Source organism: Ascidiella aspersa, chromosome 3 (genome assembly GCF_963924565.1).
Source record: "Ascidiella aspersa chromosome 3, kaAscAspe10.2, whole genome shotgun sequence".
NCBI classification, from domain to species: Eukaryota; Metazoa; Chordata; class Ascidiacea; order Phlebobranchia; family Ascidiidae; genus Ascidiella; species Ascidiella aspersa.
This window is the reverse complement of record NC_139449.1, coordinates 31,774,118-32,055,204: the sequence shown is the minus strand read 5'-3', so window position 1 is coordinate 32,055,204 and position 281,087 is coordinate 31,774,118. Positions and strand designations below refer to the sequence as shown.

Sequence of the window (281,087 nt, the reverse complement as noted above, 5' to 3'; positions counted from 1 at the left end):
AACTCGTAAACCCATTTTTCCAAATGCCGTGTGAGAAACTTAAAATTAAAATGTTTGTAATTTTCCAGTGAATGAAATATACTTTTTTGTTTAGTTTGAAAGTGACAAATCGCCTTCACGGATTTCTTATCTCCGCCTGGTGACCAGTTGCTTTTCACACTCCTAACCACATATTATTACAGGTAGGCCTATTGAGTTTGTTGTAGTTCATGGTTCCCAGCTTTTAATTTAAAGGGTGGTCACTAAACTTTTTTCATAAAGGGTCCAAAGACTGTAAGGCCCGAAACTCTGCAACAAAAACTGTAGTAAGTGTGGAACTGTGGGTCTTAACCACAATGGAAGAATATTTATTGCGACAACGGTAAAACAGCAGACCTACTGACAGGTACCAACGTGTCGTACACGTACAATAATTTTGTCTCCGTAACGTGCGCGACCCGCACTCGACGATGAACAGTATGTTTACGGTAACTGCTGGTTTTCACACAAATTGCTATCCCTTATATCAGGGGTCGGCAACCTTTTTTGCACTGCGGACCGGTTTAAAACTAAAATTTTGTCGCGGACCGGCCTTAAAAAACAACAAATGCTCAGGAAAGTAAATTTAGGCTATTACAAACCGCGGACGGCATCAGCAAATAATTTAATTTAACCCAACCAGCGGCTCATTTAAATAAAACTTTTAGGCCTTGTTTTTTCTTAAATTACACTTGTATACCATTATTACCAATTCCTATATTCTTACCAGCTTGTCAAAATAAGGATATTTAAAGCATTCTTTCAAAAGAAGTCACACTTTTGTATAACATATAATAATGTATGATTCCATTCTTGACCAGGCCCTACACGACACTTTCAATAGGTTGCCTACGTAATATAAAAACGAAAAAAAATAATGGTAATATAAAAAATAATACGAACCACAGACCGACACCTGAAAAGTATTGGGTAGACATACGTACAAGGCTTGCCAGAATGGCTTTTTTGACAACAAAAATCTTTTTTAACCTGGTTGATGTCAGAAAAATCATAAGGCATTTTGGCCTAATTTTTTTTGGTCATTTTTATAGTATAAATTTTAGATTCTAAAACTATAGAGCAGTGGTTCCCAAACTATTTTCGCTCGCGGCACACTAAAAATATCTTAAATATTTCGCGACACACTTTTAACAGAACAACAATATAGTCATTTTACAATCGCCCTGACAAACTATATGTAAATGTCTCAATTTGAATTTTTTGTAATGGGTATAGTGCGTATTCAAGTCTAAAATGCTTGCGCGTATGCCTATATTTGTAAAGCAAATACTCTATTTTCCGAAATTACAAAAAGTTTCGCGGCGCGCTTCGACAATTTTTCGAGGCACACAGTTTGGGAATCACTGCTATAGAGGCTAAAACCAATTAGTATACATACGTTTTTTCGAAACCTTTACTGCCTAAATATCAAAATAATAAATTATTACATTATGGGACATAGTTTATAAACATTGTTTGCATGAAATTCTATTGCACTTTATAAGGTGTATTTTAGCCCATTTTTCGATATATTGTAAGTACTAGAAGTTAGATTTTGTAATAAAAATATGCATTATGGATGTTGTGGACCTGCTACAACGAAGGTAAATGTGTTTTGAATATAAAAATACATTTAATTATTTTTGACTTTTTACAAGGTTTTTACGTTCAGTTCGGGTTTAAACAAAATTTTAATCTGGCTACCCTGCTACGGACCGGTAACCAACTCCTCGCGGACCGGTACCGGTTTGCCGACCACCGCCTTATATAATTTATACCAGCTGTCGATAAATGAAAGACACACACAAACATATGTGTTTAATAACATCTGTGATCTAGCCCCTCGGAAGTTGCTTTATGACCAACGATTACGGCTTCCGTATCAATAGTACACCGAAAAGCCATCGCAGACTCGCCGAATCTGTCGATCTATGATGCAAGCGGAGCAAGCCAGAAAAACAACTGGCCTGCAGTGAGGTTCGAACTCAGGACCTCCGGTCAAGCCGGGACCGTCGCTCTACCAACTGTATCCTTGATACGGAAGCCGTAATCGTTGGTCATAAAACAACTTCCGAGGGGCTAGATCACAGATGTTATTAAACACATATGTTTGTGTGTGTCTTTCATTGATTGATACGGACTGATGATCCCCAGTGTGAAGTTGCTTGTACTAACAAAATGTGCAAGTATTGGCGCATGGTTGTTTCTCGACTCGCTCCTCTTTGAGCCTGCATAGCTCAGTTGGTAGAGCGACGGTCCCGGCTTGGCCGGAGGTCGTGAGTTCGAACCTCACTGCAGGCCAGTTGTTTTTCTGGCTTGCTCTGCTTGCATCATAGATCGACAGATTCGGCGAGTCTGCGATGGCTTTTCGGTGTACCAGCTGTCGATAATTAGTATTCGTGACATTAGGCTACGTTTTAAACACAACAAACAGAACAGAAAGGCTCTGGAAAATTAAGTCGTAATATGCTTACAGCTTAAACTTTCAATAATACACACAGACGTACGTTGACGTCACACTGGCAAGACTGTCTGAACAGGATTGGGCCTGAGTTTTCCAAAGCTGTGCTAAAGTTAGTTTATAAATGTTTCTGACAACCTTTCAAGTATACTTATCTCCATTAAGGAAAAATGGCGCGGGCTACGCGTTAACCAGTTTAATGACTCCTGATTTAAAAGCCATCCCGCAAAACGTTACCCTTGCGCGAATTCAACTCGATTTCACCACGCCGGTTGAGGTTACTCGAGGTCAACACCGGTGCCCAGCGTAGCGTGACCATGTGACACACTCGTCACGATGCTGCGTTCAGCACCGTCTCGTGACTATGACGTCATCCGGCACGGGTTGGTTGTCGTATGAACATAGACCAGGAACCTTCAGGACAACAGAGCACACAAAAACTGCGTGGACAAAACAAAGCAGGTGATAGCTTTCTTGAGGAACTTGTGGTATCTGTGGTCGTTATGCCTTGATGATTTAACTTGTTCTTATTGCAAAGCGTTTGATAAAAGTTTTGTGTTTGATTTTCTTCTTATAGTGTCTGGTCTTTAGTTGGAAGTCTTAAGGCGCGAGTTGACTGTTTTTGCAGAAACTAGACGAAGTGACATGGTTGCAAATATAATATAGAGTCACTCAAAAGTTTTATAAAAAATACGTCTTCTTCTGACTTGTTGTAGTTATGACGCAACAGTTCAATTTTCAGACAAAAATCACAAAAGGAAAATTTCTACAATTATAATTATTACCACAAGGGGGGACTACTGTTAAGCGTGAACTTGACAATTAAAAAAACACATGAGCTATTTGGATCTCAAAAATCGGTGTATCAGATAAGATGCAAACTTCCAGTGACAGTAACCAGTAATGTTAACTGGTTCGCTGATCTCTTAAAATTAAGAACCGATGCGAACAGGCTGAATCCCACCACTGACCGGAAAAATGTTACACAAGCGGGATGTACATGGGCATGTATGAACTTTGGTGCACTTATTCACCCTTTTTTTTCGTCTGTGCTCCCCAAGATTTCTTCAAGATTTTTTTTCCAGAAAAGACTAGCCAGGACAATTAAATAATAAGCTAGAAAATTAGGTTTTCTCAAATTTCAACTGTGTGTGTTTTATTTGCTCTAAAACAATTTTTAGTTCAGGCACCATTATTTAATGACACATACTAGTATACCATGTATTACCTATGATTTTTGTGTAAAATTGTTGAACAAATTATACCCAATAGTGGCCCATACTATAACACACATTGCAGATACTATTATTTTTTTGCAGATTTAAGCCTATTATAAAACACATATGTAAATTCTGATTTTTGTAAAGCAATGTCTGCCCCTCCGCCCCGACAAGGAGCCCCCCAGCCTCCTCCTACATACCAAGCTTCACAGGGATTCTATCAGCAGGGACAAGGTAGGAATAATTTATAAATAAGATTATGAATATTTTAATATTTTTTTTGTTAAATTTTGATTAATTCCAGAGTGTTTTAGCGCTCTAGGGAAAATCCAGGGCATCTAAAAAGGCGTGTTTCATAAATCAAGCTCTAAAGTCAATGTGATTACTTTATTGTAGTACTAGATTTTGATTTCCTGTTGTGTCAGCAATTTATGGATTGTATTCGGCAAATACAGTGAATCTAATCAATAAGAGCTGTTTCATATTGTAATGTTTCCATCTGGAAAGTATGGTAGGACTTATAATAAGCTTGCAGGTGCATGGCCAAAAAAATTGTGGTGACAGGGTGCAACTAAGATCAAACAGGCACCCTAATGCTATAATATATTGGAAAATCGGGTGCATTTTCATTTTGGGGTGTGCAGGTTTAGTCTGAGAAAAAAGTCATACGATTATCAACAAAAATAGCTAAAATTTTAATTCAGTTCTCTTCCTAGTTTTGGTGATTTTGTTTGATTCTAAAAGTACATAACTCAAAGTGAATCTGAGTGTTGAGACTGTAGAAAGAACATTAAAAGTCTAATTGTAATAATGTAAGAATATAAAATATGTCTATTTTTATTTTAGCCGGCTACTCCACTCCTGCACACTATCAACAGCAATACCAAGGACAAGGTACTGTGAAACGATTTTTATCCTGTCTTTCATATTTTTTTAAAAAAAACGAAACACATTTAAAACAGAGCTTTTGTTATAATTAAATCTATTTGGTATTTAAACTTGTAGCAATGCTTAATCACTCCCCTGTGCTTTGCTTTTGTGTTACAAATGAATATTTTAGTAATAATAGTAAAAACTGCGACACTCGCAGATATTAATTATGGTTTACACAACATTTGGTCATTAAACTTAGCATTGCCTAATTAATGTTATGTCCTTTGTCTTTGTGTTTTTCTAATAATAACTGTCACATTTTTACATATCACACAATACATAAAACTGCATATTAAAAACTACTTTTTAAACAGGTGACAAGCAGCCACTGTTAAACCCCAACCAGGGCTATGGCGCTGGTGGTTACCACCACGGACACACAACCGTCATCCAACAGACAACGGCACCCATTGTTGTGGTTGGAGGATGCCCAGCGTGCAGGTAAAGCTAAAACAGGCAAAAGAGGTAGCCTAGTCAACTCTTTTATAACCTAAATCACTCCCAGGAAAAAACCTCCCCCCCCCCTCTCCTTTCGAAGGTAGCCTGATCAGCTCGTTTTTATAACCTTTCTTCTTTGGTAATCTTTTTTCCACCCCTCTGTCAGTTTAAATTCCCCCACCCGAAAAAAAAAAAAATTCCTCAAAATAAATTTAAAATCAGAATCAACCCCAGTTAAATTTTAAGTAGTAAGAGTGGTACAAAATATTTACCAAATTGTTCGCTCTGAACTATTTATCCAACAATTTTGCATAAAAAACATAGATAATCAGGTCAGCAAAATTACTAAAAATTGTGCTGTATAGGTCATAGGATGCCCATTAATTTTACTATAATTAACATTTGTTTAATTTTTTTTTGTTTCAGGGTCGGTGTTCTAGAGGATGACTACACCTGTCTGGGAGTTTGTTGCGCCATTCTTTTCTTTCCCCTTGGATTACTTTGTTGTTTAGCGATGAAGCAACGACGATGCCCCAATTGTGGTGCAATATTCGGTTAATTTTTAATTTTTTCTTTTTTTTTGCTTCTGGTTTTGTTGTACTGTTATTTCGCCTTGCGTTGGAGTCTATTTTTGCTGAATTTGATATGTGCTGTTGAAGGTGGCAAGTAGGGATGTTCAAAGTAGAATCCCAAGGTATTCTAGAATAATAGGTTTCGAATCTAGAATAACGAATCCAGAATAGCGAATCCTAGTATATTTTTATTAAATTATTTAACCTCGATTTTGTTTGGGGAATGGATTAATCTTAATCTACCCTACAGGGCCTACAATCACAGCAATAAATCGCCCAAACAATTTTCTAACATGTGTACATTATAACAAAAAAAACTCTCTCATATGTTTAACATTCTTAACAACTGTCATCTGAAGCATTTCTGTAAACTGTAATATGTCAACTGTCCAGGTTGTGTCCAAAACTTATATTTTTGCCAAAAGTGAGCAAATGCAACACTGCACACAGAAGTCTGAAAGCAATTCGGTCCTGATTTTGAAAGCATTGTTTAGTCCTATTGCTTCTTTTTTGACTAACATGATCTGTTATGCAGTCAAATGATGTACTGCAAAGAATACAAAGTTATTATTGACATAACGAATTCTTGACAATTACGCTGTGCATAACTGCATAACTTCCCTGAATATTGGCCTTAAGTTGACCTTAAGTAACCCCATAGCGCATTTTGTGGACGGCCAGCACGTTTTGCAACGCTATGTTACTTTTGCAACTTAACGCATTTAGGGAAATTGCGAACTCCACACCAGACATTACACGTTAGCCGCTCGCCCAATAATGCTTGATTGACACTTAATTATTAGACGAACGTTATCGCGAGACGCGGTAATTGGTCGCCCGAAAAGACGCTGACACTGCACTACGAGGTTACATTTAAAGCAAGCACTGTAAATTGGTCGCCGCAGCGACATGCCAACTTACCACACGCGTTTGTACAATTAGACGCAACAATCCGCGGTAAAACATTAAATTATATCGGTTCCAATTACCCGAAAAAAACGGCAGAATTGGATTCGAATCCCATCTGGATTCGAATCCAAGGATTCGATATTCTACTTTGAGCATCCCTAGTGGCAAGACAGGTTTCAACATTAGTAAACCGGAAGAATAGCGCTTTATTTTCATAAAACAAACTGTGTACTTTAATATAAATTTGAGATTCGTTATCAAGCTACATTACAGAACCGCATAGTGTCTCCATACTATGTACACTTACATCTTGGCTGTTTCAAATAGATAGCAAAAAAATACAAACAAATGTATTCGATTTAAACCTTCACAGTCTCCCCACAGCTTACTTTGTTTTTACTTCCGTTCTTTCTTTCATGAGACTATTCGTAGCGTATTGAATATCGTGCTTTGCGCTATGAATGGAACATCTGCTGTTGAATAAGCAACGTCATCGCGCTATAAAACATGTTGTAATCAAATCCAACTATAGCCCTATACTTAGTTTCTACATTTCATTACATTGCTTGCCTTTTCACGAGTCGCGCGTAAGAGGAACAAATGGAATAGAAAGCCCTCAACCCACAGACTAACATTTATACGGAAAAGAAATGCCCAAATTTAAAATTATTTCAAAAAATGTTACCTCCGTGTGTTATTTTCTGTGTGCTACATCCACTTTTGACTTCACCGTCGGTTTTTCTTTGTTTACATCACCTCGTTTGCAATCTAACGCTGATTGTTGTTACATATTACTAAATTTGTGCAATGAAAACTTTGTATATTTTGTGAAACTCGAAAGAAAAAATTAAAAGAAAAACTTCACCGCCTTTTCGTTATATTGATTTACACTTGTTATGTGGGTTTTGAGATCTTAACGTTAGTTAGTTACAATTGATAAAACATATTTTATACGTGGCACCATTATTTTCCTTTATACCATTTGGTATAGTTCAGGAACATAGCCTAAGGTTCGGTGACTATAAGTTTAACGATGCTGTACAACGGGCACGGCAATTTCTATTAGGGTTTTCGGCTGTACTGTTTCAAACATGTTATTTCGAAATGCGGTAAGTCCCAGTCAATCCATTTGCAAAATAGCTTGTGTACACGTCAAGTCATTTGTAAAAAATTGCAAGTCCATTCCAATCAAGTCATTATTGCCATCAAACAAATAACTTAAATTTTAAAGTATTAAAATTAACAAATTCGTTCATGACTGACAAGACTTTTGTAAAGCAGGGTTCCCAACGAAATTTCTAGGAAGAAACAGTGATTCTTAAACTTTTTTAGTTTTGTTCACCCCTAGCTTGTATCTGAAGATTTTATTCACCCTTGTCTCACGATATGATAAAACTATCTCGTCTATATTATAACAGCACAAAATAACTTAAGTTGTTTCGCAAGCTATCATGCCTTCTCTGACGGTTCACCCTTATTCACCACTGCAAAAATTTATTTACCTTGGAGTGCACCCATCCGCCTGATTGAAAAAAAAAACACTGACCTAAAAATAACGCTTATTATTTTGAAGAAACACTGACCTAAAATACACGCTTATTATTTTACTCTATAAATTACTTTTCGCTTGTCAAGTTCCTAATATAAACTATGAAGTATTTACATCATTTATTTGACATCACTGCCTTTATATATATATACAATATTTAGCTTCGTGTAGGCATCACATGACTAATATTTTATTGACAGTGCCTCTTTTTGACTAATGTTTAAATTTCCATCCGCTTGCTATGCATCGTTAAACGATTTTACATCCCATTTTCTTTCTTTAACTAACGTGTTCAGTCGTCTTGCGAAACTAATTTCTTAAAAAAGCAACGCTGTTTGAAAGTATCTTTGTTTAGAAATGTGACAGTTAAACATGAGGCAAATAATTGAAAGAACAAACATTTCTTTTCTTATTTTTGTATTGTTGCGAAAGATTGGTTGATTATGACGTCACTAGATATGTGGAATCGCTTGAGATCACACGCGCTGCGAGGAATTTTGCAAAAGTGCTGCGTTTTGCAGTGTGGTTTGTTTTTTTAATACGTTTAAGGTTTGTTTATTAGGCGAATTCAATGCAGTACTATGCAGTGTAAAATTATCTTTTCAAGGTTGCTTAACGACCGGCCACAAAAACTTCCTAGTCAAGTTGCTGACAAATTGATTTAGCACAGTAGTATATGTGAAATATTATCAATTTGAACAGACATTTCCTTTAATTTGTGCAATGCTCTAACACACGCAGCACCAATAACTAGTTTGGAAACCTTTCAAAATAAGTATTTTGATATAAAATGTACTCTCAAAACACATGTAACCTATTTTTTTTAAACAATTCTTACCTTGGATATCATACTATTTGTTTTTGCATTTCAAAGAAGACAAAATTGTTATTTTGTAAAATCAGTTGTTCTATATTACCTTCTTATATAGTAAGAAATACATAAATTCATTTTTTGATTTTAATAATACAGTCAACTTAGAATTTTGTATCAATCTCAAATAGAAATTTAACATTCTGATCAACCTGATTGCTCTATAGTTTCACCTGGAAATATTTAAATATGCACCAAACGTTTAGATAAACTGGAATATTCTATGATTCATAATAAATGTGTGTGTTTTGTTTTTGCAAAAAAATTTGCCCTCTATTTGTTTTATGTGAACTCATTTTTCCTTCAATTTTACATAGTTGTTTTGATTTTGATTATCTTTGATATGTGCTATATTAAACAGAACTGTTTGTTACAATGACCGTCATTTTTCAGGCTTTAATCATTTATAAGTATAAAGTAATTTACGGCCTAAATCAAAGAGATCTTATAAATGGAAGCATGGCGACGAAAATATAGAACCTGCAAATCAAATGAAATGTAAGGAATATATTTTAACTTTATTGTCCAGCATATTTCTGAATAAATATGCGAAAATACCTAAATAAATGTTCATACTGCACAGTGATTTTGTTTCATTTGTAAAAAGTGAAGTATGAATTGTTAGCATTGGATTTTTTGGACCAATTTGATTATTGTTAAAATAATTGGATACTCGAAATAATAATTTGTGCGTAATATTTATTCTTGGCCATCAATATTAGTACTGTACCGGTACTTACAAGGAGGTTTGAATGTATACAAACCTATCTTTGATTTCCTTACAGTTGATTCTATATGGTTTATGCAACTTTGGAAGAAGATATTATAACAAAATATTGTTATTTAAAACATGTCTGTATTATCATCCTTATCTATATCCTGTTACAGATGCACTACAAGGCAGCAAAAAGCAAGAGAATGAAGACTGCCAAAGGTAAATATTTTGTATCAAACATGAATATCGGTTTAAAAATATGGTTCTATGTAACGGAATCATTGTCAAGACACCATTCATAGAATAAAATCACAAACAGAAACTTTATAATGGCCAAGTGGAATGTGCTGTGTACAGTATGCATAAAGTTTTGTTAAAAAAATAGATTCTCAGTTCAAGTGAATGCACAAATGCTACAATATGTAACAGCAGTTTGCATCCTGCCAGCATATTTGGACATTATTACAATATTCTTAAATAGTCATAATCATCGAATTGAATCTTGGCAACACTTTCAATTAGCTTAGTTTTTCTGGCCAGTAATTGGCGAGATACTGATCACAAATTTAACCCACTTGCTGTGGCTGCCATTGAAGATTACAATCAAAATTATAGGCAGGGCAGCTATAGGCAAGATGATTTTATCGTCGTCCTGTTTTGCGGTTCGCGCTACAGTAACCAGTTTGACAGCAACGTGAGGCTTGGCTGTCCGACACTACCTTTCAAACAAAGCATCAGCAACACCAGGCCCGCGTTTTGTGCAACACACAAATCAACTAACATATGTTAAAAATAATAATTTAGGACTAGCTAACGATTCAACCAACGTACTAAAATTTATTAACAATAGGCATACGACTCAACCAATGTACTTGAAATGATATGTTACATTTAAAAATCAGAGCAAACCATAAAGAGTTTTGCAAAGTTTTAGAAAGCCGACCTCCCGTGCCAGTGTGTGCAAAACAATGCACGGCCGTGTGATATATTTGTGTATATGGGATACAGTTGTTGCATGGAAAAACGCTGCCTGCTACGAACACAAAGTCAGGCGTGGTTGATTCTATACGATAGGCCGTTTTGCAAACCCGAAGTTCTATTTTATCCGGTTAACTATTGCCTTAACGTCCTAAAAAATAACGGGTAGGTTGCTATAGGACTCTGCCGATATCTAGAAAACTTAGAGCATATTGTATATTACTTGCTGTGTTTACATCGAAGCGTTATTAAACATAAGAAAACTAACGTACGTCAGGACCCGAAATTAGAATTCCGAATGAAGCAAAAGTAACGGCATTTCGGAGATAAAAAAAAAAAAAAATAAAAAAAATCCGAAACTTCATTCGTGAAAAAACGTCGCAGCCAGGCCGACCGCAGAAACTTTGTTGACAAACAATCGACGCTCCGACTTAAGAATCCGGCCATGCCGCCCTGAAGTACTTCATCAAAGGTCTGCCTTCCGTAAATTACAGTCGACTGCTCTCGGCGCTCAAAGAGTGCAAACAGCCAGGCGGTCAAGTGGCCAGTTGGGAATCCTTACACTTCGCCTTCTCCAAACAACGCCTGTTCATTGACGTCTGCAAATGCGGCTTGGTAAAGCAAGGAAAAAAATTAAAACATGATGTTCAGTTTATTTTTATCGGCGGTACGGATGGGAAAAATTGACGTTATTACCAAGGCGAAGATAATGTTGGCCTTCAAGTAATCGCATTCTTCACGCGCAATTATTTACAAAATCTGATGATTTGAGCGTTTTTTCAAATACTTTTTACATTTCTGGCAATTTGTGTAATAGTTTAATTCGTTCTAACAATTTTAATGCCAAAAAGGTCGAGTAAAACGACATTGAAATTTTAAAGACGTTTCGTTACGTTCTTGAATCTTTACCAGTTAATGTTTGAACGTATTGAAGCGTCTTTGTCGAGACGATGTCGATTTACTCGACCTTTTCGGCTTTCAGATTCATTATGAAGCTACATTACAAATCCGTGCATTTCTGTTGTTAGTGTTCTTTTATTGACTTTCTTAGCGTCTAAGTCTAAACATTTTGGTTCGTTCCAGGAGGTTTATACTTTTATTAACGCAAATGATAAGAAATCGAAAAACATGACCATTATAAAACAAGGGTAGAATGTTAACCAACAGGGCGTTCATCAATACGATCGGATTTTAAATCTTTTTTAGCAACAACATATAGGGTTTTAATTATAAACAAACTCATTGACACTTGCCCAGCCCAACTTCATATACGTGTCTTTAATACAGATAGTAATTTCAAGAAAATAAAATTATGCGTAACAAACATTTATTTTCGTAACAAACAGCTTCGTGGCGAATTGTTTCGTAATACGTTGTGTGTCATTGCGTCCAGTGTTGGTGGCGCTCTTGGTGCGACAATTAGGTAACTTACCACTGAGCTTTGTTGCCACTTCAGATCAGCGGCTTTTGGATCAAGAAGCATTTGTTGAACAAAAACAGGCTTTGTCAGAAGTACTAAATACCAGGTGCAAAAGTAATTTGTCGGATTCCCAATAAAGTCATACACAACGAAAGTAAAAGTTATGTTATACACAAGCAAAAAAAATCGGTTACAATATTAGGAACAGTATGTCGATTTGGGGAAACACGAAGTCCCTTCTTGCAGCGTATAGTAATAATTCGATATGATGGGGCCCATTTTTTGCGTTAAGTGTTGCACTGCAACAGTTGTGTGCCGCGACATACGTCACAGTCAAACGAAAATTACAAAAAAATTCCATGTGTTTCGCAAAAGAATCGTGCTCCTGTACTATGCCGGGCGGTTCCACGCGCCGCAGACGAACAAAACGATACCTTTCTTTGGCGAACATCCGAAGGGTTCGCTTTCACTCGGACGACGTCTGCTGGACGCCCATTCAGCGGCGCGGCCGGCCATTGCTGGAGACCTTGACCTCCCGCCGCCGTCGCCGTCTTCTTTCAAACCCCTGAGCGGGCCGGGATACCTGGCGTTAATGAACACGTGGTAGGGTGTGGATAGTTCTACGGGTAGATTGATAGAGAGAGAGAGAGACTGGGGAAGAAACGAAACAAACGAAAAGCCGACGGGAGAGAGAGAAAGGTTGGCGCTTGTGAATGGACAGGGGGTGGCCGGGCAAACAAACAGCAGAGTTTGGGCCACGCTGGAGTCCTTTCTCGCCAATCGCCGGGCCCCTTCGCTCGCTCGCAGCTGCTCTTGCCCCCTTTTTACTTTCGGGCCTTAAAAGGGATTCTGACCCAGTTTCGAGACAGAGTCGCATTGGACTTCGGCGTCGCCACTCGTGAACCAGGGTGGGCAGTAAAGACAACTCTTCAGTGAGGTTTTTTGGTTGACCAGACCCGCCTTATTAGAAAGAGCTGTATTACCTACATGGAGATAACAGAGTTATTAGAAATGACCGACAATTGTAGAGAGTCGCAATAGGCTTGTGTGAATCAGTCGCATATCAGTCAGTCTGTAATATTCCGTTTATGAGTTGGGAGACCCAATTTCCAGGCTAGTTTTGTACGTGTAGGTATAGCGCTCAGTCACACGCCCGCAGAAAGAGCCTTAATCATATTCGAACGTGAGCAAGCCGGGTCCCAATTTCAGTTCCGGTGACTAACTTCGTTCGGCAGGATTTTTACGCGTGCTAATTTCGTACGCACTTGCCTGTAAGGTCGGAAGCCATAGCTGCCCGGTTGTATTTTGGTTTACACATTGCTGGGTTCTTCGTGGCGATTTAACGGTGAGAAACGCATTCAGTTAAACGACAGTCGGTATCCGCTCGGAAGTTCGAATTTTGGTCAGAGCCAGTAATACGAGTTTCCTGAATTGCGAGTGTGAAAAGTATTTTTCTATTGTGCTGCGTTTTATAGTTTCGGTAGCTTAGATTATACCGAAAGTTTTATGTCTTTGTTGGGTATCCACGTTTAGGCAGATTAGAGAGCAATTGTTCCAATTAATCGAAGTCAATAATTTAGATTAAACAAGATAAAACTAATTTTCTATATAGCCGTTGTTAAAACATAATGTATCAATATTTGACTCGAGTTTTTGGATGTCTGGGATAAATAAGTGACCAGTTAAAGTTTGTTATATCCTTGATTAGACGAGCGAACTTTGGTTTTTAATTTTAAGATGTCCATTCACAAAGCTCTTTAATGATGGACATGCTTAATCTCAGTATTAAAACGTGTTTTGGTTGTTTTAGGGATTTATGAATGACCAGTCGCAACGCCGTATGGCATCCTGCGTACCATTGTCTTTCGCGCATTCGCAGTTTATCTTATTGGAAACACGTGCGAATATCGTCGCAGATTCGGCGAGAAATCGATAAAGAATGTACCAAACCAATCCGATATCGAAGTTGTTTTTTTGCGATATCGTAAAACGCTCGCAATGCGATAGCGACGCCTAAAAGGCGATAGAGGTGCTGTCGAATATTTGCCCTGACACCTGTTCGCTGGTGTTATCACGATTTGGCTTACACCGACCCGCTTGTCATTCGCGTGTCGCCGAGCGCAAAATAGTAACCACCAGGCATGTTTGTTGCGTTTTCTATTTGCGATGGCCTCGTGTTTTTTGCGCGAACTCGAAAGGTTACTCGGTTCAGTTTTGGAAATGTGAAAGTTATTAAAAGCACTATAAATGTAAATGTAAAGATTGAGCTCAACAGGAGCTTCGGCTAAGTTGGAGTGGATATTTAACTTTAAACACATGTTGCTATTGTGAAGTTTAAGCCAATTAAGGCGATGCATTTTATGCTTGACAAGCACTTATGTTTTCTTTGTATTGTTTTGGTCGCGAAACGCTGTTCATTGAAACTTTTTATCGACAAACGCAAAAAAGAATTAGCTCATAGAATAGTAAGTATAACTAATGGAATTTTTACCTAAAATAAACTGAATTGACGGCTTTGGCCAAGCAAAACCACTCGTGTTTCGTGACAAATCGTACGAAAAGAATAGACGCCGAAAATAAATTGATGACCATTAACGACTTTTACTTTGAAGAAGGCAAAGTCGATCGGAAAACTGTCTAAAAAGCACAAATCGAAAAATGCGCCCAGGACGGACACACAGGGTAGGGGCAAGGGTGTGTGACAGGACGCCGCCTTGTTTGCATTTGCTGTTTCTGCTCTGCCGTTTGCCCGCGGATCGGACATCGCCAATTAACACGGCAAATTCGCGCCACAGACGCTAATTTCGATCCCGCGTCGCGCGCGCTGCGTCCTTTTGCACATGAGGCGTCAGTAAGACAACAAAGTCCGATAGGGCCGGTCCTCTGTCCCTTGGCCGATCGCAATGAAGTCCAGGTTGGCCGGTTCAGTTCACCGGTTAGCTCGTCAGCTATGGTCAATGCCTGAAATCATGTTTTAAACGTTTAGCTATAGTAGCCGTGTTTGGTGAGTTTTTGTCGGCGATATGTGTACGTGAGAGATTTTGTTGAGCAAATTTGTGAATAAAAAAGACTTCCGTTGGATTTCAGTTGTCGTTAATTAGCATTCGTTTCTTATCTTTGTTTGTTAAATTAATTTTCCTAATAGTTACAACCTTACAACTTACGTTGCCAAGGTGTAGTGATTTGCAAGTTGTCAGGAAATGTTTTAAAAAAACAGTGCAAGGGCAATTAGTTTCTTCGTGCAGAACGTAGCTTATTTATTCTTGCTTTACAAGTCTGAAGTACATAGACAGCTATGTAAAGTAAGGAAAAAATAAACGTATGAGCATATAGATCGTATAGTCATTTGCTTTACATTGCAAGAGAACCGACGTGTTTTTTTACAATACTTTCTTAATGCTGACCACTCTCTTCCACCCAGGTTACATAGAGTTTTATCTACACAGCAATACGATACAACTATATAAACAGAGAGAGAGAGAGTCTTGTTAATTTGCCTCGTCCTTTCTCAAACCACTGTGCGTCTTTACCTCCTGTTCCCCATTTTCTTCAATCGCCAATGAGCGCTTTGCTCATCTCGCGCAAATGAAGATGAACAACGTCGAGTTTTCCGACAGAGGCTCCCGCCACCATCCGGACATGCTCCGATGTCGGGACTTCCCAGACTCCTCCTCCTTCTCCCCGGTCCTCGCCCATCACCGCTCCTCCGTCGACATGATCCCACACGGCTTCCTCCACCATCATCATCAGCAACATCTTCATCAGTCGGAGCAGCATCTTACCTCCGCCGCAGCCGCCGCTTATCATTCCTCCTCCTACGCCAATCACCATGATCCTCCGCCCAGCTCCTTCGTGCCTCTCCAGGAGCACGAGAGTCCGGAGCATCTCCATCACGGAGCCATCGGTTACCAGGGCTACGGCGCCCATCCTGCAGCCAATGGCAACAGCGGAGTCCCTTCTCCTGTTGCGGATGTCAATTGGATCGAGTCCGCATCAGTAGCTGTCAACGGATCCCGTCCTCCCAGTTACGAGGAGCTGCGTTGGCGAGACGCCTATCGCAACGTCCCGGCACGTGGTAAGCTTCAAGGTCACGGCCCGCCCGCTGTCAAGGTCGAATATTTGCCTCTGAACGAAAATGCGTGCCGTCATTCTGTATATTGGAAAACTTTGAATGTGGAAGGCGGCATTTGAATCAGTCGATATGCTGTTTTTCGAGATAAGGCTTATTGCGCAGTTCGAATGTTTTTCCCATCAAATGCCCTAAGGAGAATTTTAAAACAACTTGAACTGCGGCCAGTAAGATATTTAACGCCATTCTATATAAATCAACCGAACATAACTGTATTTTTTTAAACAAGCGCAATAAAATATCTACGCATTGCGAGGTACTTAGAAATATTCTAACTCCTCAAGGTTAAGCAAAATCGTCTTTAAACGTTGCGATTAATCACGCACTTTAACACCACGTTTAAGAAAAAAACACCAACAAAGCAAAATATAACCGAAAAATCCGGAAGCGGAAAATGAACCCATCGCATTGCGATGTTCAAGGAAAAACTTACACGATCTCACCAAATCAACGCCCCATTGAAATCCTGCTTATACATTTAATAGCGTCCGAGTGCGTTTTGCTCGCCGCCGATCGTAGCATTCCATTCGACCGGTGATTGCGGGGTTAGACGGGTTCGTACACACGATAAGCACCCGGGCGTGGGTTCAAACCGAGGCAGGGCAGTTAGGGGATATTTTGCAAGGTGTGTGTGTGCTTGTGGCGTCGTGTGAACACTCGCCTCATCATAGCAGCGAGGCTGTTTACGGCCGGACGAAGCGATTTTATGTAAAAGCGTTGTCCGATGTCAGGGTTGGGTAAAAAGAGAATTTGGAAACAATAATGCTGCTCTCTCCAGTGTAGGCTCCAGACATAACAAAAGTAGATGCCTGTTTTTGTAATGGTTTTGGCGTATAAGCAGATTTTCAACACCAACAAAACAAAACCCTAACCCAGTTGCAATCATGCATATACTCGATGCTAGCAATAATACCGAAAAAGTAAATTTAAAACTGCATTTAAATTTACCAAAGTTAGAAAATCCTAAAATATTTTAAGCAAGTTTACTCTTTCGCCCGCTTGATTTTGCCCCCCCATTACCTGTTCAGCATCTATTTTACTTGTGTGGGTGTAATTTGCCGTTGTATACGCACTGGTATTGGTCTTGATATATTTCGCTGGAATATATGCAGTTCTGCATAAATTTTGACGAATTTTCTAAACTACACTTTGTTGACACCAATTTACTTTGCTGACTTCAATTAACTCATAGAAAACCATTTTTTGAGAAAATTTAGCGTTCTAACAGCGCTTTTTGAAATCGGACTCCCCCCGCCCCAAACAATGTTCCCGCTTCGGCGCCCGGCCCCTTGATTTTGCCCCTTGTTTCATTTCGCACTTCCCTCCGCCATCTTGAATTTCTGCCCAGCGCCAATTATTATTATTGTTACGTCACCGGTCGGCGGCGCATTTTTGATGGCGAGGCGCCGTCAAACAAACGATTGCGTTTCGCTTGCGCGCGCGTCGCCCGATTAGCTACATCCCGTGTTTTTTGGCAGAACGCCGGCGATTGTTTTTAGGTTTATAGAAAAGGAGAATGTTCGGAGCGGTCATGTTTCACTGACCAAAAGCACTTGCGGCTTATTTTCCTCGAGGACCGAAGCGCAAAGTGGCAATTGTGTGCGGATGTCGCGACGCTAATTATTTTCAGATTAAGATTCCCGGCTCGATAAATAAGCGAACTTGTTGTCAACAGCTGAACGGACATTCTCTGTGCTATATCATTGAAAGGGGGCAATGTATTCATACTTTATCTTCCAAAGCGGTAACGCAAAAAAATCCATGATGTACCCCGAATTTGTCCAATCTTACTTTTCCATGCAATCGCGTGGGATTGTATAACACCCACTTTGTTTTTCGAAAAAACTTTCAAGTGTTCGTTTACACGCTTTTTCAAAGTTGCCTTATTTAGTACAAGGCTGTGCGCAGGGCGGAAGATGTTTGAAAACACAAACTGATGTATTATTCTATTTTCCAGCCCAGATCGAGATCATCCCGTGCAAAGTGTGCGGCGACAAGTCGTCGGGAATACATTACGGCGTGATAACCTGTGAAGGCTGCAAGGTGAGTTGGACCTCGTGTATTTAACGATGTGTTTGGCATCTGTTGGTCAAAATACAGATTTTTCATGTCCAAATAATGGTAAAATGGCATAAAAGTTTCTCAAGTTTTGCTTAAAACGTTTACAAAATGTTTTCTACTGTTCTGAGATGAGCGTTTTTCGACGTCTTACCGTAACCTTAAAAGAGAGTATTGGAGGGTGGGTAAAACTATGGAATGTATGTGTTTTTCAACGAAGTGCTCGCTTACTTTAAAAGTTCTTAGAAACAATTTGCAGTGAGCTTAGGGTTTGCTTTGGGTGGGTGAAAATAAACTTGAAATTTACAGTCAACGTTGTACGACAAATATTAACTTACCGTCACCAAACTGATCGCTTATTATTATAAGGACATTTCTTAACGTAAACGCTGCGTTTTAAACGCAATCCCGATTCAATGGGAACCGCGCTTCTATAGTTTATCGTAACCCAAACCGACGACCAAGTGAAAAACACTCCCCAGCGACTGACCAACGTCGGGTGGACACTTGAGCGCTCGTCCGCTGACCCACTGACCCACTTGTGGCCACCGGGCGTCGCGCGCGATCGTAACGTTGCCCAGCACCTTTTGTTACGTCACAAACGCCATCTTCACCGCTGTTCCTGCCTGCCGTATGCGTGGCGTGTCGGATCGCGGGACGCTTTTGTCGCGCATGTGTGACGTCACAAGCGCGCCTTATGTCGTCACGGCGGGAGAAGGCCAATGTCGCTTTGCCTTCTCACTTCTTCGCGGTTCCTCCAGATGTCGCGCGCGCCGCTGGAGGCTTTGTTACGTCGCAGGATCCGCGGCCCGAGTGCGAATTACTCGGACTTTGCTCGGGTGATATCGCGCTTCTCGTCCATTGTCTTTACCGCCTTAACGATTGTTATCCGCGCGATTGTCTTTAGTCCCCCCTCCTGCGGTGAGATACCCCCTCGCGCACCCAAAATCTTAGTAGATCCCTGGTGTCATTTGTTCAGCGTTGCTGGACGTTTTCTTTTGTTTTTGTAAAGTAAAATCGAAGCACTTTTTATGCTTTGTTTTTACCAACAGGGATGTAAAACTGTGTGCCATCGGTTCCTAATGTGGAAAAAGCGAAGCAAGTTTTTTTAGCTCATTAAATTGCGCTACAGTGTTCTTTTTTCTGTAATTTTGTCATTTAAATCACCAAAAATAGTTCCAGAGGCCAGTTTATTGAAGTTTGGAAACCACTGCAGTAGTTTTTAGGGTTATCTATATAAAAAAGGCAATAATTTGACGTTGTTCGTTATTTCGTTGAAAACAAAATGCCCTAAGAAACTCTAATCGAAAAATTTACTGTGTCATTACAAGTCATACCAAAGAAACCAAAAATCGGTGTCTGAATTCTAAACAATACAAATACTATTTTCAATTTACAAAGCAGCGTCTCTGCAAACGCCTAAACCTCGCGCCAGGTTCAGTTAATCTCTATCTGTGAAGCTTTGTGGCCATCTTTGTTTTGCGTTTTGCCGGAAGGCCGTCCCACTTTTCAAGGTTTTGTTCTTTGCATTGTTGCGTCACACATACACCTGGTGATGGCCGCCGCGCGCTCCTGGTGAATCGCCACTGTCTCGTCACAATACCGCCGACCCAGAAACGGCTGCCGCGCTGAATCACGTGTGAACGACGCTCGGACCCAAAGTCGAGTGTTGGTCTTTTAGAGATTCGCGCGAAGCAAAGTTTGATGACTGTAACAATTCATCAATGTGTATTCATATTGTTAACTGAAGATAATAGAAGCTCGTATAGACGTCTTAATCAATCAAGATGATGTCAATCTACCCGACCGTTTTGGCTGTGCACTTCATTATCAAGCTACATTGTAGATCCGTCCATAGTGTACCCATCTATTCATATTTTTGTGTTTAACTTGTAAGGTTTGCTACTTTGAAATGTAACGCTAGGAGGAGCTTTCCAAGAAATTTCGCCCCTATTAAACTGCATGGGGAAATACGTGTTTAGTTTGAAATGATCACGGGGCGACAGCATATCACTTATGTTGCGTTAGTTTTCTTTCATACATTTACACAACACTGTCTAGTTCAGTATGTGCTTTAAGCCTTTGACATTTGTTTTTATTTTTTTTATTTTTTTATTATTGTTTTAGGCGCGATCCGAATTCGGTGCGTCAATCCGAATTGCATATTTACTTCAGTGAATATCGCGTTGGGTATTCTGCTAACCCTATGCTGGGAAATTATTCTGCTACATACACGGAAATTAAAAGTCGTCACAGCCTACGTTAAAATCTGACCACTAAAAACTGAAACCCTAACCCTTTGGTCGTTGCTTGTCGCAGGGATTTTTCCGCCGCAGCCAACAGAACAACTACGCCTACTCGTGCCCACGACACGGCAACTGCATCATCGACCGCACCAACCGGAACCGATGCCAGCACTGTCGCCTGCAGAAGTGCCTTAGGGCCGGAATGTCCAAAGACGGTAAGGCGTTTTTTTATTGTTTTTTTTTTGTGAAAAGGAAAATGACCGAAACTCAGCCCTAAAACGCTTGTTCGCGATGGTTGAAAAGGATTTTGAAAAATGGCCCTAGTCCAGTGGTTCCCAGTCTGGGGGTAACTTTAGCTTGTTGTGCATACTTAAATCCGACCATTTTAGCCAAATTTCGATACAATCCGTCTAGATTTTTTCCCGATTTAAATTTTGCCAATTTTGAAATGTGTCTTTATTGACTCTGGTTTATGAAGCGTACACTATAATGGGGGGTCGCGCAAGTATCGAAAACTTGAAAGGGGTCGCGAGAAAAAAAAGGTTGGGAACCACTGCCCTAGACGTAGACGATTATTCGCTAAAAACCGCGTTACTTTCTCAATGGTTTTATTTTTATTAGGTATAAAATAACATTATCTCGGTTGGTATTAATACTTCTTATGATTTTTTAAGGCTTACCGAAATAAATCGTTCTCAACAGTGTATCATTTTAGTGATTGGTGAGATTTTATCGTTTAGCATTACAGTGCGTCATATTAAGATGCTGATGTGTATAACAAATAGCTTGGCTGTTTTCGCTTATAATGTGCTATTCTTTATGGTGGGTTCATTACCTAAGGGGCTTTGCAACTGTGGCACATTTAAAGTAGGTGTGTCTGCTCCAACCTTGGTAAACTGACGAAAACCGCAAAACACGCCCTAATCGAAATGGAAACAACTTAAACCCGATTTCGGTCAAAGTCCGTCGCCCGTAAGGAGCCTCTGCCCTCCCAAATTCCCGCACGCTCGTGTTTGCCAATAAGCTAGATGCGCCGGCAACAGTAGCGGCCTGTCGGTAGAGTCGTAAACCCAGCAATGACCGTAAACCGCGATCACTGTGCCTCTGGATCCGGGTGGATTTAAGGGATTATAGCAACGCGGTTACCTTTACGGTGTACGTAGCGTCCGTAAATTGGGTCGCCTCGGTTTGCCCCGCGTCTTTAACTGATTGTTAATGCGAAATGCGTTGTTTTCTGTTTGTATGAAGCACTTGACTTGCCCCCCCCCCTCTTCAACACTCAAGGCAATAAACCCCTGTGTCGGCCGCTGTTTTTGCGTGTTTACGTTTTGGTTTATCTGGATTTTGCGAGATAAAACCTTGGATGAAGTAGCTGCGCGTATTTATGGACCCTTGGTTGTATTAGTTGACGAACATGCTTCCAGCGGTTGATAAGCAAACAAGCAACTACTGTTTTCACACTTACGAGATGTGGTGACGTGCAAATTAATACTTTGTATCTAAGATGCTTTTTAAACAATGTTAAGCAGACTGGGCGTGGGCCATTGAATGCCCTTTCTATCGTAATGCAATATTTTAAAACCACTGGTGAATTTTTAAATGCAGATTCAATAGAAATATTGCCTAGATGTAAGCAGGTGGTTGTCAAACGTTTTTTCTCGCGACGCCTTTAATTAATTTCAGGCCAGACCTGATGAAGCACGGTTGTCGGTTGTGCGAAAGCTCGTCGACATAAAAATACAATTTGTCAACATTGCCATTTGTTTTTAGTTCGAAATAACTTCAGTTCACAATAATTACTGTTGAAATATGGAAACATTCCAAAATAATACCCATGCAAAATAACAATAGGTTGTAAACATCGGTTAAAATTTGCGTGTTCAAAGCGGCCAACTCGTATGTGGTTGTTATTGGCACGCAACAGCACACAGGGCAACGTTCTCTTGGTTTAAACTTTAAAGGTTTCTTTGACAGTTGTTTACCGCACTAGGCGAATGCGACGCACCAATTAATCCCACTCTTCTGCCAGTTGTTTACGTTCAAATTTCAAATTTCTGTACTGGACGACTTCCAGGGCCTGGGTTGTTGGCGAAGCAGACCAATCAGTTAGTTGTTGCTGCTGTTAAGAATGTGCGATCGCCACCACGCCTGTGCAAATGAATGCAATGTGCGATATTTCGCGCTTACTCTATTTGATTGTCTGTCGTACGGGTTTGTCACACTTTTCACGCGAGAGTCAACATTTGTTTTATTAATCTTTTTTTTTCTTAAATCTCACACGAGTATGAAACCTACTTTGTTCTGGGCCATACGTTTGTTCTGTTACGCAAACTTTCAAAGTTTTTAAAATTATAATTTTTGAAACTTGCGAAAACGAATTTGCATAAAGCAGGTTGTTTTCTAAACGAGTCAAAACAATTTGACCTAATTTATAGTAACAAACGAAGAATCCAATCCTAACAAATTTAAACGACTAAATTCGCACAAAAGTCGTATCCCCCAATTTGCTTGACCTTGGCAACCTACAAACCAGAACGTCATAACTTACCACCAGGGATAAAAGTCTTTATTTCACGGGTTACGCTGTGAAAATAGTCTGAATTAAGTGTTGCCAATTCCAAATATAAACACATGCTTCTAAACATTTTGACCCATTTCAGCGCATATAAAACATACTGTCTATATTAGGCATTGTATATTAGTTAGTGACCAGATAGTGCTTTTAAGCCCATTCTAGAAGAATTAGTTGTTAATTGGGTATAGTATAAAAAAAATAACTGGATAAGTATAGAATAGACGCTGTAGTCAGTCCAAAGACGTTAACTAACACTACAAAATTCTAGCTACGCTTGTAGGATCCAATCCACTGTCCAGTTCATATCCCAGCAGCCATTCAAGGCTTTAACCCTCTTCAAAACAATTTTTCACCCACACAGCGGTCAAGTTCGGTCGCATGTCAAAGAAGCAGCGCGACCGCCTGTACCTCGAAGTTCTCAAACAACAGCAGATACGGGCAAGCCAAGACGGCCACGACACGGTGGAGCCTTTCAACTCGAACGGAGTGGTTGCCACAAGTCACAGGTTAGTGTTTTTTTAAGAATTTTTTGTTTTTTTGTCGAAGTTTCTCGAAGCCGGTCTTTTGCGAGCTTGTTCGGTAGCTTTTTTGAATTGCTTAAAAAATGATTACTGCTTTATTTAACACTTTTTTTATTTATACGTAATAGGAATATTGGCCAGTTTTCCTGTCCATTCTAAAACTTGAAGACCTTTAGGACCTCATTTTTATTGTTTTATCTTTTTTTTCAAATAACGTGTCCACAAAAAAACGCATTATCGCTTTGAAGTAAGATTTGTGCTCTATTTTGATTTTTGGCAAATTTATTGAAAAGAGCGTTTATCCGCCTTTTGGAAACGTATTTCGTTTTCTGCCGTTCACTTTTCGATTTAAAAATAGCCAAATTTTTTCAAAGTTGCTGTAGTAAAAGAGGACGCTGCTGCTTGTGCAGCGGCAAGTTGGCCCATTGGGCTTCAAATCGAAGATTAGAGGTTAATTTGCGCGAAAATTCCCCGAAACAGTTGTTGTTTAGTTGTTATTCCTCTGGATCGGAGAAAAGCAACTTGGTCGTGGCCGCAAGTACCTTGCGCTTAAAGGCTTTGATAAACAAGAAAATTGGCGCTTCGAGGCCATTTGCACTTATCTAAATTATTAATAGCAGTATACATGCAAAGCAGCGGACTTTTCACGAAAGACTGACTTTTTTAATGTGAAAATTTAGTGTATTACGACCTGGGCAAATTGGGATAGTTATTACTGTGGGAATATATTATTTATATATCAAACTTCCAACAGTTTAATAAAACGCCTTATTTGTATTTTTAGAAAATTCACATATACATTTATTTAGATGTTTAAGAGCGACACGCAACAATTTTTTTCCATCGAATTGGTGACTTACCTATGAAAAGTACTTAGAACAGTTAGAAAAGATAGAAAAACAAGCGCACTTCAAACTAACGGCCTTTTACACCTAACATTGCTAACGTTTTAATACATAGAACCACAAATCTAAGAAATGACATAAAAGTTATTTCAGTAAATCCACAGAACGAACAATATCATTCGCCAAATTAAATCTAAAATATATTTCCAGCTCACAAGTCGACCAGTCGCCCGATTACTACGCCGCCTCGGAACCACCCCGCTGTGACGTCATATCCCCCTTCAACAGCAACAACAACAGCGGTTCGCCCCCGGCGCAGACTAACGGCGCCGAGGCGGTGGCCAAGGTGGAACCGGGCACCGACCCAAGGCCCCCCACCCTCACCCCATCACCCACCAACATCACAAACGGCGAGTCCCAGCTGCCGAATCTGCCCCCCACGGATGATTTTCCTTATCCTACAATTGGTGAGTCCTGAAAACTATTTGACTCGAGTATAAATCTTTACTTAGAGCAGTTTTTCTAAACCGGGTGCCGCTGCATTCTAAGGCAGTGTTCTGTAACCGGTGTGCACCCGAAGGTACAACAAAATATGCATGGGTTGCATCACAAACTTTCAATGAAATATTATTATTTGGTTTCCCAAGTTTGTTTCAATGCTTTTTTTTCTTTGTTTGAATGGTGTTTTATGACATGCAATAGTACTCGCAAGCAGCCTGCAACCATATCGAACCGTCACCGACAGTGCTGCGTAAAACTCAAGTAGCTCCGCTCGGTTTAATTGACACGATGATATCGCTTTTTACCTCAGTTACCTTTTAAGTGAACAGGGTGCATGATTTCGTCACAACAATTTTTAGGGTTCACCAAACCAAAAAAGGTTGAAGAGCTATTTTCTAGGGTGCCTTTTTTAACGCTCAAGGGTGCCGAGAGATATTTCAAATTGTTCAGGATTCCAATTTTGCTATATTGGCCAGCTTATTGATACTTCGTGTACGATAATAGTGCCAAAAATTAAAATTTGTTTCAACCTTGTTGCACAGGTAATGTGCTATTTCAAACTCGTTTATTGTAACGTTACAGTTAAACACTAAGCAAAACTGCGAGCAAGTGTACCGCGAACTATTTATAATTTCGTTAGGGTGTCACAAGCCAAAAAAGTTTGACTTAAAAAGCTGTTGAGAAGAATATTAGTTGGTGGTATGGAAGTACGCACGAAATACGTGCATCGGGGTTCATATTGTGGATTACTTTTTTTTCGTTGACGTTTGATCAGTCGTTTAAAAGAACCCAGACTTCTTTAACATAAACAATCGCCAACCAGGCGATGTAGGCAAAATTGAGAGTAGATGCTAGTTTTTTTCGGTGTTTTTTTTTTTTTCAAATCATTTTGGTTTGTATAAGTTACCTAATAATAATAAAAAAAACTTTTTTATTATATGACTTTCTCGCCTGTTAATTTCTGGCTACAAGTAAAACTAGAAGTATAGAATATTTTCACATTGCTCTTCGCAACTGCAGCTTAGGCTTTATTTTATCTGAGTCCAGCGGTTAACCTTGGAAAATAAATATTAATCTGACACGCCGCCGACGCGTGCTACAAGCTTGTTTACCTTGAAAAGCGCGCACTAAACACTTTTTCGCTTTTTCTTCTGTGCCTGTACAGACCAGCTAATAAGCAACGTATGCGAGGCCTACTACAAGACATGCCAGTACACCTTAACAGAGCTGCAGTCCTTCGACCAGCGACCGGCGAGTCACGAGGAAATCGCCCAGTACAACTCCACCGTAAGTATATCACGCGCTTCTGTATTTTAATAGAGTGAAAGTCCATATTTCTCCTTTCCATATTTGCTGTAATTTAAATTTTCATCTAATAGGACCATGTGGTCTATTAGTTGCTGAGTGGTGATTGTTAAAAACTGGACCTTAAATTTTAGCGCTGTCACTTTTTCTTGACCTTCATTTTAAAAAAAATTTGGCGATTAAATGTGGTGATTGTGCTTATTTAAGATGTGCTACAGTTTCAATTGTTGACCCTGCTCTGGATCCTACGATCAATTTATCAGGACCTTATATGCTTGACTGTTTGAGACGGTACCTAATTTGGGTAGCACTGACACCATTTTCTTGCAGTCGCAGATCGAGATGTGGTGCATGTGCTTAAAATTTGCTACAGTTCCAAGTTTTGGCTTTACTTTGAACGCTATCAGGCCCTAGGTTCGTTGTTTAAAACTGATTTCGGTAGCGCTGACACTGTTTTCTTGCAGTCGCAGATGGAGATGTGGTGCTTATGCGCTGGTAAGATCACCACCGCAATCCAACATGTGGTTGAGTTCGCTAAACACGTGCACGGATTCATGACCCTTGACCAGCACGACCAGATCATTCTACTCAAAGCAGGTACTAAACAAGACATATAGGTTTCGGTGCTTGTGATTAAAAATACTAAATAAAAATGCACTCTTCTGGTATTTCTACCCTTGTCTTGTTTGGACTTTGGGTCTTTGATATGCGGACTAATTTTTATTGGTCCCCCCTATAGTTCGGAACACTTTCGAGCTTAAACAATGAACATTAGTGTGTGAATAATTGGTTTGCCAAATTTCATTTGTTTTCTGATAGTTTAATGCAATACTTCCGAGTGCTAACTTTATAGTATTAAATTGGCGATATAAGCTGCTTTTCTTTCCTAATTTCACCTACCAAAGAACAATATGTTACATTTTTGATTTGCCAGCAGTAGTATTACCTTTTTAATGATTTCGCATTTAGCTCGTTGCTGTACTCTGAACGCTTTCAAAGAATTCCACAAAAAATTAACGATCTATTTTTTACTTTTTCCCCAGAAAATAAATTGCTTCAAATTAATGTTTTATTCACACATTCATATATTTCAGGCTGCCTCGAAATAGTGATGGTTCGCATGTCACGTGCTTTTAACTCTTCAACCGGCTGCGTTTACTTCGACGACAAATACACTCCTCTCGAGGCTTTTCGAAGGCTCGGTAAGGCCACAATTCTATTTTACATGGTTTCTAAAAGAAATTGAAAGCATCATATGTTTCAGAAATGCTCACTGGGATATTTTAACCAGTTAAAAATACCAAGTCTGTAAGTTTTAATTGTAATTGAATTTGATTTAGTTAGAATACCATGTTTAGAAGTTTTCACGGCAAAATATGGCCAAAATCCCCATATCTGTTTTAGTCGGATCTACTCCGATACCACCCTAGTATCGGACGAGTACCGATACCGCCCCTTAAGTTCAGGTATCGCCTACAATCCCGTATAATTGGACATTCGTAATATTATTGTGGCATCCATGTGTGCGCTGTGTGAGTTGTCCCCGGTAACTTAACGTGCTTCTTATTCCTCCAGGATGCGACGACTTAGTGGCCGGGATGTTCCAACTAGCTCAGGACTTTGGCGAGCTAAAGCTTACGGAGGAGGAGATCGCTCTCTTCACCTGCGCTGTCCTCATCTCGGGAGGTGAGAAGAATTGACTGTTTGTTTTCCTCATTTTTAAGTTTACTCTTAGAGTGGAAACATTAGATTGTTTGAAGCTGTTTTGTAAACAAGTTATTCTGAAGTGACTTAAGTTCAAGTCAAGTCATTCGTAAAATAAGTCAAGTCGAATTCAAGTCTTTTGTCCAAGTCCCAGTCAAGTCCTTGTTAAAAAAAATAAGGCGTTAAACTACTAATATTGGTAAACCAACTCGATTACGAGCAATAACTCAACTAGAAATGACAATAACGCAACATAGAGCTGGCAGATTGTTTTATGCATAAAAATAAGGATAGTTAAACCAATTTTATTTAAACAAAAAAGCATAATAAAACACTTTATTTTTACCAAAGTCGTTTGCCCCAAAAAGTCAAGTCAAGTCATTTGCCCGAACAAGTTAAGTCAAGTCATTTGCCCAAAAGGCATAATCAATTTAATTCATTTAAAAACAGTTACTTAAGTGCAAGTTAAGTCATTGACTTAAGTCATTACAACACTGGTTTGAAGTACTCCTTGGGTCATAGGCTACTCAGGTTGTTCGGCTAATGATTAGACTGCGTAAAACACCATTTTATAATATTTTAAGCGTTTTGACTTCAGCGCCTCTTAGCAAATTAACAGCCTAATAATTTTTATTTTTTGGTTAAAGCTCGAATTGTGTAATAAGCTGCAAATACTGTAACTTACTTGCAAATCTACTGTCTCCAATTTTGCTTGTTCATGTTGTTTTCCCAGATTGTTCCTCTTGAATTGGTTTATGCCAAGTAAATTGCTTGCAGGGCTTTAGAGCGATTTTTGTGGCGAAATGGCCAAGGAAATTACATTACATTTCTTTTCTTTCCAGATCGTCCAGGGCTCCGTGAACCAGCCAGACTGAACGCTTTGCAGACGGTGATATTGGAAGCACTACAGAGCAGACTGCAAGAAACTCATCTCGACAGCTCCAACGTCATAAGAAAGGTGTGAGATATAAAATGAAAGCGGTTTTAATAGCAAATATCCTTCAAACCACTTCTCACGTAATGACTAACACTTGTTTTTATAGTAGTTTATCAATGCCCACATGTCTTTGCATCCTGCTTGCGGTTGGACTAGGTTTTAGTTTCATTCCTTCAATTGTAATCTTTTATTTAATTCAACTCTTAGTATAATCCTAAAAGACGTTTAAACTTGTGACTTTTAAAAGGAGCAGTCCATAATTTTGTAACATTTGGCAAACACAAGCAAATTTTTTCTCCGTGTAGCGCAAAGCTGTCATATGGAAAGCAAAAACTATACAACATTTATCTACCCTAAACTAACACATATATGGAATATTCAGCGCTTCCCAGCAAAACATATGCGGCCTTGCAAATCAGGCAATACCGATCAAAAAACACTCTGTCTCACGCAGATCAACTTGCTTTCAACTTTAGTATTAAAAACCCGTCTTGCCTCGAAACAAAAACACTAACCCCTGCTTTCCCTCCCAACAGCTCGCCGGCCACATGTCGACGATGCGTCACCTCTGCCAGCTGCACAACAAGTACTTCCTGCAAATGCGTCAGCGGCTTCGTGGCATCGACCAGAACCTGCCTCCGCTCTACAAGGAGCTCTTCCTCAGCGACGATCCAACCTCCTCCACCACCAACATCCAGCAGCAGCATCAGGTTCCACCGCATCACCACTCCAACGCGGATCAGCATCTTTACCAGCAGCAGCAGCCGAGGAATTTCTCGCGAGAGAGCAGCCACAATGAGAGGCGAGCAAGCCATGCGACCGATGAAGATTTAGGAGGAGGAGTGGGATCAGGAGGGGTGATCTCGCCCGAGATGCTCGACTCCAAGGGCTCTGAGATTTTCTCCAACTCCAGCTCCGGCTCAGCGGTGGACAGCGGCTGCGTTATGCTGTCCTCCGGCTCCGGAGTCGCCCAGGACCTCTTCCAGCCTTGCGGTCCGAACCGGAGCGCGTCCACCTCATCGGTCAGCAGTTCCGGCACCGCGCCACTGGGCAGTCTCAGCTGTGACGACATATCACCAGTGCTGGACGCCAAGCCACTGGTCCACCTGTTGCCGGGGCAACTCGACCACATTCACGATGACTTCACAGCCGCGCAACAGCGCCACCGCCTGGCTGAAGACGAGGAGCGATTCCTGGAGGCGGCTCTTCACGAGCAGCAGCATCAGCAGCACGTTGGCATGGCGCCAGCGGGCGTTACCCCCTACCCCATGCAGATGGCCATGTTGGCCCACAGCCAGCAGGCCGCCGCCGCTGCCCAGGCCATGCATCACCATGGCAACCCGAATGAGGCCGCCGGTCTGGCCGCAATCCCGCACCTGTCCATATGATTGAGCTGTGTTCTTGTTGTTTTTGCTTCTTTCCATTTTCTCTCTCCTCGACAACGAAGGTATTCGTTGGACCCGGGAAGATTGTTTTTTATTTATATACGTTCAAATCACCGTTCCGTGGCAGTTTGGGTTTCGGCCCTATCTCTCTTAAATATCTTCACTCACTTCGTCCGCTGTCCATGTTCGTGTGTGCGTGGACGCGTGCGTGTGTGTGCTACGTGCGTATGCGCATCTTTGCGTAGGTTCACGATTCCGAATCCTGCGCAGTCGGCACCCTTAAAAATAGTAAGCTGAAGTTTTTTGCGGAAAACGTTGCGTTGCAAGTCACTTTGACCGAAATGAAAACTAATCAAAAGTACAATTATAAGGTTTAGAAGCAGTATGGCGGATCCTTTTTCCGCAGCGAATTTGTATTTAGCTCAACTTCTCCCGTTTTTATCCTCGATTTTTTTCACATTTTTGCGTAATTGCGGCAGTGGCGCCCTTCGCGCTCCCATAAACACCATATCTTTCGTGCAAAGCCGTCGTTTTTTGTTGCGGCCAACTTGCGGTTACTAACGCACTTCCTACCGTTTTGCAGTGGGTTATGTTTTACATATTTTTTTTCGTTTTATATAAAATCGACCGCCATGTGAACCCAAATATACGTATTAAGAGCGAGTAGCAAATGTTTTTTTTGCTAAGAATCTTTGGGCCTTGTCCTTTTTGAATACTTTATAAGCGTCAAACTGAAATTGTGTTCGCGCTGTTCGTCACATAGCATTAAACCTTACCTTATTTTTTCTGGCAAATGCTAAATGGGTACATCGGCTTACTAATTGTAAACAACCTAATTACAACTGAAATTCGCGACTGTAACAACCCAGGTTGAGAAATTCACATAAAATGACGCCACATATTTCGATAACTGCGAAAACCACATCCCTTATTTAAAACTTGACGTAACATCGCAAAACACCATACTGAAAATCGCAAAACACCATACTGAAATATATATGAGCACTTTGCCAGCAGCATTGAGTTTAAAGGGATTTAGTTACATTATACGGCAACACGTCCTCCAATATATACTTGCTAGGGCAAAATTTTCTGTTGCTGCGTCCAGACCTAATCATGCAGTCGTCCCCTTTTTTGTACCTTGATATTCATACGTCCAGCTTGTCTATTTTTGTAAACCAATTGAAATGCCCTTTCTGTCTTTCTCCGCGCCGTTTTTTTCTATTGAATTATAGGTGTTTTAGGCTTTTTACGCGTTTTTTTCTTCGTTTTTTTCGCTTCGCGCTTTCGTTGCCTCAAAGCGTTTTCGTCCGAGCACAATAAAGCTGAAATCGAATTTTCGACCTCAAATTTTTTTTCCCGATCCTCAATTTTTTTTCCGCGCAGCCAGTTTGCCTGTGCGGGTGTAGAATATCGACGTACGATAATTTAATCGGCCTAAGTACATCACCCCCCCCTCTAATCCGCTGTATGCGCGCGTGCGCTAAATCCGGCACACGTCAACTTAGCAATTTACGTACGTTTCTCCATACTTTTGTCGTGTTCTGGTAAAAATAAGTCAAGATATTTTCACGTCCATTTTTTTAAACTTTAGAGCTTTGTTTTAAGTAAACATCAAAATAGGCTGAAAAAAACGATATTTTAAGTCGGATATTTCGCGCGTCAAACTTAACGGTTTGATTTTGTTTGACCCAAAATGAAAAAATTTATACCCCCTCTTTTCACACTGTGACGTCACTATCACGCTGTATGTCTCCCCGACCACATCGTAATTCAATCCTCGCCATGCAAGTGCTAATCGGCCAATCAGCGCGCGCCCGCGCCTTCCAATCAGCCAATCACAGCGCGCCACGTTATCCTTATTCGGACCTGTAATCAAATGTTTCGCCGTCGTCTTCTTTTAGTATGCGTTTTTTCATATATATTTTCGAGAAAAATGCGTGATTTTTGTACAGTTTCTGGTTTTCTTGTCACGAACAATCTTCGTGTCGGTAGTTTTTTTTTCAGTGTGCGTAGCAAAATCTCTCTTCCCCTTTCTATTTATCACGGTTTTTATGTAGAGACTTCACACGTTTTTTTCATGCTCCGTATACGTAAACTATGACAATTGCTCTAGATTAGAAGATTGCCTTTGACGAATTTTTGAGTCAGTTCACTTTTTGTATATTGCCGTATACCCGCCTTTCCTAAAGCGGGCGAAATCAAATCAATGATTTTTTAAGGTGTTCCCATACTATAATGTGTATTAGTACGACTTCACATGAAAAATAGCTTTATCATAGTTGATATTGTACAGAACGCTTCGCTATTTCGCTTTAATCGCATATACCTTGACGTTCAGCTTTTCATGATTTGTTTTAGCGACGAAAAGACGACTAAGCCATACCTCTTTTGCTATCGGGGAAATCCCCGTTCACCCACCCAAGCCCCAGCCGCCCCCACGCCCTCATCAACATTCGTATTCGCGATGTGCTCTTGCCACCATATATATATTTTTCGGTTTCCTCCATAGGTGTACAGCGCAAACCCAACGGACCTCGCTAAGTACGAACGCAGAAGATGTTGTCACGCTAATTAATATTATTGTTATTACTATTATCATCATTATTCTTATTCTTATTATTTTTCGGTTTCCTCCAATATTTAGTGTTTTTCTTTTGTGCGCTTTGTTTGTTGCCGCCGTGGTATTTTTGTATAAAAATGTGCTTCCCCGCAGCAGCGACGCCAAGTGGCCATTCTGCAGTCCTACAGCGACACCAGGTGGCCGATCTGCAGTTTTGCTCCCCAGTTTTATTTCTTTGTTTATTATTTTCCCGATCTCTTTCTCTCCTCTCACGTGGCCGTCTTGTATTTGGACACGTGCTCTCAATAACAACGGCCATCTTATACAAGTCTTGAGTGGTATTTTAGTAGTGATTAACTTTTATCGTGTGAGTTTAAATAACAGAATCGTGCTGGGATTTTGTGAAGACCATTTTGAGGTATAAGTTTTGTGCCTTAGCTATGGGTTAAGTCGCAGAATGCTCGACTTAATTTTATAGGTATGAAGAAAAATTAAAATAAACAAATAGTATTTTATGGTGTTACATATATATGGCACAATTGGGCATAGTTTGCATAGAAACTGTAATTTAACAGATCGTATGATTGTTGTCATCCGAACGTTATTTGCACAATGAGTCCGTATAAATTGTTCACACGTTTGTAGTAGCCTACTATATAGGCGGACTTTCACTCAGTACCTATAGTCAGATCAATAACGTTTTCATCCGTACGTTATGTGCACAATGAGTCCGTATAAATTGTTCACACGTTTGTAGTAGCCTACTATATAGTCGGACTTTCACTCAGTACCTATAGTCAGATCAATAACGTTTTATTTTATATTGTTATTATGTTATTAGGTCACGTTAAAATAAACTAAAGAAACACACTCGTTCTACAAAACGTTTTTCAAAGCAACGAAAAGTAAGTGTTATTTTTAATCAAACTCAAAACTTGCAGAACACCGCGCTGTATACATTTTAAAAGTGTGGACAGATGTTCCCAATATTTTTTATTTTATAAGTATTTGAAATGCCTCGTAAAATTGTCCCAACCAATTCCGCTAAAATTAGAGGGAAATGCTTAAGATACCGTAAGCTACATTACTCACAAGTATAGTGTTGTACTGCGTACTGCATTTTCAAAACCCGATACAAGAAATATATGTCTCACAAGTTTAAATACGCAAAAGCCGCTAGAATTATGTGCTTAAACACAACTCGACTTTATACTATAATAATGATCTTTAGTTGACAACTTTAATTTTTAATTTAAACTATATGTTGAGTTAGAAATATCAGTTAGTTTCCATACCACAGCTGGAGGTAAACTGGATATCAAATCAGCGCCAATGCTGTCATGCCACTAATCTCGTAGCGTGGCAATACTTTATTACTGGAAATCACTAACTTTACGATTATGTGTAACCTACTGCCCGTTTTGCTTTTGTATCACTTAAAGCTGTAAGTTAAGTATTCGGGCCCGGGGTTCGATTCACGGGAGAAAAAAACAACCTACCTTGAAATTATAGCCTAAAGATCACGCGAGTAAGTCGCAAACAGGTCTGTAATCCAAAAGAGCATATTCGATTTGGAGCTGCGCAGTCTTTAACGACAAAGAACTACATATCGTTACCTATACGTTTGTATATTATTACGCCTTGTATGCAGCGGTTAAAGTAGAATATTTTTTTCGCGGAAATGATGAAAATTTGACTTACCGGGATGCATTAATATTTAGACGTGACGTCACAAAGTTTCGTGACAACGAGAGAACAACAAGTGAACTTGGGAAACCGCAGGTTTTCGTTCGATGTTATAGTGCACAAATATCTTACCGAAATCTTAGTTTACATACATTCAAGGAAATGGCGAGCTGACCTTGTAGAAATGAACACTTTTTACCGACACGGCCTACCTGCAAAACTTATTTTTACCAGAACACCGTTCTGGTCCCTTCCGAATTACTTTCGCCACTAGTTTTTGTATTTGTGATAGCATTAGAATATTACTCTTGGTAATTGCAACCTCAGTGAAGTGTTGATGTTTTAGGCGACATTAACTAATTACAATTACACAGTAAATATAGTTTTCAATCCCAGCAAACGTCGACTCGGATATGGATTTATTTTGTTAAACCAAAATAGTAAGGTACACTTGGGCTTGACTCTTTCTTGTTTGGATGTTAAGTGTAAGTTTACCAACTTTCCGCCATTTTGTTTTTTACGATTCTGCAAAAAAGAAAATCCCGGCGCGTTTCATCGTTCACGGTTTATTGACACCGCAAGCAAATAACGAGAATAAAGATAAAAGGGCACGAACAGTTACGTCACAGTGGTGAACGATGACGCGTGAAATGACGAAATCACGACAGCAATTAACGATGACGACACGCTCGAGTGACATCAGTATTCTGAGGTGAACAAAGGAACCTGGCAAAACAAAGCAATAATCCCATTAGCTCATTCCGAGAAAAGTATATTCGTTATTACAACGTTTTTTATTATTTAAACAAAAATCTATCATTTGTTAGATTTTTATCAGCAAGAAAAAATAAATCCGCCAAGATATTAACCTATATGCAGGTTTGTTTAGTAGAAAATTCCGTTCGTAAAATATTTAAAAAAATTATTGGCTCACAAATGGTGAATTTACAGTCTTTTTCGTCGGTACATTTATTACTAATGTTTCACCCTCAGTGCGAACAACACGACTGTTTTGCTTGATTCCGGCTGTAATTTGATATTTCAGTTAAAACACGTTTTCGAGCAAACTCACATTCTGATTCGTCGCTTGGAAGCAGTTGTACGGCGTCACGTGACTCTCCCCTTGTGCGTCCCCTGGTGGCGAGAGTGTGTCTTGTTTGACATACGCCATCATGTGGCTGGCTTCGCTAATGGAGTGGTTTGCTTCGTCACTGTAGAAGGTGGGTGGAAAATGAGGAATCTAAAGAACAAAAAAGAGAAAATTCAGTTTGAACTGAAGAAAAATTGAGTAAATTATTTTAAAACTGAAAGAAAAATTAGTAAATTCAGTTAAAATTGAAAAAAATTGAGTAAAATCAGTATAAAAAAAAATTACCAAATTAAGTTAAAAGTGAAATAAAAATGAGTTAACTAAATTGAAACTAAAAGATAGATGGCTATATCGAAACCAGAAATAATGTTTTTTTTACGTTTTTCATTTTTTTTTTCAACCTAAATTACAAACATTTTTTATAATGCCGTTAGGCATATATAATAATTTCTTTGGTATACCGATGCCAAATTGTAAAGCAAATTAAACACGCGTTTCCCCTAAACAGTGGAGTAATATCAAGAAAAAGGGCAATGATGAGCTTGAACAGCAGGAGGGTATGGCAATTGGCCTCCGATCATGTTTTTGAGCCCCTAAGTTTATAGCAATCTGTTTTTTGATTTTTTAAGCTCAGTTTGCTTAAATCTCATTTTTTATTTCAATGTGCTTTTTTGCTATTTGGCAAGTTGATTCCTCTTGTAAGAAGTACCGCAACTTTTATCTTCCAGCGGAACAAAATGACACTACAAAAAGTGTGGGAATAAGGAGACAGAAGCTTTGATGCAAACGTGTGGTATGTCCTATTGGTACAACTGATAAAAATTCGATATCAAACTTTCATTCAGGACCAGAAAATGTAACTGTATAAGATTTTAATACAATTCGAAAGAAATCCAACCTGTTTCTCTTGTTGTTGGATATAGGATTCTTGCAGGGATTGATCGGTCGGAATGTCGGAGGGGATACGAGGGGGCAAAGTAGCCCCTTGGCCGACGTTCGACATCGCAGAACTAACGTAAGACGTCAGACTGTCGTTGAGATCTTTGCGGAAATCTGCTTTTGGACAAATATTGATTTTACTAACAACCAACTTTTGGGTATCAGTATTTTGCTTTTAAAACAAAATACGAAAAAAATGTGGCTTAAAATTTATGATCGCTAAATGTAAAAAAATCACAAATTTTCATGCTTTTTTAACAGAGACCCTCTTTGCAAATTGTAAAAATAACTGCGATATAAAGTTAAACTCTACCCTTTAACTTAAAGGTATAGTGTTATGATAAAATGATTGGCAAAAGTTAGAATGGGCTATACGATTTAAAAAAAAAGGAATAGGTCTACTTTTTGTCGCGTGAAATAAAAATACAATTATGGTAAATATTGACAATTTCGCCTTTGGCAAACAGACTCTGAATGCAAAGCGAATAGTTAACTGTTTGGTCAATTTACCTTCGACCTGGCCCATCCACTGCCCAGGGTCTGCAGGCGCACTGTGAAGAGCGTACAGTCCTTCGCCGGCAAACGGCATGCCCTGGCCCGGGGTACTGGCGTAGAATTGGCCGTGAAACGGGAACGAAGCGCCCGCAGATGGCGCCTGGAAGTTCCAAAGGCTGGTCGCTGTGGCTGCCGCCGCCTTTCGCTTCTTCCATTTTGCGCGGCGGTTCTGGAACCACACCTGAAGAAAATTTTGGGGAGCTGTTATGTTTTTGGAATACGATGAACTGGTTTTGTGGCAATTTTAGTTCAACAATATGAAAGCCAGAATATTCATTTAAACTTTGTCGAAAAGTGGGGCGCTTTTCTAAAAAATGAAAGTCGCTCTTTTTAAATCAATACATAGGTTTTCGTGGCAAAAAAATTAAACGTCAGAATATTTTTTTTAATTTACATATTTTCAGCGCTAAATCGGTTTGTAACCGATGCAGCTTTGTCAGTATTTCAATAAACGAAATTTTAAAGCACTGATATTCTTAAAATCGCCAAATTTAACCCTCTTTTAAAATATATTGCCAAAAACATTTAAAAATAGAAATTAAATAAGCGGATTTCAGTGAATATTTATGATTTAAAAATTTAACTGCGACTGTTTTGATTTTTCTAAATATCAAAACCTTAGCCTCGCGATTGTAGTGTCTTAACTTTGAAGCGAAGGTATAGGGCTTTATCGGAAAAGCGCTTTACTGTCATACGTTAAAGTCATATGACCATTTTGGACACTGAGTTGGTTGTCCGGCCTGTCAAAAGGTTTTTCTGGTTGTGACTAATAGCATTAGATACGCCTAATTGGAAAACCAGCCCCGAAAACTCGAATATTGCAAAACAAATGCTGAAATCCGAATATATCGAGTATAGGGATTTCCGATACTTGACATTTTATTCTGATATTGAAACCCGATATTTTAGACCAAAATATCTCGATTCGATCCGATATCAAATGACGTCATTAGTTTGCCTAAAATATTAAATACATGCAATTCAAAAAATCCAAGTTATTAGGCCAAAATGTGCTTTAGCTTTAAAAAGACTATAGTTACCTCCGGTTGTTAACCTACTATTTTTTATAACAGAGATATTTAAGGTAGAATCGCGTTGGATCACAAATCATTGCAAAAACTCTTAAATTAATTTGGTATCGGATCAAGACCGATACCACCCTATTATCGGACGAATACCGTTACTACCAAGTGGCATAGGATATAGTAATGATTTTACCATTTATGATATAAAAATGGTTTTGGATTTAGACGGCTAAACACGGTTAAACTTGTTGTGTTACTAGTTTGTACCATTCACACCTAATTGGTGTCATACAAATAGAAAACGCTACAATAGAATCGCTGGTAGATAAAAAATAAGTTGACAAAAAATCAGCAACAAAAAATTAAAATTCACGGTTCGGTTTCCGGGCGGCGAAATGGCATTTTCCCCGAATTGATCGCCATTCATTTTTCGTCACCTTGTAGCGATATCGACTCGTTTGTCGTGGCGCGGGCGAAGCTACAAGCAAGCGTGGAAGCCGTGATTAGCGAGCGATATAGTGTGCGCAGACCAAGCAGGACGCCGCCACAGCAGCGACTTTTTGGCTGGCCAGGGCGCCTTCTGAAGGGGGAACTTGGAAATGAAATAGGCTTCTTAAAAAAATGACACATGGCATCCTCGAGCAGTTACTTTACAGCGGTTGGATTCGTTATTTGTGTATTTGTTTGACCGAATATCAAAATTTTGCAAAATATCAATTTTCCATATGATACATTTTGTCTTAATTCCACTAAATTTTGATTTGTTCTCATTATTTAATTTAGCGACATATCATTTATCAAATGTTTCGTTTTCTATTTATTTTTTCTTTTAACGATCCATATAGTGCTTGTTTAAGTATTGTTTATATCCCACAATATTAACTATAGCAATGTTTGTTCGTTAGATTTGTTTGCTGAATTACGTATATGCAATGATAAAAAAAACACTCATCACCAAAGTTCCGAATTTTAAACTCGGATTCAGAGTGATATTTAAGTCTGGGCGCTTAACTAACCAATTCTTGTAAAACTTTTGCGGAGGTAGGGGTGAATTTAACCCCACCCTGTTCTCCGCCCAACAACCCCCCATCGAAAACACCAACATTTATCCAAGCGGTCCTCTCAAAGAGCGGCAAAGGCGCATGCATAATTCACGGCGATGATTTCTCCGCCAATGCCGATTTAACATCGAACTGAATATTTGATTTGACAAATGAAGATGCGGCGACATTGAAATGAAATTAACGCGCGCCCTTTCGGCTCGGCGACGACTATTTTCGCGTATTTCTGCCGCCGCTAAAATCTATCAAGCCGCGGCGGCCTCGTTCGTTGCGGTCGCGGTTCCGCCAAGGCCAAGTTGCTCGCGTTTGAACCTTGACCTTTGACGCTTCGTGATAGTTTTGCGGCGCGATTGAAGGAATTTTATGTCTGCGATTTTTAAAGTTTGCTTTGTTGTGTAAATGCTGGTACTAACGAATTTTTTTAAATATTTAAAAGTCCGTCCATTTAGAATTTAGAGAAGGGTTCGCCAAACCATGCCTGTCAGGTTTAGCTGCCCCCTATATGCTCTGGAGTTAAACATAGTTGTTAAGTTTTCGGATGAAATTCCAAATAAATGATGGGAAGTTAAACCATATAGTTTTTATTAAATAATGTTTTTTTTTATATTTTCTTCGTTTGAAAATAAAAAAGGTGAAAAATTTCGACACAAAATTTTATTTTCGGCCCGAAATCTTCAAATCCTAACTTTTTTTTAATTGTGTTTAAAGAATATGTTGCGTTGTCGTCCATGACAATGCTATTTATTTTGTCTCCCTATAGTGGTGCATGTTGTGTGTATACAAAAGGGTTGTTCTTATATTTTAATCCCAACCTTCTTTTCTGTAGACATTTGAACACCGCGCCTCTGTGTAAGCGTTTATTAATTCGATAGTATTACACACAAAAAGTATCTCTTTTACGCACAGAAGAAATTCAGTGAAACTCTTAGCTTTACGGATCAGCTTAAATTGAGCGAAATTTAACTAAAGTGACAAGATCTGTTAACCCTGTGAAAGTGTCAAGTGTGTTCTGATATTAAGTGACCAAAGTGAAATTATTATACTAAAAACACCATAATATTTAATAAAAAAATTTTAAGGCAAGGAAAACGAATAAAAAGGTGGCATAATACACTATACCGAATCGTTTTGGAATAGCAGAGGTATATAATAAGACGTGCTATATAGCAGTCAGGGGATTTAGAAACTCGGCAATTTTGACGTTTTCAAAACCCAAAAATTAATTTTGCCACTAGCAATCCGTTCAGAAATCACGAAATGTTTTTTTTAAGTTCAAACCTGAACGCGTGACTCGGTCAGCCCGATCCGGAGCGCCAGCTCCTCTCTCATGAAAATATCCGGGTAATGAGTGGTGGCGAAACTTCTCTCGAGTTCGTTGAGCTGCGAAGGTGCGAACCTGGTGCGGTGACGTTTGGTCTTCGACGGGCTCTCGGCCAACTTTTTGCCCTTTTGGAAACAAGACGCCAAAACATTAAAAAAAAATTTAAAACAGCATATTTTGAATAATAGGTATTCCGAAAACCATAATTCCGAAAACAATTTACAAATCCGTTTTTTTTTTGCGAATTTTTTTTATATATATATTTCTTTTATAAGGAGTGAGACTCGGGGCGCAAAATATTTAAACATTTTTTCCATCTGTCTGATTAAAAATGGCAACTTTTTATCCTATAATGTTGCGCTTTTTGTACTATTAGTTTACTGTACAACTGAGGATTTTATTTCGTATTTAACAAGCAAGGCTTCTTCTGTTTGAATGCCAAAAATTCGCTTTATACTTCAGCTTTGAGATTTTAACTTGTCGATAGGCAGGTACGTTGAAATCTACCAATGCACGTTTAACCGATGTTCTGCGACAACGTATTGCTTTAACTTAGGTATCTTGCTAATTAGCGTTTGTTTACCTGCTTAGCAGAATGCCCCCACGGCGAAACTTATATTTTTTTCAGACGTTTAACAATAAAACCCATCAGGCAAGAAAGTATGTTTAAAACTCATCATTCTTGACAATGAATTTTAAAACCAAAAAGGTGGAACAACTCGACAATATCTTCATCAGCGTTCCGCCTTTCATAGGTTTGGATATAGTATAGTCACATTAACTGATGATGATACAAGAACGTATCGAAACGCCTTTATTAAGATGATTTACCTTTTTGTTCATTACAATTCATTATCGACCTACATTACAGATCTGTGCACAGTGCAACTAACCTTATTGTTCTTCCTACCGATAAATAATCTACTAAAAGTTTAAAAATAACCTGTGCTGACCTTCCCTAAAATACGATTCAGTTGCCTTTCGAAGCGCCGACTTACGAGTTGAGTTAAATGAATGCCGGGGCTACAAAACAACGAAAAAACAGATACAAAAAACACAAAGCACCAACCTTTTCCGCCACCACCTTTGCTTTCTCCGAATCGTCGGACGAGGCGCTCGAGTTGGTTCCAGTCGAGTTCGGACTCATTCCCCCTTCTGCGGGACCGAACTGGGGCTTTATCGGGGAAGAACCGCCTTGACCCTTGACGTCGGCGACCTTCTCGACTTCGACGACCTTCTTTGCCGCGTCACTCGTGAGGTCACCGATCCAATCCTGCCGCTTGGTGGCGCCACTGCCTCCGCATGTTTCCAGAAGCCTTTGAAGCGAGAGGTGCTTGGGATCGTTGCGGTCGAACGTGGAGGATAGAGGGATCTGATCCGGGACGGAGGACTCTGTAGAGGAGGAGGAGGGACTCTCTTCCTGGTGATGCGGATCCTGGAAGCGGCAGGAGCTGAAGTTGGACTTTTTCGCGAAGAAAATCGCGCGATTTTCGGCGCTCAGGTCGTAAAACGAGTTCTGGTTGCTCGGCGAAGAGGACTCGGCTACTCGCTGCGAGTCGGAGCTGTAGAAAGATGCGAGTTTTAAGTTGTACTCGTCCGAGCCGATGTTCCAGGACGTGCGCTCGTATTTCTCCGGGGTCGTCCTGTTATCGCCGCCGCTTTGCGTTCCGGGCGTCGAGTGAAAGTGGAACGTGTGCATATTTTTCGCTAACAACTCGCTGGAAAATATAAATTACGTTCATTTTGAAAAAGCGCATTGAAAGGTTTGGTCTAAAACGTACGCCACAGGAAGATGTACACGCTCCATCTGTACTAAAAACGATTTGCTACACAAGATGGGGTAACTCTAAGGTTTGATGGCAAGTTTATTTCCAAACGGCGAAGTTCAATTTTAGTAAAAACGTAAAACGATTAGTAATAGCTTTCTTTTATCTGAATGCCATTAGAAAACGCTGCAAAGTTTTCTAATTTACGTCTTGAAGGCCGTTGCGACTGTCTTGTCTTTTTCATGATTGCAAATATAATACAGACTTGCAAAATGTATTTTTTCTCTGGTAGTGTTGTATTATTTGCGGTCTTCTAACGTTACCCAAAGATCATACGTTGCTTTTTATTCGGACGTTAAAGATGAATGGGCGTATGAAACTGAATCCAGCTTTTTGCGTATTTTTTAACTTTAATTTTATAAGCATCAATTTTTCCTAGCGCAATACACAATCAAATAATCTTTGGACAATAATGGTTAGAGGTTATAGTAAGACGTGGTAGGAATATCAAAGCTTATACAAAAGTATATAGATGATGTTGAAAACGAATGAAGAGATATTAGAAACTTTCAAAATGCTACATAATGCTGTATGGGCTTTGATGATATCGATATAATAATCTGAAGTCTAAAACATCAATTTAGAATCAAATTGCATTTTGGCTATTTGAAAATTGTCGGCTAATTAGATTCCACTTTCTTCTCGGGGATTTTCTCGCAAATCTCAATTCTACCTTTCAGTCATCGCGCGGTTTTACCCCAAAAAGCGCGACTCAAACCTGAAAACGTGTCGGCGAATTAAGGAACTATTAGGTCGGGCGCGCGAATCACTCCGTCAGATATAAATCAGAACCATTTTCGGGCTCGTCTCGCGCAATTACAACAAATTAAGAGTCCGACTCCTTTTCAGAGCCGGTGCTCCACCCCTGAGCGTTAACAACACAAATTGGCGTAATTGTCGTCAAAATTTCCAGCCGCCTTCGATGCTTGGTATTTTCTCTCGCCTCTTCTGCCTTTTTCGTTTTACCTCTCTCTCGCAAATGCTTCGCGAATTTACGAGCGCGACTCCGGCTCGTAAGTTTCCTTGCTTGCGAAAATATCCGCCGCCTTTTTCTCACACAAATCACGCAGGGGATTTTTTGCTGGGCCAGAGCGCCTTCGATGCAGCAGCCATTAATCTCTGAGCAGGATTTTATTCGCAACGCGGAATTCCACGGTTTCCCAAGCATTTCCCAATGATTGTTGGTACGTATTTTTTTACGGAGGTCGTGGATTTAATACAGGATTTTAAACCGCAAGACTTCCCAGTCAGCTTGCTTCTTTGTTTCGAAAATAAAAGTATTGTCAAGCAACCAAATAATATTTCAGGGTGAATTTGATGGGGGGTTATTTTCAATCGACTGGAAACAAAATCTTGTTTTTCAGTTAGATTGATTGCGTCTTGATACTAAAAATTGATGAATTTTGAGAAACAAACACATCTTCAAAGCGGGCGTGGGCGACCCATATAATAGACTATATTCTAAAAACAGAAATAGTTATCGGGTTGTCAGTTTCTTTTCTTCCAGCAAGTTGATTTTAATCCAATTGTCAAATCAATTTTCAAATCGTCCGATTTTCAACTAACTTAAACCAAAAAACGATCACAAGGCATAAAAGTGACAAACTCATCAAAAACCACAACACGCGATTGGTGCAGCGATACGAGACAAACACATGACGTCATTAGGCGTAAAATCGCCGCCCGTCCATCGCTCACTTTGCCGATTCGCGACGCACTTCGCGGTGACGTCACGCGTCGACGCGCAAGCAGCCGTGACGTCACGAGCGAGCGCCCATGCGCGATTCCTCCAAAGTACGAAGGGCGAAGTGACGCGATCAGAACAAATGGTGACAACATATGCTTTGCTCCCCCCCCCTTGTTCAACCAAGCGCGCCGCCGTTTCGGCACGTTCGACGCCCCTGGCTCCACCCCCACCCCCCTGGGCGGGTTCCCAGCAATTAGCCGCCCTCTGCGGTGGATTTGCCGGCTTCACAAGTTGCCCGACTACAAAGCGAAGGTGTCTTTCGCGTCGCTGCGTGCTGCCGCGTGCAAAACGCCGCGCTCTCGCGATTTGTCGCCCTCGCCTTCTCGCAAAAGCTGACTGCACCGCGTGGGACTTGATCGCCTGTTGTTGCTGATTTTGTTTGCGAAGCTAATTACCGGCAATATACGTTTGGGAGTTTTTTTTACAGCGGCGAATAAAGTTGGGAAAAAGCTAAGGCACGGCAAGCTACCATTATTTTCTTATTTTATTTGTCCACTGTTGTCAAACACCATACAGTTTTAATTTATTTTCTCAAGATTCGTCAAGTCCTTAAAATGTAATTCTATTTACAAAGTTCCTGTATGAAGTCGAAATGAAAATAAAACGTTCGTCGTGAAAATTAATTCAGAATGTTATGGAAGTCTACACAGAATTAGGTATTAAGTCGTGAATGTTTCAAGAAAATACTTTGTTTTTTTAATAAAATTTAGGTTCAATTACTTCTGTTTGGACTTCGTCTGCTTATTAATACTATCTGTGCGCTATGTTTCAAAACTTCAAATGGCAGCAATTTTTGATTTATCTTTCGTTTCGTAACGTACCTTCAAAATCTTACAAAACAAAACAAACTTATAACTGCTAGTTCTAAATTCACTTACAAAAAAAATTCACTTACAAAAAGCATAAAATGGATTTTTAATGCAAAATTGAAGTTGGATTATGTTATGTATTACGTTAGAACAGATCAGCAAAAGTATTTTTAATGTGTGACGCAATCATAAACGCACCCTACAAAAGACCTAAAAAAGTGAACGACGTCCTCTTGTTGAGAAGCGCAAACCAAATTTATAATACAGTAGTAAGACGCTTTTTGAAACGTCCGTCCAACGTTATCTATAGAAATTGGACAAAGTGGTTGGCCTGGCCTTATGAAATATGTCCAAAGTGGTTGGCCTGGTCCTATACAATTTGTCCTAAGTGGTTGGCCTGTTCTTATGAAATATGTCTAAAGTCGTTGGTTTTATGATCTTATTTGGTATATTTTAAATCAGTTGTCCTTACTAATGAAGTGACGCGTTCCCGGTTTTCTAACCCCGTGTTCGCACCGCACACTTGCACTCCGCGCGGGCCGTTGCCGGTGCATCGACCCCCATGTGCAATATGGCGACAGGCCCGGTGCAAGCTCTGTCGGGCGCGCCATTCCGTTTGTGATGTCACGCCGACAAACAAAGGACGCGCGACACCTGATAATTGGATAATCGATGTCGCGCGAGCCCGAAAGGCCCCTAGATGCGCGCGCCGGGTCCCACGGGCCACCTAGATGCGCCCTCTCCGTCATTTCCATTCATTAGGTCTTTAATTGAGTGATATAGAGTCACGTCGTGGCTTTTTCGCCACCTTTCGCAATGTTGTGGTTTTCGTTGGGCGCAGATGCTTGATTAGTTCTGCCGATTCTGCTGGTGTTTTATTGCCTTGTTGCACACCGCGAGGCTGTGGATTTTCGGGTGCTATTTTTGCAGCTCCACCAGGCCGTTCAACCTATGTTTCGACATATTTTGCTATACGGTTATGCAATATACTTTAGGTTTGCGTAAACTTTCCTTTGTTTTTGGTTGATTTTCGACCATTTAAAGAAATCTAATTATATTCAAAGGTGCCATGTTAGCTATGACATGTTGCGTCGTGGTAACTGATAAACTTTACAAAGTGCAATTTCGCAAATTAAACTGGAACTACCACTAAATCGACCAATATGTATATCTGACTTATGCGCCTTAGGCATCATATACAATTTCTATTTGAAAGGTTTACCAATCCCAACCAAATTTACGCAATGTTTTCGTCCGCTCGGGTTTAGACTGCATTTCGGTTGCTTATTAAATCACCGGCTCGTTTGACAAGAGTAGGCCAGTGTAGCAGGATTGCACGAATACAATTTTGATACCCAACCGTACGTAAAAGACCGAAAAAATGCCAGAAAAAAAATTATAACAATTAAATGTATTTATGTATTCAAAACACATCAACTTTCGTTTAAATATGCTCCATGGTTGAGTGGTTTGATACAAAATCACAATTAGTATCTAACACTCGTGAAGTTCAAAACGAAACAAGTGTGCTCTGGCCATATGAGTTACATAGCACTTTCACGCCATAAAAAATTGCATTTTTTATTGTAAAATCTACCTTCTCGTACGTACAGTATATCGAAAAAAAGTACCGTCTAAATCTGTTCTAAATCCGGCGGAATAAGACCTAAAAAAAAATCAGAATCAGGCCTAAACAACACTTTACTTCACCCCAAACACCATTCCTAAATTCCCTAACAATTTCAACCCTAACCCATCGTCTAACCCAGGAGTCGGCAACCTACGGCCCGCGGGCCGGATACGGCCCCGCCGCCTCGTCTATTTCACATTCTTTTTGACTATTTTAACTACGTAAGAGCGAAAATTTTTCGCGCTTCGCGCGATTGACCATTCTACGTCCGGTTTGTTTACGTTTTGATGCTGTATTTTGAACTAGAGTAGCTCTTTATTACCGTTGCGCCGTGGAAGGTTGCAAGTGCGTCGCGGAAAAACGAAAAACATGCTTATTCTAAAATATTGGACATATATTTTTAACATCAGATTTAGGTCTTGTTCAGACGATTTCGATCTTTTTCTGTCCCGTGTATTACTGCGTATTTTGCTGTTCTAAGTCGTTGGTCTTAATACTATGGTTTTATAGAATTTTTTACTTTAGGTATTGTTGCCTTTTAGGTCTTATTGAATGTTCCCTAGAAAACTTTTATGTGTCGTACTTAAAGTCTACAAGCTTAAAGTTCGCGTTAAAAAAGTTGTGATAAATTTTCTTTATTAAACATTTGTTTTTTTAAGGCCGGTCCGCGACAAAATTTTAGTTTTTAACCGGTCCGCAGTGCAAAAAAGGTTGCCGACCCCTGGAGTAGGCTATAGTTTTTTTAATAATAATGGTTTTATGACGTCAGGTTATGGGGTAACTTTGCGAAGTAATGCCTGAAATTCCTCATTTCCACTTTCCCCAAGCAAAAATCCTGGATCCAACGCTGATGGTGGTCTCGTGGAATGCAATTTTCATTTTTTATTGAAATGATAATTTTTTGCCCAAATGTTTGTTTCATACCCCTTTCAAAGTTTACGTTAAAATCTGCTGTAATCGTAACAGAAACATTTTATCGTCCACAAATGTATTGTATAGAAGGGCGTATCTTTATGGAATCCAAAACCATTGGCAGCAGGTTTCTGCTTGCCACTGTTCCGCTGACGCGTATATAAACAATTAAATTCGAAACCTTCATTCGAATTAAGGAACTGACGATGCCAGTATAGGCGAAATATATATTCTTTTTTAAAAAAATGTCTGATCCTGATTTTACGTATTGTATTTCGTTTCCCATTTATTTTTTGAAGTCAATGCCAGAACACCACTGTTTGACTTTTTTGCGTTTTGGAAAAGTGTTTTTTTTTTATCTCTTGAACCACTTTTCTACACTTTCACAATAGAGCAAACCGTATTTTTTATTTATTTTTTTATTTTGCGAAAATATTTTCTAAAATGAACGAAAAAGGTCACATTCCTTTTGAGGTATACCTATTAGTCAACAAATAATCTGTTATCACAATTGGCAGTACAGAAATTCCTGAAACAATATTGAACGTCGCATGGCCAGAAACAACAAAAACTACGATTTTTCACATCATTGTTTGTGTACCGCTTGACTTATGGCAGATCTGCGCTAATAGTTACTAATTGAACCGCTTTAGCGATTTACACAATGCACATTTCATGCTTCTTATATCTTTTGCTTCGTCTTGAAATTTTGTGGAAAAGTACAGAATAGATCAAATTCGCAATAAAATATCAACGGCAACACTTTTTATTAAAAAAAATATTAAAGCCATTATATTCGAGTTGTTGTTACAAACGTTTCGACAATACCTCATGTCATCATCAGTGTAAAATTACATATCAAATAGCATGGGGTATTGCCGAAACGTTTGTAACAGCAAAAATGTCGATTTTATCGAACTTAATGGCTTTAATATTTTTATTGAAATTACTAAATTAAACGTGTATTGTGTTCCAACACGTTTTGTTGCCCATACTTCAATGTTCCTTCACAAAATTTCGAGATTTAATCTTCGGTGTCGTACTTGAGCCCGAGAAGGTCAGCTGTTCGTATCATTTTGCCATTCTCGTCGAATCCTGGCTCCCTAGGTGGCGCTCGAGGCGCTTCGTCGTTCTCCTCGTGAGCCGTCGGGTCGATTTTGATCTGAACAAATTTGGATGTTTAGGTCGACATTGACTTGCTTTAAAGTTTAACCGAAGACGATTGATTTGTGTGAGTGCGGGTGAATGGGTTTTGGCATCCAATAAAGATATAGACATGAGTTTGTTGCAAAGCGTTATAGTTCTTAAAATTTCGTTGTTGGCTTCTCCTCATAAAAAAATTATAACAACTTCTCCGAACCTTTAGGCGTCATGCTGTTATAAGTAGTTTAGTATGGAAGTCCCAGTAAAGTAATTTTTAAACTAGCTTGAATTCAAGTCAGTTCAGTTTTAACACTTAATAAGTTCCAATCCAAGTTAATACTTAACCAAAGACATTAGCATTAAACTTTAACTTTACACCATACATAGCTATAGATCAGTGGTCGGCAAACTTTTTTTGTGCCGGTCCAAAACACTCTTTTCAGAGATATTAAAGACCCACTGCGTAAAACCACTACGAAACTGTGGAGGATTCCGGATATTTGTTTTCAGGGTGAAATATTACACGGCGTCTTGGTGCCCAAAACACCGTGGCATAATGTAAAACATATATTGCAAAACCAAGAATAAACGCGCGAAGCGCGAAAAATTTTTCGTTGATTGTAGTTAAAGTTGGCCAAACATATAGTTCGATAGGCTCTCAGGACCAAATTTGGTACTTGAGTTATTTCAAGCAGAGTAAATTAAAAAATTCTATGCCGCACGATCTGTTAAAAAGAGTGCAATGAACGTACGGCTATCACGCGGCCCAACAACTACATGATAAAACTAAGCTTTTTAAAAGTAACTCGCGACCCACGAAAAATGGCTCTGCGGCTCACATTTGGGCCGCGGCCCACAGTTTGCCGACCACTGCTGTAGATGAACTATAATATTGGAGCCGGCATACCAAGTAATAGCCTCGGTATATTTGCTGGTGTAAGAGAAGATCCGAATAATCGGTTATTTTACCGGACATCTCTACACATACCCAGCAGCCAGTACAAGTCAAAACATAAAGCCTACATAGAGTTTCAAATAACGACCCCTCGAGTTTGGATTATCTATGATTTTGGTAGCGACCAATCCCGTGATATTTAGGCAGTATAGGATAATACAAATTTATTGCATTTTATAACGGGCAAAAATAACGTTAGTCACAATTTTTGAGAAACAAGACATTTTTTATATGTCAGCCTTACTTTAACAGTGGCCGGCAATTTTTTTGTCTAGCCGGAAATTTGAGATAAAGGCATGACGCCATGCACACACACCATAACATGCCAAGCCCCTCTGAGCTATACATTTTATTAAAACAGATAAACATTTTTTAAATATTTGCTGTGATGCAATAATGAGCTGAAATAAACACCCTTAGCCAAACCAACTTGTACAATAGAGTGTACAATAAATGTGCGGCTATCACGCGGCCCACGATTAAATATTAAAACTGAAATAATAGTAAACAAATCGCGGCTCACTAAAAATGGATGAAAGGCTCAGATTTCGACCGCAGCCCACAGTTAGCCGAACAATGCTTTATACCTTCATGGTGTCCTTGGCAAGGGTATTCACCCCTCCTGTACTCGTGTCGTCATCACCGCCTCTGTTACGTAAGTATCGGCATTGACCCACGTCCGTCCAGCCGTACTGCACAGTCTTCATCATTAGCTCGAGAGAAAAGTTGCGCAGAACTGTGCGCATGAACGAGGTTTTACGCTTGGCTGGTTTCGCCTCTTCCTCCTCTTTTCTCTTTCGCTCCTCCTCCTCTTCGGCCGTCTCTTTTTTGTCCCTGAGCGAAAAATACAAATAAAACAAGGCAAAGCGTGTGAGAAGTTTGACTCTTTAAAGGAGAGCGAATATTATTTAACATATTTTGTAAAGGTATTGTTGTCCCTGAGAGAAAGCATCAATAAAACAAGGCAAGGCTTGTGAGAAGTTTGACTCATTAAAGAAGAGCGAATAATTTTAAACATAATTTTGTAAAGCTCTTTTTTGTCCCTGAGTGAAAAAATACAAATGAAACAAGGCAATACTTGTGAGAAGTTTGACTCTTTAAAGCAAAAAAGAGAGAAGTCTCTCTTTAAAGAAGAGGGAAGAATATTAAACATACTTTTGTAAATGTATTTTTTTCCCTGAGCAAAAAATACAAATAAACCAAGGCAAGGCTTGTGAGAAGTTTGACTGTTTAAAGAAGAGCGAATAATATTTAACATACTTTTGTAAAGGTCTTTTTTTGTCCCTGAGCGTAAAGCATTGGTTAAATAGGTTATAGCGTGTCAGAAATTTAACAAATTGTAAACACCATTTTTGGACAATTTTATCCAATAGGCTACTCATCATTCCAAGGTTACACTTTTAAAGCAGGGTGTTAAGATTGTTTAAAACAGATATAAACTAGGTGGTTTTTTGTAACATGAAACAATATATGCGTCAAGGTAAAGCAAGTGATTGGGAAAAAGCGCTTAAAAATGTCTTGTTCATCTTAACTCCTTTAGAAGTGTTTTAACATTTTCTTGTGATTTTACTTTACAAATTGGGCATAAAACAATGTTTATTAACGAAATCTGATAAACGCACAATTGCATTATAACGCTATTTCGAAATATGGCGGTTTTATAGCATATCTCCAATATTTTCAACTATATGGTTTAACGTACATGATCGAAAGTCTAAGTCAAGAAATAAGTATAATATTTATGTTAGAGATCTGAAAGTTTCACATATTTCTTGAATTTACATATTCCTTGAAAAAGGACCAAAAGACAAAACAAAAAATATGCGGCCAAGCGCATTCTAAAAAGGCCAAATTTTTAGTTTTCTGCCGAAAAAGGCCAATATACCAACCCTGTTTGGAAAAGGTTCAATAGACACTGATCTTTTGCAAAAAAGCCGTAAAAATTGCTTTAATTAAAACGCACCAGTTCTTTATGGCGTCAACCGCCTTAAAGAGGTCGCTCTTCCTGGATTCCAGTTCCTCGCCCATCAGCTGAATGTCGTACAGCTTCAGCTTGCGTTGGTTCTCGTAGAACTGGTTGGGTTTGATGTTGTGCAGCTGGTCCAGCAAATCCTCCAGACTGGGAATGATCTCGTTCATAGCGAGACTAGATTCGTCAAAGCCTTATGGAAATACACTTTCCGATTAGAAGTTTTAATGAAGCTTGTATAGGCTTTGGACTGTTTAGCCACGTTACAGGAGAAAAGATAGATCTTCATATGCCTTACTAAATTTAACCTGTTTTAGGTTCAAAGACTGTATGAAGTATTTTACAATTTTATGTATATTGCTTGGGGAGTTTATAATGCCTTTTACTCCCCTTGTTCTCTCTCTGCATTTAAAAAGTATTAACACCTAAACTCTACGCATCTCTCAGACGTGCAGGTCTAAAAGTGGAAAACTTACCAGAAGGATTTGGGCAGGTTTCCGGTCTTCGGGCTGGGTTCGAGTTACTGGAGCGTGAAGAACGTCGGTTGTTTTGTGACGTATGACTGCGCATGGACGTGATGCTATAGAAAAAAAGAGTTGTCAGCTGAGTTATATTGTTCTTAAAAATAAGAGTGTATTACACCAAAGTACTGTAATCCGTGTTTCTCAGCAGAGCTGTCTGAACCGTACATATAGAAATGCGTAAGAAATAACCTGAATGATTTATATTGTCCTAATGAGATGAAAAATATTGTACGCGCTACCGAGCATTCTCTAGGGTATGCAGGGTAGGCTATACGTTTTTACTTCAAAACATATACGTATCACCCATTTAGAGTGAGATATAAATAAAAACACTGTATAATCGTAACAAATTAGTTAAAGTTAAGGTGTGTAATTGTGTATTCGAATGATATACTTCTTTTGGTCCAAGAGTCGTGATTTAAGGTGTTTGTAAATAATGACTTTATAGCCTTCATGCAAAACTTCATTACGACTCGTTATAACTCTTCCATGGCAAAACATCTTACCTTGCCCGTTTTACTTTCGAGCACGCTTGCTCCGTAGTTTGATTGGTCGGAGGACTCTCTTCCTCAAATACGTTGTCGTCAATGTCATTACCGTCGCCCTCTTCTTCTTTGATTACGCCCAAGGCGCACGCCTCTCCTCCCTTCGCCTTCTTCGCGGGTTTAACCTCCTGGTCTTCTGGAGCACTGGAGCTCAATGTACGGCATCGAGATCGCGTTGGTTTGGACAGTGTCTCCGATGCTGAGGCCGGCTTTTTAACATAGAATGCGGATAGAGGTAATTTCATGTTGATAAGGAAGAATGCGAAATGTCTTACAAGCCTGGAATATTATCAGAAACTGGAGTGGTTTCAGACAATCAGAAACTGTAGTGGTTTCGGATTCTATTATTAATAACTCTTTTATGTATATAAGCCTATTATAGACTATTTTTATATATTTTAATATATATTAGTCTACGTTGAATATGTCCTAACAATTCGTTTCTCCTAAGTTTTATGCAATCAACATGCAAGCAAAGAAAAAGCCAATAGCTTTAACAAACCTCGTTTCGAAGAAGTTTTCTATATTTATCGGCAAACTCCTTCTTCTGAAGATCGTTCTCCATTTCCTTAATTTCGTCTTCGGTGAGATGGGATTTGATGCGGCTCACCCTCTTCGTTAGTCTTCGGTAATTGACCTGTCGCAAAATCAAACCAATTTTTAGTCTTTTAAATACATTTTGACGTAAGCGGTGGAAACAGCTGAAAATTCATATTGAAGTGTTTCTCAACCTTTTTACGCGGCGACCCAAACACTAACCATAGGTATATAAGCAACTTTGGCGACCAAATTCTCTTAACCGAACTTTTGCAAGCTTAAAGTGAACCAAAAAGAAATAATCAAGTAGCATTAATACATTAAAATTTGATAAAAATGAGTCGTGCATTTGTACTGCTTACGCAATTTTAGTAAATTTCGGAAAAATCTTGCTGACAACCAATCTCAATAAATCTAGCCATATAAAATCTTGCAGTCGGCGACCCAACCAAATCAAGGGGCGACTCAGTTTGAGGTTTCAGAAAACACTGTCCAATTTCAGGCTCAGAAACAATGTCTTATAATTATTGGCTTCAGTATTGCGCGAACCCAGAATCACAATTATGTTGTAGATTGTTTCCGTTTCAGAAACTCTTCGCACAAAAAAGTGATTTAGTTATACCAATAAACTTGAAATCAGATATCACTTTTTTGCTTCGCAGAAAAAACAAAACTGCTAATTGTCCCACTTTGATATTTTGTACTAGTTATAAACCTTGGCGTACGTTTTGCCTTTGCTCAACTACAAACCACTCAACCTGGACGGCTTTGGAGTAAAGGTCGATCAGCTTCATGACCCACTCCTGTTCCTCGCCCAGGATCTTCTGCCTTCGCCACAGCTGTTCCATTTCGCGAAAGTTCCGGCGCAGCGCGATGTTCTCATTGGCCGTAGATCCGAGTCCCATCCGAGGTTTGCCCACCGTGTCTGACTTCTCAACGCTGAAGTCCTCACAGTCGAACGTGCTTATGATTGATTCGGCTCGCACGCTGGTGTGGTCGGCTTTCGACATGATCTCGGACCGCTTGGTGCAAGCAAGCCTTTTAGAATTGCTACACTTGAATCAGGAAGGACAAGAAATGGATCGATTTTTAACTAAAGGAACTTGTGTATAGTGTACACAAAATTTGTTGCCTTTGTGTTGCTCTGTTCACATCTGTAGTTCTCACATTTTAATAGTAGGCTATAGAGAATGAAAAACACATGTGTTTGTTAACAACTGAGATCTAGCCCCTGCGATGGCCTTTTGTTAGGATACTAGACAAGCTATTATATCATTTCCTTTATTAAACCCTTTACACTGCGATTGTGGCCGTTTACTTCTTTTCATAGACTCATTAAACAAAACAAATCAAAGACCTTTCATATTTACAAAGAGTGAATCTAACTTTGCCTCTGATTAAAAGTTTTTTTCCTAAACACGCAAGATTAAGTATTCGAAAGAGGAATTACCGTATTCAGATTCTGCGATACTCTGCAAAACAAATATACTCTACCATCCTAACTTTAAATTTCACACCAAATTTGAAAATCGTTTGCTCCTAAACGCCAAACACCGACTGAACTGAGCTTCTGACAGCTGTTCGTCACATATCAAACGGAAAGCTAGTCAACAAAAGACTTGGCCCAAAGCACACAGAATGTGACTTGGGGTTAAGAGGCGCGAAGACACTTTCGACCGCTTACACCACGCTAATGACCGAAACCACTACCGATCGCTAAGCGGTATTATTGGGCGGCGGCTGCAGCCACTTTTACCGCACTCGAGCTGTTAAGAAACCGCCGCCCATTGTAACTTAATGGCGCTTTCTTGGGCGGCGAAAACACTCGACAATTGGCAAGGAGCTGTCCCTGGCTTTAACTGCTTGCGGCCAAGGGGGTGCGAAAGAAAACGCTGTTGAGTGTTTTTACGTTGCCACGACCGAGCGGCAAAACAAATAAAAGCAATAAAGTCGGACGTCTTCGCTGAATATATTATATGCGCCAGGAAAATTAATAAAAAACTAATTAATTTTAACACAAACATAATAAGCCATAGCATGCGCTAAAGCTGATATCATTTTTCTATTTCAAATGTTTCGGAAAACTCATGAATTTTTTAAAGTACTGTGAAAACCATTGTATTGTGTTCCAAACATCTAGCCTAAGCTAAAACGCATTTTTCCTTTCAAAGCATAGCAAAAAGATAAAAAATTTCCCGCGTCAAAAAAGTGTGTGTTTCAACTTCTGGCAAATAATTTATGTTGATCGAAATATTTTTAATGTGGCTTTAATTGATATGAAATTAATTGTCAAATGCCTTTTGTTTAGGACAATTTCTAAATGGCTAAATTACTTTTTTGTTTTAAAATAAATGTCTAGTTTAATGTACCTGCTAAAAAACTGCGCAATGTTTTAAGTTTTGAAATATTAAAACAAAAAACATTAAATAGTGCGCAACAGCAATGTTTTTTTCCAAAAAAACAAAAGGGTTGTTAATACGGTATTATACCTAAAAAATGTAAAACCCAAATTTGTACAACACCTACAAGTTAGCACATATATATCACACATTTACTAGGTTTGATTAATTATAATTACCAGATATTATATTTGTATAGAGTTTTCAATAAAAATGATTCCAATTGTACTAACATCAACCCTAATTTCATATCTATTAAAGCTAAAAATAACTCAGATATGCAATATATCATAAAACACAAAACAAGTCAGTTTTTTTGAATACTTTTTTATTTAATAAACTGGTTTCTAACAGCGCTATATCTTTTACACAGAATGAAATGCAAACAAACAATTAAATAGTGAATTTGATCTTGCATAGTCTTGAACAACAGTTAAACACCAATTTGAATTGACAGAGGCAATTTTCACAGGAAAACAAAGAGCAGAAGTTCACCCTCTATTAAAGATATAGATCTGCAATTTTCACAAATCATTCCTAACCTGTACAGAAATTGCTTCTTTTATCAGAAAGTAATAATTTGAATTTTGATAAATGGGTTACTTAGGTAAAAAGTTCTGATTAGTCTAGTTTATAAGCTTTCAGGGATGATAAACCATGAACCCAGGAGCTTTTCCCTATTGTAAACTATTCACTTGGATTAGGTTTTATCAAAGTGCTTAATATTCTTTAAAATGGTCTCTTCAAAGGTTTCGTGATCGTAGTACCGGCGTTTGAGGGCTCTGTACTTGCGCAGTCGATAAAGTGCCTCCAGTTCTTTGACAACGTATTCTCCTCTTGCCACCAATATCTTGATTTCTTTAGGGTCTTTGACATCTTTGTTCTTCATGAAAACTGCATGACAGCGGTCCCGGAAATACTTGCCTCCCTTTGGATACTCTCTTCCCACAAAGATTAGCTGAAAAAGGATTATTATGTTACTTGAAAATACCTAGACTTATACCAATTTAATTAGCTTGCATACCATAAAAACAATATGTTAATTTAAAACTTTCGTTATTTCGTTTATAACACAACAGCTTTTGAATTTAAATTGTCATACCAAAAATTTTACAATTGGATATAAAAATGGTAATTGCCAAACACAAAATTTTGGTATTAGCTGGCCAGTCTGCATTTCATCGCACTTCACTAAGATAGGGTGTGCACCAACCGCGTCAAATTTTGAGATGTGCAGGTGGGCAGTTGTGCAAATATGTTTTTTGAACACCTTAGGTTGAAAATCCTACCTCTATTTAGTTCCTTTTTTCTAAATTTAAGTGGTCAATATACCAATTCAAGTGTGTACATAAATTTCTTGCTAAATAAATATGGATTTTTCACCTGACACAAAAAAATGCAGACTGGTTGTAAAATAATTTAAGTAACTTGTAGACTACAAAACCAAATTTTCTATATGTTTACACATAATACATAACTATATATTTCCTATCTTCTAAAGATATATAATATAAGTATATTTCCTATCTACTAAAATTATAAGTAATCACTTACGGTCTTGTAGAGTTGTTTAACTTTCAGTCTTAGCTCCATTTTGGTAAAAAGCGTCTAACAAAATATATGTAACTATGTTAAATGCAGAGATATTGCCATCTCTGCTGCAAACATTTGCTTTTACAATTCGTATTTAGGCAAGAACTTTAGGCATTTGTTTTGCTAAAATTTTCCCTTTATTAGAATATAATGGACGTTTACCACATAAACTGTTCACATATTGATATGTGTTTGGGTTAAAAAAACAAGTTTTTAACTTGATATATTAAAAATATATATACCAAAGAAAAGTGTTATAAACAATGACAAAAGTATTAAAAAATTTGTTTACTTAAAAATAAAAATCGTAGCGCATCGGATAATTGCTCTATGAGAAAGAGTTGCCTTGATGTCGTCGTCACTCGTCATCGTCAGTTTAGTTTTTAGAACTGTAAAATTGAAACGAAGTTGGGTGATTTTAAAAACATTCTAACTCACAGGACGTCTTGTAGCGCATGTTTTGTACAATTATTGTCTTAATTAAATGTTCAGCAATCTTGTATGCAAATGAAATAAAGGGCGCTGGGCTCCACCACAGCGTTAAAACAATTATTAAATCAACGCACAATTTTGGGTTTGGGTTAGCGGCTGGGTTTGGGTTGGTCAGGCGTTAATATTTTAACATTTGGTATGGAATGCAGTAGTGAATTCTAGACCAGCGCCAAATAAAGCCTCAGAATATTCTAAATAATGTGTTCACTTAACATTAAAACGAAAAAAAAGTTGTTGGTGAATCTTTATCAATGCTTTTCTTGATTTCATTGCAACCTGACCGTTTGCTATGGGCTACATCTGAACATAAGGTCGATAGTTTTGTGAACTCATTACCGCACGCGACTTCAGTCTGTATACTGTGGCAGGTGCACACCCGGGATTTTTTAAAAGCCATTTGTTTGTGCACACTTGAGTTAGCAAATTTTACAAAAAGGTTGACTCGTGCTAGATTGCTGAACTTCAGGTGTGCGTAAAACCTTAATTGCACACCTGCACACCTCACACCTGCGATCTGGCACTGCACACCTGCGTGCTAAAATCTCAACTGGTAGATCTTGATCACATCTCGCTGTCTTTTGATGTTTAATTTTATAAACTATTTTCAAGTGCCAAGGGGGCAGATAGCTGGCAAATATTGATCATACTAAATACTGGCGTGTACTGTTAGTTTTTAAAATGTCAATAGTTCTGTAGATTTGTTTGGCAAAATAAGGCCAATATCGCGAAAAATTGTTTCGGTGTTGCTTTGTGAAAATTTGTGAATTTTCTGAAAATTTAAAAAGGAAAAATTATCCTAAAATAATATAGACAGACATTTGTATAGCTGTTTAACACTTGAAACCAATCCTGTATAGTAGAATAACTTACCAGCAGTTACATTTTAAATCTGACAGAGTTACCTTCTAGTATTGATTTATTAAAGTGCTAAACCTGTGGCAACATGCCTTTGGCAAGAGAGACACCAGAAAACCATTACAAGCAAAGCAGAAGACCAGGGCAGGGCGAAAATACAAGAAACGAGAAGCACAAACAAAGTGGTTGGTTTTCAAACCTAATATATTGTATATACACTGTATACATTAGGTGCTGGTATAAAATTAAATAAACTAAAAAAAATATACAAGGATGAAGGATCAATCGCAACATAAAATTCAAATAAACCAAAATGATAATTTGATATTTTAAAGGGGGTAGAACACTATTAACGGTGACACTTTTTTACAGTTTTATTGCGAAAAGGAAGGTAGTCTAAAATCCCACCACTTTTTTTACAGAAATGAAACAAGTTGCCAAAATCGAAGTTGCAGGGAAAAAATAAATATGGGAGAAAAAATATACTAACAATACTTGACGCACCCAACCCAAACAATGTTAGCAAATAAACCCCAGGACAAAAAATGTGGTAGGATTTTAGACCAGCACCATTTATTAAAATAGTCTATAGTGCAGTGTTATAAACAAGTCATTTTAAAATGACTTAAGTCCCAGTCAAGTCATTCGTAAAATAACTTAAGTTCAAGTCAAGTCTTTTTAAATAAATAACAAGTCTCAGTCTAAGTCATCGGTTGCCCAAGTCAAGTCCCAGTCAAGTCATAGTTAGAGTAAGTCAAATTCAAGCCCAGTCCAAGTCAAGTCATTTTGCCCAAAAGCTTAAGTCAAGTTAAGTCAAGTCAAGTCATTACAACACTGCTATAGTGTAAGCTTACGTCATCATATTATATAGGTATTTTATATTAAAAATTAAAAATATATTTTTGTTATGTATAATACTAAAATAAACAGCATAAAAAAAATATTTGAATGTTCAAGTGTTTCCTGTAACGTGCTTTGTTACTGGCTGTCATACAAGGCGAGCACAGCTATCTGTTTAGTGATCTCGTTACCTTTCAAATATTTATATTATTATTTTTTCGCCAAACATACAATATGCTTGAAAAACAAGCGACCAAAAAAGATTATCAGGCAACCCAACTTTTGATCGGGCCCATGCGTTGCAAACCAATGACACAACTGCCTTGTTTTACACATTGCCATAGATACCATATAACTTTTGTAGGCAATTACATCTTGTTCAGTAATTAAAATATGAACATAGCCAGTATATACATCTTACTGAGTAATTGGGCAGCCTATAAAGTAAAACAAGTCACCATTTCACCCGTTATCATGGTGTCAGAGGAGTGGTTGGCCAACTGTGGGCTACAGCTCTAGCCATTTTTAGTGAGCCGCGAGTCGCTTTTCAATAGTTTAGTGTTATCATTTAGTTGTGGGCTGCGTGATAGCCGTACATTCATTTGTACTTTAAAATTACATGTGGCTTAGAATGCTAAATGTGGTTTGCCAACTTTAACTGTGTGTAAAGTTGTAAACGCAAAATTTTTCGGCCACTGCGTATATTCTTTGTTTTATAGTGTGTTTTATATTATGCATGGCAGTGTTTTGGGCATCAAGGCACGATGTAATACTTCACCTTAAAAAACAAATATCCTAAGTCTTCTACTGTTTTCGTAGTGGGCCTTTAATCCCTCTGATAGGAGTACCTTAGGCCGCAACAAAAAGTTTGCTGATCACTGTGTTAGAGCCAATATGGCCCAGATAATTTGATGTGTATTGTATGTTTGGTGAAAAGAAAAAAATATATATATATATGTCATGGAGTGTTCACGTGGTTCTACAGCGAGAGGTTGCCCGCGGCCCCTGAGCCGCGTGCTCTAGTCACGTGTTTTGTAATCATTGCTTGTGTTGTATGTTAATTGTATCGCAATGTAAATTACGCGACTACTCGCCTATAAATGCTCGTGCCCTTCTTGTGTTATACCCATTCGAATTAAACCAGTTACTTACTTGGACTCTGTTTACTATTCTTGCAAGGCAAACAAAGGTTAGAAACACAACAGAGTTTTGGCGACGAGGATATTGGATTCAAGGTCTTCTGAACGAGGTATCTACGCAGTTTGACTTTTCCAACTACTTTTGTTTGCGCAATGGAAGAAATATTGAAGCTCATGCAAGCACAGTTACAGCAACAAGCACAACGCCAGGATGAACAATCCAAACGCCACGAAGAACAGTCAAGACGCCACGAAGAACAAATGCATGTAATGATGGCTCTGGTGGAAAAGGCTGGGTTACCGCAAGCAGCTACGTCATCCGCAGCAGTACCAAGTTTCAATCCATTTGATTCTACGTCTGAGTTATGGAATGATTATTGGTCGAGGTTCAGCACGTTTATCAAAGCACACGCGGTCCCAAGCGAACGAAAGGCTCAGGTTTTCTTAACAAACCAAACTCCTACAACTTACAAGCTGTTATCAAACTTGGCACTTCAGGGCAGCCCGTCCAAAAGTGTTAATGATCTATCTATTAGCGACATTGAGGGTTTTATGAAGAACCAGTTTGACCCAAAGCGATTCGTCATTCGGGAACGGTTCAAGTTTTGGAGTAATATGCAACGGAAGCCTGGTGAGACTGTTCAAGAATTGGCTGCACGCATTCGTCTTGAGGCAGCCACTTGCGACTTTTCGGCAATCAGAGACCCGTTGGACGAGGCACTTCGCACGCGCTTGATTTGCTCGATCGGCAATGAGGCTGTTCTCAAGGCACTTTTCAAAATTAAGGCTGATGAGCTCAGTTTTGCGCGAGCCATCGAAGTTTCCATTCAAACGGAGGATGCTGCTAAAGTTGCGAAGGAAACTGTATATGGAAACCGAGGCTCTGTTCAAAAGGTACGCGAAGCAGCGAAGCCAAGTCCGTCTCCGTATACTAAAGTTTCAAAGGACGCCGCAAGTTATGCTTCGAGGGACAGTAAAGCCAAGTCGAACATGTGTTGCTATCGCTGTGGCAAGTCTGGACATTTTGCTTCCACATGTCGTCACCGAAGTTCAACTTGCAAGTTTTGCAGACGTATCGGTCATTTGGAAGTAGCTTGTCGAAAGAAACTGGCGTCAACAAAACCTTTAAGCATGGTTCATACGGTGAAGCCTATTTCAAGCATTGGGAGGTCAACTCCGAAGCTGGACGTCAATATTTACGTTTTAGACAAGATTTGTTGCTTGGAGCTTGATACTGCTACTACCGGAAACTTCTTATCTGTTGATACATGGAAGCGAATTGGCAGTCCAACGCTGGAGACGCCTACTTACCGTTTCAATTCGGCGACAGAACATTCAGTGCCACTAATCGGTATTTTTCAGGCAGAAGCAGCATATGATGAAACCAAGTGTACGCTAGAGTTCCACGTATCTAAGATACCGAACCTTGATTTACTTGGGAGAAATGCTATTCAGTCTCTAAAAATATCAGTGGACAAATTGATATTTACCGATGTTGTTCCCGTACGTGCTTTATCTATCGATACTCAACCTGATATTCAGTTACAAACGGATTGCCGGAAACTTTGTAGTCAATTTCCGGACCTGTTCAAAGAAGAGTTAGGTTGTCTAAAGGACTTTGAATTAGAGGTACAATTCAAATCCGCGACGAAGCCTGTGTTTTGTAAAGCTCGCTCAGTTCCGTTTGCTCTTCAGCAAGACGTGGGACAAGCATATGATGTTGGCATCACTAAAGGAATCTGGACTCCAGCGAAGTTCAACGACTGGGGTACGCCTGTGGTACCCATACGCAAAACTCCGCTTCCAGGGAAATCCAAAGGTCGATTGCGCGTGTGTGGTGACTATTCGGTGACGGTAAACCCGCAACTGGCCACGCACCGCCACCCTTTGCCGCTTCCAGAAGATTTGTTACGCAAGTTGCAAGGTGGATATGGCTTCACGAAAATCGACTTGGCTGATGCGTACAATCAGATACGTCTCGGACCAGAAAGCCGAAAAAGGTTGGCTCTTAGCACACATCGTGGAGTTCTTCTGCAAAATGTTTTACCTTTCGGTATACACTCCGCTCCAGGGTATTTTCAGGAAATAATGGATGACCTTACAAAAGACCTTCCAGGAGTTGCTGTCTACTTGGATGATCTTTTAGTCAGTGGTTCGTGTGCAGAGGAACATCTTCGTAATCTTCGTCAAGTTTTCCAACGGTTGCATGACAAAGGACTTCGCTGCCGATTGGAGAAATGTGTGTTCGCGCAACCCAAAGTGGAATACTTGGGGCATACACTGTTTAAAAGTGGAATTGCAAAAGGTTCCAAGCTTGATGCTGTATTGAATATGTCACCTCCGAAGGATGCAACAACTCTACGTTCATTCTTGGGGTCCGTTCAATTTTATGGAAAGTTTCTGCCGACCAACTTTGCCGAAGTGGCAGAACCTTTATATCAACTTACCCGGTCTAACATTTCGTGGAAATGGGGAGCGGTTCAACAAAAATCTTTCGATCAGTTAAAAGCATGGCTTTCGGAAGATAATGTTTTAACTCACTTCAATTCATCGCTTCCGATCGGAATTGCATGTGATGCTTCAAGTGTTGGAATTGGCGCTGTTTTATTTCACCGTTATCCTGACGGTACTGAAAGGCCGATATCTAATGCTTCAAAGACGCTTTCAACCAGTCAGCGCAACTATAGTCAAATACAAAAGGAAGCTCTTTCTATTATTTTCGCGCTGAAAAAGTTTTACCAGTACTTGTTCGGGAGGAAATTTATTCTTGTCACCGACCACAAACCGTTACTGGCACTATTCGGGCCAAGCAAGCCTACTCCGGCACTTGCGGCAAATCGACTCGCAAGATGGGCACTTTTTCTCAGTCAATTTAACTATGACATTGAGTATAGAAAGACGTCAGAACACGGCAATGCTGACGCACTTAGTCGTTTACCTGGAGGTAAAGATGAGGAGTTCGACGGAGAGGAGAGTGTAGATGACGTGGACACCGTTTGCTCCATCACTACATTAAGCTTACAAGTGAAGCCCGCCGATAGCGCCACCCTCCAGAAGGAAACCAAAGTGGATTCTGTCTTATCGCGTGTTGTGCGATTTACAAGGGAAGGCTGGCCACCTAAATGCAATCAAAGTGCTGATGATGACGCGGAGAAGTTTCGGAAAATATCCGATTCGTTAAGTACTTGCCATGGATGTTTGCTCTATGGATCGCGAATTGTAATTCCGCTCAGACTTCGACCCCAAGTCTTGCAGCTATTGCACCAGGGACATTTCGGTGTTCAGCGCATGAAGCAACTGGCACGAACCGCCGTATACTGGCCAAATATTGATGCAGATATATTGTCATTGTGTCAGCGTTGTACTACTTGTGCACAGCATCAGAACGCACCAACCAAAGCAGTCATTCATCCGTGGATGATGCCAGAGAAGCCGTGGAGCAGAATTCACATTGATCATGCAGTGAATTTTATGGGCTACAATTGGCTGGTGGTAATCGATGCATACTCTAAGTATCCGTGCATTCACCGAACGCAATCCATGTCAACCAAAACTACTATGGAATTTCTAGAACAGGATTTTGCGCATTTCGGGTACCCGCACACTATTGTCTTGGATAATGCTCAAGCATTTCTTTCGGCAGAATTTCAAGAGTTCTGCAAACAAAGGGGAATTATACATTTAACAGGTGCTCCTTATCACCCTGCTACAAACGGTGCTGCCGAGAGGCTTGTGCAGACTTTCAAGAAAGCTCTCCGTAAGTCATCGAAGTCTCCCCACGAAGCGCTATTGGAGTTCTTAATCCAGTACCGACGTACACCTGACAGCAACGGTTTCTCTCCGAGTGAGTTGTTAAACGGACGTCAAATTCGTGCTCGGATCGACACCTTGTTTCCCACGCCAGCTCACGTAAAGCAACGCGAGCAGATGAAATGTGCATCGAAAGATTATCCTCGAAGGGAAATCATTCACAAACTACGACACTCGTTTAAAGTTGGCGATCCCTGTTATGCGTTATACTTTGGTCCAAAGCGAGACAAAGATGGACGTTGGGTCCCAGCTATTATAACCAAACGACATGGCAGTCGAAGTGTAAATGTCAAGGTGATTCCCCGTGGTCCGATATGGAGGCGCCATATCGACCAACTTCAATTTCGCTACACCAGCGACGAGGACGCTGATCCAGGAGAAAATAACTTTCCGGCTCCTCGACCCTCAACGAATTCTACGCGGCCAACCTTGGTTCTGCCAAATCCCAATTTGGCCACAGCCAATCAAGATGAGTACGGACCTCACAATCCACGACGCTCGAAACGCCCACGTAAGCCTCGACAGCTATATTGCTGTTAACGAGGCGTTTCTTTCAAAGGGGAGGTGTCATGGAGTGTTCACGTGGTTCTACAGCGAGAGGTTGCCCGCGGCCCCTGAGCCGCGTGCTCTAGTCACGTGTTTTGTAATCATTGCTTGTGTTGTATGTTAATTGTATCGCAATGTAAATTACGCGACTACTCGCCTATAAATGCTCGTGCCCTTCTTGTGTTATACCCATTCGAATTAAACCAGTTACTTACTTGGACTCTGTTTACTATTCTTGCAAGGCAAACAAAGGTTAGAAACACAACAATATATGTAAGACATGTTATCATGACAACTATATTAGTCTGGTTTCATTGCAAAATTATTTTTACTTTATAGACTATGAACGGTTTAAACAAAGTTTAATAAAGGGACTGCATGTTACATGACATTTAAAACAGCATAAATATGTTTAACAAACCTGGGTTAATATTATTAGAAGGCTAAAAATCATGTGACAGTGTTGACAATAGTAATCGTCTTTGATCGGCTAGGTGTTCGGTGTTACAAGATGATTTGCACAGTAAAATTTGATTTTTGTGCACTTGCAGAACTACCCATTCATATAATTTACTTAAAAACCTTGGTAAAATGTATAAACAAGAAAATACACAGATCCAAGGAGTGGCTATGTGAAATAAATGTGTTATTTATGGGGCCCGCAAAAGTCAATAAAGTTAAATTTTTTTAAGGACCTCGTCTGTCCACGAATCAAAGAATGAAGGTGTTTTTTCACCTAGGGGACTGTTTCTAAGAAGTTTATAGGTCAAAGGAAAGTTAAAATTTACAATAAAGTTAAAAATTTTTAATGAAGTCAAAATTTGTCAAATTATCACTTTTGACAAAGTTTTTGTGTTTCTTGAGAGTAATTTTTGTAGGAATCGTCGTGGAAGCATTGTAAATCAGGAGCTGCGACACAATTAAACCAAATTAACATATAAAAGCAGGAAATATGTCACAATGCCCACTTGAATCAGCAGTAACTATTATCGCAAATTGTCCATTTTTGTTATTTATGGTTACGTATTTAAATCTACATAATAAAAGAGAAAGTTTGTGAAATGTGTGTGTGTGGTAAGATGTTCGCCCAGTCATTTTACAATATATTTGTGTTACATCACAATGGAATGTTACGTCACACTCAATGCGATTTACAACATGGTACAATGTTACCAAGATTGTGTTTAAGCATGTATCCCAAGCCCCAGCGTTGGTTAATTTAATATAGGTATATTTAGAAGTTTCTGTGGACCCCCGGTTGAGAACCACTGTTATAAACTATGCTAACAAACGTGTGCAACGTTCCAAGTAAAGACTCAAGTTTAACAATGCCAAATTTAGGCAGAGTTTGCAAAATATTGCGTTTGTTGTCGCAGTAAGTAAAAGATTATCCAAGTTTAATTTACCTGCCGGGAAATAAAAAAATAAAAATTTAGACAGATTTCGCAAAATATCGCATTTGTTGTCGCAGTAAGTAAAAGATAGTCCAAGTTTAATTTACCTGCCGGGAAATAAATAAATAAATTAAGTACATTTCCTTCATAAAGTAAAATTTTAATGTTTCCAACTAAGACTATTATGTTTAGGAATTGATGCCTGTTTACGCGTAAAATTTAGGTAGAGTTCGCAAATTTACGAAGAATTGAATTTTTATTTATAAGCCGTTTGTTGGCGATAGTGATTGAGGCCAAATCCTAATGACTTCTTACAATGTGTTTACCCACGCAATACTTAGCAGAGTTTGCGAAATATTGCGTTTATTGCAGTAGTTTACAGTAAGCATTTGTTTTTTCAATGAGGATTTTTCTCACGTTTGACGCAGTTTACCACCGGGATTACGTATTTACTTAAACATGACGATATCAAGCAAGTCTAAGCAATTGCTGCTGCAACCTAAAGTTTTACGTTTGGGAGTTATGCTCAAGTGACTGTCACGGATTTTCATTACTTAAAAGATGTATTGCATGCTTAGCCAAGTGTTGTGCGCTATAGTTAACCGGCTTCACATCACATGATTTAAAATTTCTATTTAGTGACACTCAGTTGAAACGTTTAGGCATAAGCAAATTTGTTATGACATTTAAAAAAATATGTTTGCATTATTTATTTCATTTACGAACCTGGGCAACTATTTTCATTTACTAACCTGGGCAACGCCGGGTATTTCGTCTAGTAATTCTTATAAAACACTTCATCTTAAAGAACGTGGTCTTTTCGAAGATCAACAGTTTGGATTTTAGGAATAGCCTATACCAGTGTTGTAATGACTTAAGTCATTGACTTGACTTAAGTGCACTTAAGTCACTGTTTTCAGATGACTTGACTTGACTTTAGTCCTTTGACCAAAATGACTTGACTTGACCTAAGTCTTTTGGACAAATGACTTGACTTGGACTTAAGTCATTTTGTCAAATACCTTGGGAGTAAATTAAGTGTTTTTCATTTGAATTTATCTCAAGTTTTGCACATTAAACACTCTTATTGCTTTATATTGCGTTTGTGTGTTTTTTTAGTTAAATTGTTGCTTGTAATCGGACGAGTTTACCAATTTTAATAGTTTAACAATTTACTTTTATGTTAATGACATGACTTGAAATTGACTTGCTCTCATAATGACTTGACTGGGACTTGACTTGGGCAACCAATGACTTGGACTGGGACTTGACTTGTTATTTTTGCAAAAGACTTGACTTGGACTTAAGTTATTTTTTAAATGACTTGACTTGGACTTAAGTTATTTCAAAATGACTTGTTTACAACACTGGCCTATACTGACATTCTGTAATACAAAAATGCCTAAGCAATCTAAATCTATGGCCAAAAAACCCGACACACTTTTTATAATCCATAAAGCACCTTGACTTTGCGACAAAATATCACGTTTTGGTCTGAAATCGACAAAATATTATGTTTGGATAACTGCCATCAATTCAAAGAAGAACTGTGGCTTCTACAAACAAGCAATTTCGTTAGGTTAAAATAAAGTTAAAATTTGATAAAAATAAAGTTAAAATAAAAATGGCCCTAGTTATTTATTAATGTTTTGTAATTTATACTATTTTACTTGTTTACATTGTTTTCAATTTATTCAGCACTTCATTAACTGGGTTGTATAACATTTCTGCGCATCAACATGAACATTTCTTTGAAGGAAAATTCATGGTTTTAATTCAATTTTTTTCGTAAAATCGAAAAAAAACTGACCCTTTACAGACCATTTTGTTAAACAATGGCATGTAAATTTCAGATTAATGCAGCCTCTGAGAACACGATTGTAGCAGCCTTGTGTCCTAAATTATTTAATTCTAATAGAAAGCTTAACTCGCTAATTCTGCCTATTTATTTTTGGACATTACCGTGAGGTCGTGTTGTTCTTCGTAACTAATCTGCTCAAAGCTCTTAATAAAACACAAGCCACTCAATTCTACTTGTAAATATATATTACATGCATAAATATTATTTTACATAGTTATTATGTTATAAATTAAACCTACACACAACACGACATGCTAATACATTAGTATACTTAACCGATGGTACTTTGACAACAAGCAACTGACCAACGTTGACTTACGACTGGCGAATACATGTTACAGCACGAAATGTTTTATAGACGGCACAACACATGTACTAAGCACTCAATCCAATCCATATAAGCATGCGACAGCGAACGGCTTGATGAGCCTGTCATACTAAAATAGACCGCCATATGCTTATAATTCGCGACAGCAGTTGATTGCTACGAATAGGCTCGGCTGTTTGCTAACAGCCGGCAAGCAACTGCAATACCAATTAAGATGTGACGAAACTTCTAGATGCTGGAGTTTGTAAGGACGCAAGCGCCTATCTAAACCCTTAGTATAATACAGTAGCCGACCCGCATGTGACCAGTATTATGTGCGTCATGACGTAATCGTGACGTAACAACGATTTGCCTACAAACTTGTCCTATTCTTGCAAATTGTTTTAGCTTCCAAATCAACTGGATCCACTTGGCCTCTTCCGAAAATTGTAGTTGTTTTTGGTACTGTTTTACTGTTTCTTGGTGCATCTATTGGAATTGCATTATATTTTAGTAAGTATACTTTTTGAAGAGGTCAGAGAAAAGGTTATGTAATTAATATTATAATTGGTATTCTATAACTTTAGTGCTTTTCTTTAACTTTCAACTTTTTTTTAACTTTTAACTTGTCAAAAAAGTCAAAATTTTGTTAAAATTATCACTGTCTAATTTTTTTCTAGTCAAAATTGATTGAAAATCCACAATAATGATTTACAAAATAAAAAGAAACTACCGTCAGCTTTTTGAAATTGTCATTCAGTTAAAATTTTATTAAAAAAAACTAGTTTGAATCACATGCAACCAAATTTTACCTGTATTAGCAATGTCCAGTATTTGGTTTGTTAATTTTGTGCAATTATTTTAACCTTGTATTTCAACTGTTTACATATTTCTAAAATAACCAGCAGCTTTTTTTTCTTTGACACTTTCATGGCTGTTTACCTTTTTGAAATGACAAAAATATAAACTAAGCATTTTCAATAGTTTAGCATAAGCCTGAAAAAATAACTGACTTGTGCATCAGAACTCTGTGGTAGGCGACAAGACACTAATGCAGAACTTCAAACAACATATGTTCTTTAAGCAAATGTATTTATATTATTTCAAATTTTTTAAGTATTTTTTTTGCCCTAGTGATTATGTATTATTATAAAGTAATTTTTGTAAATTTGGACAACTTTAGTAAAAGAGTACAAATTTAGAGTTCAACCTTTAGTTGTTTAATTTGTTTCTACGTTTAAATTGATATGTTTAAATATTGTTTTGCAACAAATCTTCTCTTTTCATAAACTAAATTTTTTGCAATAGCTGCTTCGTCCGAGTCAAAGGACCACCGCTGTAATGTGGAAAATTCTACAGCTATGGATGTATTTTATTGCAACGGTAACCAATTTGTTGTACTATTGTACAGTCTAGAAGACCCAATCACAAAATTATTGTCCGATTTGTTCAAAAATAAAACTTTTAAAAATATTTTTATTTTTTTCTGTAAACTTTTTTCAAGATTGTCTACATTTGTTCCGTTTGATCCTTTAAATTACGAAAAAAAGAAGCCAAATTGAAATTTTCATTATGTATTAATAGTTATTATAATCTGCCATATCAGTTCTAAAATTAAAGCATGTACACCATTAACAAACAATAGTACAGTGGTTCTTAACCTTTGCTAACATGCCAAACCCCTAAGCCCCAGGGGTTCGGTCAAACCCTTGTTAAGAACCACTGCACTAGTATATGACATAAAGACATGTTACCAAGTAACAACCCTAATAAGATTTTATTAGACATCTTTTGCACCATTAATTATATGTTTCATATCATATTGTTACTTGTACATGATTTATGTAAAAGCAATTGCTGTTAATCATTTACAGAGAGACTCAAATAGAGGACTCAATACAACAGTGTGGTCATATTAAAATTTGAACAAACAAATATATGTGTGATTTTTTTTTCTGCAGCATTGAATTGTAAATTTGATGTATCCACGTGTGACTTCTCTTGCCCACTTGGCTTTGTTAGCAATCCAAAGGATTTATGTCCTATCAGTTGTGAATGTGCAGATTCAGGGATTTTTCAAGGTGACATTCAGTTTAGTGAGGAAAATGTTCCACGCATGCTTGAGGTATTTTTCTTTTCTGTTTACTATTGTTTTAAGAAATACTTTAGTTGATGGTTTTATTAAACACCGGCATTCTTTATCTATTTTTGTAAGTGAAGGTATTGTTTTGTTCTTAGATTTTGTACTAAAATTCATTATGAACACTGAATGTCGCAGACTAGTTGGGACATGATCCCCCAAGTAGCTGCTAAGGATAAGGATTGACTTACATTTCACAAAGCAAAGACGTTTATTGGACAGTATGGCAATTTGTATAAGGCAAACACACACGCACACCATGTGCTCACATTAGGCTAAAGCTTGTCTTTAACAACATGATCTTAATTAATTTCACCTAGACATAAAATGAGTCTGTTTATTTGGAATATTGTGCTCGCTTGAGACACGTTTCCACTTTGTAATTTGTGAAGGGAAGTTGTGCAGTGGCAGAACTTGTGTAGCCAAGTGTAGCGTGATTTACCCGCCCAATGGTCAAGGCAATTATAGTGCCTCTTGCCGCAGATTTTTCGTACTTAGCCTGGTTAAAACCAGTGTTGTAAACAAGTGTTTTTGAAATGACTTAAGTCCCAGTCAAGTTATTTGTAAAATAACTTTAGTCCATGTCTAGTCTTTTTGTATAAACACCAAGTCAAGTCCCAGTCCAAGTCATCGGCTGCCCAAGTCAAGTCCCAGTCAAGTCATAATTAGAGCAAGTCAACTTCAAGTCCAGCCCTTGTCAAAAAAATAAAACTTTAAATTATGAAAACCGGCAAACTGCTCCGATTATTATGAGCAACTCAAGTTGAAAATAAAATAAAAGCAACATATTGCAAGCAAATTCTTTATGTGCAAAGATTGGGCTAAATAACGCAATTTTATAATTAATTGCTTAATTAAAACAATTTATTTTAACCCAAGTCATTTGTCCAAATAACTTAAGTCAAGTCAAGTCGTTTGCCCAAAAGACTTAAGTAAAGTCAAGTATTTTTGCCAAAAGACTCAAGTCAAGTCATTTAAAAACAGTGACTTAAGTGCACTTAAGTCAAGTCATTGACTTAAGTCATTACAACACTGGTTAAAACTAATTCGGGGTATTTTTTTGTTGTACGTTGTCTGGATAAAACTAATTCTTATAGATACATTTTTGTCCTTACGTAGTTTGGACAAAACTAATTTTGGCACTTTTTGAAAATTTGTTGACTAAATAAAAATGGGATACTTGAAGTATTATATTTAACAATTGTTGCAAAATAGTAATTATATAGGCTCCAGAAGACGACTGGAGTTCGAATTTTAGTTAAAAAACAACTTTTTATTTTGCTTGTACACTTTTTTACACCTAAGTGCCCAAAATGCGGTTGCGAACACTGGTCTACATTTACTAATTTTGTAACAGTGAAATATTTTTATAGTACTCTAAAATAACAACAAGTGTTTGTTTTAATATATTAGGATTTTCAAATTTTGCTAGGTTTATCTGCATCTGTAAGAACAATTTTTGAGTCACAAAAAAAACAAACACATATATAGCTGTCATTGGTTTCACATTTTAAAATACCACCTTTAGGCTAGACCCAGTTGATTAATTCAACAACCAAATAAAAAATTGAAGTAGTATGAAACATGAAAAATCCTTGACGCATTTAATAATTTGCACACAGCATGCAAAAATTCTTGGCGAGTGTTATTTTGTCTGGGCGAGTGCCGATTGGTAGACACTTGTCCGACTGGCAAGTGCAAATGTTAATTTAATATCAACCTTAAATCATTTAAGTTGCATACTATTAATTGTTTTCTTTAGTTGTATGGCATACTATGACATGTTTCAGGACTATGGCCTGATGGAACCAGGTGAACCACAAGTTTCGCTTTTTTCTGCATCCAACTTTTATAATGATATTGTTCGTTGGCCAGCTGATAGTAGCGGAAGAGTTAAAATTTATTACTTCTTTGGTCCTAAAACTAGTAAGTGTTTAGTGTAGTTACCTTTATAGGTGTTTTATTCTCATGGTTGTATGTTAGTCATACCAAAAAAAGCTTTTTCATAAAAAAAATATTTGGTTTTGAATCTAGAAAGACAGATCTAGAATATCTCATCCTACTATATTTCTTGTAAATTATTATTTAACTTCTATAGTTGGCTTAAAACTTAAGTTAAAGGAAGCATTTGTTTAAGGTGTCTATTTTTTTAAACTTATTTAAGATCCATCGTACCACACAATGTTAAGCAAAGTTGCTGAATATTTTTCTCAAAAGACCTGCATTGACTTAGTCGCCAAGACAAAAGATACTATCCCAGCTGGACACATTGGTCTCAAAATAGTAAATGAACCTGGTTGTTCGTAAGTTTGTACTTTTATGTATTGTATCAACTGCAAACAAGTTTAAAGTTCATAGTACACTGCTGTACTATTAGTTTTCATTTAGCCTATTGCTTAAAGTCATTCCAAGCCACTGTTTTAATTCAATATCAACCTCTGATGTAAAAATCAATGTTTTTATTTTTTAAACCATTTTAATTTTTTCTATTTTTTTTTAATTCTGTCGGTTTGATAATTGATTTAATAACTAAAAAATATTTTACATTTTTTATTGATAAATTGTTTGGCCAGCCTATAAAATAAATTGTCAGTTAACTAGTTAATTTGTTAAGTCAAAAGCTTTCTTTGTTTTTTATCTGTTTTTTGGATATGATAATTTTGTCTAGTAAATTGCCAGAAGAAAAATACTGGAAATAACGATGCTAATTAATTTTTGACAGATCTTATGCAGGGGTTAAAACTAAAGCAGTAGACTTTGCACAGAAATTAACACTTTCACAAGCGGGTTGTGTTGCTATGCCAGTTGTCTCCCATGAGTTTATTCATGCCCTCGGGTGGACACACATGCATAATCGTAACGACCGGGACAACTATTTTGAGTTTTTAGAGGAGAATTGTCAACCAAGTAAGAGTTATTTTGGAAGTTATCAACCATATATCGTGTATGAGCAATTTATTATGTTCCCAATCTATCAGGTGACCTATATTAATGTTTACCCATTTAAACGAAATAAACAAAAATGCTTTCATGCTTCACACAATTAAGAGTCAACTTTTGTTTTTCATGTTGTCTCATTTATATGTTATCAAAAAATATTGAATTGCTTTTAGTATGATAATTATATATTATCAAAGGAGGGGGGGGGGGTGTGATTCTGCTTGTTGTCCAGCATGTGGCAAACCGTGCCAAAAAATGCTGTTTAAGAACATGTATACAAACCAAAATAAAAATACTTTTAAATCATTGTTAAAATTTTTTCTGGCAAGTACTATCAAGTTCAAAAGTCATTTATCCAAAAGACTTAAGTTAAATCCTTCTAGTCAAGAATTTTCACATACTTGTCTTCATTATGTCAAAAAGCTTTTAACATAGCAAACCTGCTATAGTTACGTTTTTTACTAACGGTACCCAAAGATTTGTGGAACTATGCATTTTTATGGGGGACAGAAATGACCTTAATTTTGAAACTGTAGGGAACAGAAATGACCTTAATCTACCTTTTTAGTAATAAACTCAGACAGCTGTAAATTAAAAGCCTTATTATTTCTGAATTTGATCAAAAATGTTAAAGAAACTATTTTCTACCTGAGAATTATTTGAAATGTAGCTATTTGTCTAAAAACTATTTTTTACAGATTATAGGTACGCCTTTAGAAAAATGAAAGCTAGTGAGACACAAGATTTAGGAAAGGAATATGACAAAAAGTCTGTCATGCAATATGATGGTTGGTCCTTTGCTATAGGAGCAAATACTAATGCTAGACATGATGGTGCTACTTTAATTGAACGCAGCTCAGGTTAGTAACATTTGTGATTGCGTTTTTAACTCTATGGCAAACAACAGGTCTTGTAGTTATCCTGTCCAATATGAAACCTAAATTGCCACTTGTAAGGCTTACTGTGTGTTTTCAGGTGAAGCATTTAGAAAAGACCATCGAACTGTTACTTCTCAAGAAGATATAAATACAATTCGCCAGGTTTACTGTGGTAAGCCAAGTCTCCAGAGTAACAGTCAAATAGTGTCCAGATTAACAGTTATATTGCCAGGATTCTTGAATTTCTAAAAACTGCTTCATAGCAATGGTTTAAAATAACCTGAGTCCGACTCCAGGCAATAAAATAAAATGAAGTCTGACTCCCGAGCCAAATATGCCATTTTGTCGAGGCCCGAGTCTGGTTGCTACTCTACAGCCTGTATTTCACCCATATATATAACTAATTTAAGGTGGTGTCACTTATTTTAACCACTCACATTACCTGTTTGCAAAATATCCATTTTTATCATTTACAGTTGGCGGCAATATTAGATTTAAAATTTGGTTCTGTGTATGTCGGACTCAGGACTCTGGTAGTTTTTCATGATGTTACTGGAGTCCCCACTCCGGCACCGCAGCCCAGGCTGTGGTAATCAATTATTTGCGCAGCTTTATTTACAACCTTAGACTTTTGTTTCATTGTTCAGCAAATGCTTTTATTTTTTGTAAAATTTGATATATCAAATGCTAACAAAACTCTCAGATTGACATTTCTTCAGTTTTATTCAAATGTAGTTAATTGTGAAAGTTTGGTCGTTTTTTATTAATGATGCAACACGATTCCTCATAAAACTCCTTAAAATAGTTATTGTTTAGAATTTTAATCTTTTGTTAATTCCTTTTTATTACAATATACAAATGTTGACATATTGTTTTGTTATAAATTGTTTATTTGCGACTTAAATGAATAAAGTTAAAAGTTAAATAAAGATAATAAAAATATACTAGGATTTGATATTCTGGATTCGTTATTTTAGATTTTAAACCTATTATTCTAGAATACCTTGGGATTGTACTTACGTTGAAACGTTTTTTAGTTGTAAGTCCACTAAATATATTTAACAAAATTGCAGGCCCTTCTACACCAACTTTTGGTACAGTTTTTGTCATCGACAAAACAAAAACAAAGTATTTGGGTAAGTTTTTATGTAGTATACCAGTTTGCTATACTGTACCCAGTGTTGTAAACAAGTCAGTTTTAAATGACTGAAGTCTCAGTTAAGTCATTTGTGAAAGGATTAAGTCCAACTCAACTCTCCAAAAAATTACAAGTCAAGTTTAGTCCCAAGTTATTTTTAGAGCAAGTCAACTTCATGTTAAAACACTGATAAAAAAATAAACAATTAACTATTAAATTGGTCAACTTATTTTTGATTACACTGGTCAACAGCAAATTTAAACTGCAGAGCAATATATCATTCTACCACACACAAAAACAGTTTAAAGTGTCAAATATCCGTTTATTTACTGATACCTAAAAATTTCATCATGACAACAACCTGAGCTTTTGTTGGATTTGTTTTTATGCTTGTGCAGTTTTTCAAAACTGTCACTTGTGTATATTGCAGTATATTTGACCAAATCGTAGGTTAGGTACACATAGAAACCAAAAACTGCCAAATTCAAGTAAACCAACCTTATTTTAAAAACATTTATAATATGATAGCCATAAAACTAAACTAATACACATGGGAATTTTCGATGGCCCTATAAACGCCGTAAGCAAGCAATGTTGTTTTGCCTATGGTAAGAAAAGGCTACAAAGATAGTCACTTTACTTTTGTTTAATATTGTCGAATCTAAATGAATTGTTCCCTAATCTGACAAGCCTATCAGGCCTAACATACATGACGCAACCGTACAACAAAACTTTACCTATATTAACAAAAAGAGATGCCACACAGTCAATGCTGCGCTATATTTAACATACTTGACTTTATCTTATCTTGTAATTTTGAATTTAAAAGCAATACATTCAAAAAGGGCAAAACGTGGTACTTTGGGTACTAACTGAAATTGCTAAAACTTTTACATTTGTAAGTTCAGTACCACAAAATAAAACTGAAAACTCAACCCAAATTTGTAGTTTATGAGAGTGAGACTAGACCAGGGGCGTGCAACCTGCAGCGGAACGGAAATGTGTGGCCCACGCTGTGATTTTGAAGTTGCTTTAATGAATCGTTGCAACTCAATATTTTGCTTTACCAAGTGGAGTCGCTTGTTTATTTTCTATTGTGGCTGTTTTTCACGTTTTACACTTGCTTAAACTTTAGTAAAATTCATGGCAACTTCTGTTGATTTCCCAGCAAAAAAGAGAAAGGTAGAGGAAGAGAAGAGAGTTTTCCAAGAAAGATGGACCTTGGAACATTTTTTGTTAAAAATTTAGATGACAAACCCATGTGTCTTATTTGTAATAGAAGTTTTAGTGCTACAAAAGAGTACAATGGTAAACGACACTACGAGACAAAACAATCTGGGTCTTTTAACGAAAGACTGGATGGAGATGATAGAAAAATGAAAGTGAAGCAATTGAATTGACAGGGTTTCCTATGTTTCAAATCCTGCGTTGTGCCAACGAAAAGGTGGTTAGAAGGAAATAAAACTGTATTCCGATGGTGATTTGGTGAAGAAATGCCTGATCATTGTTGCACTAAAAATTTGCCCAAAAATACTGCCGTTGCTCCAGAAAACAAGTCTGTCGCGATGGACAGTGGCAAGCCGTATTGGGGAAATTGCTGGTGACATTTGTGTCACTCTTAAGGACAAAGTGAAAACTTTTGTTTTGTGGAGCTTTGCAATTGATGAAAGTACAGATCCGAAATGACTCTCTCTTGAAAAAATTACACGATTGACTATGTTTGGGAAACGTGTCGACAGGTAGATAAATGAAACAGAAGAACTTTTGCCCATGCAGTCTATAGAAGCACTACGTGTGCTGATATAGTTAGGAAGGTTTTTAATGCTTTTGAAACTTTCGGATTGGACCGGTCTGCCTTATGTAGAGTTGTGACAGATGGTGCCTGAGCCATGTCCAAACATGTTATTATATTAGTAGGCCTCTTGAAGTCTGCCGCACAAGAGAAAGAAATCAGTGATGATATTGCAATTTTCCACTATTATTCATCAAGGAAATCGGTGCAAAAAGACATTGAAATTTAAACATGTCCTTGGTCCGGTCACTAAAGCAGTAAATTGTATACAAACGCAAGGTCTTAATCATCGCCTATTCTAAAAGTCTGTGAGAATCAAGACCTGTTGTACTTTACCGAAGTACATTAGTTGGGCAAGGGCCACATGCTCAGATTATTTTATGATCTGAGAGAAGATGTAGTACGTTTTTTGAAAAGAAAAGAAAAACCTAAGTCAAATGGAAAACGTAAGTTGTTGTATGATTTAGCTTTCTTGGTTAATATAACTATGCACCTGAATGACCTCAACACAAAGTTGCAGCAAAATGGACCATATGCAAATGACATGTATGGGGAGTTTGGGGACTTTCGAAAGCTCACTTACAAAAAGGAGATCTAAGCCCCTATCAATTTCTGCTTCCTGAAAAGAAGACAAAATTTGTAGACCAACTTCAAAATCTATTGAATGAAATTATGAATGGCTTCAAAGACGTCAAATCCCACAAACATTTATTTGAAATATTTGCCACTCCACTTTCTACGGATGTTGACAAAGCACCAACTAATATTTAAATGGAACTGATTGAACTGCAAGCGAGAACTGATTTAAAGGCAAAGTAACTGGGAAATGAGTCTTTGAAATTTTTACCACAAGCATCACAATCGAGATAAGTTTTCAGAGCTGAGAGAATTTGTCGCTTCAAATATGGCATTGTTCAAGTCAACGTACGTACGGGTGAACATTTTTTTCCAACCTGGGGTTCATGGAATCCCCTCATCGCTCAGGACTGACTAATGTACACCTGGAGAATGGACTTAGGGGTCCCAACACTTTAATTTAAGTAAACCTGCATGGGTAGTGGGGAATGCAAGCCAACTTCAAAGGTCTCATGAAAGTGATTTTAAACACTCTTCCATGGATTCGCATAAAACTAAAAAACGAACTGTTTTCTTTTCGTGGTAGGCACTAACAAATAGTCGGCGAGATACACAAGTGGCCCGTGGTATAATCCCATACACAGTATAAACGGTTGCACACCCCTGAGGTAGACTAAACTTGTTTGCCCTTTATTTGCTTTTTAGAATTGTTTGATAAAGTATATATTTTTTGTGTAATTTATTTGTATGTATATAAAAATCTTTATTTTGTTATTTCAGGAGAATCAAACTATTGGGGCTTAGCTCCAACTTCTGGCTCTGGTGTAACATATGCTCCAGCATCAAGTTTTAAATCTGGATCGACCTTTATCTTTGGTTTAGGTTCTCTTTCTGGTTCAAGTTCAGGTTCAAGTTCTGGTTCAAGTTCTGGTTCTGGTTCAAGTTCTGGTTCAAGTTTTGGTTCTGGTTCAAGTTATGGGCCTATTACAAGTTATGGTTCTAGTTCAAGTTCTGGTTCAAGTTTTGGTTCTGGTTCAAGTTTTGGTTCTGGTTCAAGTTCTGGTTCAAGTTTTGGTTCTGGTTCAAGTTATGGGCCTATTACAAGTTATGGTTCTAGTTCAAGTTCTGGTTCAAGTTTTGGTTCTGGTTCAAGTTATAGGCCTAGTACAAGTTATGGCTCTAGTTCAAGTTCTGGTTCTGGTTCAAGTTATGGGCCTAGTACAAGTTATGGTTCTAGTACAAGTTATGGTTCGAGTTCAAGTTATGGTTCGAGTTCAAGTTATGGTTCGAGTTCAAGTTATGGTTCTGGTTCAAGTTATAGGCCTAGTACAAGTTATGGTTCTAGTTCAAGTTATGGTTCTAGTTCAAGTTATGGTTCTGGTTCAAATTATAGGCCTAGTACAAGTTATGGTTCTAGTACAAGTTATGGTTCTGGTTCAAGTTATGGTTCTGGTTCAAGTTATGGCTCTAGTTCAAGTTATGGATCTAGTTCAAGTTATGGATCTAGTTCAAGTTATGGCTCTAGTTCAAGTTTTGGTTCTGGTTCAAGTAATAGACCTAGTACTAGTTATGGTTCTGGTTCAAGTTATGGTTTTGGTTCAAGTAATAGGCCTAGTACAAGTTATGGCTCTAGTTCAAGTTATGGTTCTGGTTCAAGTTATAGGCCTAGTTCAAGTTATGGCTCTGGTTCAAGTTATAGTTCTGGTTCAAGTTCTGGTTCTGGTTCAAGTTATGGTTCTGGTTCAAGTTATGGTTCTGGTTCAAGTTATGGTTCTGGTTCAAGTTATGGCTCTGGTTCAAGTTATGGCTCTGGTTCAAGTTATGGCTCTGGTTCAAGTTATGGTTCTGGTTCAAGTTATGGTTCTGGTTCAAGGTATGGTTCTGGTTCAAGTTATAGGCCTAGTTCAAGTTATGGCTCTAGTTCAAGTTATGGCTCTAGTTCAAGTTTTGGCCCTAGTTCAAGTTATGGATCAAGCTCAAGTTATAGTACAGGTTAAGTTCTTGTTTTATTTGTGTTTCAGTTTCAGTTGTTGTTTCAGTGAGGTTCATAATTCATAAACTTTTTATGTCAGGATGTCTTAAATTTACATTAAAATTAAAAAGCAATTTTCCCTATTCTACTGCGAACACTTCTGGCACTTTTAGGTAACTGTAGCATATTCTTTGTAAAACCATATCCTTTTTAGGCCTACAAGCAAGTTGTTACTTGTCATATGACAGTTTTTAATAGACGCATACTTAAGACACATATTACCAATAAGTTAGGCAAGTTATTTATGGCAGCGATTTTTATAAGATTTGTTATTGTATAGTGCATTTTTATTAAGGTAAAACTGGTGGTTGGGGATTACTAAGCGATACTGGTTTTGGGGGTACATCATACAACCCTATTGGTGTTAAATGGGGTCCATGGGGTTTATGGAGTCAATGTTGGCAAACTTGTTCAACTGGAACCCCTGCAACCAAAAGAAGAAGCAGAAACTGTCAAGGGGTAAATGAGACACTTCTCTACTTGTAGTAATTGTTGTGGTTGTATTTTGTTTGTAGAAATTTCGTTGTTGTTAGTTAATCACTTTCAAGTAACTTTTTACATACAAATTAGACATAGAATGACATGTATCGGTGTATTGCCAATATCGGTCGACATTTTGCTTAAACCGATATCTTGATATCGGAAAATTTTCCTACGAAGATATGATGTAGTTGTTCAAATTTTTATTTTTTGCAATTTTTTTGGTCTAGCATCATGCCAAGTTATCATGCAAAATGAGAATAAACATAGGTAGATAAACTGAAATGTTTTTTGGGTTTTATTTTCATAATAATCAAATTTTGACCATGTTTGAGGAATGTAAAAAAATAGGTATTGGGTATCGGTTGAAAAAAAAAAACATAGTGGGGAGCTGTTTGAGCGCAAAGTTAGAAAAGTAAGACATAGTTGTCAGAAGTCAAGTATTTTGCCTAACAAACTTGAAAGAGTCCATTTTGAGACATCTTCGGCCAAATGATTTAAAGGTGAAATTGTGGGTAGTTTTTGTAGCGCCTACTTATTTGTCAGGTAGGTTGTTTGGATTTTGTTTCTTGTGGCTTGAAAAGTAAAGTCTGCCAATGTTGAACACTGTTGGCTCGAAATATTTCAATTTTGTTAAATAAATACTTTTCTCCATGATGTACTACTGGTGGTATATTACAAACTGGTGGTATATCTTTTTACTGGTTTTATTACTTTTTCCATATGTTATGATTTGTTGAATATTGATTAATCTCTCTCGATAACCCTACTGAGCAATTTCCCGACTTCTTTACAAATATATTAAAAGTGTTTTTGTCCATTTTGTTCACTAGTACTTTTTAAAAATGGTTTGGTCAGTTTTTTTCAAAATAATACCTCGCCAAACTCGTTTTAGACAGGGTGTATTGGTAAGCCTACAGAGACTGTCAACTGTCCAGTGCAACAACCTTGTTCGAGTACTGGTGGAACAAGTGGTGTCTGGCAACCGTGGGGTGTTTTTAAGAGCTGCACCAAGAGTTGTGGCACTGGATTTCAATACAAGTAAAGGAACACTTTTGTCAAACTGATTTGTCAACTGTCAATAACGCCACTGATTTTCCGGCTTTTAATTGCAAAACTTAAATTGTTTTTTTTCCATTATGTTTTTGCAATGTAGTCAATTTCTTTAAAACTAGTGCTTTCGAAATTGTAAGATTGTGACCAACATCTGAAGATGATTTCATTTTTTTTTTCAGAACGTTTAAATTTTTATGTGCATTTGCAACCAGCATATGAAAAAGAAATTAAACTTTTTTAACCATTTTTAAATAATTTTTTGCTTATAGGACCAGAAAATGTTCTCAAACTGGAAATTGTCAAGGAGATAGTTTTAAAACGCAAATGTGTAACATCCAAACATGTTCTCAGCAGGGAGGGAGTGGGGCTGGAGGTTTGTTTTACAAATTTTGTTTATTGACATTTGTGTTCGATCCATTATATAATAGTAGACCGGAATTTGATAACTTGAAATAAATAGTTTTTCCTAACTTATGAATTTTTTTTCCATAAAATTTTTTTTTCAAACTCAAAAATATTGTTATTTAGCTTTTTAAAAATATTTGATAAATTTAATGGTTAATTCTAATCATAAACCAATGTGTACAAAGTGGTCATAATTAGGCCATCTTTATCTAAAATTCTAAATTTGAAAAAAAGTAATGTCTTCCAGCTATGATTTAAAACTCTAAACTTCACCTATGTTCTGCTTGCTGTGAAATATTAGTTTTTTTTAATTTTTGTGTATTTTGAGATGGACCAAGTTGGGTTGAATATGGTTCCATCAGTGAATGCTCAAAATCGTGTGGTGGCGGCTTTAAGTTTAGGAAACGCCGATGTGAGTTAAACGGTCAGATTGCATCTAAGTGTGCAGGTGAGAAATATAGAGTCATACAAAAACGGTAAAAATGTTGTGCTTTTGACTATGATACCATATTTCAAAACATTTTTTTTCTTATTAAAGTATTCTTGCATCAGATTCAAAGCAGGGAAATTGTCTTCCTAATCTAGGATTTTGAAAGAACTGACATGCTAAATTTAATGATATCATTTATTTTTGACCAAGAATTTTTTTAAATGGATACTATAGGCACAACATCAAAATACAGAACTCAAGCTTACAAGCTGTGCTAAATTAAAATACAGATCCGTATATAATTGTCATACATAGGCCTAAAATTATTGAAGATTTGATTGACGTAAACAAATGAAATAATTTTTCTTGAAAGGTTATTAGAGTCATGTGGAAAAGAGGTGTCACTTTTTGGTTTTTAAAAACAATGATTAGGTTATATAGAATACAGATCTTTGCCTGTTTGTATATTCTTCACACTGCTCTGACATATTAGCAAAGTCAGTAACCTTTATGAGATGTAAAAGGGAAGTATATTTCACGTATAAAGCGTCATCAGTCTCTTCTAACCTCATATCCACATGTGTATTAATGTCTCCCTAACTACAGTCTATGCAATTTATTGAAAACATTTAATAATAGTTTGTATTTAATTAATAAGTAACAATTTTCTTCTTTTCCATTTTTTCCTTTTTTAGACATTTTCATAAGTTGTAAAACTGGAGGTATTTTTGCCTGAAATGAGACATTCAAAATAGGTTTTATAAATATTGCATTTTTTCACAGGAAACAGTGATAAATTTAGTGACTGCAACACCCAAGCATGTAATGGTGGTCTTAGTGATGAAGCTGGTTCTGCAAATAGTATGTTCGTTACATTTTTGAATTTTTCTTCCATATTTTGTTTTTGGTTTATATTGCATAGTTAAACGACATTTATTTTAAACAATTGTGTTGTAGCAAGTATGTTTAGTTTAATTGGCAACAAATCTCTAATTGCCATCTCAAATATGATATTAAAGCAAAACAGAATCTAAAAAAAGTGTTTTTATTTTGGTTTGTTCTGTTTTGTCCAATATTTATCTATTAGCTTGATAATAAATTGCAAAGCCAAAAAGGTCGAGTAAATCGACATCACACATTAACTGAAGATGATACAAGCTTGTATCAAAAACGTCTTAATAATTAAGATGATGTCGACCTACTCGACCTTTTTGGCTTTGCATTATATTATCAAGCTACATTACAGATACGTGCATAGTGTACCCAAATTTAAATATTAGTTTTCCAAATTTTTAGTTAAGTTGTTGATACAGTTTTTTCAAACACAGTCTTTAGAATCCCCAGTTTGAGCCTTCCTGAAGTTTGTTCGCCAAAAACAAGAAACATGTGGATGTTTGGTGACTTTAATGGGGACAGGAAACTTGATGTAATGTGTGGATCGAAAAATGGAGGCGATATGTAGGAATAAGATAACACTTATTTTGCGTTAATAAATAACGAGGAAGCCATATCCTTTGCTTAATTATTACAATCAGGGCTGCGGAGTCGGTTAAAATTAACCCGAGTCCAAATCCCCAATTCGACTTGGCCAATAAAATAAACCCGAGTACGAGTCCAGAGTATAAAAAAATTGCTACTGTGCATGCGCATGTAGGACTCGGACTCGGGTAGTTTTACGTGGTATTACTCAAGTCCTGAGTCAGGCTTCGAGCCCTGGTTATAATATATAAGCAAGCTGTGGTTGTTACCGTGTGGTCAACACATAGCATTTGTACTGTTTTATTTACTAATTGTATTTAGAACGCGTTGAGTATCAATTTTTAGGTCTTTGAAAACCAATAAAATATCTTCGAAAGGTTTTTTTCAAAAAAGATTTTATTCCAAAAGAATTGTACGAAAAAAACAAACATATATATGTCTTAATCAAGATTGGTATTTTTAATGAATGTTAAAGCAAAATAGGTTGAGTTTATAAGTATATTATCGTTTTACTTGGCCTATCCGGCCTTGACATTCATTTTAAAGCTTCATTACAGATACGCGCACTGCTTAGTGTACCAAAGATTGTTTTTGTCGTGATAGAGAATTAGAAAAAACTATGCACCCAGTAAAATAAAAAAAATAGGATAAACTTATTTCTGACTGTTGACGAATGCATTTGATCATTAGCTGCCTTAACAGGAAAGTGGCGGTTAGCACTGCGAATAATGGCTTTTTGATGGTGGAAATGTTAGCACAACTCCAAGATTGTGGAACTGGTAACCGGATTGCATCGGATTTTGACGGAAACGGTTTGGACGATGTCTTGTGCTCTTCTAAAGGGTTAGTCAAAGCCGGTCCTCTAGTTTAGCTATTTTATCGGGGTTTGTAGAATACAAGCCTGAATAAACGTCCTTGCTCATTGAAAAGTGATATTGTGCTCGTTTTATGTTGGATACTTTAGAACCCATTCATGTCCATAGGAAAATTTAACCTTTTTATTTGGACATTTGCTAAAACGATAGTGTTTGCGGTCTAATGCATTGTACCTGTGTCTCATTGTTTTATTTACTTCGCAACTGTTGATAAAATCTGCCGAAAATTTTGTTTTGAACAACGAGAAAAAAAAAATTCGTATATAGCATTTTGCAATTTACATGGTACGCTACATAGAACAGCTCTATTGACTTTATGGAGATATTCTCATAACTTATAATTAATCGTTCATTGTTACGCAGAAAAACTTACGTAAAGCTGATGAAAAATGGAAAGTTTAGTGCCGGTTTTGATTACACTTCAACGTTTTGCGTGGACGGAAACACAATGGTTGGTAGTTCAAATCTTTCCTATCGGTATTATATGACATTAAATAAACTAAAAAAACATCTGAAAGTAGGAAAGCTCCTAAAAATATTGGAATAATTAACTTGACTATCAGTCATGTTGTAGGTAAGATTTAATACATTTGCTTCGACCATTTTTCCTGCTAAGTTAGGTATGCGCTCGAGTTGCTCTGAAAACGTTAACAAAAAATAATTGCAAACGTCATAAAATTACTGCACCTATTTTTTAAACAAATTTATGTTAATTGCAATACTACAAGCTGTAAAAATGTAGGGAATGAGACTATCAAAGCGGAACAAAAAACAATATACGCTTAAGAATATCGTGGTCACCCAACCGGACCCTTAGATTTTTTAAATCCGTCTAGCTGTTTTAACAGTCCAAATCTTATTTTTGTGCGATCTGATTTGATTTGCAGGCTTTGGATTCGACCGGCGACGGTGAAAGCGAGATTTTGTGCTGGAAAAAAAATAAAAATTCCAAAAGCCTCAATTTATTGATCAATAACAAAATAATTTTCTGAATGGAATATTATGTAATTACCTATCAGTATGATTTTGGCAGAAAATATTTTAACGATTTCTCGGCTTAATCCAAGAGTTTATATCGTTATCCATAAACCAATTCATTGAAATGTATGACTTGGCTTGTTGTTTTTGTTACCACTGATCATCAGTTTGGAAAAGTTTCAAAAAATTAAAGAAAACAAGGCCTTGACTAATATAGCCAAGTTTTTATTGGAACAAATTTTCCGATTGATTTGATGTTTTTTACTTTTCTTGTGGTCTGCAGAACAATTTTTCCATCGTTTTGGTGCATGTATTTGAATTTTTGCTTTGTGGGCCATCTTCAAAGTCAAAATTTATTTTGTTATCTTTTTTTTGTCACTGTTGTGAATGGCTTGGAACGCACTTCTATGGACAGCAAAATTATCTAATAACCAAAGGGCCTAAACTACAAATATAGCTATACGATGTGAACTTTTTGTAGTTTTCTCAATCACATTAAATAATTATTAACCAGAAAACGGTTTTAGATTAAAATACTGGCATAGCAGAAAATCACTAATTTCAAACTTTAAAAAAAAAAAGAAAGCGTCTTATTGTTAAATAAATATTGTTTAACCGTCAGCTTGTGAAACGATTTTTTTATGGTAAAGGCAATTTTTTACACTATGGCCAAATATATGATATGCACAGCTGTTAAGCGTCACAAACCGTTTTAAAATTTAGCACAGTTTCTTAGAGCAAATAAAAATGTTATGTGAATCTGCCATTTCACCAATGTTTTGTTTTTAAAACTTGTAAAAAAAAAAAATTCTTGAAATAAAACTGCCTAATTTGTTTTAATTGAATTGCTGACTATGCGAACGTAAATGTCGTCCAAAAGTAGATTTGCAACACACCTGATGAAGTATTTTTGATTTCTGGAATGCGTTGTTTTTCAATAACGAATCACTGAGCAAGTATATCTGGTGGTTTACAATTAGTTTTTCAGATAATAGAATGCTATTGTGTTTTAAACTTTTTTGTGGAAATGTGTATCGTTACGCCTCTTTACGGATAGACTATATTTTCTATTTCGAAGTCGTTCTGAAATACATGGCATGTCAATTTCAAGCAGGGAGTCGAACCGGAACTTTATGAACCGGTTTTGGGTCAATTTTTTTCGAACCGTAACCGAACCTGAACCGGTTTTTATAAGATTTTAAGGAACCGAACAGGAACTGAACCGAATAATTTGAAAGAACATGAACCTTAACCGAACCCGAACCTGTTAACAAAAGCGGTTCGCTCCGGCATGACGTCACAACTTCTATTTTACAGAGTCAAGTTACGCCATGTTCGATATTTTAGGGAAAAAATATGATCATTGAATGAAAAAATCGTTGATTTTTTATTTTTAAGGTATTTCAATAATGAGTTGCTGTTTTTTTAATAAGTCACGTAACTTAAATTAAAAGACTTACAATTCAAAGATTATTCTCTAAATTTATCGACACACATTTTGAGATTTAACGCAAATTATATTGTATCTGAACCGGAACTTTATGAACCGGTTTTAAAATAACGAAGGTTGAACCGGAGCTGAATCTGAACTTTTAAATTCCTCCAAACCGGATTCCAAAAAAATCCTTGAACCCGAACCGAACCTGAACCGGAAAAGTCAAATGGTTCGACTCCCTGATTTCAAGTCATTATTTTTTCTTTTTTGACCTAATTTAACACTGGCTCTTAAGTTGATAATGACATTAAGCAAAAATGTGTTACGCTATTTGTTGGCCTGGGGTTTCTTTTAATAGTGCTTATGGAAATGCACGTTTCTTACCCGAGATATGGTGGTTTAACTAGAAAGCGAGCGCTAATGCTTCCGGTGTAACAAGGCAATTAACAAAAATATAGGGAAACACTTTGCGTGGTAAAATAATACGTTATAAATAAAATAACCGGATTGTTGACGTATGCATCAATGGTTTTAAATTGTTTACTTGTTCCTGATAATTTTTGAAAGTTAAAATGAAATTGTAAACAGATTAAAATTGTATTCATTCTACTGCAAATGGCAAGACGAAATACGTCTATTAGTTTCGCCTCTTGAGACAGCATTATAACTTCTTAGAATCTCTTGGAAATATCTTCGCAAGGAGATTCCATTGAACAAAATAAGATAGACTATAGCGGTAAGTCAATTTAATTCGGGCATGATACAATATAAGTAGCCTTCCATTGTTTTTTTAGGCTCCTATGTTTTTTGAAACATGGAAAACCTATCTTATTTTTGTTTGCTTTGAAGCTTTTTTGAAATGAGATTATGTTTTGCATGACTATTTGTATTTCTGTGAATGGTGGACACTATTAACAACTGCGGCAATCGTTAGTGTAAAGACAATAAACAGAATTGCAAATGAACACAATTTATGCCCATCGAAAAACACAAAATATAAAAATTATGATGAAGTTTCTATTTGTCAAAATTTTACACTTTCTTTCCTTCCATAGTGCTGCGAATCCATTTCAAATAATACGCGACCTAAAAAAAGAACAAACACAGTAAATGGCAAGATCTTTAAAAGTTTTTATCCGAAAATGTTACCAAACTGCCTATTTGGCTAATAAAATTTTGGCTTTTTGTATAGCCTATGCTTGTTGCAAATAAAGTGTAGCATATACGGCTAAAATTTTAGCTATTTTTTCGGCGTAAATAATAATTTAAACTTGTAAATGTAATTGTTTTGAAATTATATAGAAATGTACGATTTTTCTGACTTATAAGTGGGCCTACTCACATTGGAATATACTCCTGGTTTGTTCGGTTCTCCGCAGCCGATCCCCCAAGACACAACTCCGACCAAACTATATCGTCCAGACGACTTCTCCGTAACCAGAGGCCCTCCGCTATCGCCCTTAACAATACATGTACGGTAACCAAGCAGGCATAGATTGTAGAGTTAAACAGAGTTGGTACAAAATTCCCTCGTCGGTTTTGGCGAAATATGCACAGACCTAACACAGCGACTATATTTCTCTGTTTCACAATATTTTGTGAACGGATGGCTTGGGGATTAGGTTCGTTAAATTTTAAAGGGGATGTTAAATAAGCCACACTAGTTTTGTTCAGAGTTCGAAAGAACTTATAAAATGATAACATTATCATTTGCACAATATAGTAGTCGTAATTTGTTATTGACTAGGCCTACCAGTACCAAAACATATTTTTTTTTTGAAGTGTTAGGAATGAGGACACAGGACAGGCGGAAATTCAGACTATAATTGGTTATTTTTGAATGGGATAGATGTTTTAGGAATTCGACACTTCCTACGGTCGTTATAAAAGCAAAAGTGCTCCGTTTATTTTTGCGTCTTGGATGCCTGATCTTTGTGGCAGTACATTTGGGCAATAGCGATCAAACATGATCAAGCATGTGTTGTAATGATGACTTAAGTGCACTCTTGATAATGATGACTTGAGTGCAATTTGAATTGATTTGCTCTTGCAATGACCTGACGGGCAATTGATGACTGGGAATTGACTTGTTGTTTTGCAAAATACTTTGAACTTTAGAGATTTTTAAATCACTTGACTGTGACATGAGTTATTTCCAAATGACATGTTTACAACACTGGCACCTACAGCACAAGCGTCTCTTCCTCCCTTTTCAAATCCGGCGCACATCATCCCTTCCTTCAATGGAGGAAGAAAAGCCTTGCACTTGTCCTCATCCACAAGAGGGACTCGAACCTGGCGGAGCACGCTACTGTCTCCGGTGTCTGCGTAAAACGAAAACCTTTACGCTTTACTGCATCTCATATACAGCTCGTAATCTTTGGTAGATCATGACGGAGGCAAAATTAATGTTTGTCGAATATAAGCGTTAAATTTGTCTGTATTTTATTTGCTGCTGATGGATAGTTAAGAAATTCCTTTCAATTTAAATTTTGCTAAGATACCGTACTAATATTGCATAGCAGTTACCCTGTAATTGATTGGTTAAATGTTACTAACCCGATTTACAACCTACATTGAAGAAATGTTGCTTATCGTATGTAATTAAAATGTAAACAAATATCCGTTAAATTGAAAAAAATCCAATGTGCATAAATTACAGAATATTTTGGCTATTCTACTGAATACCGGTATTACAAATGTATTGAATCTATTTTCGCCGAATGTTTTAAACCTTTAACGTTTGGTAACATTTGCCAAACTCAGTAAAGTAGATATAAAAGGTATTGTGCGGAGAGCCTTGTATTACTGTCAGTAATAACTATATATCAAAAATTAAATTTAAATACACCTCCAAATGAAAATTTATTGATTTAAATTCGCATAGGCCTGCCATTTAACTTCGTAGGCCTAATGGTGCCATACGTTTTTGAAGGCATTGTTAACTCAGCCTATTGCATGTTTCTACGGTTATTACTTTTGGTGAGTCCCCAACCGGTGACGATAAACATTGTTCCAACCAGGGGTAGGTCGTCAGCGTTGCTGGGAAGGCAAATCGGCCGAACCGCGTCGTTCATCGTTATCGCATCTTGTAGCTGTCCAAGAAATAAGTGTAAATTTTAAAATACACAAACAGGCACTTCTGTCTTATTTCTGTGTAGCCTACCGGTACACGATTAGATTCTACAATATGAATATAAGCTTACTTATTCAGAAGACCTTGTTTTGTTGACTTGATTAATGTGCCACAGGACTAAAATCAGTGATCATAGAATCGAAAGAATTTTTGTACAAAAGAGTGTTGTATTTTGTCTTACAAAGTCTTATTTTCGACTCAGTAAATTACATTCATACGATTTATATTTTGTCTTCAAATAAGCAAAGACTGTTAGTTTAATGTGAAGCCTAGCCCTTACCGTAATATATTGACATACAGACCCGTGCTAAGATTTTTACCTTGACCAAAGCTATGTCGTTTTGCTTGGTACGGGTATTGTAACTTTTGTGGACAAATATTTCGGCCAGCAAACGTTTTTCTTCGTTTGGATCGGGAATATCTGTGTGATGCTTTCCAACGTAAACCGAATACACGCGTGGATTCCGAGTCCTTGACAAAAAAAGTTGGTAAATAGTACATGACGGTATTTAAAAAGAAGTTAAAATACATCATTAGAGAATTATCTATCTAAAATTAAGCACATTCTGAAAATGGTAGTAAATCACCGTTTAACATCTACTTTTTATTGACGTAACCCATCCACTGTTCTAGCAAAGAGTTTTAATTATTTAAGCAAAGAGTTTTAAATTAAAACTGTTTGGTTTAAGCGTGTAGGCCTACGTAGGCTTGAAATATTATAATGAAAAAAAATAGAATAAATTAGCCATTCTCAACCACAAGACTATAGCGTCGCCGAAAATCGCAAAGTGGAGTGTAAATTTCGTAATATCGGCAATGACTTTATTGTTGTATTTACAGAGATCGTCACTAAAAAACCCGCTTGTTCCGTTTATCATTATTCCTGTAGCCTATTAAAACTAACATCAAACTTAAAAAAGAGTCAAAACTCAGTCAAGTCATTTGTAAAGTGTCTGGTCCAAGCCAAAGTCCGAATAAATAACAAGACAAGTCCCAGTCACCACTTGTCCAAGTCAAGGCCCGGCCAAGTCATTATGAGAGCAAGCCAACTGCTTGTCATAAAAAAACATTACACTGTTAAAATTGGTAAACCCGTCCGATAAAGCAGTGCTTCTTTTTTTGTTTTGTTCACCCCTAGTATCTATCTCCCGATTTCATTCACCCTTGTCTCATGATATGATAAAACTATCTCGTCTATATATAACAGCACAAAATGGCTTAGGTTGTTTTGATTCTTGTTAAGATTAACTCAAGCTAAGCTTTACCATTGCAAATGTACAAGTTCTCGAGTCTCAAAATATAAAGCTACAAAAGCACAAAACACAGTTAACAAATTTTTGTATTATACACTCAGTGCAAACCAACTTCACTATTGAAATCAGCCAAAAAAAAGACACTTATTCACCCTTTTGGTTGGTTCACCCCGACTCCTGCAAAAATTTGATTAACCCAGGGGTGAACCATATTCACCAGTTTAAGAAACACTGCGATAAAGCACTAAACTTGTTCCATTTGCAAAAACTAAGCTAAATATACACATTTTTGAAAGAAAAAAATAAGTTGAATGGAATTGTTTTTACTTGTTATTTCAAACCAAGCCATTCGTCCAAAATATTTAAAAAGATGACCTAAGTCATCATAAGAACAGTGGGCATAGATAGTACAAACATCTCACCTTACGAAGCAATGAGCCGCGGTTAGAATCCACCACTTGTTAAGAATTGAGCCGCCGCAGAAAGGCTTATCATCGCGTCTTGTGCGGAGAGATGCTTGCCACGGAAAGCTTCCAGGAAGAGCCTCCTTGCCTGAAGTAAGCGGACAAAGTGACAAGAGTTTCACTTTTATCAGGTTTCAATGCCCGAAATACGCTTTACGTAGGGCTAGGTCCAACTGTGGCATTTTGGCTTATTGACCTCATAATGACATCACAATAATGAAAGTAAAAAGGGGTGTTTGTTTGAAAGCACACTGTAGTTCCGTGCATAGTGTACCTAAGTGTTTATATTTGGAAAATGGAAAGGTTTTGCTTGTTGTAGATAAATACAGGATTAATAAAGATAAATACAGGATTTCTGTTTTGCTCGATACGTCAGTATCCTGATGAAGACGTTCTCGTCGAATATATATATACTGCTGAAAGAGCAACACTCCGTTATATTTATAAATACAGGATTACTTTATATAACCACTGCTTATAATTAACATTAGTTTTCTTCTTTGACTCTCTTTCGGTAGAGTTAACAAGGTTCAAACTGAAAAATAGGCGTTTAAGCACCAATAAGACATTTTCACTTTGAAACTCAGTGCATCGGACACAACGACACAAAGCTTTAATATGTTAGACATCTCTCTACCTCCGACTATCTTGGGCGTCATCTTGCTTGGTTTGACGACTGGAATGCCACAAGTGCCGGTTGGAACGATAGTCGTCGGCGGGGCAGTTGTAGCTGCGAAACATGCAGTTAGCAGTAAATATAATCATTGAACTTCATGAATACATTATCTATCATAGGGTAGTGACCGAAAATAGAAAAAAAATATTCTCGGTCTATTTTTGCGCCTATATATTTTTATTCCTGTTAGACATTGCTCTATGCAGCGGATATTAAACTGTAGTTAATTCGCCTGCATATGTAACTTGACGTTTACAACGGGTTTTACTCAATTATATTATCTTTAATTTACCTCTTTCAAGCAAAAAACTATTATACTCGTCTTTGTGTAAATTTTAGATTTTTTACTTTTTATTTCATGCGCTTTTTTAAAAAAATGTTTTTTTGTTACTTTAGGTACTGTTTAAATAGTACACTTACTTTGAAAGCACTTGTATGCAGCTACCACGGAGCGAACGTCGCGGCTATTTAATACACTGCTCGCCCTGTTTAACAACCAATTGAAATTCCACATTAAAAATAGACGATAGAGTTAATGAACGTTTTTAGAAATAAAATTTACCTTTCGAATATGTCGTCCTCTTCATAAAAAGTAAAGTCGTCGTCATCGCCCAAAACGTAATCTAAACACATATGTGACTACACTTGCTTCAGGTAACAATATACTTTTACAGGGTTGACAAAATTAATAATAAATATTTCTTTTGTAACTGACAAAAGAAAGTATTTTAATTTTTGGCGGTCTGATTTAATGTCGGTAACAATTTTACGAAACTCACTATTCTAAGACCATTGCCGAGCTGCGTTTATTAAAAACAAAACATTAAAGGAACTACGACGGAGCTGTTCACAAGCTGTATGGGATTTCGATGCGATTGGTCGTCAGTCATTTACTGCATCACTAACCTTTTCGTCGTATCCTTCCTATTCCAAGAGTTCGAAGCATAATTTGTACAAATATTTGTCTTCTGATGCATCTCCGGGATACAAAGGCCTATAAATAATACGTTTACAGGGGTATGTATAACCCGCGGCCCGCCTGATGTTTACGTGCGGCCCACCGCTTCTTCTCATGTTCAGTAGCCTTTATTTAAAACAATTGTTTCGACTATCATAAAAGCATGTAGAGCGCGCAGTATTCGATCTAGGCCAAATTTAATTTTTTCAAAACAATAATCGAGTCTAATGTCGCATTTCAACATCTATTGAACATTTTGTGCACCCATCATTGTTAAGCAAGATGTGTGTTTTTCTAAATGTGTTTTTTTGCGGACCTTTTTAAGAAAACATATCAGCCCAAAGGTGGGACCATAGTATGATACGGCAGGTAAACTTTTCGCGCTTCGCGCGACAAGGCCGAGATTTACTTGCATATTTGCGCACAAGTTCACTTCCGATGAGCGGGTGCTTATAAGTTTAGTTGTACGGATTTCTTCTTATACACAATGCTATTGGTATCTTGTAGGTATGCGATACAGCATAATGCACACAATAGAAGACTTCTTTTCGGCAGTTTAGACAGTTTGGACAGTGTAGATATGTTTCTGACTTATGAATTAAAACAGTATAATTCACGCAAACCAGGCTTTTAATATGACCTGTAACAAATTTTATTTCCTTATATGTTATATGAGAATACGGAAATTATCTTAGACCATAAACGTTTGTTTAAACATATTCATACGTGGATTGTACAAGTGTTTGACAGTAGTAAAAATACTGTCTAAGCCAGGCTTTGAGTTCAATGGTGTATATTTCATATAATTGAAAACAAAATCGTCGTTGAAATGCATTACAATGAAACCAGAGGCGCTCTAAACACCGAAATCAAACGAAAAAAACAAACTCACCTGCTGATTGCCTCCCTGGCGCCCCGCAGCGGTCTTGCATCTAACTGCCAATTCAATGGTGACGTAGTCTGGGTGCAAGGTCTCGTCCCTCGGCATGAAGCGAACGCACGTTTTGGCGGAAAACTCGGCAAAAACCATGTTCATAGCCTTTTCCGAGTATCGAATTTGCTCTGCATTTGAAAAAAGGATTGTTTAATTTTGCATTAAACACATCTACAAAGAGAGTACTGTACAGAAATATATTATGGACGATTTTTTTATAGTGACCACGTTATTAAATAATTACTCCCTAAAAAGGTTGACTTTAAGTTCAATAATTCTGCAAATAACTGTTAATAGCCTAATATAATTATAATAGTATTTAGCCTGTTTAGTAACCGCAGGAAAGTCTTTTAGCTATGGGATGACACATATCACCTAAGATTTAAGTGTTTCAGGTCACCAATAGGTCCAAACTAGCACGGACGATTAGTAGTTGACTTACTCATTTTTGGTGCAATGACGTAAGGTACGATGAAGTATCCACGCGCGTCGACAATTTTGTTCCACAAAGGACCAATCAACGGACGCGTGGGAGCATCCGGGACATTATCTTGAAAAAGAAGATTTTCTGTCTTAAAGCTTGTTTTTAGTATGATGTGCACTAATACTGTTATTGTCTACCTTTTCTAGGGTTTACACAGTAAGGGTTGAAATAGTAAGATACATGTCGAAAGATTGTTTGGTATGCTTTTCGTAGAAAACCAGTACCGAGTACATGTCATTAAATGTTAGGAATTCCCATAAAAACATTGCTGTTTAGCGATCTTTTTGTTTTGTTTATAATTAGTTTGGCATTAAATTAAATGAGGGTTATTACCAACTTGAATCGTAAAGTGACGAGATTTAAGTGAAGATTTAGTTGTATAGATTTCCGAGCAATACAGCACGGAATTCGTGACAAAAATACGAGTAAAACAATTTAGTTAACGGATAACCGGATGTTCCAAACAGGAAGGTCGAATTATATCTCTTAGATTCATATTGTAGTCTACCTGACATATCGAAGTCCTCCAGGTATCTTTCCATGTCGAACTCGCTGAACGCATCTTGTCCGCAAACAAGTAGTGGAAGAAAAAATGCTAAGATTCTAGCAGTAAGCATTGTGCCCTACTCGGCATAAAAATGTTTAAAAAAATAAAACAGCGAAAAAAAGATAAAACTGTCAAATAATATTCTGACAAAACTAACTCCACTGTGAACCAAATAAATAGTCGCAGATGCAGTTACAGAAAAAACATAAAAAGGTGTATTTTTATGGAATCCGAAACCTTTTGCGGCAGGTTTCTGCTTGTCCACCACTGCTCCGCTGACGCGTAAATAAATGTTGCCTAAAACGTTTTTTTTTTTTCATTCGTTCGTTCGAAATAAAGCATTAAAGATGCCATTTTAGGAAAAATACATAATATTTGCACCAAAGCCCAATGCAGTATTTTAATCTGTTTTTTAAGCTTCAAGCTTTATTCGTTACATAATTATATATAGCCTGCTAACCAGTTGTGTATTATCTTTCAACTGAGAGTCTCTATGTGACTCTAATTTTAAGACGTGCGACATTTATATATAACCTTGTCAAAAAGGTTTAAATTCAGTTCACTTTCATAGCAAGACAATTTACCTTACACGACGCTTACAGTTCCTTCTTACAAACTGCGGATTTAAAAAAAGCCTGGTTTAGCCGAGTTTCCGCTTTATTTCTTGTCAACGTTTTCAGCTGACGCGCGACATATTCGACTAGCTTCCTCATCAAAACACAAAGGAAACGCCAACTGCTTCCAAGGAAGAAAATCCCAACTGAAACCAAAAGTGGTTCGGTCACATCTTGTTGTACTCTGATAAGCTGCTGTTCCCTGTTTTGGTAATCACTACCACAAAGTTCGTGAACCCAAAGTGAACATTTTAAACGCTTCAATACGACATGGTTAAGCTACAAAAAATGTTTGTGGGCATTGACCACTTTTCCGTTGTTTTACATATAAGACTTAAAACAAATTGTAAAACTGCAATTCTGTGACTGCTATGCTAGGTTTGAAACATTGCTTGAAACGCGCATTTCGCATTTATCAAAGAATGAAAGTGCTAAACAACAAAGGTAAATATTTGTTACTCCACATATCAACTCATCCTTTTAGCAGCCATTTATATTAGGCCATTTTTAGCGGACAATTTTGAGCACCCCTTTGAAACACAAAAGTCGGCGTTTATGGATTGCAGTACATTTTGGTATCAAGTTACTACACTGGTGTACCATAAAAAGTGTACAGCAACATTTATTTATTGTCACGCCACATCAAATCAATTAAAATAAATTCAACACGATATGAAGAATATTGCGCAAAGTCGTCAAACACAACCATGTTGCTGTCAGTCATTGGCCTAAAATTTTAACTAGATTGCACCGTTTTGAGTATGAGTTATGTGATATGGAATCAAAGTATGAGAAAAAGGCAATACACGACAGTGCATACGATACTAGGTCAGTTACGAAAAAGAATTTAAAAAAATGTGTTCTGCAAAATAAATACCACAATAAAAGACGAATATCCAAAGATCACGATAAAGCAATGGGTTACAGGTAGAGTAATGGAAAAATTGAACCTCTTCTTATTCATAAAGTTATTCGCAACCCTTTGAATAAATCGGCGACACTTTCTTGGTCAAACTGGACGGGATTTTCACATAGAGATACAGCTTGTAAGACTGGGCAACTTTCTAACGTTTTCAAGCAGTCGAGTGTAGTGATTTCTGAAAACGTAAAGAAATGTATGTTTTTTTTCAAATATGATATACGCAAACGTCCTTTTATAATTTAATCGTTTATTAAGTGAAACGTACAGGGTGTCCATAAAGCCTCTTTAAAATCTAAAAAAATTATTAAAAAGTGAAATGATGAGATATCGCAATGAGGTTTGTTTTATGTTAATCAGTATTTCATAAAGTTTTTATTGAACTAATGGTGACCATATAGAAGTGTATTAAATAAAGTAATAATATTTTTAGTTATTTTAATTAAATGTTGATTAAATGTTTAGAAGTGTATTTAATGCGTCAATAAAAACTTTATGAAATACTGATTAGCATAAAACAAACCTCATTGCGATATCTCATCATTTCACTTTTGAATGATTTTTCAAATTGTAAAGAGACTTTATGGACACCCTGTACTTTTTAAAACCAAATAGACCCGATCTAATTAACTGTTATTGTCGATACCATTTTGCAAGTTACTCTTTTTTGCATGTCACTAAAACTTCAGTTAGGTACTATTGATGCAATGCAGGTAATTAACCAAGTCGAGAAAAGTCAGGCGTTTTCCAAATAAAGAGAGTACTTACGGTTTGAGTCCAGGTTGATTTTTTCTAGGCAGGGAACATCATTAATGCCAGAAATATCACAGATCTCGTTCTTGTCCGCTTTAAGCACCTAAAGATAAATTGGAAAAATAAAGTAACTGCTTGCTTCTTGGGTACACTGTGCACGGATCTGTAATGTAGCTTGATAATGATTTGCAAAGCCAAAAAGGTCGAGTAGATCGACATTATTCTTAATTAGGACGTTTCGAAAAATCCATGTTTGCTTCTTGTTATGTGATTCGTGGAAAAGGTAAAGCTAACCAAATTATCTGTAATTCGGCTGAGTAAAAAATATCCGCGTAAGAAAACACGCTCAATGCTGAAAAATTAACTAATCTTGTTTACTACAACAGCATTGTTGTTTCTCGCCAGTTTGGCAATTTAATTTTTCTTTATAGTTTCGCATTTTTTATTTACTAAAACTGGTGCGCGTAACTTGCCTTGAGGCGCCTTAGTAAGTTGAATTGCACAGTTAGGCGTTGAAGACAATTGCTTGAAATGTCGAGATGGGTGATCGCCGTTAAAAACTCGAAATGACAAAGTCGAGTCAATTCCTATAACAAAGTAACACGCTTGAATAGCTGTTAATTATAAGACAACGCAATTTAAAAAACCCATAATTTGATCCAATATTAAATATACTGTCCAACTCTATTTACGTTAAAAATGTAGAATAGTTTTTTTACAAAAGTCGGCCATTTAAAAGGAAAAAGTTTTAGAAACAAAAGGATTTTTTTTTAGTTCAACTCCTCCCCGCATAACACACACTTATACTGCTTGAAATAAATGTACCGGGATTTACCAAACCACCACAAGTGTCTGTGTTAGATATTTTAAACAAAAAGAAATACCTATAGGTATTGACCAAATCTGTCCCCTTTGTTTAATTCGCTGTTTTTCTTAGTGATCCCAAAATTTTAAAATAAGCGGCGATTTTATAAAGGTCATTCATTTTAAAAAAAATATTTATGTTCAAAATGGATATTACCTTTTTAAGTTCTCTTCGTTAAAAGGTAATCAACTCAAAATAGTTAGAAACAAAACTTTTAACACACAATAGTGCAAAGTAAGGTTGTTTCCTCAAGAAACCGCCCCTCCAAGACCACACTGTTTTAAACATACTCACCTTGCCGCTACAATCCAGAGCGCCAGGGTCCAAGCTGCAGGCGGTGATGACGCAATCTTCGATGACGTACTTGCTCCTCAGGTCAGCGTAGTACCTGCGTCGCTGCGGGTCCACGCTTTCTAAATCGCGCAACATTCTCTCGACCTCTGTGCCGTGCTTTGTAGGGTCAGTGGCGCGCATCAGCAGGACAACGGTCAGCATGACCCCTGTGCACAGTGATCGAAATGATCCCGAATGTTGTTAATGTTTCAAGCTTAACAAACTGAGGCGTTAACTAGGGCTTTGTCTATTATCTACTTCGCAACTATTTTACCGCCAGACAAAGTAAACCGGTGAACTCAAGGCAGATTTGGACAACTAGATTTTTTTTAGCTTTTTAAAATTAGATTAGAAATATATTAGAGCATTTAAGTTTTCTCAAATTAGATAGGAATTAGAATTACCGAGTTCTTAAGACAACAAATTTCAACTAGAATAACATCTAATTTATTACGATCAATTTAATTTAAATCGCAAATTATTCTAATAAAAATGTGAATGGTAAATAGTTGTTTGCCATTTTTTATAACTTTTAGTATAGCCCATGCTTTTCAGAATGTACAAATCGTGTACAAAGAGTTTTATTGCAAATTATTTGTATGGGCTGAGAGACTAAAAATACCGTTGGATAAAATAGCATTTTTGGTAAAATCCGAGTTAGAATAGAACAAGAGCACAAGCAATTCACAAATTATATATTTTAGCCACATTTTGCTGTAATTCAATTGAATTAGAAAGCTAAAACGACCTATTTAGTCTGACTAAAGGTACGTGTATAATAGGTGAAAAACCGCTGGTAAAAACAATCAAGAAAAAGTTTTTTTCCGTCTTGCAGCATACCCTTGCCTAACTTACACTTATTTCCCGGTTCCAGCTCGTTCAGTTCCCCACACGAAGCCAGCTGTTCCTCGAGCAGGGACAACTTGGCCTTGCTGACCCCATCCTGGAACATTTGGCGCCCCACTGGAGCGCTGCTCACGGCCCCAGGTGTTCCCACTGGAAGCTCGACCCTGGCCACGCCTCCCTCGCCGACTTCTGACGTCACTACGACAACGATAGGTCGCTCTTCGGGGAAAGCACCCTCGGCCGTGCATTCCTACGAAAACGAAAGGGTTATTATATAAGTACAGTGAACTCCTGATGCCTGCGGAATTAAATTAATTTTTTTAAGGTCCCGGTTTTCCGAGGTCGTGAGTTCGAGCCTCACTGCAGGTTGGATTGTTCCTTGTCTGCACGTGCAGCGTGATTAGCCAAACGGCAAAAACATTTCCGAAGGAATCTGTGTACGTTTAAGGTTATGTTATTTACTTGTCGAGATAAATTATCAGTTAAAATTGCCATGATCGAATAAGGTATAAATTACGTAGTTCGGTTAATTAATTTCAATCCGTAACTTGTAAAATTGCGTTAGAGTTGCCTGTTTTGACCAGCTAAAATAAGTAATGTAGGAAACAGAATTTAGATGTGCAACCAGTTATAATACTTGCAAAAATATTTTTTTTGTTCACGTCGATATTGGCAATGGGTTTTACCGTACAATGACAATATAGTTCCAAGAACAACGTGTCACAAAAAATCACGTAAAAATGTTATCAATACGACATCCTAGTCGGCTATATTTAAAAGTGCTCAAAAAAAAATTCCCTAGGTTTAACGACAAGGCAGTCGATAAACGTTTAAGCTCGACGCAAGACACGGAGGTCACTTTAAAGAAAGCTAACATAGTGAAGTTGTTACCCAGATATGGGAGTATCTGTCTTGTGTTGAAGGTTGCCAGACGCAGAAAATCGTTTCGTCATTGATGGTCAGAAGCCCATTGAAGTTCTGTGATAAGTACAGGGTTTAAGTGCCTTACCAAGATAAGATCACCGGTATCGCATTCAAAATACACTCCACTGTGCTTCTACTTTAGTTTTGCTTATTTAAACAAAATGCGGGCATGCTCAAACATATCACACGCATACTAAATGCAATTTATTCTATTCAAATTAAAAACATTGGATGCACTGAAGAAAGACGTTTTTTTCACAACATACCTTGAGAGGTAGCCGCAGACAGCAAGTGATTTTGTGGCTCGCCCTTTCCACTTGCAAAGAAACAATACTTTGGCCAACGTCACCTTAAAGTTAAACAAAAAACAATTTAAAGCACTGTCTAAAACTTACTGAAAAAATAACGTTACAGATGTCAAATATATTAGAAAAATAAAAAACCTCTTCCCAGGAGCCATCTGTGATAGAACCAAGCACTTTGGTCGTTGGGGTCCGTGAAGAAGGCATTCTGAACCAGCTCTAACTCTGCAAGAAAAGAGATATTGAGACATAATCCAGCAAAGTCGGAAGCAGCATGTTGCTTAATCATAAATTATATTTGCCTGTTGAACAGACGGTATAAAAGTATATTCTTCATGGTAACACCATTTAAATTGAAAAATTCATTTGTACTCACAAACACTGTGGTTTATTTTCAGAAATACTTTTAACAATTTTCGCCACCCCTGCACCCAAATATGGTTAAATGTGTTTATATAACCAATAACTCTACGGTAGGGGTGGCTAAGTTGGAATATAAACTTAAGTTTTCCATTTTAGGTGTTGCAAAAGGCCATGGGGCGGTTAAACAGAAAATAACTCTGTGATTTTTAAATGTTTACTTTTTTACCTTCAAGTAACTTTTTTTCTTCAATTCGTTTCAAGTCGTTCTGATCAGGAAACGCTTTTGGTAGAAGCTTGCTTCGGTAGTGCCAGGAAGAGTAATTCGAGAAGTTGGTTTCGATAAGCTTGTGCGTGAATGCAATTTCGTCAGTGTCACTGATACTGGCATGACTTGTCACAAAGCGACGATAGTCCCAACAATGAACTAAGATGAAACAATAGAATCTGTTCAAAACCCTGTCTAAAATTTTAGATGGTTTCTTGAATTAATTTGTTAGTAGGGATGTTCAAAGTAGAATATCGAATCAAATTTTGCCGTTTATTTCGGGTAATTGGAACCGATATAAAGTTTTAACGCCGATTGTTGCGCCTAATTGTAGATATACGCGTGTGGTAAGTTGGCATGTCGCTGCGGCGACCAATTTATGGCGCTTGCTTTAAATGTAACGATGTAGTGCAGTGTCAGCGTTTTTTCGGGCGACTAATTACGGCGTCTTGCGATAACATTCGTCTGATAATTAGATGTCAATCAAGCGTTATTGGGCGAGCGACTAACGTGTAATGTCTGGTGTGGAGTTCGCAATGCGTTAAGTTGCAAAAGTAATACTACGTTGTAAAACGTGCTGACCGTCCACAAAATGCGCTATAGGGTTACTTAAGTTAAACTTTAGGCCAATATTCAGCGAAGTTATGGAGTTATGCACAACGTAATTGTCAAGAATTTTTTATGCCTTGACTAATTGTCAAGAATTTCTTTATGTCTTGCATAATAGATCATGTTAGTCAAAAAAGCACTAAGACCCAACAATGCTTTGAAAAACAGGACCGAATTGCTAAAGAGTTCTGTGGACAGTGTTTCATTGTACTCACTATTGGCAAAAATATAAGTTTTGACAACAACCTCGACAGTTGACATATTACAGTTTACAAAACTGCTTCAAATGACACTTGTTAAGAATGTTAAACATATGGGTGATTTTTTTATGATCATATACATATGTTAGCAAATTGTTTGGGCGATTTATTGCTGTGATTGTGGGCCCTGTGGGGTAGATTAAGATTAATCCCTTTCCCAAACAAAATTAAGATTAAATAATTTAATAAAAATATACTAGGATTCGCTATTCTGGATTCGTTATTCTAGATTCGAAACCTATTATTCTAGAATACCTTGGGATTCAACTTGGAACATCCCTATTTGTTAGTTTGTTTTTTTTTACTGAAAGTTGTCAAAAAAGTGCTTCTATTTTTCCCAAATTACGTACAATTTCTGTCATCGAATTGAAGATAAGTATCACACAAATGCAGTTCTTGTTTCCAATCAGGTTCTTTCATGTTAAGCATCACAAAACATCTACAAAACACAAGCTTTAAATATATAGATTTTATTACTTTTTTCCCCCTTATTATCTAATATACAACTAACCACCGAGAGTACTACTGTCAAATTTGCAATGTTGCCTTAATCATAAAAGAAAAAAAAATTCCAACCTTTGATGCCAGCAACCATAGGACTTGGGGTTATTGCGAAGACATGATTCAATGAAATCCAGTTCATTTTTATATTTAATGGTCATCTTTTCTGGTTCACTAAAAAAGTAAAGAAACTGTAAATACGTTTAAGTTTGAAATCCACTGGTTGGATAAAAATTGTAACAAAATTAAAGTTGGTTTACCAGTCTATTTATATATATATATATATAAATATATCATTTAAAGGCAAAACTAGTAGTACTAATGTTGGTCAAATCACCGCACATCAATATATATACAAACTACTTTCGCCTAGGCATCCTATTATCATTAATTAGTATAAATTAGATATAAGCACAAGTGGGTGTAGCATATAGCCTACTTTGACGTCACTATACACATGACCATTGTCCACTGACGTGTGACCGCCGCACCTAGCGAATTGCTTTTCCGCATTTGACAATTCATTCTACTTTATACGTCTTACTGATTAGCGGCTTGAATCACCGCTCTGTTTATCTCTGTATTTCTGAGATTTGTGAATATACTCTATGAGCAACTATCTACTGAGTGGATTGTCTTTGCTTAGAGTACAAGAAGTTAAGGACAGGTATTCTAGCGGCCTGCTCCTTTGGAGTCGGATTAAGAACTTGTAAGAGACTTAGGCAGCCGTCGGCCCTCGTCTATAGGGTCAGCAGCCTTCTTATAGCTCCCAACAACCCCTCTACGCTTCACTGGTGACCTCCTTGTTCTTCGGAAGATATCTGAAGACAGAACATTGCAATCAAAAGCAGGCAAGTCTCAGAAAAAACGGAACCAGCTCGTCACGAGAACAGCTTTCCGACCGCTCATTGGGATCGGAAATGATCTCAATCTTAAGTGCAACTCTGAACGCACTTCATCAAACACTGAGTTGAACTTCACAGCACAAGAATACGTGATGCCACGTCTTTGCTTCCGTTCAACCAGCTTCAGTAATGTAAATTCTATTGAAGAATCACGTCGATTTACTGAAGAAATCTCAAGCTACGCGAGACAGCCCTGCTAACTATGAACATCCTTCGGGAATGGACTATATCCCGGGGAGCATTCGACTACGCAAATTTGCTAGACGACGCATTTCTACACATCCTTGCCTCTAACGAACCCAAACCCCTACCATACCCCCTTCTTACACACCACGGTCCGCAGCAATGTCGCTGACATAGCCACACAGGGGCCCAAATTATATGTTTGCTAAATACTCTCAAAGCCAAATGCTAAGCTTACCGAATTGTGCATGAAATTTATCGCCATGTATCTATAATTCGATGAATCGCATTTCATCAATGTACGCCTGAAATTTATTTGTGTCACAAAGGGTCCGAGCGACCAAGAAAAATATTCGTTCAATCTTTGTTTACAAAACAGACAGCCTTCAACTGTTCATTTGAGTTGCCGCAGCTTGAAAGAGCCCGGCCAACCATTTATTGTTTCCTGTATTGCATTTTCCATCGTTTGTGTACAAATATATCACGGAGAAAAATCTTTTAAAACTTCGCCCCCAAAAAAATTAGAAAAACACCCATAAAACGTTGCTCTCTTGAGTTGTAAATATATTGTTTTCTTACAACGCCACGCTTGTTTTTCGCTCGCCATTTTTGCATGCTATTTCTCTTCATGTCCCACAGCTTTTGGACATGCACCCAAACCAAATCCTAATATCAATCTTTCAGATCTCTTTTTTCTTTAATGAACAACCCATTCTACGTCTGACTTGTTCATTGGAAGGGGGATTCTGTAGCATATAGCCTACTTTGACGTCACTATACACGTGACCATTGTCCACTGACGTGTGACCGCCGCACCTAGCGAATTGCTTTTCCGCATTTGACAATTCATTCTACTTTATACGTCTTACTGATTAGCGGCTTGAATCACCGCTCTGTTTATCGCTGTATTTCTGAGATTTGTGAATATACTCTATGATCAACTATCTACTGAGTGGATTGTCTTTGCTTAGAGTACAAGAAGTTAAGGACAGGTATTCTAGCGGCCTGCTCCTTTGGAGTCGGATTAAGAACTTGTAAGAGACTTAGGCAGCCGTCGGCCCTCGTCTATAGGGTCAGCAGCCTTCTTATAGCTCCCAACAACCCCTCTACGCTTCAGTGGGATACAATATAAATGTTGGTGAAAGCCATTAAGATGTTACTGTAAGGGAATAATATATATGCAGCCAATTAAACATGTAGGGAAGTTTGTAGTATGTATATAATAAAATAACTTACACGGTGTCCTGTAAATGCTGCAGGGCATTCTTTCTGTAATTCCACATTGAAGAGTAATCCGAGTTATATGAGAGGATCTGCTTTGTAATCTCAAGTCCTTCTCCATCGTATGCTTTGTTTTCAATCTATCACAAAAGTATTTTAGAAGCTTTTTATAAACACATTCTGGGATATATATCAGTTTTGAGGTTTTTATTGAAAACAAAAACTATAAGCAGGGTTTATGCTGTCTGTTAATCTTTAAGTCGATAGACAAACAAACAAAATGCTGTATAAACAAAAAACACATTTTAGCAACTTACTTTGGTGAACGCAAGTGAAGTGGCTTTTTGAAATATCTTTAGTTTTATCTGTCTTTCTTTCTTTTTTTCTTCTTCTTGCTGTGCAGTTGTTTTGACTTTTAGCCTGCCGTGCTTTGTAAAATAAGTAAATTGTTGGCGCTGGTCTAGAATTCTCAACGCACATTATTTAAGTTAGGATGCGGGTTAGTGTTTGAGTAGGTTATGCAATATTATTAAGTAATGAATATAATAACACTTGACACACCAACACCCAAACGCTAACTGGCACCCTGACCCAAATTTTGAGTGTTGATTTAATAACTGTGGCTGGATTTTAGACCACCGCTAAATTGTTTTTTATTAGAAATATAGGAATAATACAATGCAATTTTTCTACCCAACACTCATTATTAACTATAAAAGCAAGTAATAGGTGATCTGCAGATATTAAATGTAAAACAATCTATCGTACTTAAATACAGAGTAATGAAAATCATTTATAAGAAAACATCAGTTTAAAGTCCAAAAGTTGTTGAATAATATATATAACTATAATAATAAATTAGAACCAACCATGCTTCAAAGTGGTATATATTCCAGGTAATCTTCGACTTGTAAGCTTGTTTCAAAGAGAAAATTTCACATTAAAGGAAATACAAGAATTATGTACCGTACACATTAAAGCATTTCTTATTTTTTTTTTTAGTCCGTGTTGGGGATTACCCAATTTTTAAACTCTCACGTGACATTTGTAAAATAGATTTCTATAAAGATTTGTAAATATCAGAGATACAATTTTTTTAACTTTTTATGAATCGGTATGATTGAGTTTTATCTTGGCCCAATAAAAGTTGTATTCTAATTTGTATGTTTATCTATTAAACCAAACAGATTTCACATTCCCGTCCCTCTTCATAAACATATATTCCATTCCCTTTTTTGATCACTGAGTAGAAAATCCCCTAAAGGCCCGTCTACACTACAGCACAGATGTGCTGGGCGTAAATATCGCTCCAAAAGTAACGTTTTTCTATAGCTGCTTGGGGCTTGAGTTTAGCAAAGTGTGAGAAGCTCGAAACAATAGATTGCAAATTACGCTTTGCTCAGTTCAGTGCAGATGTAGTGTAAACTAGGGTTCCTCTCCGGGAATGTTTCGACGAAAAATTCCCGGGATTTCCCGCGAATTAACAATCCCGGGAAATTTTTTTTATAATCCCGGGTATTCGGCAACCTAGCAAAACTTTAAAAATGTTGCCGTTTTTGACTAATATAAAGAAAAAAATAGTACCAACCATGTTAACGTCGTTGCCTGAGTTGTTTTATTTGCGCTTACCAGCGGAAAAACCTAATTAAATTTATTCTAACAAAAAAAATGCGTCACAAATAAGGGTCCTGACTCGTATTAGAGAAGGTCTGGCGCTCCTTCAGTTATGAACGTATAAATTAATAAAAAAAAAACGGTCTTTAAATACCGCTTACCACAACGCAAATTATTTGGGTTAGAATGCGGGTTAGCGTTTGGGTGAGGGTGGGTCAAGCGTTATTATTAATAATAAACATAATTATACTTGACCCACCCAAACGCTAACCCGCACCTTTCTTAACCCAAACAATATGCGTTGTGGTATGCGGTATTTCTTTCTTTTGATTTGTTGCATAATTTTCTACGTACATAAGTGAAAGAACGCCGTATTATCATTTAATGTTGATTACTAGATATTTTATCCCTCTTAAAATTTCAACAACTTGTAATCACCAAAACTCAACGTTGTCCTAAGTAACTAAGTTTTCGTAAACTGAACAAAGCAGGCATATTTGCCGCATAATTATTTAGGCCTTAAGGGCCCGTGGCGCTCTTTCACTATTGTACGTGAAAAGTTATGCAAAAAAACAAAAATAATAATACCGCATACCATAACGCATATTGTTTGGGTTAGGGTGCGGGTTTGGGTGAGGGTGGGTCAAGTAATATTATGTTTATTATTAATAATAACTTGACCCACCCTCAACCAAACGCTAACCCGCACCCTAACCCAAACAATATGTGTTGTGGTATGCGGCATTTAAAGAAAACAATTTTTTTATTAATTTTTACGTACAATAGTGAAAGAGCGCCGATAATACCATGGTCATGTTAACAACTATTGCTATTTAATACCAATTTTGTTTTACATTTTGTAAACCTAAAACTAGTATATAAGTCAAAGTCATTGTGTAATTTGAATGGATCTTTAACCATTTCAAGTTACATGGTTGTGACTTGTGATCCTGTACAAGAAGGTTAAATTAATTTCAACAGGTAATACCATAAACGAGTGTCAACAAACACTTGAAATAACCTTTATTACTGTTTTTTGTAAAGGATTTCAGCCTACAATGCTAGTAACAAACTCTGTTAAATATTTCGTAGTCAACCAATGTGGAAAGTATGGCAAGTGCACTCACGAGTTTGTTTTTTCAACCGACCCAAACTGCATCTAAAAAATCAAATATTTACCACAATATACTATACGTTACAACAGGGGTTGCACGTTTTAACTTTGGTGCACGGCATCACTCGAATTTTTTGACTGTGCACCTGTAAGATTTTGTCGATTTTGTATACATTCCAGGCGTTATTCATACTGCAAGCCAACAGTGGTTATGTATAAAAATGCCCTGAAGTGTTACTATACTTACATTATATGGTAATTGTTAAGCAAATTAAATTTCAATTACAATTTAAATGGTAGTTTTGTTACTGATCCTGTAAAAGAATTTTACATGCCGTGACATGTGCACAACTGTACATATACTAAACAAGATTTTTCATAGCCCCTTGTGTGCAAACCTATATAAGCATTTGAATGTTCTCCAATGTAGTTGCACACAAAACGGTGGCAGCTGCGAATTTCATTAAAAACTTCATTAAAATTTCGGCAACCAAGCTAACTTCATTCCAAACCACGAACAAAAAACAAACTGTTCAAGTTTTGTGAAGTTTTAAATCATTTGCAGCCATGTAAATTTTATCAGTGACCTAATTACAGCGCAAATTTTAAGTGTCTTCAAATCTTTTCTGTGCCATATACAAAGTTTCCCATTTGGTGAATACAAAAACTTATCCACCAAAATTTTCTCAATTTTATATGTATCGGCCATCAAGTTTCTAGAGGGTTTTCTGTAAATCATCATTGTGCATCTGAATTCATGAGTTCAATTGATGCTATATATATATACGGTCATTTTTATTATTTTAAAGCAAAACGCAAATGTAAAGTAATAAAAAGCCTTTTATGATCTTTTTTACTTGAAAAAAGCATTTTAAATCAACCCTTTTTTACAATAAAAAGCGTTTTAATGACACTTTTTAAAAATCTGTAAAATAGCAAAATAATTATTATTTTTTACATTTTTTGTATGACTTATTAATATATTTTGTTAGCCCATTTAGGATAACATGACTGGAAAATACAGTAAGTATTAGTAAGCTTGCTATAAAACCAAAAATGGTGCTGTTGAAACAAAACTGTTTTTTTTTTGTTAAACGTGATTCAATTGTTACTCAAGTACGATGAATGTAATGGTTTGTTTTATTTCTGAATACCCTGGTGAATAAAAGACTGGCTACAATAACAAAAACTTAAGCAGAATTGTCTTCTATCTAACAGATATAATGGCAAAAACACAAAAAAACTTTAAGTTAACTCATAGTAAATCAAATGAAGATGATGAAAACAAAGAATTTTGCTGTCGCATTTGCGAAAAATGTTTTAAAAGTGAAACAGTGATGGTAAAACATGTCTCAAATGTTCACTTCGATAAGAATCAAATAAATTTGGTTAAAAGGTACACTGAAGAAAAATTGTTCGAATGCAAAGATTGTCAAGAATATTTTAACAAACAATCAAGTTTAGCTTATCATGAAAGGATCCACAGAAAAAATAAACTATCTCAATGTAAGGATTGTGGAAAATCTTTCAAAATGCAATCAAATTTAGTTCGGCACCAAAGGATACACACTGGAGAGAAGCCATTTCACTGCGAAGAGTGTGGAAAGGGTTTCAGCCATTCTGGAAGCTTCAGAAATCACAAAATGATTCACACAGGAGAAAAACCGTACAAATGCAAATATTGTGGAAAATGTTTTAGAGTGTCAACTTATCTCACTGGCCATGAGCGATCACACACTGGCGAAAAACCTTATAAATGCCAAGATTGCAGAAAGTGTTTCAGTCTTAGTGCAAGTCTTCTAGCTCATCAAAGAAGACACACTGGAGAAAAACCTTACAAATGCAAGGATTGTGGAAGAGGCTTTGTCCGATCGTCGATACTTACCCGGCATCAAAAAACTCACACCAGAGAAAAACCTTTCAAATGCGAAATTTGTGGCAAATGTTATGGCAGGTCATATACTTTAACTCAACATCTACTGACTCACACTGGCGAGAAACCTTATGCATGCAGGAGTTGTGATAAAAAATTCTTCGTGGTATCAGGTCTAAAGCAGCATCGAAAATACACAAAATGCAAAGATTCCTAAAAAATGTAGAAACTTTAATTTGTACTTTTATTAAACCAGCCACGTAGTACAAGACAAAACAATTGTCTTAGATTATTATTAAACAGGTGCCACTTGCTCATTGAACGTTTAAAATGTGGGTGTAATTAAAATGTGGGTGTAGTGTGTTGGCTTTGCAAACCAGCAAACCTCCGCTAACTTTGTTTAATGGTGTATGAGTAGAAGGGTGTTTTTAAGTGTACTGTATAAATTTTGGTAATTTTGTAAAATAACCTTTGGGTATTACATGCAAACATGCCAGACTTGAATGCACACTCAGTTTTATAACAAAATATTACAGCCAAATATTATGGTGGACTTTTGTAATAGAGGGTATTATAATTGTATTTGGTTGTTATATAACAATCTATTTTTAAAAGGTTTTCTGCATTTGTTTGTGTGCCGCTAGCTAAGAGTGTGAGAATCACCGCATTGAACAATCACAGTACACTTATCTTCTATTTGTTGCATAACAATAACAACTGGAAAAAAAATTGTTGTTAATACACTGCTTGTAAATATTTGCAACACTGTAATTAGTATGTTAAATGAAATGGTAACTTTAATATGATATATCGTTGTACAAGGGTCACCAAACTATGTCCACAAAGTAAAGTGTTTCGGCTTGCGAATTTTTCCTTAATTGGTATGGATGCTAATTTATTGACAAAATGTTTGGCGGATAGGCCTACCAATGCGAACTTTTGCTTAAACTTTAAATTGAACTTCAGTTAATAAACCCCCTATATTTCCATTCAATTAGTAATTGTCTCCCCTTATTAAAAATTGTTGTACTATATATATGTAACAGCATTAAAGTTCTTATATTAAGTATGGTATACATATCTGTGCAGAGTGACTTGGACAACATTGTTTTGTGTAAGCTTTGTTAAAAAGAATGTGGATTTATATGCTTCCAACTACTTGCACTTGTTGTGCCCAATATTTGTAATTTGTTTTGTGTGTGTTCATCACTATGCCTGCAATAGATACCCTTCTGTTCAACTCAAAACACTTGATGTATGTCTATTACACACCAGAAGCTACACAGCTGAAAATAAATAAGGCGCAAATAAACATATGATATATGACAGAATTTTAAGAAAAACCTATATTCTTTAAATATAAAAAAGTATAAAAATTATGAAAAACATTAATATTCAATATTAATATTCGCCATAAAATGCAAGATGAAAACATTTCCGCTCCGTTTAGGCAACAAATTGGGTTAGGCATTGATCACGCCTTTCCAACGATGCCACTGGTATGGGGCATAAGGGTTCAAACCGACGATAAACGATATTAATGTTCATAACCGATCGCGAAATGTGCAGGAAGCAAGTCCGCTTCGCCAGGAACATTTCAGTTTCATTCTAACATACCAAGCAGCTTTATGCTTTGGTTATTGGACACTGCGCATTTTTGACGTAACGACATTATGTATATTGATGCGACATTTCTAGTTGTTGATCTTTTTTCCATGTCATATGACCCAAACAAAATCAAATACAACAAATCGACATCATTTCAACAAACCCACGTGTTGCATATTTTGTTAATAAAAACCTAACCATATATATATGGCGCACTAACCGCTGAATGTTGCGATTACGTTAGATTTGAGGTTCGAATTGTGCATGTACTTGTTTAACGTTGTTGTGGTTTAATTAAAATATCATGTCTTTTACCTTTAAATAAACCGAAATCGCCACATGTAGCTATAATATAGGCCTATATATTTTTTACCTGAGGCTCTTTGATATAACCACGAAACAAACATAATTACGTAGCATTTTTCCGAAATAATATGCTATCAGCATACTATAAGACTGGTCTATGTTTCATAAAATTTTCGCCCGTAACTTTTGCATTGTATGTCATCGTCCAAGAAAAAGTGCCTCGTTCACGAACAAGGAAATTACTGATATTAGTGTAGGGATAGTTTGATTTGTTGAATGTGATAAGACTATAGTGGCGCAGTGTTGTAGGCTACGAGGACAGTTGTGCTAGCAGTGGCAATGCTTTATCTGATGTTGAATTTGAGAATGTACTTTGTACTAAACTTAGGTTGTTTGAGTGTAGAGGTATTTCGCTGTTTATTTTGTTAAGTGATGACGTGTTATGGAAGCGAGGAAGTTGTGTTTGAAAACATTAGAGTGTTTTTCACCCATTGACCGCACAAAAATATTGAAACAACAAACATCTACTCTGTGCGAATTCCCTTAAAAAATGGGTAGTTTCCCGAAGTTTTACAAATAAAAATTGGTGTGACGCGTGTTTGTAAGCCATTTAAGTTACAAGGTAGCCTATATACTGCTGCCACCCTGTAGGCTACTTTGCGGCAGGTTAGATTTTTCCAGCTTTTTCTTACTTTGTACTGCAATCCTCATTAGACCAACTCATTTCGTTGCTGGCCTTCGCGAAAGGTACCCGATATATTCTTTTTGTAGGTTTTCCTTTGGAAGGCATTTCTGGAATCGCAAAAGTGATAAAACTCGTGCTTTTTAAAAGCTCATTGTACTTACGAATTTGGCCTTTGCAAATTTATCATCGGTTTGCGAAATATAGCCCATCATGGGGTTTACGTGGGCGATGTAAGATACAGGAAGGGCGATATTGTTGCTTGCAGATTGTTAGGAGGTACAAAAAAAAAACGAATGCAGGAAAAGTTGGCTAATGTTTGGACTGCCATTTTAACCTGAACATTATTACAAGTTAGCTAGACGATTAAGGCAATCGGATAACGCGCCTGCTATATATGTATAGAATGTTTTAACACCAGTGATGACAGAGGTGAGTAAAATAAAACTTTCTTCCTGCAACGAAACTATCGCTAATAAAGGTGATGCATATTCCGCATGCAGATGAATATACAGATCGCAAATCCGCTTTACCTGAGACCGTTTTACCTGTAAGGGCAAGGTTATTGTTTTAAACTTTTAGTCATATATGCGTTGTTTTTACCCTATATTTTCACCATTGTTTTCTCACTTACAAAACTTTTGTCACGCGTTCCTTTGCGCAACTCACATTCGCGTTTTATTTTTTTTATATTGCTTCTTTTCCACGTTTCTGTGGCACCTTTTTAGCTTTAGTTTCATTCGGCACAACATTTTTCTACTCATTTTGGTTGTGGGTGGGAAATCATCTAAGAAAGGGCAGTAAGGGTATGACCAACACATTACAACGTCCGATTTTGGGCCACAATGGGTTTTTCGCCTTTTTTATTTAGAATTCATTTTTAAAACATTTGTAAGACACTTCGTATAGCGCTCATGCATTCGACAGGCCGTAAAGTCTATTATTTTGGAGAAACAAAGCACGCCTAGACCCTACAGTCGAAGTAAGAAAGCGCTGACACGTTGATGTATTGTTTGCAACATTTTCCCGTTGTAAAACAGTAGGCTACAATGTTGAGCAAGTCGTCTTCATTGGGGTGGTAGCTGCAGTATGAAAAATATGAATAGCCTTTGTGGTCTCTTCCTAATAGATGTTTGCGATCGGTTTGTTATTATGCGCGAAATTCCTTGATGGGATAAGCACCATTTTTATCGCATGGTGATTTTATTTTCATCAAAACATAACAAGCGTTTAAACGTTATTTAAAAACACTACAAACGAAGCAACAGGCGCTATACATGATACAGGTGTTTTATATTCAACATTAACTCCACCCTGAGAACCCAATATTTTTAGGACAACAGACTCACAGTAGAACTTTAAGAAAAACTGTCCACATTTTTGTGGTTGCCGCACTATGAAAAATGTAAAAACCCTCTGTGGTCTTCTTCCTATGTTTGTGATGGGTTTGTTGATATGCGCGAAATCCCTTGATTGGATAAGCATTTTGTATCACATGGTGATTTTATTTTTATCAAAACATAACATGCGTCTAAACGTTATTTGGTAATCCAACGCTACAGTCGAAGTAAGAGGCGCCACATCCAGGTGTGTTGCATTCACCGTGAACCGTAAGCAAACTGTGATCATTCGTGTGGTAGCCGTGCTATGAAAAATATGAAAAGCGTCTGTATAGTCTTCTTGTGATGGGTTTGTTGATATGCGCGGAATCTCGTGATGAAATAGGCTAAGCAACATTTTGTATCACATGGTGATTTTAAAGTAAGCTGGAAATGGTTAAAACCACAAATTGAACGCAAATAACTGGTATTAGCTTTTTGTTGGAAAAAATGCTTCGTAAATATGTTTATTTGGTCGCAATTTTAATCCATTTTTTTTGTGGTAAGCCTTTTGGCATTTTGTTGCATTGTAAGACTCATCACTCGTGTCACACCAAGTGTGTATGGCGTCTGTCTATATCACTGTCTCACGTTATTTTCTAAACCAAACCAAATTAACGTTGTAACTAATATATTAATTGCCTTCTTCTGTTGACTTATATTCCGAACTGTTCTTTTGTTTATTCTTTACTATTACGGTGTGACGTTGTGTGATAGAATAAACTTAACAACCAAACAATTCGGCTGTCGAGTAGGTCTAACTGTACTGCCCTACAAGTGTGTAACGACTCTATACCCCTGTCAAGCGGTACCTACATCTTTCAAACAATATCTATTTTTGTTGTGCGTTCTTATATATTTTATGTATTCCCTCTCGTCGATAGAGACTGCCCCAGTCTCTCATCCCGGCCTATACAGTCACCTCTGGTCACCTTACTTTCCTTTAACCGGGAGACCTTCTGTGATGGATTTAACTAAACAACCTAACCGTACAATGAGTTCTCGAGAATACGTTAAGATGCTTTACAGGTGTTACAGCAATTATCCCGATCTTTGCGCTGTCTTAGCCTTCGCGCCTGTATCAGACGTGTTTCGATAAAGGAAAAATCGTTGTTTGACGTTTGGTGCTCATTTGGGACGATTTTAGCAATGAAAGATTTTGGCAGCGTTAACAAATCAGATATAGGCCTACGGGCAAATATAACGATATAGTTTAAAGGCATTGAGAAGGCAGACATATTTGTCAGGATCATTTTTTTTAATGTAAAATTTTGGCCTGAAAATTGAAATTGACAAACTTCAACAAAAACTAGTTATTTTGACAATTTGTTTACCAATCTGGAAAACATAGATTATTTCGAGATACGCAGTTCTATAAAACCGGTAGTCTGATACCGAAAAAAAACTTTGTATTTAACACGACGATGTACACAAGTTTAAGGGTTAAACGCATTTTTTGTGTTGCAAACGATGGCAGTAGGCCTATACTTAATTTGTTTCGTTGCAGTAACAGATTAGTCAAAGTTTTGATGCGAAGTTTGACGAAGCAGACAACGAGTAAAAAGCAGAAGGGCTTGCAAACAAACATGACTAAAAGTCATTAATGTATTGAGGCCAATACCATTACCCCTCTGAAAATCATTTTAGTTCTGTAGTTAGGCATAGTACGTTTCATCGCAATATGTTAGTTGTTTGTGCGTTTCTTAAGCAATGCTTTACCGTTTTGGGCGCAGTCATGGTTGCCTATTTGGCTTACAACCTGGCTTTTAAAGTGTGGTATTTTATCACAACTTTTTGCTTTAAAAGGGAGCTTGATGCGAGCAAGTACGGCAAATGGACAAGTAGGGAAATTGATAGTGTTTTATGTATATGTGCTCTGCGGTGAACAAAAGTGAAAATATAGATAGCCTGCTTTCAAGTTGAGATATTATTGAATACCGGTACACAATGTTATATTATAATTTTTACAGTTGTTACTGGAGCTTCTGACGGAATAGGAAAGCAGTTTGCTTTGCAAGTAAGTAACCTGTCGTATTTTTAAACGTTGGGGGCGTGCCTCAAAAAGTTTTTATTCGTATTATTTATGTAATAAAGTGCTTTTAACAATATATCTTTGTTTGTAACGTTTTCCAGTTTGCTGAGAGAGGACAGAACGTTGTTCTAATTTCCAGGTCGCTTCACAAACTAGAAACGCTCGCCGAGGAAATAGGTCGGTATAGCGTTTGTCCTAATTAAAGATAAATTACGCACCGCGTTGTAGGCTAAATAATGCTGATTTGCATTTGGGTGGAATTCTGAGTAATTAGATTGGTGGGTTGCACCAACCATATCACCTTTGCATAACGTATTATATACGAGACTGGTATCGTAACAAAGTAACTATCGTAAAGTAACATTGTGAAGTTGAACTGAACCAGTCATTTTATGAATTTTGAAACCATATAGCCTTTAACCAGGTGACCTTGGCGAGTTGGCAAAACATTTCCCAAGGATGCACCATCTCTCTGCAATTGATTTTCAAACGGTTGAAAAAAAACGCTTCCTAAGTGCTGTCATCACGTTGCCGAACCTTACAGTTTTAGTTCGAACGTAAAGCCTGAAAGAGTTTATATGCAGAGTCGAAGAACGGCGTCATGACCAAGTGCGTTGAGGTTGACTTCAGAGGCGGCGCTGAGATATACAGGCGCATCGCCGAGGTTGTGGCCAGTCTAGACGTGGGCGTGCTCGTCAACAACGTTGGCGTGTGGACTCCTCCTTGCAAGTTCGGCGAATGCAACATTGATCAAGAAATTGACGAAATGATCCCGATCAACGTGATGTCGCATCTCAGAGTGAGTTGAATGTTGTGTTTGTTGCGGCCAATGTCGACTAAACATCTAACTTTTAATCATTCTAATTTACGAAATGTTGTTTGGCAGAGATACCTTCGCTCACCTGATCTTAGCTCTCGGATGTGCGACCCGTGGCTTACACGAACACTCTGACGACGATAGTTTTATGGCATTTTTAGCTAAAAAAAAATATTCGCACAATCAAACTGCCAAGCTTTTAATCTACTCTCTACTGGTAACATATAGGGGCACTAATTCTGTTTGATATGTTGTCGCTACTTTGTTATTACCTCGGTATATGGCCTCGCGACCATCGTGCCTCTAAAACTCGCATTTCCTTAAAATACGTAAAGGTAGACATTTTTTTCTTGTCGATCAGTACTGATTAATTTCCTGGCGAATGCACTCGCTAGCGCTTCCGAAAAGGTGAATCTGGTCAAACATAAACCCGTTCGGCACATTTATTAAATGTTTTGCTAACACGTCTTGATGCGGCACTTCAAACAAATTTATGTTAGTTTTGTTTAAATTGGCAAAAAATAAAGTTTGGAAATTACGCACAGCAGCAAATGAAGCTATGTTTAGCCGTGATTTGATCGCGGGTTGATAAAAAGCAGTCAGTTTGTTGCAATTGGCACAATTCGCCGCGGGGGGCCCTAGTTGAACCAACCTGTTGTAAATGTACAAATCGTTGTCTTAATTCTGTCCTGTTTTAAGATGAGCCACATGGTTCTTCCTGGCATGACACGGAGAAAGAGGGGTCTCATCATCAACGTTTCTTCTGGAGGATGCATTTTGCCATTTGCTGATTTATCAATTTACGCAGCGACCAAGGCATTCATGGATTACTTTTCATGGTCGACAGCCTTCGAATACAGGAATGACGGCATACAAATGGTGGTAGGAAATGGCCTACTATTTATCTATACGACGTGTTTGTGGCGGATAAATAAGCTTTAAATTTTAAAAGCATGAAGTATAGATGTATGGTTTCTGTGTGAACCCACGTTGTTAAACTGCACATTAATGTTGGTAGCTTCACGAACTTTGGTTGGTTTGGAAAAATGCGCGGATAGAAACAACGATGCTAAACATTTAAACCTATAGTATATAAATTTGGTTGTGTGCGTTGCTTTTTAAAACACGCCAATGTTGAGTAAATTAAGCTACGCGCGTCAGTTCGTCATTAGCCGAACATAACAACACACACGTTTTGTGATCGCAATGATCACAGTCATTATACAAACGTTTGCCCCACAGCACGATTCGGCAATATTTTGTGATGCAGGGACAAATGATTTGTTTGCTGCAATCGCAAACTTGGACTAATACTGTTGCTATTGATTTCAGAAAATGTGATTAGTATACGCTTGGAAGTTGGCTAAGTTTACAAAGTTATCGTATACATTATGCCAATATTAAATATTGATCGCCGAGTACAACTTTAGATTCTTATAAAATCTACTTATCTAAAAGCATTTAATTATGGTGGATTAAAAACAGTCTGTCGTTCAATTTCTTATTACACTAACGTTTAATAAAGCAAATCACGACGGGAGGAATCTTGTCTTAACCAGTGATTTTGGACCGGTGTTCCGTGGAACTTTAAATTAATAAAATTATTGCGGAAGTTAAATTCATAAAGTTATTGCAGGACACCTGATGACCTTGACACGACACTAGTGTTCCGCGGAACACCGGTGAAAAATCACTGATTTATTTATTGATTTACAGCAAATTGCAAAAGTAAAAAAAGTCAATTCAAGTCAAGTATTTTTTTTCCAAAACATAAGTTAACATACAAAATGGATAACCATGTTCTGTTGTGAGCATTATTTTGTATAGCCAATATCAAAAACGAATCGATAGCAAGTACAGATTTTTATATTTAATAATTTGCGTAGAAAACCCTATTTTACTTCAAGTATATATATAGGTAAAGCACTTAAATAAAAGAAAAGTCATTTGGGTAAATAACTTAAATTTAGGTCAAGTCATTTATTTCATTGACATCAGCCAATTCAGGTAATCGCACAGTTATTTTAAATATAACGAAACTATGAGGCCTATAATATACAAACTTAAATATTTTATGAGAAATACCGGTGTAGCCGAAAAATTGAAGATCGGTTTGCTCACTAGGGGCGTCGCCAGGTTTTTAAAGGTCTACAGGTGCCCCGCGAGGTAAAACAATTAAGAGACACTGACTCAAATCATCGCAAAACTGACGATTTCTATCGCAGAGTATATTGCCCTTCATGGTGTCGACCAACATGCACAAAAAGGTACCGCCATCCTTCTGGATTCGGGAGCCTGGTGACTTTGTACGCAATGCTATGAGTGCCGTGGCAAGTGGTTGCCTGAGAACACACGGTTGCTGGCAGCACGACTTGCAGGTAACACTGCTTGTATAGGCAAAGCCAAAAACATGTCTGTAGAAAACAAATTTTAGCTATGTTTCAGGCGAGTTCGCATGTATCTTTAGCTCTTCTCTTATTGGAAAGCTGATTTAAACTAATCTTCACTTGCCATACACTCGATGTCCAAACATAAATGATATCAAATGCAAAATTACTCTTCTGGTAATTATTTTTTGTGAAATACGCCGACGTTTTGACAACATATACAGGCTATCTTCTTTAGGACTAAAAAGTTATACATTAGCCTGAAGAGCATTTTTAATTTTTTTTAACACAATGCTTAAAATTTGAATACAATGCTGGCAGCAACAGTATATTTATAATGAAATGTATCGTATATTGTATATAATACATTGTTTAGCATACGACGTGTTTACAATATAAAAACAATTTATTTAACAAGCTTAACGTACAAAAAATGTCGGGCAGTATTGCTACATTTGCTACATTATTCGCAAAACGCAGCTAACAGGGATAAAATCCGAAAATTTAATGTTTTTGTAGTTATTGCACGTACACGAAACATTTCTTGTGTATTGTGCTTTAATAAACCTACAATTTACATCGACAATATAATAGTTGTCAAACTTTACTTAGACCCGCACACTCCACGGCTTATTAGCTTATTTGGTGTATAATTTGATTGATTGCTTTGTTGTTTGCATGGCGCGTGCTTAGCCAGTATTGCTTATTTCAAGCACGGCCTTTTGGGAAGTTTTATCATAAAATAGTGAAGAGTCCTTTAAATCTCATTTTTCTGAAGTGAAGAACCTTCTACGTTTTTTATTACAATTTTTGCTTGACTTTATTTTCCGAAAAATGTTTCGAAGTTTAGTAGAACATTGGAAGTTCTACTAAAACATAATGACCAGATAAATTCATTTTTTACAGATCTTGCAATTTCATCGAAGTTAAGAGATCCTGAAAATGCGACATGTTTTTACACAATATAAACTGAATTATGTGAATTTATAATTTAATCCTAAAAGAAGAATTAATAACAAAACTAGTTAATTATGACAAGACTGGATTGTTTTTTTATGTATTTGCACATTTTGCAGCATTACAGTTTTGCAAGATTTTCTAACTTTAACCACTTTTCGATAGTATAGGCAAATCTCATTACAATTATATTTATAATATAGATTCAATATTACTGTTTATGTTTAATGAGGAATTTACCGTAATTTATTTTCAAAATGGCCATATGCCGCGAGTTAGATTGAAAGATTTAAATATATGTGGGCTGCAGTTTGATGAAACCTGACCTAAACGGATACCAAACGAGCGTTAATTATTAAAATAGCAATTTTACTCTTTTTTTTATTTTCACTGCATAATTACTATACAGTTGCAAACTGACGAATAGCTGATAAATAACTTGGTACACTATTTGACATAAAACATTACAGATACAAAATCACTTTTGTTTGACAGGGTTGGATTGCAAGTAATCTTCCATTTAGCCTTTCTAAAGCTATACTTCAACGTGGTTTTGACAAAGTAGCAAAACTAAAATAGAATGCGTCGTTCTGCGGCTTTCCTGTTTTTCGTTCTTCCAGTGTCCACACAAAGGCAATGGAAATGCTTAAAAGCAAAACACTCTTGTTAAATAGTATTATATTATTACGTGTTTTTGTTTATACTGCATAAAAGTATGCTAATGTTAATTCAAAGTGTTACATTTTGAAACCAACGTTAGATATTAGGCTACATAAAAAAAACTTTAAGAAATATCCAGCCTCTAAACAAAACGGACATTTGTATACTACTTGCACTGTGTATGTTTCGTTTAAACTGTAACGTATAAGATATATGTATTTAAATGTATTAAGTGTCGTTAAATAATGTAAGTTTATGTTATAAATTTGGAGTATAATTATGTCAATTAAAATAAAAAAATATGGTAAACATAACAAAATGTACTCTATACCTTGAAAAATGTTCTCTAAAACGACTTAAATTATGCTTCACAAGTTACATTAGAAATGATTAAAACATAATTTTTATTAGGGTATACAAAAATAGCACGCCCAGAGTTTATACCAGTGGTTCTCAACCTTCTATGCTTCGTGGCCCCCTTTGAAAGGCTCTCGGGCCTCGTGGCCGCCCTGCTTATAAAAATGCCTAGCGTTGTGTTTAACGTCTTTTCGCGTGTTTTTCTTCTTTTTTACGTTAATAACCAATACAGCCATTCATCAACGAATAAATGCACTTACTTTCTATAAATTTAACAAATAAGTCATTTTAATGTAAGTTAAAGTTAGTCATTAAAAAGATTATTCTTGTACTACACCAAATTATTTTGTTATATTCGGCTCTGTTTTGTACTGAGCCAAGCGATGCCACTACATTCGTTGAGATAATTTCTTGATTTTCGTTTAATTAATGCTTTACCACTACTTGACAAATAAGCTGTGCATAAACTTGCTAAATATTGGCTGATATTTGACCTTGAGTAACCTTGTAACGTACTTTATGCGTTTTACGATGGAATGTTTCTTTTGCAACTAAACAAACGCCCTTTAAGGAAATTGCAAAATCGTTTCACCTGGCATTATACGTTAGTTGAACACTCAACAGCATTTGCCGGACACTCACAGTAATAGATCGCCCGAAAAAACGCTGACGCCGCACTTCATGGCTACGTATAAAGCAGCACAATTTCGCTTTACCAAACTTGCCCCTCGCGCACGTTCAATTAGGCGCCGTAACTTTTCGCGATAAAACGTTCCAATATTCTATTTTAAACATTCCTACTGACGAGCCAAAGCAGGTGTTAAAAAAATGTGCTACATAACGTTACAAGATGGTTTTACTGTCATAATATAAAACAAGTTAACTGGCATATTAAAAAAAACGTGACACTTTGGGATTGCAATACCTATAGCTAGAGAGTTGTGCCCGCGGCCCCCCAATGACCGCTCCGTGGCCCCCCAGGGGGGCCGAGGGCAACGGTTGAGAAACCCTGGTTTATACCAAAAAAAACTTTAAGTTACATATGTAAAGCTATAAGAATTTATTATTAAAACTGCTATTATATCTCTTTAACTTAAGGAACTCAATGTTTGCAATTTATGGATTCGGTACAAAACGTCTTTGGCGATTTTAAACTGTATCACCACACTTGTGTCTCGGTACCAAATAAGCACAAGGAAGTGTTCAGAAGATAACAGAAGTTATCTGATTTGAAACAGAATTGCCACCCGTGTAATTAAATGGCCTGCTTATCAACGGGTTTATTTTGCAAAACATTGCATTTGGTCATTCACAGAGATCACACTCCTATAATAGTAGCCCACTCCTATATAGTAGATATATAATGCTTATCTGTCCTATTCAAACACGCCCGGTATGTCCATATTAGTTTATTGCCTTAAAATAAACTAGTAGTTTAGTGGCATGAATCGGTACAATACAGGGCTTCGATGACAGATTAGGAGGTCGGTTAAATTTGCTGGACTCAAACGTGACTTTGTTTTTTGTTTTTTTTAGACTGGGGTTGTTTTGTTGACTCGGACTTAACATTGTTAAAGAAAAGTACGCACTTTTTTGAAGCTATTTTAAAATGTGCGCACATTTTTGCGCACATTGTGCAAAAATGTTCACTTTCCCGTCTCCAGGGTCGCACTCTAGTTGTTTTCAAACGACCACACAGTTCCACTAGAAAGCCGACTGTGGTGTGATCTTTCTAAACATAAATGTTTACTTGGCGGCCAATGTGAGTGTCTAAAAAATTGCCAAAAGCTCATAACAGTAGGTTAACTGCAAAGACGAGCTTACAATTGATATCATACACCCCTGCGCATCATGAAAACAAAAACGTGTTCAGCTGCCTTTGCTTGGAACTTGATACGGTTCATTGACGCAAAGAAGGCCATATTAATGCTATAGATGCGTAAGACTACACATCAGTTCAGGTTTGCACCTCGACAATTGACATGTTCGCTCTTTGTGAAACGCTGCTGCAATGCTTGGGCGCCCTGATGGTAGCCTATTGCGCTTATAACCTGGCCATAAAGTTGTGGTATTTCGTCACAACATATTACTTCAAAACGACGCTGGATGCGAGCAAGTACGGCAAATGGACAGGTGAATAAATCGATAGCTCTATTTGCTTTAAATACCTTTAAATGACGCAACCATAAATCTGTCGGTTACCCGATTTAAAAAATTTAAATTAAGGGCATTGCAGGCCTTTTTCGTAAAACAAAAATATGTACTCTTCCAGTTGTAACCGGGGCATCTGATGGATTAGGAAAGCAGTTTGCATTGCAAGTAAGTCATCAGTAATAAGCTATGTGGATCATTTTTTCTATATGGTTTATAGTGATTGATATCGAAATTGTTTATTTTCGTTACTTTGTATTGAGTATGCAGTGACCAGTGAAAAAGTTTAAACTGCTAGTATCTATTCGTATTATTTATGTAATAAAGTGCTTTTAACAATATATCTTTGTTTGTAACGTTTTCCAGTTTGCTGAGAGAGGACAGAACGTTGTTCTAATTTCCAGGTCGCTTCACAAACTAGAAACGCTCGCCGAGGAAATAGGTCGGTATAGCGTTTGTCCTAATTAAAGATAAATCACGCACCGCGTTGTAGGCTAAATAATGCTGATTTGCTTTTGGGTGGAATTCTGAGTAATTAGATTGATGGGTTGCACCAACCATGTCACCTTTGCATAATGTATTATATACGAGACTGGTATCGTAACAAAGTAACTATCGTAAAGTAACATTGTGAAGTTGAACTGAACCAGTCATTTTATGAAATTTGAAACCATATAACAATTACAGCGCCTTTTAACCAGGTGACCTTGGCGAGTTGGCAAAACATTTCCCAAGGATGCACCATCTCTCTGCAATTGATTTTCAAACGGTTAAAAAAACACTCCCTAAGTGCTGTCATCACGTTGCCGAACCTTACAGTTTTAGTTCGAAAGTAAAGCCTGAAAGAGTTTTTATGCAGAGTCGAAGAACGGCGTCATGACCAAGTGCGTTGAGGTTGACTTCAGAGGCGGCGCTGAGATATACAGGCGCATCGCCGAGGTTGTGGCCAGTCTAGACGTGGGCGTGCTCGTCAATAACGTTGGCGTGTGGACTCCTCCTTGCAAGTTCGGCGAATGCAACATTGATCAAGAAATTGACGAAATGATCCCGATCAACGTGATGTCGCATCTCAGAGTGAGTTGAATGTTGTGTTTGTTGCGGCCAATGTCGACTAAACATCTAACTTTTAATCATTCTAATTTACGAAATGTTGTTTGGCAGAGATACCTTCGCTCACCTGATCTTAGCTCTCGGATGTGCGACCCGTGGCTTACACGAACACTCTGACGACGATAGTTTTATGGCATTTTTAGCTAAAAAAAAATATTCGCACAATCAAACTGCCAAGCTTTTAATCTACTCTCTACTGGTAACATATAGGGGCACTAATTCTGTTTGATATGTTGTCGCTACTTTGTTATTACCTCGGTATATGGCCTTGCGACCATCGTGCCTCTAAAACTCGCATTTCCTTAAAATACGTAAAGGTAGACATTTTTTTCTTGTCGATCAGTACTGATTAATTTCCTGGCGAATGCACTCGCTAGCGCTTCCGAAAAGGTGAATCTGGTCAAACATAAACCCGTTCGGCACATTTATTAAATGTTTTGCTAACACGTCTTGATGCGGCACTTCAAACAAATTTGTGTTAGTTTTGTTTAAATTGGCAAAAAATAAAGTTTGGAAATTACGCACAGCAGCAAATGAAGCTATGTTTAGCCGTGATTTGATCGCGGGTTGATAAAAAGCAGTCAGTTTGTTGCAATTGGCACAATTCGCCGCGGGGGGCCCTAGTTGAACCAACCTGTTGTAAATGTACAAATCGTTGTCTTAATTCTGTCCTGTTTTAAGATGAGCCACATGGTTCTTCCTGGCATGACACGGAGAAAGAGGGGTCTCATCATCAACGTTTCTTCTGGAGGATGCATTTTGCCATTTGCTGATTTATCAATTTACGCAGCGACCAAGGCATTCATGGATTACTTTTCATGGTCGACAGCCTTCGAATACAGGAATGACGGCATACAAATGGTGGTAGGAAATGGCCTACTATTTATCTATACGACGTGTTTGTGGCGGATAAATAAGCTTTAAATTTTAAAAGCATGAAGTATAGATGTATGGTTTCTGTGTGAACCCACGTTGTTAAACTGCACATTAATGTTGGTAGCTTCACGAACTTTGGTTGGTTTGGAAAAATGCGCGGATAGAAACAACGATGCTAAACATTTAAACCTATAGTATATAAATTTGGTTGTGTGCGTTGCTTTTTAAAACACGCCAATGTTGAGTAAATTAAGCTACGCGCGTCAGTTCGTCATTAGCCGAACATAACAACACACACGTTTTGTGATCGCAATGATCACAGTCATTATACAAACGTTTGCCCCACAGCACGATTCGGCAATATTTTGTGATGCAGGGACAAATGATTTGTTTGCTGCAATCGCAAACTTGGACTAATACTGTTGCTATTGATTTCAGAAAATGTGATTAGTATACGCTTGGAAGTTGGCTAAGTTTACAAAGTTATCGTATACATTATGCCAATATTAAATATTGATCGCCGAGTACACATTTAGATTCTTATAAAATCTACTTATCTAAAAGCATAATCACGACGGGAGGAATCTTGTCTTAACCAGTGATTTTGGACCGGTGTTCCGTGGAACTTTAAATTAATAAAATTATTGCGGAAGTTAAATTCATAAAGTTATTGCAGGACACCTGATGACCTTGACACGACACTAGTGTTCCGCGGAACACCGGTGAAAAATCACTGATTTATTTATTGATTTACAGCAAATTGCAAAAGTAAAAAAAGTCAATTCAAGTCAAATAATTTTTTTTCCAAAACATAAGTTAACATACAAAATGGATAACCATGTTCTGTTGTGAGCATTATTTTGTATAGCCAATATCAAAAACGTATCGATAGCAGGTGCAGATTTTTATATTTAATAATTTGCGTAGAAAACCCTATTTTACTTCAAGTAAATATATAGGTAAAGCACTTAAATAAAAGAAAAGTCATTTGGGTAAATAACTTAAATTTAGGTCAAGTCATTTGTTTCATTGACATCAGCCAATTCAGGTAATCGCACAGTTATTTTAAATACAACGAAACTATGAGGCCTATAATATACAAACTTAAATATTTTATGAGAAATACCGGTGTAGCCGAAAAATTGAAGATCGGTTTGCTCGCTAGGTGCGTCGCCAGGTTTTTAAAGGTCTTCAGGTGCCCCGCGAAGTAAAATAGATTAAGAAACACTGACTTAAATCATCGCAAAACTGACGATTTCTATCGCAGAGTATATTGCCCTTCATGGTGTCGACCAACATGCACAAAAAAGTACCGCCATCCTTCTGGATTCGGGAGCCTGGTGACTTTGTACGCAATGCTATGAGTGCCGTGGCAAGTGGTTGCCTGAGAACACACGGTTGCTGGCAGCACGACTTACAGGTAACACTGCTTGTATAGGCAAAGCCAAAAACATGTCTGTAGAAAACCAATTTTAGCTATGTTTCAGGCGAGTTCGCATGTATCTTTAGCTCTTCTCTTATTGGAAAGCTGATTTGAACTAATCTTCACTTGCCATACACTCGATGTCCAAACATAAATGATATCAAATGCAAAATTACTCTTCTGGTAATTATTTTTTGTGAAATACGCCGACGTTTTGACAACATATACAGGCTATCTTCTTTAGGGCCAAAAAAGTTATACATTAGCCTGAAGAGCATTTTTAATTTTTTTTAACACAATGCTTAAAATTTGAATACAATGCTGGCAGCAACAGTATATTTATAATGAAATGTATCGTATATTGTATATAAGGCGTGAGTAACAAAACAAATTAAATATCAAAATAAATACCCAAGTCCTTTTAAGACGTTTCTACTGAAACAGATAAGTATAGAAATGCTAAAAAACAATTTTTTTAGTCCTTCAAAACTTAAAAACAATTTAACAAATGTAATTTGTTTAGCATACGACGTGTTTTTAACAAGCTTAACGTAGAAAAAATGTCGGGCAGTATTGCTACATTTGCTACATTATTCGCAAAACGCAGCTAACAGGGATAAAATCCGAAAATTTAATGTTTTTGTAGTTATTGCACGAACATGAAACATTTTTTGTATATTATGCTTTAATAAACCTACAATTTACATCGACAATATAATAGTTGTCAAACTTTACTTAGACCCGCACACTCCACGGCTTATTAGCTTATTTGGTGTATAATTTGATTGATTGCTTTGTTGTTTGCATGGCGCGTGCTTAGCCAGTATTGCTTATTTCAAGCACGGCCTTTTGGGAAGTTTTATCATAAAAAAGTGAAGAGACCTTTAATTCTCGTTTTTCTGAAGTGAAGAACCTACTACGTTTTTTATTACAATTTTTGCTTGACTTTATTTTCCGAAAAATATTTCGAAGTTTAGTAGAACATTGGAAGTTCTACTAAAACATAAAGAACAGATAAATTCATTTTTTACAGATCTTGCAATTTCATCGAAGTTAAGAGATCCTGAAAATGCGACATGTTTTTTCACAATATAAACTGAATTCTGTGAATTTATAATTTAATCCTAAAAGAAGAATTAATAACAAAACTAGTTAATTATGACAAGACTGGATTGTTTTTTTTATGTATTTTCACATTTTTTGCAGCATTACAGTTTTGCAAGATTTTCTAACTTTAACCACTTTTCGATAGTATAGGCAAATCTCATTCCAATTATATTTATAATATAGATTCAATATTACTGTTTATGTTTAATGAGGAATTTATCGTAATTTATTTTCAAAATGGCCATATGCCGCGAGTTAGAATGAAAGATTTAAATATATGTGGGCTGCAGTTTGATGAAACCTGACCTAAACGGATACCAAACGAGCGTTAATTATTAAAATAGCAATTTTACTCTTTTTTTTTATTTTCACTGCATAATTACTATAGAGTTGCAAACTGACGAATAGCTGATAAATAACTTGGTACACTATTTGACGTAAAACATTACAGATACAAAATCACTTTTGTTTGACAGGGTTGGATTGCAAGTAATCTTCCATTTAGCCTTTCTAAAGCTATACTTCAACGTGGTTTTGACAAAGTAGCAAAACTAAAATAGAATGCGTCGTTCTGCGGCTTTCCTGATTTTCGTTCTTCCAGTGTCCACACAAAGGCAATGGAAATGCTTAAAAGCAAAACACTCTTGTTAAATAGTATTATATTATTACGTGTTTTTGTTTATACTGCATAAAAGTATGCTAATGTTAATTCAAAGTGTTACATTTTGTTGTAAACCAACGTTAGATATTAGGCTACATAAAAAAAACTTTAAGAAATATCCAGCCTCTTAAACAAAACGGACATTTGTATACTACTTGCACAGTGTATGTTTCGTTTAAACTGTAACGTATAAGATATATGTATTTAAATGTATTAAGTGTCGTTAAATAATGTAAGTTTATGTTATAAATTTGGAGTATAATTATGTCAATTAAAATAAAAAAATGTGGTAAACATAACAAAATGTACTCTATACCTTGAAAAATGTTCTCTAAAACGACTTAAATTATGCTTCACAAGTTACATTAGAAATGATTAAAACACAATTTTTATTAGGGTATACAAAATAGCACGCCCAGAGTTTATACCAGTGGTTCTCAACCTTCTATGCTTCGTGGCCCCCTTCGAAAGGCTCTCGGGCCTCGTGGCCGCCCTGCTTATAAAAATGCCTAGCGTTGTGTTTAACGTCTTTACGCGTGTTTTAATTCTTTTTTACGTTAATAACCAATACAGCCATTCATCAACGAATAAATGCACTTACTTTCTATAAATTTAACAAATAAGTCATCTTAATGTAAGTTAAAGTTAGTCATTTAAAAGATTATTCTTGTACTACACCAAATTATTTTGTTATATTCGGCTCTGTTTTGTACTGAGCCAAGCGATGCCACTACATTCGTTGAGGTAATTTCTTGATTTTCGTTTAATTAATGCTTTACTACTACTTGACAAATAAGGTGTGCATAAACTTGCTAAATATTGGCTGATATTTGACCTTGAGTAACCTTGAAACGTACTTTATGCGTTTTACGATGGAATGTTTCTTTTGCAACTAAACAAACGCCCTTTAAGGAAATTGCAAAATCGTTGCACCTGGCATTATACGTTAGTTGAACACCCAACAGCATTTGCCGGACACTAATAGTAATAGATCGCCCGAAAAAACGCTGACGCCGCACTTCATGGCTACGTATAAAGCAGCACAATTTCGCTTTACCAAACTTGCCCCTCGCGCACGTTCAATTAGGCGCCGTAACTTTTCGCGATAAAACGTTCCAATATTCTATTTTAAACATTCCTACTGACGAGCCAAAGCAGGTGTTAAAAAAATGTGCTACATAACGTTACAAGAAGGTTTTACTGTCATAATATAAAACAAGTTAACTGGCATATTAAAAAAAACGTGACACTTTGGGATTGCAATACCTATAGCTAGAGAGTTGTGCCCGCGGCCCCCCAATGACCGCACCGTGGCCCCCAGGGGGGCCGAGGGCAACGGTTGAGAAACCCTGGTTTATACCAAAAAAAACTTTAAGTTACATATGTAAAGCTATAAGAATTTATTATTAAAACTGCTATTATATCTCTTTAACTTAAGGAACTCAATGTTTGCAATTTATGGATACGGTACAAAACGTCTTTGGCGATTTTAAACTGTATCGCCACACTTGTGTCTCGGTACCAAATAAGCACAAGGAAGTGTTCAGAAGATAACAGAAGTTATCTGATTTGAAACAGAATTGCCACCCGTGTAATTAAATGGCCTGCTTATCGACGGGTTTATTTTGCAAAACATTGCATTTGGTCATTCACAGAGATCACACTCCTATAATAGTAGCCCACTCCTATATAGTAGATATATAATGCTTATCTGTCCTATTCAAACACGCCCGGTATGTCCATATTAGTTTATTGCCTTAAAATAAACTAGTAGTTTAGTGGCATGAATCGGTACAATACAGGGCTTCGATGACAGATTAGGAGGTCGGTTAAATTTGCTGGACTCAAACTTGACTTTCTTTTTGTTTTTTTTAGACTGGGGTTGTTTTGTTGACTCGGACTTAACATTGTTAAAGAAAAGTGCGCACTTTTTTGAAGCTATTTTAAAATGTGCGCACATTTTTTCGCACATTGTGCAAAAAATATTCACATTCCCGTCTCCAGGGTCGCACTCTAGTTGTTTTCAAACGACCACACAGTTCCACTAGAAAGCCGACTGTGGTAATATCTTTCTAAACATAAATGTTTCCTTGGCGGCCAATGTGAGTGTCTAAAAAATTGCCAAAAGCTCATAACAGTAGGTTAACTGCAAAGACGAGCTTACAATTGATATCATACACCCCTGCGCATCATGAAAACAAAAACGTGTTCAGCTGCCTTTGCTTGAAACTTGATACGGTTCATTGACGCAAAGAAGGCCATACTAATGCTATAGATGCGTAAGACTACACATCAGTTCAGGTTTGCACCTCGACAATTGACATGTTCGCTTTTTGTGAAACGCTGCTGCAATGCTTGGGCGCCCTGATGGTAGCCTATTGCGCTTATAACCTGACCATAAAGTTGTGGTATTTCGTCACAACATATTACTTCATAACGACGCTGGATGCGAGCAAGTACGGCAAATGGACAGGTGAATAAATCGATAGCTCTATTTGCTTTAAATACCTTTAAATGACGCAACCATAAATCTGTCGGTTACCCGATTTAAAAAATTTTAATTAAGGGCCTTGCAGGCCTTTTTCGTAAAACAAAAATATGTACTCTTCCAGTTGTAACCGGGGCATCTGATGGATTAGGAAAGCAGTTTGCATTGCAAGTAAGTCATCAGTAATAAGCTATGTGGATCATTTTTTCTATACGGTTTATAGTGATTGATATCGAAATTGTTTATTTTCGTTACTTTGTATTGAGTATATAGTGACCAGTGAAAAAGTTTAAACTGCTAGTATCTATACTTGTTTGCCGACTTGAGCCGTGCATGGTATCGCAATTTCTCATCCGCTGTACAATGCTAAAGAGGTCGATTAGGTTATGTTTGGCAAAACTGAAAAAATGTATCTTAAGGTCAACTATACATAATACGTGATAAGGTTGGCAACGATAGCAAGCCGCTAAGTTGTAAAACCCTACTTGAACTTTTACCTATACACTATAGTGACTATACCACTGCATAAGGATTGACGTGTTATCGCCGCAAGCATTTGCGGTTCCAATGTTTGTCAGTTCATAGGCCTAGTTTAGCCGATTTCTTTGAATGGCGCTCGGCCGTGAAGGGCGAAAATCAAACAATGAAGTTTTATTTCCTCGAATTGACGGATTTTTCGCTTGCCTTGAGTTGCGCTTTATGATTCAAGGAATTGCACCAAAATTGCGCTCGAATTTCACGGTTGCAAAACTACAAATTCAATAGGGATATAAGTCACACCGAGACTAAAGAGTAAAAAAAACAAAAATGAATTATGTTTTACGATTAAGTCCATTGAAATTGTAAACTGTGCATAAACATAAATAATTCGACCATTAGTTTAGCTTTGTAATGTTTATGGTCACAATGCGACATGTCTGCCTGGTTGAAGCACCAATATCTTCATTACGCTATTATAGCATCAACGTTATCTCGAGATTTGAAGTACAAGCTACAATTACGGCACTATAAGTCGGCTTGTCGTAGTTTCTGCACCGACAAGTCCGATATGTTGAAAGTCCCATTTAATTCCAAGCTGTTTAACGGCAGGTTGCAATGTGATTTTTTTCCAGTTTGCCGAAAGAGGACAAAACATCGTTTTGATTTCAAGATCACTACAAAAACTGGAAACGGTTGCAAATGAAATAGGTAGGCATAACATTTATCATTTTATATGTGCTTGGCGATTCGTCTATAACTTGTTAACTTAAAGTAATTATTTATAGTTGTGACAAGTTTGGCGGTCAAGATTTTATTGACAGACGCCGTACTGCTTAAAAACTTTAATGTAAAACACTTCACTAATTTGAAAACCGCCTGGTTGTGGAAATAAGTACCAAACGTTAGACCAGCGCCTCCAGGCCGTAGAGAGTTTTTTGTATGTGGGTATCTGAAATAGCTACGCTTTTACTATCAGGCTAAGTAGACTTAAAAGAAGCTCTTCCGACATTTCCTATTTATTTTGTCCAATACTTGGGCTACTTATACAGAATGCTTTCATTAGGGAATGCAAGAACACCACGCAAAGTAAAAAATCAATAACGCCAAAAAAATAGACTAAAATATTTCATTTTTGATTTAGGAAAATGCAAGCTGCGCCCTATTCGAGCACACAGTATAATTTATTTTATGTGATTAGTTTTTGAAATTTTCTTTTGAAATTCTCTCAACTACTGCTAGTATCAAAGTTAAACCTGTTTCATATTATAATTGAATTATATAAAATAATTTGTTGAAAGTGATTTGCAAAATAAAAAGGTTTCTATACAGTTTGCCGCGTCTTAAAAAAAAAATATACTAGATAAATGGTTATGAACTTTAATTGAAGAGTTCGCAACAAAATTACTAGAACTTTTTAAGCCTGTTTACTGCAGATCATGGTTCAGACACACCTTGTCTTATCCGGCGTTTTTCCATTTTGGAGAACGAAGATCACCCCAGTGTTGCTCATTGAAGCATATGAATTTGCTTGACAAAAGGTTTATAAACAACTTCACCCATTTTTTAACACTTTTAAACCCCTGGCTTCTTGGCAGCGTTCTTCTGTAAAATCGCTGCTTTTTACCGCAGATTCGAAGTACGGCGTTAAGACCAAGTGCGTGGAGGCCGACTTCACAGGCGGCGCGGAGATATACGAGCGCATCGCGGAGGTAGTGGCCGGTCTGGACGTGGGCGTACTCGTCAACAACGTGGGCACGGGCCATCCCATTTGCAGGTTTGCCGAAATGCCAGAAGTCAACCGTTTTATCGACGAAGTGATTCCGACCAACATCGTGTCACAGCTTAAAGTAAGATGTTAAGCGACTTGTCTCTTGTCAGTTTAATCTGTTCGAAGGTCCGGCTCTTTCCTGATAAGACGTTGAAATACTAATACCCAAGTATTTTATTTGCCCTAAACAGAGTTAAAATTGTATATATTACTTAGCATAGCCAAGTAACCGAAAAAGACTATACTTTTATATATCTTAGACCTGTGAATGAAAAAACACAAAAATGTTTCAACAGTTGTTCAAAAAACACTTGCATTGTCGTATGAAGAGCAATAAAAAGTCTTGGCAATCAAGCATGTTGCTATGTTATACATTCTTCATTGTGTGAATGTATTTAATTAGGGTACACTCGGATATTTTTAGATGAGTAACATGGTCCTTCCAGGGATGGCTCAGCGTAAGAGAGGACTCATTATAAACGTGTCTTCTGGAGGGGGAGTCGCACCATCTCCAAACATGGCGTTATACGGGTCTACAAAGGCGTTCATGGATTACTTCTCATGCTCGACAGCCTTGGAGTACAAGGAAGATGGAATAGAAATTGTTGTAAGTGATAAATCACTTGGTACGGTTTTTAATTGTGTGAGCAGGACAGTAAATACGATGTCACCCTATAGGTGATGCAACATTATCAACTATCATCAAACTTTAACTGCGTTTGTACTGTATCCAAATACCAGCTGTAGAGTACCGTCTTTACATTACTTTTATGAATTTATTGCAACTTGATTTTAATAATGTAGCACAGAAATGTTTTGAACAATTTTAAATTCGACTATAGCTTTCGACAATCGACTTGTTTCTTATCCGGTGCTGCTCATAAAACCTTTTAATAAACGAGGCAACCCAGCAAGGAAATTTGTTGCATCTAAGTAGGAATTGTGCTTAGCCAATCACGTTTATTTAACTTTTGGAAAATTAAGACCGTCAATCTAATTTTTAGTTTTATCATTCCAATAAAACCTATTTCCTTGCCACAACAAAGTGTGGATATCTAACCTAATATAATTTGGCAAAACACGAATAAGACGCGGTTAATCAATTGTAATTAACGCAAAAAATCAAATTTCATACTGTGTTTAAAAACAGGTTAATAACGATTTCATTTACAGAGTCTGATGCCGTACTTTGTTTCGACAAAAATAAATAGTCACCTTCCTGTATCTTTCTTGGTTCGGGAGCCTAAAGACTTCATTGTCAACGTAATGAGTGCAGTAGCAAGCGGTTGCATGAGAACACACGGATGCTGGCAGCACGACTTGCAGGTTATTACCCTACCGTTCTACAGTCACTTGTTGGACGACACATTAGGGGGCGTTAAGCACAAATTACCTTAAAATCACCAGGTTTAAATTTGGTCGTCACCAAAGGCGGATCTAGTGGCAGAAGGGGTGAATTAGGATTAGGCTATGTCCCCCGCAAAATTTCTATTTTTGGCCAAGTCTTACTATTTAAATACAAATTATTTTCGCGCCTCGTGCCAACTGTTTTTACTACATTGTGCCTGTGCTAAGTAAATTCATTCATCTCAAATGTGTTAAGCATACTACCAAACCTCTTTGGGCTTACGGAACTCTCCATAAAATATAAATAGTTCACCCAATTCTTACCCAATTCTTACCCAATCGACATTCAAATTGTATCAAGAAGCTCACCAATAGAGAAAAAAATTAAATTCGTAGAGATTTGAAATATTTATTGGCACCCTTGAGTGTTAGATGTGATAGCCTGGTTGGGGACTACTGAGCTAAGCTATAAATCAAAGCATGCTACAACACCATGTGGTAGACTAGCACGAAGATGTAAACATTTAGAACGCAATTAGTCTCGTAAAGGTCTCATATTCGTATTCTGTATAACAATTTTGTATCACAGGGATGGATTGGGCGTCATCTTCCAAGTAGAATTTATCAATCGATGCTTCAGTACAACCTTGCTATTATAATGAAGAAAACATAGGAAAGAGTACCACTCCACGCTTATATATGCACAAGACGTTTTTTGTTTTTGTGTAACCGAAGTAGCAATATACTCCCACCACTAACAAACTAGCCTGTCCTAGGCCTACTTAATTAATCATAAAAAAATTGTGTTGAAGTACAGACGTATTGCTAAAACTGTTGCCAACTTTTGCAGTCGTACGTTTCATTCGACGCTTTATGTTCCGGGTGTTGCTTATAATTGACTGCTTTTCAAAACGGGGTGACAGTTGTTTATTATATATCTTAGAAAGCCTTACGCCAGGGGTGTCCAACTCAAACAAGCCGACGTGCCAATTTTTATTTTATAACTTCTTCCCGTGCCATAGTTTAGCAACTATTTTTTTTTCTAACATTAAAAGCGCTTCTATACCAGAAATAAAACAGCATAATGTTATAGAATCAGAACTAATTATTTGTTGTCGTAAATGCTGGGATTGTTTTGTATTGTGAATAAACAATGACAATTGCCTGTATAACAAATTTAGCTTTTTTGACAATTGGCTGTATTTTTGGGGGGGGCTTGCGTGCCATTTTTATGAGGTCGCGTGCCACATTTGGCCCGCGTGCCTCATGTTGGACACCTCTGCCTTACGTCATATGTTGTGATAAGGCAACATTATTTTCCAAATATTCAACCCAAACACCTATCCTGAGACCAAACTGATTTAACATTGTAAAGCATATTTTTTGAGCTTAAGCAATTAACAATATATTTAAATTAACTAGTTTTAAATTGTTATGGATGTTTTATAGTTTGCAGATGGATTATTTCTGAATTAAAGTCCAATAGATTAACAATTTGACGTGATCATTTTAATAAATTTTAAAGTAAAAATATTTGTTGGGGGCACATTTTCCTGCAAAGGCTGAGTTATAAATCAAATTATTAAAGGAAATAACGCACACTTTTGTGTCGTTTCCCTTCAGCGTGGAATTGTCATTTTCTTTCTTCATTCACGGCACCATTATCAAATTCAAATACGAATACACGACTTCGCTGCTTGCGGGAATGTTATTTTGGAAAAATTTAGCTCCTTGCAACATAAAAAGTCCAGCCGTATTGTATTGGAAAGGTGCTTAATTAGCAAGAACCGTTGACGTATGTTTCCCTAAACGGTTTTACACGTCTGTGTAGTTCTGTATGTCAAAGCGTGAGTTACTGCAAAGGTTGGGCGGTCTAGTGGTAGGCCATTGCGCCTATAATCTGAAACTGTATTAACTATATAAAAGTGTTTTTTCAAGTTGCATGCAGGTGCTTGCTGTCCTCTACCAAAAAAAGTACGTTACATTTTGACGTTAATTGATAAGGCAACTTGTGACGTCACGTTTTATCCTAACCTTGTGACATCATCTCTGTAACTTTTTAATGCCGCCCCACTCTAGACAAAAACTCCTAGACAAAAACAAAAAAGTCGCCCCTGTTGAAAATCTAATCAGTTAAGGAAATGACGTTCTTTCCGTCTCGCTTAAACGTGCTCTTAGCATTTCGTGATAAACACATTGTCTGCTTTTTTTGTTTACGGCACCATTATCAACTTCAAATTACAACACGAGTCGTCTATGCTTGCAGCAATTTATTGTAGGAAATTGAGGGCTCTGCGCAACAAGAAAGGATAGTCAAAGCCGCACGTGTATTGGACTAAGCAAGAATTGTTAAAGCATGTTCGACTAAACTGCAGAGTTCAAAGTTGCACTCATGTCACTGTTTTTAGGTGTCTTAATTTGACTGGTATTTTGAAAAAATGACTTGAGCATTTTTTAAATAACCTATATTTCTCATTTTGCGTGCTGTATATTATTGCGCTTTTCGTACATGCTAGTTGCGTTATTGCTCATGTTTGGACGAGATTACTAATTTTAATACCTGGGGACCTGACCTGGAATTACCTTGCTTCTATTATGACTTGACGTGGACTTGACTTGTTATTTACTCAAAAATACTTGGCTTTGGCTTAAGTTATTTTACAAAAGACTTGACTGGGTTTTAAGTCATTCAAAAAGACTTGTTTCCAACACTGCACATTAGTTTAGTTCTGTGTCTTGACATGTTTGCTTGCTGTGAATCGCTGCTTCAATACTTGGGTGGTCTGGTGGCAGCCTACTGCGTTTACAACTTGGCCATAAAGTTGTGGTATTTCGTCACAACTTGTTACTTCAAAAGGAAGCTGGATGTAAGCAAGTACGGCAAATGGACAAGTAAGAGAATTTATAGTGGTCTATACTGTAAGTAATATGCAAAAACAAGTATTTTGTCGGTTAGATATATTTAAAGGTGTGAATAATAATTTTTCTTCTCATATAAAATTGGATTTTCAAGTTTAGACATTGTATTGAATATAAGTCGAGTTATATTCTTCTAGTTGTTACTGGGGCTTCTGACGGATTGGGAAAGGAGTTTGCATTGCAAGTAAGTTAACAGTTGTTGAAATTTTTAATTTTATGTTTTGTAATTTACCTTACCTGGTTTGAGTTTTAAACTAAGACCACATAAAACCATACCCGAGTCTTGAGTCCGACGTGCCCAGTATTACATTTTATAACTGATAAGGCCGCCAATTCTTAATGCTAAAAGCGAAACAACAAATGGTATAATATTGTCCAACCTTGTATTTTAAGTGGATGAATTATTATGAGACACCCCTATAAAGTTGAAGCTGAACATCCACAGTATTTAGTTGCCTTAATTTTGCGGAAAACAGGCTGGAGAGTCTGAACTGGACTGGACGAAATCGCACATTTGACCGGAGTCGGACGTCGGACTTAAATTTATTTTTCGGCTGGAGTCGGATTCGGGCTACTTTTAACCGAATCCCTGTTTTAAACGCCTTCGGATAATAATGATAGACGTGTTAGATACATGCATAGCAAAAGTATTAGTTTGATAAAACGATTAATATGCAACCTCTTAATTTTCTAGTGTCATTTAACTATTCGAGAGGTGGATACATTAAACAACTGTAGTATTCCGATCCACTTTTTTAAATCAATCGATCGAACTAAGTAATCCCAACTTGATAGGTTGTTCAAAAATAGTGTTAGACAACTTAACCAAAAACAAGAGCCCCGGAAAACTTGTTACAAGGGTGATTTATAATATATTTCAAAACATTCACGTTTCATGCCGAGTACCTAATTATATTTGACGTTTTGCAGTTTGCCAAAAGAGGACAAAACCTCGTGCTGATTTCCAGATCACTTCAGAAACTGCAAACTGTTGCCGAGGAAATTGGTGGGTCTTAAATAATTATCATGTTTTAAATGAATATACGTTTTTAATGCCTGAAAGTATATTGTCTAGGAAATCAAGCATTAGTTTATCAATAAGCAATGTATTACGTTCAAAGTTCAAAACTGCAAAGCCAATGGTAAAAGGTACATACATTCCATCTCTTTGTACATACATTCCATCTCTACATTAGGAGACACGACAAAAAATTAACTGTGACGAAATTTGTTAAGTTCAATTTGGTACTTTGTTCTAAAACTAATTTTAATGAGGTGAACTTTAATTGAGTGAGCTCCAAGCTATGGTTCGCGACCCTAAGTGCGGTCGCCTAAACCTGCAGTTCTAGTGATTTCTTTGTATCGTGGTTGCGTAATGGTTATATGGAAAATGGTGGAACAATTGAAAAAGTCGTTTTCATGTGTTAACTTTTAATCCATGTGTAGTGTAGCCACAGTTCCCTGAAATTGATAATAACGTAAGCATAATATTGAATCACATGTGTTATAATTAAAAAAAATACTTATTCGAAAACAAAGTAGGGTCGCATGTAAATATTGATTTCATTATATGTAATCTTGGGTCGGTTTATAAAAAAGGTTGAAGACTACTACTGCTCTAATTAAGTTCAGCGCTAAAGTTTTTGAGTTTGGTTGCTCTAGTTTTAATCGTAAGAACTATGGACAAACTCCAGTGTTGTGATGACTCAAGGGCATTTAACCCAAGTCACTGCTTCAAATGACTTCACTAGATTTAAGTATTTTGGAAAAATGACGTGGGTCGACTCAAGTCTTTTAGAGGAGACAAATGACTTGGGTTGATATTAAGTGTTTTCAATATAAGCATTTTATTGACAAATTTTATCCTAATTATTTTTAATTATTCTAATTTGTTCACATGAAACAGTTTCCGTGCTGTATATTGCGGTTTTGGTATTTTTTGGTTAAAGTATTGCTCATAATCGGACGAGTTTACTCAATTTTAGTGCAATTGTATTTACGATGACTTTATTTGGAATTGACTTGCACTACCGTAGTATGGCTTAAACAAAACTTCAAAATACTTGACTTGGACTTAAGTTAATTTGCGAACGACTTGACTGGGCTTAAGTCATTTAAAATGACTTCTTAAAAAATGGTAAAGCTCTGTCGCGTCGTTTCCCGGCAAAATATTCCCATTTTCTGCAGAGTCAAAGTACGGCGTCATGACCAAGTGCGTGGAGGCCGACTTTAAGCAAGGCGCGGAGATTTACGAGCGCATCGCCGAGGTTGTGGCTGGTCTGGACGTGGGCGTGCTCGTCAACAACGTGGGCATGGGAAGGAACCCGAGCAAATTCGCTGAAACACCAGACTGTGAAGGATATATCGACGAAGTGATTCCCATCAACATAGTATCACACCTTAAAGTAAGATGCCTTTTAATGGCGGCGTCAAAAAAACGCTTTAGTTTTGTTCTTAACGCATTGATATTGTTTATTTTCCAACGGCAAGGCTGGAAGTTGGGATTTAAGCGTAGGTACTAATTGACAAAGTGTGTATATAATTTAACTACAGTATTTCCACACTGCTTCACACAAATTGAGACACAATAGAGCTAAACCTCTGAATCCATATTGGTAGCCTAAACTAACACAGCGATGGAAAAGTAAAGATAAAATGGTAATTTACGCCACAGCTTTGTTTGCTAAGTGATGCCCCTTTGTGTCGGGAGTTAAACGAATTCATCGTAACCAACTATTTTACATTATCGCCTTGCTATGAAAAAAGTTAAAAAAATAGTTAAAAAACCTATTAAAAATATGTGGATCGTCAGTTATTTTGCCTATTTCGAAGTGTTTCAATTTATTTTTCACTTTATGCAACATAGATTTTAGTATACAGCAATGTGGCGTTACACCGCTTATCGTTTATTGCAGTGCTTCTTGAACTTTTTTAGTTTTGTTCACCCCTAGCATCTATTCCCAGATTTCAGTCATCCTTATCTCATGATATGATAAAACTATCTCGTCTATATATAACAGCACCTGAAATATCCGCCCTTCTCGCACGCTATCACCCATTTCTGACGGTTGACCCTTATTCACCCCTTTAGGTTGGTTCACCCCTGCAAAAATCATATTCACCATAGGGTGAACCATTCACCTGTTTAAGAAACACTAGTTTAGGTATTTTGCGCAGCTTATCGTTTAGGTATTTTTAAGATCTTTGGATAACATTGGCTTGACAAAAATATACAGGTAGTATTATTCTATATACAGAAACTAAACTCTTTATTTGGTAAAATTATCTTTGTCTATCCACAATGCAATAGACTACACGGTGTATTTCATTTAAAAAAAAGAAAATCAAGTACGTTGGCTTATTGTACTGATTTGATAATCTGAATGCACAATTGATTAATTACGGAGATTTTAAGATGTCCAACATGGTGCTTCCTGGGATGACTAAACGAAAAAGGGGACTCATCATCAACGTGGCTTCTGGATCTGCGGTTACACCCCATCGTAATCTGGCATTGTACGCGGGTACCAAGGCGTTCATGGATTACTTTTCATGCTCTACAGCCCTAGAGTACAAGGAAGATGGAATCGATATTGTTGTAAGTAATAAATCACTTCCTAACTTTTTTGTGCAAGACAGTAAATGTTCTCAAGCTAACAAAATTGTTCAGTTAACGAATTTGCAAGGTGCTTAGCACCTCACTTGAAAATGTCTCAAGGATCCCAGGTAAACCACTGAGCTATATAAGTTGTATACGACGTTACTGAAAAGAACAGCAGGATGCAACACAGCTTTAGTTTTGTCTTGACTTTTAAGTGTTTATTTTTCTATGTTCGGCAGGGACTGCAAACAAACAATTCTGTTCTTTTACCAACCCTTGCAGGCTTCAAATCGTTAATGTTGTTATGTACAACAAGCTACGCTGAAAATAAAAATAACTTTCTTAACAATCCATTTTACTGGGCCTGCTGCTACCACGAGGCGTTCAATTGTTATGTATAACGAAAGTTGAAAATAAGTGTTTTCATATGATCAATACAAATGCAATTTTTTACAACATACAAACTGAGAGCTGCCATTACAGAGTCTGATGCCCTACGTTATTTCTACCAAATCAGTTGCCTATTTGCCGCCAACTTTCTGGATTCGGGCAACAGATGATGTTGTCCTTAACACCATGAGTGCCGTAGCTAGCGGCTACACGAGAACGCACGGGTGCTGGCAGCACGAATTTCAGGTATCGCTTAGCTGTATAAAAAGCACGGGCCGCTGTTGCGTTTTGCATCATGACTCATGAGTTAGTGCTGTAATCGTGCCGAGTTTGTTCTAGAAAACCATTTTCTGCATTTTTCATTTTTTTAAACAAGAGGTAAACTTATCGCTTGATGAAAGCTAAATAATCGAGTAAATCGAAATCCTCTTAAAAGACGTTTAGATACCAACTTGTGTCATCATCAGTTAATGTGACTAAAACATATCCAAACCTCACTTATAGAATGCGGTTAGTCTCTTTTAATTACAGGTGATTCTTTTTTAAAATCCAATTTTATTTAAAGTTTGTTCGTACAAAGTTTTTATCTTGGGTCAAAAACGAAGTGTGCCCCAGAATAACACTTAAATGCTGTAGCAGGAATGACTATACGAAATAAAATGTAGTATGGTCGAATATTGAAATGAGTTTTATTTGACAGGGATGGATTGGACGTAATCTTCCAGCCAGCGTTTATCAAAATTTGATTCCATACATCATCGCCAGGGCAATGAAGAAAGAATAAACATGTTTGCTACCGGATGCTCCTAAAATATAACTGATTACCCCTAAATATTTACGTGGCCCCAAAAAGAAAACTGTAAAAAATTCGTGTCTCACTTTAAACCAGGGAGTCGAATCGAACCCGAAGCTTGAATGTTATAAACCGCATTTGGATTAATTTTCTCCCAACAGCAACCAAACGCGAACTGTGTTTTGTACGATTTTAAGGAGCTGAACAGCAACTGAACCGAAGATTTTAAAAGAACCTGAACCTTAACCTCAACCGAAACCTAAATTTCAAACAATCGGTTCACTTCCACAACCTGTATTTTACAGAGTCAAGATATACCATGTTCGAAATTTTAGAAGAATAGGCCTAATTATTCATTAAAACAACGTCGCTTTTTATTTTTCAAAAATATAATGCTTTATTTTTTATTGACCCACTTTTTTTGGTTTGTTGCAACTAATATTGTATACAAACAGGAACTGTTTAAACCGACTGAGCTTAACCGGAACTTTCAAAATGCTCTGAACCGAAACCAGAACTAAAGCGGATTCTGACAAAACTTCGAACCCTAACCAAACCTTAACAGGAAAAATCAAACGGTTCGACTCCCTACTTTAAATTACTTAAAATTGTATTATTTGTATAATAAATTGTTTAAGTGGTATAAGAAATTATTTAAGTTGTATGATAAATTGTTTAAGTTGTTTGATAAATTGTTTAGGTTGCATGATAAATTGTATCATCGGTATAATAAATTGTGTTATTTGGAAGTTAAGTTTGTCCCGGCTTCTCGTTAAACTATAAAATAACAGTCGTATACCTACATTAGTAATGACTGTGCTAATAAGCAATATTGTTTTGTTTTCAAAAGGTGCCAATTTTAGAAGAGACAAAATACAACAATTTTAAATATATTCCATAAATTGAGGGTGCTCGATCCATTTCAGACACAACACACAACATTGCCAAATTTCTCCCTGCGAAAAGCAATTAAACACATCACGTGTTAAGAAATTTATATTTGCCAAACCGTTAGCGCCACGTGTAAAGCAACGTATAGGTAAAACCGTTACGGCATTTAAAAAAATATTTTGGCTTTTTTATCCCTTTGATGAAGATCTTACGCTCTCTGTTACATGACTATTAGGTTAAATTTTAATTGCTTCAATAGTTTTTTTAGCCGTGAGCTATACCTCGAGGCTATAGAAAGTCAAAATGAACTTGGTACAGCGTGATAAGCAATAGCGATGATGATTCTTTTATTTTATTAACCGCGGTAAACTTCAGGTATTCCAATGAATATCGCACTTTTATATTGCAGTTCTAATTTTGCTTCGCTGGTACAGAGCCATCCGTCCGCTACCATGCAGTTAGGATTGAAATGGTAAATACACTATTTTACCTGGGAAACGCCGTTATTTGCATAGTCTTATATAAAACCAAGAGTGACATCATACCTTTCATAATATGAAGCTGACGTAGCAAAATTCTCAACTGCTCGTACTTGACAGCCCAGATTGAAGATTGTATATGAGGGAGGGGTAGAGATGACGCGATTTGTTAGTTTAAATTGCAACGTGATAAAGCAAAACAACTTAACAAACTTTTTCTTGTTGATCGATCGATCTCAAGCGCTAATGTGTATATAACGAAGCGTGAAACAAATTCTGGTTTTGGTTGAATTGTGCAAGACTTTTAACATAATGGAAAATGTGATGCATTTAGAACATGAGAAAGAATCACACACTGCTCCATATAACTATATTTATTAAAATGATTTTAACAAAAAGTTGTTACTTCGGACCATTGACCCCAATGCTAACTTACTAAAGAGAAGCAAAACAAGTTTGGGCAAAGGAAAACATTGGTTTATTAACCTTGTTAAGTTCCGGGGATGTTACTCACAATACAATAAACAAAACGTAAATAACTTGCGCAAAACATGAACCGTTTTAACAACTAGATTAATCTGTCAGATATCGTATTTTCGACAATTTTGTTTATTAATAGACTCAAAATATCTCCAAACACGGTTTAACAAGTCTGGTGTTCGTTAATATAAGTTCGACTTGATGCTTCAAAGCACACATCTGTTATCAGTTTAGCCGTGAATGGTCAGTGTTCAGCAAGGATTTCTATCTTAATATGAACGCTTGCTGTGAAATACTGATGCAATGGTTGGGCGGATTATTGATAGCCTACTGGACTTACAACCTGGCCATAAAGTTGTTTTACTTCATGACAACCTACTGCTTCAAGGACGCTGGATGCAAGCAAGTAGGCCTACGGCAAATGGGCAGGTCAGTAAACCATCAGTGGTGTTTGTGCTGTAACTTAACGTAACAAAAAATACACTAGTAAAACATTGGCCACCACATATCCTGATTTTTGATAAAATGCTTGTCTTGCAGTTATGTTACTTTTAAATTCTAAGATTGCACTAGCATTTTATTATATATGTTCTATTTGTCACTGGAGATTCTGATCCGATTAGAAAGCAGTTTGTCCAACATGTTACTGGAAAACAGAGGATTCCATGTAAAACTAACATTAAAATTTGTAGCTATCGCAAAGTTGCTTGCGAATTTTGTTTATATTTGTGATAAAACAGGATAAATTATACTCGACCAATAACAAAAATGCTATGAATTTTTGCATCTAAAATATCCTATACGCTTTACCACTGTAAGAGTTGACTGTATTTTGCCAATCCACGTGCTCAAATAAAAATACTTGTAAGCCTTACTTCGAGACTGAAACACCATCGGCTCTTTATGCTAAAAGCTTATTTAGATCTACCATTTCACGTCTTCACAATATTTATATAACATCGGTCTCTTATGGCCCTATAGAAATAAAAATTTGAACTACTTTTGTTCTATAGATTAAAGTCTTACCCCAGTTTCCCAAGAAAAGATTAAAATGTATTACTGTACCTTTTATATATAGTCATTGGCTAGTGGGGACATCCAATAACTGTTTTAAAAGCTTAAAAAAAACTGTTTTGTATATGGTTAGCGCCATATATTACCTGAATACGCAAAGAGTAGGCTACAGTGCTGGAACACATCTGATATTCCCAGTATTTTAATTGATTCGATTTACTATTATTCCAACTGCATATCAAGCTAAAAAGCAATGTTAAATTAACTGTTGCAAAGCGCATTTATTTTTATTCGAATTACGTACATAATTTAAAATAATTTTTTATAAGTGCTTATTTATTATTGCCAAAATTGTTTCAGTAGATCAAACAAGACAGGAATTTCTTGACTTTGTTGCAGAGACGGACAAAACACAATGAAGCAAAGAATATCTGACAGTATGTTAAAAATCTTGATGAAATTGTAGTGGCTCATGTATGCGGTTGTACACAGCAACAGACAATTGGCAAAACGTATTTCCAACAACAAAATACACATTTATACAAAAATATTTAACAACCGCTGCCCCATGTAACCAGCAAACTTTAATAGTTATCATTTGTTAAACAAAGGGGTATATAACTACGTGGAGTAGCAAAAAAGTAGACAGATTTGTACATTCAGTAGCAAACAGTGCCGTCCATTTCTATTCATTCTTTTTAGCGCTGGCGATGATGTTCATTAACAAGGCTAGATGAAAGCTGTCTGGAAGACAACGAGCAATCCATCCCTGCCAAAAAACGATTTTACTTAGTATCTATCATTGAAACATTTACCAGTCTTTACCTCAATGACTAGACATCCTGTGTGTAGCCTTATGTCTAAATCTTGCTACGACGAACCTATGGTTTGTAGTTACTGTTTATTAAGATCGTATTCTGCTTTTTAAGTATGCTAATGTATTTCCACAGGTTTTTGATTACTTTGTGGCAGCAAACCAAGGGATTTTAGGTGCAAACTAGAGCGCACTCATTCTAGACTTGACATCAAGAAGGTTGCTTATATTTCAAAATAATTGTTGACAAAAAAACGAACTTCAATTCACTAAGATTAAGCGCCGCGCTCATAGTAATAATCAACCACGGACTGCGACTGACTATACGTTAGGACAATAACATCGCTGGGATCTAAATTGGTATTTCTATCGCAGTTGATTTGGACTTGTGTCGATTCAAAATGAATTGAACACCGATGGCAGGATACGAAACAAGTATCTAGTTGATTTGAGTGAGAATTACGTCAATAATTGTACCATTTTTACTGAATCTGCAATGGTCATTTGCCTATCCATACGGTAGTTAAAGCAGGCTTTACCTGCAATTCGTGCTGCCAGCACCCATGTGTTCTCGTGCAACCGCTTGCTATGGCGCTCATTGCATTGCGTACAAAGTCGCCAGGGGCTCGAACCCAGAACGACAACGGCAAGTGGCCAGTCATAACGGTTGACACGAAGAACGGCATCAGACTCTGTAAGCAAAGTTCCTGTTGTCAAATTTCCTTATAGGGAAATTTTTTTTATATTACTATTTACAGTATGTGTCTATTAGAGTTAAATTCAACACAAACCAAACGTAACATATTGTTAAAAACGGTGTTTGAACCAAACATTTAACCTGGGTTAAACTAAACTTTTAACGTCGTTAAATCGAGCGGAATTATTTTGTATATATGCACAGACCGAAATTCGCTTGTTTTAATTGCAACATGTTAACTATATTAAAATGCGGATTCCAGAAAAGTTCAGCGTCGGCCTTGTTATCTGACAGCAGCCTACGACCAGAACAACTTGCGTGTCGCCATGCATACACAGTTTACACACCTAAAGTGTTTTCGAAGTTTTGTTATACTGGGTTGTCTTGACTGCCTTAATTTGTGTCGAATGTGGTAGAGCAATAGCGCTTTATACAGAAACTACTATATTTTACGTACAACAATATCTATTCCATCTTCCTTGTACTCCAAGGCTGTGGAACACGAGAAGTAATCCATGAAGGCCTTGGAAGACCCGTACAACGCTACATTGGGAAATAATGTCATTCCAGCTGCAGAGGATAAGTTAATGACGAGTCCTCTCTTACGCTGAACCATCCCAGGAAGTACAATGTGGCTCATCTTAAAATGCAAGTATAGTTTGTGATCTTTACACGTTTTTAGTCAGCATAGTTCATCAGTTTTACATTTGCTTTTTGCCCTGAAATGAATCGAAAAGTTTGCTTACTAACAGTATATAACATACTAAGAGGAAACGAGGAGCTGTTAGTGTGTTAAAGTATCTCAACAGGAAGGCTAGAGAAATCTAGATTTTTCACATTTCGCTCAACAGAGATTGAAAAGGGCTGTTTGAATGGGGGTATGAGCCCCCAAGGGGAAGGGTCCATAGTGACATATCGAAGTGGCCCTCAGACTTTTCAAATAAAATTTTCTTTTTGTTGCTGGGCTACGATAAAGTGCAATATGTTTAAAAATCAGTGACCTTCTATTTTGTTTGTCAATGTAACAATTGGCATTGCAGTTGATGGACAATTGAACTTTTCGCATTTTGTTAACTACCATATGTATATGCCTAATTAACACACTTTACATAAACATCGTTTATTACTCAGTCTGGCAAATATAGTCGATTGCTTACATGTTAAGGCATTACGCCCTCGGTAGAAACGTGTCAGAGAATTTCGCATGTAAACGGTTTAATTTGATATCCTGGGAATCCAAGTGGTAACGGTTTATCAAAAAGTCCTAGCTTTGGAAATCATTTAACTTTCAATCAGAGAGCCACTTTGCTAAACAGCACACGTTTGTAACAATTAGTCATTGTCAAAAATTAACTGTTGATATCCATTGTGAAACATACTTAGAATAACAATTGGGAAGTTTAATCAACCAGTCATGTAATGTTACCCATCTTATGGCAAACATTAATATAATGGCTTATCCCTTAATTAAGCTTCCATTTAGCATCTCACTTTGAGTTGTGACACGATGTTGGTCGGAATCACTTCGTCGATAAAACGGTTGACTTCTGGCATTTCGGCAAACTTGCAAATGGGATGGCCCGTGCCCACGTTGTTGACGAGCACGCCCACGTCCAGACCGGCCACTACCTCGGCGATTCGCTCGTATATCTCCGCGCCTCGTTTGAAGTCAGCCTCCACGCACTTGGTCTTAACGTCGTATTTTGACTCTACGCAAAACCGGCAAGTGATTTTAAAAACAAAACACGCTTTACTTTTCTAACTGGCGTCTTGTAAGCTTTAACCTGTGCTTATCATAGTTTGTTACTTTAAATTTTTTTGTTTATGAAAAGAGTCTGGAATTCAAGCCGGTTTCTATTTTAACTACCAACTTGTAAAAATATCTAGGTTACGTTGAGAATCTTAGCCTAAACAAGGGGTCGGAAACCTTTTCACCAAAGGGAGTAATATAATAACTGTGTGTTGGTTGTCATAATTCTAAAGGTCATATATATATTTTTTAACATTGTTTTGATAGGCAAAAATTCTGATTTAAGTATATGCGATCGATGGTTAAAATTTATGATTTTGGCCGTTTGTTATCTTTATATTAAAAAGACAGAACAGCGAGAAAAACCCAATTGATACTTTGGCGCAAAACGACCAGACTATTAACACAAACGAATTAATTAGCTTTGCGCGAATTTCAATTTTTTCTATTTATTACTTTATTTAAACAACATACGTTTAATGTACACCTTACAATGCCAAACTAGCTTGAAACGTTACAACTTCGATTGTTTCAAATGATTCCTTTTAAAAACATTATTTAAATAAGATAAAACCTTGTTGAGGCCTTGACCTATACCATTAATAGGCTGACATATCATTATTTAGTAAGTATTATGTAATGTACGTTTAATGCACACCTATTTCCTTGGCAACAGTTTCCATTTTGTGAAGCGACCTTGATATCAAAACAATGTTTTGTCCATTCTCGGCAAACTGAAAAACGTAACACAATACTTAAACTGGCGACAAATGCAATTTTTTAGTTTTAATTGTTTTAATACTAGGTCCATATCGATTTTTGTTTGAAAGTTACTTGTAGGGCAAACTGCTTTCCAATCCCATCAGAAGCTCCAGTGACAACTAGAAAATATATAATAAAATGTCCGCGTATTCTCAGAATTTAAAAGTAACGCAAGTGCAAGAAAAACAATTTATTGAAATTTAGGAAACGTTTTTGTTGTGTTAAGTTAAAACGCAAACAGCACTGTTGGTTTGCTGACCTGTCCATTTGCCGTACTTGCTTGCATCCAGCTTCCTTTTGAAATAGTAGGTTGTGATAAAGTATAACAACTTTATAGCCAGGTTGTAGGCACAGTAGGCTATCAATAGTCCGCCCAAGCATTGCATCAGTATTTCACAGCAAGCGTTCATGTTGAGATACAAAACCTTGCCCAACACTGGCTATTCAGGGCTAAACTGATAACTGATGTGTGCTTTTGAGCAATCGAGTCGAACTTGTATTAACGTCACGGGTCAAATTCAACACGCATGTGGATACACAATTTCTCATGTTCAGCACGTCAGCGTTTTCTCTTTCTCCGTTAGGGCCTATGTAGCTCTAACGTACAAATATCAGTTTTTATATTACACTTGTTAAACCGTGGTTGGAGATATTTTGATTTTAAGCTATGCTCTATTAAACGACAAAAAATGTTTTTTATTAAATACGATTTCCGCCAATTTAATCTAAGTGTTGAAACTGTTCATGCTTTGCGCAAGTCATCTACGTCTTGGCTATTGTACCGTGAGTAAAAGCTTTGCAACCTAGCAGTTTAACAAGATTAATAAACCTTGCAATGTTTGCCCTTTGCGCGAACTGTTACCACGCACATGGTTTCTCTATAGTCAGTTAGCTGGGGGGTCTATTGTTTGAAGTTATCGCTTCTTACTAAAATCTTTTTAATAAAATTGCTCGACGGAGTTATGTTTGATTTCGTTTTCGTGCTCTCAATGCACCACTTTTTTCTGTATGTCAAAAGTGTTGCTTAATTCAACAAAAAATACAGGTAAAATTGTGTCACGCTTTTTCAAAAACACATTAGCGCTCGAGATCTATTGATCGACAACAAAAGTTTTGTTAAGTTTATTTGTCTTAGCTCGTCACATATTTATACTGCATATCAAAGCTAATAGGCCATACTGACTTCAATATTGCAAAGTACATTCATTTTTATACGTAATATGTACGTAATTTAAATTACCCTTTTAAAATGCTGATTTCTTATGACAAAGGTGTTTAAGTAGACTGAACAAGACAAACATGTCATGTTTGTGGAAGACACAATAAAGTGAAGCGTACCAGGCAGTATGTAGTCGCTCATGTATGCTGTTGTTTAGTAAAGTGAACTAAATAAAATATTTAATACAATGGCCTGCTTGGGTGCAAATTCGGGAAAATTTAGAACTAACTTTAGGTATAAGGCAAATAAAAATGTTTTACCGGAAGTAGAATGCTTACACAATTAAAAAGCACCCGTTTCGATTTGTTTTAGACGCTTGTAGCGTTCGTATTAGGATTATTCGTGGCTTTGAAGCATCTGTGTTAGAACATGTGTTAGAAATTTTACGCTTCAAGCGGACTGTGTTACAACTGGATACAGGTGAACAGCGAATGTGGCCGTCAATGTAATTCATTCGGCCCGCCGCTTCTTTGACTAGACACGAGTTCATTTTAAATACTTTTTGACTATTTTAACTGCATAAATGCGAAAATCTTGCGCGCCTCGCGCGAATTATTTTTCTACGTCCGTTTAACGTTTTGATAATGTTTTCGAACTAGATCAACGCTTCTTTACCGTTGCGCCGTGGGACAAACAAAAAATCGTACTCAAAAATTTTGAACATATATTGAACATATAGAAATTTAAAAGACATGCTGGTATACCAAAAAAAATCGATGGTATTTTATTACAACTGGTATGCGGTATGGAAAAGTGGTCCTGATTCAAATTCGGCTTTCAATTTCAGGCGTACAAAGCTGCTTCTCTACTGGTAGATAATATTATACAGCTAAAAGCGGTAAAGTCAGTCTACTTATTGGTATAGGCTTGAAGTTAGCGCTTAGATTTTGGTGAAATAAGTTTACTAAATTAAATTACCTCACTTTTTCGCCTTTCTTATGATTGAATCCCTTATCTACAACTGGGTGGCACAAGCATCGTAAGAGTACAGGCCAGAATATTGTTTGAAGAAAATATTCAAAAATCTTCCTCTTCCCCTAAAAAGGCTTAACGCACTTCTGTTTTCTAGGTGCTTTTAAACGCTAGAAAAAAAGTGTAGCCGAAAACGTGTTGAACGTACGAAAATCGTTGAGGCATGTAAGACTAAACCAGGGATGTCCAACCTGCGGCCCGCCTGATATTTACGTGCGGCCCACCACTAATTCTCACTTTCAGTAACCTTTATTAAAAACAGTTGTTTCGAATATCATCAAAACGTGAAGATCGCGCAGTATTTGATGTAGGCATAATCTTGTGTTTTTTATAATCGAGTCTAATGTCGCATTTCAACATCCATCGAGCACTTTGTGCACCCATCATTGCTAAGTAAGATGTTTGTTTTTCTGAATGTGTGTTTTTCCGGACCGTTTTAAGGAAATATGTCAGCCCAAACAAGTGAAAACTTAAATTTTCGCATATTTGCGCATAAGTTCACTCTCGAAGAACGGGTGTTTACAAGTTAGGTTGTTTTATGACGTCACGATATGACTCAACTTATGACGTCACCCCTTTAATTTGAGAGATTTTGCGGCCCATCGAAATTTTTAAAGTGGCAATGCGGCCCATTCTGCTAAAAGGTTGGACATCCCTGGACTAAACAGTTGGTGCACAAGACAACACATCAGTATCTGTACCTTGCCATGTACGATTATTGCGAAATAATGCTGGAATGCCTCGGCGGTCTATTGTTAGTCTACTATAGCCTCAAGTTTTTGGTATTTCATTACAACTTACGTCTTCAAAAGGACGCTGGATGCGAGCAAGTACGGCAAATGGACAGGTCAGGAAATCGGTGTTTTGGACTTGCCCTAACGAAAATCTTCGAATAAATTTATCGCTAAAAATTATAATAACAACTCAGCAAAACAAATAGTTTTTTGTTTTCTGGCCAACTTTTAATTTTCAATTTTAGACGGCTCATAAAATGGATTGTTAAAAAAGTCGCTAGTGTTTATGCATTTAGTCTTTTTAATGTCAGTAGACATTACGACTGATTTGGTTTAAACGTTAGATTAAATAGTATTTTCAGGAAAGTTTGCTTTTTTTCACATATTATTCTTAAGTTTAGGCGTTTTGTATCAAACAGAATATATCAGATATATATATTTTTTAGTTGTCACCGGAACTTCTGATGGAATAGGCAAGCAGTTTGCACTACAAGTAAGTCATGAGAAAGAAATACAGAAACATAAAAAATGGGTTGACTTCAACCATTGCTTATAGTTGGAATTAGCTAAATTAGGCCAGACAACGCATTGTTGACGTTTTGCAGTTCGCCGAAAGAGGACAAAACATCATTCTGATTTCCAAGTCGCTTCACAAACTGAAAAGTGTCGCAACAAAAGTATAGGTTGGGAATAACATGTCGGTTGTTTTCTAGTTTATCTAGTATCAAGTTTTAAAATGCAAATTACTATGGTGAAAGACTACAAGGAAACAACTCACCAAATTGGAAACAAATATATTTTCTCTTTGTAAGTATAGGCAATGAAAGACCAAAAAACTGTGCCAATGAGACAAATATTAGATAGTATTCCCCCTACTGCAGTAGTTCATATGGTTAGATTTGTTGAGATCGGTTCTGAGCGCGACTTCTTCGTAATTTAAGAAAATGGTTGGACAATACCGAGACATGTTGTGGGACCAGTGGCGTAGCCAGTCGAAAATTTTTGGGGGGACCAAAAAGTTTGGACATTTTTGTTTAGCTTTTGTCATTGTATTAACTCCTGTAACGAACACAAAAACAATGCTAGCAAACTTTTTCGAGCAGCAACTGAATGAGTGTTAAACGCAATACCCGAAACCATTAAAAGAGCAAAAACTGTCTAAAAGTAGTAAAACTACATTAATGTGTAGCAAACGTAATATTAATGGCCCCTTCAGCCCCCCCCCTGGCTACGCCTATGTGTGGGAGAATACTGAGATGGTTCATCGTATTTAATTTCAAATTTGTTTATGCTAATGTGTTATGTTTTTTTCACTAACACACATTGAAGAGAATTGAGTCGCCGAGGCATCGCTGTTATACTTCAACTTATTATTTGGCTGGCAAAGTACAAAAATATGAGGAACACTTGTTTGACCTTGTATGATGTACTTACCCGAGTTTAAACATAAAAAGGGTCCGCTGGTTTGCGCTATTCGCTTCAAAAGTTTCCAGTTTTCCACTGAGTCGAAGTTTTACGTTAAGACCAAGTGTGTGGAGGTCGACTTCAGAGGCGGCGCGGAGATATACGAGCGCATCGCCGAAGTAGTGGCCGGACTGGACGTGGGCGTGCTCGTCAACATTTATCGACGAACTGATTGCAGTGAACATCATGTCGCAGCTAAGTGAGATGCTTTATGATTAGACTTTGACCTGATGAAACACGGTTGTGCGAAAGCTTGTCGAGATTCAAATACAATTTGTCTTTATACAGTGCCACCTGATTTCTCTATTTATGATTAGAATACCCTTTAGTGGGATATGTTTTTATTTTTGATAAGAATTGCAACTTGACTTTTTTCTAAACGTTTCAAGGCGCCTTCCCAATATGTTTACTGAGAATGGATATTTATTATGATCGTTATTTGCTCAGCCTCGTCGCTTTTAAAGTTAAAAGATTGCACAGCTTTTCTTCCAATGGAAAAAGGTAAACATTACCGTTTAGATTGCACATTGCGATATGGAATAAGCGTACATTACAGTCATTTAGGAATTAAATTTATCGCTACTCGGCAGGAAAGTAACATTTTATGTAAAACATAAAAAATGCCCTGTTGTTTAACTATTTACAACAGGGTGGAACAGATTTTATAGAACCTGTGAAGCTCATTTTATAGGTAAACGCTCTTTAAGCTTTTACTAGTCATTCACCTATGTAACAAAATCCTTAAAAGATCGACTGGTTATGGACAGACTTTAAAAAGCTCGTTTTGTACTATTGATATGTTGTGTTTTGCTACCCAAGAGTTCGATTGATATATATATATATATATACATTTGAGTTGATTATGAGTTATTTATCTGAGTGTAAATTTCAATAACAATACTTGGACAATTTTAAGAGTCACATGCTTCTTCCTGGGATGGCTCAGCGTAAGAGAGGACTTATAATAAACGTGTCTGGGGGATCGGTTGAATTATTTCCTAACATGGCGTTATACGGGTCTTCCAAGGCGTTCATGGATTACTTCTCATGTTGTACAGCCTTGTAGTACAAGGAAGACGGAATATATATTGTGGTAGCTCATAGTATTTGTGTATAAATTGCCATTAAAATACCATAGCTATACATAAAAATACTGCACTCAAGACAACTCAGCGTAACTATTAAGGTCAGTCTATATAAATTTACTCTAACCTGCCCTTTGTTTTGATCATTTAACTTTTGGTAGCTTAATTAAGAGTATATACACTTAAAGAATTACTACCAAATAAAATTTGGTAACGAGAATTTTGCTTACATAGTTTGATGCCGTTCTTCGTGTCAACCGTTATGACACGCCACATGCGGTTGTCGTTTTGGGTCCGAGCCCCTGACGACTTTGTACGCAATGCTATGAGTGCCATGGTAATTGGTTGCATAGGAAGTAACGGTTGTTGGCAGCACGAATTGCAGGTAACACCTACTGTATCACCAGCCTATTGGACGGTCAGCGTTTAGTACTGACCGTAAAACCGTTAAGAGTGGTACAAACAATGACGTAATTCCCATTAAAAATTCCTTGTTGCGACACTACACCGACCCGGATTATCGAACCGTTATGTTTGCCTTTTTCCTATTTTTCTCGTGCCTTTTTATCGCCGGTTCTAGTGTATTTCTTTTTTATTCGGCGCACCTGGAATAAAGACTTGCCATCGCCTTATCCTGCTATTTGTTGTAGCCTTTTGCCGTTGTTCAATTTATTTTTGAAGTGTTTTGCAATAAATAGCAAGTCAGTTTGCCTTATCAGTATTTTTTTCGCAACAAATACCAATTTAGATAATGAACGGATTTGTTGGCATAATTTTGTCCTTTGCAGTCCGTGGTTAATTAGGATTAAAATCTTGTTCCTATATTCTGAAATCAAAGTAAGCCCACGATGTACACGTAAAGTCTGAAATATCTTGGCTTGTGAGCAAAACTCAAACTTTTTGAAATACATTATCATATACACTTAAGGGATGGATTGCGCGTTGTCTTCCAAACAGCTTTCATCAAGCTTTGTTGTGAACATCATCACCAGCGCAAATAAGAAAGAATAAAAATGGTCGCAACCGTTTGCTGTTGAATGTACAAACTGTTCTGCATTTTTCGCTACCCTTTGTAGTTATGCAACCCATCTGTTACCTATGCTATTTAGAACTGTTAAATATTTTCGCAACCAAAATTTTTACAGAAAAAAAATTGTTTTCGGAAATTGTTTATGAAACGTGTCTTTAAAAGTACTGACGTTTATGTTTATTTTATTTGTGTTAAACATAACTACGTTAAGCATACCACCGCATATATGAACAACTCTAATTTGCCTTGGGGATACCGAATGCCGATTGAATTGGCTTACCGAAATCAGTCAGCCTGAATAGGATAATAGTTCAAGCAAGGCAAGGCTAGAAAAACTACTAGCCTGCGGCAAGGTTCGAACTGACGATCTCCGATCACACCGGGAGCGTTGCTCTACCAACTGCTACACAGTCTCACAGGGAAGCGCGTCGAGAAACAAGCATAGCATTATAGCCTGCTGCATTCTGTTCATAAATAGAAAATCAATAAAAGGGGATCAACGGTCTGTATTCGTCGTGCTGTCCTACAATTACGGCACACATTGTTCAGTACGCCAATTTTTAAAGAAAAGTTTACCGAAATTTGTCCGCCTGATCAGAAATATAATGCATGTAAGGCTATATTTGTCTTTCTTTTTCTTTAACATGGTGTCGTATGATTTTGACCTTTCCGTGGGCGCTTGGTGTAGTTTATCATGTGTTATACTATAGTTAGCCGGTACGACTCCAGAAGGCTTGGTCACAGAATACACATTGTGTATGAATACGTTGAACTGAAACAATTTTAGCATGCTTCCTGAATTTATTATTTGTAGTTTTTGTGTTTGCTGAGTGGACTTCAAGCAAACTTGAAATTTAAATTCCTATACACTTTTACAAGATTGACGAGTTATACGTCCGTTTTTAATTCAAAAAATCAATTATACGCAAATAGCAACTTTATATAATATGCAGATGTAGCCTAAACAAACAAGTTCATATCCACAGTGGCTCAGGAAATGCCGTATGTGTCTTTCGTGCCTTAAACGTGCTCTTGTCAATTGTCATTGGGCATGATTAGGTAAATTTATGCATTATAAATAAAATAAAGCCCCATTGTATATGTTGGACTTAACAACGGTTGTTGATTTTTTGTTGATTTAAGTTTTCGCAACGCTAGGCTATACAGTGATTCGCTTCGCTACATGTACGCTTTTGGTACAATGTTCCTGCAATGTTTGGGCGGTCTGGTAGTAGCTTACTGCGTCTACAATCTGGCCATAAAAGTGTGGTATTTCATTATAACTTATTGCTACACAAGGACGCTGGATGCGAGCAAGTATGGAAAATGGACAGGTAACAACGCCTGATGTGCTTTATTTCCTATAGTTATTATAACATGAAATGTTAAATAATATTTTTTTCTGGCGAAATATTTCATTTTTAAGTTAAGCCGTTGTATGGAAAAGTTTACTTTTTCTTTCAGTTGTCACCGGTGCATCTGATGGAATAGGAAAGCAGTTTGCACTTCAGGTCTGTTACTAGTTAAGGGAGAATTTCCTTCATAATATATAATATATGGTACCTTACGTCTGTAAAATCAATTGATATTTTAGATGCAGATAGCCAATTACGATGCACAAAACTAAGTGCTGCCCTATTTTCTGTGGCCTGGATACCATTGTTTAATTCAGTTACAGGGTGACAGTCCTTTAACAATTCGAAAAGTTTCAAGGGGCCGAAATTGGGAGTATATTTGAAGTTGCAAGTTTGGATTGAATCCAGTTGGCTTAAGGTTGAACATTTTTCGACGACTTTAAGGGTAAAATTGGAAGTGCGTTTACCGACTAATTTACATATAAATATGAGGTGGGATTATCGCGATTTAGTGTGGTTATCCGACACTTAAGGAGAACAGAAAAGTAGGTTTATAATGGCAAACGTATAGTTCCGAAAATTGGAACTGCCCTCGCAATAAGGCTGTCTTACCCCTGTTTTAGCTGTGTTTTAAACACCTGTTTACGTCTTCTTTTTTAAGTATAAAAACAGAGACACTATGCGAGAATATACCCAGATAGGTTTGTATATAGAGCAGTATTCTTTCAACCTTTATTTTCAAAAGTACGTTTCAATTTATTTGAGCCATGTCTTTGTTTAGTTTATCGATATTTTCCCAAGTATGGAGTAATTTTGTTCAGAACTAATCTTAACAAATCTAACCATTTGAACTGTTGTAGTCGGCGACCCAACAAAATCCAGCGGCGGCCATATTTTGGTTCGCGACCCAAGGGTTAAGAAACACTGTTATAGAAGTTTAATTCATCAGCATTAATCTTAAAAGCCAATGACATTATAGTGACATGTTTTACATGTTGCAGTTTGCTGCGAAAGGTCAAAACGTCGTATTGATATCGAGATCGCTTCACAAACTAGAAACTGTCGCCGAGGAAATAGGTGAGGATAGGGTTTAATGTTTTTTAAAACTACTGAAAGAAAGGTCCTATGCGTATGTTGTACTATGAATCTTGTGATGCTTCACATCAATAGATATATTTCATTTAGTTTAATAACAAATGTTTCCGCGTTTGCTAATGCCGAAGACCGCATACATTGTGACTGTGTTGTCATTTAATATCTATGAATACCGCAAACTGAGTCGCCGCTAAGGTATTTAGTTAAATAGTAAAAGTAGGAAGTGTTTTTTATATGCAGAGTCGAAGAACGGCGTTAAGACCATGTGTGTGGAGGTCGACTTCAGAGGCGGCGTTGAGATATACGAGCGCATCGCCGAGGTAGTGGCCGGTCTGGACGTGGGCGTGCTTGTCAACAACGTAGGCATGGGAAGGATGGGCAAGTTCCGCGAAACGCCAGAGGTTGACAAATTTATCGACGAATTGATTCCAACCAACATCGTTTCGCAGCTCAAAGTAAGGTTAACGTTACAGTTGGTGCAACGTTAGTGGCCTTGTAATTTGTAGCGTATTTTACGACAGCAAAAGGCATATTTTGTTGTTCTCAACAGGTAACGAAAAATTGTAAAACGTTATTTGTGAAAGTTTTCCAACATCGCTTTGTCAAACAGAGCAATGCAAATAGGTCGCTTTAAAACGGTCTAAGATGTGTCCAACTTCAATTGATTGAACAACGACAGTTTTAACAAATTTATTGTTGTAATATTACCTGCGAAGCTGCACACGTTTAGATTATTTTGTGCGGTTGGCTTTGTTGTAAACTGGAATCAGATAATACACGTTTTTTGATGTAATATTTTAATTACCTAAGCGTAATCTTAATTAACTATACCTGGATCAATTTTAGATGAGTAACATGATCCTTCCTGGGATGGTACAGCGAAAGAGAGGTCTCATCATAAATGTGTCGTCTGGATTTTCACTCAAAGAACTCCGTTATTTTGCATTATACGGGTCTTCCAAGGCGTTCATGGATTACTTCTCCTGCTCAACAGCACTGGAGTATAAGGAAGATGGAATAGACATTGTGGTGAGTTAAAATCGATAATGTTCACTCAGATTGAAAAAACGTTGTAAAATATCATAACGCAACAATGCTATAAATTTGTACGCTATAATATGTTTTGCCTAATGGTAAAATAATTTATCTATGTCGGCTTAAGGTTCTGCGATAGAAAAAATGTAAGTCTAGGTATACCGATTTATAAATACAATAAGCTGTGACAAAAATGTCATTGCAGAGTTTGGTGCCGTATATTGTGTCTACCAAGTTAGTTGGCAACTTGCCAGTTTCTTTTTGGATTCGTGAGCCTGAATACTTGGTCCGCAATGCAATGAGTGCTGTTGCAAGTGGTTGCATGAGAACACACGGGTGCTGGCAGCATGACTTGCAGGTAAAATTTAATGTAACACCAGCTTCTCACATAATTTTACAATGTACAAAAAGTTGTTTTATTATTATTACTTGGCAGGGATGGATTGGGCGTCATCTTCCATACAGCGGTTTTGAACTAATGATGCTGTACATCATCACCGGGAACGTTAAAAAGAATGTATAATAATTGCCTCTGCAGTTTGCTTCTAAATGTATAAAAAGCGTATTTTTGTGTTGAATGGTAATTTACTAACATTTCCAATAAACCTGACTTACCTTATCACAGAACTCTACTGTCTGGTTAATTTTTTTTGTGACATTTAGCGTGTTTTTACAAATACTGTGTAGTAAAAGGCATTGTAAGTGATAGTAAAACTACCGCTGTAAGAAAAATAACTGTTACAATTTCATTTCTAATCTCATTTGATGTCTAGCAATGTTTAAAAACTAATTCTCAAAAACAAAAATAAAAAACAAAAGAAACTTTTCTACACGTTTTGGCAATATAGTACACGAGGGCAAGAGAAAGGACTTTGGACATTACAATATTGCAACAATCGCAAAGTTTTGTAATAAAAAATTAAGTCGTCCCACCCCATGGAAAAGCTCTTGCACGCTAAATACCTATTTTTAATGGATTTTTAAAAGTTAAAACTAATGGGTTAACGCCTGTGGGCTGTACGCCAGACGCAAAAATCAACAAGCTTTGTACATTTTGCCACGTAATTTTATTCGAATTGAACAGAAAAATGAACATATGCTTCGCAAACAATTCATGACAGGACGAAGTCGAACATGTTAGTGTAAACTTGCCAATGGTACCTAACCCATCAAAGTACGAAAATTGCGACCTGTCTGTCGTCCTATAATAATAATAATCAGAATAAAATCTTGATAAACTCCAGGAAATGACGTACCATACGACTGTCGTGATATTTGACTAAAACGAACCCATTGCAATATGACATGTAAGTTCACAACGCAATTTTTAAGCTGTAACGTCACAAAACTTCACATTGCGTTTGATAACGTTGAGTAAAAAATCAACTGCAACATCACAGGCAATTTGAACCGCTGGAAATGCAGTTCATAGGATATATCTGCAGTAACGATAAATATTTAAAATGCAAGTACAATGTGCCGAAGAGTAAGCTCCGATGCTACGTTTACATTTGGCATGATTAGGTAAATTCCTGCCATGTGAATAAAAGAAAGTGTATTGCATATGTTGAACTTGACAATCCTTGTTGATTTTTTGTTGATGAAAATTAGACCTGATTCGCCCCCGAGGCTACAGTACACGTCAGTAAGGTATTGCATCTTAGCATGTGCGCTTTTGGTATAATGTTGCTGCAATGGTTGGGCGGTCTGGTGGTAGCCTACTGCGTCTACAACCTGGCCATAAAAGTGTGGTATTTCGGCACAACGTATTGCTTCAGAAGGACCCTGGATGCGAGAAAGTACGGCTAATGGGCAGGTGAGATATTGGATATTAGTCTATTCGTTGTAACTTGAACAAAAAATACAAAGTTCGAAACGTGGATTAAGGTATCCATTTGCAGCTATTTGTTGTTAGGTTATAATGCTCTAGAAAACGGAAATATACATTTCTTATAGTTGTCACCGGAGCTTCTTATGGAATAGGAAAGCAATTTGCCTTACAAGTAAGTTAAACGAAATAAATGATGTATTTTTAATAACGAAAATAATTTTCCATTTAAAAAAATTAATCCTTGGTAACAAATTGTGGAGTGTTAACTTAAATTGAATGCATTTAGAAATTTCGAAACGCTTGGACATAAAGTTGGTGCTCAGGTTAAATATTTAGGCCTTACTACTTTGGAATGCACTAAGATCCGTTTTTACTTTAAGTGTTGGGTTTAAATGTCAATTAACTCGTTCTTTCAGTACAATATAAACTGAATAAGGTAATGTTATAAGCAACTAAAAGTCGGCCCTAGATAATTTCATTTTTTCTCTTTTTACGTTATAGTCACACTGCTTTGTAAACCTCCTAAGTACGGATTGTTTTACACAATTTATAAAACATCTTGGTGAAAACTGTTTAAACGCACTGTGTGACGTTTTGCAGTTTGCCGAAAGAGGACAAAACATCGTTCTAATATCAAGATCGCTTCACAAACTACAAAATGTGGCGAAGGAAATAGGTGAGAATTACACATACAGTAGTTAAGTTGCAATCTACGTTTTAATATAAAATTACATTTTTTTGTTTTAACAAACAATTGGGATTGTTTTATGTAAGCCTTAGTGTAAAGCTTGGTAAATTACAATCCAGTTCAGAAAATACATAGACATGTTTAACGAAGTATTAATGGTGTTTAAATTTAGACGTAAAAAACTTGGAAATTGTTGAGTTTATGGTTCAAGTTGTAAAAAGCATAGGAGGGTTATGCTGGGCAATATTAAAAAAAGAAGCCTGGCTCCAGAAAAAATTGCCAGTTTATCGCAGATTCGAAGTTTGACGTTAAGACCAAATGTGTGGAGGTCGACTTCAAAGGCGGCGCAGAAATATATGAGCGCATCGCCGAGGTAGTGGCCGGTCTGGACGTGGGCGTGCTCATCAACAACGTTGGCACGGAATCGCCTAGATGCAAGTTTGCCGAAATACCAGAAGTCAACCGATACATCGAGGAAGTAATTTCAGTCAACATTGTTTCACAGCTTAAAGTAAGTTGTGTGTTGGGCAAAATATTTTAGAACAGAATATGTTTTAACTAAACGTTGGTATTAATGCTAGATAATTTTTGTAATTACTGACCTCGCACTTTGGTTGTTAAGATTTTCGTTTTACACCATGTAGAATGTAGAATTGGGCAGCCAGTTTTAAATGTAAAACAATCTGTTATAAACAAAACTTGGCGGAATATCCTGACAGTCTAGGGTAGCCTACTATAGTATTTTATTTAAACCTTACTGTCTCATATATCTTGTTGGAAAACACGACAGCCAGCTCTTCCATAATCTTTACCACAAAGATGAAGGACAAACAATCTCACATTTTGATATGTTGTATGGTGTTGAAGTGCAGTAGTTATAAACTTAAGTGCACTAACCAGTGTTGTAATGACTTAAGTCAATGACTTGACTTAAGTGCACTTAAGTAACTGTTTTTAAATGACTGGACTTGACTTACGTCTTTCTGACAAATGGCTTGACTTGAATTAAGTCTTTTTAACAAATGACTTGGGTTGAAATAAAGCATTTCTTTAAGTATTTTTTTATAAAATTGAGCTATTTGTCCAAATTTTTGCATAAAAAAACAAATTGCATGCTATATGTCCCGTTTTCCTTATTTTTTAAGTTCAGTTCTTGTTTATAGTCATGCAAGTTTAAAAATTCTAATAATTTAACGTTTCATTTTTATAACAAGGACATGACTTGAAGTTGATTTGCTCTTATTATGACTGGACTGGGACTTGGCTTGCGCAACTGATGACTTGGACTTGGACTTGACTTGTTATTTAATTGAAAAGACTTGGACTTAAGTTATTTTACAATTAACTTGACTGGGACTTAAGTCATTTTGAAATGACTAGTTTACAACACTGGCACTCACTCTCAACAAACTTGTTATGCAAGGCCCCCCAGTTAAAATTAAAAACAACGTGGGGCTTGAGAACGATCCATGCCATAAGAATCGTTGCGCGCCTCACTATATGGACCACTGCTTTAGTGCAATCATAAGTTAACCAATTTATTTTAAGATGAGCAAGATGGTACTTCCTGGGATGGTTCAGCGAAAGAGAGGTCTCATCATTAACGTGTCTTCACGAACCGCACTGATGCCACTCAGGAATGTGTCATTATACGCATCTTCCAAAACGTTCGTGGATTACTTCTCCTGTTCTTCAGCTTTCGAGTACAAGGAAAATGGAATAGATATTGTGGTAAGTGATGTAATATATATTTTATGCATGTTTTATCAAATACATCAAATCCTTATTTGTGTGAGTAAGGTTAAAGCATCACGAATCCCATTGATGTAACAATGTTTTATACTTTTATGAGTGATACGTTTTACTGGAATGCCAAAATAATCTTATATGACTCTATCTTTAAAAATTAATACACACTAAAAAATATGTCTGCTGTGGAATAAAAAATATTCGTTAATATTAAATTTATTAATACATATGCGAAGGAAGGCAAATTTAGCTTCCTGGCAAACCTCTTTGGTCGTAAGAGAACACATAATACTGTCACAATGACGGAGATTTGCTCTGACGTATCAAATAATCCGAAACGCTTTAGAATCTCCCGCAGGCAATAAAATGTAGAAGAAAGATTCTTGTTTTCGTATCCGATGATCTTAAGACTGCAATATACTTTCGACTTTGTTGTCTGAGTCAAAATCATTCATTTATAATATTTATTTCTAAAAAATTTTAAGAAATGATTTTATGTTTTATCTGTTTTAATAACTAAACAGTCTTAGGATCATTATTAAATTTATTGTAGGAATATATTCCTTTTTTGATATTGCGTACCAATGTCACTGATATCCAACTTGTCAAAAAATAATTAATAAATTGTCAAAAAATAATTAATAAATTCCATGCACCTAACGATTAGATAAATTAAAAAAATTACCAAGAATTGAATTCCAGAGTTTGATGCCGTTCTTTGTGTCGACAAAGTTAATTGGCAACTTACCTCTATCGTTGTGGGTTCGTGCGCCGGAAGACTTTGTCCGCAATGCAATGAGTGCCGTGGCAAGCGGTTGCATGAGAACACACGGATGCTGGCAGCACGAATTGCAGGTAACGCCTACCTCGATTAAAAAAATAATTTGTCGAATTAAAAAAATCAACCATTACTTTTTTGTTTGTCGATTTTTTGTGAATCTTTCCTGCTTTCTTGTTTAATATGTTGTCATATTCCTAATTTTCCACAAATAGTTAATGATTTCCACGCACTATAAACAAATTTGCAAAATATCATATTAGGGGAGTTCCGAAAATTGAAGATTTCACTGCAAAATATTAAACTTGATAAGCGATACGAAATAATACTGTTTGTTCAAAAATCCTTTTTTCTATTTATTTTTAAGGTCCAAACCATTGAAACAGGTCTGTAAAAGTTACTTTTATAAAATGTTTACACTCTGAACAGCCATAGTTAATGTGTATAAGCTCCAAGCCATAATGTGTAAAGAATATCTGTTCGCCTTGTCATTGAAAGGCCTCACCAAATTTTCTGCGCAATAATATCATTTTGTTGATATTTTGAAGTATCCCTTTTACAGCCCAAATAATTTTAAACCTTATTGTAGATTTATATATGTGCACAAAATTAAAATGACACTTTTTATGTTAAGTGTTTCCAAAGGGGTATACCGCTTGCAAATGGGGTATTGACGAGGTAAATTAAAATGTTAAATCACACAACTCAACTTTGTTTGGCAGGGTTGGATGTGGCGTAATTTTCCTTCTAGCCTTATTCAAGTATACTTCAAAAAGAACCTCGTAAAATTACCAAAGAGGGAATAAGGATCGACTAAATGAGCAGAACTTCTGCTTATGCTCAAGAGTGCCAATGTACTTCAGCTACAAATGAACCCGATTTTTCTACAGCAGGAAATGTATAAAGTAGCCTAGTCTCGATATGGTTACGATCTGCCGATCGTCCGTTATTCCACGTATTATAGACCAGAGGAAAATTCATAACATGCGGGTCACTGTGTTTGGAACATTTTACAAGTGGATTGTTTTTGCTTTTGAAACACATTTGAAAATGAGACTGCTATAAAATAAAGATCAGTTGTTAATAACAACATTACTAGTATTAATGTTTACTCGTTTTATGACATCGATTTTAGAATTTGATGCAGTTCTTTGTGTCGACCAAGTTAATTGACAACAAGCCGCTTTCGCTATGGGTTCGGGAGCCCGAAGACTTTTCCCAAAGCCGTGAATAGCATATAGCCTAACGATTTGTTACAGATTTTAAAAGTTGAATTTGCTTTAGCCATTGGATGCTTTTTTGAAAAACATCGTAATGGCACTGGGACAACAAAAAAATGTTCTCTAGAAATGATATTCCCGTAATGTTATTACAGTCCTAGTAGGCATATTAAATCTTATATAGAAGTAGGTATTATTTAGAACGTTTTGAATTTATTCGTTTTACTACAACCTTGACAGTGTGCCCTTTTAAATTTAAATTTTTGTTTTATTTTAGGTGTGTCAAACGTGTGGTTGCATGTCTTTCTTTTCACACACATTCACATGCGCCGCGCTGTACATATACAATTAATTTTTGTTTGCAAGTTATCCGATGCGGCCTTCGGAAACCTTGAATTTACACCATGGCTAGCTGATATACAAAATTCCATTGCCAAACTAACGTTTGCTAAATAAAACCACAGATACCCAACCGTATTTTGTTTAATTCGCCAGTCAGACAATTAAGTCTTTTTGCAATGTCTATGCGTTTTTTGTGCACTGTCTGTGCAATGTTTAGTTTTTATCTGGAAATGCTGCTGGTAAAATGCAGATTATTCTACATTCAGATAAACAGTGAAAGCATTTCGGCTTTGTGAGTACGAACCAGGGCAGCGGAGTCGGAGTCGCACTCGGGACTCGAGTAACGCCTTGCAAAACTACCCGAGTTTTAAAACTGATATGGCCGCCAAATGGAAATTGTAAAGGTGGAATATTATATGGCGGAATTTTTTCCAATCGTGTATTGTGAGTGAATGAATTATACGACCCCTTATAAGTGGATTGCTGGATATCCACCTTAGTTTAGTTACGTAAATTGGTGAAATACAGGCTGCAGTGTCCGGGCCGGACTCGGGACTCTCAAAATCGCACACTTGACCGGAGTCGGATTCGGGTTTAGTTTTTTGGCCGGAGTCGGACTCGGGTTATTTTTAACCGACTCCGCAGCCTGGGAACGAACAGAGTTGGATCCAGGATTTTTGTTTGAAGGGTGGCATGACCATGTTCATGAATCATATCACAAATGTCATCATAACGTGACGTCGTAAAACAAAAAATAGCTAATAGCAGTTGTTCTCGAGAGAACTCGTGTGTAAAAGGCAGCTGAAACCCAGATTAATCGCGTGAAGAGCAAAAAAACAAGCAAATAAACTGAGGAAGACTGTAAAAGAGTTGCAACGAATCGCTGTGCTGTCTGTTACCGATGCAATATTTCGCTTTGTAATATTACACTAGTAAGTTGTACAATGTGATTTGTGACAGATTTTAAATAACAGTTAAACAAATTTGATATCTAAAACAAGTAATGCCAATACTCAATGAAGAATAAAATCGGGGTTTCTGTGTAATATACCAGGGATGGCGAACCTTTTCATCGCGCGTGTCATAAACACGACTTTAATCCTTACAAAATGCAAGTCGGTCATATATTTGATTATTTACTAACTTTATGCGAAACTCTGATGCTGCTTCGATTTAAGTGTTATTGTCAGGGTTGGCAATTCAAGGTTTATGGACGATTTCCAAATTAAGATCCCCACAAATATTAAGAAGCTAAATAGTTAACAAATGCTGCAGCATTTTTTATAGGCTTACTACAGAAGATCAGCAGAAAGCTTTTCGGCATGGTTTATTGGTTTAACCAGGGTTTTTAGAACTTTTAGTCTGCGAAACTCATATGCCTTAAACGATCGCCACCCTCGATAAACAAAATCTTTTTAGTTGTCTGCTTTTCTGCACACATTTGTTGAAGTGCAGTTAATATAGGCCTACTGGTCACCCTAAAACACTGCCCACACGGCCAACAGATTTTCCAGCCCTGATTTAAACAGTATAGTGCTATCTAACAAAGAACTGCAAAGTGGGTCATTGAAAATATGTGGTGGGACAGTGGTTCGCCATCCCTGTAATAGACCCTGTTCATTTCAGCAGCGCATACTCTCTCTCGCGGCCTTTTCTATTCCTTCTTTCATATTTTAGCCCGGTTCCATTGGTGGTTTGCTTGATACAGGCTGTAAGAAAGTTACGCCATATCCATCCCCACAAAACAAAATTGAGTTTAACTACTTGAAATTTTTTTTTACGTCATCCTCCAGATTCTCAGTTTAGGTTCACGAAAAACGTACCTTGGAAAATTATACAGTACCTTACGTTTAAGTTTATGACTGTGTATTTACCCATCTTGCTGAGAACCTAATTTCTGAATGAAGAGTTTCACGATTTATAGCGTATGTTAAAATTTAGGACGTAACTCATAGAAAGAAAAAGCATATGTTCTGTCGATGCTGGCCAAATAATTGATAATCTAGCGGGATGCAAATGGTTTTGGGGAGTTCGGGCTCCTTTTTTGTAAGTGATTATCGTTTTTGTTCGTTTTTGAAAACATTGGCGCTTTGTTTTGAATTAGTTTGATTTTCTTAGTTTCACCAGATGCTGGTTGAGTTAGAAAAAATACACCGCTATCCCATCGCTTACCTGTCCATTCGCCGTACTTGCTCGCATCCAGAGTCCTTTCGAAGCAGTAAGTTGTGACAAAATACCATACTTTTAACTTTCAAGGCCAAACTGCAAGCGCAGCAGGCCGCCAATAAGCCGCCGAAGTATTGTAGCAGTAGATCACACGCCTTAAACATTGTGAGGCCTAAAACTGGAATAATGAGCGCAACCGTTTAGTCCAGGGCAGCCCAACGTGCGGACCGCGGTCCGAATGCAAACCTTTTCAGTGTTAAATTCGGATCTTATCTGTCTCTGTATTTAATTTGCAATGCGATTTGGTGAGTTTTTTCGGCAAACAATTGCTGATGTTCATTAAAAGCCCTTTCTTGTAACGGACTTACAGAATTATCAGTTGACGGGAAGGACATGTGTAAATTATACCGCATTACATTTTGTATGACTGTAAATTATTTCATGAGAGTTAAAACGGACCTAAACAAATTGTAAACTTTTGTAACTGGACCTTCACTAAAAAAAGTTGAGTAGCCCTGGTTTGGCCTAACGACAACGTATATCATTCAACGATCCTTAAGCACATATGCAGCTCCGCCTATTTTTTCGAGTTAATTTGCGATTTGATTCTGCAAGCAGAAATGCCGTGTTGTTATGTGAATTTGACATCGCGCAGTAACAAAGAAGGGTAAAAATATCGTTTTTCATTTTCAAATCCGAGTGCTTTCGGTTTTTGCCAATGGTACTTCCTCGGTTGCATGTAGTGCAGTGTTTCTTAACCTTTTTTTAGCCGCGCCCCCCCTTTGGTAATTTTCCTATGCCTCGCGCCCCCTGCATAAAACAATTCGGATTTTTCAATTAAATATCACTGAAATAACTTGAAAATAGTGAAGTTTGTTAAAGGTTCGCATTGGGCACACAACAAATTGCTCGTGCGCGACACATTGATTTTTACCGAGCTGATACAGACAAACGTGTTGTGGGGGCATTTACTCCACAGTTGTAAGGCTGTGATGTCGAGCGCAAATATTAAACATTGCGTTATCGTGTTTCAAAAGATGTGACGGCACACAATACAATGGCAATATTGCAAAAACATTATAGATTCTTCAGTTTCCCTGTTGCTAGCATGTTATCATATATAAAATATTGAGAAAAAATGGTTCGACCGTTTATCTATTAGTTGACAAAGCTGTAATTGAATAGGCCGGTTAAACCTTTGATGATATAAAAACATGAAATGGCACTCGAAGGACTTTTGGCTAAAACGTATATAGTCAACAAAAGTTGATTTTTGACAATTTCAATGTTGGCAAAAACAGAGTTTGTACAGCGCTGTAGGAGTGACGAAACCATTAGAATCGTTGTAAATAAATTAAATATTAACTTGGAGCTCGCGCCCCCCTAAAAATTGCTTGGCGCCTCACCAGGGTGCCCCCCCCCCGGTTAAGAACCGCTGATGTAGTGGGTATAGTCAGCAACCAGCTCTTAGATGAAATGACTGAATCGGCGATAACGTGAGAATACCGATATTGCGGAAAAATATGAAACGGTTTGAGAGAAATAAGTGTGTTTTGCGTGTATTCGCTGAAGAAAAATTACACAGCTTCCTAATTACGCGAATAAACTCCAAATTTTTTGGCAAAAAACGTCGTCATAAAGCGACCGACTCATCCATTTCTTCTTTAGGTTCTCCATATAAAATTTTTTGATATATGTATCTAACGTTAACGCACATGATAAGCTGCCGTTGTGTCAAGAAACCATACATTTTACCTAACTATTCGCTAAAATCTTTAGTAAAATTACATATTATTTATATTAAACTCGGAAATTTTTATGCACTACCAAAACTGTATGACCAGGTTACAAGCGTGTCGGCTAATAACACGCCGCCCCAGCACTCCAGCAGTGTTTCACAACTTAAGTATATTTCGAGGGTCAGAGTTAAAATGTTGGAGCACTAACAATATATACTGCCTTTCTTTGGCGCCAGTTCCAAGTTTTTTTTTCACGTTGCTCAGCATATTTTCGTCTTGCTGCGCTGAACAGTTTATAAACTTTCTAAATTATATGCCAACACATTTATAGCCGCCCAATTTGTTTGAACAAAACAAAACCATCCGTGGCGACAAACCTTGTAAATTTAAACAATTTGGATAAATTTATGGCTACATAGATTTCGTCCAAAAACTATTAGCGGCTCATAAAGACCTGAGGAAAACGCGCATAGATTTTTATAGAGCAGTATCTCCAAAAGTTGTGACGTGACAGAGGAAAAATCACAGTCACAGTCCTTGTATTAATGTATTGGTTACACCGTACAAAAAAGGTTGCCCGAAAGCCCGTGATGAACTTGACACGGCTTGTTGAACGCAGATAACATTGTGCTGCCCTGGGTTACACATTAGTTCAGTTCTACAACTCGACAAAGCTCGACATGTTCGCTTGTCGTGAAACGCTGCTGCAATGTTTGGGCGGCCTGGTGGTAGCCTATTGCGCTTATAGCCTGGCCATAAAGTTATGGTATTTCGTCACAACTTATTGCTTCAAAAGGAAGCTGGATGCGAGCAAGTACGGCAAATGGACAGGTAGGAAGTCGCCAGTGTGTATGTATTTACTCTTTTTAATATCAATAAACATTGCGACTGATTTGATTAATTATTTGATTTAAACGTTGGCCTATATAGTGTTTTCAGGACGGCCTGCGTATCATTTTTACATTTGATTCTCAAGTTAAGGCGTTGTGTGTAAAACAGAATATATATATATATTTTCTAGTTATCACCGGAGCTTCAGATGGAATAGGCAAGCAGTTTACACTACAAGTAAGTTAAAGTGTTCACAAATATGTCTTTTGAAAACTTACATAGAAATGCCGTTTTGGAATTGATGATTAAGTATTTTTAAATCGTGGAGGTGTCCAGTGCTAAAGCAACATATTGTGGTGGGAATAAACAACTAGAGGATTTATAACTTATTTTTATTTTGCTAATTTTACTCACATTTCCCGGAGCAATGCTTTTGAAACTAAAAGCCAGCTCTTTTGTATTTCCCGCCTTTGGCACGGCAGATATAAAATGTGGAATCATGTATGTCCATGACACCCTTAATGACACGTCGTAAAGTCAAGTTTGTGCTAAATGTTTCCAATAAAGGCCGCTGGCGCTGACGTTGAAAAATTTCGGTAGACTAAATGTTATTTGCTTGCCTTAAACATGAGTTGTTTAATATTTGCTAGTTCGTCAGCGAAGTGCTGACTATCCTATTTAAAAGTGATCGTAAACGTAAAACCGAAGGGCGACGATTCGAATATAGATCGTTACGCTGATTTTTGCCACATTTCCATGTTTAAACAACGCGTTGGCGTTAGTTTTTAGAACATCCAATTAAACAAAAACGGTTAAAATGCGACTGTGGCAACAAAACTATTATCTCACTGATAATTTTTTTAAACTTAGTATGCTAAACGACAGCCGTTATGTATGAACCGCATTTCGTCTACTATAACTCTACACTGTTTTATTTTGTTATCAAAAAGAGTATTATTTTCTTATTTGAAAATCTTGACATTACAAATGCCCATCTCGACGTAAAAACTATTCGATCTGTTAAAATTGGTTATTTTTAGGAAAAAGGTTGCAATGTTAGGCAAATAACCCAGTATGATATACTTTTTGCAGTTTGCCAAAAGGGGACAAAACATCGTTCTGATTTCCAAATCGCTTGACAGACTCGAAGATCTCGCCAATTATATAGGTGGACATAACGTTATCTACCTACCATACTTACTAAATTTAAATGGTACATCGACCAGTATTCTAAAATCCTCAAGCGAAAAAGCCCTAATAGTTTTTAATTTGAAAGGTTTGCCGCCGCGGATTAAGTTTATATCTGCGCTCTCAACGGGCGGTGTTGGTTAATACTAGTTAAGGAGTAACTTTAGTTTATACCTTAGATCAGTGGTTCCCAAACTGTCGGCCATGGCCCAGTACTAGGCCATCAAGAAATTTTCCATGGGCCACAGAGCCATTTGAACATATTCTACTGTTTTGTTATACTGCAGTGTAGAGTGTAGAATGTAGATATTATGCGCTTTGTTTTGAAAATGAAAGGTCATTGTCTCCTAACAATGGGTTTTAACTGCTGTGTTGGAGATAGCAGTTCAACGTGGGTGAATAGCAATGTTGCAAACCTTGCGTTTTGCAAGCGAATTTGGGCTTGTTTTTTTTTAGTTTGCTTTTTTATAATGTGAATTAATTTTTCATGTTTGTATCCAAATTTAGAGCACGTGGTGAGCCACGAATCGCTATTAAATAGACATTTGGGCCACAGACCAAAAAAGTTTGGGAACCCCTGCCTTAGATGATTAGTGTCCTATATTAGCTAACTTTAGAGAGATTGCAGAGTCAGAGTACGGCGTCCAGACCAAAGTTGTTGATGTCGACTTCAAAGGCGGCGCAGAGATATACGAGCGGATCGCCGAGGTAGTGGCCGGTCTGGACGTGGGCGTGCTCATCAACAACGTAGGCAGGAACCATCCTTTTACCAAGTTCACCGAAATACCAGAAGTCGACCGATACATCGATGAAGTGATTTCGGTGAACATCATGTCGCAGCTCAAAGTGGGTGTTGTGTGTAGTTTGGGAAAAGTCACCATATTTCGCTGAGAGTTTTCTTTCGTCAAGAATAAGGATACAATTGTTAACTATTCAAGTCTATTTCGTGTTTGGTTTATGTATATGTTACTTTGGTTACGATTAGGGCTGCGAAGTCGGACCCGGGACTCGGGAGTCGGGTTATTTTTAACTAACTCCGCAGCCGTGGTTACAATTATATATTGCTGTATGATTCAGATGAGCAATATGATCCTTCCTGGAATGACAAGACGGAAAAGGGGACTGATCATTAACGTTACTTCTGCATCAGCAGCACTGCACGTTCCAAACATGTCGCTTTACGGGTCATCCAAGGCATTTATGGACTACTTTTCGCGTTCTATAGCCTTAGAGTACGAAAAAGATGGGATAGATATTGTGGTAAGAATAACACTACAGCGTCATCGACAAAACAACAACATTATATTAATTATACTCAACAACTAAATATCAAGGTTGAATACAGGGAGTGGGGACATGTTTGCTTGGCGCATCAAACTGTATTTTTTGCCTACTTAACAACGGCTTGAACCACGCTGAGACATATAAAAATTCTAACCCACACGAACTTAAAGAGCAATGAATGTACGGCTTTCGCGCCACCCACAACCACATGATAAGACTAAGCTAAAGTAAATCGAGCCCGCTAGAAATGATTTTGCGGCCCACAGTTTACTGACCACTGCCTTAGCCCATTTGATAATTTTGTCCACCGGCATCCCGCGTCTTATCACACCCTCGAAAATAAAAAAATTGAAAACTTAGGGGTGGCCAAACCGCGGCATGCGAGTCGCATGTGTATCTTCAACCAGTTTGGTGCGGCTCTTGCGATCAGCCTAAATATTTTTTTTTCAGGATTTCCTATTTCAATTTTCGTGTGCTTAATTTTGCGCCCATTTTAACCATACTTAGATGAAAAATCTTTACGAGAAACTAAAATTAACAATTTAATTGGCCTTAACTGGAATTGAGAAATATTGTGAATGACCGAATGGTCATTTTTTTATTTTTTTTAACTTTATTTCCTTAAAAATTACAAATGTTAACTCGAAGTACAAAATTTACCTATAGCTAACTTATATATAAATCAAAAAAAGCTTCTGTGGTAATTTTAATTCTTTACCAACGTTTCAGCAACCTATGCTAGCCGCTTTCGTCGAGGTGAATGACGCTGAACGCTCATACAGGCTCTGCACGAGCGTTCAGTGTCATTCACCTTGACGATGGCGGCTCGCATAGGTTGCCGAAACGTTGGCAAAGAATTAAAATTACCAAAGGAGCTGTTTTTTTTTTATACGACTATGCCTGGTAGCAACTGCTAACTTCTATTTTGTGAAAAATGTTAGGTTTAACAAACCTTTTTTTCAAATAAGAAAGTATAACGAGAATTTCATTTCCAGAGTCTGATGCCTTGCTTTGTGTCGACCAACATAATCAGTAACCAACCGCCATCTTTCTGGATAAAAAGGCCTGAAGAGTTTGTTGACAATGCAATGAGCGCCGTGGCAAGCGGTTGCAAGTTGGTTCACGGGTGCTGGCAGCACGACTTGCAGGTAACGCCACTGTCTAAACAACTTCGTGTATTAAAGATGCTTTATAGAGGCGCGTGTGCCACAGGGAAGACTATAGGGAAGATTTATTATCGTTTTTCGAAAAGCAGAAATACTTAGCGTATATTTGTAATATAGGCCATGAATTCACTAAACTAGGGAGGCACAGGCTCGTGGTATATAGTAGGAGGCACACCCTATAACGTATAGGACATATTTTGCCGACGGTATTAATTCTTTTTACTAGCATCAATTTTGTTCAAAAGTGTTACTCTTTGTTTGTGTTATGAAATTTGATCATTTATATCCACAACGTTAAATCCTGGCTATGGGCCAATACGAGGGCGCTTTATCGTAAGACAATACTACCGTACAAGGGCGAATAGCTTCCAGAAAAGCTTGTTATATAACGAACGGGTAAGCAAACGTTTTAAAGTGCAGGCCAATTTCCTTTTTAATTTCGACTTAAAAATTTTGACTGGCGGAATGAATTAGAAAGTTCAAGTATTATTAATTTATTTAGAGACTTTCCGTGGTTCTTCTTTTGTCTTTTAAAAAAATAGAATTTTATGAAATTTATTGCAATCTAATTAAACTGCTTTCGACCAAGATGCGGGCAGAAGTCTTTAACTGAAAAAACAATCCAATATTTAATGCTTTGTGTAATAGTCCACGGGCCAGATTTTCCGCTAAAATTGGCCAGGTCTCGGCGGCTAGTTGTATTTTCCCCATGCTTGAGCTATAGGTGACGCCGTGTAATAACGCAAGTTGTCAAATTCAACATTGTTTTTTCACCAGGTATGGCTATTCTGTAATTTACCATACAGCTTTATTGAAGCGGACATCCAAAACCACCTCAAGCCAATTAAGACGCAGGATTAGGACTGGCCGTGACAGTTTTCTGCTGGATGGACTTCAATATCAAATTTTGTCAAAATTTCACCACTTAAGGCGAAGCCTGGATGGATAACAAACAGTCGTGTATTTACTTCAGCCGATGGCTGCATTTTAATGAAAAAACTTTGTTTGGTCACGTCCGAAACACCAAAGAAATACCAGTTTATATTTCACACCAACAATTGATTTAGACTTTCCCGAGGATCTGTTTTTTTGTGTGTGTTTTTGCATGGTTACAGTACAGCTCTTAATATAAATAGCAATACACAACGCCTGAGCTCGTTTGATCTTCCGCCGAGCGAGACCGTTGTTTTGAAAAGTGTCGCATTGCAATGTTTTGCAACCGTTGCCACAAACCGTCAGGCCAAGGTCACACAAAACCGTGAAGCGTGACCGCACGTCATGAAAATTTAATGCCGTCAGCAAAGTGCGGGGCCAGGTGATTTTTTGAACTGGCATAGGCAGTAGGCATAAATTTGTTTTCTGTGATAGACACTTTGTTGTGACATTTTGTTGTTTAATAGAACAGGGATGGTTGTTGTTCCTAAATGTCTACTCTTACCATTTATTTTGTAAAAAAAAATTGTTTTTACTAGTCGTTGTGCCAACTGTTTTCACACACTTTTTCTGACCTTTTTATGTTTTATTTCCATTAAAGTCGAATTTGGTTTTACCTGCTGGAACCGTGTTTTTTTGTGAAAAAGCTATTTCGCTATTGAAACCATGCCGTAATATTGTAAATGACGTAAAATGGCAAGCTAAAATATAAATACTGGTCAACACAGCTCGGAGTGTTTTATAATAATCCAAAATCGTCCACGTGATTTGTAAGGCAAAAACACAACTGTGTTAAGTTGTCGTAAGTTTATACGACACTTTGTATTCAAGCAAGGAACGTTATGCACATATGAATCTAACGGACGAATGTAACCGGTTCCCTTCGACAGTTTAAAAAGCAACGACAACAACAACAACACAAACAGTCACAGTGACGCAACAATAAGCCTGCAACGCGTTCAGTACTTGACGCCGCAGGTCTGACGCAGCAGGTCTCGAACGCTCCGCTTCTGGAAGTATCTCCTGGCGTGTCCGTCCTGCATCGCGTCGTACTTAGGAATCACGGGGTTTCGTTTCGACTTGAGACTGTCCGTCTTCACGCTGTCGATCACGAACCTTTCGAAACAGGAAAGTTCGCTGATTTATTTGTATAGGCTTCATCAGCTGTAAACTATAGGCGTAAATGTAAAGGCTGATTATCTTAGTTTTTATTTTATTTTATTACGCTTAAACAGCAATACAGAAAGACGGGCGAGAATTAAAATTAACAGTTATCAATAAGCGACAGGTTGGGTTTATGGCAGAGCTGCGGAGTCCGAATCCGATTAAAAAAATAATTCGTATAAAAAATATAATTCGTATATTTACAACGGTGTATAATTAACCGCGCAAATAACAGTAAAAATTCAGTCATAGTCAACAGCAGTTTCAAATAGAAAAGTTTCAGGGTTGGTTTGAAGGAAAACTAAAAGTTTTACAGAGATCCAAAATGCAATTTCTACCCAATAGCTTCTAAAATGTTAAAAAAATCAGCGATATAGTTTCAGGGACATTTCAACCGAAAACAGAACACATGGTCGGAGTCAGTACTTCTAAAAGCTGATTATCTAATTACCTGCTTTCTTTCTTGTATAGTTCATGCACCCCTGGCGTGGCAGGCATTCGTCTCCTTTGCGAGAGTTTGAACGTCTGCATTTGGCTTGACACGAGTTGACCCTGAGGTAAAAAAGCATACGTTAAAACGGAAGTTAATTACTGTTGCACCGGAAACGTACATGACTTTCATATCAACTGTTAAACTAAACGTGCTGAGGTTGCCGACTTTAAAAACTGCAAACTCAGGTATTAGAGATTTCTATTTGTGTGTGGTAAATTGCAAATATTAGTGCGATAAACAAAAAACGAAAAAAATCAATTTTAAATGCACATATTAAAATGAGTTGAAAAAAAAGTTTAATTAAAAGCACGACGGCGGATCGTCAATCTTGTTTAAAATCGGCCACTGGTTTTGTGGTAAAACAACCCACTCTGAGCTTTTCAAAGGTTCGTTGAACTTTCAAACGGCAAATACGTCGGGGTCACAGGGCGTTCAATTTTGTCTGTGCAAGTTCGCTGCAAATAATGCGTGACGCTACGAAGTTCGAAATTAACCGCACTGAACCCTCTTTTAACGGTAGATTGGTTTTTGTGGCCCTCTAAAAAAGTCAAAGTTAATCTTTTTGGCAAAATAAGCTTTTCCTGCGGTGTTTATTTTTCTCGAAGGCGCAGAACAGGTTGTTTTTAAAAACAGTTAAACACGAAATTGTTTGGTGAGTTTTTTTAATTAACTAAATTGCGCGTACGATATTTTACAAACCCCTATTTTGGTGTAGGAACCGCCTTAAATACATTGAGACCAAGGTGACATTATTGACAGTATGACTGTTAGTGCGAATTTGTGGGTAATATAGCGGTAATAACAAGCTTTGACTTAAACTGATAATATGATCATCTTATCAAACTAAAGTGTGTGGTTCGGTTGTTAAATGAGAACTTTCTCCAATAGTAAGAACAAAAATAGAAGAGAACTGGACAGGAATTTTTTTTCTTGTTATAAATCAGTGATGAAGGTTCGTAGCAGCGGGTGATATGCAGAACAGGAACTACTTTTTTTGTGACTGAGTCATACCTGATCTCATACAAATTAAAATCAGCATTTCCTAAAAAATATGATCCTAAATCTACTTCTATAAATCTTTAGAAAAGAAAAAAAGCAACGATCACAGTGAACGTGGATGAATTTTTAGCATAACTTTTATAACATGAACTTTTTATAACAAGAAGTGGCTCAATGGCCTTATTATTAAAGCCTTTTTATATACAATTAAAAAAAATAAAAATTTACCATAATAGTCTAGAGATTTGGTATTGAATTGAACGGCCATACCCAGACCCAAACATCAGGATCGGTATAAGACCAAACGTTTTGAACATCTTTATTGAACCACAACTGATAACTTACGTCTCCTATCTGTGCGGCTCTCTTCAGCATGTCCTGCACGGCCGGCTGGCGGAAGTAGGTCTGCGCGTGTGGGTCGTTCAGTGCGTTGTAGGAGGAAAGCACGTTGAAGTTGTTGGTGTGCTCCCTTACTCCGTCCAGCACAAAGTCGCGTCTGCAGTTAACAAATAGGAAGATTTGTCGTTATTTTGCACATTGGCAATAGATAGGTAAATCGACATAGGACTTTAGCTGTAATCTACGATGCATCATGAGAATTGCTTTATTAAAACGTTGTTAAAAAACAGAAAGGTTTCGTTATTGTCCCACCAATTTAGCTGTGAATATCGGCATATTCATTTATCTGTGATTTGGGATTCCACATTAAGACATTGGAGATCCTGCAGAAGTTCATTATAGTTAGAAAATAGGAAGCTTTGTTATTCTCCTGCGCATTGTCAATCGGCATATCTTGTCTATTAGCTGCAATATGTGGTCTAACATGAAATTTGCCTCATTAAAACGTGAGTAGGAAACAGGAACGTTTCGTTATTGTCTCACCAATTGATAACAGCCTGGAATATCGGCAAAGTCAGTTGATGTGGGATGCCACATTAAACCATTAGAGACACCAGAGTCCATTATCAAAATTATGAAAAGAAGATTGACTACTCGTTAAAGCCGTGGCAAATGACCTTTCTACTTTCAACACTATGGAATCCACATCATACTTACCGCCAGGGCTGCTAGAGTGAACACTGTTCGCAGTTAGGGATTCCAGATTAACCATTCGCTATAGTCAAGGGTAAGTTCACACAATGGTTATAGACTTTGGGTTAGTAGGCTAAGCACTACTTATACTTATAGCTTCACCGACCGCAATTCATTTATAAAGATTATATTAACGAGTGGTATTGGTACAGAGCGGTAGGATTAACAACTAGGTATAGTCAGGGATACCAGACTCGGCAAAAAATGTTATAAATTACACCTAGTAATAGTTTTTGATCAAGCATATTTCGTGTGTTGGTCGAATAAACTGTATTAAAAAACCCTGTCCATCATATTAGCTAAGAGTGTGAGTAAATCATTAACGAAATTGACTCTTTGGCGACCCCACTTGACACTTTTTCATCGTGTTTAAAAATAGTAAAACGGTTTATAGAAATCAAATTATTATGGCGGTAGAGGCCCGTTTGTGCGACCAGCAACGGCCTTCGTGTAAACAAGATAACGACAACCAGGCAGACATTATTCAAAGCAGTGGCGGAACTACAATGCGTTGACAAATAATGTTGTGCGTTCGGTTGTATTGGCAACATATCTCTCAGGATCGTGTCGACTCTTGGCGGCTTTACTGTTGAAAAGACTATGAAATGTCTTTTGTTGCGGCGATGGGAGGTCTTCTATTCTCTAACGGTAACTCACACATTGCGCTAGATAAGTCTTAAGTTCATAAAACACTCGCATATCCTGATTTATACTTGAGTTGGGTAGACGAGGCGTGCAGCGTTATACAAGCGAAACCTGAATTCGAAGCGTCGGTAAAACTTGTTAAGCTATCTTGTAACGAAAACACGCCCAAAACCATCTTTAAAACGAACCAAACGTTCACTTTGCTGTTCGGCCGAAACTAAATACAAATGTTGTTTATGCTGTCAATAGCCTTAACGGTTGTGATGTCTGTATGTAACTAGACTTGGAATTTTACCATCTTTCCTGTATAGCATAACGCTAGAAAAGCTTTAAAAACGATTCACACAAACCGTAAAAATCAGGGAAAAAATACTTAAATGTAGAAATGTTATTTTTGTAAATGCATCACATTACATCACCATAAGTATAGATATATTCTTCATACCTTGAAAGTTTTATGCCTCCAAGTGATTTCATTGTGGGTTTTCGGGAAATGCTGTCCGGTAAACTTGCGTTGAGCGGCGAGGCCTCGGCGTACCTAGAGTATTTCTTTTTTCGTTCAAATTCCGACAGTCTTCTGTTCATTATTGTTTAAAACCAGGCCACAGCAGCTAAATAATACACTATACACCAAGAAGACAAAAACAACTTTCAATCAAAGTTTACCGGCTGATTTTCGGTGATACTAATAATACAAGTAAAGTGGTTTCCCATACAAAGGCTGACTGTCATCAGTAAAAGTTATAGCACTGTTTTCGCTATTATGCAGCTTAATCGCCTGACTAGATAAGCCTAAGAGGACGGCAGCCAATATAGATTTTTGTATCTCAAACAAACTTCCTGGATATTGTGATCTTCGCCTGCTGACAAATTAAACTGCTCCTATTTTTTAACAAGGTTCTCTTGCTGATAACACTAATGAACGTTTAAATTTTTTTATTGTTAAAATCATAATTAATCCAAGCTAGATAGCCAATTACTACAGCGCTGTTGGGCATATGCGCAAAGCAAACAACTTGTAGCATTGAAGCACTCATGGTTAGGCATTTGTGTATGAACTGCAAGCACTGCTCTACATCGGTACGACCGCATGTGGTTTTAGTGATTTAGTACTGCTAAAACTAAGCTTTTTGCTCAAATCGAACCTCGTCAATGTTGCTGCTTTTATTGTAACGCTAGAAGATAATAGGCTCACTCGACACGCATATAATTCACATAGTTAAAAATATATCCATACAACTTACGTAAGCTCTTATACAACAAAATAAACTCCCGAAAATTGAGCAGACTATCATAAAAAGTGTACAAAATACTAATTTTTTAAAACCGAAGCTTTACTCGAAACTTTAACCGTTATTTATAATATCTAGAAATCCATTGCTATCACCACTGTTCTTAAATTTAAAAACACTTAGCAATCTGACTTACCGCTAACCGACCTTTTCTGCTTACCGTTAACCGACTGAGCGAAAAATCGCATATACGATTAACAAATTATAATTTTTACCGAATCTAATCGTATCTCCAAAAGCGATACTTGCAATTACCTCCCGACTCAATGCGAACATAAAAGCTTCGCTCGAAGTTATGACTTCTCCTTTGTTCTAAGGTCGAAGGAACATAATTACAAGCGATATGATCAGATCGACTGGTAGCTGGTCGCGCACGGGCGCAACTGAATGGCACAGTGAGATGTTACCCGGTTCCCTACAAAGCGTCGCTGATTATTCCATTGTTTCCCCGGGCTCTTTAATCCATTTAATTCCCATTGCGCGGCGGAATCCCAATTCATTGTGCTCTGGCTGGGTATCGCGCGGTCTGTCTTTCTGGAACGCGAAACGGACAATGAAAACTCGATACTCCGGCCCGCCCTTCCCAGCAGCCGCTGTACAGAAGATATGACCTCGCGTGCTTTTGGTCACAGGACTGTGTCGAGTCTTGAGTTTATACGCACCAGGCGTGTTTACGTTTTACTGACTACACAGCAGCCGGTGTGCAGTGTAAACAGGAATAACAGTCGGAAACAAAGGAACCTCCGGGAGCTTCGCCATGTACCCCCTACACAAGTTTGTGCCCCTGCCTTTCGGCACCTACATGATGCACATCGAGCAGCCAAAGAAAAGGTGGGTGCCATGTAAACAGCTCGCTTGTGTGTTTTTGAAGATCTGCTCGGCGTGTGAAGTAAGTTTGGAACGCGACTTGTTTTGTAGTGTTTGAGGACTTTATCGGGTTCTTGTTAAACAAGATGCGCCGAATGAGATAAATCGAGTTTGCGTAGTTTGCTAGAAACACGCCTTTTCTGTTGAGGGTAAGAGCGACAATGGTTTTCATAATAGAAAAATCAGCGTCTGTGATACTTGAAGGCAATTTTTGTGCTTTTTTGAAAGATAACTCGTTTCATGGTTAACTGACGAATAACGCAAACAAACGATAGGACTATAAATATATTCATTGACAAAATTGACTCTATAATTATCATTAGTACAGCGGTTTAGCCTTATAACCTTTATTGTCAGATATGTTAGGTTTCCATAAAGTGGTCCTATATATATCCATATATAAAAATACTAAAAATATGTTTGAAGAACTTTCAACTTAGGTTACCATCATACTTATTCTCTGCCAATCATGGTTTTTACCAAGTTTTAGCATAGCAACTATACTCGACTTGTTTCGAACATTTAACGTTCAATTGAAATCCATACAAACTTAGAGTTGACGTGGAGAGCATTCCAGAGGACATCCAACAATTCAAGAAACGGTTGGTCGACGTTCCGGCGAGAAAGCCACTGAAGCCACGATACAAGTAAACCACTTAACGAAATTTCATAACGCGTGATCGAAAACTATCCATAATTAATAGACAATTTTTGTTGTGTTATAGGCGAACTTATGGGAGAATACAGGTCGCAGTATAGGTTTCTAATTTATTCCAGTCGTCTTCGTTTTTGCTAGAATATTATAGGACTTTACCTTCGGCAAAAATATTAACAATATAAATCTTAGTTTGTGTCCAATTTGTATATTTTGACTATTGTACTTGAATATTGACAGTACCGAATCACGCCAATCCATATAGTCTAAAGCAGGGGTCGGCAACCTTTTTCCAATCGCGGGCCTAACCAAACTTAAAAAGGTCTCTGCGGGCCGCACAAAATAATAACTAATAATTGTGTTATTAACATATTAGAACAACTGTGAATCAGGCGGGCCTGGGATATTTTTTGCACTTAAAAACGTGATTAATTACATTTGCAGAGGCAGTAAATTGTTGACGCAAAGCGAATGAACACCTGGCGAGCGAAAGCGAGCGCGCTTTTTATTTTGGTATACCGGTATTTCTTCTAAATTTAAGTTTTTATTACAATGCCGAAAGTAAAAAAAAATGTTTAAAAATATATATCCAATATTCTTTAATACTTTTTCGTATTTTGCGCTACGCACTTGGCAGCCTACCACGGCGCAACGGTAAAGAATTGCTGATCTATAGCTGAAAAGGCAGCATCAAAACGTAAAGAAACCGGAGGTATGATGAACATTCGCGCGAAGATCAAAAATTTTTCGCAGCTACGCAGTTAAAATAGTCAAAAAGTATTTGAAATAGACTCGTGTCTAATTTGTCAAAGAGACGGCGGGCCGGATGAATTACTTCGGTTGCCGACCCCTGGTCTAAAGTAAACGTTAAGCTATGGTTTGCCAGTGATAAAATTGCAAAATTACAATCCACGTTCGTAAAATTCTCTATAAATTTACGATACTTGTTGCCAATCACTTAACTTCAAGGCAATCTCATTTTCAACTACCGTTTTGCCTAAATTTAACACAAGAGCCTTCAATTTAGCTTTAGTATAACAGTTTTCACTATTAATGTATACATTTTGTAGTTTAGGGCCTGTAGAAGGTAAAAACGACAAGAAAGTGAAAGCGAGTATTTTCGACGAATTGCCATCTTCGAAAACACCTCTGCCGGACAAACTAGTGGAGCCCTCCTATCACATGCGATATCTCGTGCATAGGAGCCAAGTTATCACAGGTTGTGAGCGTAATATCACTAGAGGATTACTATAAAAAAATAATGAAAGTATATAAACTACCTGGAACATGGATAAAATACCAGCTTACATTCTTTCAAGAGAATGGATATGTAATCCTAGAACTATAGTAATGTCTGACGTATATAAAAAATTAAAAACTGATAAGCTTTCATAAACTTTTGAAATAGTGTTTAACAATTGTGCTTCATATTTCCTACTACTGCATATGTGGATTAATGCAAAACGTAACATTGCCTATACAATGTATCGTTGTTTGAAGCTGTTCGATTTGTATTCAGAGCAACCTCCCGACTTGACCTTGGTGGACAAGGTCACCGGAGCCAGTGTGACGTCACCAGCAGCGTGGGCACGTGGTCGACCGAGTCGTTGGAAAGAAGTCGTGAAGCAGCACGAGATTCACAAGTACGCGTTTTCTAATTTTATTCTAAATAGTTACTTCTAGAAATACAGGCAGAGTTTTTTTAAGGTTTTACTTTGGCGCCAAATAAGAATTTTTCAGAGGACGCATCTATGTCACCTTAGTACAGGGGTTTTTAAACTGGGGCCCATGGACCCCTTGGGGGTACGTGAACTATAGTTTAAGGGGGTCCATGAAGCCCCAATTGAAATATTAGTGTATATTTGAAAAGTAATCTTTTTTCAAAGAAAATTATTGAATTAAAAATAAAACGTTTTTGCACTGAATGTATATTTAGACTCCAATGCGCTATCGTATTTTTTAGACCGGAAACAGCAGATTTGTGAAGTATATTTGTATTGTGACATCAATTTATGACGTTGCCTTTAAGATTCCTTGCCTACACTGGTCCACGCGAAGTAAAAGTAATTTTAAGGAGCCTGCGGTAAAAAAAAGTTTAAGAAACCCTGCCTCCGTATAAAAAATTAGTTATACATGTAGTTATAACTATATTTTGTGAGGCTTCAGAGAAATCTAAGAGAATATTCACACATCAAAAAAACAACATAAAAACGCCAACTTAATTCTGTTTAACTCACAGTTTTTACATTTTCTTAGCCCTCAACAAACGTGCACCGTTCCCCTTCCATCTGATCCACAACTGGCAGTCGTCCCACAGCGTCACCTACCGGCTGGGTACAGGTCGGTCGAAATGCCGCACGGGTTCGGACACGAGCACCCGAAGCAGGTTCAACAGCCTGGGACTCCACAGAGGATCGTGAAACAGCAACGACTCGACTCCGAGATGCTGCCTCATTTGCATAAACCGCTTGCACACTCGAGGGAGACGGAGAGGCGCCAGGCGAGAGAAATTGCGTCGAGAAAGCGTCGAAAGAAGGTGAGTTTTTATTATTAAAGTTGCAGCTATCGCCAAAAGTATTAAGAAAAGTAGCAAACGAAGAATCAACCATTGCGTCATATGTAACTTGTCCAAAGGAACTTGTTTTCATGCCACTAAAATTATGGCGCAAAGAGCAGCCTGTATCGGTCTTTTGAACTTGTTCTTTTAAAATTGCTACAAAAAGTAGGACATGCGATAGATATAGACGAAATTTATCAAATTTTATTAAGATTTTGCCCGTATTAGGCATGTTAATTACTTATAAAGTGAAAAACCAACTGCTTCAAATCTGTACCCTAATTATGGTGAACAACCCAGCTAAAACGATTGCTTAGCAGAGATCTTTCATGTGACCAAAAACTTAAAACACTCCTACTTTGTTCCTCTCTATATACTCACTTAAACACCCTTACGTGTCGTAGGTGGACCGCATAATGAGGCTGGTGGATAGTAAGGCACAAGCCGCCAGAATCCGATCCTCGTCGATGGACGAACGATCAGCAGCAACCTCGGCGGGAACAAAGACCAGTTTGAGGCTGAACGGGATGGGACATCTACTGTCATCTCGCGGAAGTAAAATTGAAGGCAAAATGCGGACGATTGGCGAAGTGGCGCCTGATCGAAGCGGAGGTATGTCACTTGCTTTGTAAACCACATGTTTGGGGTATCTGCTGTTTATAGTGTGCGACTCAGAGTTGTAATATTAAACCAGTATTTATCTTTTACTCATCAAACCGAAAAATAATATGCCCAACTCGAATAACGAGTTATGGGATTGTGAGGAATTTCTTAGTTCTTGGACCTTTTTACAAATTGGCGAACTGGTTTTTAAACACATGATGCCTTTTCGTCAACTAAAAATTTGTCGGATGGTATTAACATTTTTATTGATAGATAAATTAGCTCATAATACTGACTAGGTGCACATCAATACAAGCACTCTTTTTTCATCAATGCAACACTTTATTTTCCTGAACAAGGTATTTAAGTTACTTCACACCAAAAGGCAGATCAAGATTCGCGATTTATTTTATTTTTGAGCAACTTAAGAACATTGAAAAACAAACACAAAAATAGCACTTAGACAACGAAAATACCTTACGTCATAGAATCAAGCTGCCAAGATGTTGTGCGAAAACCAAACATTACATATGCGATTCCAATTGGGAAAACAGATGTAATACGATTTTTTCGGTCGCTTATAGTTTTTGGTAACAGTTCGCTAAAGTTAGGCAACAAGCTTTACAAATGGACGCTCGCTTGTTTATTATTTTAGTTGAAGTATGTTGAAGCCCCCGCAAGGCATATGCCGTGGCGTGTAAGTCTTCTCAGGTGAAGCACTAATGCCACTTGCGGCCAGGTGTAAAATAAAATCGCATCAAAACGTTTATAATATGTAATATAATTTGTTAACTAGTTTTAGGGTATCCTACAATGAATATTGAAATATTAGTGTATATTTGAGAAGTAATCAATGTTTCGCACTGACTATATTTAGATTCTACTTCACTTTTACATTTTTTGGACCAAAATCAACAGATTTATGAAGTCTATATTTGTATTGTGACGTTAATTTCTTTTTTTGAAATTGTCTTGCCTACTGTGGTCAATGCAAAGCAAAAAAAAATAGTGTTTCGTCGTATAAAAAGTTTAAGAACCCCTGATGTAAGTCAACGACCATTTTGGTTAGCCAAGATTACACCAACGGATTTGGAACTGGACAAATTGTTTTGTTTTTCCGCAGTACAGTGACGCACGACCGACAGTTGTAAAGTGGTGATTAAAATAATTGTTATTTCGCTATATGAGAGTGTGAAATCATTCTATTACCCTGTGCTAATGACACGCAGGTGGCAAATTCACTCTAGTTTAACGAATTAACGCCGAAGCTTCAAAGTTATAACTTCGCAATCTCAAAGTGCCTTACATTAATAACCAGATTGGTTTAGGAAATACACCGGTCTCACGTGTTGAGGAGCGATAGTCTTCTTTTATGCAACAGTCTTCCGTCATTGTTACGTCACAAAGGGTCAGGGTCGGGTCAAGCGAATGTTCATCAATCACGCCATTCTGTCAAGTTTAGTGACGCGTGTGAAATGTGGTTAAGTCCTCCAATGCGTGTCGTCTGCAGCAGTAAATTTGCCGAGGTGACAATTGCTAATAACTTTTACTATGGGAATTTCAAATTTACACCCTACGTCAGTGGTTCTCAACCTTTTATGGCTTACGGCACCCCTCAAAAATAACAAATAGATTTTCGGCACCCAACTGGAATTTTTGTTGAGTATTTTACTAAAATGTTGCTATAAATTAAACTGGAAGAACACAATCAACTTAAAACAAGTAGAAAAATATGATTTGATTTAGTGGTCTGTAATCGTACACAAATAGTTCTATCAAGGAGTTTACCAATTGAGCAAAAATCAAATTCTTAAAAATTTCTAAAATCTATCGACACCCTTATGCATTATAAATGGCACACCAAGACGCCGTGGCACCTCGGTTGAGAACCACTGCACTACGTATATTGAGAGGCTGTTGGGTTAATTCACAAGTCAGTTTCAAACAATTCCGCATAGGGCAGCAAAAAAAAATTGTAAATATTACAGTTTGCTTTAAAAAGAGCTGGTCGACGCAGTTTTAACGTAACTGCAAAATAAAATCAGCTTCACCTGTCAAGATTCGAACTTACAACCCCAGGAATTTTCTTTTCAATCACGCTACATACAACCAAACTCAAGGATGGATGTCCGATTATATCGGAGCCGATGCCCGATGCCAAGTTAAAGTATCGCTACTCGTCCGATACTACGATGGTATCGCTGCCGATCCAATACCACATTAAGAGAGGAATTTCAGAGATGATTTGCGCTCCAACACAGTGATATCTACCTTTAAACACAAATTTCTCATATATAAGCCTAGTAAAAGGTAATCACTTAATGAGAAATAACCTTTATCTCGCTAAAGCAAATTGTGACCTAAAAACACCTGAAAATGCCCTGAATGATTTAATGACGTCTATATTGCTTGTTCGCACATGGTAATGACGTCATTCGAGATCGGATCAGATCGCGATACGTTAAGTCAAAAATATCGGGTATCGTTGTAGGAATAAAATGTCAAGTATCGGACCTGCCTACACCCAAGTATCAGGGCTGCGGAGTCGGTTAAAAACAACCCGAGTCCGACTCCGGCCAAAAAAATACACCAGAGTCCGACTCCCGAGTCCCGAGTCCGACTCCGGCCAAATGTAAGATTTTGTCGAGTCCCAAGTCCTGATGCTCTGACTCTACAGTTATTTTACCCATTTACGCAACTAAATTAAGGTGAATTTTCTGCAATCCACTTATATTGCTGTCATAATTGATCCACCCGCATTACATGGTTTAAAAATATTTCACATTTGCTATTACACTTTTACAACTAACATTTTGCCGCCTTAACAGTTTTAAAATTGATACAGCGCATGCGCACGTCGGACTCGGGACTCGTGTAGTTTTAAGCGGTCTTACTCGAGTCCCGAGTCCCGAGTCCGACTCCGACTCCGCAGCCCTGCCAAGTATACAAGACTATATACTGTATGAAGGTTAATAGCCAGGATCAGCGTTATTCACCAGTACAGCAAACATGTATATTAAATACATTTACTACTAAACGGAGAAACAAAGCCATTCCCAATTTTACTTATGTTGAATTACCAATGCTTTATCAACGATAAAAGTCTTTAACCTGCTATTTACCGGGTTAAATTATAAACATTTATAATAAAATACAAAACTGTAAGGTAAAAAATCTGTAGCCTGCGTCTCTTGGTAACGTTGCGTTATGCATGATTAGTCCGCGCATTCGCTGGTTACCTGAATTCAGTTGTAACACGTTTCTCTTATAGGGTAAAATTTCTGACACATGTGCCAACACAGACGCTACAAAGCCCCGAATTATCCTAATTTGAACGCTACAAGCGTCTAAAACAAATCGAACCGGGTGATATACTTGAATAATTTTGTCATCATATTTCTGTCTACTTTCTGTCTCCAGACTGGCGCAAAAGTAACAAGGAGATGGAAACCATACGGGAAATTCCCTTTGAGGCTAAAGACTGGAATCCGAAGGCTGAGCAGAATTACATGAATCATGTCGTGCTGGAGAGACTCTCTAATGCCGTTCCTTACAAATCTGTTTACGTGCTGTAGTTTATGGTATATGATTTAAGTATAGTCATTCCCTGGTCTATTTCCACAGGTTTTGGAGTCATACACGCATTTCTGCGTATCTTGTAGTATACTGTTATAGAACTGCTTTTCTTTTTTAATAATGTTTACTTTATGATTTCATTAGTTTAATGTAATTATATATTTTATGCTTGCCTATCCGTGCGGTAAAATGCGAAAGGTTTTGCGACTTTTCGTGTAACTTTCTGCTACATGTCGAACTTGCTTTGAAACAAACAATGTCACAACGCAAAAATGCTCATAAACTTAGAAAAAAGTAAAATAATAACTAACAAAAAACTGACACAAACCTATACGTGAATATTTTTTTACTGTTTTTAGTTGAAAATCCTCGTAAAACTAAAAGATTTCCTATTTTTTTTCTAAAATATATATATGTATATATATATTTTTTATACTTTATTGTTACTTTCTGTAGCGGCAGAAATTTTAATGTTAGCTAATTGCATATAAATGTAAGTTTTGTCATCCTTTTTCCTCTAGCAGCTATTTTAGCGTTTTTTCTGCCTTTAGCGTTCAACACACTTTTCTTAATCTTGGGATTTTTATTTCTGGCCAGTTCGAAAAATAGTTCCATCCTTGCGAAAATTTTCATGCGTTCAAATTATAAACGTGTATGATATTGCCAAGTCAAAATTGTCGTGCACATGTTTTACGTTTAGCGGGTTATAAGGACAGTGTGCTGCGCGAACAGGAACATCACAAAAACAGGAGAATCTATTTTCAAACAAAAAAGGCGAAAACGAACAAGACACTCACTCATGTGATGGCGGGCAGCCGATTTTGAAACTTCGAAAGGCACACTATTTTTAGAATAAATTATTATTGCTTCTTGTCGCCTTTTAAGTGCATAGCGAGACTTACTTGTGTAAAAATTGATTTTTAATTTGCGAAAAAGAAAAAAAGAAAGGTGCAAACGATACTAGAGAATTGTGAAAAACTTTAATGTAAATTAAACGTCATGTGCACTGAATGCCATCGTATAGATTAATCGTGGTATTGTGACTCAGGTTTGCGACTAAGACAAGATAATCCAGAAATACCAAAAATCACCGGATCAACAGCCAATGGTTAATTTATCACCGGTAACCACGCAACGTGTAAAGTTAGCGAAATTAACGTTTTACATCCACCTTTAAAGGGCACATATATTTGTCAAGCTGTGCGGTGTAAGCATGACACACAAAGAAAGTGTTTTCGGATAGAGCCAAACGCCGGCGGCAGTTACGAAAGGTTTTTCGATCATGTGTGTTTCAAAACGCTTTAAAAGAGACGATGATTATCTCGAAAATGGCGTTTTAATATATCCAACAACATCTGAATGGCGAGACATGAAGAAAGTTCTAAAAAGAATGTTTTAAGATGTTTTAAACTGAACGTTGATTTAAAGGGACTAATCAAGAAGTTGTTAACGACAATTTTTACTGTGGGAGTTTGAAATTAAACAAATACTGAATAAGCCTTTGCTAAATTTGTTCTTTGAAGTTTTAATTTGTTTTTTGATTTTGGTAACAAACGGGTTTTAAAATGTCTCATTTGCCGTGTGCCAAAAGTCACGGTCGTTAACGCTTCTACAGGCCAAAACAATACGAAATAACGCCCAAGGGTCACAATCAACATCTGACGCAAGTTGGCCGACCTTGTGCCTTTTATGGCCTCTTTCTTCCTTGTGAAAATGCTTTTCGAACGCTTCCCATAAGTGCGCCCGACTTAATTACGCCGCGCGCTATTAACGCCAATAAATCGACGTGTTTTCAAAGTGGCTTAATTTCACGGCGTGGAGATTCCCAAAACAAAGTCGTCGGGCCAGATGGAATTGCGATGCTAGGATAGAAATCGAAATTTGTGTAGTTTCAATTATCGGAAAATGTAAAGTGTTGAGCAAAATATTGCAAATTTAGAGGCGCGATGTTATAAATGAAGACGAAACGCGTCATTAATTAGGGTAGGTAAAGCAAAAACGCAATAAAAAAGTGCTTTTAGGTGCTTTTTGCATCTGAAGCGACGCTAGAAGAATTTTTTGTTGAGTTTTTGCAAAGGAATTAAGAAGAAACGCAAAAGACACCCAAGCAGAATGAAGGCGCCGCCGCCAAGAGGGGCCAGAGAGGCGAAGTTATTAATAATTAAGGGTTACGTTAGCGGTAGAAAAGATACGATAGAAAACTTTGCAATATATAGCGCTGTTTTGAAACCAAAAAAATAATAAATGCAACAATAGAGTAAATACTACGATGACACCGCCAAGACACGAAACGAAATAAGGTGACACCAACAAATCAGTCATCATAAAAACTATTGCCTTTTATCAAAGGACATAACACAGCAGAACATAACAAGTCTTTTGTAAATTTGCAAAATTGCTTTTTTGTAAATTTGCAAATGTGGTGCAAATTGCGAGTTTATTTGGGGGTACAAAGCCAGTTTGCGCGGTTGCCTGGAAGTGACTTACTCGTTTTATGATATTAGTGTTAAGCACCTTACCCCAAAATGGAGTTGGCCTTTTTAAAAATTCGATAAGTATAAACTTTTTTAATTATACGGTCGAAGATTAATGCCTTGGTTTAAAAACTTCAGCCACTGTTCAAGTTGTCCGCGTAAACTGGCTTCGCAATTATGCTCCATTCCAACATTCCTCGAACATTTTAGCAAAAGATTTCACCCGATATGGGCCTCGAACCCGCGACCTTGGGATTGACAGCCCTACGTTTGAGGGCGCGCTTGCGCTGAATTCAATAGTAAGCGTACTGCGATGGGGTCTGCAGCTTACAGCTGCTGCGGGCGAGTTTACAATCGGTGCACATGCACGAGTTCTCGATGTGCCCGGTTGGGAACTCGTAAATCGGTTCGCTGACTGCAGCCGCTATAGGCTGGTCGGCCTCAGAGACAGCGGGCTGCTGTGATGTCCAGGCACTAGGTACGTCGTAACAACTGCTGTCCTCACCCGTACAACCCTTCATGGCTGGCGTCGAGTCCTCAACTTCGCTGTCGCAGTGCTCAACACGCTGGTTTACGGTCTTGGAGAAGCGTACGGTCTTGCGACGTCGCGTTTCAGGCACCAAAACCGTTTTCTGGCCGTTGCGGTAGCGGAACGAACCGTACTTCTTTATATCGGGCTTGGACGATGATGAAACACTAGATCCGGCAACGCTGGCCGTTTCGGCGCACGTACTCCGGATGGCCTGCACCAGAGGGGAGGCCCCTATCGACGAGGCGTCCAGGAAGGTGTCATTGAGGGCGCCGTACCGGGAACCGCCCCAGTCGGCCGACGACGGCGGCGCCTGACCACTGGCCATGGTCTCGGTGTGGTAGTATGGGTAGGTGCCGTGCATTGCCATGCCGTATGGATCGGGGTTGGCCTGGTAGTAGTCCTGGTTGGCTTGTGGGTACTGGGGCAGGTAAAACCATCCGTTCTGCTGGTGAAGGTCTTCCTCGTAAACGCTGGAAGGCGGGTAGGCGTACTCACCGTACCCGTACGGGTTCTCTTGCTCGTACCCGCCCGAATACTGCTGCTGGTGCGAGTAGTCATACATTGGGTACTGATTGCCGCCGTTCATCGAGTAAACCGACATTACGCTATCTTGATCGTTAAAGTACCCTGCTGGGTGCGCTTGGGGGTAATGCTGCGGGGGTACAGCTGGGCCACGGGGCTGTTGGGTTTGGGGACCCCCACTGCTGCTGCTCGAATACCCGCTGCTAAGACTGTCCGACCTCAAATGGCGCCTGTGACGCGGTTCCAGGGTGTCGTGCCATCTATGTGTCGGGGACGCCTGCGTGTGCTGGGGCCGAACCCTCCTGGGTCGCGAAGTGGGGTTCTCGTGGTTGTTGCTGCCCCACTCGTTCGAAGTGATCCCGCTGTCGGTGCTCGAGCTCTCCGCGCTCCTGCGACGGTCACGTGACGCAAACGCGCCCTCTGATTGGTTGATTTCGTCGCCGCCGATACGCCAGTCAGAGACTGGGTCGGGCGAGTTTCGCTGCATAAGTGGAAAAACAAAGGTTTAGTTACAGTTGAAAAAAGGCATCTTGGTATAGAGGTTAAAACTTGTAAACCCTTTTTACCCAATACCTTTTTTTCATACCAATACAATTTAACCTGTTCTTTCAATCACTTTTGATGCAAATAGTCAAATACCAATGGAAATTGATTTCCCTTTTAACCGAATCAATTATTATCTTCTTCTTCATTACAATACCGTAATGGTTGCCTATAAACTTTGGAACACTATATACGGATCTGTTCATAAGTTTAATGGTGAAAATAACGGCCCAAATTCACCATTAAACTCATGAACAGATCCGTATATAGTGTTCCAAAGTATATAGGCAACCATTACGGTATTGTAATGAAGAAGAAGCTACGAAATTAACTTCTATTTGGGCCGTTATTTTCACCATTAAACTTATGAACAGATCCGTATATAGTGTTCCAAATTATTATCTATTGCCTGTATATAATAAATTTTTGTTTAAGCAATAAAATCACTTCTCTTGATTATTTACCAGTGATCCAAACAAATATGTTAATACACTGTCATTGGCTTTTTTGCTAATTAACCATGTAAAGAAAGGATTAATTCCTTATTAATTTGTCCCCGAATGGTGTACACACTCGTAAGTGCTGAATTCTTCATTTAAATTTTATTTGATTATTGATCATTTCTGCATACCTGTGACGACAGACGGACATTTTCGAAGTCCTCGGTCATCTCGCGGAAGCGGTCAACCTTGGCGTTGACTTGCGTGACGTTCCGGAGCTTCTTCTCGAGGTGATCGAGCGCGCTCATGCATGACATCAGCCGCTCACTGGCGTGTGACGCATGACTGGTCGTCCGCAGGCTCCTGGCCTCTGATTGGCTGTTGGCGAAGTTAGAGAACGACGCCGAACGCGGGAGTGTCCTGGACGAAGCGTTCGAACGTGACGCCGCGAGCTCGTTCATGCGCGACGGCAACGTGGCGGCGCGCGATTGGTCGAGCGGCTGGAAGTCGTCGTTTACGTACATGTCAAAGGCGCCCGAATCACGGAAAGAGTCCTTTTCGTTCCTGGAGAACTTATCCAGACCGCTATCCCGCAATGTAACCATCGACTGTGAGGCTCTTAATCGGTGCCCTGAGTGATACCCGGCAAGCGACTGAGAGCGTCGAATCGTCGGCTGCTGCTGCTGCTGGAAATTTGTGGACGCGGTTCGTCGCATGCCGTTCTCCGGCGAGCCTCTTTCAGAGTTGGGAAACATACGTTCCTCCTCATCATAATCCCGTTCCCAGTTGTCAATCCTGTTGCGTCCTCCCGGAGGTACGGACATGGAGCGACGTCCGAGACTGCCGCTTTGGCTCTGCACCTCAAACTGCTCGTGTTCTTGTGTCGGGGCGAACCTGGCAGGCAAAGTGCTGCGGTTCAGGTGGTCGACGCTGCCGAACTTTTTCGAACTCTTTTGCAAGGTCGATCTGTAGTTGACCGGCACGTCGCGGTCCACTCTTTGCGATGTGTCGCGTTTTTTCACGCCCAGGAAGGAACGCATCGCTTTCCGGACGTTCTTCGGCGGCTTCATGTTGTTATTGTTTGAAATTAAACTTAACAACTGGTGCTTCTCTTTATCTCTCTTTAAGGGGGGTTAGGCCTGTCTCAAAACAGGCTCGGTTAGTTGCTGTTGGTTTGTTGTTGCTGTTGTTTTTCAAAAACCTTTGAAACTGTCGTCGTGCAGGTGTTAAGACCACGTGACAGTTATTTCACCGGATTATCTGCAAAAATAAAGAGGCACGTTAGTTTTTCGACACTCACTGACACAATTTGAAATATCATTAAGCCATCGCAAGTTGTAAGTTGAAATGTGTCAAACACTGAAAGAGGCAGACATAAACATTCAAAGTTTCAGCAAATGAAGGGGCATAATTAGTTTGTTCGCCGATCCAGCAGTATTGGATGTTGATAACCAAGTGTAAAGTTTTAAAGTTAAACACATATAAAATATATCTAGACGAATCAAAGCGTTTTAAGTGCTAGAACTTGTTATACCCAGACCTTTTGCCGTTTTCCGATAACGTTACACGCAAAACGCATGACGTACAACTCATAAACGTAGCATGTCACGCAAAAAAGTAAACTTTTCCCACGCAGTACGTCAACAGTTATTTACCGCTACGCATCCTACAATTAACAGGTCCTGGTTATTAACATTACCTCTGTCGTCAATATACACCACCTCTCACACACAAATAAACAGGCACCAATTTGCCGACAATTACCGTGGACTGTTTAATAAAGTCTAGGTTTACTCATAGCCTCTACTAACGCACCTAATAACCGGTTAGCCCACGCTTTACGAATGAGACGTAATCTTCCCAACACATCGTCACTCGCCGACGCGACAGACTAAAAAGTCCCGCGTCTCATCGAGATTAGCGAACATTTTTAGATGACATTTACTTTTTCATGTACACTTTGCTATTCTTATAAACTAGCCATATGCAGCAGAATGGTATTACATAAAACGCCAGAAACCTTTGTTTGCAATAGTTCGACTTAAAAAAAATCAACCCTATTTGATCTAAAGCTAAACCAGGGTACCATGCCGTCATGAAAGTACTAATTTGAACTTACAATTGATTATGCTAAGAAAACAATAAGTGTCGTGTTTGTAAAAAAAATACTTCCTGGCAAATGTATAGTCTTTCATTTACAAGATATGTTAATAATTTAGAATTTGGGACCAAATAGAGTTGTTTAAAAGCATCCACTATAAGCTGTTTAACAAACAAGAAGAGCTAAGCAAATTACGCTGTCTTCAAAAAGGGTTTGATTTCCACGACGTAGCTATGGACTTCTCTTAACATTATACAACTATTACTAAACTTCGACTGCCTTAAACCGACACCAACCCTAACCACCATTTATCTAGCGCTCAATCCAATGCGAAGCGAACCTTTGTGAAACACACAACGCTCGGCTTTGAGCGTAGCAGGCATTTACAACTGCACGTTATATTGCTTGTATACTGCGTCCGCGTAGAACACTGTGCGCCGACGAAAGCGGCAACGACCATGTTATGGTTTACTGGCGGGAAACAGCTTCGCCAGGAATGTGAAAGCCGCCTAGGGGGACGGGTGCAGGGCCGAAGAGATAGAAAGAGAGGTAACGAATGCAATACACTAAGGTCCTTCGACTACAAACATCGGATAACACGGCAGGCTTTTTTCATGCGTGCGGTGGTATGCATTGTATACATGTACACATACGTACACGTACCCTGCTACTTTGTACATGCCAATCACGGAATATCGGCAGCGAATAAAAGCACCAGGGCAACATTTCGACACGTGTATGCCGCTGTCGACAATAACCCTTACTTAATTTTAATAATATTCAGCTTATCATTAACTAACGAAATTAATCCTGCTGGAAGTATTATAACTCTCATATAATATATATAAGTGCACCGAAAGTCAGCGAGCATAGTCAGTAGCCTACTGCGTTGTTTTAAGCTAACATTAAAAAAACAACTACATTTCCAATTAACTTTACTATTATCTCATAAAATCTATGAACGAACCAAAACACTCACAATTGTACTAACTCCAATATACATGATGCTGTTGTTAGCGTAACTGCAATATTCTTTATTTAATTAAGTTGTTTTAAACCTTTTTAAAATTTTTGCTTCGTTTTGAGCTACAATTTTAGCCAAATTTTCCGATATACCAAGCAGAACACCTTGCAAGAACGACGCTTATTGCAACTTGATTAATCAATAATATTATAATTTAATGCTGACGGGCTAAATCCTGTATGTTCATTTCCAACTAAAAACCCCGTGATGCTGAACTGGAGCTTAAACCGCCATGCTCGCTGACTAACGAAAACTGCGCGACTCGTCACCTATAACCACCTTGATCGCGACTGACAATAACCGATTCGACTTGCTCATAAAACTGAATCACCCGGGCCGAATTCGGACGAAAAGCGCCGATTTTAGAACAGAGCCGGCTCTTGTTACGTCACACAGAGTCTGACAGCGAACTTGCCCGCCGAGGCTAAAAAAGAATGTCGCCGAATCTGCGCTCGCGCCTTCCTTCTTATACAGGCCTCGGGGGTTAAGGCGAATTCGGACGCCGGTCCGAAACCTTCAGACGTAATACACTGCGTGTGACGTCATAGCGTGGGTGTCTCGAGGTATCAAGAAAGGGCCAGTTCGATTGTTTATTGCTCTCCCGTATATAATTGCAAAGGGCCAGCGTCGGCAATTAACGCCTACCTTGTAAGCGTAATACACCTTTCTGCTGGCCTAAGTTGCGATTTCGCGCTTGAATATTAAGCGTGATCGATTAAGGTTCAGTTCGACTTGGCTCCCACTCAAACATCGCGCACTTTTAGGGGGTTTTGTTTAGGGGCGCGCAAAAACGTGCGAGTTTTTTTATCCCTGTCGTCCTTTTGATGTGATTTGTCGAGAGAGAAACAGCTGAACGAAAAAAAGTAATGATTTTTTCCCTAATTTGGATCGATGGCGGTTTCGCTATTTAAGGTCGAGGTTTTGCCTGGAAAAGTAAAACGTAATTCCCAGATTTTGGGATTTTCGTAGGAAACTTGTTTGTCCATGTTATAACTTTAGTGCAGGACACGAAACTAGTATTTTATGCAACAGTGTTGTTGATATATATATTCTAGTCTCTGCGTATCCGCACAAATTCTACGACTTTTCATAGTTTTTAAGATGTCAATGTTTAACGCATTGCACCCAGCTTTAATATAATTGAAAATAAAATATTAAGTCATTGAAGACGGCCAAATCCCAAATGAATGCCAGCTATCCGTGGCCCAATGCTATACGAAAAACGACTTAATTTTTCGCCAATCACTGAAAGCGATCCAGCAAATCCCAACAGAGGATCGCCAAAAAACACCCGATTACTGTTGCGTCATAATCGCTATTGTCTTCTCGCGATGTTGACATTCCGCAGCGACATGCAAGTATGCAGTGTGACGTCATAGTGTCATTGTAGAAATGGCAACAAAGATTTTCTTGCACCACGCGAAACCACTGCGGTTAATGCGGCTAATGTGGACTAATGCCAAACAATTGACCTTGGAACTCGCGAAGCGGCTTAAAGCAGAGAGCCCGGCCACCTAACGCCAAGGTCGCAGTCAAGGTCAGCCGGCTACAAACAATAATAAACGAGGTTTTGATTTCGTTTCGCCGTTTTCGCGCGATTTTTCGCCGAAATTTGAAGCAACCGCAGAGCTTTACAGCAAAACACTAACAAATGATTATGAAGTGTTTGTTATGGATTTTCGAGTTTTCTTTTGTTCCAATGTTGTAATAAAATTTTTTCGTCTTTTCGCAAACCGTTGAATGCACCAACGTTTGTAAAATGTTTATATGAATACTAAATAAATAATTATCGGCTCTTTTTTTGTTTGTTCGCTTCAATGTATTAGGAATATGGTCATATTACCATTGTGTTAGATTTGACCGAAAAGAAATTTAAAAATATTTAAAATAATACGCTAACATTTTGTAAATCTGCTGTCAGTTAAAATTTTCAAGTATTGTCCAAAGTTTTGCAGGTATTTTTAACTGTGTTTACTATTCGCAGGGAACAAAAAGTATTAATCGATATGACGTGCATATATTTAACGTCTGACTATACGTAATGGAATCAATCAATTCGATAGGTCTATCGCAATCAAATTATCGCTGTTTCTCAATAGCTGCTGGTCAGGAAAAACGAGAATCCCAGCCACCAAAATAGAAGCGCGGAGTTTTTTTCGCGCAATCGCCAATACGATTTCTCCCATGCGCCCAAAAAGCGTTGGACGTCATAAAAACGCCAAACCCCGTATACGATTGAGACGAATGGGACGTTTGATAATGAAAATACCTACGCGAAGGCAATTTTACTTGAAATAGGAAAATTAAAAACAATTACACGGCGCGGTAGAGAAGCTTAGATTTCGTGGCTGTGCGATTTAATTGCAAAGTTTAAAAGCTTTCTCACTGAAACTCTACAGTAGGAAGGCAATTTACGCCCATTGTGCCTGTAATTATCTAATTGGAGCGTAAACGTGATGTAGGATTTAAGGTTCGGTTATAAGTTATACCGACACATCGCATTTTTTATATTTTTATATGCGGTATTATATCATTTTAATCCATTACCTGTCATTATACAATAAATTGATTTTGACTCTATACCAGAGATCCCTTAAATGGGGTCATTGGACTTTTTTAAAACTAATAATACCCATTAATTGATATTAGGAAAGTTAAAATGAAAATTAAAAAAACGAGAACCTGAAGACGGTATTTATTTCAACGAGCAATTTTGACAACTTGGAATAAAAATTTCCTTAGCCATATAATTATGCAATAATTCAAGTGCAATTAATGTTGCTAATTTATACACAGTGGCAGCAATAAAATTTATTTTATAAAAACAGCATTTCATGCCTATTTAAAAAACGACCACAAAAAAAAAAAAAAATTGGATCAAAAACACAGCAGAAAAAAAGCGTTTCCGCATTCCGACACAAACCTCCGAAACCGTCAGCCCGTTCGTTTTTAACTCAATCCGACCAAACTTCGCATTCCGGTTATTAATTGGCGGCCGGCGTCGCGGGATCCTCCCCGACAATCTGCTTAAAATCGTGAAGCCATCATGTTCGACCTTTAACCGGTGCGTCTCCGAATCGCCGACAACGCACCAAGCTCGACCCATCCTCAAGCAACGTAAACCTCACCTGCGCCTGCGATCACGCGTTCGCTGCGTGCTCGCTGCGTGCACGCCGGGCCAGCTTCACGTGATCGCAACCACAGCAGATATACGCTAATTAAGCCGAAACTCGCTCGGCTGGTTTTTTCTCCGCCGCCGTTGCGCAAACAACTTGTCGTGAACGATATTGGTTATTTTTTGGGCTGTATACGCGAGGCGACACCGTTCTGGGAAACCGCCAGACTTTGCGCGAAATTAAGTCGCGAAAATTTGTAGGCGGCATGTTAATGACGTTGACACTGGTCGGACTTTTTTGCGCCGAATTTCAACACCGCTTCCGCTGAAAAAAAATTCCTCTGTTTGAGGATTACGTGGAGAGCAGTGTGATTCTTTCACAGCAAATGATCCAATAAACACTAGAAAACACGGTTAAGTAATATACGAGAAAACAATTATTATATTGAATTCTCGAATAAGCTCAATCATTTTATTTTTTTGAGAAAACAAATTTTAATGTTTGAACTCCGTTACCGTAATGTTTGAAATTAACAATTTGGTACGAAACAATCCAAATCGTCAAATTGTACATTGATTTGGGTTGTTAAACGAAAAATGGCACTGGTTAAATACGAAAGAACCTTATTTTATTATTTTGAAGCAAGTCATTTTTGATAAAGATTCTTTCTGCGTTATGAAAGTTTCAAAGCCATGCTTGTGGATAAGGGTGCGATTTTTGTCTTCAGAAAATGTTTAGGTCCGTATGGTAAAAAAAGTGTTAATTAATTTAATTCCTCCGATGTTGTAATCTTTTTGTAATCACAAATTTTAAAAAGTGAAACAAAACGTCCTATAGTATTGCATATTTGGTAGTAAGACTTCTATGAGACCAGGACGGAAATTCGCTTCTTTTGAAGAAAGAGGACCTCATAGTACTTTGTATCGCCCTAAGACGTTCAGACAAAGACCCAATGAGCGAACGTTATGCAATAAACACACAAATCAGATCCGAATCACGCGTTGTACACGTGCTTGCATCGCAGACGCGTGGGCGAACGCGTGATAAGGATCGGCCATGGGCAACAGCAAAACCACGAGCTCCGGAAAACAAATGCCAATCTAAATGGCTGCGCGAGTGCTCTAGAAGCCACACCAGCATCCATCACCGGCCAAACCGGTCCGACTTGATTATTGTAAGTGTGGCGGCGTCCGTACGCGGCCCGACCACGATCGCTCTAGCTCGGGGCTAATTCGCGCCGTGCCGACTCATCACGGGGCCGTTTTCCGCTCTTAAGCCGGCTCCTTTTTTTGAAACCCTTTTTTGCGGGGTTTTAGGGGGTGAGTTGGGCGGTTGTGTGATGCGACGTGGGGCTTTAGGGATATATCCCTCTAAAAAGAGGTTTAAACTTGTACAATTTGGCCAATTGGCTCTAGGGGCTTTGAGTAAAAAGGGTGCCGGCCTTTTTAAAGTAGCCAAGAAATGTGGCCAAAGTTTCTGGACTCGCGCGTCGCTCTCTGGTCGTTTAAGCGCGAGACATCCGATATCTAGACAGGCGAAAAGTTTGATGTGACACCGTTTGGCACGATCGCTTCAAACGTACTTGGCTATGTTGTTTGCACCCACGTCTCTTGCGCTAAATGTAGGAAAACTGAGTTCGAACATTGAAAATACAACAGATATTTAAACGACCTGATAATAGGCGCAAAACGTTGAAACACGGTATAAGTAAGTGACTATACTCCAACGTTAAGCCTTTTTACCGTTAAAAAGCAGGGTGGATATAAAAATTGCATTAAGTAAAGCTACATGCTGAAAATTTGGAAAGGAACATAACCATATGGTAAAACACATAGGTCATATCAGTGTCAAACCATCTTTATTTTTGATTTTCGGAAGGTTTTTTTTACATTAAGGGGCAATTTAATTTTCCTTCGACCGTCGATGTCATGAAACAGCAACTAGTAAACGTTGATTTTCTTGAACATAGATTTAAATTCCAGAATTCGTTTGCAAACAATATTTTTAAACTGGCGGCTGTCACAATTTTTCTCATGGCGTAACACCTTTCAATTTTAAAACTCAAACAATTTAAAAAAAACAAAGGATTTAAACAAAATCAAGGTAGAATATGTGTTCAAACATAGGCAAATATCAATAAAAACTAGCACAGTTTAGGTAAACTTATATTTAAAATGAGAAAAGAGTGCAATGGCGCAGCCTGTGCCAGTTCGGAAACGACCGCGTAAACCGATCTTCTGCCATGATAGGGGCACACCCCCTGAAAGCGCTACAATTGGCACATTGATATACGCTTGCGGCCTGTGTCACTGCAATGCAATGCGGGCCACGCGTTCGCCCGTATAATTTGCGGTAAATTGCGTCGGCTCGGGCCACAGGGAAGAGGTAAATAGCTGCACTTTTGGGCTTGGTACTGTCTCGTTCTCCCCCTTTCACATCGCTAGTAAAACAAGTTTTTCTTATACGATAGCGTCTATGTCCGAAAAAGCATTCTGCTTGAGGTATAGATATAGAGAAGGGTAATACATCTAGTTTGACTGATTGTGCGGTAAGGCATACGTGTATCCTGTTCACCTGCAGGCATTATTTGTTTTCGGTCTACTCAGAATGACTTACCTGTGGTGACCACCAGCGTCTTGTGTTGGCTGAGTTTGGGTTAATCCAGTTTAAGGTTGCCACAGCGGAATTTACAAAGAATTAAGAAAAACCTTATAATTGATTTGTTTTATTCGGCCAGTATCCCTGGCAATATTTAAGTAAAAAAATTGAGATCGTGCTATTGCTATCCTTGTTATTACTTGCCTAAAATAACGTGCGTTTTGCACAAAAGTTGAAACATTATCATAACATGGTACGTTGGTATTACTGTTGAAAATGTAATACCACGCCAAAATGAAATGCAAGCAATTTTTCAGGGATTTTAATCTAATGCTTTAACCCAGTAAATACTTCCTATACGTAGCGTATTTATAGTCCGACAACTCCTAGTTCGTGTCAGGGCCCGCAGCCCCAAATTCAGCACTTTGTGTCGATGCTGTGACATTGCGGTTTAGCGTAGGAGTAAACTACAGCGTCCAGGCGGGAAAAGGAAGTTTTATTCGGCCAAATCGCCTCCGTTTGGGAAGCGCTAATGACCGGGCACTGTCACACACACAGAAAGCTCTATATATGTTAATTGCTGCCGGCTCAGAGGTCATTCGAAGCCCAGGGCGACAGCAAAGACCCGGCCGTGGCGATATTTGCGCTCTTTTCGTATGATTTGACGTCGGCGCCTATATTACTTGCCCTTGCTTTACCGATCGCTATCGGGACGCTCGCTTTGATAAAGATAAATTCACGATTTTCAAAACTGGACATTTAAAGCTGGACATAGAATGTCGAAAACTGGACATTTAACCCCTAGATTTAATATGTCTAAAACTGGACACTTTGTAGCTGAATATAAAGTGTCGAAAACTGGACATTTTATAGCTAGAATTAACATGTGTAAAACTGGACACTTTATATAGTCGGACATGGTTTGTCTAAAACTTGACATTTTATAGTTGGACATGGAAAGTCTAAATGGAAATTTTGTAGATGGAAAATAGAATTTATACAACTGGAATTTAACGAACTTTCGGTGGTTTGTGATCGTGTTATAACAACGTGTTAATTGATAAAGTGTAAATCTTTCCATGAAACGAATACGCTATTATAAGTTAGCTGACATTTACAACGAACACGCGATAAGAGGATACTAAATTTGTGCAATTTTCTGTCCCGTTTTTCGCAAAATGCTACCAAATCATCAAAATCTTTTTTGCCACGTCGTCTCCTGATAGATTAGCGTGCTGGTGTACCGGCGCGATCCCGTTACTAAACTGTTACGCAATCTCGAAAGGCATCGACGGAAATTTCGTTAAATTTCGCTGCAGGCTGCATTGCGGTGGCCTCTGACTAAAAGCGTGCCCCGAATGCGATAAAATCACTGTAAAGAATGTCAGTTGTTACCAAAGAGTTTATTAAAGTGTTCCGTTTGCTTTTACAGGAGCCCTTATCCATTGCATCAGTTACACTCAATGTAAAAAAATAAAGTATTTGTAAAAAATCAACGTATTTTATTAGGATCTTTTGGATTTTATTCAAAATATATTAAAACTGTTTCATCCTATCGCCATAAACACTAGGAATTGTACGGCTAATGTGCTTTACTTAAGGCGTTCATGGACTACTCGTTTGAATTGAATATAGTTTAAAAAACGCTTATAGCTAGGGAATTACGTAAAGATCTTCTTCTGCAAAAAACACATTTCTAATCCAATACTAATGATAAATTGTGTCACCATAACAGTGAACAGAGTGATCGAATAGTTGTTTGGCGTGATAAATTGAAATTCCTATACCCTATATAATATAACCAAACTTTACCAAGAAACCAACAGAAAATACACGAGACTCAACCTTATAAAACATCAACAACCTTCTACATCTTCTTCCTAAAGCTTATGTTCGACTGATGCTTATTCAACGTTGTTCTATTGGAAGTGGCGAGGAGCAACGTCGTTTAAACTTAACGGTGTCAGGCCCCAGAGGGTCGTATACGAGTAATTGCTTTAATTACGCCGCTAATCACGCGATTGACCCGGCTTAAATCTACGGAAGTCGCAAAGGCGAGACAAAGTCATTTCTGCATCGCAATAACTGGATCGTTAACTTCGGCTGACAAGCCTGATTGTCGTTTAAACGCTTTCTATGGCTGCGTCAGACGAAAGTTCAATTTAGACGCGCCACTGCTTATTCAAGATTAACTGTATACGTACAATCTAAAATCCGTTAAAATACCGTAGGGGCTCGTAGCACCCAATCCTCAATAACAAGGCAAAAGCCGATATGCTGATAAACATTGACTTACAAATGTAATATGCAGGCTCTGCACTATTTGTTTTAGAAATTTATGAAAATTAAAGATAAAAAGGCTCAAGTATATATACATATGCATGGGGTAGCTCTCTATAACTAAATATGAAAAATTTATACATTTAATCAATGTGGTTTAGGTGTGAATATTAGATGAAAGATAAAAATAAGTTCATGCAAATTTATATCGACGCACATATTTAGAGCATAAGCTATTTACATTAGTTTTTTACCAAAATTTCGGGACCACTACATATAAAACAGTATTGGAAAAGTACATTTAGGTAGTTAGGTAAAGTATGCTAAAATGATAAAGACCCCACTTACCAACAACACAAACTCCAAGCGCGATAAATGCGGCTACACGGCTATGATGAGCGACGCTATTACAAGCTGCTGTGGCGAAGATATCGTTCGGCTTTTCAAGTTCCCGATGAAATTTCGCGATCTGTTGCTGTCTCCTCGTGGAAGAAGAAGAAGATTAGGAAGATGCTGTTGCTCCTTTCTTCCTCCTGCTCTTTCAAGGATCCCGCGTTTCGCGTCTTGTCTTCCGTGCAAATTCGCTGTAGCGAGTCGGCGGCAGAGGACAGGGGGTCGCGAAAGTGGAAGGGAGGAGACCTGGTCAGCGCAGAAGCGGAACTGCAACTGAAACGACACGCGGCGAGAAAGTTTTCCGCCGGCGACGCCGTTAAACGCCTTTTTTCGCGCCGTTTCCGCCACTCTTTCTCTCTCTTTTTTCTTTTCTCTCTCTCTCTTTTTTTCACCGGCGGCGGCGCTCCGGGGGTTTTCCTCTCTTATTGTTGCCTTCGACACAAGGCGATCCCTTTACACCTACAGCTGTTGCTGCTGTATGTGCGTCCCGCTTGTTATTTATTTAAACTGTTGCGACTGTGGGGCAAGGCGCGCGCCGACGTCAAGTGAAGTGTCTTCGCGGCACCGGCAACCCGAGTCAAGACGGCCAAGGCAACTGCTGGTTTCAATTTCCCCTCGCTGGCATGTTGGTGGTGGCAACTGGCGTTCAACCCACGCATCTGATGATGGTGATGCAGTCGCAAATAGTTTGGCAAATGGCTTTAATCGAGGCTGTTTCTCCTTGATGCTTTAGTCGCCCCGCAGTAACCACACCTAAAAAAATAACACACGGCCATTTGTGGACGACTTTGATCAGTAATATGATATCTGAGGAGATATATCTTACTATGGAAACCTTCACTTGGCAAATTGTATGTTTTATAAGAGATCTTTCAACATCGAGTTCTCGAAAATTACCGGCGTTACACAAACCCAAACGATTGCTTGAAATACTATTTCACCCGAAACCACTTTACAGCTTTGGAAACTTTAAGAAATAAGCAAGGCAGGGTATCAGTTCAAACAACCGTAAAACTAATCTTTACAACCCGTATTCTTACCGCTGTAAATAAATAAATACAATAGGCCTATTGATTATCAATCTATTTACTTACCCTGAACAATTGTCTCGTATATTTGTCACTGATCCTCCATATGAACGACTTCGAGAAACATATTTCATGTGCAGTATTAAAATAGGATGCGACCGATAAACGTTAAACAGTGAACTAAGTTGCTTGTATCAAACTCCGTGGGACCAATTGGACTTTCCATGGCAATTTACCGGTCAGCTAACGTGGACAACGCCGGGCAACCCATAATATCTTAACTGCAGTAATAACAGCCTACACGTAGCCCGTGGTCAGTGCCCCCAAAGAGGCGAAAGAAAGCTTGTTCCAGTTTTATCGGAGTCATGTATTTCGATCAAAACGTTGGGCGTTGGTGTTATTCGTAAGGTCTGTGTCGGCCATCCTTTTACAGCGCGCCAGGTGTTTTGCAGTAGGCATGTGTTGAACAGGAATTGCACGTGTTAATATTACCACCCAACTTTTACGAGTAAACAAAACTGAAAAAAACAACGTAAAAAGCACTGTTCTATATGCTTTGAAGGATAGCATATCTATGCCACTATATAGACTACTTAAATCATTACTCGCATCTTTAATCGTGGTACACATTTAACAATGAATTAATCAATTTATATTCCTCGTAATGTAAAGAAATATAAATAGTTGTCAGGTAAAGTGATTATGTGATCTTATATCTTAAAAACACAGAGTAATTTCACATAGGTCAGGATGCCAGGCATTTTTAATATGAACCAAAAAAGGATGAATAAAACATATATTCTGTTACAGTTTTGGCATGCTACAATTCCTGACCTTAACATTTGTCAGTAGTCTAACCCTGGATAGACTTGGTAAACAGTATACCGAGCTAAAGAGTTGATTTTAACCAATCTACGTGAACAACTTGGTATATTTTTGCCGAACATATGGTATACCTATAGGTAATAGGTTTGGAATGCTAGGTAGGTAATTACGGAGCATATAAACGATTTGGCATTACACACAATGACGAATAAGGATAAATGATTGTATGAAACCACACGAGGGCAAATAGTGTCGTGTATTTATCTTTTCTGACGCAGTCGTGGTTCGATTAAGGCCGCCACTAGACTTTAAACGGTTCATATACAGCGCTTTCAAATATTACCTAATTGGGTAGAACACATGTAATAGCGCCGTGTCTGATGATGATTTATACAATGAAAAGGCTTTCCATCTAGCGTATGTACAGATTGAGGTTGACCTCTATTATTTTCGGCATTGTGACTCATTTTTGACTTGCGTTCACCGGAAATATCCGACATCAAGTCACTTTGGCTCGTTTGAAAGGTTCACAGCTGTATGTTGAACGTTTTAAACAAACTTCAGAATATATAGTAGTTGTGGACATTTATTTTTAACGCTTGCTTACATCGTGTTCATCTTAATAAACACCGCTAATCCCCAATAAGAAATGTAAATAATAAAGCTGAAACACTGTCACAAAAGATTGTCATGGATTCGGTAGTTTTTCCCACATGTCTTAACGTGTATTTCAACAACGCCTTCGTCATTTTACCAAGTAAGGTCAAACTGGAGTCTGTAAAACGAATTTGAAAGGGTCCAAATGTAATTGATTTATGCACTAAATTATCTGGAGCACAAAACGGGGGCGCCATGTATTATAATTTGAGAATTAATACTATAGTATATCAGAAATCTAACAGTTGGTATTATCGTCTATTTAATATTCTGTTAATTTAAATCAATACAGCTTGTCCTTAATGACACTAAAAATAAAACTCGTAGCATTTTATCACGAAAAGTTAGTAGTTAATTCGGTAAGTTTTCCCACATGCCTTAACAATGTTTTCAACAACGCCCTTGACCATTCCACAAAAAGCTCGTTTCACGCAAACAAACGCCTCTAATGTCGGCCCGGGTTTGAAAACGAAGCGAGCGCGAAAGGGAACTTGTGCAGGATTTGCGACTTACCGCCGTGTCAAGCTACACTAATCCACAAACAATCCCCGAAGGGGTAGAAACAAGAATATTGTCGGCCGGACTCACGACATAACATCCAAGGCGAATCGACTTTGAAAGGGCCGCGAAATTTCCTGGCAGCTGTACACACACTTGAGTGATCGTCCATGCCGCGACGACGGGCGTTTAAATAAATAAAAGCGCCGGCGTTCACAGCCAGGTTTTGTTTTTGTTGGAAACGAGACAGTTATGTGGAGGGCATCGAGTCAATCCCTGCCATTTTAAATTTCTTTAAACTTTTTTTACATTTGTAATTTGATCGTGGCTCGTTTTCATTAGGGCTGTGCAGTTTTTTTATACGGTTGCTTATACCAATTTTATTTCTATATATGTGCAGAAACTTGAGACCTTGAAACATTGGCATTCTGCTGACTCCACTTGTATAATATTCTTAACAACGTGTGTTTCGGTCCACGTTCCTTATATGTAACTGAGGGGGCATTGTCATGTGTGTTTTCATGTTCTACCAATATGGTCCTCCACCTTGGTTTCAAGATTTTATTTTTTTTAATTTTTTTTATTTTTTATTTTATCTCGTGGCTACCTTTCATCGTGTTACTACCTTTTCATCGTGTTACTGGTTACCTACGACAGAAAAAATATTTTTATACTTTTATAAAACCAAATAATCCGTTAACGTTTGACATACCGTTTGTTTTTTTGAAATACAATGTAACTTTAGAACCTTTGATTGACAACCCGCGTTACTTATATGACTTTAGCGACGTTATTAAGTCTGCTTTTACTTTCGGACAAACACTACCAGTGTGATTGAAATTTAATTTTTAACTCATCACCATTTTAAGTATTATCCTGCAGCTCTTTATATGGGCTTTGTACGTATTTTCTTACATGAAAGAATATTTACTTGTAATGAACCTTTGTTGCAACCTGAAAAAACAATCCTTTAAATATTGGCACTCTTCTAGTTTCTTACAAGTTCAATGTAACTTTAGAACTTTTGATTGACAGCTCGCGTTCCTTACGTCACTAATGCGATCTTGGTATGTTGTATAGTTTCGTGTAATAGGTCGTATTCGGATCTCGGCTCAGCAAAGCGGACCTGAAAAAGGCCTATTAATGACTCAAGTATCGGAACTCAAGACACCCGTGAGCCTTTGCGTATATCTGCATTGCATTTAACCTGTCGAATCCGGCTTGCGAACGTTATTATTTGCGTTCCAGAGGGAACAGAAGATGCGTTAAAACGTTCGCAATTCCACAACTCATCTCCACACTGCCTGGTGTCATTTTGCGACAGTGATTCACAAACTGTGTGCCTTGGAGTAACATTGTGCCTCGAGAGTTCTCAACTTGGTCGTTGAAATACTTTGTGTGGTTTTTGAAAATACCCAAATCGTATCACAAATTGGCGCAAAGGCAAGCATATGGAATGTATAACATCAATGTGATATCTGATATTAATTTGGTGTCAATTGACTTTTGCGTATTGCAGTATTACCTCTAATGTGCACAGATGCTCACAACTACCATACCAACTGCGCAGTCAAATTTTCTTCCGGACTCTTGTACAATCAGCCATGAAAACCCAGCCATAAATCTTTACAACGTGTAAGTCAAGCCATGTGAATGTGATATGTAGTTGATTCATATTTTGGTCATTTCTAGACTAATTTAGACGGTTTGTTATTCGTTGAACGTTATGCTAACTCTGCCTTAAAATGCTGGTGCTCACTGAAACAAAATTTGCTCAGACAGAAAGTTTCTTGGTAGGAACACTGGCGTACAGTAAGGGTGACTGACCAGTTTACAAAATTATTAATGTAACAACAGAAAGCGTTTAGAAAACATATGCTCAGCATCCAAATTTCTTTGTGGCAACATTGACGACCTGACGTATAGTAAGGGTAGTTATCAATTTAACGACATTATTGATGTAATAGCAGAAGGCGTTCCCAATTTTTTTTACATCAATATCACGTCGCAAGTCGAAAAAGTTGGCGAACCGTTGGGTTGCGACCTTCGGTCTTTTGCTGTGACCTTCTTGGTCTAATCGTAACCTGACGAACCCGATACGAAAATGGGCAAGCGGCGGTCGGATCGACTGTGAGAAAGTTCTCGAAGCGACACGTACAAAGCAATCGAGTGGCGTTTTGGCGACGAGTAGGAGGGCATTTGTTGTTGTTATTTTCTCGTAGCGAAATCGTGATGCGGCTCTCGCGTAGCGTGGATTACACGTGTTATACGAAGAGCACCACGATCTAAGGTTGCCAAGTAGATAAACGGCTCCTACTGTCTGAAAAGCGGAAAATTTCCAAAGTTCACAGGTTTGAAAAGACGCAATTAATTGCCGCGGCTATGTTTCGCTCTCGAAGATCGTGATAATTGAACGGATCGCCGGTATATATTACAAGCTTTTGCATGTGAATCTATGATCAATTAAAACATCTGCAACTTTAAATAAAACTCTATTGGCCGAGCTTTAAATTAATCAATAGTTTCCAGGTTTCATCCTATTGTGTCGAGAATCTTGTAAATTGATTGCCTCTGTGAATTTATGCAGCGTAAAGGTTTCGAAATTAAATCTGTGATTGGATTATATGCTCGACTTGTCCAATTATAAATCACGTCCAGATCGATTTTTTGTCAACTGTCCAATTATGATAAGCCTATTGGCCAGAAATTCGATCTTCTATCTTTGATGCTTTACTTACAAACCCCAATATTTCAAATATATTAGATGACCGTTTTTAAACTTGTTTTTGAAGAATACTCCTATTAAATATGAACAATAAAATTCAAAATCCCCGATGTCCAACATTTTATTACACATATTTCATCAGAGGTTGAAGTTCAATCAAGTGATCCATCTGTGAATCGGACTTGACAAAATACCTGCATTAATGTTTGCAACTTTTAGTCAAACACGCAACTTTAACAGTATGTAGTTGGTTACTTTTGAAAGCGATGGAACGTCAGACAAAATATGTCACTAAATCGAACCACCGTACATGTGTTACACATAAAAATTTATTTCGCAAATTAAACCAAGCACTTTACAGTGGAAAAAAGTAATTATTTTAACAATTGTGGTGCTATTTAGCGCCAGTCCAAGTTTAGAAATTATCTAAAAGGGTTTGTTTGAGTCGCTATGTTGTATGATTTAAAATGATGCCTAACATTCCATATAGTTCCGATATGGGTTAAATGATAAAAGATTTGCAACAAAATGGTTTAAAAATTTAGCGAGGCTTTTATTGGCTCCACAACTAATTTTCTTTTAAGCGTTACCATTTTACATGTAAAACAAGTTCAGAATATCAAACGAGAGTTGATCAGGGAACTATTCTCACACTTGTCTTAAAAAAACACCTGCTCGGGCGTTGACGCGACGTTAGTGGAACATTAAAAATTAACCACTTCACATGCGCTGCATCGCACTACACTCGCAGCATAACACCTAAAAATAAAAGCGAATTGTACCAACGTTGTCATAAGTGTAAAGTCAAAATTTATTAAGATTATCTTCAAGTAAAGTATTTGCTTCACTCATTGGTGTTGAAAATCATGTTTTGCGAATCACATTTAACATGTACTTATAAAAAACATAAGGCACCCTTTTTGAAAATTTCTACGGTATATTAAGCCAGAAAATTTCCTCCGTAAAAACCATCTGATCACTCTTTATGCAAATTCCCATAAGAGACCATTTCTTATTAAAGGACTAACAGTTTTATATCTGGCGATTAACGCTTTTTAACGAGCGCCTCCCTCTATCAAAAAACGTCAAATTAAGGCTCGCCGACACATTTGCGATATTTTTCCAAAGTCCTGTTCAGTTTCTACGCAGGTCGACGGCAGGACACGCCAGCCATCGCGAGAGGGGAGACTGCAAGCGAAAAATAAAACACGGAAAACGTTTGAAAACGCTCATAAATATTTCATCGCGAATTGATCAAGTGCGCATGCGTAGAGTCGCAGGAATGATAGGAGCCTAGCATCAAACCGAGTCCAACGCAGCAGCAGCTGTTGCTCACACACTTGCTTATAGCGAAATACAATGCATTGTGTAGCGTTAGGAAGGCGTTGTTCCGCTTTTCAAGAGAAGCGAGAGTGTTATGGCGTGATCGCTGCCTATTATGTAATCTGCGGTTTACCGTTTGCGTTCTATATTGATATATCTCAAACTTATTGGTTCAGTTTTGTCAAATTTGCACCACAAGAGAGCTCAAGCAAAAATTGGTTGTCAGAGGTTAACATTGAGCATTTCGAAGGAAAACTTGAAGGGGGAAATTATTTTGGAGCATAATGGTTGGAGGTTATAGTAAGACGTAATAAGAATATCAAAGCCCATACAGAAGTAGGTATCATCTTGAACGTGGAAACTATTATTGATGTTTTAGATTGGCTATGGGTAGGGATCTAAGGAGATATACTATTTATTTTAACACAAAGCTGTCAGTTTGGAAGATTAAAGTTCAATCGATTTCTGTTGGTATAAAATTAGTATTGATGTTTCCGATCGGGTATGGATCTAAAGAGACATAACATTTTGACACAGAATTTTTTTTTGCTATAAAATTATTTTAAGATATTTTTTTTATGATTTACTTTAAGGACTCTAATCAAAATTTATTCAAATCAAAAACACTTGTTGACGACTTGAATATGAATAATAGTTGACGGTTTGATAATGAATAACATTCGATATCGTCTTTTTCCTGCAGACTTTATCCTAATTCAAAAAAAATGACTAACTCAGTTTATTGGTGAATGGCCAAGGTTAATTAGGAACTTTATTAAGGTAATAGTTAAATTATGTTCTTGGAAGATTCATCCTGAACTACTTGCAAATATTTTTGCCACTACCTGTATGTGTTAGAAAGTAAATTTGTCGCAACGCAAGCATACGAGCGAAACGCGAAAGTTTACATCGCGCAAAAACGGACTAAATAAAAAATATGTCGGATGAGGGAAAGCATCGATGGCCGGAAAACTTCGGCTTCCAAATCTACGGAGATGGCCCTTCGTACATCGTAGCAGTGGAGAAGGGAAGTGTGGCGGATAATAGCGGCCTTCGTCCAGGAGATCAACTGCTGCAGGTAAATAGGAATGTTTGGTATTATCCGAGTAGAGCCGATGCCTGATACTTTATCCTGTAGTATCGGTTCTTATGCTAGGGGCAGGGACATCAGGGCAAAAACAGAGAGATTCAACAAAGCAGAAAGAGAACTGCAGACTGGAAATACACATTCTGCGTCGTGCGGTAAATATTTCTACTTGCAAAAAAATAGGAAGGTTGACTTATAAAAGCATTACAAACGACGTGGAATTAGGTCTACCCACTTTATTGAAAAATTTCCGTTTAGCCAATAAGGGAGTAAACTACTATAGCAAGTTTCAAAAACACAAAAAATGCTGAACTTGACACATGCGAATGTCAGGTTAATTGGGGTTTTATGTATTTTTTTTTATAATTTGGTTTATTGATAAGAAGTTTGTTTCTTCCGAAATATTATTTCTGACAAATGAATTTTCTGACAGAAAGCGACGGACAACTGCATAAAATCGGCAAAATATTGCTGAAACTTATCAAAAAACAACAAAGAAAACGATTTTAACCACATAAACTAAACACATTTACGCCAAAATTACCATCATTGGTTGTTGCAGAAGAGCTTTTTAAATTAAGTTTTTCGCGTTTCTTTTTAGATAACACGAACTGGTTAAGACGAACAAAACAAATATCAAAATAATATTTAAAAAATGTGTAATTTAAATTAAAGTCATTCAGCCTAAGTGTCATTTAAACTAGTGTCGTTATTAGCACAACCTCAACATCGTGGCTCTATACATTGCCTGATATTCAAGACACCCCTATTTGAACCGTATAAGTGCCGAATCAGAACTTAAACTATGCAGGAATTTTGCCATTGTGGGCGACCTAACTTCGACAATTTAAATTAAAAAAACTTTTTTGTCAAATTTTAGTAGTTTTACAAGTGAAAGCCCTTTATTTTTTTAGCACAAATTTTTTTTTTCATTCACAAAATTATGGGGCTAAATACCAAGCTCATAACTTTTAATTTCACTTACTTTGAATTCGGCAATTTCGAAGTTGTGTTAGTGCAACGCATCATCGACTGCATACTTGTGGCTCAAACATCGGGTGTACTAAACCCACAGAAACACATCCTTCTCCCTCCCGTGTTATGTTTGTAGCTGGTTACCCAACACGTCAAAGGATTATTGCCTAACAGTGATATAGAACTGGCGCCAGCTTTAAAATACGTCGCCTAGACGAACGGCGCTGGCCTTCATAGTGCAGGTGTAGAAAATTGTTCATTACAAAAATTGCGTTGTACTAAACTTGTGCTTCGGTCACTGTGCCAAGATCAAGTGCCCTACGATTAACATCAGGTCTATAATACATTGGCGTGAATGTAAATCCTTCATGGTGCGAGCCCGGGTTGTTACAAATAATTTTAAGCTGAACGTATTGTTTGTTATCTGATAAGGTGACCAATCTGTGGCGGTTGTTTTAACAATTCCCCATACTTTGGTTATAACAAACCTTGACAACCTGTAAATTGGCTTTTTGGATTTTTCCTTTTCACTGTTATCTGTTTAGATCAACCTTGCTCGCTCTTTAATATTTTGCCTATACTTTTTGGGCATACTTTGTTTATGTAAACAATTACCTACAAGCTTCCGACCAGCATAACAATCAATCAATTCGGAAAGATACTGTCGTGTATGTAATTGACGTTGACACGTTGATTGATTGGTGCACTTCTGTTCAAATCAGATAGGATAATTCAATTAATCGATTTGAATGTTCTCTTTTCGGTATTAAAGAACGTATAAGTAATATCAATACGTTAGCTCTGCAAATGCAACAACAATGGGTGACATACCTGGTTCTTGAGTAAGTGTTGGCCATTAACCTGTGGTAAGAATTGGCCATTAACCTATCACCAGTCACCACCCTGTTGGTTTAACTGTCAAGCAAACTTTTATATTGGCTTAGTATATTAGTTTGTTTGATAGATTGTAGAGCTTTCTACTTAAAACGAGCATTGTTGGTTTTCTAAAAGTATTTCATGAAATAAGTGAAAAGTTGCAATTTTTATCAAAATCCTTTTCGACTGAAGTTGTCCCAAGCTTCGCACTTGTTTGTCTAAAAAGCAACTTACACAACGCTATTTTAAAGTTTCAAAGGCTTTGAAATGACTTTTAGTATTTTTGGATTTATTTTAGGAATAGTTTCTCACATCCAAAATGAAGAGCAAACTTAACGATGTTTAAATCGCTTTTTAAAACTCTATTTTGGCGCCTTTCTTGGTAAAACGACACCTATTGTCTTTATTGTGCAACAAACTATACCATAATTACTGAAACAATACACAATGCAGCTTTCTTTGGAAAACAGGAATAGATTATTTTACCATTGTTAAGTTTGATCAATAATTGTGTTGCACCATAGCCAGACCGGGCACTTCTCTATGTTCGGTTATTTGTGGTAAATCATCAGAAACACCCTTGCTCCGGTATGACCACAGACTAGAAACCTGCGCAGTTGTCAATTTATGGCCGACGAAATGCCCCGTTAGCAATAATCGGAAGCAGTCAAAACGTTGCAGCTTTCTATGGCGGCGCAGGCGAGTGTTCCGTGGCGGCCGTAAAAACGCAGTGACTCATTATTGTATTGTCGGCGGCGTAGCTTGGATCTGCGAACCTGCAACGAACGAACTCCGCGAATATCAAAAGCAATGAACCGCGACAAAATGGGGCAATATATATTCCGACTGAACGAAGCGCTTCTAAAGTCAAGTTCACGAACCGCAACATTCCAGCACTTACGGGAAAGGGAGCCCTAATATTGTCAAAGATATTTGAGCTAAAGTAGTAACACACGACTAGAGTTGTTTTATTTTTAACTTTTAAGAAAGTTTACGGTTGTTAACTGTTGAAGATGTAGCGACTTGGACAACCCAGCTAACCACAAACATCCTCGAAAGTTGTTTCCGAGTGTTAAATCATAAAATTGTTAAAGAATGATTACTAAGTTAACGAAGCTTTTAACAGCATCGCCATTTTTCCGAATTAAAAAAAATGATCATTGGCAAACAACTTTGCAAGATTAACTGTTTGTAACTTTCAACTTTTACCACAATAGGAGGACAAGGTGACAAAGTATGTCTTTTTTTAAATTGCACACCGCGTAATCCAAAGCTTTAGAGTTTGTTTTTCTTTGTGAGATCATCTCGTTGTCTGGGTTCGTATCTCTGACGTTCTGACGTCAATATATAACAGGACCACCTCGTTTGCGGTAATGCAATTCCCACCACGAAACATTTTAACTCAGACATCGTAACATTCGGTGAACTTAATAATAGGTTATCTACCGCGTGTGATTTATATACACCTTTGTTCAGCCGCATGTAATCTATTGTTGAAACATTGAAAACTTTGACTAACACAGACAGCACTAAAATAGTCTACGCTTACTATGTTTACATTTTAGGTTTTCGTCTTCCAATTTATAATTATTTTTAACCACACTAATCAACACCCATGTTAGGCCGTTTAAAATTAAATAAGTTTTGTTGGTCAAACAACAGACAATATAGTTTGTGGGTTCTGTCGTTAGAGTAGTATAGTCTTGAATTCGATCTAGATGGGCTGTGGGAGTGGTATATGATCAGTGATCACCGTATAGGTCAGACAGATTACAGCATGCATAGTATACGGTTTAATCTGTTTATAATTAAAAACGTTCGGCTCCACAAGGAGTGGTGGTTAACAGTTTACTACCAAAACATAAATAAATTGATAAGTTGCAGAATATGGTAATTAGCACCGTCGTATCATTTGTTAAACTTTTACGCGGTCTTGTTATATTTCAAGGCGGCGAAATAAAAAACTTCTATGTGTGAGAAGAATTATCAATTCTTTTCACCCGTTTGCCTGTGGCATTAATTCATCGAACTCTCATCTAAAAATGTTTTGGTTAAAATATGCTAAACAATTTACAACCTTGGCACTGTAAGTTATATTTTGCCGAAATTTATTTTTATATTTTTCCGATTTTTCTTCCTGTAAAGCGCAGCAAAGTCAATTGACTTGCGAAACTCTCGTTTAATGTCAAAATATGCCTTTAAATTTTTCCTAATATTTTGAGGTTACATATCTTACAATGATTTGGTGTATTTCTGAGGCAAACCAAAAGTACGACTGTGTCAGTATTAAAAGTATATTAGGAAAACATACTCTTGAAGGAAGGAAAACGATTAATTTGTTTGTTCTATACAGAGGTGACAGTAGAATGAATGTCTTACCGAAAAGATGAATTTTTTTTGTGTCACAAAGTTAAGGCACAACAGCACGTCTTAAAAGTCACCTAGCAGAAAAGGCAATCGTACGGTGTAGTAGACAGATATGGAACTGGAATCATATAGTTTAAATACAATGTAGGAGAGAGCGGCTTGTTAAAGAGGAACGTGGCCAAAGAACAATTTTAACGATATGACGTACTTGAAGTCTATTTTACAGGAACGACGGTTCAGCAGCATTTGTTTTATCTGAATGCCTTTCCAGACCGTTCCGGCTAACTTACCACTTGTTCCATCTACTTAACTTGGTGAAAATTGTTCATCCATTTTTTATATGTGTCATTTTTTTGGCAGGTCAACGACCGCGACGTGGCGGGTTACTCGAGTTTACAGATCGTCGACCTGGCCGCCAAATTGGCTCCGGCGACCCCCGGGCTTGGGGTTGCTTCGAGGTTAAAGGAGGTCACCCTTACGTAAGTCGATTGCAAACCTCAAGTGCAAAACATAGGTTCGGGTAAAGAGCAGTGCGCAAGTTTTGCAGCATGACCCGTAAAATGTTTATTCGAGGGTAACGGAAATCACTCTTACGTAAGTTGGCCAGTGTTCTAAACAAGTTGTTTTGAAATGACTTAAGTCCAATTTAAGTCTTTTTCAATTAAACGTCCCAGTACAAATCATCCGTTGCCCAAGTTAAATCCCATTCCAATCATAATTAAGGCAAGTGAAGTATAATTCAAATCCTTATTAAGAAAATTAAAGGTTACGCTAATAAATTTGGTGAACTTCAACTAAAAAATAATTTGTCCAAAGCACTTAAGTCAAGTCAATGAAGTTGAAAACAGTGACTTGAATGTATTTAAGTCAAGTAATTCGGCTGCAGACATCCAGTACAAAACATATAGGTTGCGGTATAGAGGTGTGCGCAAGTTTTGCAGCACATAAAATGTTTATCACCGCATACAGGTGTGCTGTTTACTGGCTTGAGATGCAATCTTGTGATTGGTGTTGTGCAGGTGAATTTTAAAGGGGAAACCAGCCGTCCTGCTTCGTAGTATATTTTGCTGACATTGGTGGCCGCGGTTTTTGGTTTTGGTGCAATGTAAGGTGTTTGGTTGACGGAAATATATATATATATCTTTTTAAAAACGTGTGTTTTGTCGCTTTGCGTTGTTTTGCACATTTCTGACATTAGGTCACTTAAAATAACAAACCAGCCCCTTGTTAACTTTTCTAGTATGTTAAAACAAAAAGGGGAAATAAGAATATTATTTCTAAATCGGTCATGCTTAATTTGCCTATTTGCCATTTTTTCCTTTTTTAAAATTGATATTTTGTTTGGCAAAGGTTTAACGTTTGATACCTGATCGGTACGAATCACATTCAAACTATATTTAAATAATACCCGTTTAAAGGTAGATGCAATCCTTATCGCACTGCATATCCGGTATAGGGAGTTGTCAAAATGACATTTCAGGAGGATTACAAGTTGTTTAGGACACCGCATTACCATTGTTTAACACATTTTGAAAATAGTATTTTTTATTAAGAGTGGCTCTCTGCTCACCTCATTTGATTTTAAAACAGTATTGACTTTTTAAAATGTTACGATTTTTGTGGACTCACGCCCTGTAAACTCAATCATTCGGTTCTAAGTCATTTCGTACCTCTTATTTTAGCTTATCTTAAAAAATACTATAACGTATGTCATTAGCATATAAACGAACGGAAAATGCCTTTCAGAACAGTTGAAAACAAATCAGGATTAAAGTGTTTTCACATTCTGAGGTCTCGATTCCTGCCTTGATAAGATTAGATCAGCCTTAGGTTGTTTAAATTTTCCCCATTTTGCCACGAAACCAGCAATTCGCTTTGCGTACCGCACGCCTCCGTGATTTTTGCGCAGATAGGCATTACGCATATAGAGGCAGTTATTTTTGATATTCGATGCGACAACTTTAAAACCATTGCGCCACAAACTGACAAGATTTTGCGCATTCCTTAAGATAAATACATGCACGAAAGCTTGAATCGGACATCAATTTCCAAGTTTGAGGTTAACTTTAGTTTGTACTATTATGTGGTTATCTGCTTGAACTGTGCCACAAAGGTGATTTGAAAAGGCCGTGTCAAAATTCAGTTGAGTTTTTATGCAACGTATTTGTGTCGCCAAGGCCGAATCAGAGGCTAGTGCACTCTCGAACACAAGACAAAAGGCTTATTACACAAATATTTTCGCGTGTCGACTTACTTAAAGCAAAATAGCATATTAGATAAAGATCGGTACTTCCACCTAACACACAGGCAACCTAGCTCAAAATCTCTCCAAGGTGACACGAGAAGCGTCGCACCCGTTAACCTGAAGTGAAAATTTCCCGCAGCCAGATTTTCTAATAGATAATCCAGCGCCCGTTGTGGTATTCGAAAGAAGACAACGTTCGATGAGTTACGAGTTCTTCGCAACACCTGCGCGCAAGCTAAAGGCCAAGTGTCTTTAAACCTTTTTAAAAGCGCGTAAATCACAGCTCGCGACGTGAGTCCATTGCGGGCGCGTGCCGGATTTTGACGACACACTCAAGCTTTAAGGCGAAAGCCTGTTTAACTGATTCCTATAAGAGGCTTTGTGACAGGCCTGAACGACAATTGACAGGCATAGTTCTATTTCGTTGCCTGTCTTGCCCATTTTGGTCGGATGACATGACATTTGAAACAACTCAACATTTATCCTTTTTTTGTCACGGGTTTGTGGCTTTTTATTTGGTACACCCCTCCCGCAGTAACACTATCGCAATTTTGTCTTAGATGAAGCCCATAGTAACATCTTATAGTCACTGCGGGTGACAATAATTGGTGCGGACAGCCCATTTTTAATATACAATTTAAATATTAAACGTGACTGTATAACCACTTTGGCCTAACATAAACTACATAATAGTTGTATGTGTGCGCAGCCAGAAACAAATTTATCGTACGCAGTTCGTAAGTCTTACAAGGAAATACCCGGTCTCCAATAGTTCCCCACTTATTCGCCCAATCGCACAAACAGTTGTCATAAGGATGGTCCACATTTTTGTAAAGGGCTTAAGATTGCTAACACACACAAAACATGCCTCGAGGTTTATTGACTTGATAATAATTCAACAGCGAAACTGCAAAACTCTTTAGGTAAAAACAAATAGTGGATCTTAAAAACTATCAGTTAACACCGTTGTAATATCCGAACGTTGACTTTATTAGGGCAGCCACGGTGGCCAAAAATAAGAACAGCGAAAGCGGTAGTTTGTCGACCGCTAGGTTAACCGAACGAATTGCTTAAGCAAAGGCTCTTGGTGAAGGCGGTGACTTATCTTCGGGCTCGAGATGGCAAACTCACAGGCCAATTTGCTACACCTGCGGTCGCGAATTCTTGCCCGATCACGACCAAATACCGAATTGTACAGCCTCAGACGTGAAATACAATGGCACCTGTTGTGTTGTTACCATTGCGTATGCACCTCGAGTACCTTGGATGTTTCTCGCCTTTTTTCACATGTTCGGGTTTGCAACGGTGGCGTGATAAACTTTCGCTATAGGGCCAGAGGCGCGATTTTGAATGACATGACCTTTTTTGATCTGCTTATTGATTGTCTTATTGACTAAATGTCTTGCCCTAATCCGCAGAATAGGAAACTGCGACGTAGATTCAATCGGACAGTTTTCTACAAACATGAAAACCCTCCATCTTAGAACGATAATTAACGTCCTATTAAAAACGTGTCTTTGTTTTAAGTAGTTTTACTTGAGAAGTTTACAATACCGCGGCTTTAAACTTTTTTTCAGTTATGCAAATGCATTCTCAAATATTATTGTTTTGTTAGTACGTTCGTTGGATTTTTGCAAACTTGTTAAACGTCTTTATCACGCTATATTACATCATCTAAATTTACCTTCAGTGATGTACCATTATATTTACCCATACCATTATATTCAACCAGGAAACTTTTATATTATCGAATGCACCATCTTACATCTATGGTTGACACTAAATAGGGTAATTGAAAACCTGTGTTCTTTTTGTTTATATCAAAATAATCTAACTGATAACGTCAGTTTTAAAGACATCATCTTTAGACGCTTACGAGTCAATTTGATCGAACGGATTACTAATTTTGTAAATTACAGAGGGTGATAAAAGACATTTGTATCTTTTTAGAATATATTAAAAATTTTAGACAGATACGCGTATTTACCACATAGGAATCGTGTGGTTTTGTGGATAAGCTAAACCTTAATCCCTTTTAAATTAAACCATGTATAACTCTATGTAACCTAGAATCAAGTGTAATGTCAGTTATTTTGTCAGCAACGTGCTAACAAGTAAAAGTTCAAACGTTAATCCGTCCTTGTTAAAGGGCCCCGACGTCTGACATTCGGTTGTTCGGTTTGACCTTGAAAGGACCTTTCCCGGTGATTATCGACCACGTGGTACAACGAAGTCCGGCATACTATACCAACCTAAAATCAGGAGATGTTCTCATCAAGGTAGGTGTCATGTCTTTTTTTCTGGCAAATAAGCATCTTTTATCACACTGATTTTGCCCTTTTCTGTAATTGCATTATTTATTATTTATGCTTAAATTGCTTTAGGTATGTAAAATAAAGTTTTTTTATTTCTAAATATTATAAAAGAAACATCCATGGATGTTTATACAATTGTAAATTTCAAAAAGCAAATAACCACAAATTGAACATGTTTTTACTTTTCTTTGAAGGAGAGCACGTTTACAAATGATACATGACAAGGTTTTATTGAGTACGGTACAACATTTTAGCACAGCATTAACAGTATCAACCAGTAGTATAAAACAAGGCGTGCGTTATTATAATCTAGATTTTAGATGACAATACGATAGCGCTGCCTTAAAACGCTTTGCTAACTTTAATATAAAGAAGTGTAAAATTTGTTCTGCATTTAGCAAATCTAGGGTTTGACTTGAGCGTGCCATGTTGAGGAGTTGATTGAACAACTCTGATTTTACTAACTAAAAGAAAGTAAACAAAGTAATGTAAAGTACTATAAGGGGTGAACGTGTAGTGGCTTTTTCTTCCCATTGGCCACAAAGTAGGCTGGAAATGCCCTAAATGTCAGTATCTGTTCGGACCAAGTCCTCAGGACAACCAATCTTCATAAGGAAGAGATGCCGCCTCTTGGAGGTAGGGCCAGATTTGAACTGAGCATCGGCAAAAGGTTAACACTTTTACCTTTTTGGTTATGGTGTAATGTTAATATCAATGTAAATGTAAGTAATAATTTTAGTAATTTACTGCCCCACAAAAACCGGTGTTACTCAGGAAAAAATGGCAGTATACTACTTTTAGCGATCCGGAAAAAAACCGTCTCTGACATCTTTGCAGATCGATGAAATGATCGTATCAGACATTGAACAAGCGCGCTCTCTACTGGAAGATTGCGTGCGCGTCGGTGGGGCACAAGTGGGCGTAATATCGGTCAAAGAAATTTCACCGCGAGTCACAGAACAAGTTGCCCAGAAAGTCGAACAGTTCGAAATGCCTTCAGAGGAATCAGAAACGCTGTACAGAACTGCTGGGCAACAAAAAGCAAAAGATTTCCTTGACAATGTAAGATTGTAAAGTTTTGCAAAACCGGATTTTTTAATCACTAACCAAACATGTGCTTTCTAATGTATTTCTACATGTAGGCTACTCTTAAGTATACTATGTCACATATTACTTCAATATGCTTAAAGATACAAAATCGCTTTACTGTATGTTTAAAGGTATTCGGGTCACTTGATGGGGCTAAGTTTAGCCGGAGACAAAATGCAATTTTACCGATGATGTCAAACTTGCAACAAATAATTTTTCATATGGTATCATTCTCTATAATATAGATACTTGTTATGTTTTGTCAGACGAATAGTTTGCAAACTATTTGTCATAGCGATAAAACACTCTATAAACAACCTCGTTAGATAAAGGCTTGTCTCGGCGATCGTACAAAGGATTTGCAGCGGTTTGTGGCCGCCATTCAAAACTACTCAGTCGACAGCGACATCTTGCTCTTCATCGGCCAGATTAATCAGCTTTTGGGGGATATCCCCAATCGGGACGAGCTGTTTGCAAACATGAGGTATGAGTTACCAATCTAACTTGGCCGACCTACACTTAGGCCTCTCGAGGATTTCCATACTAAGGCATGGCTTTATAACCTTACATACAGTAATATCTTTGTAGACGCATCGGGACAATCGCTTTATCAACTGAGCTACACTTGGTTTCGTTTCATTTTTGTGTTGTTTTTACTTATTTTATTCCCCCATGTATACATATTAATACATATGCGGGCTTGACCTTGTAAAGTTATGCTGATGGACGATGACGACAAACCTTAATAAGCCGAGTGATTTCGATTGGCGTTAGTCAAGGCTCTCAGTGTACAGTAAATAAGTGCAAAACTGACACAGTCTACTTAGTTCAGGTAGAATCCATAGTTTTTGTTTCAACAATTTATTATTTTGTTTTTGTCGACGCTCAAGCTTATGTTCGATATGGTCACCAATAACTAGGCCTTCTGTTCGTCCACAGTGGTTGCTGTAGAATATATGCAAACTGAGTAGGTTTCATTTTTGTGGTATTTTTACATACCCGGTAGAAAAGAGATAGGACGAGAGATAAGAGATAGGTCAAATTGGAATAAAACCATCATGATTTTTTCAGATATTTCATTCCGAAACACCACAAAGACGCTTTCGACCGAATCATGGCGGTTCAAAATAACACCGGCCATACGACGTTTGCTGCGCCTCAGGTAATCGCGCTCTTAAAATTAGCACACTTTAATACTTAACAACTTCTTTCATTCACCTCTGTATATATTACACTGAATATCAAATAACTTAAATATTCGATTATAACTTGTGAGTTTTATTTGAGAGAAAAATTCTTTTTACGTTACATTTTAAAAATTAGTCTTTCGAAGAGTGATATTCTCCAACAAACTGGTGTGCAAATGATAGCTTCTATACTTTTCCAACAAAGTACTGATAAACTATGTTATACCGTCATCAAAAAATGGACAAGAAGTTCCAGCCACAGCGCGACGAAGATAAATGAGAAATGCAAAACTCCTATCCTTTTGGAATTTTTGTTTACTTGCCAAAGAATTTAGCAGAGCGCTGAGAACAATATATTTTACATACTAAGTATTATTGCTCATTGTAATATTGATTCATGATATTATTGATCTGTAGATTTCGTTAAACGATGTTCCTATCCTGGTCACTTGTGATTGCTCCCTTCCATCTTGTTGCTGCTCCATGGCGCTATCTAACGGAAGTTGCAACGCGTTTGTTCAACACGACCAGGGAGTCAATTCATACGTGCAAAGGATCAGGTATTGCTGACCATCAAAACCGCTTTTTACAAATAAAATGCACCATACATAAAACCAGATTTATTTTCGTATATTTTTTCAATTAAATTTAATGTTTGGCAAATATATGTTTGAACATTGCCTATAGCGTTGGCAAATAACACGTCTAAAAACAATAACACAGCTTTATGTCAAAATAAGTATGACGCCGTTTATGCTACAAACAATGCATTTCGATAAGAAATTGCAGAATAAACAAAAATTTATATGAATTAATTGTGTATTTAGTTCTTGTTTTGGTAAAATATATTCTGATTCGTTAAGTTAATTCGTTTGGGATTTCGTAATTTAACTTTAACTATTCACACTCACTGAAACAACAAACATGTGTCAGAAATAGTAATGGAACTTATCTGGTTCCCAAGGGTATTTTGTAGGCATGTCTTCCTAATCATTACAAATGACACTACTGTTTTTCCTGGAAGCAAATTTCTCACGGGAATGCATCTATTTTTCGCTCATTATTTTCTAAGATTTTTTCCAAGCGAAAGTTTCCGTGTTTACGTAAACCAATTTTAAACGACCCCCGGGTCAGAAACAGTAGCCTTACCGCAGCTGAACTTACACAACACAACAAATAGAAAACAAACCACGTAAAAAAGACTAAAAAAGAAAAGGCAAAAAAAGAAATTTAGTACGACAAAGGCTCATAACCTTACAGCCTTATTATCGCTTATTTTGCGAGTTTGCTGCTTGAGATTGCGTTCTCCCATGACCAACGGGTGGAAACTTATCTTTTGCTTTCTTTCGATGTCAGCGCCCCGCCTAGCCCAAGTCCTTGCGGAAATCCCGAGCACTACAGAAGTTCCGTTTTTATTGAATTTTTAAGAAAAATGAGGGGCCCTGCTGAAACTATGAGGGGCCCTGCTGAAACACAACATTAATTACTTACATTTTAGTTTCGTTCTTGTTGGAATACGGTTTTATTGGTGCCCAATGACCTTAAGGTTTGTAAGGACCTTTGACTTTTACCTTAACCGAAATGCACAATTTTTTCTTAAAATTTGATTTCATGTAAGCAACCAAAAAATTTGATAAATATATAAAATCCATAATATTCAATAAAATAGGCATTTAGTGTTTTACAAACTGGTACTAACTGACTTATACATAGCCTACTTTTCATGTTACTTTTGTCCTGTTTTTCTTTTTAATGCTATCGCTTTTATTTTTACTTGAATTGTTATACCCATGACGGCATAATGTTTTGCCGAAACGTTGGTTAACAATAAAATGTCGATTTCGTCGATATTGCGACTTTAATATTTTTATTGAACTTTTATGTGGTTTAATTAAATCAAATTTTAAGAAATAGGTGTTCATTTCGGCTAAGTTGGAGGTCAAAGGTCGTTTCAAACCTAAGGTCATTGGACACCTGAACAACCCAGAGGTTAGTCCAGGAACATAAGTTAGTCCAGCAACGTCATATATCGAGTTAAGTACATCAGATCAAATATTGTGATTCTTTGCATAGGCCACGCATCGGCAAAGAAGTGGTTTAAAATACAATATTATTTCAGAAAAAATGGATTTATAGCACATCTGTAACAGATCATGTGTTCAAGTTTAACAATAAAAATGTGTCAAAATAGCGTGCTCACGGGAAACAATTTTTTTATTTAAGAAATCGCACAAGTGTCGTTGCATAAGGCTGGAAATAAGATAGCTGTGTATACAGCAGAAGTGGTATTTGTGTCAAAACAAAAGTGATTGGGTCACGGGCGTCCGTATTGCTTCACTGAACCGTGCGTTCAATCTTTTACTTTAAATCCCCCTTTTGAGGAGTCGAGTCGCTCTGCAAACAAGATGCATGCTGAAAAAATGCCGTAATTACGTTTCGGCAACAACCACATATCTCGAGGTTTGAAAGCTTTGGCCAACGGGATTCTTGCAACGCATCGGTATGTCGCCTAAATGGGAATCAGCATTTTAAGGTGCAGAGCGCTGTTTTCTTTGCAACATCAGGAGGAAACTCACTTCGCCGGTTTCACATCGTTTCCTGTACTTGTAAGAAATGCTCGCGACCATGAACGTCACGGTTTCACTACCAACATAGAATAACAGGGGACTGGGCTTTAAATTACAAAGCGGAGTAAAACAGTATAATGCAACTTATATGTAGCTTAATAATAAATTTCAAAGCCAAAAAGGTCGAGTAGATCGACAGCATCTTGATTAAGACGTTTCGATACGAACTTGTATCATCTTCAGTCAGTGTGACTGAAAAGCAAATCAAAGCTTCACTTATAAAAGGTAGGACACAAGCTTTATAAGTGAAGCTTTGATTTGCTTTTCAGTCACACATAGTGTACCCAACAACTTATATGATTTACTCAAAATCTTCCAGGGATTTGTGACATTGTTTAGACCAGGGGTGTCCAACAAGCGGCACGCGACCTAATAAAAAATGGCATGCAAGAGCCCCTAAAATACTTAATTTGTTATTCAGCCAATTGTCAAAAAATGCTTAATTTTTTATACAATAAATTGTCATTGTTTATTTACAATATAAAACAGTCGCGGCAAGCACGACAACAAACAATTACTTCTAATACTTTAACATTATATTGTTTAGAAGAGAATTAGTTATTATAAGAAAGAATTAGTTACTGAACTTTGGCACGGGAAAAAGTTATAAGATAAACATTGGCACGCCGGCATGTTTGAGTTGGACACCCCTGTTTAGACCAATTCATTCCTGATTACATTTTGGGGTAACCTTCAAAACAATACTGCTTCAGTTTGTTTCACGTAACGTAAAGGAAGGTACCCTACAGTTTTCCACCAAAATCAGTTTTGCAAATAGCCTACCCTAAATATTCTTTTTGATTCGCCGCTAATAAACGATCCAGGCTTGCGCACCTTCTTCCAACTGTTGTTTAAAACTACTGCTCGTCTTACAACAAGCGTTTGTGTTTACAGATCTGTGAAGGTTCCTCGAGGTGAAAAGAGCTTTGGTTTGACGTTGAGAGGAAGCCAACCAATCATGATCGACGACGTGGAGAGAGGTAGGCATCTCGCTAGCTTCTACTTTTTATGGCAAGTTACTGCTGAAGTATGTTAATATCGTTAGCAAAAAAGTGATAAGAATTGCGAACAACGACGTGATACCGATGTATGAGGACAGCGAAAATTGCAACTTTTAGAAATTTTTGTTGCTTTGCGCAACTTGCTTGCTGTGCGTATTGTTAAATTTAAAGGCCATCGATTGAATTTCCTTGTTTCAACTCACGTAATAACGGCATGTGGTTACCAGCAAAACGTTCCAAACAAGAAATTAGATTTACCGCTCAGCCATTATTTGCAAAATGTGTTACGGCATTTGCAAAGGCTTCTAGCTCCGAACACGTTTTCCAGTCAACAACAGGGTTATTAAAGAACGCCTAAGTATTAACGAATGTCAAGTGTTAACGGATAACCAAATTTCGCGGTGGTTCAAAGACGTTGTATGATAAAAATTTCTTCATAATATGATTTAGCTGAAATATAACAATATTATGGGACACGTATATATTTGACATACATATATCTTTCGCTTAGTTTTAAGTTTTTAGAATTAAAAGCTTAGGTAATCTAAACGTTGACACGTATCATTAAAAATGTTGTCGGCAACCAATTTATAATTAAAGAAAATATGTTTACCTGTTTTCCCGGGGCTGCTAGTTCAAATCACAACAAACAAGTGTTACTTTTATCTCCCGATTAGTATAAACCGAATGGCCGTTTATGCAAAGTCATATCATGCCATACAAAATAACAATACCCTGTTATCGATGACAATAGAGCGAAGCAAGTATCAATTGATGCAATGATGTTATAAAAAAAACCTAACGAGCTCTATAAATGACTTGCATTCATTTTCCCCGAGTCAATTAACCTTGCCAGCACAAAAAAGAAAAACTGTAGCATCGCCAGACGCTGAATCACTACTTCAGCCGAGTGCTGGATCCCAATCTTGTCGAAACCTGACGCACAAATCGTCGCGCGCAGTGGCAATGAACGCGCAGTGTATACAGAGCTTCATAACACATGTCGCAAAGGTCCTCCTATGTACGCTTAAGCGTCGCTGAGCTGAGCTGTACTGTCACGGTCGTGGCAATGAAAGCACGTTTAGGAGCTGCGGTGTGACATTGGGTCGCTGTTTGACACCCGTTGTCGACTCGTTCGGAGGCCATCTTTTGTCCGATGGTTTCCGTTGTTCTTCGCCGCTATTCTAGCGATTCGGCTTCGGTTCGTTGCCCCTCTACTGCTCTAATGCAAGATCAAAAGTCAAAACAAGCGACGGGTCTTAAGAAGGGGTTGGGGGATGCTTGTTTATACATTTTGCGGTGGTTTCCGAACAAATTACACGTTACCCGGCAACGAACCGCTGGCTTTTTCTGCACGATTTTGTCCACGAAACAGTTCATCTATTTTGTTATCTTTGCCGATTAAGGCTTGCACGAAGATGCAGCTTTTTATAGAATCGCATTGTTTGATTTTATCGTGTTTGGTTTAGCCTAGTTTCGTTTATGCCTAGCTTCCAAAGAATCTTAAGGTTTAAGTCCTTTGGAAGTGTTAAAAATGGAATTGCGGAAAGTGTTTTAGTGAAATATAATGAAGTTTGTTGGTAAAGAATGCTTTAAAAAATAACAGCGCATGGTCTTGTTAAACAAAACAGAATGATGTTACTTGGCGTAACAATATAATATTGACCGACTGTTAATACACTTGTGAATATTTATTGCTATCCTAATCTTTATGATTAACTATAACATAATGAAGCAGAACTCGGTATAAAGATCGGTTCTTAGCCTTCGAAGGTGAGTACATATAGACTTGGCGGTGACCCAAGGTTGTGAGTTCAAACCTTACTTAAGACAGTTCCCCTACAGCGGCATAGCTTATCAGTTAAAGCTGACTAATTTCGACTAGCCTTTCTGAAAGCGTCGACTTACTGGTAGCGTGTATCAGACAACTGCCGAGACCAAATTCCTTCCTACCCGGTTTACCCAATTGATTGATTTAAGCAATTTTCCGGGTCCGGGTTAAACATAAGGGTAAGGTATGGTTTTCGTGGCACATCGCAACTGGATTAACTTGCCACAGTGCGGCTTCGGCTTGTGTTGTTCTTGGCCCAAACACTTGACAGCTTGCACGCTTCGTGTAAGGTGGTGAAAGTTGATGGTGCAAAGTATAGTTGGCCTGTTTATGAGCCCTTTCGAAGAAGCCTTTTGTTAATTTTGTTTTCTAAAATGCCCACCAGAAAATTAACAGAACTCGATTTTTTAACTTAGGCACTAAAAAAGCGTGTAAGTTCTCCAATTTTCTACCCTATAACTTTGTGGCATTCTCAGCAAAAAAGGGCACCGAACTTAGATAGAAGAGGGTGCCGGCCGCTTTAAGAAGTCTTGTTAGACGGCCAACTGGCTAATTAGGAAGCAGAACGCAGAATGCTGCCTTTGTTTGTTTTGCGGTTTTAGGTATGCGAGCGAAAGGCAGGGGGCTAATTAAGCCTGATATATGCAAATCTTTGTTGTTCAGTCTTATTGATTTTTTTTACCGCACACGTAGGTCTGTTGCCGCGATTGATTTGCATACCAAACTATGAGTTATATAAAAAAAATCACCTTAGAAGAATCGCAAGGCGCGATTGGTCAAACGAGTAAAATTGTTACAGTCAATTAGGCAGAATTTTCTTTAGTTAAAATTAAATCAATTATGTTTAAACAGTATTCTATGAAAAGAAAACAAACTCAGACATAACCCTCGCACCCATCCATTACCCCTTCTATGACAAGATCAATAAGAAATCCCCTTAGCCCCTTGCCCCTGGGTATCGGATTCTGCGTGAAATGCTTTCGGCAAAAAAACAACACGCCCCACGTTTGCATGCCAAGCAAAGACACCTGGTCGTAATAGTGGCAAAATTGCCCCTTCTAGTCGTATACTTTGTTGAGGACTCGGGTCTTTGGCACCTGTTACAATAAGCGGGCTGGCAGTAACCGCGAGTGCGTCGCTAGCGTTCGAGGGTTTAGCTTAAGCCTGTAATTTTGTCGTTGTGGTTCCCTGACTCAGTCAACGTACGGCCCACGGCTTAACTACGGGTGGCAATGTAATTCGACGCTCGCTTTGCTGCCGTTTCTGCTTAGAAGGATTTGAGGGGTGATAATGCAGAAATACCGCCTTGCCTTACAAACACCTTAAGTTGCATGGAACATGAATTGTGAAGATGGCGAGGGTTTAAAGACAAAAAGTAAGTTACTTCATTGAGATAATTACTGTCATAGAGCGAATATGCACATCAGGCTGAAATACATGTGTTGTAATTTAATTTAACGCCAAAAGCTGTGGTTTGTTCTATATAGCGGTTTCATCACTGTGGCATCTGTTATCTTTAAACACCATATAGAAGCTTACATGATTATCCCAGAAAAGCAATTTTGCGACAGCGTGAAGTAGATTTTTTATTTCAGACGCAAATTAAGTTCAAACGCAAGACACAAGTGTTATCAAGCCGTCGGTGCTTATCCCTATGAGCTTAATAGCTTCGCCCACGCCCTCGTACTGCTAATTCGCTTTACAAAAAGCATTTAAACGCCTTTTCTGCGCGGTGAGCTTATTTCCACTTCCAACTTAGATCATGTCCATATTCGGAAGAAAATACTCTATGTTTTTGAGTAAATACGCGATCCAAATTGCCAATTGCATGTTTGTTAAGTGCTACAAAGTGGGCGTTGACGCATTATGTGAATCAGTTAAAAAAACTTGACACATGGCCAAACTGTTTTTAGATTTTTTTTCTGGTTGACTGAAATGCTCATTTATTTCATTTTGTTGGGGTATATTGGACAGTTTGCGGCGCATAGGATAAAAAGTTGTATTTTGAAAAAGCTATATCCTCTTGCGAATTAATTAATACCCTTTCTAGCGTATTTAAACGTACTTCAGGTGTCTTTGATTTTACCTAGGATTTTAACAATAACGAAAACTTTGTCGTAACTACTGTTTTTATAGACGGTTTTCATAAATATGTCCTTAAAATCATCTCATCTGACGCGAAGGCAACAATCTTTCTTTCGCATTGTATTATCTGTGGTATATTCCGTACAGCAATTGTTTCAACTTGTTGAAAGTATTGTGATTGGTTATATTCAAATCTATGATTTTTAGGCTTTCCCACGCGCCAGGGGTTATCAGTCGTTTGGATCAATTATAGTACTTCAATGGATCGAACGTACCGTTACTAAAACCGAAATAGGATCACGTTAAGAACACCTGGCCTACACCAAAGCTCTGCAAACCAGCTACCCTATTCAGGACGTGATTGGTGAGCAAGTGCAAACCATTGCAAGGCAATTCATAAATAAAAGATGACTTTTCTCGCCAAGCAGAACAAGATTATCTTTCATATGTTACTTGAGCCTTAGATGTTTGTTTCGGTTGAGTGTTTCTTCAACCCTGTATTTTAAATCAAAGAAAGCTTCAGATTCTACGATTTGATGTAATTTGTTTAAAGAAAAATGAAGTCACCTTTAAGACAATTTAAAACAAATAAATTTGTAGAAAGGGTATACAGGGCACAGACAACTTTAATGAAGTCCACTAATGCAACAAAAGAGCATTTACAGTTACATCTTTCAACGTCCGTATACCTTCACAACATCGCTTCAACCAACAGGTCAGCCAATTTAACGACCGCTAATTGACGGGTCGAGTATATATTTTGATGACACCAATGTTGCGCCAATAGTAAATGACGTATGCCTAAACCTGGACGCCTTTCGTGGGGCCGGGACAGGCACTCTATGACGTAACCCATCCTGAAGTGGAAATGTAAACATCTGCAGTCGGCGTGTCGTAAAAGCTTTTGCTGCTTCTGTTTCTGCTAGGACTGACTTGCCTTTCGCCAAGAGCGTGAAGCGACAGAGGCTTTGAAGTATGCTCCGTCGAGCGGCTTAGGGCTGCTGCGTGTGCGGATAAGTCTGGCTAAGGGTTGAGACTTTGTCAGCTTGAAAAAGTGCGTTGGTTAATTAGGAATTGAGACCGATCACCGTATGTCTGGCTGATTTGTACGGTTCGGAGGCTGGCTCCTGGAAGATGAATGTTACTGACTTAAACACAGAAAAAATACATAGAACTCTTGAGCTAGAATATTGACCTAAATACAGAAAAGAGACATAGAAGGTACTTTACCTCGAATACTGACTTAAACACAGAAAAAGGATTTGCAGGACAGAAAGTTTATTCGCTGCGACTATGATTGTTTCATATAGTAAAGTGAAGTGCTTTAGAATCTTTAAATTTTTTTGAGGCTCTAGTGATTTCTGAGATATTTTGTAAGGGCGAAGTGTTGGAGATATCACTTACTAATTAACGGTAATAAAAGTGTACTGGAAGAATAAATTTGCGTGTAAATGGAACTTAACATAAGGTTGGTTATTTGAGGTTTATCTTATGCTTAAATGTGACTACAACGCGTATGGTGCGACTGTGGCTTGTTAGTATAAATGTCTTCACGTGTTGGTCTTCGTGATGACACGGAACATCACACTTATTCACAAATTGCTACCTCGGAAAAGATCCGCGTTCGCGCATGAATGCAAACGTGACGCACACCGTATATTCTCATTTCAGCCAACTTATGTGACCGTAAATAAATCGGCCGGCTCTATTTTTTTACACTAGTTTGGCCATATTTTGATCGAACGACGTAAAAAGCGGAGCAAATTTGATTGTCAAAGTAACTGGGCTTAGCTAGCTCATACTTTTTGGATTAACCATATAAAATTAACAGTTATAATATTTTGCGCAATGCTACGGCCAAAAAGACCCGGTTTTACTTTGAATGGCCGTTTATTCTGGCCTGTATGGAATGCGAAACTTTTCATCGCCTTTTGACTGTGTCAGAGGCGGCAACGTTCCGGCTCGTTTGGAATGAACGTTCTGGAATTTAATTTAAATCATGAAAATATGTTTTATGGAGGTTACGCACAGCGCCTCTATACTGAAGGATATACAGTTGTGGTACGCGATCGGTATTTAATGTCTAGATCTAGAAGGTTCAATTGGTTAAGTTAGAGACGATAGCTATACTTAACATCAGGTCGCAATTTTACTTCTAGTAAACACGTCGAAGTCTTGTATTTAAAACTTGTACAGTTGCTCGGATTGGCAATGTATAACCTTAATTTATTGTCTTCGTGGAAATTAAGTGTACAAAAGCGCTGCAATTTCTCATGGATTTCTCATAAAACCTTGTATCAGATCCCACAAAAATGTTGTAACTTGTAGTATGTGAAGAATTCACATATTGGGTTTGTTTTCATGCTGCTTTAAAAGGTTTCATTTAGTTTGGAATGCGTAAGACGACTCGATAAGTAAAATTCCAGTTGATTGTAAACCGGGTGAAAAAGAGGAGTGCGCTTTGATTTTTCCGCAGTAAAAGTAAGCATTGCGTATCGAAATTCTTTCACGTGTACAAACGATCACGGGTTGTGTTGCCAAATGCCGGATGTAATGGGTGAAAGGGTAAAGGCGAACAACACTTCAGCCCGCCCCGTTGGCGTTTGAATCACGGAAAAGGGTGTGATTTGTCCGAATTCCGCAACTGTCATGCGATATCATTTAACCTTTTAGCTGAGTTGCACGACACCTAAGTGATTTGGAACTGAAACAGTAGCTTGTACATTCTTTTTGGTTGGGAATTTTGATCCTATAGTTTCCTGGTTTATAGTGCTGAATTTTCTACCTATCAAACCCTATCGTAAAATTTGTTTTTATATTTTAAAACTAACAAATTGAGGTGACCACCACAAGGTACAAGTCTGTTCCTACGCCCCCTCGCACTTAAATTAAGCGTTACTGAAAATCATTCAGTCGCATTGTAATAGTGGGTACGTGGGCTGCGTAAAAACCCCTTGCGGTATACAGACACCAAAAAGGGCATGACTCACAAGTTTGCCCAGAAATGTTTTGTTGTTCCTTCGCTGTGTTCAATTCCGATACTGTTCATCTTCACCTTTCTTAGTCGAAAGCAATTGTGGCAAAGGCTGTTAACGAATTGCGTGCAAGGAGATATATGGAAAAGCTAAAGACCTGGACAATACTGGGTGATTCATTATTCCATTAGTGAGCCGTATGTTAATTAAATATCTATCGTAAATTAGCATTAAAAATCGTGCAGTTTGGGCTCCTTTCATTGAGGTGCTCACGAGTGTTTGAGTCACGCCAAACGTTCACCCCCACTGGGTTAAAAAGAACCCTCAAACGGCTAACAGGTTCGGAGCTATCGCGTAGGCAAGTGGCCGGAAACTATACGTATTTTGAAAGCGACCGAGTGTGAATCCGACGCGGTGCACTTCTTCTGGCCCGGTTTGTTTACGGTAATCATTGCGTCAAAGTTCGTCTCTCTTCAGAACTAGGAAGGCGGCAGCGTCACTCGGCACCGACTCATTTAGGGAAGAGTCCAAGCAGTGACGTTCAATGTACGGCGGGATGGCACGATTTGGGAAATGGCGTGATGTTTATAGCGATTATGTGAGGTGACATTGCTTGTATATCGAAAGGTAATAGTAGTAATGGTGAGAAGCGCTAGCATCTGCTTTGACTAAACATACAGTTTACAATCTTCTCAGTTTCCAGTTGCGATGACATTTCAGTGTGAGAGACTTTTTATATCTCTCGAGTATAGCTTTTGTTGCTAATATTTCTGTAGTCTTGCTATTTGTTCTTGTGGTTGTTGGAACATACACTTTCACACCAAATCGACAAACCGCAACTTTCGATGAAACTGCTGGTTTAATAACAGCGTATCGGTATAGGTTATATTAGTAATGCAGAAAAATGTGTATTCCCCCACAACTTCAGCAAAACACCGGACAATTTAAAACTAACCCGACCGATCTATTGCTGAAAAAGAATTGTGTTTGTTGTCAAAGAAAGCAAAAACCAATGCCTTGTAATGCAGCAAGTTGCCTCCAAGCGAACAAAGTGTTTTAAACCTGCCAAATATGCAGCTAAATATCACGCCAAGCCCTACCCAGTCTGGCTGTTGCTTCGCAAGGAATGTGTTTTAAACAATGTTTTGCAAGCGATTGCCAGGAGTTAGGGTGCAAGTTGGCATAGAGAAGACCGCAAGGCGGCATCAACAGCAACCTCTGAGCACTAAGCGGCGAGAGCTATTCTCTCAAGACCAGGGCGTCGGTCGTAATTAGAGAAGGTTAAAACACCGCGAAAGTAATCCGGTTAAATTTGGAAGCGCCTTTCAACAGACCGCGCCTCTCCTTGGCGCAAAACTGGGAAGTGGGTTTTCGTTAGAAACAGAGAAGAACTGTATTTAAGCTGGGTTGAGATACTTGTGTTTGAGAAGCGTCGTGGCCATGTTTTTGTTGCCTGTTGGGATTTAACGATTTGCTTGCCGTTAAATGACATGTTTATTTTTAGCCGTGGCGTTACACTAAAATACTAAAACTTAGCGTTTGCGTTTGTCAACAGTTCTGGTTTCCATAAATTAGCCTAAAGAAAGAAAGATTTAGTAAACATATATTGACAGAAATTAGGCGTTTATTCTGCCAACTGCATTGTGAAATGTTAAATTTGCTGTGTTAGAAAAATGTTGGCCATTGGATATCAGCAATTTTTATCGAAAGATAGATCTGATATATAACAAAAGAAAGCTGTTAAAATTTAGCTATGCTTATAGATTTTAACTTTAGGCTTGCTTAAGTGATAGCAGATCCGTTCCAGGTTCTCGTGTGAAAAATCAAAAACTCCATAGTAGGGATTTAGATTTCTTATCTCATTGTCAAAAGCACATCCGCTCCCTTTCCATAACTTTAAAATCAAGGCCCTCCCAGGACTTTCATCGGGCAAAGGTCTTATCTAGAGTTTCAATTGGACCTCTGCTTGTTTCAAATTATGGAGAAATTCAATATCGAAATCAAATCGCCATTGTCAAAGGCGCGGTGCTCGGAGTTAGATATTAATCGCGGCGTTAGGGTCGGATTTCATGTCACGGGACCGACCCTTGTCCCACATATTTGAGCCCCGGGCGCGGATAGTGCGACTGTTCTCGCTTGTTTGATGTTTGTTTACGTTTCGCTCCTGCACTGCGATTGTAGCTTCGGGTCACAACGGGCAACGTGCCGTTTATGCTAGTTTAACACGCAAATAAACCGATCGACTGACATTTTTGCATTTCCTCTTTTTCGGCTAACTTTGTAAGTGGTAAGACCCATTGAAAATGTATCACCTAGTTAGAATAGAAACGGAGGTGTGGTGTAAAGTTTTTATTGTGTTGAAGGCGTTGTTTTCTTGTTGTGTGACCCCAGGCAAAAAGTCCCGCGATTTTATGTGATTGATAAGACAGGCCAGTGTTTCGTGGAGTTGCTGTAAAAACGCAGAAATGCAACTCCCGGGTTTTGCCTACTTTGCTTAAAGAGAAAAAGTAGTGCAAGTTGGGTATTTAATTTAATAACTTTAAAAAGATAAACTGTGCTTTTTTCGTGTACGTTATTTATGCAATACGGCATTATTTTACAAGGAATATTTTTTACTCATATTTTTTGCGTGAGAAAGGGTGTATTTCGCGCTTAATTTGCATTTTAGAAGGGAACTCTAGCAAAGGGTACCCTGTTCTGAGAGTTAACTTTCCGATTTGGCTGGTTCCGCTTTTATAGTGCAAGTTATATGACCCCTAAAAAAGGTCATTGTAGCGAGTGGAGTGTTTCGCACACCTACTATTAGAAAAACAGCATTTTATTTTGTTGTGATTGGTTTTAACCTTGAAATAATTTTTTTAAATACATGTTTTTTGCACACTTCTTAACTTTACAAGAAGTTAGTATTGTTTTTGTGATTTGTGACTAAAACTGCAAGCTTTTATTGAAACAGACACATTTTCCTGGTTAATTATTTGTATTTTTATCAACAAAACGCCGTTCTTTCGTGCTATAATGATTATGGTTACATGAGTAACGTGGTTATTTCTGTTGTAGTGGAATACCCCAATGGAACCGCTCCGCAGTTTGGGTTGATCGATGTCAGATCGAAAAAGTGCTACCGCCAGAATTAGCCCAGGCACCTGGTCGACCTTATGCGCCAAAGACCACACAAAGAGCGCGTGTCGCTCCTATCTAAACTGTGGTTTGCTCGGTTGATGACCCGTTTGACCCATTTGGGGGGACTTTTGCTCCATTTATTCCTCGTAGTGCGCTAACAAAAATGATTCAATAATGGAAATATTTATTAAACTTTTATAGGAAGCATTAAGCATCAATTTGATAAATTAAAGGGCGTTAGTTGTAATTGCACAGAGACGCGATTTTGTTATCTACGCTTAGCTACACGTAGAAAGATCAGAAAAGGTAATTTATAGATGGAAAATTATATAGATGGGCGTTGGCCGATAAAAAATAAAAAATTGGAAATTGTCATCAGGTTATCTCGAGGCAAGTGGAAAACCGCCAGACGCCTGAATTTTTTTACAGTTTCTTTCCTCTTAATATTGAATTACAAAGCCAAAAAGGTCGAGCATAGATCGACATCATAATGATAAAGACGTTTCGATACTAACATGTATCATCTTCATTTGATATCAGGTAAACATTATCAAGCTGCATTACTGATCCGTGCACATACGGTACCCAAGTTATTTCCTCTTGTTATATAGAACTTGCAACGGGTGGTCACAAAAAAATGTTAAAAATGCGCTACCAGATGCAGACAGGGCAGCTTGCAAATCGTGCGCATTAGCAAAGTGAGAGGGCAGTTGGTTTGATGGATGCGCGGTTGCAAATTCGCCGAGGTTAATTTCACTCGCTGTCAATCAATTGGAGAAGGCGGCAGGTGCTGGTCGGGATTGCAATCTTTGTCAACAAAACTTTAGCGTTTGAGTAACGCGTTAAGCCTCAAGACAAATTGTCTGGGAGTTGTAAGCAGGGGAGGTGTAAAGATGTTTATGGGTGCCTGCACGCAAGGCAAAAGTATTTGCTGACCCACCTATAATTCTGAAATAATTTGTCTGGTGTAGTTTTGGTTTCTGTTTGTACTCTTTTAAGTATGCTTTCACCAATTCGCGGTGCTGGGTAGAAACTAAAAGCTGAAATGCTTACTTTATGCTAAGATTTTAATAAATTGTGCAAAGAAGGAAACGCTGCGTTTGAGTTATGGAAACGCTGCGTTTGAGTTAATTCTGAAATAGCTTTTCTGGTGTAGTTTTTGTTTTTACTTGTGCTTTTTTATGTATGCTGATATCAATTCGCATTGTTGAGTTGAAATTAAAAGCCTAAATGCCTACTTTAGGATAAGATTTGAATTGATTGTGCAAAGAAATAACGATGCATTAGAGGGCAATAACAACAGCTGTTTGGGAGTCAGGCAATATTGAAACGCTAATATTAAAAAATGCTTGCGCTTCAATTTAAACAGTTTACCTTGTAATTATGTTCAATGCATAAGGCCAGTTAGACGCCACACCACCTAAAGAATTTCAGTTTTGTCAGCACTATTTTTCTTAGCCCTGGATGTAAATTTCAGTAATAGTTGCGGTCAGGGGCGGGTTTAGTTCGAGCTGCGCAAAAATCAGCGCTTCAAACGTTTCCAGATTGTTATCAGACGCATATCTCTGAGTTGATTGGCACAAATTGAGCGAAACAAGCGAAGACATCACATCGCTCCTTTTCCTGAACAGACAGTGGCGGTCCCAATGGGCTTTCTCTTGTCGATTGAAACGCCCCGAGTTGCCCGGCTTAATTTTCAGGCCGTTTTCGTGTTCTCAGTTAAGGTTCACGTCCTAGGTTGGCCATTTGTTTGCATTTCGTGTCGATTTTTAGAATCCAGGAAATCTTGCGAAGGTTTTGAGCCGAAAATAGAACAAAGTTGTTTTTAGTCCCGGATTACCCCGGCACGCTTCGTTAAACCTTTGAGATGAAATATACACCCGATAACTTTCTACAATTTACATTTCGATATATACATCGTTGGTTAATTCTAAGAAAACTACTGTATGTTGTCCAATAGATTCAGCTTCAGTGTTTTGTTAAATTTTCCACTACAAAGATTTAAACAGTCTATATACCTCTTTTTCAAAGTTACTCCTGATATCGAATGCTTTTAAGCTTTTAGACGCAATCAAGTTAAACAAGAGTTCTATCGATCGAACGAAGTTATTACCGTTATGGTTTGATGAAATCGTTACCGCAGAGTTATTGACTCGAGTCCAAATGGCACAGTTAGATATTTAGAATTTTCAACGTCCAACGTGTTGTTCTGCTGCAAAACTGGCATAAGCTATATTTTGGACAAATCCATGCGATAATTCAGCGAAGTTGGCAGTTTGACTTCAAATGGCAGCTATACTACAAGTTACTTAATGTGAGTTCCGGTAATCAGTTGCAGTTTCGTGAACATTTTCAAGAATGTCGCTAGAAAAATTAAATCTACAAGGCCTATCAAATTGAATTGTTTTTAGTTGATTCTAAATTTTGTGACCTGGAATAAACAAAAGACCTGAGCCAAGAATTGCTATAAGGTATTTGCCAACATTAAACGTTCAGAATTGAAATCCATAAAGTGTTCTATTTTTTGCTGCGAATCGGCTACACTTTGCGATTGAGCGTGTCGGGTTGCAATTAATGAGCTATCACACTCAATCTGTTGTGAAAGCTACCTGCTGGCGTTAATCTGAGTGTTCAGGTGACAAGGCGTAGTGCACGCCATTGACAATCGTGTGGAATTTCGGCACTGTCAAAACAGCTCGTTTCTCCCAATTCGATCAAACGTGCCACTTAACCCGTTCACCTTACTGACGTACTTTGAAAGCTCGCTTCAAACGGCACTTTATTGTGACATATTTAGATACTTCATTCATTCGTATCACAACGTGTGTAAGTTACAATTGTATAGGCCTTTACAAGGCAATTTAATGCATAGGGCTTTGAGACGTCAACAGGCACAGTCCAAAACCCACTCTTACACGGGAGAAACTAGACCAGGTTAGGGTTTGACGATCACGGGCCATAAATAAATTTTGTTGAACTTAATTAACGTTATACGAAGGAAATATAAATCACTATGCGAACAAACTGTATAGTAACCATTGATAAACTGTCGTACAGCATAAAATTTCATTACAACTTTTCACTAAAGTTTTAAATTATATTCGACGAAGGAAGCCGCGGTCCGGATTAATTTGACCCGGCTAGATAACATAACCATGCTCTAAGCTTTCACGACAAGCTATAGGTATGCAATATTGCCATAAATTAAGTTACCCACTGTCACTGATATGTGTGCACCGAGAAGCAAAAGGTTTCACTTATTGCTTAACCTGCTAATTAAAACTGACATGAGCTTGTACCGAAATAAAACCAGGTTATACCCCTTTAATATCTGGCGAGTTCTACTTTTCGTCGTGCTTTTTACGTAGGCTATTGAATTAAAGCGGTGGAGAAGTGAGCTACAAGCCTCTGGGTTCCTCAAGGTTTCACCAAAGATAGATAAATCCCAATCTTCAAAATCACTAGTTAAACACAGCGTAACCCTATTCTTCACAATTCAACGAATCTAATGCAGAAACCAAGGATCGAAATGGAGCATTTTGTATGCGACCCTTCGTGTTTGCTGCGGCCCTGTAATTGGCAGCGTTGGCCCTGTAATTTGACCCGAGCTATATGGCCACCACTGACAACGGAGAATATTGTTTCTTTTTAAGTGTCCGAATGCGGTTTAGACTTTTAACTCCCGACGGGCCGCCGTATACGCGATACTTTGAAATCGCCATCCAGCCTTTTAATAGGCGCTACCGAGAAAATGGCCTTGAGAGTTGACGCGGTCCTCTGGTGGGGAATTCTGCGACGTGAAACATTTATCTGTACGCGTGTTCGTAGTTACGTTCAAGCAGTGAGACAGGACTTTTTGATGCCTTACTATAGCTTGCAGCAATTGTGTAAACTGCTTTAAGGGCATTGGTTCGGTTTTGGAATGGCTTTATTTTAGATATGTATTTGTATTCTAAATGGAGAAGTGATTTCAAGGTTAAGTTTCCTGCAACATGTTGGATATGAGTTTAGTTTGTTATTGTTGTCGTTATAGCTTCCAGCACCAGTGATTGGCTATTTGCAAGTTTGGTGATTAAATACGTGCATAACGAAATCAATATTGCTGTATAATTATAACAGGTTCTATGTCGTTTTGTATCTTTACGTCTAAAGGCGCTTTCTCTGTTATAGAGAGAGCGGGGTGAGGCTCTGATACATTTTAGCTATAAGCCGAAATTCTAAATGCGTGCCGCTACGCCATGTGAGTTGAAAAAACAGCTGGTGCACTGCATAATTACAGTAATTAGCTAGGAGTTGGGTGCAGGTATAAAGCAGCTGTATCGACATTAAGAAGCCACAGCTATAGTTTTAGTCGATGTTGACAAAACCAAACCGCAAAAGTATTTTGTAAGACTGCACGTGAGAATACTACTGTTCCTGTTTAACCTTACCTTCATTTTACAGCGTTATACTCCAATAGAAAAACTTGCATAAGTGTGGAATTGTGTATATTTGTGTATAAGATAATCAGCAAAACTGATATTAAAAACAATCGTTTGTACAGAACACTATTTATCAGGTACCGTCTTTACAGTAATATACCGTAAATTACAGTAATATATTTGGCTTTACTTTGTAAAAACTCTAGTAACGATAATATGTCAACCAACGTTGTTAAATAACCAAAAATGTTTTTGTATTTTCTTCGTTTATAAGTTATTTCTTTCGATAAATAAATTATATAATTGTTTATGGCACTTCATTAATGTTTACGTCAAATTCAAAACAAACTTGACTTTTGTTTTTGTTACAGATTCACCCTCAGCCCAAGCTAGTTTACGTGAAGGAGATGAAATAATCGCCATCAACGGAATAAGCTTAATGTAAGTTATCTTAAACTTTACATTTGGCTCTTTATGTTAGCCGAACTTCAGAAAATGGAAGTTTTACCGTTCATGTATATTTGTTAGGCGAACGAAAATAACCCTTTCTATGTTAATGTCATATTTAAACATATTATAATTTCGTGAGTCTAAGCAATAGTATTACTTAAGGGTTAACAGTGGTAACATAGAGATAACTTTGTTACACATATAAGTTTTGTCTTGACAGCTAACACAACAAAACTTCGGGTTGATAGTTTTTCATTAGAAACATTACATACCTCGTTAGTCAAATGTTGCCTTGCGGTTGATTGTTAACGAACCGCATTTTTAAACGTCCGAACACGATAAGGTTACAGGCTCTAAATTGTGCCATAACTTTAAATGCCGCATCCGGTGACAGGCTAGATTTGATCTTAAGGTTTGGAAGAGCTTGAAAGTTTGCGAATTTAAAACAGATAAGATAAGAACTACAAACCTTAACCTAACAACATAAGCTGAACGCAATGGCCTAACATTTGTTCGATGTAGGACTTAAACTTAATTAAAAAAATATAAGGATAAAACTGCTAAAATTGTTATCTAGTTGATTGACACATCGATTCAAATCCAATTCAGACAAAAATAAACAATCATTTTAGCAACCGGCAGCCGTGAGCGATCTGTCAAGCTTCCTCTCAGGATTAAATGCAGTGTAATTGATAACATTTTGCTGGTCAAGGAAGTCTTAGTCGATTTGCGCCAAAATACGCGATAAATCACTCGGTCGTATCTGGCCATCTTGCAATCCTGACGTCCGCAGAGGCAAGTCCAAGATGTAATCTTAATCTTTACCTTCCGGATCAGCAAGAAATCGTGATCGGTGGTTTACTGAAGTCACGTTTTGAGCAAAACCATTGCAGCCACCGATGGAATTCACATGTAAAACCTTAAGAAATTAGACGACCAATTCAGAAAGAAACACCTTGCTTCGTAGCTTGTTTGCCTCTTGGGGTTAAGTACGTTGGTAAATATCAGCTCAAATGGCCGTTAGTGGAACATAACGCCAAATTGAAGGCATTTTAATTTTAACTCAATGCTAAATTGTTGCGCTTCGTAACCTGCCTACAATTTTTTGAAAGGACTTATTTTGTAGATTTTTCTTGTGGAAATCTCTTACAGAAGCGCCTTATAAAAAACAATATAATACAACTCCGTTTTTATTGCAGACAACTCACAGTTAACAATTTGCTGGAAATAAACGTTGCGACGGGCAAATGTTTGTCTTTAGTTGGCTTGGTTTTCTCACAGCTGACAAGGCGTGATCATTCGATGAATAGCTTATGTTGTTTGTATCAACACATAGCGTAATGTGTTTTGGGATTTGGTTGATTCTCCCTCCGATCAAACCTCCATCGTCGGTTGTTTACAAGTCGATTAGCACGAATAGCCGCAACTCAAAGCACTGACATATGGCGAGCATAAACTTACGGCTTAATCGGGTTTTCTTGCAAACAAATAACGATTCTACCGATCTGGTAGACATTTCGTAGCGCTGTTGAAAGAATTTTTACGACATTTCATTTCTGAACTAATTGTGCATTCAAGACGCTCCTACAAGTGGTCACATAGTCAGTATTTTTTCTTTATAATTTTGTGAGACATGTTTTGTGAGATTGTCGGAACTGGTATTGCTGTGTTTGTTGCTTCAAACGCTTCAGTCGATATCCACTCAGTCTTATCGAAATCCTTGCATGTAATGCTACAAATCAAGCTAAACAATGAATGGTACGTTTAACAAGAGAATAAATTGTGATTCACTGGGCCCGCGCGAAAAATCTTTGTAATTTTTTTAATAAATAATCGGGAATAGTTTCGCAATAATATGTGACAATGAAATAAAGACCCCTGGGTTTTGATATTTCTAAATAAACCTAGTTTTTCTATAAAAAACCCAACTTTTAAGCTGCCTAATATAATATACGCCGCTATTTCTGAACCTAGCTGAACAAAATGTGCCGAGGACTGCCTAATCTGCGGTTTTTGGCCCAGCCGTTCATTCGAGTTTAGCCCAAAACCTGCGACGGGGTTAAGGCGTTTGTTGTCTGAAAAGCCGACAGCGGGAGTTAGACGAGTCCCTTGATCAGCGTAAGATGGATCGGCCGTTAACCCGAACTATATACGTATACGTGTTGCCTCTGCTCTGTAAGGAGCTAGTCGCGTCCCACCTGCTTTTCGCGCTTCAATTGTTGCGAGTGAGATCCCAAACAAGAACAGATGACGTCAGCCCACTCTTGGCTATGTGAGGCTGTTTGCAGCAGTTTAACCTCTCTGAAAAAACTACTGCTTTAGCAGGCATTGGTAATTCTGCAATGTGTACTTTGGCAATTCGGCGAAAAAAATATATTTCACGGTATATTGTATGACCCCATTTCTATGAACGTTTGTTTCTTAGCGCAAAATTCTTGGTGGTCCAACTTCGTACGTGATAGGATCAAGATCAGAGGTTTTAGGAAATTCGCCCGCGCTAAAAATCACGTACTCGCCTTTTGACTTTACAGGTGGCAGTGTTATCTGATCTGCGGGTAATATAAGCCATACCTTGAACTTAGTCGCGTCTTGGAAATTTTCTCAGAATTTTGCAATGCTGTCATGGGAGTTTAAAAAAGTATTGTTTTCAGCTTTATAAAAAATATCACAATTGGTCTAAAATCGGTCTACAAGAACTCAAACATTTGCAAATGTCAGAAAATTTAGAAATACATTTGTAACTTCCCGGTGGTCCTTCTAACGGAGACGGATCAGGTTCCACGGTGTTATGACAGACGATGGCGCTTTTAAACAATTCAAAAACACAAGGTTTTGCCTTTTAACTGAACAGGTGACAGTGGTAGCTGATCCTACGGTATGATAACCGATTGTTTAAACTTAACCTAATTTTGGTCTGTTTTTCTGCAAAACGGCAGTAAATTATGCTTGACAGAAGTTAATTCCTAGTGTTCTTAAATTGGCGCCCAACTAAGCAGTTGTGCACATTTTGATATATACCTATTTCCGGTAAACTAGAAAAAGGTTCAATGTTGTTTATTTAGAAATCTTCCGCACGCTAAAGCAGTGGCTCTTATCCAAGGAAGCGGATCAATGCCTACTCTTATCCTGCAAACCACCTCCGGGCATCTCAGCCAACCGGGTAAGCAAAAAAATCCCAACAATAAACTGTCAAGTTATTAAAACCTTTTTTATGTGGTTACGTAACAGAAAGACAAAAAAGCTTTACTTTAAAAGGTCATTGAATATTCTCATAAAATTTCGAATAAAGCATAAACTTGACTATGTAAAACCCAAGTTGTGACGTCATGCTCAAGTGAACCGCTTTTTGAAAAAGTTCGGGTTCGGCTAAGGTTCAGGTTCTTTCAAAAACTTGCAAACAACGGTTCAGGTTAGGTACATTTTGGGGAAAAGTCGGCCAAAACCGGCCCCAAATTTTTTTGTGCAATCATTTCTTTGGTAACCTTATTTTTATTTTATTTTTTTATAAAATTTAGTTTCCGCGTACCACAACGCTAGCGGGTACGTCACAAAACCGATCGTTGGCGATGAACCGGTTCCGTGTCGCTCCTCGCTGCAGAGGAGAAAGACGTACGAGGACGATCAGTTGATCTGGGCATCCGAGTACATCCCGGACACGATCACGTTCAGGGGGAAAACGTTTCGGAACCAGGTAAAGTTTTGAGTATCATATGAAAATGTGTTGGGACTTTACTCATATTTTTTTTAGAAGAATACAGTATTAATTCATTCATAACTTAAACGTATATGGGTCTATAGCTGAAACGAATGATTTCCATATCAAATTAAAGACGAAATACACAATAAATATATGCGACAAGTTAACGAATAATTAGCAAACTGTGTTTACCATGAATGAATTTTCATTACAATGAATAAACCTAAACGTCATACAAGAAAAACTCAAATTCGTAGGATAGGTTAATAGTTTTTTATTTAAAAGCCAATCATTTCGGTTTGTATTTTTTGACGGATTTAACACCAAAAATAGAATTTCGGTTTAGAATATTTTTCGATAAACTTCATTTTACAGGGATTGCAACTTTAATTTAAGGTTTAAATGCCCAAACTCGCTGCGATCGAATGCAGTAAACGCATTTTTACGAAGACTTTTGTTATGTCAGATGGAAAAGCTTCTCCATCCGGACGAGCAGCGTACAGTCAAGCACGCTCTGACCGAGTTCTACTGCAACCGTCAGCTTGACGGCCTCCTTTACCAGCTCTACCCAATCATACAGGGACCGGACACCAGTCGTCACGTGATCTGGCATTACGTGCTGTCGTGCTTGACTGAGCACGAGCGCGACGCACTCAAGCGGAAACTAACCGAGCTCAATCAGATGCCGCTGACGACAGGTGACTGTGATTTTTAGGATTTGGTCTCTTTTTTGATGTGTTTACGCTTGTGAGAGTGTCAATGTGGTTGGGAAACCGCTACACCCGGGGGTCTTGTCGGTTTGGGGGGAACCATTGTCTTCCGGTTTCCTCGCGTAAACAGTTTAATTTAATTCGGAAACTGGTAGCGGAAATTAAGCGCGGAATACGGGGTTTTGATGTTTAGCAAACTTACTGGCTATTCAAGTCCTGCTGTAACAGACAGAGCAAGGTACACATTTGTAACTATGGTTTAAACCTAGTGCTAGCCAATTACTGAAACCTGCCCAAAACGAATACTTCCTATAAAAACGACGTTGCCAATAACCAAAATAATACGAAGTTATTTGAACTAAACTAATTTACCAAATGCCTTTTTGCAGACTACGGAAATTCTTCATCAAGCGACACCGTCACCGGACACAAACGCAGATCTGACAACAACAGGGCAAAGGCGATAAAAACTTCCTCGCAATCCGCAAACAAGAACAAAAATGCGGCCAGCAACCTTTTAAGCGAACCTCCAGCGGTCATGGCCAAGCCACAACCACACTCCAAACCCTATCTGCTACAGACCGCAACCTTGCCCTCTCAGAGCAACTCTAGCGCCACCAAGCGGCACCGGCGACGGCGCACCCTCGGCAGTGATGACGTCACAAGCCACTGCGCCACTTCGAGTGACGTAGCCTCGTCGCAGGACGCCTTATATAACAGCAGTAGCGGCATTGGCAAGACGCCGTATAATCGCCAGGTGAAAAGCGCCAGTGACGTAATGTTTACGTCATCGGGCGTCTCAACGCCGGGCGCCGACGCCTTTGGCGAGTTGCAGCAGCAGTTGGCCCGCCGACGGCGCCGGGAACTTTCGGACGCCAGGCGCCGCAAAAGTGTCGGGGTTGTGGTCGCCCAGCAGCAGCAAAGGACTTCCCCGCAACTGGTCGATAGCGGTGCCAACGCGGATGACGGGCAGCTGTACGCCAGGATAAACCTGGAAGGGAAGCGGAGGGGAGGTCGAAGAAGGTCATTGCGCAAGGGCGTGGAGGTGTTCACGACCACGACAACTACGACCACCACTGAGGAAACTCTGATCCATTCAACGCAAGGTTTGGCATTTTACTTAATGATATATCCGCTAAAATGGCAAAAAATGGTAGGTGGCGTTGTGTGGAATCTGAGTGTGCTAATAATAAAGCTTTTTATCGTGCCAGATTAGTATAGTGCAAATCTAGGCTATACAACGTTGACTCATCTAACGACCAAATGCCTCGGTTTAATTTTTGTAACGTTAAAACCATTTTCAACGTTAGGAAATCATACCCCATACTATCCATTGTCCAAAACATAATTTAATGGAATTGTTTTTAAATGCAACTATTGTAAAGCCTTGTTCAGAATAATGGAAAATCTTATGGCTATGGACAGTCCGGTTGGCAAAATGTACTACCAGTACAAACTATATATTCTGCTTACTCTACCTAAATAACATATATAGTTAGCCTTACAAGTAATAATCAGATTTCGTTTCGGCACATGCACATGTAATCCGACATTTTGTTAAATGTCATTTTTCACGTCGTTTTTCGTCAGCAATATCGTACAGGCTCTTTCAAAACTCACCTCCAACAGCGTCTGGGAAATGTGTTCGTGAAAAGCTCTCCATCGTGATTATGTCATAGGTCAAGTGCGTGATTGGCGTGCCATCATAAAAGGGAAAGTGATAATTTGCGACTGGCGCTTCGGTGCGCGTGTAGAGAGCATAAACGGATGGCTGAAAATTGCAAAGAGCCCAATTTTGCGCTCGACAGCTCTGAATGAAGGTTGACGATTTGTCAGAGAACTATTTTTCTCTTCGCACTTCGATTGCGAAAAGGTCGATTTGTAAACAAAAACATTGTGCCAGAGTGACACCTTTTTATTAAAAAAGAGAAATATAGCAGCGTTCATAACAGCAAACAAAGTAAAGGAATCATGAGATTCGGTCTATTTTATAATTATGGTATCCGTCTTTATAATATTATATTTTTAAACTAGAAATTCTTACAAAATTAATTCAACGCCCTTTAAAGGGCAAACTAGATGTACAGGTTTGCATTTATTATAAACTATAAAATTATATTCAAAAACGGAATAACGATGCCTTTTTTAAATGGCGGATCCACCTATTTTCTCGGGTCAAAATCATTGATCAAAATGAGTCATTTTGGTCTCGGATCAAGCTTTTAAATGCTAAAAAAATGTAAATACTTTAGTAAGGGTGATAAACTATCGACTCAAAAGGCTAAAATAATTATTCAGTTGCCTAAAAGCTAAACTTCTCTTTGACCTGGTTCCTGAGAAGACACAATGCAAATAGTTGCAAACGAAAGCCGCCATTTGTCAGTTTCACATAAGTAGACGAGTTGTCGTCAAACAACCAACACAGTACAATTGAGGACAGTCTAGCCATTGTTGTGTGGTAACGTTGGCCCCGCGCCTTGCGGGTTGTTATGAGTTTTTCCTCTGCTTTTAGCGTCGGATGCATTACCGTCAGGAACAACGGCATGTCTTCACGCTTAAAGCGAGACGCTTCGCGGAGCTTGGCTTGCTTCTCCTGATACACGATCCGCGCTGGCAGCTGATGCGTATGCTACAGTTGACTTTAGGCTTGTCAGCTTTTCCCCTTGCCCCCCGGCTCACTAACCTTTGCCTTGGGTTTATGTTGTCGCTCGACAGTCGACGCTAATTGTGTCAAGTTTGTTCATGTTATAGCCAGAAATAGCAAAAACATGCAGCGCTAGTGATAGGTATTGTGATAAGATCTAGGAGATTTTATTGAAAAGTTGGTTGTGAAAATTTTGTTATTGTTGATGCCGGACGATTTAATGTCATTTGCGCAGTTAGATCAGCTGTGGCATGCAAGACGTCATTTATCGGACGGGCAAACTTTAAAATTTATACTAATTTTCTTTAAAAAGCACATCAAATCACGAGGAAACTATCGAAAACATTATAAAGCAGAGGCTTGGAAACAAAACTGGAAAACTAAAGTAAAATGTTGTACAGTCGATAACAAGAGAAATAGGCAAATAAATTGCTAATTGATCTTGCGCACCCAAAGTCATCAGTTACGACAAGTGGTAGCAAGACAACTTTAAATGTAAGAGAAAAAAGAGAAATGGAAAGGCGAGGCATTTTTGTGACACAAAACCCGAGAACTTGAAGACAATTTTACGCTCAACGCTTGATTGATGTCACGGTATTTAAGAAGCAAGAGCATCCAAGAAACTCATTAATTCTGTTGACATCAGCAACAGCAGCGGTAGACCCAACATTCAATGACCCGTCCTAAGAACAATAGCAGTGCTTTGGTGTTTTGTACATCGATCGTCCAAGACCACTCTTGCACGCGTCAGTCCGGCAGTGATGCAGGCAACGCGCGTGTTTACTTTCAAAAATCTCTTGCCGCCAAATTAGGAATTAGGCTTTCGCGTCGCGACTGTCTAAAAAACTGTTGGCCACCGCCTCCGATCGCCAGGTGTTTGTTGTTGCGGGTTAACAAAGCGGCACGACCACCCCGAAAACGCGATCGCTCGTTTTTAATAAGGAAGTGGTGGCTTTTGAACTGATTGGATACGGCAGAATATATATCGTTACATAATTGGATTATTGTAAGACACAGAGTAAAAAAAAATTGGAAGGATTTTTAAATATAGTTAACAGACGCTTAATTTTTTCGCAAAATTGAAACTAAAAACAATTAAAGGAGCATGCGTTTCATAACTGTAGAAAATATTATAAAATTTCATGTTGTTTGCGCCCGACTTAGTCTCCTTGAAAACAAAGTTAGTTAGATATCAGTCTGTCACCGTTTTATGTCATTTTTGCACCCACAAACCATGCCATCGGCAACCTTGCCACCATATACTAAATTTCATACCATGAATTGCTAATTTTATCCTCAAATCAGAGTTATATAAAACAGCTAAGAAGAAAATTAAAATTGTTTTGCAGTAACAGTAAAACTGGGCAGTTTGAGGTCCAGGCACCAATTCTCTCGGTTGCGAGATCTGTCAGGCGATAAGAAGCGGCGAACACGAGTTAACTTTTAGCATTTTTAACGCCGTTTCCTTCTCTTTTCCTTTCTCTCTTGCCTTCAGCCACTCTCCCGCCTCTCTCGCTGTTTTCTTGGCAGTCTGTGTCTGTCCCGAAAAGTTTTTTTTTCGCCAGTCGACCGAACGAACCGCCAAGCTCAGTTTAGCCGCGCTCGCCGTACCTAACTTGTTGTGGCTTTCTTCAGACGGTTGCAGGCGAATCGGACTTATACCCAGTTTAAGTTCTGCTGTTTGCTGGGATTCTTTAAGCCTGCTGGATTCGACGGACTATCTTGAGGCTAGAAAAACTTGGTTGTTTTTTCTTGCGCCGATATTTGCTTGCGCGGATGTATGGAGAGAATCAGAAGATAGCGATTTGGTGATTTTGACACTTGTGTTGGTTCGTCGTTGTCCGAACGTTTGCCATATTTTGTCGCAAAGATGTTGAAGAAATATAAAAAGTTCAAGGCAGCAGTTACAGGTTGGAACAGAGAAAATAAGTTCAAATTTTTGTAGTTTTAAATCAAGGATTGTCTAGGAACTCTAGGCAAATAGGTCGAGACGTCATCTTGTTTAAGACGTTTCGATAGGAGCTTGTATCATCTTCAGTTAATGTGACCGAGAAGTAAAAGGAATTTGCTGAATTGTTTCTCAGTCACATTAACTGAAGATGATACAAGCTCGTATCGAAACGTCTTAACCAAGATGATGACGATCTACCCGACATTTTGTTTATGCAATTTATTATATTAAGCCACATTACAGATACGTGCATTATGTACCCAAGGTTTGTTTAAATGTATGGAAAATTAAAAGCTTATCGTACAGGTTTGCTGTTTTAAGAGGTATGCTTACATAGCTGCAGTTAAATTAAAACAAAATCAAAAAGCCGCACTGTTTTTATTTCAATGCGCTGGCAGTTTATCTTTTCAGCCACCGTAAAACCAATAGCTTACATAGATAGAGCTCGCGAAATTCAGGTGTTGTTTTTGCGTTTAAGAGTGCCAGAATCTCACGGTTCGTTTCCCCCGTATTTTTCGCAGGCGACAAGGACAAGAAGAGTTCGAACAAGAAGAAACAACAGGAAGTGACCCCGGTGATCAAGGAAACGAAGGCACCCAAAGCGGAAACGTCGACGCCGCCCCCGGTTTCACCCCAACCAGTTTCAACCCCTCCTGTGTCAAGCATCGACGGTGAGTACCCTTTTTGAAATAAAAAAAAATTATATAAATAAAAAAATAAATAAATAAAATAATTTTTTTTTTTAAGATTTGTTCATTTTTTATAAAGAGAATGTCAGAATGCCTGAAGCCCTGTAATCTTGGCTATTTCTAAGTTTGTTCACATTTCGATCGAAATTTCCTTTATATTATTTAGTATGAATCTCGAAGGATTTGTATTTATGTTAAAAAGTTTACCGTTTTGTAATGACTTACAAGACCAAAAAGGTCGAGTAAATCGACATCATCTTGATTAATGCTTTTCGATAACAACATGGACAATGAGTCACATTAACTGAAGATGATACAAAGTCGTATCGAAACGTCTTAATCAAGATGCTGTTGATCTACTCGACCGTTTGGGCCTTGTAATTCATTATCAAGCTACTTTACAGTTTTAGTTTGTATGAAAAATGGGCTAGAAGTTTTATCTTAGTTTTCTGTAAAGAACAAAACCAGTTTTACACGAAAAGAGATCGATAATAAATGTCCTCTTATATGCGGATTTTTGGGCAATGTTTTATACAACATTTTATGTTAATAGTTCACTGTAAAGCTATACGACAGCTAATAGTTATTTTGCCTGAATTGCTGTTGATATTAAAACAAAGGGAATTTAATATTTAAAGAAAGGTAACTCATCAAACAAGCAATTGTATACTGAGGTCATTTGAGGTTGACGGTAGAATAATTTTACAAACCTATGCATTTTAAGTTGGATTCAAGGGAATAAGATAATTGTTTTCTGACTTGCCCCAAGGCTCCGTTTTGAAGGAGAGCATTCGCTAAATACTTTGTCGATGTAGTTGAGCATTCCTGGTAATGTTTGCCAGTGATGAGAAAATTTGTGCTGTTTATTTCTTGAAGCCTCCAAAATTCTGTATCGGTTACCTTCAGCTGAAATGGGGGAAATAGGCTCTTAATCGTTTGTGTATCTTGCCGAAGAGGCGTTTTGTTGGTGCTTTTCGGATTAGCGCGTATAAGCCTGTTGTACATGTTGACAACATTTGAGCCTGCGTTGCAATTTCGTAACCGCACTTTAAAAGCCTAAAATTCCAATACCAAGCCTCGGATTTCAACGTCCTGTTTTTATGATTTATTTAAAGACGGACTCCTCTTTAGGTGAGCAATGTCTGTATTATTTGACATACAAAAATCGTTTTGGATTTAACAGTTTATTTTGGCTTAGTTTTTATTAAGTAATCAGCCTAAACGTTGTGAAATTACTCAAAACAAATCCAGTGCCTAATACTAATTTCTACTAAACTAAACAATGTTTCTTTTGTGTACACTCTTTAGCCTTTTAACAGGCCCGAAGTGTACTATCAAACTAGCGATATTATAAGTTCTGCTTTAAATCTATAACTGGGCCAAACCATTACGATATTACAAAAATCCATACGAAATAGTCATTTAAAAAAACGTTTAAAACTCCCGTATGAGACAAATACGTTCATAAATGTCCCGAACGCACGGCGCTATGCGGACACGACTTCGATCAATCGACATCCTCCGATTACGATCAACACCAGCTACAAGCATTATCAGCGCGACCAGCAGCGGGTCTCTATGTACCTCTAATAGATGTTTGATCTCACAGCAGGTCGCGCTAGGCTTGCTAAAGCGACGCTTAACCTACGGTTTCCTTTCGTGCTAAGCAGTCTCTCAAACGGGGCGAAACGGGTTTGATTTCAGCATCGTTTTCAGCGGAGGTCTCGAATTTACCAACACTCGATCGGCGCTTAGCTTTCGTGAGCACTCGATACATTGCAAACCCCGTTTCAACGGCGATTTTTGTAGGGTTTGCGATTTCACGCTTGGCGGCTCGATTAAATGCACCTGACCCCAAAGTCTACGCCTCATAGCCGATTTGCCTTTACGCCTATTCTGGGAGCTATAAAATCTTAATCCGCTTTGGTTTTATGGATTTGGTGAAGTTTTTGTTTTGAATTTGGTGCATTGTTTTCTATAAGAATAAAGATTAAACTCAGTACAGAACTTGCTGAACCGAAAATGAGCTTGTTTGGATATTGCATAATAGATATATCTTGCTCATAAAAGCATCATCAGTATCTTAAAAGGATACCATTCCAATTAATCCAAACAAACTGATATTGGATTTACTAGGTTTGTACTAGCTAACGTTGCCTTTGTGGTAATTGATCACAATGATTTTAAAACAAATCGCACGCCATAATGTAATGTAATGTAATAACTTCTATATTAAGGCAACTAATAAGGATATAAAAAAGCTAAATTACTTTCCTAGGTTGATTATTTATTCGAATTAAAATAACATAAGATAAAAAACGTCGCTGTCTAGCATCTGATTAATGGAAACCTCAACAAAACTATTCATGGTGAAAATATGCCGCGAGTGTAAACCATATAATTCGAGCGGCCCCAATTTTGTATGTCTAAGCTCAGTCGTGCTAAGGCAATCGCCCGAACATCTCTTTAAGCTTTGGAAGGAACCTAGTCGATTCGTTGACGTCACTAATCAGTTGATAGCCCGAGGTGCACGGATTGACGTCACGATTTCACTCATGCAAATCGAGGATTAGCGCGCGCCAATAGAACTGGCCATTTTAGCGCCGTTCAGGTGTAAATCTCCGCTGAATCTTAGCCTGACCAATCGCGCCCAGCTCACGAGGTTTTTTTCAGCCGTTTTTGTCACGCCGGCGTTTGCCGAATTAGGAAATGCGCCAGAAAATGTATGACGTCTTTACAAGTTGCTTGCTGAGTCCTGTGCCAAAATAGATAAAGAAAACAAGCGTGGTACTAAGGTCACGGCGGAACTATAAATGCCATGCTATTTTTGTGAAAAGCGTTTATTCAAATTCGACTATTTGTTGATTCGTACGTCACTTAAAATGAAAATGCAATGCTGTTGTCTTTGCTGCCCGAAACATTTGTTAACTAGGCCAATAGGCAAGTTATTCTATTTTTGTTCATTTTTGACTGAAAATGCATTAGAATGACAATGTATACACACGATACCAAACCTGTATTTCAAGCTTAAGCCAAGCGCGTCCGTGTTGTTATAAATCCAACATTTATCTACACGCAAATATCGAACATGTTCGTTTTTAAGACACCCGCGTCCCGCGTTTATGCTTTGCTGTGATACCTTATTCGAATGCCGCTCAAAATTCGAATAATTCGAAGACGGAAATCAAATTTAAACTAAGCCACTGCGTCGGTTTAGTAACTATTTCACGGTGAAATTACGTTGCAACCCGAGGCTATTCTAACAAGGGAAAATTGTAATTTCAACAGGCGAGTCTTTGGCTTCCCACGAGTCCATCCCTAACCGTACATAACAAGCACCAGGTGTGAAATACTCAACGTGCAATTAGAGTTTTCTTGTAACTCGAGAAGCAATGAAATTTGTGGTATACTGTTATGAGTTCAAAATGCATAACACATTGAAAAATTGGCATGCTAAAACTATAGAGAACTGTATAATCATAATAGGCCACAAGTTGGTCATCAATATATTTTTTTTGTAGCTTCACTTCGGGGAACAAGTTTATACGCCCCAAATACAGTGACTCGTGTACACCTTTGTTGAAGGCTTTACGCTTCTCTTGCAATTACCAGTAACTTTAAACCGTCTTTAGTTGTTGGTCAAATCGATAATTTTTAAACAAACAAACATTCACTACGCCTGGCTTATTAAATAACATACAATACTGCGAATGAAGAAGTTAAGAAAATCCTTCCATTATTCAGTAAAAGTTTTTTTCATTTTGTCAATAAAACTGTACCCAGTAACGAATGTTCAAAACAGATGTTAAGACACGGCAATAACTTCGCCTTAAAATCATGTGATTTCATCATTAAATCTTAAGAACCTGTGTGATCCTTGTTTAGCAGCCATGGTTAAAATCAGTGAACTTTAGGTCGACTTGCATTCAAACCATCAAGCACAATTACAGTTTAGACAGGCCACTAACCCCAATGCATGAAAGCCCGCTTCTCGGGTGGCAAAGCGAGAAACAACTAATCCCTCACCTTCACAATGGCGGCCCAGTCATCGTGACGATTGATGGCGAAACGTTAGAAGCACGGTCGAAACGGTGACAGGAATTTATCGCGTAAACACGATGGCGCAGAGCAGGGAGACGCCGACTCACTTCTCCGCCGTCTACCCACCGCTATTTACTGTAAACTCGGTGGGAAATTGCCGCGATCGCCGTCCGTTTGATGATGCGTGGCTTTGGATGCGCCCACTCATTTTAATATGAGGTCCAGCATTTTTGTCGTCTAAATCATGTCGAACTTGGCCTTGTCCCTACGTCAATTGGCGGTGGAAATATGAAGACAGAAACCGGTGCTATTATATTTGGTGTCTGAGTGTTGGTAGGCCACAAACAAACAGTGAATCACAAATGTTCCACTTGTAGCAGCCTGACGGTTTCCTTTCTAAACACAGCGAGGCAAAGTTTGTAACAAAATCATATCTCTGAAATAAACAATTGATATATATTTAGAAATCACGTAGTTTAGCAACCGCTTTCGTGTATAACATTTAAGTTAAACTGACAGAAGTTAAAACGCTTGCTTGTCTTTTCCAGACATCGTTTTCGAGGAATACCTGCCTCCATCCAAGCGACTGGTTGACCGCGATGATGATGACCCCTACATCAAATCCTCCACCTCTTCAAAATCGCGACTCCGTGAATCGGAGGAGCGTGACGACTACAGCCGTAGGCGCGTGCCCGCTGTGGAAGAGCCAATCCAGACTTCTTCCTTCGTCCCTGTGGAGAGCTCACCACAGGAAAACCGCGCCAGCAGCAACGGCTTTAACGAACCGGTGACGTCGAGCGAAATGGAGCCGTCCAACTTCAATGACTTCATTTGCGACGACCAGCGCAAGAACGGCTACCTGCAGTCGCTTAAGAAGAAGCTCACCTTCTCGCGTCCACCCAAGAACGCCGACACGGACACCTTCCTTCGGGAGCTGAACACGCAGTTCGACAAGGAGATGAAGCTGGTCGGCGACGTGAAGCTGCTCGAGGAAGAGCAGGAGCTCAAGTTCGGTGAGAAGTGGAGCTATCTTCCGAAGGAGGACAACGGGTTCTCGCCTACCGCATCCACTCCAACCATCGCTGAGGTGGACGAAGCCGTTCAGAACAGTTTCCCCGCATCCCTGCCTCCGCCTGAAGAGCTAGCCCCGAACTATAACCATAGCAACAGCGTGGTGACCGAAACGGCCACCCTGGATCGCCGGGGTGTCCGAAGAAGACGCAGGAGGAATGTAGAGGGAGGCAGGAACGCGGAGACTCTCTACGAAACCAGCGAGCAGCAGGTTAAGAGGATATCGGATCCTGCTCCCAAGCCAGTTGAGGAGGAAGTAATCTACGACGTCCCAAAGCCGATCAACACCCGACGCCAGCCGCACATCAACGTGGACAGGCGGAACAATGTTGTGGAGCGGAGGACACGACGCTCCCGCACTAACCCGCGTCCGCTCTCGATGTCAGCCAAGAGGAACTCTACTGAGCTGAAGATGCACGTCTGGATGCAGGACGACCTAGGCGAGGCGCCGCACAAAAATCACGTCTTCGGAGAAGCTCGTCTTAGGAGCCACTCGCCAACTAACCAAGTCACTTTGCTGGACAAAGCTAAGGTGAGGGGTCTTATTTCGATTACTGGTTTTTCTTTCTTAATTTTTTTGATAATGGAATTCAATCAGTTTAGCTTTTCAATAACACAAATAAGGCTTTCGACGAAAGTTAAAATCCAACAGTGTGCATAAAGAGATTATAGAAAAAGTATTCGTAGCCACTCGCCCCTTTGTTGGACAAAGCCAAAGCAAGAGACTTGGGCTTCTTTTCTCTTTTATGTGTTATGGTAGAAAAAAACTATAAAGTTTCGACATTCTCAAAAATATGACTCTATATATAAACTGTCGTTAATTGTAATTTTGTAATTCAATTCCAATTACCAGAAGAGCTGTTTTTGGATTAATAATATGATTCTTTATTGAAAATAGCATCAAAATACTTTTATCCATAGAAACGAAACTACCGGGTTTCCGGAATCAGCGTCGACATGGAGGACATCTTCTCGGAGGCGGAGGAGGACCTTCACACGCGTCGGAGGCAGCGAGGATCCCAGGAAAGCATCCTGGAGCAGGAGCAGGAGCTTGCGGACCCCGACGAGATCTACGCTCCCCTCCATGAGGAGGTTCTTGCTCTAGGACTTGCCTATGATGAGCACGAGCAAGATGAAGAAGAAGAACATCCACAAACTTCCTCGATTGGAACACAATCGATTCCGTCTGGTGAGTGAAGTTTTTATATGACAAGAATTGAAATCGAAAAGGACTTTTACCACCAGGGTCATAAATTACTATATTACGTTGCGTTTGGCGTTGCAGTGATAGCTTTACACATAAAGTTGGCTTTTGGCGATACGGAAATACCTGACCACTCATTAAAAGAGTTTTAAACGAATTTCAACATAAAATATCTTAGAAGCTGTATATTACTAGAATGCGTGTCAGATTAAGTTAGATACTCGCTAAAGTTTCAAATACTACTTACCAATATGTTATATCTTCACAATATGCAGTTCCTACTTTTACATCGATAAGGTTTTAAAGCATGGAGAAAACTGGTAACGTTTAATTTCGCCCTTTGGAGATGTACAGTCGATATTTTAGATCCTATGGTTTTTTCATGGGTCATGTTTCATTGTATGGAGAAACTAGTAAATTTTAGTTTCGCTCTTTGGAAATCTGCAGTCGATATTTAGTTCCTATTTTTCATAGGTCACATTACATTTCATGGAGAAACTGGTAATTTTTATTTGCGCCCCTTTGAAGATTTATGTCGACATTTAGTTCCTACTTTTCATAGGTCACGTTTCAATCAATAGAGAAACTGGTAAATTAAATACTCTAAACTCTTTTGAAGACATTCCTCCACCTCCTCCGATGATCCCTCCTCCTCCTCCTGAATCCTTTATTCCCCCGCCTCCTCCTGCCTCGGCTATTCCTCCACCACCCCCGTCGCTCTTCCAAAACACCCCGGTCAACAGCCCGGCGCGTCTGGCAGTGAAGAGAATCAACTGGGAGAAGATCGAACCGGTAGATCTCGGCAATACGGTCTGGGGCCAGCTGGACGAGGATTTCGAAACGATCAACGACGTGGTAAAGTACCTAGACCTGGAGGAACACTTCGCCACCAAGAAGACTTCGAAATTCAGTGAGTTTTCCTAATGCATTTGTATCACGCAACAATATTGGTGTGTGAGGTTTGTTTATTTGGTTGAAATCTGCCTTTTTTAGCATGAAAGGCTTGTGTGTCAAGGAAAAATTTGTCCTAAAGTTCAAAAAAAGAGAAAACGTTGCAATGTTGTCTTAATATCAAAAAAATAACTTGGGTTTATGTAAATCTAATTTTTAATCCATTTTGTAACAAAATAACTAAAAAAACAGTCCGAAGACGCATTATCATTTTTAAATTATTTTTAAATTCCTTTTTTATGTTAACCCTATTTGATAAGCAACAAACCTTTTTAATCAATTAAAGGCATAGATATCTATTTGTAAATCAAAAAATGTTAATTTTTCTTTACTACAACATGATCAGCAAACTAGTACATCTATTCCCATTTCTGTGACATCTATGTAATTCTAAAAATTTTGATTTTGTCTAGAACCAAAGAAGCAAATTGTAAGCAAAGACGTGGTGACGCTGCTGCCACACAAAAAGGCCTACAACATGTGTAAGTAAATGATGTATCACATTCTGTTGTAATAAACAAACATTTAAAACATATTTTAAAAAAGGACAGACTTAGAGATTATTAGGTCGTATACTAATTATACGCTCGCATTTCCATTGTTGTAACAGCGAAAACATAAAATGTTCCTCGTAGGATAAGACATATTTTGCTACTAAAGAAAATTCCGCCCAGGACCGTTTGTTTTGATTGCTCTTTTCGTAGTGCTACAAAATACCAATCTTATACTGTCTATAGTCGGGCCCAATTATGATCTTCGGCTGCCTATGGCTATACTATTTTCATTCACTGCAATGGTCGGTTGTGTTTGTTAAAACAGCTACACATACGTTTAGGTTAAAACAGTTTCACATACGTGAAAGTTAAAGCCAAACTGTAACAGTTTAACTTTAAAGCTAAATTTCCTGATGCCAGCACAAAAACAGACAGTGGCCACATTTTTAGTATTATAACCTCTTCTGTTGCCATGACAGCGATCCTCCTTGCCCACTTGAAGCTCTCAAGCGACGAGATCTTCAACTGCCTCACCATCAACGGATCCGAGATGATGCGGAAGAGGATGGACTCGGCTCACTTCCAGCAACTCCTCCTCTACGCTCCCGACAAGGATGAGGCTGCGAAGATTCTGGCCTTCGAAGGAAGTCCGACTGTCCTCAACGAAGCCGACAAGCTGGCTCTTAAGGTACGTTTTTTAGAAAGACTAGAATACTTGGTTCTAATTGAGATAATGGATTGAAAAATGGGATTTACTGCTTGTTATGTGTTGTTGGTCCTTACATACGGTAAATAGGGAGAGCTGATTTTAAGCGCCGGCAGTTTATGGACGGTGGGATCAAATATGGGATCAATATGTTATTTAGGCTTTGTTAGCATATTTGTGTGCTCAATATCAGTTTCAAATTGCTACACATCCCATGTGTGGTCAACTAAAACATTGTAATGCCAAACTTGAAATAAAATGGACCTTTTTTGCTGAATGAAAGAAAACATTCATGTTGCAAAATGTGTTGCTACGCTTGACAAATATGGCAGTGACTGATTGTAACTTGTTGTAAACTTCAAACTTAAAAGAAGAAGAATCATATCTCCAAAGTGTATATATTAATGTTTTTTTAGAAAAGTCAACCCAAACCATCAATACCCAATGAAACAACACAAACCCCCTGACATCGTTTGTCTTAAGTTTAATAAAGTAAGCGTAGAAAGCAAAAGTTTTCTACCATGACTATGCACTAAATCGAGATGCGTTTGTTTTGAGACCGAAATTGCAAAATCGGTGCTCCAATAGGCAATTTGCGCTCAGCATTAAGCACCTATACACATAATCACAGAATCGCCTCAGCTTCGCGCATCCCCGGGGCTAGATTTCGCCCAACCTCGCATTTTTGCGGTCTGGAGCTCCTTGTAACTCAATTCAGGCGCGTCGACGCGGCTCGGCGCGTTTTGCTTGTGACGTAATCTCTCGCAGAATAGAAATCTTAACAAGGCGCTCAACGCGCGCGCGTTGTCACTGCCCGAAAGCGCCCGAGCGCGACCGTTCCGCAAAGGCCAGACTGGGCAGTGCTCTAAAAATTGTAGCTCTGGAAGCAATTAGTTGGGTAAATCGTTGATGGGGTATTTTTTTATCTCTAATTTTTTAAAAGGTTTTTTGTGGTATAAACAAGTCATTTAATCAAGGTCGAGGTGACTATCTAAAAAGTCCAAGCTATCTGCAAAATAATTGCACACCATACAAAACATTGTGAAAAAATCGGCCCAGTTTGCAATCGATACATACTTGATAAAACAGCATTGAAACAAAAGGTGTAATATAACACTACAATGGCCCAGTATATTACCACAACAACCCAAGTTGAGGTAAATGTCAAAAATTATCAACTAATTAAATCGATTCTCATTCGACTATGATTAGTATTTAGCATTCCAAAAGAGCCACCAGAAAACAACTCAACGAGCACAAATTTTGGGGAATAAGCCAATTATTATTATTGATGATTTTTTTCTACTGGTCAAATTTTCCTAAAGAGCAACGTAAAACAACGGGAGCCATTGGACACAAAACTCGCCACGCTTGCCCCCAACAACGTTTTGTTTTTATTTCACAGCTCGTCAGAATTCCTGGTTACGAGTTAAGATTAAAAGCGTTGGTTTTCAAGCACAGTTTTGCTGAAAAGGAGGAAGAAGTTCGAAAGGTAATTTGACAGTTTGTAGTCAAGATGAGGAAAGATTTTAAATTTTTTAAATATGTTTAACTGGGTACAGGCCGGATGAAACAAACTTGTGCCAATTCTAACATTAGTGTCCCAAAATTGTGAAAAATACCTCTAGCCCCTATGTTTGTATTGCGGTGAAAGGAGTTTATATATTCGGCATGCGTACAAAAATAATTCCGAAAAAAAGGGTCTCATTTTTAGGAAACAAAATTGAGAATTTAGTGTTTTCAATTTAAATAGCATACAAACGGTTAAAGTTTTCGAAATCTAACATTAATTAACACGCGATTTATGTATGTTCTATTTATAAAAAACGACCTTGACGCGTTGTTGGAGCATAAATGCAGTTCCATAGCAATCTAACAATCGTTCTATTGTTCTCGTTAACCACATCCATTGTTACGTCACGCAGAACTTGGAGACCGTCCAGCGCGCGTCCAACCAGCTACGTAAGAGCCGGAAACTGGCCAAGATCCTCGAATTCGTGCTCGCGATGGGCAACTACATGAACCGGGGTCACAACCGCGTTGCCAAGGCGACCGGGTTCAGGATCCACTTTCTCGCAGACGTAAGTGATAAATAATTGAATTTCCCGCTGAGGCAGTGATGGAACTAATGTTTTGCAACACAATACACGTTTTTTAGTAATTTTAATAAAAATACTAAAGCTATTATACTCGACAAAATCGTAATTTATTTGTTTATAAAAGTTTCGGCAATGTCTCGAGGATTGCCGACGCATTAGTAAACAACGAAATAACAATTTTATCGAATATAATTACTTTAGTATTTTTATTAGAGTAACGTTTTTATATCAATTTAATTAGAGAACAGTTCCAAATCTGCAATCTCGAGCCTAAAAAAATGTCAAATCCCAAAATCATGCTTATGGGCAATGGATATATTTATGATAACTTACCCCGTAGGCTATTTATGTTCAGTGTTTCGAGTCAACAACTAAGCTTAGGTGTACATCAGAACCACTTTACTGAGCCCAATGTCTGAATACTTTACTTTAGAAGTTTAGTAACAATAATCTTAAAAAAACGATTACATAAATACTCTTTAAACAAACTTTGTGTAAACTGCCATAAATAACTTTAATTAAAGTAAATTATTTTTTTAACATACAATTTCCAAAAGATATTAAATTAGTTATTTTTTCTCAAAAAAACGCTTTGGTTTAATTTTTTTAAATTTCGTCACTAGATGGATCACACAAAGACGAGCGACAACAAGTTAACTTTCATGCACATCCTCGCGCGAGCTGTGCTCTCAAAGTTCCCTGAGGTTCTTACCTTTGGTGACGAGCTGAGTGACGTAGCAGCAGCCGCCAGAAGTGAGTTAATTATGAAAAGAATCTCCATATGATAACTGTTTGTTTGTTGTCACAAATTCGAACACAGTATCAAACAGATTAAAAAACATAAAATTACTATTAGGTCAGTCGACCCTGAAACTTTTTAATTGATAATAATGAACGATTTATTATGTTAAACGAGTAATATTAGTATCAACTCGTCGCTTAACAAATAAATGTCCTACTTAAAATATTAAAAGATAGATATCATAAAATTTGAATTCATCATACCATAAATACATTTTTTCGAGCTATTTTAGGTAAAGTATTGATAACGTTTTTTGTTTGTTAGTATTTAGGTTTTAATTTGAATTCGTTGTGATTTTGCTGTGATTTTGCTGTTTGTATTGATTTGTTTAGTGTGTTATTGCACGATCCTAGCCTTATGTCCTAAATTTGTTTTCTAGTCGTGTACCCGGCTGTTTTGCAAGAGCTGCAAGAGTTGCGTCGCGTCTGGCTCCATATTCGGGATCACCTTCTCGAGACAGCTTCCAAGAATAAACAAGACCGCTTCAAGTACGTGTGTTCATCAGCCTGGAGCCTTTGTGGACTATGTTGTGAAAGTTCCACTATCGGTTTAAGGATAGCAGATAATAGTTGAGGAATCCGTACCCAAAAATCACTTACTTAAACAGAGAAATGTGTAGTCCTTTTACCTATAGTTGATTCATAGAATTTCCCAGTGTGCTAAACAAGTCATTTGTGAAATAACTTAAGTCTAAGTCAAGTCATATGTAAACTAACTTAAGTTCAAGTCAAGTCTTTGTGATAAAAATTACACGTTAAGTTATAAAGTCATTGACTTTAGCCATTATACAACATTGGTATGAGCCCCAACCGCAATATGTGCTTGTGTCATTCTTCAGTAAACTATTTACATAATGATGGCTTTCTTTTTATCTTACCTGGGGTGTTATAAACGACAGTATGTCTTTATTTCAACTTTTCGAAAAATAAACACTGATTTAATCAAACAAGCTACTTTTGAAGTTATAAAATTCTGGAAATCAGTGGAATCCCAACATTGCACCTCTTCAAATTGTTTCTATTTCTTTCCAGGATCGCTATGGAAACGTGCCTGGTGCGCACCAATGGCTCCATCAAGCGGCTTGAACAACTTCACGCTTCGACGCTTAAGGAGTTCAACAAGGTGGCGCAGTACTTCGGGGAAAACCCCAAGAACATCGGCATGCAACAGTTCTTTAACATTTTCGACAAGTTCATTCGAAAGTTCGAGGTAAGATTACTATAACTTTCGAAAAGAGTTCAATAAGAGTAAGCTAAAAAATATTTTTGTAAAATGTTTCCAAATTTTGGGTAGTCTATGCACGGATCTGTAATGTAGCTTGATAATGAATTACAAAGCCAAAAAGGTCGAGTAGTGTGACATTCTATTGGTTAAGACGTTTCGATACGAGATTGTATCATCTTCAGTTAAATTTTTAAGTTTTATTATAAACTTTTCGTCAATGTTTTCCCTGTTTTATAGAAATCTCATGGTGAAATTAAGAAGCTCGTCAAGGCGAAGTCCTTAAATTCGAGGTGACATGGTCTTGGTGAACGCCATAGAAATTTCCCAGTCACTCAATTCCAAGTCACAAAAACGTCATAGTATTTCCGGAATGCCCGAGAAAGAAAAAGGCCCAGATGCAGTCTCGGTTTAAAGTGGTGCATTCCTTTGTTGATGCTTCTATATGTATGCACCTTCAATCTTGCCATGATGCAGTATAGAAGCAGATGTCCGTAACGAATTTTGTTCCGTCTCTTTGTTTTTTCGTGTCGTTTATTGATTTTGTTATGCGCACTGTTTTCGAAATAAATCGAACAACAAACGACGTGTTTTATTGTGAAGATGGTAAGAGCTTGGCAGCTTTAAAGACCTGGTGACACCAAACTTTTATAACAGCATTAAAACAGGGCAGTAAGGTGTAAGCTAGCTCAAGGTCTCTCCGATTAAAACGTTGACGTCATAACTCATTGAACTCGGAAAATTACAAATATTAAATACGAAGCTGGATATGTCAGCGGGGGTATAGCTCAGTGGTAGAGCATTCGACTGCAGATCGAGAGGTCCCCGGTTCAAATCCGGGTGCCCCCTCTTTTATAAATTTTTTTCCAAAACTTGAACTCGCAAAACGTTGTATAATAATTTATAAATTGTGTAAGTTTGCCTAGTTTCGTCTGCTATTAACAATTTAGTCATGCAGTTAAACCTAAATTGTACAATTAAGTATTCATATACATGCCAGTCAACAGCTGTATTCAATTGCGGAATGTTTCCACGTCCGGCCAGACAAAGCAAACAATTGAGCTTTTGTGACGTTTAAATGGCCGCGAGCTACAATCGGCGGCACGCTTGGCAAACATCAAAAAAGGCGCCAAACAGTCGTGCGGGGGTATAGCTCAGTGGTAGAGCATTCGACTGCAGATCGAGAGGTCCCCGGTTCAAATCCGGGTGCCCCCTCTTTTTAATTTTCTTATTGCTTCAACACTTTTGAACTCTGAAAAGTGAAAAAACTCATTGCTAAAGAATTGAGCTTTTGTGACGTTTAAATGGCCGCGAGCTACAATCAGCGGCACGCTTGGCAAACATAAAAAAAGGCGCCAAACGATCGTGCGGGGGTATAGCTCAGTGGTAGAGCATTCGACTGCAGATCGAGAGGTCCCCGGTTCAAATCCGGGTGCCCCCTTTTTTATTTTTGTTTATTGCCTAAACACTTTTGAACTTTGAAAAGTGAAAGAACTTTTTGCTTACTGGAATAATATTTGGCACTGGTTTAGAATCCTACCACAACGAATGTTATTTGGGTTAGGGTGCTGGTTAGCGTTTAAGCAATATTATAAAATAATAATACTTGGCCCACCCTCACCCAAACAATAACCAACCCTAAACCAAATATTGTGTAAGTTTCTACATAAAAAATACTTTTATAATAATTAATTAACTAATGAAATATACACACATATTCTGTGTCACACACATTTATATCAACTAATACGTTTTTTTCTGCAGTTAATTTCAAAACTGTATAATAACAAAACAATCACGTTTATTTTTTATCAATTTTTAAAAACGCTAAATTGAGCGGTATGATTAGTCATTTCGCAGTATAATTACATGTCCAAACGTTTTCTTAGACAAGACTCAACGGGTAAAAATCAGAAATGTTGATTGGACGTCGCTCAGAGAATGGGCTGATCCGTCGGGCGTAGTTTCATTTGGTTGATTTCCTGGAACTCCAGCCCAGCCTGACAAAAAGTTCATGAAAACGTCAGTCAGGCTATTTAAATCGAGGAGCACTACGATTTTGTCCAATATTGCTTGAAAAACAGTGTTTTTTTTTTTTAATTTTAGTTTGCTGGCTCACTGGAAAATGAAAACAATTGCAGCACTATTTTAACAAACAACAATACCATCACTTAATTGTCAATCGCCATTATGACACACCGCAAAGCATGAGTTAAATACCATTAACAGTTTTCCAAGCAAAGGACAGTGTGGTTTCATGTTTCGCTTGCATGTCTGTTTGTTTTGCAAATAGGTTATTTGGCATACAGCAAAATGTTTTCCACGCAGTTTACGCATTACTGAATTATAAGGAAAATCTATTATGATGAAATAATTCACAAGGTTTTGGGACAAACAATTCCAATAAAAAAAGTGTTTGTTCGTTGCAGAAAATGTAAGGCATTACACCATAATTCATATAAAAACATACTTCATAATGCTAAACTTGATTTAAAATTAAACAAACCCTAAGAACAATTAATTACAATGTGCAACGTTTGGTATAACAATGTAATAAAAGCAAAAGTAAAATTCTAGAAATTTCACACAAAGCGCGTTGGCTATTTTTTAGGGAAAAGTTTACACAAAATTCACCTGCAAAGTCCCCACAATTGCGTGGCTTGCCAGGGATGTTGATTGAACCAATGCATACAGATTCGGGCAGACATGCTGAAGACCTAAGAAAAGAAAAATCAGACGCCAATTCGATTATTATTGTTCTCAATAAATTGCACTTTTTCAATGCATTTAAGTTGAAATTGGTATATTTAAATACTGCAGTTTAGAACAGTAGCGAAAGTTTGGCGGAACGGTTGAATAGGACTTAAAAAATCATGTTTACATGTACATCATACCAGTAAAATGCGTTATTTTCTTAACAGGCCATGACCGTTATTCACCAGGCTATCTCGTTATCTCCTTAAATGTATTTAAAGTAAGATTTCGCAGCATATGAGTGCCCTACATTAAACGATAACCTCAGGTTTCCTAAGACTACATGTTTTGGAGAAGGCGTGTTATGACGTAACTTTGTGACGTCTAAACCATTATATGTGTAAAGAATTTTTTTTTATTGTACTTTAACCCCTGGTTTAGAATAAGATAATCACAAAGCGCATAGCAAATCGTCTGCTTTGCTAAAACAAGCAATATTTCAATACAACATTAGATTTTGTGTATAACGTTTACGTAGCAACTATTGGTAATTATATGTAAATAATGTCATTAATCTACGATGTTAAAACACTGTATTTTTGAAATTTGTAAGATGGATAAAGGGATTTTCCCAATATTATTTTTACAGATTTATTAAGTCTCTTAAATTACATCTGTTTTAAACGAGATTAATTTTATCCAAAAAAGTTGGGTTTCAAAAACGAGGTTTTAATGTTGCCATTCCTGTTATAATATATGTATTTTTTCAAAGAAAGTGAAATAAGTAACTTTAGTCTTGCAAACCACATTATTCCTTTTGTTTGCAGTAAAGTAGTCGACAAAAGATCCCCATAAAAAAATCGTTTTTAACCCAGGGGTTTCCACTAAAATCGTTGTCCATCTCTTACTTTACACCGGGACAGATCCCGAACGGGTCACCGGTGGGGCTGATGGGGCGAAAGTGGATAAACCCTGGGTCGACACGGGCCCTCTGCATTGGAGGTACTCGGGCCATGACCTCCTCGTTGGATCCCTGCTCGTAGCTGACCGGCACCACCAGGCTTTCGCTCAGTCGCTGGCAGCTGATGTCTGCAAAAGTAATGAAATCGAACCGCTGTAAATGTATTCTTGCGAATTTTCCTACCTTTGGTGTGAGAAGTTTTGTTCGGTATGTATATATACATATATATATTACGAAAAGATAAAAGGTGGCAAGTCTGTGGGAACCGGCTGTGTTAAATACTGCATCAAGTGTTGCCCATATAAAATGGCAACTACTGCTTCAATATATATACATATATATATATATATATTATATTTAGCCTGCAAATATAATGTTGTGATGCCCTGCTGACAAAATCGCTCACTATCAATTATTCTTTCACTTAGCAAATACCAGTTATATTGTTTATGGATTTTACTTAAATTTACGCCTGAAAAAAAAAAGAAGTTTGTGTTTCTACCTGAAAAATAAAAAGCTTAAAGAAATGAATTGACAAAATGCTTTTTAAACGAGGAAAATCAGTCAGGAATAAAATAAATTATTTTTTGGCTATACACGCTTATTGGCCAGCAATATTGTTTTGAATAAGGCGCTATATTTCTACAAGCCGTTGATTCTTAATAGACTTTTTTTTGTATTTCTAAATAGACTTTGTAAGCGAGGTTTAAGGGAAAAGAGGTAGATGGAAGGTTTTACTGCATGCTGTGTGTTTTACACGCTATTTAGGCAATATAAACAATGCCCCTACATAAACGGGAAAGTACTTTTAAATACACTAGTAAAATATCTTCATGACACTCTGCAAATCGTAATACAGTAAAAAAATACGACACATTTTTTGTGACCAAAGAAATTTTATTTAGAGAAATTGATTTTTTTAAGTTATTTTTAAGTAATGAGTATCTGAAAAATGCAACAACGTTATCTTGTTAAAATAAATTGAAACATTAGCCGTTAAATTTAAAAAAATGAAAAGTTGAGTCAACCTACCCGATGGCCTCTCAGTTTTATTTAGATTTCGCATCGCAATCCTCAGTACAGCCTCCACTTCCCGCTGAGGTACTGCTTCCTGGGATTGTTCGCTTCTGCAGCAACATACAGTAAGTTGTAACTATACTTTCAAAATTGTATTGTGCACTTTTGAGATCCCACGTGTAACTAATTTTTTACAATAGTGCAACCTTAAAACCTTAAGTCCAAATTTTATTATTTTAGTCAGGAATTGCTATATGTTATTATGCCTCGTTTTTCAAGAAACAAAATTAATTTGCTAACAATCAAGTGACAAACATGATTTTTGAGGAAAGTCGTATTTATAGTAGGCCTACGGTCAATTACGTGACACAAATTATTGGACAGAAATTTTGTTTGGGAAGCAACAATTGTTGGTTAGACTATAAAAAGTGATACCTTGTCGGTAGCTTTGTTTTGTCAGATAAATTTTTTTTTTACAATTTTAGCAAATTTTTACTGCCTTCGGTTAAAATTTTTTTTTTGTATAATATATAAATAGACGAACGACGTACTCTTTTGCAATATATCGAGTATCGCTATCGGAATGAAAAATCGAACATGGCTAAACCAGATTTTAATAACGCGAATCACGGCTGGCAAATATGATATTTGGAAGAGCCATACGCTCATCTCCTGATGCGGTGGACTTAAACGCACCAAACTTAACAGACAACCTGCATTTCTTAATGGTTGATAGGTACACCGAATGCCATTGAAGACTCGCCGAATCTGTCGATCAATGATGCAAACAGGGCAGGCTAGAAAAACCACTAGCCTGCAATGAGGTTCGAAATCACGACCTCCGGTCATCCTACCAAACTACCAGCTGAGATACACAGGCTGAGAGAAGAGCGAGTCAAGAAACAACCATACATTCTGCTAGTACAAGCAATTAAACGTAAGCCGTTATCGTTCGTCAAAAATCAGCTTCAGAAGGGCTAGATCACAGTTGTTAACCTAATGCGTGTATGTTTGATTTGTTGATACGTTATTACCTTCTACTCGACAGCAAGGTGTAACCCATGAGGATCGATTGAGGACTTCCAGTAGCAGTGACTGTATTTACAAGCCGGTCGCTTGAAGAGCTCCACGCATCTCGCGTCAAGCTGCTGTATGGATGCGAACCCCAGTTCTGGATTAAGTAGAATGAAAGTGTGACAGAGGATAAAATGAAAACCATTCAAAGCTAACAAAAACAATATAAATAAATTTGAATAAAATGTTGTGGCTGTTTAGGATGCTAAAAACTAACCATCATCAGATATGCTGTTCTTTATCAGGGAATGCAACAACATCATTTGTAGCACCACGCCACGCAAAGTAAAACGACGCAACAAAACTCGCATATCTTCTGTTTTGTGTACCGCTTTAGTTGCGTGGTGTTGTTGCATTCCTTGGTATGGCATCCTGCATATAAGTAGCCGAAACGGTTGAGAAAATGAATAAGTACCGAAGAGCTTGTTTTTAGTAGATCATCAGTACATTTTTAATAGAAGCGATTTTTTGATTTCTAACATTGCGTATGAGACTAAATAACCCGTTGGTTTAACACACTTAAAAAAAATGAAAAAATCCCTGGTTCATCAGCTTGTCAATAACGTACAAAAATATGTGCTAAAGATCTATGTTGCTGGCAGAACAAATAAAAGCTAAGATGTAGTTAAAAGCTTGCGTTGTTAGTTCAAATTGACACCATATTTGTGACGATATTTTTCTGAAAGCTGATGTATGGACAAATTTACCGCTATAGGTGCCAGTAGAAATTAGAACGACCGCAAAACATATCTATTAATGGCGTGATATTTCAACCAATTCTAGATTTATATTTTGAGTGTAATAGCCTATAGTTAACAGATTTGTGAGTGTACTCTTAAAACATTAAACTCCGAATCAAATTTTTGATTTTAATAGACAGAAATAGTATTCTGACCTGGAATAGTCTCAACAGCCTTTATTAATAACTCACCGGGTTGTGACAAGCGAAGTAGACCTCACAAATGGACGGGTCGTTGGTGCCAAATACGTTGTACGACTCGTAGTTACAAGTCACGTTTCCGACCACCAGCTGATTCGAGTACGATATGTGACTTCCACCGCTGTCGGCACCAGTTCCTGATTCAACCTGGAGAACACAGGTTACATTGGCGGTTTAATTCCAGGCAATGGACCTCACCTTGCACACGCATCACACGTAGTACGCGAAAACTTTTAGGTGTAACCACAAGGAACCCTAGGTCGCATAAGCAGAGTTAGGAAATGTCAAGCAAGGGTGATATTTTGCGTCTGAAGTTATTGATAACTGTATTTGCCACATTAATCGATTAATAATTGTAACATCTACAGCGGCGCTCTGGTGTGCTATTTCTAATGATCCAGGGTGCCGATAGGTATTTGAGATTTTTTAACAATCTTACTTTTGCCCAATTAGTAAGCTTCTTGATACAACTGTTTTTATACGAATAGATACCATTACATTAAATGACATTTTCCTACCTGTTTGAAGTTGATTGTGTTGTTTTAGTTCCATTTATACATAAAAATCTTCAGTAAAATAAAATTCCAGTCGTGGAAACGAAAATCTATTTATTATTTTTGAGGGATGCCGTGAGCCATAAGAGGTTGATAACCGGTGATCTACAGTGTTATGCTTTAAAGTTTAAACAACCATCGGTAAATTTGAGCAATGATTTCGCCTCAAACCGAGCGTAAGGCAGCAGCACTAACGACTGTAGGCCTATGTTGTACGCGATCGAAAAAGGTTGAGAACACTGATTAAAGGGATCAATCGGCTTGTCATCAATGTTTTGTTTGTAAGTTGTTTTTGAGATAGTTTTATCAGGTGTATGTTTGGTGTCTCTAAAACGATTAAGTTGCTGTTTGGTATAATTTGATATATATATCATATAGCGATGAGTGTGTGCCTGTCTTCTGCAGTTGCTGCTTAAATAAATACCAGGAAATCGATATAAAAAGCTGAATCGGTTGTGTTTTTCATTTGTTTTAATTAGCATTTTATTTCTCCAACGGGGCGAATATAGTAATTTCATGCATTGAGTTATAGTTGCGAAAATTTCGGTCTTAAAATGTTTTAAACTTAATATACAATATATTGACTTGTAAAGCTTCATGTTTGCTCTTGTTACCAGAGAAACATTGTTAGCCAAATGTGTTTATGTAACAATGTTAAAACACGATGCAACTCTTAATCCTTCAAAAAAAACGATGAGCTTGTATTTAGCTCACTACAAGCTGAAGGCTTATGAGTACGCTTTTTCCCACCTTTATGCTGAATTTAGAAATGCTTCCACCTTGATTCGAAATCCACATCATCATGACAAAAGGGTGTCCTTTGAAGCTGGTAACCTGGGTTCCGGAAGAAAGTTCACTGTGTGAAACAAAATAGAAGAAAGTTTATAATTTATGCTGAAAGACCTAACGTGTCTTTAAGCAATACTTTGGTAAATATTTTCTAATCGGCATTCTTATATTCCGTTCAGAGATGCGCGAAACAGTTCAATTGATAATAATCCAAGTCCTGCTTTCGAAAATAACAGCTGACCACGAACACAATACTATAGCTATAGTATTATGGGATACGAGACGTTTTTGTACCGATTCCCAAATATTACATTGCAGACAAAAAGTATCGCAAACTAAAAATCGTTGTATTTAATTGCAAACCATAACTTATGCCATTTGGCATCGGTCATCGACTCTGATCCTATATTTTCAGGCATTCCTATGTGTAGACCAGTACCGTGCAAATTACTTCGGAACAACACTTTAATCTCTTCAAGCAAAGCCAGCTAGCATACTACGAACACTAGGAGCAAAAGTTACTTACGAATAACTTTGTCCATAAGTGATCCAGTTGAAACTACCGTCTCCAATTCGATAATAAATCTAAAAAAATAAGTTAGTTCAGAGTTTACCATAAAATGACAAATGTACGTTCTGATACTCTTATTTTAGGAAATACCATTACATAAATAAAATACACATTTGCTCAAGACTTATTGCTTTGGTTAGGAAGAGGAAATATTGTATGCCCAACAACGTTCTGCCATGTAAACTAACCTATTTATAGGTTCACAAACATTAGGATTGACATGGATCTTTCTGGCTTATAATTTTCGACCCCATGTGAGTGCGAAGTGAAGTTTATTGGTTATTTAATTTAAAAACACTTAACAGGGGTCATTTTAAAATCCTATTAGAAACAGAGCTAAACTTTTACTAGTTTAATTAAATGGGCCTGCACCAAACAACTTTACTGTATACCACTATAAATACACTCAGTACAAGAGGCGCTCGCAGCAAATTTTTCAGGGGGGGGGGTATTGATATTTTCACTTAATTTAACCTATGCTACTTTTGATATTAATATGTACATACCATGGCATTTAATTTAATAGTTAACAGTAAAAATGTATATACAAATCTTTCACAACCTTCATAAGTAATACATACTATTAGGCTACAATTATAAACAATAAAAATAATCGAATTTTGAAATTCCAGAGGGGGGCAATCCCCCCCTCCACCCTTGCTCCGTGGGAGCGCCTATGCTCAGCACCTTATTTCCATCGTCGTACATGTCATTGCCCCCGTCCGAGATTCGCTTGTTGTCGGACGCGTCGTAGTTGTACTGGAACCAGTTCGCCACGCTGCCAGTCATCTGTTCCGCGCTCTGGTTCATAGAGGCCAGCAGATAGTTGACGCCAGCCGCGCGATAGTCTGAGCAAAATGAAAGTGTAAGAAAACGGCCTGCCCATTGTTTGGACAATTTGATTTGCAGGGTTGTAATGATTTCAGTCAAATTATCAACTCTTTCGGGCAAAGTGACTTGAGTTTGCTCTTTTAGAAAAAATAGGATAACTTTGATCTATGTTTTTCGGGCAGAATTATTTGATTTCAGTAAATTGGATAAATGACTAGACTTAAAACCTACACGTGACATTAATAAACTATTTTATGCAAGCACACAGGTCATACTAAATTTCAATTTTTGTTTATAAATACTATTTATAAATTATGCATTTTGGTTACTATGGTTAAAATTAAATAAAATTTTAGTAAGCGTTTTTTTTATATTTTTTTAATTGGATTTTTATCTTGTTTGTTTTCGATGCATGTGTTTGACACCAACAAATTTACAGCTAAATAACGATTAGCAAAATTTTATATCACCCAAGTTACGGCCCAGGCCAACTTTTCCAAAGCGTCGTCAAAAAAGTTACAGGTCTAAGTTTCTCTTTGATATTAAAGTACCCTATTTGAGGCTAAACTGCTGGATGCTAATCGTATAAGAATATAAAAGACAACGTATATAATAATATAAAGTTAGTGCATCACGATTTGGCACAGGCGGCGAAATCCACCTGAAAACACTTCTTCTGACTACGAAAGTAAAAAACACCGTTGGACAAAGTAACATTTCTGGAAAGATCAGAAGTTAGATCATAATTAAAAAAAGTTTAGTATAGAGCACAATAATTATTTTTGTCCAAAAGTATGGTTGTGGTTAACTTCTAAGTGATGTAATACCATAATTCGATGTCTTGTTGACGACCGGGAAATACTTGGAAAAGAGGATCTGCAAAGTTCCCCCGTAGTTACTCAGGAACCCTGATGTTGTGTAGTACTTAAGGAAGGCTTGAGAACTCCATTCGGAAGCTGCTACGTCATTGGGGACTTGCCAAATCATGACGTCATCACCCTGAATGACAGGATTTTGATTGAGCACCTTTTTCAGGAAGTTTAATAATAGCTCAGAAAACGCCTCTTTGCAATCTATCTCGGAATGTTTAAGTACCGTATTATCGCACAGACAGAAATTTATATACATTTCCTTTTAAAATTTCTAGGACCAAATAAATTATACAAATGTTTAACACGCTCAAGGAACTGGGTGATTATTTAGAAGTTTTACTTATTTTTAAGATAGAGGTTTTAATTTTCTTGAATTTCTCCTTATTTTCTAGCTTGTTGTAGTAGGTCAAAACTGTCCAATGAAGAAAATATGTTTTGGGCATATAAACATGTAATGTTATTTTATCTTACAATTAGACGGGTGTAAGCAGCACTTTTGTAATCGTTGCTCGTCGCTGCTTCAACATTGCCGAAGCTAGATGTCGATTCCCAATTTTTGGTACCTGCCAAAAAGTTATTTTTCGACTTTTTTTTCGTTGCAAATTAAACCACCAAATTAACGTCATAAAATGGGCTTGTATTAATACAGGGTTTTCATAATACAGATGTTAATTTACAAAAAAGTGAAATAGGCCGGTTTTCTTTTTAAATCGAGTTTGACACTAAACTTTAAGGTACAAGAATGCGTCAAATCACCTAAACGTGTTCACCTTAGTGGCAAAGTGATGGAGATGTTAACGTATATATTTAATCAGATTTTCACAAGTTTTCCCACAATGTTTGTTTAATTTATACATCAATCAAATAATTACCTAGTCACAAAATGGGCGTTCTGTTAAAGTTATTACACGCTTTACCTAACATGGCACTTGTAACGTTAACCTACTGTTTATTTTCGAGGATGTTCCCAGGTCGCTCGACCAGTTATCTCCGATCGTACATTTTCCTTGGATGTTGTTCTCGTGGATGCTGGCCACCAGCGTCCAACCTCCGCCCGATGTTTGCATGTCGCAGTACACCTAAAGAAAACGCCGGTCCCACTATTAGGGGTGAAAGTCGAATAATTTACTTCCCAGAGCCCATGAAAATTTTTCGAGATGAAGTCACAATTACGTCATATCGGGACGTCTAAAAAGTAATCTTTTAGATAAACATTTTTGCCAGTACAGCGTAACTTTAGAAACTCTTTTACCGAAAGGCCGTCCCGGACCGTCCCGGCTTATCTTCACTAGTGCCCACTAAACAAGTAGGGAAGTTTTTGCAACTGAAACTGGACCGACACTGTCGAGCACAAGTCGACATAATTAACAGGATTAAAAAAAATTAAAAAGATAAAAACTGTGCTAACCTAAAGACGATACAATATATTTCAACATAGGTCAAGCAGACTTGTCAAGATCCGAAAAAGTCGATCGTTTCCGGTATTTGAGGAATCTTCTAACTAAGGCCACTATTTGGTAATACCCTATGGAAACAAATACTTTGTTGTTTCGTAAATTAACCATTTTTGAGAATAATTGGAACTTCCTAAAAAAACTAACAATTCAACCGTCTGTAAACTGCAAGACGGAAAAGTGAAGACAAGCAGGAAAGTGAAAATTTAGAAATAACGTATTTCGATATTGATCGAAAAAAAAAACAGTTAATCTGCAAATTATAAGGCTTAATTGATCTAAGTGCACCCACCTCAATGCTGTCGGTAAGCAAGGCTGGCGGTTTTATCTTGTAAATTCCGTTGGCAGTTGCGCCATCGGCACGACGTTGCTTGCACGAAGTAGCGACAGACTTGGAAGGCTGCTTGCTCGCTAAAACGTAAATAAACCGGTGCAGTAATGACATTGGCTTAAATCCGCTTAAGTTAATCTTTCGAAAGGCTTTGTATTTACCAGTCGTTCATGTTAATTAAATTGACTTGAGTTAAATCGGTTGGACAAATATCTTAATTTAGACTTCAAGTGTTTTTAAATTGAAATATGGGCGTGTTCAGAATAAAATGATGTTATCAATTGTATTCTTGTTTCAACACACATTTTTTAATTTTTAATGTGACTTACAACTTGATTTTGTAACTAAACACATGAAATGAAATTTAATTGTTCATTTATTGAAAATTTATAGTCAGTGGGTCCAGCAAAGAACACTTGCAATGGACCGTTAGATCAGGAAACTGTGACACAACGAGCATGGCAATTACCTGGGAAATAACAGTTGTTTGCTGCGATACCCGACTATAATATCAATTCATAAAAACTATGACTTTTAAATTGTTTGAATCTTCAAAAATCACTTGTGGAGTTAGTCTTTTGGTTGTCGCAATGTATAAACTTTTAAAAATCTAATTTGTTACTTACGTCCCCCGCGAAGTCCTCGCATTCCAATTTCTCCTGGCGGTCCTGCCAAGCCCTGAAAAGTAAGTGCTGGTCGGCCAAGTTACGTAGACAATATCGTTTACATCAGGGGTTCCCAACCTGTTTTCAAGGGGGCCATGAAAAAATTGGAAAAATAATTTTTTTTTTGCCAAAAAAAAAAGAAGTATGATGAAAGTTATCTTAAACCAGCAATTAAGACATTGTCAGAGCAAAAACAGACTCAACCATCACATTAACTGAATATTTGACAACTAATTAATGTACTATCATGTTTAATATTTTATTGTATGTTGTATTTATATCATTTTATCAATCTTACCTACCGGTTATTGTATAAACCGTTTTTTTTTATTAAAATGTCGTTAATTTATAAGGATGAAAAAATAAGGAGGCCATTTATTTTTTGCAATTTTCAAAGGGGCCACGGTGTAAAAAACGTTGGGAACCCCTGGTTTATATGTTTTGGTACATGCCAACGTTAGTGTTGCTTACCAGAATATAGCATGGCTTAATGAAAATTTAGGCGAACATACGGTCGCAAAAATGTACAACAATGTTCTATTGTCATCGGGTATCTACGAAAGTAGTTCGAAAAACGCCTATCGTTTAACAGATATTATTTATTACTCACATCCAATCCCATGTTGCCATCTATTCCCATTTCACCTTTTTGTCCTTTTATGCTCTGCAAGAACTTTCCACCCTGTTGAAAAAGTAATTATGGTAGGATATTTTACAATGTTTTATCACACAAAGTACTGATTCAATGTAACGTTGACATATTTTAAATAGATTTTTGTGAGTTTAATCTATATAACAAGATTTTTTTATATGTTTGGCTCGAGTTATAAAAATGAAAACAAGCGAATAGGGTGTTGACCAGTGGTATAAGCCTCTGATATTAAGAATATTTGGTTGTGTTTTAGGTAATAGTTTCGGATGGCCCCTATTGTCTCAAAGTGAAAAGTCTAGCTTATGTAACGGCATTTCAAAGTTTGGTACAAATGTGTTTACTAGACTAAGTAAGTCACTGATAGGACGCCCCGAATTCACGTTTGCTTAGTTGTCCACAAAACCAGGTCAGTATTTCCCCACTGAAACTTTTACATTTGTAACCTGATTTTATCATAAATAAATTACAAACTTACTACAAACGTTTCACTTCTTAAATATACTAAAATTAAAATATACCAGCACATGCTTTTATTAAGTAAAACGCAAATCTACAGCGTAACTGAAAAGCGAAAGTAGGTTAGGGCTTTAGGTTTACTACGACATACTACAGTTTAAAGGGATTTTGCAGTTTGCACATTTAGCAGTTTAAGTGGAAGAATTTAATCGCTCATTAGTATGCTTGGTTATAATTTCTCACAGCAAAAACAGACAGTATAGCAACTGTTATAGAACAGAGTCAAACATTAGAGCATATAAAAGGGCATATCTTAATGAAGTCCATTTCCATTGGCGGCAGGTTTCTGCTTGTCGATCACTGTTCCGCTGACGCGTAGATTAGCAATAAAACTCATAGTTTAAAATGCCGAGTAAAACCAGAATCAAACATTTTTTTAAAGGAGTATATTTTCACACGACCAGGGTTTTTTTTAAGGTTAGGTTTGGGTGACCGCTAAGTGGTTTCAAGAGACCGCAAGTGTTTCATTTAAATACCAAAAGTCCAAAATTTGGGAAACCGCTGGAGAAATTTGGGGCGCCGTTTCGGCCCCCCAAAGCACCTAAAAAAAACACTGCACACGACATAAATAAACGTATGTAATCCAAAAATTTGATTCACCTTAGAAGGAGTAATGTACTGCACATCAGGTTCATTGTCACACATGCACACGCAGTCACCCATATCTTGTGATGATGTCATCATTACGTTCCATGACGTCAGTGCGACAACGACAAATAAGAGGATAGATTTTCTAGTCATGTTATTACTTTTACTCTAAAATTAACGCAAAAATGTGTGTGTTAATATAATATGAAAAAGTCAAGATTTTAAAATTGAAATAGTCTTATTCGCGCAAGCAAAAATGTATGTATGTGTGAAACTATTTAATTGTTTACAAAAGAATGCAAAATAGGCGTTTTAAGAAATTTATAAAACTTCGAAATAGTAGGATAAGTCGTAGAATGATTTTCGTGGCCCGAAATCAAATATTCATGGTTTTCAATAACATCATTAATGAACTACAATACGAAACTGAACAGTGGAACAAATTAGAACAAAAACCTCCTCGACATTTGCCTACACGTTGTATTACCTAACAAATCACTCAAATTTCAATACTCAATTTAATTCTACGACTGAAATGCCCTTTAAGGCCTTACATAGAACCCGATTAAACCAATACTAAGGCTCGCCTCGCTTATATCTAATTTCCTAAACTGGACTTATTAAGAAAAATCACTGGACGTGGTAAGCCTGTGATAAGTAAAAGGCAAATTGTAGCATCGTCCATTCACACACCAACCGCCTCTGGTCAGGCTGTTTGCTGCCGAAGCAGCGAGTTTCGGACACGCTGTGGACCCTTACCAACAGAGTTCTCTTATCACGAGAGTAACTTTGCCAATCACCTGTTAGGGACCTCCTGGTCGCCGTCAACACGGTGTAAGAGAAAGCGTCCATTCAGCAGTAAGTTGTAAGACCGGAGTTAACTATTAAGCGGCCGCTCTGATTCCTTATCTGGCTTTCCGCGTGTCAACATGTTTTGTGCCTATCGCGTCAGATAGCGAAACATTCGGTTTCAACGTTTGTTTCTACAGAATGATTTGGACAACAAGCTTTTCTGAACCACCTTATTAACAAAATAAAATCCAGACCTCTCAGATAGCCTGTCGAGCGATTTTATTATTTTCTAATTTGCTAAAAAATGCAGTAAAATGTATTCGCCATGGCGGGCCCTAAGAATAAATTTGCCAACAAATAAAAATGACCAAAGAAACAATTTTTTGTCAAGATTTATTGTGTCAACGATCAAAACTCAAGAAAAAATAACACATTCGTTGATAATATTTTTGTTATTTAAATCAGAGCAACACAAACACATAATCTAATTGGTTAAAAAAACTTATTTTTGTCGTAAAATGCATTATTTTCGAAACCGCTAGACGGTATCACTGAGCAGTATACGCTAGATGAGCCGTAAAAACTGTCATGACCAGTGATTCTCAACCTATTTTAGAGCAAGAGCCGCATTTCAAACCTAATGTTTGCAAGGAGCCGCATAAAAAACAACAGTAGGCATATAATTAAAAAATATTAAGAAAGCAACAAGAAAACATCAAATATACATTACGCTAGCCTAGGCTAACTAAATAACAGTGTTTGCCATAACTTGTCGATCGGGACTAAATATATTGTGACGTAACAAACCACAAAATTATTTTAAAGACCCG

The 281,087-nt window shown here is 37.8% G+C and overlaps 18 protein-coding genes and 3 non-coding genes across 21 annotated transcripts; 12 read left to right on the top strand and 9 right to left on the bottom strand.

Moving 5' to 3' along the window:
• Positions 1-3,777: 3,777 nt before the first annotated feature.
• Positions 3,778-7,420, top strand: LOC146162503 (uncharacterized). The gene is made up of 5 exons (XM_083384611.1): positions 3,778-3,933; positions 4,546-4,593; positions 4,947-5,073; positions 5,497-5,737; positions 6,721-7,420. The coding sequence occupies exons 1-4, from the start codon at positions 3,849-3,851 to the stop codon at positions 5,627-5,629; spliced, it is 393 nt and encodes a 130-aa protein (XP_083240737.1). The 5' UTR covers positions 3,778-3,848; the 3' UTR covers positions 5,630-5,737; positions 6,721-7,420.
• An 8,249-nt stretch (positions 7,421-15,669) lies between these two features.
• LOC146162502 (nuclear receptor ROR-beta-like) lies at positions 15,670-30,452 on the top strand. The gene is made up of 12 exons (XM_083385217.1): positions 15,670-16,159; positions 18,171-18,256; positions 20,591-20,732; positions 23,454-23,598; positions 24,669-24,925; positions 26,125-26,246; positions 26,729-26,861; positions 27,359-27,466; positions 27,840-27,950; positions 28,811-28,926; positions 29,442-29,615; positions 29,667-30,452. Exons 1-12 carry the CDS (start codon positions 15,670-15,672, stop codon positions 30,291-30,293), a joined length of 2,511 nt encoding a protein of 836 aa, XP_083241343.1. The 3' UTR covers positions 30,294-30,452.
• Positions 30,453-35,238: 4,786 nt separating this feature from the next.
• LOC146162501 (uncharacterized) lies at positions 35,239-42,229 on the bottom strand. Its single transcript, XM_083385216.1, has 6 exons — positions 41,600-42,229; positions 40,488-40,655; positions 37,079-37,304; positions 36,528-36,682; positions 35,612-35,779; positions 35,239-35,265 (listed from the first exon to the last, which is right to left on the bottom strand). The coding sequence occupies exons 1-6, from the start codon at positions 42,227-42,229 to the stop codon at positions 35,239-35,241; spliced, it is 1,374 nt and encodes a 457-aa protein (XP_083241342.1).
• Positions 42,230-48,478: 6,249 nt separating this feature from the next.
• Positions 48,479-54,137, bottom strand: LOC146162500 (uncharacterized). The gene is made up of 7 exons (XM_083385215.1): positions 53,886-54,137; positions 53,093-53,227; positions 52,552-52,799; positions 51,998-52,101; positions 51,516-51,714; positions 50,140-50,386; positions 48,479-48,616 (listed from the first exon to the last, which is right to left on the bottom strand). The coding sequence occupies exons 1-7, from the start codon at positions 54,135-54,137 to the stop codon at positions 48,479-48,481; spliced, it is 1,323 nt and encodes a 440-aa protein (XP_083241341.1).
• Positions 54,138-55,852: 1,715 nt separating this feature from the next.
• On the bottom strand, positions 55,853-57,218 carry LOC146162499 (LYR motif-containing protein 5B-like). The gene is made up of 2 exons (XM_083385550.1): positions 57,081-57,218; positions 55,853-56,484 (listed from the first exon to the last, which is right to left on the bottom strand). Exons 1-2 carry the CDS (start codon positions 57,117-57,119, stop codon positions 56,227-56,229), a joined length of 297 nt encoding a protein of 98 aa, XP_083241676.1. The 5' UTR covers positions 57,120-57,218; the 3' UTR covers positions 55,853-56,226.
• Positions 57,219-87,918: 30,700 nt separating this feature from the next.
• On the bottom strand, positions 87,919-95,521 carry LOC146162498 (chymotrypsinogen A-like). The gene is made up of 13 exons (XM_083385565.1): positions 95,411-95,521; positions 94,861-94,968; positions 94,377-94,546; positions 93,433-93,520; positions 93,089-93,149; positions 92,947-93,011; positions 92,488-92,580; positions 91,809-91,938; positions 90,454-90,604; positions 89,975-90,092; positions 89,185-89,321; positions 88,340-88,456; positions 87,919-88,083 (listed from the first exon to the last, which is right to left on the bottom strand). The coding sequence occupies exons 1-13, from the start codon at positions 95,517-95,519 to the stop codon at positions 88,030-88,032; spliced, it is 1,401 nt and encodes a 466-aa protein (XP_083241691.1). The 5' UTR covers positions 95,520-95,521; the 3' UTR covers positions 87,919-88,029.
• A 1,184-nt stretch (positions 95,522-96,705) lies between these two features.
• On the bottom strand, positions 96,706-106,292 carry LOC146162497 (geranylgeranyl transferase type-2 subunit alpha-like). Its single transcript, XM_083384478.1, has 14 exons — positions 106,182-106,292; positions 105,630-105,740; positions 105,328-105,452; positions 103,079-103,177; positions 102,853-102,941; positions 101,595-101,792; positions 101,147-101,230; positions 100,970-101,052; positions 100,671-100,757; positions 99,789-100,029; positions 98,895-99,100; positions 98,209-98,322; positions 97,751-97,838; positions 96,706-97,160 (listed from the first exon to the last, which is right to left on the bottom strand). The coding sequence occupies exons 1-14, from the start codon at positions 106,182-106,184 to the stop codon at positions 97,024-97,026; spliced, it is 1,665 nt and encodes a 554-aa protein (XP_083240604.1). The 5' UTR covers positions 106,185-106,292; the 3' UTR covers positions 96,706-97,023.
• A 9,331-nt stretch (positions 106,293-115,623) lies between these two features.
• LOC146162496 (very-long-chain 3-oxoacyl-CoA reductase-like) lies at positions 115,624-122,825 on the top strand. The gene is made up of 7 exons (XM_083385213.1): positions 115,624-115,729; positions 115,859-115,905; positions 116,022-116,097; positions 116,505-116,719; positions 117,437-117,619; positions 118,963-119,115; positions 122,763-122,825. Exons 1-7 carry the CDS (start codon positions 115,624-115,626, stop codon positions 122,823-122,825), a joined length of 843 nt encoding a protein of 280 aa, XP_083241339.1.
• A 250-nt stretch (positions 122,826-123,075) lies between these two features.
• LOC146162495 (very-long-chain 3-oxoacyl-CoA reductase-like) lies at positions 123,076-128,349 on the top strand. Its single transcript, XM_083384587.1, has 7 exons — positions 123,076-123,231; positions 123,371-123,417; positions 123,616-123,691; positions 124,109-124,323; positions 125,041-125,223; positions 126,503-126,655; positions 128,242-128,349. Exons 1-7 carry the CDS (start codon positions 123,081-123,083, stop codon positions 128,323-128,325), a joined length of 909 nt encoding a protein of 302 aa, XP_083240713.1. The 5' UTR covers positions 123,076-123,080; the 3' UTR covers positions 128,326-128,349.
• Positions 128,350-130,743: 2,394 nt separating this feature from the next.
• Positions 130,744-142,219, top strand: LOC146162494 (uncharacterized). The gene is made up of 13 exons (XM_083385212.1): positions 130,744-130,899; positions 131,039-131,085; positions 132,027-132,102; positions 133,024-133,241; positions 133,587-133,769; positions 134,336-134,517; positions 137,232-137,401; positions 137,566-137,612; positions 138,359-138,434; positions 139,616-139,833; positions 140,844-141,026; positions 141,513-141,665; positions 142,120-142,219. The coding sequence occupies exons 1-13, from the start codon at positions 130,749-130,751 to the stop codon at positions 142,201-142,203; spliced, it is 1,788 nt and encodes a 595-aa protein (XP_083241338.1). The 5' UTR covers positions 130,744-130,748; the 3' UTR covers positions 142,204-142,219.
• A 3,542-nt stretch (positions 142,220-145,761) lies between these two features.
• On the bottom strand, positions 145,762-149,020 carry LOC146162493 (very-long-chain 3-oxoacyl-CoA reductase-like). The gene is made up of 5 exons (XM_083385211.1): positions 148,996-149,020; positions 148,079-148,296; positions 147,045-147,227; positions 146,430-146,582; positions 145,762-145,845 (listed from the first exon to the last, which is right to left on the bottom strand). The coding sequence occupies exons 1-5, from the start codon at positions 149,018-149,020 to the stop codon at positions 145,762-145,764; spliced, it is 663 nt and encodes a 220-aa protein (XP_083241337.1).
• Positions 149,021-150,398: 1,378 nt separating this feature from the next.
• LOC146162491 (very-long-chain 3-oxoacyl-CoA reductase-like) lies at positions 150,399-175,135 on the top strand. Its single transcript, XM_083385210.1, has 7 exons — positions 150,399-150,405; positions 152,471-152,517; positions 171,525-171,600; positions 172,249-172,466; positions 172,698-172,880; positions 173,900-174,052; positions 174,848-175,135. Exons 1-7 carry the CDS (start codon positions 150,399-150,401, stop codon positions 174,929-174,931), a joined length of 768 nt encoding a protein of 255 aa, XP_083241336.1. The 3' UTR covers positions 174,932-175,135.
• On the top strand, positions 158,317-165,368 carry LOC146162492 (very-long-chain 3-oxoacyl-CoA reductase-like). The gene is made up of 9 exons (XM_083383545.1): positions 158,317-158,508; positions 158,900-159,082; positions 159,294-159,402; positions 161,045-161,091; positions 161,520-161,595; positions 161,901-162,118; positions 163,156-163,338; positions 164,059-164,211; positions 165,270-165,368. The coding sequence occupies exons 1-9, from the start codon at positions 158,317-158,319 to the stop codon at positions 165,366-165,368; spliced, it is 1,260 nt and encodes a 419-aa protein (XP_083239671.1).
• Positions 175,136-175,670: 535 nt separating the features above from the next.
• Positions 175,671-180,014, bottom strand: LOC146162490 (uncharacterized). Its single transcript, XM_083384268.1, has 4 exons — positions 179,842-180,014; positions 178,005-178,155; positions 176,619-176,719; positions 175,671-176,119 (listed from the first exon to the last, which is right to left on the bottom strand). Exons 1-4 carry the CDS (start codon positions 179,979-179,981, stop codon positions 175,963-175,965), a joined length of 549 nt encoding a protein of 182 aa, XP_083240394.1. The 5' UTR covers positions 179,982-180,014; the 3' UTR covers positions 175,671-175,962.
• Positions 180,015-181,371: 1,357 nt separating this feature from the next.
• Positions 181,372-189,779, top strand: LOC146162489 (uncharacterized). The gene is made up of 7 exons (XM_083385407.1): positions 181,372-181,519; positions 182,110-182,202; positions 183,281-183,429; positions 183,730-183,853; positions 184,467-184,746; positions 185,172-185,379; positions 188,791-189,779. Exons 1-7 carry the CDS (start codon positions 181,446-181,448, stop codon positions 188,943-188,945), a joined length of 1,083 nt encoding a protein of 360 aa, XP_083241533.1. The 5' UTR covers positions 181,372-181,445; the 3' UTR covers positions 188,946-189,779.
• LOC146162488 (uncharacterized) lies at positions 189,516-205,230 on the bottom strand. The gene is made up of 3 exons (XM_083385406.1): positions 204,925-205,230; positions 193,649-194,717; positions 189,516-192,955 (listed from the first exon to the last, which is right to left on the bottom strand). The coding sequence occupies exons 2-3, from the start codon at positions 194,525-194,527 to the stop codon at positions 191,714-191,716; spliced, it is 2,121 nt and encodes a 706-aa protein (XP_083241532.1). The 5' UTR covers positions 194,528-194,717; positions 204,925-205,230; the 3' UTR covers positions 189,516-191,713.
• Positions 205,231-212,962: 7,732 nt separating this feature from the next.
• On the top strand, positions 212,963-265,522 carry LOC146162487 (uncharacterized). Its single transcript, XM_083385209.1, has 25 exons — positions 212,963-213,103; positions 217,691-217,809; positions 221,725-221,854; positions 222,728-222,952; positions 223,306-223,463; positions 224,051-224,141; positions 224,584-224,726; positions 227,688-227,773; positions 242,598-242,667; positions 245,739-245,836; positions 246,192-246,367; positions 246,840-247,071; positions 247,473-248,189; positions 252,200-252,349; positions 256,957-258,011; positions 258,401-258,668; positions 259,303-259,593; positions 260,048-260,116; positions 260,608-260,816; positions 262,240-262,326; positions 262,760-262,915; positions 263,557-263,686; positions 264,115-264,223; positions 264,767-264,944; positions 265,197-265,522. Exons 1-25 carry the CDS (start codon positions 212,963-212,965, stop codon positions 265,251-265,253), a joined length of 5,145 nt encoding a protein of 1,714 aa, XP_083241335.1. The 3' UTR covers positions 265,254-265,522.
• Positions 265,523-265,733: 211 nt separating this feature from the next.
• Positions 265,734-265,805, top strand: Trnac-gca (transfer RNA cysteine (anticodon GCA)). The gene has a single exon. It is a non-coding gene; the product is annotated as a tRNA-Cys (tRNA).
• Positions 265,806-266,099: 294 nt separating this feature from the next.
• Trnac-gca (transfer RNA cysteine (anticodon GCA)) lies at positions 266,100-266,171 on the top strand. Its single transcript has one exon. It is a non-coding gene; the product is annotated as a tRNA-Cys (tRNA).
• Positions 266,172-266,325: 154 nt separating this feature from the next.
• On the top strand, positions 266,326-266,397 carry Trnac-gca (transfer RNA cysteine (anticodon GCA)). The gene has a single exon. It is a non-coding gene; the product is annotated as a tRNA-Cys (tRNA).
• Positions 266,398-266,852: 455 nt separating this feature from the next.
• Positions 266,853-279,549, bottom strand: LOC146162483 (uncharacterized). Its single transcript, XM_083385208.1, is given in 15 exon segments — positions 266,853-266,956; positions 267,591-267,673; positions 268,559-268,739; positions 270,625-270,799; positions 271,634-271,789; positions 272,947-273,052; positions 273,512-273,570; positions 274,244-274,404; positions 275,215-275,386; positions 275,731-275,822; positions 276,206-276,338; positions 277,006-277,120; positions 277,667-277,722; positions 278,320-278,391; positions 279,478-279,549. Coding segments are annotated over 15 exon segments (1,728 nt in total). The 5' UTR covers positions 279,541-279,549.
• Positions 279,550-281,087: the final 1,538 nt, after the last annotated feature.

What these genes read in the sequence shown, in the direction of transcription:
- LOC146162503 (XM_083384611.1), top strand. Translation starts at nt 3,849, where the DNA reads ATGTCTGCCCCTCCGCCCCGACAAGGAGCCCCCCAGCCTCCTCCTACA. An exon ending in ACAGCAATACCAAGGACAAG is followed by an intron (nt 4,594 to 4,946) that starts GTACTGTGAAAC and finishes CTTTTTAAACAG; the next exon opens with GTGACAAGCAGCCACTGTTA. An exon ending in GGAGGATGCCCAGCGTGCAG is followed by an intron (nt 5,074 to 5,496) that starts GTAAAGCTAAAA and finishes TTTTTGTTTCAG; the next exon opens with GGTCGGTGTTCTAGAGGATG.
- LOC146162502 (XM_083385217.1), top strand. Translation starts at nt 15,670, where the DNA reads ATGAAGATGAACAACGTCGAGTTTTCCGACAGAGGCTCCCGCCACCAT. An exon ending in TCGCAACGTCCCGGCACGTG is followed by an intron (nt 16,160 to 18,170) that starts GTAAGCTTCAAG and finishes TCTATTTTCCAG; the next exon opens with CCCAGATCGAGATCATCCCG. An exon ending in CGAGGCTTTTCGAAGGCTCG is followed by an intron (nt 27,467 to 27,839) that starts GTAAGGCCACAA and finishes TTATTCCTCCAG; the next exon opens with GATGCGACGACTTAGTGGCC.
- LOC146162501 (XM_083385216.1), bottom strand. Translation starts at nt 42,229, where the DNA reads ATGCACACGTTCCACTTTCACTCGACGCCCGGAACGCAAAGCGGCGGC. An exon ending in TGACCGAGTCACGCGTTCAG is followed by an intron (nt 37,305 to 40,487) that starts GTTTGAACTTAA and finishes AATTTTCTTCAG; the next exon opens with GTGTGGTTCCAGAACCGCCG. An exon ending in TCCAAGCGACGAATCAGAAT is followed by an intron (nt 35,266 to 35,611) that starts GTGAGTTTGCTC and finishes TTGTTTTGCCAG; the next exon opens with GTTCCTTTGTTCACCTCAGA.
- LOC146162500 (XM_083385215.1), bottom strand. Translation starts at nt 54,137, where the DNA reads ATGTCGAAAGCCGACCACACCAGCGTGCGAGCCGAATCAATCATAAGC. An exon ending in GAAAACTTCTTCGAAACGAG is followed by an intron (nt 52,800 to 53,092) that starts GTTTGTTAAAGC and finishes TATGTTAAAAAG; the next exon opens with CCGGCCTCAGCATCGGAGAC. An exon ending in AACCTGCCCAAATCCTTCTG is followed by an intron (nt 51,715 to 51,997) that starts GTAAGTTTTCCA and finishes TATTTCCATAAG; the next exon opens with GCTTTGACGAATCTAGTCTC.
- LOC146162499 (XM_083385550.1), bottom strand. Translation starts at nt 57,119, where the DNA reads ATGGAGCTAAGACTGAAAGTTAAACAACTCTACAAGACC. An exon ending in TTAAACAACTCTACAAGACC is followed by an intron (nt 56,485 to 57,080) that starts GTAAGTGATTAC and finishes ATCCTTTTTCAG; the next exon opens with CTAATCTTTGTGGGAAGAGA.
- LOC146162498 (XM_083385565.1), bottom strand. Translation starts at nt 95,519, where the DNA reads ATGCTTACTGCTAGAATCTTAGCATTTTTTCTTCCACTACTTGTTTGC. An exon ending in AGGAAGGATACGACGAAAAG is followed by an intron (nt 93,150 to 93,432) that starts GTTAGTGATGCA and finishes ATATGTGTTTAG; the next exon opens with ATTACGTTTTGGGCGATGAC. An exon ending in GAGGAAGAGACGCTTGTGCT is followed by an intron (nt 88,457 to 89,184) that starts GTAGGTGCCAGT and finishes TGTATTGTTAAG; the next exon opens with GGCGATAGCGGAGGGCCTCT.
- LOC146162497 (XM_083384478.1), bottom strand. An exon ending in TCAATTCGATGACAGAAATT is followed by an intron (nt 101,793 to 102,852) that starts GTACGTAATTTG and finishes GTTTCATCTTAG; the next exon opens with TTCATTGTTGGGACTATCGT. An exon ending in CAGATGGCTCCTGGGAAGAG is followed by an intron (nt 101,053 to 101,146) that starts GTTTTTTATTTT and finishes TTTAACTTTAAG; the next exon opens with GTGACGTTGGCCAAAGTATT.
- LOC146162496 (XM_083385213.1), top strand. Translation starts at nt 115,624, where the DNA reads ATGGTTGCCTATTTGGCTTACAACCTGGCTTTTAAAGTGTGGTATTTT. An exon ending in GAAAGCAGTTTGCTTTGCAA is followed by an intron (nt 115,906 to 116,021) that starts GTAAGTAACCTG and finishes AACGTTTTCCAG; the next exon opens with TTTGCTGAGAGAGGACAGAA. An exon ending in ATGACGGCATACAAATGGTG is followed by an intron (nt 117,620 to 118,962) that starts GTAGGAAATGGC and finishes TTTCTATCGCAG; the next exon opens with AGTATATTGCCCTTCATGGT.
- LOC146162495 (XM_083384587.1), top strand. Translation starts at nt 123,081, where the DNA reads ATGTTCGCTCTTTGTGAAACGCTGCTGCAATGCTTGGGCGCCCTGATG. An exon ending in GAAAGCAGTTTGCATTGCAA is followed by an intron (nt 123,418 to 123,615) that starts GTAAGTCATCAG and finishes AACGTTTTCCAG; the next exon opens with TTTGCTGAGAGAGGACAGAA. An exon ending in GCTGGCAGCACGACTTACAG is followed by an intron (nt 126,656 to 128,241) that starts GTAACACTGCTT and finishes TTTGTTTGACAG; the next exon opens with GGTTGGATTGCAAGTAATCT.
- LOC146162494 (XM_083385212.1), top strand. Translation starts at nt 130,749, where the DNA reads ATGTTCGCTTTTTGTGAAACGCTGCTGCAATGCTTGGGCGCCCTGATG. An exon ending in ACATCGTGTCACAGCTTAAA is followed by an intron (nt 133,242 to 133,586) that starts GTAAGATGTTAA and finishes GGATATTTTTAG; the next exon opens with ATGAGTAACATGGTCCTTCC. An exon ending in GCTGGCAGCACGAATTTCAG is followed by an intron (nt 141,666 to 142,119) that starts GTATCGCTTAGC and finishes TTTATTTGACAG; the next exon opens with GGATGGATTGGACGTAATCT.
- LOC146162493 (XM_083385211.1), bottom strand. Translation starts at nt 149,020, where the DNA reads ATGGAAACTGTTGCCAAGGAAATAG. An exon ending in ACATCGTGTCACAACTCAAA is followed by an intron (nt 147,228 to 148,078) that starts GTGAGATGCTAA and finishes TTGCATTTTAAG; the next exon opens with ATGAGCCACATTGTACTTCC. An exon ending in AAGATGGAATAGATATTGTT is followed by an intron (nt 146,583 to 147,044) that starts GTACGTAAAATA and finishes CTTTGCTTACAG; the next exon opens with AGTCTGATGCCGTTCTTCGT.
- LOC146162491 (XM_083385210.1), top strand. An exon ending in GCAAGCAGTTTGCACTACAA is followed by an intron (nt 152,518 to 171,524) that starts GTAAGTCATGAG and finishes TACTTTTTGCAG; the next exon opens with TTTGCCAAAAGGGGACAAAA. An exon ending in AAGATGGGATAGATATTGTG is followed by an intron (nt 172,881 to 173,899) that starts GTAAGAATAACA and finishes TTTCATTTCCAG; the next exon opens with AGTCTGATGCCTTGCTTTGT.
- LOC146162492 (XM_083383545.1), top strand. Translation starts at nt 158,317, where the DNA reads ATGTGTGTGGAGGTCGACTTCAGAGGCGGCGTTGAGATATACGAGCGC. An exon ending in AAGATGGAATAGACATTGTG is followed by an intron (nt 159,083 to 159,293) that starts GTGAGTTAAAAT and finishes ATGTCATTGCAG; the next exon opens with AGTTTGGTGCCGTATATTGT. An exon ending in GAAAGCAATTTGCCTTACAA is followed by an intron (nt 161,092 to 161,519) that starts GTAAGTTAAACG and finishes GACGTTTTGCAG; the next exon opens with TTTGCCGAAAGAGGACAAAA.
- LOC146162490 (XM_083384268.1), bottom strand. Translation starts at nt 179,981, where the DNA reads ATGAACAGAAGACTGTCGGAATTTGAACGAAAAAAGAAATACTCTAGG. An exon ending in GGAGGCATAAAACTTTCAAG is followed by an intron (nt 178,156 to 179,841) that starts GTATGAAGAATA and finishes TGTTAACTGCAG; the next exon opens with ACGCGACTTTGTGCTGGACG. An exon ending in CTATACAAGAAAGAAAGCAG is followed by an intron (nt 176,120 to 176,618) that starts GTAATTAGATAA and finishes CTGTTTCGAAAG; the next exon opens with GTTCGTGATCGACAGCGTGA.
- LOC146162489 (XM_083385407.1), top strand. Translation starts at nt 181,446, where the DNA reads ATGTACCCCCTACACAAGTTTGTGCCCCTGCCTTTCGGCACCTACATG. An exon ending in CCACTGAAGCCACGATACAA is followed by an intron (nt 182,203 to 183,280) that starts GTAAACCACTTA and finishes TACATTTTGTAG; the next exon opens with TTTAGGGCCTGTAGAAGGTA. An exon ending in CGAGAAAGCGTCGAAAGAAG is followed by an intron (nt 184,747 to 185,171) that starts GTGAGTTTTTAT and finishes TACGTGTCGTAG; the next exon opens with GTGGACCGCATAATGAGGCT.
- LOC146162488 (XM_083385406.1), bottom strand. Translation starts at nt 194,527, where the DNA reads ATGAAGCCGCCGAAGAACGTCCGGAAAGCGATGCGTTCCTTCCTGGGC. An exon ending in ATGTCCGTCTGTCGTCACAG is followed by an intron (nt 192,956 to 193,648) that starts GTATGCAGAAAT and finishes CCACTTATGCAG; the next exon opens with CGAAACTCGCCCGACCCAGT.
- LOC146162487 (XM_083385209.1), top strand. Translation starts at nt 212,963, where the DNA reads ATGTCGGATGAGGGAAAGCATCGATGGCCGGAAAACTTCGGCTTCCAA. An exon ending in GAGCTGTTTGCAAACATGAG is followed by an intron (nt 223,464 to 224,050) that starts GTATGAGTTACC and finishes TGATTTTTTCAG; the next exon opens with ATATTTCATTCCGAAACACC. An exon ending in GGAAAACGTTTCGGAACCAG is followed by an intron (nt 246,368 to 246,839) that starts GTAAAGTTTTGA and finishes TTGTTATGTCAG; the next exon opens with ATGGAAAAGCTTCTCCATCC.